Here is a 288,358-nt window from a genome sequence, read left to right as displayed (position 1 = left end):
CGAAGCTACTACAGGAACCACATAACAGGGCGACAGTAGCGAAGCTACTACAGGAACCACATAACGGGGCGACTGTAGCGAAGCTACTACAGGAACCACATAACAGGGCTACTGTAGGAACCACATAACAGGGCCACTGTAGCGAAGCTACTACAGGAACAACATAACAGGGCGACTGTAGCAAAGCTACTACAGGAACCACATAACAGGGCTACTGTAGGAACCACATAACAGGGCGACTGTAGCAAAGCCACTACAGGAACCACATAACAGGGCGACTGTAGCAAAGCCACTACAGGAACCACATAACAGGGCGACTGTAGCGAAGCTACTACAGGAACTACATAACGGGGCGACTGTAGCGAAGCTACTACAGGAAAAACATAACAGGGCTAGTGTAGAGAAGCTCCTTTCGGAACCACATAACAGGGCGACTGTAGCGAAGCTACTACAGGAACAACATAACAGGGCGACTGTAGCAAAGCTACTACAGGAACCACATAACAGGGCGACTGTAGCAAGACTACTACAGGAACCACATAACAGGGCGACTGTAGCAAAGCTAGTACAGGAACAACATAACAGGGCGACTGTAGCAAAGCTACTAAAGGAACCACATAACAGGGCGACTGTAGCAAATCTACTACAGGAACCACATAACAGGGCGACTGTAGCAAAGCTACTACAGGAACAATATAACGGGGCGACTGTAGCGAAACTCCTTTCGGAACCACATAACGGAGCGACTGTAGCAAAGCTACTACAGGGACCACATAACGGGGCGACTGTAGCAAAGCTACTACAGGAACCACATAACAGGGCTACTATAGCGAAGCTACTACAGGAACCACATAACAGGGCTACTACAGGAACCACATAACAGGGCGACTGTAGCAAAGCTACTACAGGAACAATATAACGGGGTGACTGTAGCGAAACTCCTTTCGGAACCACATAACGGAGCGACAGTAGCGAAGCTACTACAGGAACCACATAACGGGGCGACTGTAGCGAAGCTACTACAGGAACCACATAACAGGGCTACTGTAGGAACCACATAACAGGGCCACTGTAGCGAAGCTACTACAGGAACAACATAACAGGGCGACTGTAGCAAAGCTACTACAGGAACCACATAACAGGGCTACTGTAGGAACCACATAACAGGGCGACTGTAGCAAAGCCACTACAGGAACCACATAACAGGGCGACTGTAGCGAAGCTACTACAGGAACTACATAACGGGGCGACTGTAGCGAAGCTACTACAGGAAAAACATAACAGGGCTAGTGTAGCGAAGCTCCTTTCGGAACCACATAACAGGGCGACTGTAGCAAAGCTACTACAGGAACCCCATAACGGGGCGACTGTAGCGAAGCTACTACAGGAACAACATAACAGGGCGACTGTAGCAAAGCTACTACAGGAACCACATAACAGGGCGACTGTAGCAAAACTACTACAGGAACCACATAACAGGGCGACTGTAGCAAAGCTAGTACAGGAACAACATAACAGGGCGACTGTAGCAAAGCTACTAAAGGAACCACATAACAGGGCGACTGTAGCAAATCTACTACAGGAACCACATAACAGGGTGACTGTAGCAAAGCTACTACAGGAACAATATAACGGGGCGACTGTAGCGAAACTCCTTTCGGAACCACATAACGGAGCGACTGTAGCAAAGCTACTACAGGGACCACATAACGGGGCGACTGTAGCAAAGCTACTACAGGAACCACATAACAGGGCTACTATAGCGAAGCTACTACAGGAACCACATAACAGGGCTACTACAGGAACCACATAACAGGGCGACTGTAGCAAAGCCACTACAGGAACCACATAACAGCGCGACTGTAGCAAAGCTACTACAGGAGCCACATAACAGGGCGACTGTAGCAAAGCTACTACAGGAACCACATAACGGGGCCACTGTAGGGAAGCTACTACAGGAACAACATAACGGGGCGACTGTAGCAAAGCTACTACAGGAACCACATAACAGGGCCACTGTAGCAGAGCTACTACAGGAACAATATAACAGGGCGACTGTAGCGAAGCTACTACAGGAACCACATAACGGGGCCACTGTAGCAAAGCTACTACAGGAACCACATAACAGGGCTACTGTAGGAACCACATAACGGGGCGACAGTAGCGAATCTACTACAGGAAAAATATAACAGGGCTACTGTAGCGAAGCTCCTTTCGGAACCACATAACAGGGCGACTGTAGCGAAGCTACTACAGGAACCCCATAACGGGGCCACTGTAGCGAAGCTACTACAGGAACAACATAACAGGGCGACTGTAGAAAAGCTACTACAGGAACCACATGGAAGGGCGACTGTAGCAAAGCTACTACAGGAACCACATAACAGGGCGACTGTAGCAAAGCTACTACAGGAACCACATAACAGGGCGACTGTAGCAAAGCTACTACAGGAACCACTTAACAGGGCGACTGTAGCAAAGCTACTACAGGAACAATATAACGGGGCGACTGAAGCGAAGCTCCTTTCGGAACCACATAACATGGCAACTGTAGCAAAGCTACTACAGGAACAACATAACAGGGCCACTGTAGCAAAGCTACTACAGGAACCACATAACAGGGCGACTGTAGCAAAGCTACTACAGGAACCAGATAACGGGGCGACTGTAGGAAAGCTACTACAGGAACCACATAACGGGGCGACTGTAGCAAAGCTACTACAGGAACAAAATAACAGGGCCACTGTAGCAAAGCTACTACAGGAACCACATAACAGGGCGACAGTAGCGAAGCTACTATAGGAACAACATAACGGGGCGACTGTAGCAAAGCTACTACAGGAACCACATAACAGGGCTACTGTAGGAACCACATAACAGGGCGACTGTAGCGAAGCTACTACAGGAACCACATAACGGGGCGACGGTAGCGAAGCTACTACAGGAACCACATGACAGGGCTACTGTAGCGAAGGTCCTTTCGGAACCAAATAACAGGGCGACTGTAGCAAAGCTACTACAGGAACCACATAACAGGGCGACTGTAGCAAAGGTACTACAGGAACCACGTAACAGGGCGACTTTAGCGAAGCTACTACAGGAACCACATAACGGGGCGACTGTAGCGAAGCTACTACAGGAACCACATAACAGGGCTACTGTAGGAACCACATAACAGGGCGACTGTAGCGAAGCTACTACAGGAACCACATAACGGGGCGACTGTAGCGAAGCTACTACAGGAACCACATAACAGGGCTACTGTAGGAACCAAATAACAGGGCGACTGTAGCGAAGCTACTACAGGAACCACATAACGGGGCGACTGTAGCGAATCTACTACAGGAAAAACATAACAGGGCTACTGTAGCGAAGCTCCTTTCGGAACCACATAACAGGGCGACTGTAGCAAAGCTACTACAGGAACCACATAACAGGGCGACTTTAGCGAAGCTACTACAGGAACCACATAACAGGGCTACTGTAGGAACCACATAACAGGGCGACTATAGCGAAGCTACTACAGGAACCACATAACGGGGCGACTGTAGCGAAGCTACTACAGGAACCACATAACAGGGCTACTGTAGCGAAGGTCCTTTCGGAACCAAATAACAGGGCGACTGTAGCAAAGCTACTACAGGAACCACATAACAGGGCGACTGTAGCAAAGCTACTACAGGAACCACATAACAGGGCGACTTTAGCGAAGCTACTACAGGAACCACATAACGGGGCGACTGTAGCGAAGCTACTACAGGAACCACATAACAGGGCTACTGTAGGAACCACATAACAGGGCGACTGTAGCGAAGCTACTACAGGAACCACATAACGGGGCGACTGTAGCGAAGCTACTACAGGAACCACATAACAGGGCGACTGTAGCGAAGCTACTACAGGAACCACATAACGGGGCGACTGTAGCGAATCTACTACAGGAAAAACATAACAGGGCTACTGTAGCGAAGCTCCTTTCGGAACCACATAACAGGGCGACTGTAGCAAAGCTACTACAGGAACCACATAACAGGGCGACTTTAGCGAAGCTACTACAGGAACCACATAACGGGGCGACTGTAGCGAAGCTACTACAGGAACCACATAACAGGGCTACTGTAGGAACCACATAACAGGGCGACTGTAGCGAAGCTTCTACAGGAACCACATAACGGGGCGACTGTAGCGAAGCTACTACAGGAACCACATAACAGGGCTACTGTAGGAACCACATAACAGGGCGACTGTAGCGAAGCTACTACAGGAACCACATAACGGGGCGACTGTAGCGAATCTACTACAGGAAAAACATAACAGGGCTACTGTAGCGAAGCTCCTTTCGGAACCTCATAACAGGGCGACTGTAGCAAAGCTACTACAGGAACCACATAACAGGGCGACTGTAGCAAAGTTACTACAGGAACCACATGACAGGGCCACTGTAGCAAAGCTACTACAGCAACCACATAACAGGTCGACTGTAGCGAGGCTACTACAGAAACCACATAACGGGGCGACTGTAGCGTAGCTCCTTTCGGAACCACATAACAGGGTGACTGTAGCAAAGCTACTACAGGAACCAGATAACGGGGCGACTGTAGCAAAGCTACTACAGGAACCACATAACAGGGCTACTGTAGGAACCACATAACAGGGCCACTGTAGCGAAGCTACTACAGGAACCACATAACATGGCGACCGTACTACAGGAACCACATAACAGGGTGACTGTAGCAAAGCTACTACAGGAACCAGATAACGGGGAGACTGTAGCAAAGCTGCTACAGGAACCACATAACGTGGCAACTGTAGCAAAGCTACTACAGGAACCACATAACAGGGCCACTGTAGCAAAGCTACTACAGGAACCACATAACAGGGCGACAGTAGCGAAGCTACTACAGGAACCACATAACGGGGCGACTGTAGCGAAGCTACTATAGGAACCACATAACAGGGCTACTGTAGGAACCACATAACAGGGCCACTGTAGCGAAGCTACTACAGGAACAACATAACAGGGCGACTGTAGCAAAGCTACTACAGGAACCACATAACAGGGCTACTGTAGGAACCACATAACAGGGCGACTGTAGCAAAGCTACTACAGGAACCCCATAACGGGGCCACTGTAGCGAAGCTCCTTTCGGAACCACATAACAGGGCGACTGTAGCAAAGCTACTACAGGAACCACATAACAGGGCGACTTTAGCGAAGCTACTACAGGAACCACATAACGGGGCGACTGTAGCGAAGCTACTACAGGAACCACATAACAGGGCTACTGTAGGAACCACATAACAGGGCGACTGTAGCGAAGCTTCTACAGGAACCACATAACGGGGCGACTGTAGCGAAGCTACTACAGGAACCACATAACAGGGCTACTGTAGCGAAGGTCCTTTCGGAAGCAAATAACAGGGCGACTGTAGCAAAGCTACTACAGGAACCACATAACAGGGCGACTGTAGCAAAGCTACTACAGGAACCACATAACAGGGCGACTTTAGCGAAGCTACTACAGGAACCACATAACAGGGCTACTGTAGGAACCACATAACAGGGCGACTGTAGCGAAGCTACTACAGGAACCACATAACGGGGCGATTGTAGCGAAGCTACTACAGGAACCACATAACAGGGCTACTGTAGGAACCACATAACAGGGCGACTTTAGCGAAGCTACTACAGGAACCACATAACAGGGCTACTGTAGGAACCACATAACAGGGCGACTGTAGCGAAGCTACTACAGGAACCACATAACGGGGCGACTGTAGCGAAGCTACTACAGGAACCACATAACAGGGCTACTGTAGGAACCATATAACAGGGCGACTGTAGCGAGGCTACTACAGAAACCACATAACGGGGCGACTGTAGCGTAGCTCCTTTCGGAACCACATAACAGGGTGACTGTAGCAAAGCTACTACAGGAACCAGATAACGGGGCGACTGTAGCAAAGCTACTACAGGAACCACATAACAGGGCTACTGTAGGAACCACATAACAGGGCCACTGTAGCGAAGCTACTACAGGAACCACATAACATGGCGACCGTACTACAGGAACCACATAACAGGGTGACTGTAGCAAAGCTACTACAGGAACCAGATAACGGGGAGACTGTAGCAAAGCTGCTACAGGAACCACATAACGTGGCAACTGTAGCAAAGCTACTACAGGAACCACATAACAGGGCCACTGTAGCAAAGCTACTACAGGAACCACATAACAGGGCGACAGTAGCGAAGCTACTACAGGAACTACATAACGGGGCGACTGTAGCGAAGCTACTATAGGAACCACATAACAGGGCTACTGTAGGAACCACATAACAGGGCCACTGTAGCGAAGCTACTACAGGAACAACATAACAGGGCGACTGTAGCAAAGCTACTACAGGAACCACATAACAGGGCTACTGTAGGAACCACATAACAGGGCGACTGTAGCAAAGCTACTACAGGAACCCCATAACGGGGCCACTGTAGCGAAGCTCCTTTCGGAACCACATAACAGGGCGACTGTAGCAAAGCTACTACAGGAACCACATAACAGGGCGACTTTAGCGAAGCTACTACAGGAACCACATAACAGGGCGACTGTAGCAAAGCTACTACAGGAACCACATAACAGGGCGACTTTAGCGAAGCTACTACAGGAACCACATAACGGGGCGACTGTAGCAAAGCTACTACAGGAACCACATAACAGGGCTACTGTAGGAACCACATAACAGGGCGACTGTAGCAAAGCTACTACAGGAACCCCATAACGGGGCCACTGTAGCGAAGCTCCTTTCGGAACCACATAACAGGGCGACTGTAGCAAAGCTACTACAGGAACCACATAACAGGGCGACTTTAGCGAAGCTACTACAGGAACCACATAACGGGGCGACTGTAGCGAAGCTACTACAGGAACCACATAACAGGGCTACTGTAGGAACCACATAACAGGGCGACTGTAGCCAAGCTTCTACAGGAACCACATAACGGGGCGACTGTAGCGAAGCTACTACAGGAACCACATAACAGGGCTACTGTAGCGAAGGTCCTTTCGGAAGCAAATAACAGGGCGACTGTAGCAAAGCTACTACAGGAACCACATAACAGGGCGACTGTAGCAAAGCTACTACAGGAACCACATAACAGGGCGACTTTAGCGAAGCTACTACAGGAACCACATAACAGGGCTACTGTAGGAACCACATAACAGGGCGACTGTAGCGAAGCTACTACAGGAACCACATAACGGGGCGACTGTAGCGAAGCTACTACAGGAACCACATAACAGGGCTACTGTAGGAACCACATAACAGGGCGACTTTAGCGAAGCTACTACAGGAACCACATAACAGGGCTACTGTAGGAACCACATAACAGGGCGACTGTAGCGAAGCTACTACAGGAACCACATAACGGGGCGACTGTAGCGAAGCTACTACAGGAACCACATAACAGGGCTACTGTAGGAACCATATAACAGGGCGACTGTAGCGAAGCTACTACAGGAACCACATAACGGGGCGACTGTAGCGAATCTACTACAGGAAAAACATAACAGGGCTACTGTAGCGAAGCTCCTTTCGGAACCACATAACAGGGCGACTGTAGCAAAGCTACTACAGGAACCACATAACAGGGCGACTTTAGCGAGGCTACTACAGGAACCACATAACGGGGCGACTGTAGCGAAGCTACTACAGGAACCACATAACAGGGCTACTGTAGGAACCACATAACAGGGCGACTGTAGCGAAGCTACTACAGGAACCACATAACGGGGCGACTGTAGCGAATCTACTACAGGAAAAACATAACAGGGCTACTGTAGCGAAGCTCCTTTCGGAACCTCATAACAGGGCGACTGTAGCAAAGCTACTACAGGAACCACATAACAGGGCGACTGTAGCAAAGTTACTACAGGAACCACATGACAGGGCCACTGTAGCAAAGCTACTACAGCAACCACATAACAGGTCGACTGTAGCGAAGCTACTACAGAAACCACATAACGGGGCGACTGTAGCGTAGCTCCTTTCGGAACCACATAACAGGGCGACTGTAGCAAAGCTACTACAGGAACCACATAACAGGGCGACTTTAGCGAAGCTACTACAGGAACCACATAACGGGGCGACTGTAGCGAAGCTACTACAGGAACCACATAACAGGGCTACTGTAGGAACAACATAACAGGGCCACTGTAGCGAAGCTACTACAGGAACCACATAACATGGCGACCGTACTACAGGAACCACATAACAGGGTGACTGTAGCAAAGCTACTACAGGAACCAGATAACGGGGAGACTGTAGCAAAGCTGCTACAGGAACCACATAACGTGGCAACTGTAGCAAAGCTACTACAGGAACCACATAACAGGGCCACTGTAGCAAAGCTACTACAGGAACCACATAACACGGCGACAGTAGCGAAGCTACTACAGGAACCACATAACGGGGCGACTGTAGCGAAGCTACTATAGGAACCACATAACAGGGCTACTGTAGGAACCACATAACAGGGCCACTGTAGCGAAGCTACTACAGGAACAACATAACAGGGCGACTGTAGCAAAGCTACTACAGGAACCACATAACAGGGCTACTGTAGGAACCACATAACAGGGCGACTGTAGCAAAGCTACTACAGGAACCCCATAACGGGGCCACTGTAGCGAAGCTCCTTTCGGAACCACATAACAGGGCGACTGTAGCAAAGCTACTACAGGAACCACATAACAGGGCGACTTTAGCGAAGCTACTACAGGAACCACATAACGGGGCGACTGTAGCGAAGCTACTACAGGAACCACATAACAGGGCTACTGTAGGATCCACATAACAGGGCGACTGTAGCGAAGCTTCTACAGGAACCACATAACGGGGCGACTGTAGCGAAGCTACTACAGGAACCACATAACAGGGCTACTGTAGCGAAGGTCCTTTCGGAACCAAATAACAGGGCGACTGTAGCAAAGCTACTACAGGAACCACATAACAGGGCGACTGTAGCAAAGCTACTACAGGAACCACATAACAGGGCGACTTTAGCGAAGCTACTACAGGAACCACATAACAGGGCTACTGTAGGAACCACATAACAGGGCGACTGTAGCGAAGCTACTACAGGAACCACATAACGGGGCGACTGTAGCGAAGCTACTACAGGAACCACATAACAGGGCTACTGTAGGAACCACATAACAGGGCGACTTTAGCGGAGCTACTACAGGAACCACATAACAGGGCTACTGTAGGAACCACATAACAGGGCGACTGTAGCGAAGCTACTACAGGAACCACATAACGGGGCGACTGTAGCGAAGCTACTACAGGAAGCACATAACAGGGCTACTGTAGGAACCATATAACAGGGCGACTGTAGCGAAGCTACTACAGGAACCACATAACGGGGCGACTGTAGCGAATCTACTACAGGAAAAACATAACAGGGCTACTGTAGCGAAGCTCCTTTCGGAACCACATAACAGGGCGACTTTAGCAAAGCTACTACAGGAACCACATAACAGGGCGACTTTAGCGAAGCTACTACAGGAACCACATAACGGGGCGACTGTAGCGAAGCTACTACAGGAACCACATAACAGGGCTACTGTAGGAACCACATAACAGGGCGACTGTAGCGAAGCTTCTACAGGAACCACATAACAGGGCTACTGTAGGAACCACATAACAGGGCGACTGTAGCGAAGCTACTACAGGAACCACATAACGGGGCGACTGTAGCGAATCTACTACAGGAAAAACATAACAGGGCTACTGTAGCGAAGCTCCTTTCGGAACCTCATAACAGGGCGACTGTAGCAAAGCTACTACAGGAACCACATAACAGGGCGACTGTAGCAAAGTTACTACAGGAACCACATGACAGGGCCACTGTAGCAAAGCTACTACAGCAACCACATAACAGGTCGACTGTAGCGAAGCTACTACAGAAACCACATAACGGGGCGACTGTAGCGTAGCTCCTTTCGGAACCACATGACAGGGTGACTGTAGCAAAGCTACTACAGGAACCAGATAACGGGGCGACTGTAGCAAAGCTACTACAGGAACCACATAACAGGGCTACTGTAGGAACCACATAACAGGGCCACTGTAGCGAAGCTACTACAGGAACCACATAACATGGCGACCGTACTACAGGAACCACATAAAAGGGTGACTGTAGCAAAGCTACTACAGGAACCAGATAACGGGGAGACTGTAGCAAAGCTGCTACAGGAACCACATACCGTGGCAACTGTAGCAAAGCTACTACAGGAACCACATAACAGGGCCACTGTAGCAAAGCTACTACAGGAACCACATAACAGGGCGACAGTAGCGAAGCTACTACAGGAACCACATAACGGGGCGACTGTAGCGAAGCTACTATAGGAACCACATAACAGGGCTACTGTAGGAACCACATAACAGGGCCACTGTAGCGAAGCTACTACAGGAACAACATAACAGGGCGACTTTAGCGAAGCTACTACAGGAACCACATAACAGGGCTACTGTAGGAACCACATAACAGGGCGACTGTAGCGAAGCTACTACAGGAACCACATAACGGGGCGACTGTAGCGAAGCTACTACAGGAACCACATAACAGGGCGACTGTAGCAAAGCTACTACAGGAACCACATAACAGGGCGACTGTAGCAAAGCTACTACAGGAACCACATAACAGGGCGACTTTAGCGGAGCTACTACAGGAACCACATAACAGGGCTACTGTAGGAACCACATAACAGGGCGACTGTAGCGAAGCTACTACAGGAACCACATAACGGGGCGACTGTAGCGAAGCTACTACAGGAAGCACATAACAGGGCTACTGTAGGAACCATATAACAGGGCGACTGTAGCGAAGCTACTACAGGAACCACATAACGGGGCGACTGTAGCGAATCTACTACAGGAAAAACATAACAGGGCTACTGTAGGAACCACATAACAGGGCGACTTTAGCGAAGCTACTACAGGAACCACATAACAGGGCTACTGTAGGAACCACATAACAGGGCGACTGTAGCGAAGCTACTACAGGAACCACATAACGGGGCGACTGTAGCGAAGCTACTACAGGAACCACATAACAGGGCTACTGTAGGAACCATATAACAGGGCGACTGTAGCGAGGCTACTACAGAAACCACATAACGGGGCGACTGTAGCGTAGCTCCTTTCGGAACCACATAACAGGGTGACTGTAGCAAAGCTACTACAGGAACCAGATAACGGGGCGACTGTAGCAAAGCTACTACAGGAACCACATAACAGGGCTACTGTAGGAACCACATAACAGGGCCACTGTAGCGAAGCTACTACAGGAACCACATAACATGGCGACCGTACTACAGGAACCACATAACAGGGTGACTGTAGCAAAGCTACTACAGGAACCAGATAACGGGGAGACTGTAGCAAAGCTGCTACAGGAACCACATAACGTGGCAACTGTAGCAAAGCTACTACAGGAACCACATAACAGGGCCACTGTAGCAAAGCTACTACAGGAACCACATAACAGGGCGACAGTAGCGAAGCTACTACAGGAACTACATAACGGGGCGACTGTAGCGAAGCTACTATAGGAACCACATAACAGGGCTACTGTAGGAACCACATAACAGGGCCACTGTAGCGAAGCTACTACAGGAACAACATAACAGGGCGACTGTAGCAAAGCTACTACAGGAACCACATAACAGGGCTACTGTAGGAACCACATAACAGGGCGACTGTAGCAAAGCTACTACAGGAACCCCATAACGGGGCCACTGTAGCGAAGCTCCTTTCGGAACCACATAACAGGGCGACTGTAGCAAAGCTACTACAGGAACCACATAACAGGGCGACTTTAGCGAAGCTACTACAGGAACCACATAACGGGGCGACTGTAGCGAAGCTACTACAGGAACCACATAACAGGGCTACTGTAGGAACCACATAACAGGGCGACTGTAGCGAAGCTTCTACAGGAACCACATAACGGGGCGACTGTAGCGAAGCTACTACAGGAACCACATAACAGGGCTACTGTAGCGAAGGTCCTTTCGGAAGCAAATAACAGGGCGACTGTAGCAAAGCTACTACAGGAACCACATAACAGGGCGACTGTAGCAAAGCTACTACAGGAACCACATAACAGGGCGACTTTAGCGAAGCTACTACAGGAACCACATAACAGGGCTACTGTAGGAACCACATAACAGGGCGACTGTAGCGAAGCTACTACAGGAACCACATAACGGGGCGACTGTAGCGAAGCTACTACAGGAACCACATAACAGGGCTACTGTAGGAACCACATAACAGGGCGACTTTAGCGAAGCTACTACAGGAACCACATAACAGGGCTACTGTAGGAACCACATAACAGGGCGACTGTAGCGAAGCTACTACAGGAACCACATAACGGGGCGACTGTAGCGAAGCTACTACAGGAACCACATAACAGGGCTACTGTAGGAACCATATAACAGGGCGACTGTAGCGAAGCTACTACAGGAACCACATAACGGGGCGACTGTAGCGAATCTACTACAGGAAAAACATAACAGGGCTACTGTAGCGAAGCTCCTTTCGGAACCACATAACAGGGCGACTGTAGCAAAGCTACTACAGGAACCACATAACAGGGCGACTTTAGCGAGGCTACTACAGGAACCACATAACGGGGCGACTGTAGCGAAGCTACTACAGGAACCACATAACAGGGCTACTGTAGGAACCACATAACAGGGCGACTGTAGCGAAGCTACTACAGGAACCACATAACGGGGCGACTGTAGCGAATCTACTACAGGAAAAACATAACAGGGCTACTGTAGCGAAGCTCCTTTCGGAACCTCATAACAGGGCGACTGTAGCAAAGCTACTACAGGAACCACATAACAGGGCGACTGTAGCAAAGTTACTACAGGAACCACATGACAGGGCCACTGTAGCAAAGCTACTACAGCAACCACATAACAGGTCGACTGTAGCGAAGCTACTACAGAAACCACATAACGGGGCGACTGTAGCGTAGCTCCTTTCGGAACCACATAACAGGGCGACTGTAGCAAAGCTACTACAGGAACCACATAACAGGGCGACTTTAGCGAAGCTACTACAGGAACCACATAACGGGGCGACTGTAGCGAAGCTACTACAGGAACCACATAACAGGGCTACTGTAGGAACCACATAACAGGGCCACTGTAGCGAAGCTACTACAGGAACCACATAACATGGCGACCGTACTACAGGAACCACATAACAGGGCTACTGTAGCAAAGCTACTACAGGAACCAGATAACGGGGAGACTGTAGCAAAGCTGCTAAAGGAACCACATAACGTGGCAACTGTAGCAAAGCTACTACAGGAACCACATAACAGGGCCACTGTAGCAAAGCTACTACAGGAACCACATAACACGGCGACAGTAGCGAAGCTACTACAGGAACCACATAACGGGGCGACTGTAGCGAAGCTACTATAGGAACCACATAACAGGGCTACTGTAGGAACCACATAACAGGGCCACTGTAGCGAAGCTACTACAGGAACAACATAACAGGGCGACTGTAGCAAAGCTACTACAGGAACCACATAACAGGGCTACTGTAGGAACCACATAACAGGGCGACTGTAGCAAAGCTACTACAGGAACCCCATAACGGGGCCACTGTAGCGAAGCTCCTTTCGGAACCACATAACAGGGCGACTGTAGCAAAGCTACTACAGGAACCACATAACAGGGCGACTTTAGCGAAGCTACTACAGGAACCACATAACGGGGCGACTGTAGCGAAGCTACTACAGGAACCACATAACAGGGCTACTGTAGGATCCACATAACAGGGCGACTGTAGCGAAGCTTCTACAGGAACCACATAACGGGGCGACTGTAGCGAAGCTACTACAGGAACCACATAACAGGGCTACTGTAGCGAAGGTCCTTTCGGAACCAAATAACAGGGCGACTGTAGCAAAGCTACTACAGGAACCACATAACAGGGCGACTGTAGCAAAGCTACTACAGGAACCACATAACAGGGCGACTTTAGCGAAGCTACTACAGGAACCACATAACAGGGCTACTGTAGGAACCACATAACAGGGCGACTGTAGCGAAGCTACTACAGGAACCACATAACGGGGCGACTGTAGCGAAGCTACTACAGGAACCACATAACAGGGCTACTGTAGGAACCACATAACAGGGCGACTTTAGCGGAGCTACTACAGGAACCACATAACAGGGCTACTGTAGGAACCACATAACAGGGCGACTGTAGCGAAGCTACTACAGGAACCACATAACGGGGCGACTGTAGCGAAGCTACTACAGGAAGCACATAACAGGGCTACTGTAGGAACCATATAACAGGGCGACTGTAGCGAAGCTACTACAGGAACCACATAAAGGGGCGACTGTAGCGAATCTACTACAGGAAAAACATAACAGGGCTACTGTAGCGAAGCTCCTTTCGGAACCACATAACAGGGCGACTGTAGCAAAGCTACTACAGGAACCACATAACAGGGCGACTTTAGCGAAGCTACTACAGGAACCACATAACGGGGCGACTGTAGCGAAGCTACTACAGGAACCACATAACAGGGCTACTGTAGGAACCACATAACAGGGCGACTGTAGCGAAGCTTCTACAGGAACCACATAACAGGGCTACTGTAGGAACCACATAACAGGGCGACTGTAGCGAAGCTACTACAGGAACCACATAACGGGGCGACTGTAGCGAATCTACTACAGGAAAAACATAACAGGGCTACTGTAGCGAAGCTCCTTTCGGAACCTCATAACAGGGCGACTGTAGCAAAGCTACTACAGGAACCACATAACAGGGCGACTGTAGCAAAGTTACTACAGGAACCACATGACAGGGCCACTGTAGCAAAGCTACTACAGCAACCACATAACAGGTCGACTGTAGCGAAGCTACTACAGAAACCACATAACGGGGCGACTGTAGCGTAGCTCCTTTCGGAACCACATGACAGGGTGACTGTAGCAAAGCTACTACAGGAACCAGATAACGGGGCGACTGTAGCAAAGCTACTACAGGAACCACATAACAGGGCTACTGTAGGAACCACATAACAGGGCCACTGTAGCGAAGCTACTACAGGAACCACATAACATGGCGACCGTACTACAGGAACCACATAACAGGGTGACTGTAGCAAAGCTACTACAGGAACCAGATAACGGGGAGACTGTAGCAAAGCTGCTACAGGAACCACATACCGTGGCAACTGTAGCAAAGCTACTACAGGAACCACATAACAGGGCCACTGTAGCAAAGCTACTACAGGAACCACATAACAGGGCGACAGTAGCGAAGCTACTACAGGAACCACATAACGGGGCGACTGTAGCGAAGCTACTATAGGAACCACATAACAGGGCTACTGTAGGAACCACATAACAGGGCCACTGTAGCGAAGCTACTACAGGAACAACATAACAGGGCGACTTTAGCGAAGCTACTACAGGAACCACATAACAGGGCTACTGTAGGAACCACATAACAGGGCGACTGTAGCGAAGCTACTACAGGAACCACATAACGGGGCGACTGTAGCGAAGCTACTACAGGAACCACATAACAGGGCGACTGTAGCAAAGCTACTACAGGAACCACATAACAGGGCGACTGTAGCAAAGCTACTACAGGAACCACATAACAGGGCGACTTTAGCGAAGCTACTACAGGAACCACATAACAGGGCTACTGTAGGAACCACATAACAGGGCGACTGTAGCGAAGCTACTACAGGAACCACATAACGGGGCGACTGTAGCGAAGCTACTACAGGAACCACATAACAGGGCTACTGTAGGAACCACATAACAGGGCGACTTTAGCGGAGCTACTACAGGAACCACATAACAGGGCTACTGTAGGAACCACATAACAGGGCGACTGTAGCGAAGCTACTACAGGAACCACATAACGGGGCGACTGTAGCGAAGCTACTACAGGAAGCACATAACAGGGCTACTGTAGGAACCATATAACAGGGCGACTGTAGCGAAGCTACTACAGGAACCACATAACGGGGCGACTGTAGCGAATCTACTACAGGAACCCCATAACGGGGCCACTGTAGCGAAGCTCCTTTCGGAACCACATAACAGGGCGACTGTAGCGAAGCTACTACAGGAACCACATAACGGGGCGACTGTAGCGAAGCTACTACAGGAAGCACATAACAGGGCTACTGTAGGAACCATATAACAGGGCGACTGTAGCGAAGCTACTACAGGAACCACATAACAGGGCGACTGTAGCAAAGCTACTACAGGAACCCCATAACGGGGCCACTGTAGCGAAGCTCCTTTCGGAACCACATAACAGGGCGACTGTAGCAAAGCTACTACAGGAACCACATAACAGGGCGACTTTAGCGAAGCTACTACAGGAACCACATAACGGGGCGACTGTAGCGAAGCTACTACAGGAACCACATAACAGGGCTACTGTAGGAACCACATAACAGGGCGACTGTAGCGAAGCTTCTACAGGAACCACATAACGGGGCGACTGTAGCGAAGCTACTACAGGAACCACATAACAGGGCTACTGTAGCGAAGGTCCTTTCGGAAGCAAATAACAGGGCGACTGTAGCAAAGCTACTACAGGAACCACATAACAGGGCGACTGTAGCAAAGCTACTACAGGAACCACATAACAGGGCGACTTTAGCGAAGCTACTACAGGAACCACATAACAGGGCTACTGTAGGAACCACATAACAGGGCGACTGTAGCGAAGCTACTACAGGAACCACATAACGGGGCGACTGTAGCGAAGCTACTACAGGAACCACATAACAGGGCTACTGTAGGAACCACATAACAGGGCGACTTTAGCGAAGCTACTACAGGAACCACATAACAGGGCTACTGTAGGAACCACATAACAGGGCGACTGTAGCGAAGCTACTACAGGAACCACATAACGGGGCGACTGTAGCGAAGCTACTACAGGAACCACATAACAGGGCTACTGTAGGAACCATATAACAGGGCGACTGTAGCGAAGCTACTACAGGAACCACATAACGGGGCGACTGTAGCGAATCTACTACAGGAAAAACATAACAGGGCTACTGTAGCGAAGCTCCTTTCGGAACCACATAACAGGGCGACTGTAGCAAAGCTACTACAGGAACCACATAACAGGGCGACTTTAGCGAGGCTACTACAGGAACCACATAACGGGGCGACTGTACCGAAGCTACTACAGGAACCACATAACAGGGCTACTGTAGGAACCACATAACAGGGCGACTGTAGCGAAGCTACTACAGGAACCACATAACGGGGCGACTGTAGCGAATCTAATACAGGAAAAACATAACAGGGCTACTGTAGCGAAGCTCCTTTCGGAACCTCATAACAGGGCGACTGTAGCAAAGCTACTACAGGAACCACATAACAGGGCGACTGTAGCAAAGTTACTACAGGAACCACATGACAGGGCCACTGTAGCAAAGCTACTACAGCAACCACATAACAGGTCGACTGTAGCGAAGCTACTACAGAAACCACATAACGGGGCGACTGTAGCGTAGCTCCTTTCGGAACCACATAACAGGGCGACTGTAGCAAAGCTACTACAGGAACCACATAACAGGGCGACTTTAGCGAAGCTACTACAGGAACCACATAACGGGGCGACTGTAGCGAAGCTACTACAGGAACCACATAACAGGGCTACTGTAGGAACCACATAACAGGGCCACTGTAGCGAAGCTACTACAGGAACCACATAACATGGCGACCGTACTACAGGAACCACATAACAGGGTGACTGTAGCAAAGCTACTACAGGAACCAGATAACGGGGAGACTGTAGCAAAGCTGCTACAGGAACCACATAACGTGGCAACTGTAGCAAAGCTACTACAGGAACCACATAACAGGGCCACTGTAGCAAAGTTACTACAGGAACCACATAACAGGGCGACAGTAGCGAAGCTACTACAGGAACCACATAACGGGGCGACTGTAGCGAAGCTACTATAGGAACCACATAACAGGGCTACTGTAGGAACCACATAACAGGGCCACTGTAGCGAAGCTACTACAGGAACAACATAACAGGGCGACTGTAGCAAAGCTACTACAGGAACCACATAACAGGGCTACTGTAGGAACCACATAACAGGGCGACTGTAGCAAAGCTACTACAGGAACCCCATAACGGGGCCACTGTAGCGAAGCTCCTTTCGGAACCACATAACAGGGCGACTGTAGCAAAGCTACTACAGGAACCACATAACAGGGCGACTTTAGCGAAGCTACTACAGGAACCACATAACGGGGCGACTGTAGCGAAGCTACTACAGGAACCACATAACAGGGCTACTGTAGGAACCACATAACAGGGCGACTGTAGCGAAGCTTCTACAGGAACCACATAACGGGGCGACTGTAGCGAAGCTACTACAGGAACAACATAACAGGGCTACTGTAGCGAAGGTCCTTTCGGAACCAAATAACAGGGCGACTGTAGCAAAGCTACTACAGGAACCACATAACAGGGCGACTGTAGCAAAGCTACTACAGGAACCACATAACAGGGCGACTTTAGCGAAGCTACTACAGGAACCACATAACAGGGCTACTGTAGGAACCACATAACAGGGCGACTGTAGCGAAGCTACTACAGGAACCACATAACGGGGCGACTGTAGCGAAGCTACTACAGGAAGCACATAACAGGGCTACTGTAGGAACCATATAACAGGGCGACTGTAGCGAAGCTACTACAGGAACCACATAACGGGGCGACTGTAGCGAATCTACTACAGGAAAAACATAACAGGGCTACTGTAGCGAAGCTCCTTTCGGAACCACATAACAGGGCGACTGTAGCAAAGCTACTACAGGAACCACATAACAGGGCGACTTTAGCGAAGCTACTACAGGAACCACATAACGGGGCGACTGTAGCGAAGCTACTACAGGAACCACATAACAGGGCTACTGTAGGAACCACATAACAGGGCGACTGTAGCGAAGCTTCTACAGGAACCACATAACGGGGCGACTGTAGCGAAGCTACTACAGGAACCACATAACAGGGCTACCATAGGAACCACATAACAGGGCGACTGTAGCGAAGCTACTACAGGAACCACATAACGGGGCGACTGTAGCGAATCTACTACAGGAAAAACATAACAGGGCTACTGTAGCGAAGCTCCTTTCGGAACCTCATAACAGGGCGACTGTAGCAAAGCTACTACAGGAACCACATAACAGGGCGACTGTAGCAAAGTTACTACAGGAACCACATGACAGGGCCACTGTAGCAAAGCTACTACAGCAACCACATAACAGGTCGACTGTAGCGAAGCTACTACAGAAACCACATAACGGGGCGACTGTAGCGTAGCTCCTTTCGGAACCACATGACAGGGTGACTGTAGCAAAGCTACTACAGGAACCAGATAACGGGGCGACTGTAGCAAAGCTACTACAGGAACCACATAACAGGGCTACTGTAGGAACCACATAACAGGGCCACTGTAGCGAAGCTACTACAGGAACCACATAACATGGCGACCGTACTACAGGAACCACATAACAGGGTGACTGTAGCAAAGCTACTACAGGAACCAGATAACGGGGAGACTGTAGCAAAGCTGCTACAGGAACCACATACCGTGGCAACTGTAGCAAAGCTACTACAGGAACCACATAACAGGGCCACTGTAGCAAAGCTACTACAGGAACCACATAACAGGGCGACAGTAGCGAAGCTACTACAGGAACCACATAACGGGGCTACTGTAGGAACCACATAACAGGGCGACTGTAGCGAAGCTACTACAGGAACAACATAACAGGGCGACTTTAGCGAAGCTACTACAGGAACCACATAACAGGGCTACTGTAGGAACCACATAACAGGGCAACTGTAGCGAAGCTACTACAGGAACCACATAACGGGGCGACTGTAGCGAAGCTACTACAGGAACCACATAACAGGGCGACTGTAGCAAAGCTACTACAGGAACCACATAACAGGGCGACTGTAGCAAAGCTACTACAGGAACCACATAACAGGGCGACTTTAGCGAAGCTACTACAGGAACCACATAACAGGGCTACTGTAGGAACCACATAACAGGGCGACTGTAGCGAAGCTACTACAGGAACCACATAACGGGGCGACTGTAGCGAAGCTACTACAGGAACCACATAACAGGGCTACTGTAGGAACCACATAACAGGGCGACTTTAGCGGAGCTACTACAGGAACCACATAACAGGGCTACTGTAGGAACCACATAACAGGGCGACTGTAGCGAAGCTACTACAGGAACCACATAACGGGGCGACTGTAGCGAAGCTACTACAGGAAGCACATAACAGGGCTACTGTAGGAACCATATAACAGGGCGACTGTAGCGAAGCTACTACAGGAACCACATAACGGGGCGACTGTAGCGAATCTACTACAGGAAAAACATAACAGGGCTACTGTAGCGAAGCTCCTTTCGGAACCACATAACAGGGCGACTGTAGCAAAGCTACTACAGGAACCACATGACAGGGCCACTGTAGCAAAGCTACTACAGCAACCACATAACAGGTCGACTGTAGCGAAGCTACTACAGAAACCACATAACGGGGCGACTGTAGCGTAGCTCCTTTCGGAACCACATGACAGGGTGACTGTAGCAAAGCTACTACAGGAACCAGATAACGGGGCGACTGTAGCAAAGCTACTACAGGAACCACATAACAGGGCTACTGTAGGAACCACATAACAGGGCCACTGTAGCGAAGCTACTACAGGAACCACATAACATGGCGACCGTACTACAGGAACCACATAACAGGGTGACTGTAGCAAAGCTACTACAGGAACCAGATAACGGGGCGACTGTAGCGAAGCTACTATAGGAACCACATAACAGGGCTACTGTAGGAACCACATAACAGGGCCACTGTAGCGAAGCTACTACAGGAACAACATAACAGGGCGACTGTAGCAAAGCTACTACAGGAACCACATAACAGGGCTACTGTAGGAACCACATAACAGGGCGACTGTAGCAAAGCTACTACAGGAACCCCATAACGGGGCCACTGTAGCGAAGCTCCTTTCGGAACCACATAACAGGGCGACTGTAGCAAAGCTACTACAGGAACCACATAACAGGGCGACTTTAGCGAAGCTACTACAGGAACCACATAACGGGGCGACTGTAGCGAAGCTACTACAGGAACCACATAACAGGGCTACTGTAGGAACCACATAACAGGGCGACTGTAGCAAAGCTTCTACAGGAACCACATAACGGGGCGACTGTAGCGAAGCTACTACAGGAACCACATAACAGGGCTACTGTAGCGAAGGTCCTTTCGGAAGCAAATAACAGGGCGACTGTAGCAAAGCTACTACAGGAACCACATAACAGGGCGACTGTAGCAAAGCTACTACAGGAACCACATAACAGGGCGACTTTAGCGAAGCTACTACAGGAACCACATAACAGGGCTACTGTAGGAACCACATAACAGGGCGACTGTAGCGAAGCTACTACAGGAACCACATAACGGGGCGACTGTAGCGAAGCTACTACAGGAACCACATAACAGGGCTACTGTAGGAACCACATAACAGGGCGACTTTAGCGAAGCTACTACAGGAACCACATAACAGGGCTACTGTAGGAACCACATAACAGGGCGACTGTAGCGAAGCTACTACAGGAACCACATAACGGGGCGACTGTAGCGAAGCTACTACAGGAACCACATAACAGGGCTACTGTAGGAACCATATAACAAGGCGACTGTAGCGAAGCTACTACAGGAACCACATAACGGGGCGACTGTAGCGAATCTACTACAGGAAAAACATAACAGGGCTACTGTAGCGAAGCTCCTTTCGGAACCACATAACAGGGCGACTGTAGCAAAGCTACTACAGGAACCACATAACAGGGCGACTTTAGCGAGGCTACTACAGGAACCACATAACGGGGCGACTGTACCGAAGCTACTACAGGAACCACATAACAGGGCTACTGTAGGAACCACATAACAGGGCGACTGTAGCGAAGCTACTACAGGAACCACATAACGGGGCGACTGTAGCGAATCTACTACAGGAAAAACATAACAGGGCTACTGTAGCGAAGCTCCTTTCGGAACCTCATAACAGGGCGACTGTAGCAAAGCTACTACAAGAACCACATAACAGGGCGACTGTAGCAAAGTTACTACAGGAACCACATGACAGGGCCACTGTAGCAAAGCTACTACAGCAACCACATAACAGGTCGACTGTAGCGAAGCTACTACAGAAACCACATAACGGGGCGACTGTAGCGTAGCTCCTTTCGGAACCACATAACAGGGCGACTGTAGCAAAGCTACTACAGGAACCACATAACAGGGCGACTTTAGCGAAGCTACTACAGGAACCACATAACGGGGCGACTGTAGCGAAGCTACTACAGGAACCACATAACAGGGCTACTGTAGGAACCACATAACAGGGCCACTGTAGCGAAGCTACTACAGGAACCACATAACATGGCGACCGTACTACAGGAACCACATAACAGGGTGACTGTAGCAAAGCTACTACAGGAACCAGATAACGGGGAGACTGTAGCAAAGCTGCTACAGGAACCACATAACGTGGCAACTGTAGCAAAGCTACTACAGGAACCACATAACAGGGCCACTGTAGCAAAGCTACTACAGGAACCACATAACAGGGCGACAGTAGCGAAGCTACTACAGGAACCACATAACGGGGCGACTGTAGCGAAGCTACTATAGGAACCACATAACAGGGCTACTGTAGGAACCACATAACAGGGCCACTGTAGCGAAGCTACTACAGGAACAACATAACAGGGCGACTGTAGCAAAGCTACTACAGGAACCACATAACAGGGCTACTGTAGGAACCACATAACAGGGCGACTGTAGCAAAGCTACTACAGGAACCCCATAACGGGGCCACTGTAGCGAAGCTCCTTTCGGAACCACATAACAGGGCGACTGTAGCAAAGCTACTACAGGAACCACATAACAGGGCGACTTTAGCGAAGCTACTACAGGAACCACATAACGGGGCGACTGTAGCGAAGCTACTACAGGAACCACATAACAGGGCTACTGTAGGAACCACATAACAGGGCGACTGTAGCGAAGCTTCTACAGGAACCACATAACGGGGCGACTGTAGCGAAGCTACTACAGGAACCACATAACAGGGCTACTGTAGCGAAGGTCCTTTCGGAACCAAATAACAGGGCGACTGTAGCAAAGCTACTACAGGAACCACATAACAGGGCGACTGTAGCAAAGCTACTACAGGAACCACATAACAGGGCGACTTTAGCGAATCTAATACAGGAACCACATAACAGGGCTACTGTAGGAACCACATAACAGGGCGACTGTAGCGAAGCTACTACAGGAACCACATAACGGGGCGACTGTAGCGAAGCTACTACAGGAACCACATAACAGGGCTACTGTAGGAACCACATAACAGGGCGACTTTAGCGGAGCTACTACAGGAACCACATAACAGGGCTACTGTAGGAACCACATAACAGGGCGACTGTAGCGAAGCTACTACAGGAACCACATAACGGGGCGACTGTAGCGAAGCTACTACAGGAAGCACATAACAGGGCTACTGTAGGAACCATATAACAGGGCGACTGTAGCGAAGCTACTACAGGAACCACATAACGGGGCGACTGTAGCGAATCTACTACAGGAAAAACATAACAGGGCTACTGTAGCGAAGCTCCTTTCGGAACCACATAACAGGGCGACTGTAGCAAAGCTACTACAGGAACCACATAACAGGGCGACTTTAGCGAGGCTACTACAGGAACCACATAACGGGGCGACTGTAGCGAAGCTACTACAGGAACCACATAACAGGGCTACTGTAGGAACCACATAACAGGGCGACTGTAGCGAAGCTACTACAGGAACCACATAACGGGGCGACTGTAGCGAATCTACTACAGGAAAAACATAACAGGGCTACTGTAGCGAAGCTCCTTTCGGAACCTCATAACAGGGCGACTGTAGCAAAGCTACTACAGGAACCACATAACAGGGCGACTGTAGCAAAGTTACTACAGGAACCACATGACAGGGCCACTGTAGCAAAGCTACTACAGCAACCACATAACAGGTCGACTGTAGCGAAGCTACTACAGAAACCACATAACGGGGCGACTGTAGCGTAGCTCCTTTCGGAACCACATATCAGGGCGACTGTAGCAAAGCTACTACAGGAACCACATAACAGGGCGACTTTAGCGAAGCTACTACAGGAACCACATAACGGGGCGACTGTAGCGAAGCTACTACAGGAACCACATAACAGGGCTACTGTAGGAACCACATAACAGGGCCACTGTAGCGAAGCTACTACAGGAACCACATAACAGGGCTACTGTAGGAACCACATAACAGGGCCACTGTAGCGAAGCTACTACAGGAACCACATAACATGGCGACCGTACTACAGGAACCACATAACAGGGTGACTGTAGCAAAGCTACTACAGGAACCAGATAACGGGGAGACTGTAGCAAAGCTGCTACAGGAACCACATACCGTGGCAACTGTAGCAAAGCTACTACAGGAACCACATAACAGGGCCACTGTAGCAAAGCTACTACAGGAACCACATAACAGGGCGACAGTAGCGAAGCTACTACAGGAACCACATAACGGGGCTACTGTAGGAACCACATAACAGGGCGACTGTAGCGAAGCTACTACAGGAACAACATAACAGGGCGACTTTAGCGAAGCTACTACAGGAACCACATAACAGGGCTACTGTAGGAACCACATAACAGGGCGACTGTAGCGAAGCTACTACAGGAACCACATAACGGGGCGACTGTAGCGAAGCTACTACAGGAACCACATAACAGGGCGACTGTAGCAAAGCTACTACAGGAACCACATAACAGGGCGACTGTAGCAAAGCTACTACAGGAACCACATAACAGGGCGACTTTAGCGAAGCTACTACAGGAACCACATAACAGGGCTACTGTAGGAACCACATAACAGGGCGACTGTAGCGAAGCTACTACAGGAACCACATAACGGGGCGACTGTAGCGAAGCTACTACAGGAACCACATAACAGGGCTACTGTAGGAACCACATAACAGGGCGACTTTAGCGGAGCTACTACAGGAACCACATAACAGGGCTACTGTAGGAACCACATAACAGGGCGACTGTAGCGAAGCTACTACAGGAACCACATAACGGGGCGACTGTAGCGAAGCTACTACAGGAAGCACATAACAGGGCTACTGTAGGAACCATATAACAGGGCGACTGTAGCGAAGCTACTACAGGAACCACATAACGGGGCGACTGTAGCGAATCTACTACAGGAAAAACATAACAGGGCTACTGTAGCGAAGCTCCTTTCGGAACCACATAACAGGGCGACTGTAGCAAAGCTACTACAGGAACCACATGACAGGGCCACTGTAGCAAAGCTACTACAGCAACCACATAACAGGTCGACTGTAGCGAAGCTACTACAGAAACCACATAACGGGGCGACTGTAGCGTAGCTCCTTTCGGAACCACATGACAGGGTGACTGTAGCAAAGCTACTACAGGAACCAGATAACGGGGCGACTGTAGCAAAGCTACTACAGGAACCACATAACAGGGCTACTGTAGGAACCACATAACAGGGCGACTGTAGCGAAGCTACTACAGGAACCACATAACGGGGCGACTGTAGCGAATCTACTACAGGAAAAACATAACAGGGCTACTGTAGCGTAGCTCCTTTCGGAACCACATAACAGGGCGACTGTAGCAAAGCTACTACAGGAACCACATAACAGGGCCACTGTAGCAAAGCTACTACAGGAACCACATAACAGGGCGACAGTAGCGAAGCTACTACAGGAACCACATAACGGGGCTACTGTAGGAACCACATAACAGGGCGACTGTAGCGAAGCTACTACAGGAACAACATAACAGGGCGACTTTAGCGAAGCTACTACAGGAACCACATAACAGGGCTACTGTAGGAACCACATAACAGGGCGACTGTAGCGAAGCTACTACAGGAACCACATAACGGGGCGACTGTAGCGAAGCTACTACAGGAACCACATAACAGGGCGACTGTAGCAAAGCTACTACAGGAACCACATAACAGGGCGACTGTAGCAAAGCTACTACAGGAACCACATAACAGGGCGACTTTAGCGAAGCTACTACAGGAACCACATAACAGGGCTACTGTAGGAACCACATAACAGGGCGACTGTAGCGAAGCTACTACAGGAACCACATAACGGGGCGACTGTAGCGAAGCTACTACAGGAACCACATAACAGGGCTACTGTAGGAACCACATAACAGGGCGACTTTAGCGGAGCTACTACAGGAACCACATAACAGGGCTACTGTAGGAACCACATAACAGGGCGACTGTAGCGAAGCTACTACAGGAACCACATAACGGGGCGACTGTAGCGAAGCTACTACAGGAAGCACATAACAGGGCTACTGTAGGAACCATATAACAGGGCGACTGTAGCGAAGCTACTACAGGAACCACATAACGGGGCGACTGTAGCGAATCTACTACAGGAAAAACATAACAGGGCTACTGTAGCGAAGCTCCTTTCGGAACCACATAACAGGGCGACTGTAGCAAAGCTACTACAGGAACCACATGACAGGGCCACTGTAGCAAAGCTACTACAGCAACCACATAACAGGTCGACTGTAGCGAAGCTACTACAGAAACCACATAACGGGGCGACTGTAGCGTAGCTCCTTTCGGAACCACATGACAGGGTGACTGTAGCAAAGCTACTACAGGAACCAGATAACGGGGCGACTGTAGCAAAGCTACTACAGGAACCACATAACAGGGCTACTGTAGGAACCACATAACAGGGCCACTGTAGCGAAGCTACTACAGGAACCACATAACATGGCGACCGTACTACAGGAACCACATAACAGGGTGACTGTAGCAAAGCTACTACAGGAACCAGATAACGGGGCGACTGTAGCGAAGCTACTATAGGAACCACATAACAGGGCTACTGTAGGAACCACATAACAGGGCCACTGTAGCGAAGCTACTACAGGAACAACATAACAGGGCGACTGTAGCAAAGCTACTACAGGAACCACATAACAGGGCTACTGTAGGAACCACATAACAGGGCGACTGTAGCAAAGCTACTACAGGAACCCCATAACGGGGCCACTGTAGCGAAGCTCCTTTCGGAACCACATAACAGGGCGACTGTAGCAAAGCTACTACAGGAACCACATAACAGGGCGACTTTAGCGAAGCTACTACAGGAACCACATAACGGGGCGACTGTAGCGAAGCTACTACAGGAACCACATAACAGGGCTACTGTAGGAACCACATAACAGGGCGACTGTAGCAAAGCTTCTACAGGAACCACATAACGGGGCGACTGTAGCGAAGCTACTACAGGAACCACATAACAGGGCTACTGTAGCGAAGGTCCTTTCGGAAGCAAATAACAGGGCGACTGTAGCAAAGCTACTACAGGAACCACATAACAGGGCGACTGTAGCAAAGCTACTACAGGAACCACATAACAGGGCGACTTTAGCGAAGCTACTACAGGAACCACATAACAGGGCTACTGTAGGAACCACATAACAGGGCGACTGTAGCGAAGCTACTACAGGAACCACATAACGGGGCGACTGTAGCGAAGCTACTACAGGAACCACATAACAGGGCTACTGTAGGAACCACATAACAGGGCGACTTTAGCGAAGCTACTACAGGAACCACATAACAGGGCTACTGTAGGAACCACATAACAGGGCGACTGTAGCGAAGCTACTACAGGAACCACATAACGGGGCGACTGTAGCGAAGCTACTACAGGAACCACATAACAGGGCTACTGTAGGAACCATATAACAGGGTGACTGTAGCGAAGCTACTACAGGAACCACATAACGGGGCGACTGTAGCGAATCTACTACAGGAAAAACATAACAGGGCTACTGTAGCGAAGCTCCTTTCGGAACCACATAACAGGGCGACTGTAGCAAAGCTACTACAGGAACCACATAACAGGGCGACTTTAGCGAGGCTACTACAGGAACCACATAACGGGGCGACTGTACCGAAGCTACTACAGGAACCACATAACAGGGCTACTGTAGGAACCACATAACAGGGCGACTGTAGCGAAGCTACTACAGGAACCACATAACGGGGCGACTGTAGCGAATCTACTACAGGAAAAACATAACAGGGCTACTGTAGCGAAGCTCCTTTCGGAACCTCATAACAGGGCGACTGTAGCAAAGCTACTACAGGAACCACATAACAGGGCGACTGTAGCAAAGTTATTACAGGAACCACATGACAGGGCCACTGTAGCAAAGCTACTACAGCAACCACATAACAGGTCGACTGTAGCGAAGCTACTACAGAAACCACATAACGGGGCGACTGTAGCGTAGCTCCTTTCGGAACCACATAACAGGGCGACTGTAGCAAAGCTACTACAGGAACCACATAACAGGGCGACTTTAGCGAAGCTACTACAGGAACCACATAACGGGGCGACTGTAGCGAAGCTACTACAGGAACCACATAACAGGGCTACTGTAGGAACCACATAACAGGGCCACTGTAGCGAAGCTACTACAGGAACCACATAACATGGCGACCGTACTACAGGAACCACATAACAGGGTGACTGTAGCAAAGCTACTACAGGAACCAGATAACGGGGAGACTGTAGCAAAGCTGCTACAGGAACCACATAACGTGGCAACTGTAGCAAAGCTACTACAGGAACCACATAACAGGGCCACTGTAGCAAAGCTACTACAGGAACCACATAACAGGGCGACAGTAGCGAAGCTACTACAGGAACCACATAACGGGGCGACTGTAGCGAAGCTACTATAGGAACCACATAACAGGGCTACTGTAGGAACCACATAACAGGGCCACTGTAGCGAAGCTACTACAGGAACAACATAACAGGGCGACTGTAGCAAAGCTACTACAGGAACCACATAACAGGGCTACTGTAGGAACCACATAACAGGGCGACTGTAGCAAAGCTACTACAGGAACCCCATAACGGGGCCACTGTAGCGAAGCTCCTTTCGGAACCACATAACAGGGCGACTGTAGCAAAGCTACTACAGGAACCACATAACAGGGCGACTTTAGCGAAGCTACTACAGGAACCACATAACGGGGCGACTGTAGCGAAGCTACTACAGGAACCACATAACAGGGCTACTGTAGGAACCACATAACAGGGCGACTGTAGCGAAGCTTCTACAGGAACCACATAACGGGGCGACTGTAGCGAAGCTACTACAGGAACCACATAACAGGGCTACTGTAGCGAAGGTCCTTTCGGAACCAAATAACAGGGCGACTGTAGCAAAGCTACTACAGGAACCACATAACAGGGCGACTGTAGCAAAGCTACTACAGGAACCACATAACAGGGCGACTTTAGCGAAGCTACTACAGGAACCACATAACAGGGCTACTGTAGGAACCACATAACAGGGCGACTGTAGCGAAGCTACTACAGGAACCACATAACGGGGCGACTGTAGCGAAGCTACTACAGGAACCACATAACAGGGCTACTGTAGGAACCACATAACAGGGCGACTTTAGCGGAGCTACTACAGGAACCACATAACAGGGCTACTGTAGGAACCACATAACAGGGCGACTGTAGCGAAGCTACTACAGGAACCACATAACGGGGCGACTGTAGCGAAGCTACTACAGGAAGCACATAACAGGGCTACTGTAGGAACCATATAACAGGGCGACTGTAGCGAAGCTACTACAGGAACCACATAACGGGGCGACTGTAGCGAATCTACTACAGGAAAAACATAACAGGGCTACTGTAGCGAAGCTCCTTTCGGAACCACATAACAGGGCGACTGTAGCAAAGCTACTACAGGAACCACATAACAGGGCGACTTTAGCGAGGCTACTACAGGAACCACATAACGGGGCGACTGTAGCGAAGCTACTACAGGAACCACATAACAGGGCTACTGTAGGAACCACATAACAGGGCGACTGTAGCGAAGCTACTACAGGAACCACATAACGGGGCGACTGTAGCGAATCTACTACAGGAAAAACATAACAGGGCTACTGTAGCGAAGCTCCTTTCGGAACCTCATAACAGGGCGACTGTAGCAAAGCTACTACAGGAACCACATAACAGGGCGACTGTAGCAAAGTTACTACAGGAACCACATGACAGGGCCACTGTAGCAAAGCTACTACAGCAACCACATAACAGGTCGACTGTAGCGAAGCTACTACAGAAACCACATAACGGGGCGACTGTAGCGTAGCTCCTTTCGGAACCACAGAACAGGGCGACTGTAGCAAAGCTACTACAGGAACCACATAACAGGGCGACTTTAGCGAAGCTACTACAGGAACCACATAACGGGGCGACTGTAGCGAAGCTACTACAGGAACCACATAACAGGGCTACTGTAGGAACCACATAACAGGGCCACTGTAGCGAAGCTACTACAGGAACCACATAACATGGCGACCGTACTACAGGAACCACATAACAGGGTGACTGTAGCAAAGCTACTACAGGAACCAGATAACGGGGAGACTGTAGCAAAGCTGCTACAGGAACCACATAACGTGGCAACTGTAGCAAAGCTACTACAGGAACCACATAACAGGGCCACTGTAGCAAAGCTACTACAGGAACCACATAACAGGGCGACAGTAGCGAAGCTACTACAGGAACCACATAACGGGGCGACTGTAGCGAAGCTACTATAGGAACCACATAACAGGGCTACTGTAGGAACCACATAACAGGGCCACTGTAGCGAAGCTACTACAGGAACAACATAACAGGGCGACTGTAGCAAAGCTACTACAGGAACCACATAACAGGGCTACTGTAGGAACCACATAACAGGGCGACTGTAGCAAAGCTACTACAGGAACCCCATAACGGGGCCACTGTAGCGAAGCTCCTTTCGGAACCACATAACAGGGCGACTGTAGCAAAGCTACTACAGGAACCACATAACAGGGCGACTTTAGCGAAGCTACTACAGGAACCACATAACGGGGCGACTGTAGCGAAGCTACTACAGGAACCACATAACAGGGCTACTGTAGGAACCACATAACAGGGCGACTGTAGCGAAGCTTCTACAGGAACCACATAACGGGGCGACTGTAGCGAAGCTACTACAGGAACCACATAACAGGGCTACTGTAGCGAAGGTCCTTTCGGAACCAAATAACAGGGCGACTGTAGCAAAGCTACTACAGGAACCACATAACAGGGCGACTGTAGCAAAGCTACTACAGGAACCACATAACAGGGCGACTTTAGCGAAGCTATTACAGGAACCACATAACAGGGCTACTGTAGGAACCACATAACAGGGCGACTGTAGCGAAGCTACTACAGGAACCACATAACGGGGCGACTGTAGCGAATCTACTACAGGAAAAACATAACAGGGCTACTGTAGCGAAGCTCCTTTCGGAACCACATAACAGGGCGACTGTAGCAAAGCTACTACAGGAACCACATAACAGGGCGACTTTAGCGAGGCTACTACAGGAACCACATAACGGGGCGACTGTACCGAAGCTACTACAGGAACCACATAACAGGGCTACTGTAGGAACCACATAACAGGGCGACTGTAGCGAAGCTACTACAGGAACCACATAACGGGGCGACTGTAGCGAATCTACTACAGGAAAAACATAACAGGGCTACTGTAGCGAAGCTCCTTTCGGAACCTCATAACAGGGCGACTGTAGCAAAGCTACTACAGGAACCACATAACAGGGCGACTGTAGCAAAGTTACTACAGGAACCACATGACAGGGCCACTGTAGCAAAGCTACTACAGCAACCACATAACAGGTCGACTGTAGCGAAGCTACTACAGAAACCACATAACGGGGCGACTGTAGCGTAGCTCCTTTCGGAACCACATAACAGGGCGACTGTAGCAAAGCTACTACAGGAACCACATAACAGGGCGACTTTAGCGAAGCTACTACAGGAACCACATAACGGGGCGACTGTAGCGAAGCTACTACAGGAACCACATAACAGGGCTACTGTAGGAACCACATAACAGGGCCACTGTAGCGAAGCTACTACAGGAACCACATAACATGGCGACCGTACTACAGGAACCACATAACAGGGTGACTGTAGCAAAGCTACTACAGGAACCAGATAACGGGGAGACTGTAGCAAAGCTGCTACAGGAACCACATAACGTGGCAACTGTAGCAAAGCTACTACAGGAACCACATAACAGGGCCACTGTAGCAAAGCTACTACAGGAACCACATAACAGGGCGACAGTAGCGAAGCTACTACAGGAACCACATAACGGGGCGACTGTAGCGAAGCTACTATAGGAACCACATAACAGGGCTACTGTAGGAACCACATAACAGGGCCACTGTAGCGAAGCTACTACACGAACAACATAACAGGGCGACTGTAGCAAAGCTACTACAGGAACCACATAACAGGGCTACTGTAGGAACCACATAACAGGGCGACTGTAGCAAAGCTACTACAGGAACCCCATAACGGGGCCACTGTAGCGAAGCTCCTTTCGGAACCACATAACAGGGCGACTGTAGCAAAGCTACTACAGGAACCACATAACAGGGCGACTTTAGCGAAGCTACTACAGGAACCACATAACGGGGCGACTGTAGCGAAGCTACTACAGGAACCACATAACAGGGCTACTGTAGGAACCACATAACAGGGCGACTGTAGCGAAGCTTCTACAGGAACCACATAACGGGGCGACTGTAGCGAAGCTACTACAGGAACCACATAACAGGGCTACTGTAGCGAAGGTCCTTTCGGAACCAAATAACAGGGCGACTGTAGCAAAGCTACTACAGGAACCACATAACAGGGCGACTGTAGCAAAGCTACTACAGGAACCACATAACAGGGCGACTTTAGCGAAGCTACTACAGGAACCACATAACAGGGCTACTGTAGGAACCACATAACAGGGCGACTGTAGCGAAGCTACTACAGGAACCACATAACGGGGCGACTGTAGCGAAGCTACTACAGGAACCACATAACAGGGCTACTGTAGGAACCACATAACAGGGCGACTTTAGCGGAGCTACTACAGGAACCACATAACAGGGCTACTGTAGGAACCACATAACAGGGCGACTGTAGCGAAGCTACTACAGGAACCACATAACGGGGCGACTGTAGCGAAGCTACTACAGGAAGCACATAACAGGGCTACTGTAGGAACCATATAACAGGGCGACTGTAGCGAAGCTACTACAGGAACCACATAACGGGGCGACTGTAGCGAATCTACTACAGGAAAAACATAACAGGGCTACTGTAGCGAAGCTCCTTTCGGAACCACATAACAGGGCGACTGTAGCAAAGCTACTACAGGAACCACATAACAGGGCGACTTTAGCGAGGCTACTACAGGAACCACATAACGGGGCGACTGTAGCGAAGCTACTACAGGAACCACATAACAGGGCTACTGTAGGAACCACATAACAGGGCGACTGTAGCGAAGCTACTACAGGAACCACATAACGGGGCGACTGTAGCGAATCTACTACAGGAAAAACATAACAGGGCTACTGTAGCGAAGCTCCTTTCGGAACCTCATAACAGGGCGACTGTAGCAAAGCTACTACAGGAACCACATAACAGGGCGACTGTAGCAAAGTTACTACAGGAACCACATGACAGGGCCACTGTAGCAAAGCTACTACAGCAACCACATAACAGGTCGACTGTAGCGAAGCTACTACAGAAACCACATAACGGGGCGACTGTAGCGTAGCTCCTTTCGGAACCACATAACAGGGCGACTGTAGCAAAGCTACTACAGGAACCACATAACAGGGCGACTTTAGCGAAGCTACTACAGGAACCACATAACGGGGCGACTGTAGCGAAGCTACTACAGGAACCACATAACAGGGCTACTGTAGGAACCACATAACAGGGCCACTGTAGCGAAGCTACTACAGGAACCACATAACATGGCGACCGTACTACAGGAACCACATAACAGGGTGACTGTAGCAAAGCTACTACAGGAACCAGATAACGGGGAGACTGTAGCAAAGCTGCTACAGGAACCACATAACGTGGCAACTGTAGCAAAGCTACTACAGGAACCACATAACAGGGCCACTGTAGCAAAGCTACTACAGGAACCACATAACAGGGCGACAGTAGCGAAGCTACTACAGGAACCACATAACGGGGCGACTGTAGCGAAGCTACTATAGGAACCACATAACAGGGCTACTGTAGGAACCACATAACAGGGCCACTGTAGCGAAGCTACTACAGGAACAACATAACAGGGCGACTGTAGCAAAGCTACTACAGGAACCACATAACAGGGCTACTGTAGGAACCACATAACAGGGCGACTGTAGCAAAGCTACTACAGGAACCCCATAACGGGGCCACTGTAGCGAAGCTCCTTTCGGAACCACATAACAGAGCGACTGTAGCAAAGCTACTACAGGAACCACATAACAGGGCGACTTTAGCGAAGCTACTACAGGAACCACATAACGGGGCGACTGTAGCGAAGCTACTACAGGAACCACATAACAGGGCTACTGTAGGAACCACATAACAGGGCGACTGTAGCGAAGCTTCTACAGGAACCACATAACGGGGCGACTGTAGCGAAGCTACTACAGGAACCACATAACAGGGCTACTGTAGCGAAGGTCCTTTCGGAACCAAATAACAGGGCGACTGTAGCAAAGCTACTACAGGAACCACATAACAGGGCGACTGTAGCAAAGCTACTACAGGAACCACATAACAGGGCGACTTTAGCGAAGCTACTACAGGAACCACATAACAGGGCTACTGTAGGAACCACATAACAGGGCGACTGTAGCGAAGCTACTACAGGAACCACATAACGGGGCGACTGTAGCGAAGCTACTACAGGAACCACATAACAGGGCTACTGTAGGAACCACATAACAGGGCGACTTTAGCGGAGCTACTACAGGAACCACATAACAGGGCTACTGTAGGAACCACATAACAGGGCGACTGTAGCGAAGCTACTACAGGAACCACATAACGGGGCGACTGTAGCGAAGCTACTACAGGAAGCACATAACAGGGCTACTGTAGGAACCATATAACAGGGCGACTGTAGCGAAGCTACTACAGGAACCACATAACGGGGCGACTGTAGCGAATCTACTACAGGAAAAACATAACAGGGCTACTGTAGCGAAGCTCCTTTCGGAACCACATAACAGGGCGACTGTAGCAAAGCTCCTACAGGAACCACATAACAGGGCGACTTTAGCGAAGCTACTACAGGAACCACATAACGGGGCGACTGTAGCGAAGCTACTACAGGAACCACATAACAGGGCTACTGTAGGAACCACATAACAGGGCGATTGTAGCGAAGCTTCTACAGGAACCACATAACGGGGCGACTGTAGCGAAGCTACTACAGGAACCACATAACAGGGCTACTGTAGGAACCACATAACAGGGCGACTGTAGCGAAGCTACTACAGGAACCACATAACGGGGCGACTGTAGCGAATCTACTACAGGAAAAACATAACAGGGCTACTGTAGCGAAGCTCCTTTCGGAACCTCATAACAGGGCGACTGTAGCAAAGCTACTACAGGAACCACATAACAGGGCGACTGTAGCAAAGTTACTACAGGAACCACATGACAGGGCCACTGTAGCAAAGCTACTACAGCAACCACATAACAGGTCGACTGTAGCGAAGCTACTACAGAAACCACATAACGGGGCGACTGTAGCGTAGCTCCTTTCGGAACCACATGACAGGGTGACTGTAGCAAAGCTACTACAGGAACCAGATAACGGGGCGACTGTAGCAAAGCTACTACAGGAACCACATAACAGGGCTACTGTAGGAACCACATAACAGGGCCACTGTAGCGAAGCTACTACAGGAACCACATAACATGGCGACCGTACTACAGGAACCACATAACAGGGTGACTGTAGCAAAGCTACTACAGGAACCAGATAACGGGGAGACTGTAGCAAAGCTGCTACAGGAACCACATACCGTGGCAACTGTAGCAAAGCTACTACAGGAACCACATAACAGGGCCACTGTAGCAAAGCTACTACAAGAACCACATAACAGGGCGACAGTAGCGAAGCTACTACAGGAACCACATAACGGGGCGACTGTAGCGAAGCTACTATAGGAACCACATAACAGGGCTACTGTAGGAACCACATAACAGGGCCACTGTAGCGAAGCTACTACAGGAACAACATAACAGGGCGACTTTAGCGAAGCTACTACAGGAACCACATAACAGGGCTACTGTAGGAACCACATAACAGGGCGACTGTAGCGAAGCTACTACAGGAACCACATAACGGGGCGACTGTAGCAAAGCTACTACAGGAACCACATAACAGGGCGACTGTAGCAAAGCTACTACAGGAACCACATAACAGGGCGACTGTAGCAAAGCTACTACAGGAACCACATAACAGGGCGACTTTAGCGAAGCTACTACAGGAACCACATAACAGGGCTACTGTAGGAACCACATAACAGGGCGACTGTAGCGAAGCTACTACAGGAACCACATAACGGGGCGACTGTAGCGAAGCTACTACAGGAACCACATAACAGGGCTACTGTAGGAACCACATAACAGGGCGACTTTAGCGGAGCTACTACAGGAACCACATAACAGGGCTACTGTAGGAACCACATAACAGGGCGACTGTAGCGAAGCTACTACAGGAACCACATAACGGGGCGACTGTAGCGAAGCTACTACAGGAAGCACATAACAGGCCTACTGTAGGAACCATATAACAGGGCGACTGTAGCGAAGCTACTACAGGAACCACATAACGGGGCGACTGTAGCGAATCTACTACAGGAAAAACATAACAGGGCTACTGTAGCGAAGCTCCTTTCGGAACCACATAACAGGGCGACTGTAGCAAAGCTACTACAGGAACCACATGACAGGGCCACTGTAGCAAAGCTACTACAGCAACCACATAACAGGTCGACTGTAGCGAAGCTACTACAGAAACCACATAACGGGGCGACTGTAGCGTAGCTCCTTTCGGAACCACATGACAGGGTGACTGTAGCAAAGCTACTACAGGAACCAGATAACGGGGCGACTGTAGCAAAGCTACTACAGGAACCACATAACAGGGCTACTGTAGGAACCACATAACAGGGCCACTGTAGCGAAGCTACTACAGGAACCACATAACATGGCGACCGTACTACAGGAACCACATAACAGGGTGACTGTAGCAAAGCTACTACAGGAACCAGATAACGGGGAGACTGTAGCAAAGCTGCTACAGGAACCACATACCGTGGCAACTGTAGCAAAGCTACTACAGGAACCACATAACAGGGCCACTGTAGCAAAGCTACTACAGGAACCACATAACAGGGCGACAGTAGCGAAGCTACTACAGGAACCACATAACGGGGCGACTGTAGCGAAGCTACTATAGGAACCACATAACAGGGCTACTGTAGGAACCACATAACAGGGCCACTGTAGCGAAGCTACTACAGGAACAACATAACAGGGCGACTTTAGCGAAGCTACTACAGGAACCACATAACAGGGCTACTGTAGGAACCACATAACAGGGCGACTGTAGCGAAGCTACTACAGGAACCACATAACGGGGCGACTGTAGCGAAGCTACTACAGGAACCCCATAACGGGGCCACTGTAGCGAAGCTCCTTTCGGAACCACATAACAGGGCGACTGTAGCAAAGCTACTACGGGAACCACATAACAGGGCGACTTTTGCGAAGCTACTACAGGAACCACATAACGGGGCGACTGTAGCGAAGCTACTACAGGAACCACATAACAGGGCTACTGTAGGAACCACATAACAGGGCGACTGTAGCGAAGCTTCTACAGGAACCACATAACGGGGCGACTGTAGCGAAGCTACTACAGGAACCACATAACAGGGCTACTGTAGGAACCACATAACAGGGCGACTGTAGCGAAGCTACTACAGGAACCACATAACGGGGCGACTGTAGCGAATCTACTACAGGAAAAACATAACAGGGCTACTGTAGCGAAGCTCCTTTCGGAACCACATAACAGGGCGACTGTAGCAAAGCTACTACAGGAACCACATAACAGGGCGACTGTAGCAAAGCTACTTCAGGAACCACATAACAGGGCGACTGTAGCAAATCTAATACAGGAACCACATAACAGGGCGACTGTAGAAAAGCTACTACACGAACAATATAACGGGGCGACTGTAGCAAAGCTCCTTTCGGAACCACATAATAGGGCGACTGTAGCAAAGCTACTACAGGAACCCCATAACAGGGCTACTGTAGCGAAGCTCCTTTCGGAACCACATAACAGGACGACTGTAGCAAAGCTACTACAGGAACCCCATAACGGGGCCACTGTAGCGAAGCTACTACAGGAACAACATAACAGGGCGACTGTAGCAAAGCTACTACAGGAACCACATAACATGGCGACCGTAATACAGGAACCACATAACAGGGTGACTGTAGCAAAGCTACTACAGGAACCAGATAACGGGGCGACTGTAGCAAAGCTACTACAGGAACCACATAACGTGGCAACTGTAGCAAAGCTACTACAGGAACCACATAACAGGGCCACTGTAGCAAAGCTACTACAGGAACCACATAACAGGGCGACAGTAGCGAAGCTACTACAGGAACCACATAACGGGGCGACTGTAGCGAAGCTACTACAGGAACCACATAACAGGGCGACTGTAGCAAAGCTACTACAGGAACCACATAACAAGGCGACTGTAGCAAAGTTACTACAGGAACCACATGACAGGGCCACTGTAGCAAAGCTACTACAGCAACCACATAACAGGTCGACTGTAGCGAAGCTAATACAGGAACCACATAACAGGGCGACTGTAGCAAAGCTACTACGGGAACCACATAACAGGGCGACTTTTGCGAAGCTACTACAGGAACCACATAACGGGGCGACTGTAGCGAAGCTACTACAGGAACCACATAACAGGGCTACTGTAGGAACCACATAACAGGGCGACTGTAGCGAAGCTTCTACAGGAACCACATAACGGGGCGACTGTAGCGAAGCTACTACAGGAACCACATAACAGGGCTACTGTAGGAACCACATAACAGGGCGACTGTAGCGAAGCTACTACAGGAACCACATAACGGGGCGACTGTAGCGAATCTACTACAGGAAAAACATAACAGGGCTACTGTAGCGAAGCTCCTTTCGGAACCACATAACAGGGCGACTGTAGCAAAGCTACTACAGGAACCACATAACAGGGCGACTGTAGCAAAGCTACTTCAGGAACCACATAACAGGGCGACTGTAGCAAATCTAATACAGGAACCACATAACAGGGCGACTGTAGAAAAGCTACTACACGAACAATATAACGGGGCGACTGTAGCAAAGCTCCTTTCGGAACCACATAATAGGGCGACTGTAGCAAAGCTACTACAGGAACCCCATAACAGGGCTACTGTAGCGAAGCTCCTTTCGGAACCACATAACAGGACGACTGTAGCAAAGCTACTACAGGAACCCCATAACGGGGCCACTGTAGCGAAGCTACTACAGGAACAACATAACAGGGCGACTGTAGCAAAGCTACTACAGGAACCACATAACATGGCGACCGTAATACAGGAACCACATAACAGGGTGACTGTAGCAAAGCTACTACAGGAACCAGATAACGGGGCGACTGTAGCAAAGCTACTACAGGAACCACATAACGTGGCAACTGTAGCAAAGCTACTACAGGAACCACATAACAGGGCCACTGTAGCAAAGCTACTACAGGAACCACATAACAGGGCGACAGTAGCGAAGCTACTACAGGAACCACATAACAGGGCGACTGTAGCGAAGCTACTACAGGAACCACATAACAGGGCGACTGTAGCAAAGCTACTACAGGAACCACATAACAAGGCGACTGTAGCAAAGTTACTACAGGAACCACATGACAGGGCCACTGTAGCAAAGCTACTACAGCAACCACATAACAGGTCGACTGTAGCGAAGCTAATACAGAAACCACATAACGGGGCGACTGTAGCGTAGCTCCTTTCGGAACCACATAACAGGGTGACTGTAGCAAAGCTACTACAGGAACCAGATAACGTGGCGACTGTAGCAAAGCTACTACAGGAACCACATAACAGGGCTACTGTAGGAACCACATAACAGGGCCACTGTAGCGAAGCTACTACAGGAACCACATAACATGGCGACCGTACTACAGGAACCACATAACAGGGTGACTGTAGCAAAGCTACTACAGGAACCAGATAACGGGGAGACTGTAGCAAAGCTACTACAGGAACCACATAACGTGGCAACTGTAGCAAAGCTACTACAGGAACCACATAACAGGGCCACTGTAGCAAAGCTACTACAGGAACCACATAACAGGGCGACAGTAGCGAAGCTACTACAGGAACCACATAACGGGGCGACTGTAGCGAAGCTACTACAGGAACCACATAACAGGGCTACTGTAGGAACCACATAACAGGGCCACTGTAGCGAAGCTACTACAGGAACAACATAACAGGGCGACTGTAGTAAAGCTACTACAGGAACCACATAACAGGGCTACTGTAGGAACCACATAACAGGGCGACCGTAGCAAAGCCACTACAGGAACCACATAACAGGGTGACTGTAGCAAAGTTACTACAGGAACCACATGACAGGGCCACTGTAGCAAAGCTACTACAGCAACCACATAACAGGTCGACTGTAGCGAAGCTACTACAGAAACCACATAACGGGGCGACTGTAGCGTAGCTCCTTTCGGAACCACATAACAGGGTGACTGTAGCAAAGCTACTACAGGAACCAGATAACGGGGCGACTGTAGCAAAGCTACTACAGGAACCACATAACAGGGCTACTGTAGGAACCACATAACAGGGCCACTGTAGCGAAGCTACTACAGGAACCACATAACATGGCGACCCTACTACAGGAACCACATGACAGGGCCACTGTAGCAAAGCTACTACAGCAACCACATAACAGGTCGACTGTAGCGAAGCTACTACAGAAACCACATAACGGGGCGACTGTAGCGTAGCTCCTTTCGGAACCACATGACAGGGTGACTGTAGCAAAGCTACTACAGGAACCAGATAACGGGGCGACTGTAGCAAAGCTACTACAGGAACCACATAACAGGGCTACTGTAGGAACCACATAACAGGGCCACTGTAGCGAAGCTACTACAGGAACCACATAACATGGCGACCGTACTACAGGAACCACATAACAGGGTGACTGTAGCAAAGCTACTACAGGAACCAGATAACGGGGAGACTGTAGCAAAGCTGCTACAGGAACCACATACCGTGGCAACTGTAGCAAAGCTACTACAGGAACCACATAACAGGGCCACTGTAGCAAAGCTACTACAGGAACCACATAACAGGGCGACAGTAGCGAAGCTACTACAGGAACCACATAACGGGGCGACTGTAGCGAAGCTACTATAGGAACCACATAACAGGGCTACTGTAGGAACCACATAACAGGGCCACTGTAGCGAAGCTACTACAGGAACAACATAACAGGGCGACTTTAGCGAAGCTACTACAGGAACCACATAACAGGGCTACTGTAGGAACCACATAACAGGGCGACTGTAGCGAAGCTACTACAGGAACCACATAACGGGGCGACTGTAGCGAAGCTACTACAGGAACCCCAAAACGGGGCCACTGTAGCGAAGCTCCTTTCGGAACCACATAACAGGGCGACTGTAGCAAAGCTACTACGGGAACCACATAACAGGGCGACTTTTGCGAAGCTACTACAGGAACCACATAACGGGGCGACTGTAGCGAAGCTACTACAGGAACCACATAACAGGGCTACTGTAGGAACCACATAACAGGGCGACTGTAGCGAAGCTTCTACAGGAACCACATAACGGGGCGACTGTAGCGAAGCTACTACAGGAACCACATAACAGGGCTACTGTAGGAACCACATAACAGGGCGACTGTAGCGAAGCTACTACAGGAACCACATAACGGGGCGACTGTAGCGAATCTACTACAGGAAAAACATAACAGGGCTACTGTAGCGAAGCTCCTTTCGGAACCACATAACAGGGCGACTGTAGCAAAGCTACTACAGGAACCACATAACAGGGCGACTGTAGCAAAGCTACTTCAGGAACCACATAACAGGGCGACTGTAGCAAATCTAATACAGGAACCACATAACAGGGCGACTGTAGAAAAGCTACTACACGAACAATATAACGGGGCGACTGTAGCAAAGCTCCTTTCGGAACCACATAATAGGGCGACTGTAGCAAAGCTACTACAGGAACCCCATAACAGGGCTACTGTAGCGAAGCTCCTTTCGGAACCACATAACAGGACGACTGTAGCAAAGCTACTACAGGAACCCCATAACGGGGCCACTGTAGCGAAGCTACTACAGGAACAACATAACAGGGCGACTGTAGCAAAGCTACTACAGGAACCACATAACATGGCGACCGTAATACAGGAACCACATAACAGGGTGACTGTAGCAAAGCTACTACAGGAACCAGATAACGGGGCGACTGTAGCAAAGCTACTACAGGAACCACATAACGTGGCAACTGTAGCAAAGCTACTACAGGAACCACATAACAGGGCCACTGTAGCAAAGCTACTACAGGAACCACATAACAGAGCGACAGTAGCGAAGCTACTACAGGAACCACATAACGGGGCGACTGTAGCGAAGCTACTACAGGAACCACATAACAGGGCGACTGTAGCAAAGCTACTACAGGAACCACATAACAAGGCGACTGTAGCAAAGTTACTACAGGAACCACATGACAGGGCCACTGTAGCAAAGCTACTACAGCAACCACATAACAGGTCGACTGTAGCGAAGCTAATACAGGAACCACATAACAGGGCGACTGTAGCAAAGCTACTACGGGAACCACATAACAGGGCGACTTTTGCGAAGCTACTACAGGAACCACATAACGGGGCGACTGTAGCGAAGCTACTACAGGAACCACATAACAGGGCTACTGTAGGAACCACATAACAGGGCGACTGTAGCGAAGCTTCTACAGGAACCACATAACGGGGCGACTGTAGCGAAGCTACTACAGGAACCACATAACAGGGCTACTGTAGGAACCACATAACAGGGCGACTGTAGCGAAGCTACTACAGGAACCACATAACGGGGCGACTGTAGCGAATCTACTACAGGAAAAACATAACAGGGCTACTGTAGCGAAGCTCCTTTCGGAACCACATAACAGGGCGACTGTAGCAAAGCTACTACAGGAACCACATAACAGGGCGACTGTAGCAAAGCTACTTCAGGAACCACATAACAGGGCGACTGTAGCAAATCTAATACAGGAACCACATAACAGGGCGACTGTAGAAAAGCTACTACACGAACAATATAACGGGGCGACTGTAGCAAAGCTCCTTTCGGAACCACATAATAGGGCGACTGTAGCAAAGCTACTACAGGAACCCCATAACAGGGCTACTGTAGCGAAGCTCCTTTCGGAACCACATAACAGGACGACTGTAGCAAAGCTACTACAGGAACCCCATAACGGGGCCACTGTAGCGAAGCTACTACAGGAACAACATAACAGGGCGACTGTAGCAAAGCTACTACAGGAACCACATAACATGGCGACCGTAATACAGGAACCACATAACAGGGTGACTGTAGCAAAGCTACTACAGGAACCAGATAACGGGGCGACTGTAGCAAAGCTACTACAGGAACCACATAACGTGGCAACTGTAGCAAAGCTACTACAGGAACCACATAACAGGGCCACTGTAGCAAAGCTACTACAGGAACCACATAACAGGGCGACAGTAGCGAAGCTACTACAGGAACCACATAACAGGGCGACTGTAGCGAAGCTACTACAGGAACCACATAACAGGGCGACTGTAGCAAAGCTACTACAGGAACCACATAACAAGGCGACTGTAGCAAAGTTACTACAGGAACCACATGACAGGGCCACTGTAGCAAAGCTACTACAGCAACCACATAACAGGTCGACTGTAGCGAAGCTAATACAGAAACCACATAACGGGGCGACTGTAGCGTAGCTCCTTTCGGAACCACATAACAGGGTGACTGTAGCAAAGCTACTACAGGAACCAGATAACGTGGCGACTGTAGCAAAGCTACTACAGGAACCACATAACAGGGCTACTGTAGGAACCACATAACAGGGCCACTGTAGCGAAGCTACTACAGGAACCACATAACATGGCGACCGTACTACAGGAACCACATAACAGGGTGACTGTAGCAAAGCTACTACAGGAACCAGATAACGGGGAGACTGTAGCAAAGCTACTACAGGAACCACATAACGTGGCAACTGTAGCAAAGCTACTACAGGAACCACATAACAGGGCCACTGTAGCAAAGCTACTACAGGAACCACATAACAGGGCGACAGTAGCGAAGCTACTACAGGAACCACATAACGGGGCGACTGTAGCGAAGCTACTACAGGAACCACATAACAGGGCTACTGTAGGAACCACATAACAGGGCCACTGTAGCGAAGCTACTACAGGAACAACATAACAGGGCGACTGTAGTAAAGCTACTACAGGAACCACATAACAGGGCTACTGTAGGAACCACATAACAGGGCGACCGTAGCAAAGCCACTACAGGAACCACATAACAGGGTGACTGTAGCAAAGTTACTACAGGAACCACATGACAGGGCCACTGTAGCAAAGCTACTACAGCAACCACATAACAGGTCGACTGTAGCGAAGCTACTACAGAAACCACATAACGGGGCGACTGTAGCGTAGCTCCTTTCGGAACCACATAACAGGGTGACTGTAGCAAAGCTACTACAGGAACCAGATAACGGGGCGACTGTAGCAAAGCTACTACAGGAACCACATAACAGGGCTACTGTAGGAACCACATAACAGGGCCACTGTAGCGAAGCTACTACAGGAACCACATAACATGGCGACCGTACTACAGGAACCACATAACAGGGTGACTGTAGCAAAGCTACTACAGGAACCAGATAACGGGGAGACTGTAGAAAAGCTACTACAGGAACCACATAACGTGGCAACTGTAGCAAAGCTACTACAGGAACCACATAACAGGGCCACTGTAGCAAAGCTACTACAGGAACCACATAACAGGGCGACAGTAGCGAAGCTACTACAGGAACCACATAACGGGGCGACTGTAGCGAAGCTACTACAGGAACCACATAACAGGGCTACTGTAGGAACCACATAACAGGGCCACTGTAGCGAAGCTACTACAGGAACAATATAACAGGGCGACTGTAGTAAAGCTACTACAGGAACCACATAACAGGGCTACTGTAGGAACCACATAACAGGGCGACCGTAGCAAAGCCACTACAGGAACCACATAACAGGGCGACTGTAGCAAAGCCACTACAGGAACCACATAACAGGGCGACTGTAGCGAAGCTACTACAGGAACCACATAACGGGGCGACTGTAGCGAAGCTACTACAGGAAAAACATAACAGGGCTAGTGTAGCGAAGCTCCTTTCGGAACCACATAACAGGGCGACTGTAGCAAAGCTACTACAGGAACCCCATAACGGGGCCACTGTAGCGAAGCTACTACAGGAACAACATAACAGGGCGACTGTAGCAAAGCTACTACAGGAACCACATAACAGGGCGACTGTAGCAAAACTACTACAGGAACCACAAAACAGGGCGACTGTAGCAAAGCTAGTACAGGAACAACATAACAGGGCGACTGTATCAAAGCTACTAAAGGAACCACATAACAGGGCGACTGTAGCAAATCTACTACAGGAACCACATAACAGGGCGACTGTAGCAAAGCTACTACAGGAACAATATAACGGGGCGACTGTAGCGAAACTCCTTTCGGCACCACATAACGGAGCGACTGTAGCAAAGCTACTACAGGGACCACATAACGGGGCGACTGTAGCAAAGCTACTACAGGAACCACATAACAGGGCTACTATAGCGAAGCTACTACAGGAACCACATAACAGGGCGACTGTAGCAAAGCCACTACAGGAACCACATAACAGGGCGACTGTAGCAAAGCTACTACAGGAGCCACATAACAGGGCGACTGTAGCGAAGCTACTACAGGAACCACATAACGGGGCCACTGTAGGGAAGCTACTACAGGAACAACAAAACGGGGCGACTGTAGCAAAGCTACTACAGGAACCACATAACAGGGCCACTGTAGCAGAGCTACAACAGGAACAATATAACAGGGCGACTGTAGCGAAGCTACTACAGGAACCACATAACGGGGCCACTGTAGCGAAGCTCCTTTCGGAACCACATAACAGGGCGACTGTAGCAAAGCTACTACAGAAACCACATAACGGGACGACTGTAGCGAAGCTCCTTTCGGAACCACATAACAGGGCAACTGTAGCAAAGCTACTACAGGAACCACATAACAGGGCGACTGTAGCAAAGCTACTACAGGAACCACATAACGGGGGGACTGTAGCAAGACTACTACAGGAACCACATAACAGGGCAACTGTAGTGAAGCTACTACAGGAACCACATAACAGGGCGACTGTAGCAAAGCTACTACAGGAACAACATAACGGGGCGACTGTAGCGAAGCTACTACAGGAACCACATAACAGGGCGACTGTAGCAAAGCTACTACAGGAACCGCATAACAGGACGACTGTAGCAAAGCTACTACAGGAACCACATAACATGGCGACTGTAGCAAAGCTACTACAGGAACCAAATAACAGGGCGACTGTAGCGAAGCTACTACAGGAACCACATAACGGGGCGACTGTAGCGAAGCTACTACAGGAACCACATAACAGGGCTACTGTAGGAACCACATAACAGGGCGACTGTACCGAAGTTACTACAGGAACCACATAACGGGGCGACTGTAGCGAATCTACTACAGGAAAAACATAACAGGGCTACTGTAGCGAAGCTCCTTTCGGAACCACATAACAGGGCGACTGTAGCAAAGCTACTACAGGAACCCCATAACGGGGCCACTGTAGCGAAGCTACTACAGGAACAACATAACAGGGCGACTGTAGCAAAGCTACTACAGGAACCAGATAACGGGGCGACTGTAGCAAAGCTACTACAGGAACCACATAACGTGGCAACTGTAGCAAAGCTACTACAGGAACCACATAACAGGGCCACTGTAGCAAAGCTACTACAGGAACCACATAACAGGGCGACAGTAGCGAAGCTACTACAGGAACCACATAACGGGGCGACTGTAGCGAAGCTACTACAGGAACCACATAACAGGGCCACTGTAGCAAAGCTACTACAGGAACCACATAACGGGGCGACTGTAGCAAAGCTACTACAGGAACCACATAACAGGGCTACTGTAGGAACCACATAACGGGGCGACAGTAGCGAATCTACTACAGGAAAAATATAACAGGGCTACTGTAGCGAAGCTCCTTTCGGAACCACATAACAGGGCGACTGTAGCGAAGCTACTACAGGAACCCCATAACGGGGCCACTGTAGCGAAGCTACTACAGGAACCACATAACAAGGCGACTGTAGCGAAGCTACTACAGGAACCACATAACAGGGCGACTGTAGCAAAGCTACTACAGGAACCACATAACAGGGCGACTGTAGCAAAGCTACTACAGGAACCACATAACAGGGCGACTGTAGCAAAGCTACTACAGGAACCACTTAACAGGGCGACTGTAGCAAAGCTACTACAGGAACAATATAACGGGGCGACCGAAGCGAAGCTCCTTTCGGAACCACATAACAGGGCAACTGTAGCAAAGCTACTACAGGAACCACATACCAGGGCGACTGTAGCAAAGCTACTACAGGAACCAGATAACGGGGCGACTGTAGCAAAGCTACTACAGGAACCACATAACGGGGCGACTGTAGCAAAGCTACTACAGGAACCACATAACAAGGCGACTGTAGCGAAGCTACTACAGGAACCACATAACAGGGCGACTGTAGCAAAGCTACTACAGGAACCACATAACAGGGCGACTTTAGCGAAGCTACTACAGGAACCGAATAACGGGGCGACTGTAGCGGAGCTACTACAGGAACCACATAACAGGGCTACTGTAGGAACCACACAACAGGGCGACTGTAGCAAAGCTACTACAGGAACCCCATAACGGGGCCACTTTAGCGAAGCTACTACAGGAACAACATAACAGGGCGACTGTAGCAAAGCTACTACAGGAACCACATAACAGGGCGACTGTAGCAAAGCTACTACAGCAACCACATAACAGGGCGACTGTAGCAAAGCTACTACAGGAACCACATAACAGGGCGACTGTAGCAAAGCTCCTTTCGGAACCACATAACAGGGCGACTTTAGCGAAGCTACTACAGGAACCACATAACGGGGCGACTGTAGCGAAGCTACTACAGGAACCACATAACAGGGCTACTGTAGGAACCACATAACAGGGCGACTGTAGCAAAGCTACTACAGGAACCCCATAACGGGGCCACTGTAGCGAAGCTACTACAGGAACAGCATAACAGGGCAACTGTAGCAAAGCTACTACAGGAACCCCATAACGGGGCCACTGTAGCGAAGCTACTACAGGAACAGCATAACAGGGCAACTGTAGCAAAGCTACTACAGGAACCACATAACAGGGCGACTGTAGCAAAGCTACTACAGGAACCACATAACAGGGCAACTGTAGTGAAGCTACTACAGGAACCACATAACAGGGCGACTGTAGCAAAGCTACTACAGGAACCACATAACAGGGCGACAGTAGCAAAGCTACTACAGGAACCACATAACGGGGGGACTGTAGCAAGACTACTACAGGAACCACATAACAGGGCAACTGTAGTGAAGCTACTACAGGAACCACATAACAGGGCGACTGTAGCAAAGCTACTACAGAAACAACATAACGGGGCGACTGTAGCGAAGCTACTACAGGAACCACATAACAGGGCGACTGTAGCAAAGCTACTACAGGAACCACATAACAGGACGACTGTAGCAAAGCTACTACAGGAACCACATAACACGTTGACTGTAGCAAAGCTACTACAGGAACCAAATAACAGGGCGACTGTAGCGAAGCTACTACAGGAACCACATAACGGGGCGACTGTAGCGAAGCTACTACAGGAACCACATAACAGGGCTACTGTAGGAACCACATAACAGGGCGACTGTAGCGAAGCTACTACAGGAACCACATAACGGGGCGACTGTAGCGAATCTACTACAGGAAAAACATAACAGGGCTACTGTAGCGAAGCTCCTTTCGGAACCACATAACAGGGCGACTGTAGCAAATCTACTACAGGAACCCCATAACGGGGCCACTGTAGCGAAGCTACTACAGGAACAACAAAACAGGGCTACTGTAGGAACCACATAACAGGGCGACTGTAGCGAAGCTACTACAGGAACCACATAACAGGGCTACTGTAGCGAAGGTCCTTTCGGAACCAAATAACAGGGCGACTGTAGCAAAGCTACTACAGGAACCACATAACAGGGCGACTGTAGCAAAGCTACTACAGGAACCACATAACAGGGCGACATTAGCGAAGCTACTACAGGAACCACATAACGGGGCGACTGTAGCGAAGCTACTACAGGAACCACATAACAGGGCTACTGTAGGAACCACATAACAGGGCGACTGTAGCGAAGCTACTACAGGAACCACATAACGGGGCGACTGTAGCGAAGCTACTACAGGAACCACATAACAGGGCTACTGTAGGAACCACTTAACAGGGCGACTGTAGCGAAGCTACTACAGGAACCACATAACGGGGCGACTGTAGCGAATCTAGTACAGGAAAAACATAACAGGGCTACTGTAGCGAAGCTCCTTTCGGTACCACATAACAGGGCGACTGTAGCAAAGCTACTACAGGAACCACATAACAGGGCGACTTTAGCGAAGCTACTACAGGAACCACATAACGGGGCGACTGTAGCGAAGCTACTACAGGAACCACATAACAGGGCTACTGTAGGAACCACATAACAGGGCGACTGTAGCGAAGCTTCTACAGGAACCACATAACGGGGCGACTGTAGCGAAGCTACTACAGGAACCACATAACAGGGCGACTGTAGCGAAGCTACTACAGGAACCACATAACGTGGCGACTGTAGCGAATCTACTACAGGAAAAACATAACAGGGCTACTGTAGCGAAGCTCCTTTCGGAACCACATAACAGGGCGACTGTAGCAAAGCTACTACAGGAACCACATAACAGGGCGACTGTAGCAAAGCTACTTCAGGGACCACATAACAGGGCGACTGTAGCAAATCTAATACAGGAACCACATAACAGGGCGACTGTAGCAAAGCTACTACACGAACAATATAACGGGGCGACTGTAGCAAAGCTCCTTTCGGAACCACATAATAGGGCGACTGTAGCAAAGCTACTACAGGAACCCCATAACAGGGCTACTGTAGCGAAGCTCCTTTCGGAACCACATAACAGGACGACTGTAGCAAAGCTACTACAGGAACCCCATAACGGGGCCACTGTAGCGAAGCTACTACAGGAACAACATAACAGGGCGACTGTAGCAAAGCTACTACAGGAACCACATAACATGGCGACCGTACTACAGGAACCACATAACAGGGTGACTGTAGCAAAGCTACTACAGGAACCAGATAACGGGGCGACTGTAGCAAAGCTACTACAGGAACCACATAACGTGGCAACTGTAGCAAAGCTACTACAGGAACCACATAACAGGGCCACTGTAGCAAAGCTACTACAGGAACCACATAACAGGGCGACAGTAGCGAAGCTACTACAGGAACCACATAACGGGGCGACTGTAGCGAAACTACTACAGGAACCACATAACAGGGCGACTGTAGCAAAGCTACTACAGGAACCACATAACAGGGCGACTGTAGCAAAGTTACTACAGGAACCACATGACAGAGCCACTGTAGCAAAGCTACTACAGCAACCACATAACAGGTCGACTGTAGCGAAGCTACTACAGAAACCACATAACGGGGCGACTGTAGCGTAGCTCCTTTCGGAACCACATAACAGGGTGACTGTAGCAAAGCTACTACAGGAACCAGATAACGGGGCGACTGTAGCAAAGCTACTACAGGAACCACATAACAGGGCTACTGTAGGAACCACATAACAGGGCGACTGTAGCGAAGCTACTACAGGAACCACATAACATGGCGACCGTACTACAGGAACCACATAACAGGGTGACTGTAGCAAAGCTACTACAGGAACCAGATAACGGGGAGACTGTAGCAAAGCTACTACAGGAACCACATAACGTGGCAACTGTAGCAAAGCTACTACAGGAACCACATAACAGGGCCACTGTAGCAAAGCTACTACAGGAACCACATAACAGGGCGACAGTAGCGAAGCTACTACAGGAACCACATAACGGGGCGACTGTAGCGAAGCTACTACAGGAACCACATAACAGGGCTACTGTAGGAACCACATAACAGGGCCACTGTAGCGAAGCTACTACAGGAACAACATAACAGGGCGACTGTAGCAAAGCTACTACAGGAACCACATAACAGGGCTACTGTAGGAACCACATAACAGGGCGACTTTAGCGAAGCTACTACAGGAACCACATAACGGGGCGACTGTAGCGAAGCTACTACAGGAAAAACATAACAGGGCTAGTGTAGCGAAGCTCCTTTCGGAACCACATAACAGGGCGACTGTAGCAAAGCTACTACAGGAACCCCATAACGGGGCCACTGTAGCGAAACTCCTTTCGGAACCACATAACGGGGCGACAGTAGCGAATCTACTACAGGAAAAATATAACAGGGCTACTGTAGCGAAGCTCCTTTCGGAACCACATAACAGGGCGACTGTAGCGAAGCTACTACAGGAACCCCATAACGGGGCCACTGTAGCGAAGCTACTACAGGAACAACATAACAGGGCGACTGTAGAAAAGCTACTACAGGAACCACATGAAAGGGCGACTGTAGCAAAGCTACTACAGGAACCACATAACAGGGCGACTGTAGCAAAGCTACTACAGGAACCACATAACAGGGCGACTGTAGCAAAGCTACTACAGGAACCACTTAACAGGGCGACTGTAGCAAAGCTACTACAGGAACAATATAACGGGGCGACTGAAGCAAAGCTCCTTTCGGAACCACATAACAGGGCAACTGTAGCAAAGCTACTACAGGAACCACATAACAGGGCGACTGTAGCAAAGCTACTACAGGAACCAGATAACGGGGCGACTGTAGCAAAGCTACTACAGGAACCACAAAACGGGGCGACTGTAGCAAAGCTACTACAGGAACCACATAACAAGGCGACTGTAGAGAAGCTACTACAGGAACCACATAACAGGGCGACTGTAGCAAAGCTACTACAGGAACCACATAACAGGGCGACTTTAGCGAAGCTACTACAGGGACCACATAACGGGGCGACTGTAGCGGAGCTACTACAGGAACCACATAACAGGGCTACTGTAGGAACCACACAACAGGGCGACTGTAGCAAAGCTACTACAGGAACCCCATAACGGGGCCACTGTAGCGAAGCTACTACAGGAACAACATAACAGGGCGACTGTAGCAAAGCTACTACAGGAACCCCATAACGGGGCCACTGTAGCGAAGCTACTTCAGGAACAACATAACAGGGCGACTGTAGCAAAGCTACTACAGGAACCACATAACAGGGCGACTGTAGCAAAGCTACTACAGCAACCACATAACAGGGCGACTGTAGCAAAGCTACTACAGGAACCACATAACAGGGCGACTGTAGCAAAGCTCCTTTCGGAACCACATAACAGGGCGACTTTAGCGAAGCTACTACAGGAACCACATAACGGGGCGACTGTAGCGAAGCTACTACAGGAACCACATAACAGGGCTACTGTAGGAACCACATAACAGGGCGACTGTAGCAAAGCTACTACAGGAACCCCATAACGGGGCCACTGTAGCGAAGCTACTACAGGAACAGCATAACAGGGCAACTGTAGCAAAGCTACTACAGGAACCACATAACAGGGCGACTGTAGCAAAGCTACTACAGGAACCACATAACAGGGCAACTGTAGTGAAGCTACTACAGGAACCATATAACAGGGCGACTGTAGCAAAGCTACTACAGGAACCACATAACAGGGCGACTGTAGCAAAGCTACTACAGGAACCACATAACGGGGGGACTGTAGCAAGACTACTACAGGAACCACATAACAGGGCAACTGTAGTGAAGCTACTACAGGAACCACATAACAGGGCGACTGTAGCAAAGCTACTACAGGAACAACATAACGGGGCGACTGTAGCGAAGCTACTACAGGAACCACATAACAGGGCGACTGTAGCAAAGCTACTACAGGAACCACATAACAGGACGACTGTAGCAAAGCTACTACAGGAACCACATAACACGTCGACTGTAGCAAAGCTACTACAGGAACCAAATAACAGGGCGACTGTAGCGAAGCTACTACAGGAACCACATAACGGGGCGACTGTAGCGAAGCTACTACAGGAACCACATAACAGGGCTACTGTAGGAACCACATAACAGGGCGACTGTAGCGAAGCTACTACAGGAACCACATAACGGGGCGACTGTAGCGAATCTACTACAGGAAAAACATAACAGGGCTACTGTAGCGAAGCTCCTTTCGGAACCACATAACAGGGCGACTGTAGCAAAGCTACTACAGGAACCCCATAACGGGGCCACTGTAGCGAAGCTACTACAGGAACAACATAACAGGGCGACTGTAGCAAAGCTACTACAGGAACCAGATAACGGGGCGACTGTAGCAAAGCTACTACAGGAACCACATAACGTGGCAACTGTAGCAAAGCTACTACAGGAACCACATAACAGGGCCACTGTAGCAAAGCTACTACAGGAACCACATAACAGGGCGACAGTAGCGAAGCTACTACAGGAACCACATAACGGGGCGACTGTAGCGAAGCTACTACAGGAACCACATAACAGGGCCACTGTAGCAAAGCTACTACAGGAACCACATAACGGGGCGACTGTAGCAAAGCTACTACAGGAACCACATAACAGGGCGACAGTAGCGAAGCTACTATAGGAACAACATAACGGGGCGACTGTAGCAAAGCTACTACAGGAACCACATAACAGGGCTACTGTAGGAACCACATAACAGGGCGACTGTAGCGAAGCTATTACAGGAACCACATAAAGGGGCGACTGTAGCGAAGCTACTACAGGAACCACATAACAGGGCTACTGTAGCGAAGGTCCTTTCGGAACCAAATAACAGGGCGACTGTAGCAAAGCTACTACAGGAACCACATAACAGGGCGACTGTAGCAAAGCTACTACAGGAACCACATAACAGGGCGACTTTAGCGAAGCTACTACAGGAACCACATAACGGGGCGACTGTAGCGAAGCTACTACAGGAACCACATAACAGGGCGACTTTAGCGAAGCTACTACAGGAACCACATAACGGGGCGACTGTAGCGAAGCTACTACAGGAACCACATAACAGGGCGACTTTAGCGAAGCTACTACAGGGACCACATAACGGGGCGACTGTAGCAAAGCTACTACAGGAACCACATAACAAGGCGACTGTAGAGAAGCTACTACAGGAACCACATAACAGGGCGACTGTAGCAAAGCTACTACAGGAACCACATAACAGGGCGACTTTAGCGAAGCTACTACAGGGACCACATAACGGGGCGACTGTAGCGGAGCTACTACAGGAACCACATAACAGGGCTACTGTAGGAACCACACAACAGGGCGACTGTAGCAAAGCTACTACAGGAACCCCATAACGGGGCCACTGTAGCGAAGCTACTACAGGAACAACATAACAGGGCGACTGTAGCAAAGCTACTACAGGAACCCCATAACGGGGCCACTGTAGCGAAGCTACTACAGGAACAACATAACAGGGCGACTGTAGCAAAGCTACTACAGGAACCACATAACAGGGCGACTGTAGCAAAGCTACTACAGCAACCACATAACAGGGCGACTGTAGCAAAGCTACTACAGGAACCACATAACAGGGCGACTGTAGCAAAGCTCCTTTCGGAACCACATAACAGGGCGACTTTAGCGAAGCTACTACAGGAACCACATAACGGGGCGACTGTAGCGAAGCTACTACAGGAACCACATAACAGGGCTACTGTAGGAACCACATAACAGGGCGACTGTAGCAAAGCTACTACAGGAACCCCATAACGGGGCCACTGTAGCGAAGCTACTACAGGAACAGCATAACAGGGCAACTGTAGCAAAGCTACTACAGGAACCACATAACAGGGCGACTGTAGCAAAGCTACTACAGGAACCACATAACAGGGCAACTGTAGTGAAGCTACTACAGGAACCATATAACAGGGCGACTGTAGCAAAGCTACTACAGGAACCAGATAACGGGGCGACTGTAGCAAAGCTACTACAGGAACCACATAACGGGGGGACTGTAGCAAGACTACTACAGGAACCACATAACAGGGCCACTGTAGCAAAGCTACTACAGGAACCACATAACAGGGCGACAGTAGCGAAGCTACTACAGGAACCACATAACGGGGCGACTGTAGCGAAGCTACTACAGGAACCACATAACAGGGCCACTGTAGCAAAGCTACTACAGGAACCACATAACGGGGCGACTGTAGCAAAGCTACTACAGGAACCACATAACAGGGCGACAGTAGCAAAGCTACTATAGGAACAACATAACGGGGCGACTGTAGCAAAGCTACTACAGGAACCACATAACAGGGCTACTGTAGGAACCACATAACAGGGCGACTGTAGCGAAGCTACTACAGGAACCACATAAAGGGGCGACTGTAGCGAAGCTACTACAGGAACCACATAACAGGGCTACTGTAGCGAAGGTCCTTTCGGAACCAAATAACAGGGCGACTGTAGCAAAGCTACTACAGGAACCACATAACAGGGCGACTGTAGCAAAGCTACTACAGGAACCACATAACAGGGCGACTTTAGCGAAGCTACTACAGGAACCACATAACGGGGCGACTGTAGCGAAGCTACTACAGGAACCACATAACAGGGCGACTTTAGCGAAGCTACTACAGGAACCACATAACGGGGCGACTGTAGCGAAGCTACTACAGGAACCACATAACAGGGCGACTTTAGCGAAGCTACTACAGGGACCACATAACGGGGCGACTGTAGCGGAGCTACTACAGGAACCACATAACAGGGCTACTGTAGGAACCACACAACAGGGCGACTGTAGCAAAGCTACTACAGGAACCCCATAACGGGGCCACTGTAGCGAAGCTACTACAGGAACAACATAACAGGGCGACTGTAGCAAAGCTACTACAGGAACCCCATAACGGGGCCACTGTAGCGAAGCTACTACAGGAACAACATAACAGGGCGACTGTAGCAAAGCTACTACAGGAACCACATAACAGGGCGACTGTAGCAAAGCTACTACAGCAACCACATAACAGGGCGACTGTAGCAAAGCTACTACAGGAACCACATAACAGGGCGACTGTAGCAAAGCTCCTTTCGGAACCACATAACAGGGCGACTTTAGCGAAGCTACTACAGGAACCACATAACGGGGCGACTGTAGCGAAGCTACTACAGGAACCACATAACAGGGCTACTGTAGGAACCACATAACAGGGCGACTGTAGCAAAGCTACTACAGGAACCCCATAACGGGGCCACTGTAGCGAAGCTACTACAGGAACAGCATAACAGGGCAACTGTAGCAAAGCTACTACAGGAACCACATAACAGGGTGACTGTAGCAAAGCTACTACAGGAACCACATAACAGGGCAACTGTAGTGAAGCTACTACAGGAACCATATAACAGGGCGACTGTAGCAAAGCTACTACAGGAACCACATAACAGGGCAACTGTAGTGAAGCTACTACAGGAACCATATAACAGGGCGACTGTAGCAAAGCTACTACAGGAACCACATAACAGGGCGACTGTAGCAAAGCTACTACAGGAACCACATAACGGGGGGACTGTAGCAAGACTACTACAGGAACCACATAACAGGGCAACTGTAGTGAAGCTACTACAGGAACCACATAACAGGGCGACTGTAGCAAAGCTACTACAGGAACAACATAACGGGGCGACTGTAGCGAATCTACTACAGGAAAAACATAACAGGGCTACTGTAGCGAAGCTCCTTTCGGAACCACATAACAGGGCGACTGTAGCAAAGCTACTACAGGAACCCCATAACGGGGCCACTGTAGCGAAGCTACTACAGGAACAACATAACAGGGCGACTGTAGCAAAGCTACTACAGGAACCAGATAACGGGGCGACTGTAGCAAAGCTACTACAGGAACCACATAACGTGGCAACTGTAGCAAAGCTACTACAGGAACGACATAACAGGGCCACTGTAGCAAAGCTACTACAGGAACCACATAACAGGGCGACAGTAGCGAAGCTACTACAGGAACCACATAACGGGGCGACTGTAGCGAAGCTACTACAGGAACCACATAACAGGGCCACTGTAGCAAAGCTACTACAGGAACCACATAACGGGGCGACTGTAGCAAAGCTACTACAGGAACCACATAACAGGGCGACAGTAGCAAAGCTACTATAGGAACAACATAACGGGGCGACTGTAGCAAAGCTACTACAGGAACCACATAACAGGGCTACTGTAGGAACCACATAACAGGGCGACTGTAGCGAAGCTACTACAGGAACCACATAAAGGGGCGACTGTAGCGAAGCTACTACAGGAACCACATAACAGGGCTACTGTAGCGAAGGTCCTTTCGGAACCAAATAACAGGGCGACTGTAGCAAAGCTACTACAGGAACCACATAACAGGGCGACTGTAGCAAAGCTACTACAGGAACCACATAACAGGGCGACTTTAGCGAAGCTACTACAGGAACCACATAACGGGGCGACTGTAGCGAAGCTACTACAGGAACCACATAACAGGGCGACTTTAGCGAAGCTACTACAGGAACCACATAACGGGGCGACTGTAGCGAAGCTACTACAGGAACCACATAACAGGGCGACTTTAGCGAAGCTACTACAGGGACCACATAACGGGGCGACTGTAGCGGAGCTACTACAGGAACCACATAACAGGGCTACTGTAGGAACCACACAACAGGGCGACTGTAGCAAAGCTACTACAGGAACCCCATAACGGGGCCACTGTAGCGAAGCTACTACAGGAACAACATAACAGGGCGACTGTAGCAAAGCTACTACAGGAACCCCATAACGGGGCCACTGTAGCGAAGCTACTACAGGAACAACATAACAGGGCGACTGTAGCAAAGCTACTACAGGAACCACATAACAGGGCGACTGTAGCAAAGCTACTACAGCAACCACATAACAGGGCGACTGTAGCAAAGCTACTACAGGAACCACATAACAGGGCGACTGTAGCAAAGCTCCTTTCGGAACCACATAACAGGGCGACTTTAGCGAAGCTACTACAGGAACCACATAACGGGGCGACTGTAGCGAAGCTACTACAGGAACCACATAACAGGGCTACTGTAGGAACCACATAACAGGGCGACTGTAGCAAAGCTACTACAGGAACCCCATAACGGGGCCACTGTAGCGAAGCTACTACAGGAACAGCATAACAGGGCAACTGTAGCAAAGCTACTACAGGAACCACATAACAGGGTGACTGTAGCAAAGCTACTACAGGAACCACATAACAGGGCAACTGTAGTGAAGCTACTACAGGAACCATATAACAGGGCGACTGTAGCAAAGCTACTACAGGAACCACATAACAGGGCAACTGTAGTGAAGCTACTACAGGAACCATATAACAGGGCGACTGTAGCAAAGCTACTACAGGAACCACATAACAGGGCGACTGTAGCAAAGCTACTACAGGAACCACATAACGGGGGGACTGTAGCAAGACTACTACAGGAACCACATAACAGGGCAACTGTAGTGAAGCTACTACAGGAACCACATAACAGGGCGACTGTAGCAAAGCTACTACAGGAACAACATAACGGGGCGACTGTAGCGAATCTACTACAGGAAAAACATAACAGGGCTACTGTAGCGAAGCTCCTTTCGGAACCACATAACAGGGCGACTGTAGCAAAGCTACTACAGGAACCCCATAACGGGGCCACTGTAGCGAAGCTACTACAGGAACAACATAACAGGGCGACTGTAGCAAAGCTACTACAGGAACCAGATAACGGGGCGACTGTAGCAAAGCTACTACAGGAACCACATAACGTGGCAACTGTAGCAAAGCTACTACAGGAACGACATAACAGGGCCACTGTAGCAAAGCTACTACAGGAACCACATAACAGGGCGACAGTAGCGAAGCTACTACAGGAACCACATAACGGGGCGACTGTAGCGAAGCTACTACAGGAACCACATAACAGGGCCACTGTAGCAAAGCTACTACAGGAACCACATAACGGGGCGACTGTAGCAAAGCTACTACAGGAACCACATAACAGGGCGACAGTAGCGAAGCTACTATAGGAACAACATAACGGGGCGACTGTAGCAAAGCTACTACAGGAACCACATAACAGGGCTACTGTAGGAACCACATAACAGGGCGACTGTAGCGAAGCTACTACAGGAACCACATGAAGGGGCGACTGTAGCGAAGCTACTACAGGAACCACATAACAGGGCTACTGTAGCGAAGGTCCTTTCGGAACCAAATAACAGGGCGACTGTAGCAAAGCTACTACAGGAACCACATAACAGGGCGACTGTAGCAAAGCTACTACAGGAACCACATAACAGGGCGACTTTAGCGAAGCTACTACAGGAACCACATAACGGGGCGACTGTAGCGAAGCTACTACAGGAACCAAATAACGGGGCCACTGTAGCGAAGCTACTACAGGAACAGCATAACAGGGCAACTGTAGCAAAGCTACTACAGGAACCACATAACAGGGTGACTGTAGCAAAGCTACTACAGGAACCACATAACAGGGCAACTGTAGTGAAGCTACTACAGGAACCATATAACAGGGCGACTGTAGCAAAGCTACTACAGGAACCACATAACAGGGCAACTGTAGTGAAGCTACTACAGGAACCATATAACAGGGCGACTGTAGCAAAGCTACTACAGGAACCACATAACAGGGCGACTGTAGCAAAGCTACTACAGGAACCACATAACGGGGGGACTGTAGCAAGACTACTACAGGAACCACATAACAGGGCAACTGTAGTGAAGCTACTACAGGAACCACATAACAGGGCGACTGTAGCAAAGCTACTACAGGAACAACATAACGGGGCGACTGTAGCGAATCTACTACAGGAAAAACATAACAGGGCTACTGTAGCGAAGCTCCTTTCGGAACCACATAACAGGGCGACTGTAGCAAAGCTACTACAGGAACCCCATAACGGGGCCACTGTAGCGAAGCTACTACAGGAACAACATAACAGGGCGACTGTAGCAAAGCTACTACAGGAACCAGATAACGGGGCGACTGTAGCAAAGCTACTACAGGAACCACATAACGTGGCAACTGTAGCAAAGCTACTACAGGAACCACATAACAGGGCCACTGTAGCAAAGCTACTACAGGAACCACATAACAGGGCGACAGTAGCGAAGCTACTACAGGAACCACATAACGGGGCGACTGTAGCGAAGCTACTACAGGAACCACATAACAGGGCCACTGTAGCAAAGCTACTACAGGAACCACATAACGGGGCGACTGTAGCAAAGCTACTACAGGAACCACATAACAGGGCGACAGTAGCGAAGCTACTATAGGAACAACATAACGGGGCGACTGTAGCAAAGCTACTACAGGAACCACATAACAGGGCTACTGTAGGAACCACATAACAGGGCGACTGTAGCGAAGCTACTACAGGAACCACATGAAGGGGCGACTGTAGCGAAGCTACTACAGGAACCACATAACAGGGCTACTGTAGCGAAGGTCCTTTCGGAACCAAATAACAGGGCGACTGTAGCAAAGCTACTACAGGAACCACATAACAGGGCGACTGTAGCAAAGCTACTACAGGAACCACATAACAGGGCGACTTTAGCGAAGCTACTACAGGAACCACATAACGGGGCGACTGTAGCGAAGCTACTACAGGAACCACATAACAGGGCGACTTTAGCGAAGCTACTACAGGAACCACATAACGGGGCGACTGTAGCGAAGCTACTACAGGAACCACATAACAGGGCTACTGTAGGAACCACATAACAGGGCGACTGTAGCGAAGCTACTACAGGAACCACATAACGGGGCGACTGTAGCGAAGCTACTACAGGAACCACATAACATGGCTACTGTAGGAACCACATAACAGGGCGACTGTAGCGAAGCTACTACAGGAACCACATAACGGGGCGACTGTAGCGAATCTACTACAGGAAAAACATAACAGGGCTACTGTAGCGAAGCTCCTTTCGGAACCACATAACAGGGCGACTGTAGCAAAGCTACTACAGGAACCACATAACAGGGCGACTTTAGCGAAGCTACTACAGGAACCACATAACGGGGCGACTGTAGCGAAGCTACTACAGGAACCACATAACAGGGCTACTGTAGGAACCACATAACAGGGCGACTGTAGCGAAGCTTCTACAGGAACCACATAACGGGGCGACTGTAGCGAAGCTACTACAGGAACCACATAACAGGGCTACTGTAGGAACCACATAACAGGGCGACTGTAGCGAAGCTTCTACAGGAACCACATAACGTGGCAACTGTAGCAAAGCTACTACAGGAACCACATAACAGGGCCACTGTAGCAAAGCTACTACAGGAACCACATAACAGGGCGACAGTAGCGAAGCTACTACAGGAACCACATAACGGGGCGACTGTAGCGAAGCTACTACAGGAACCACATAACAGGGCCACTGTAGCAAAGCTACTACAGGAACCACATAACGGGGCGACTGTAGCAAAGCTACTACAGGAACCACATAACAGGGCGACAGTAGCGAAGCTACTATAGGAACAACATAACGGGGCGACTGTAGCAAAGCTACTACAGGAACCACATAACAGGGCTACTGTAGGAACCACATAACAGGGCGACTGTAGCGAAGCTACTACAGGAACCACATAAAGGGGCGACTGTAGCGAAGGTCCTTTCGGAACCAAATAACAGGGCGACTGTAGCAAAGCTACTACAGGAACCACATAACAGGGCGACTGTAGCAAAGCTACTACAGGAACCACATAACAGGGCGACTTTAGCGAAGCTACTACAGGAACCACATAACGGGGCGACTGTAGCGAAGCTACTACAGGAACCACATAACAGGGCGACTTTAGCGAAGCTACTACAGGAACCACATAACGGGGCGACTGTAGCGAAGCTACTACAGGAACCACATAACAGGGCTACTGTAGGAACCACATAACAGGGCGACTGTAGCGAAGCTACTACAGGAACCACATAACGGGGCGACTGTAGCGAAGCTACTACAGGAACCACATAACATGGCTACTGTAGGAACCACATAACAGGGCGACTGTAGCGAAGCTACTACAGGAACCACATAACGGGGCGACTGTAGCGAATCTACTACAGGAAAAACATAACAGGGCTACTGTAGCGAAGCTCCTTTCGGAACCACATAACAGGGCGACTGTAGCAAAGCTACTACAGGAACCACATAACAGGGCGACTTTAGCGAAGCTACTACAGGAACCACATAACGGGGCGACTGTAGCGAAGCTACTACAGGAACCACATAACAGGGCTACTGTAGGAACCACATAACAGGGCGACTGTAGCGAAGCTTCTACAGGAACCACATAACGGGGCGACTGTAGCGAAGCTACTACAGGAACCACATAACAGGGCTACTGTAGGAACCACATAACAGGGCGACTGTAGCGAAGCTACTACAGGAACCACATAACGGGGCGACTGTAGCGAATCTACTACAGGAAAAACATAACAGGGCTACTGTAGCGAAGCTCCTTTCGGAACCACATAACAGGGCGACTGTAGCAAAGCTACTACAGGAACCACATAACAGGGCGACTGTAGCAAAGCTACTTCAGGAACCACATAACAGGGCGACTGTAGCAAATCTAATACAGGAACCACATAACAGGGCGACTGTAGCAAAGCTACTACACGAACAATATAACGGGGCGACTGTAGCAAAGCTCCTTTCGGAACCACATAATAGGGCGACTGTAGCAAAGCTACTACAGGAACCCCATAACAGGGCTACTGTAGCGAAGCTCCTTTCGGAACCACATAACAGGACGACTGTAGCAAAGCTACTACAGGAACCCCATAACGGGGCCACTGTAGCGAAGCTACTACAGGAACAACATAACAGGGCGACTGTAGCAAAGCTACTACAGGAACCACATAACATGGCGACCGTACTACAGGAACCACATAACAGGGTGACTGTAGCAAAGCTACTACAGGAACCAGATAACGGGGCGACTGTAGCAAAGCTACTACAGGAACTACATAACGTGGCAACTGTAGCAAAGCTACTACAGGAACCACATAACAGGGCCCCTGTAGCAAAGCTACTACAGGAACCACATAACAGGGCGACAGTAGCGAAGCTACTACAGGAACCACATAACGGGGCGACTGCAGCGAAGCTACTACAGGAACCACATAACAGGGCTACTGTAGCGAAGCTACTACAGGAACCACATAACGGGGCGACTGTAGCGAATCTACTACAGGAAAAACATAACAGGGCTACTGTAGCGAAGCTCCTTTCGGAACCACATAACAGGGCGACTGTAGCAAAGCTACTACAGGAACCACATAACAGGGCGACTGTAGCAAAGCTACTTCAGGAACCACATAACAGGGCGACTGTAGCAAATCTAATACAGGAACCACATAACAGGGCGACTGTAGCAAAGCTACTACACGAACAATATAACGGGGCGACTGTAGCAAAGCTCCTTTCGGAACCACATAATAGGGCGACTGTAGCAAAGCTACTACAGGAACCCCATAACAGGGCTACTGTAGCGAAGCTCCTTTCGGAACCACATAACAGGACGACTGTAGCAAAGCTACTACAGGAACCCCATAACGGGGCCACTGTAGCGAAGCTACTACAGGAACAACATAACAGGGCGACTGTAGCAAAGCTACTACAGGAACCACATAACAGGGCGACTGTAGCAAAGCTACTACACGAACAATATAACGGGGCGACTGTAGCAAAGCTCCTTTCGGAACCACATAATAGGGCGACTGTAGCAAAGCTACTACAGGAACCCCATAACAGGGCTACTGTAGCGAAGCTCCTTTCGGAACCACATAACGGGGCGACTGTAGCGAAGCTACTACAGGAACCACATAACAGGGCGACTGTAGCAAAGCTACTACAGGAACCACATAACAGGGCGACTGTAGCAAAGTTACTACAGGAACCACATGACAGGGCCACTGTAGCAAAGCTACTACAGCAACCACATAACAGGTCGACTGTAGCGAAGCTACTACAGAAACCACATAACGGGGCGACTGTAGCGTAGCTCCTTTCGGAACCACATAACAGGGTGACTGTAGCAAAGCTACTACAGGAACCAGATAACGGGGCGACTGTAGCAAAGCTACTACAGGAACCACATAACAGGGCTACTGTAGGAACCACATAACAGGGCCACTGTAGCGAAGCTACTACAGGAACCACATAACATGGCGACCGTACTACAGGAACCACATAACAGGGTGACTGTAGCAAAGCTACTACAGGAACCAGATAACGGGGAGACTGTAGCAAAGCTACTACAGGAACCACATAACGTGGCAACTGTAGCAAAGCTACTACAGGAACCACATAACAGGGCCACTGTAGCAAAGCTACTACAGGAACCACATAACAGGGCGACAGTAGCGAAGCTACTACAGGAACCACATAACGGGGCGACTGTAGCGAAGCTACTACAGGAACCACATAACAGGGCTACTGTAGGAACCACATAACAGGGCCACTGTAGCGAAGCTACTACAGGAACAACATAACAGGGCGACTGTAGCAAAGCTACTACAGGAACCACATAACAGGGCTACTGTAGGAACCACATAACAGGGCGACTGTAGCAAAGCCACTACAGGAACCACATAACAGGGCGACTGTAGCAAAGCCACTACAGGAACCACATAACAGGGCGACTGTAGCGAAGCTACTACAGGAACTACATAACGGGGCGACTGTAGCGAAGCTACTACAGGAAAAACATAACAGGGCTAGTGTAGCGAAGCTCCTTTCGGAACCACATAACAGGGCGACTGTAGCAAAGCTACTACAGGAACCCCATAACGGGGCCACTGTAGCGAAGCTACTACAGGAACAACATAACAGGGCGACTGTAGCAAAGCTACTACAGGAACCACATAACAGGGCGACTGTAGCAAGACTACTACAGGAACCACATAACAGGGCGACTGTAGCAAAGCTAGTACAGGAACAACATAACAGGGCGACTGTAGCAAAGCTACTAAAGGAACCACATAACAGGGCGACTGTAGCAAATCTACTACAGGAACCACATAACAGGGCGACTGTAGCAAAGCTACTACAGGAACAATATAACGGGGCGACTGTAGCGAAACTCCTTTCGGAACCACATAACGGAGCGACTGTAGCAAAGCTACTACAGGGACCACATAACGGGGCGACTGTAGCAAAGCTACTACAGGAACCACATAACAGGGCTACTATAGCGAAGCTACTACAGGAACCACATAACAGGGCTACTACAGGAACCACATAACAGGGCGACTGTAGCAAAGCCACTACAGGAACCACATAACAGGGCGACTGTAGCAAAGCTACTACAGGAACAATATAACGGGGTGACTGTAGCGAAACTCCTTTCGGAACCACATAACGGAGCGACAGTAGCGAAGCTACTACAGGAACCACATAACGGGGCGACTGTAGCGAAGCTACTACAGGAACCACATAACAGGGCTACTGTAGGAACCACATAACAGGGCCACTGTAGCGAAGCTACTACAGGAACAACATAACAGGGCGACTGTAGCAAAGCTACTACAGGAACCACATAACAGGGCTACTGTAGGAACCACATAACAGGGCGACTGTAGCAAAGCCACTACAGGAACCACATAACAGGGCGACTGTAGCAAAGCCACTACAGGAACCACATAACAGGGCGACTGTAGCGAAGCTACTACAGGAACTACATAACGGGGCGACTGTAGCGAAGCTACTACAGGAAAAACATAACAGGGCTAGTGTAGCGAAGCTCCTTTCGGAACCACATAACAGGGCGACTGTAGCAAAGCTACTACAGGAACCCCATAACTGGGCCACTGTAGCGAAGCTACTACAGGAACAACATAACAGGGCGACTGTAGCAAAGCTACTACAGGAACCACATAACAGGGCGACTGTAGCAAAACTACTACAGGAACCACATAACAGGGCGACTGTAGCAAAGCTAGTACAGGAACAAAATAACAGGGCGACTGTAGCAAAGCTACTAAAGGAACCACATAACAGGGCGACTGTAGCAAATCTACTACAGGAACCACATAACAGGGCGACTGTAGCAAAGCTACTACAGGAACAATATAACGGGGCGACTGTAGCGAAACTCCTTTCGGAACCACATAACGGAGCGACTGTAGCAAAGCTACTACAGGGACCACATAACGGGGCGACTGTAGCAAAGCTACTACAGGAACCACATAACAGGGCTACTATAGCGAAGCTACTACAGGAACCACATAACAGGGCTACTACAGGAACCACATAACAGGGCGACTGTAGCAAAGCCACTACAGGAACCACATAACAGGGCGACTGTAGCAAAGCTAGTACAGGAGCCACATAACAGGGCGACTGTAGCAAAGCTACTACAGGAACCACATAACGGGGCCACTGTAGGGAAGCTACTACAGGAACAACATAACGGGGCGACTGTAGCAAAGCCACTAAAGGAACCACATAACAGGGCTACTGTAGGAACCACATAACAGGGCGACTGTAGCAAAGCCACTACAGGAACCACATAACAGGGCGACTGTAGCAAAGCCACTACAGGAACCACATAACAGGGCGACTGTAGCGAAGCTACTACAGGAACTACATAACGGGGCGACTGTAGCGAAGCTACTACAGGAAAAACATAACAGGGCTAGTGTAGCGAAGCTCCTTTCGGAACCACATAACAGGGCGACTGTAGCAAAGCTACTACAGGAACCCCATAACGGGGCCACTGTAGCGAAGCTACTACAGGAACAACATAACAGGGCGACTGTAGCAAAGCTACTACAGGAACCACATAACAGGGCGACTGTAGCAAGACTACTACAGGAACCACATAACAGGGCGACTGTAGCAAAGCTAGTACAGGAACAACATAACAGGGCGACTGTAGCAAAGCTACTAAAGGAACCACATAACAGGGCGACTGTAGCAAATCTACTACAGGAACCACATAACAGGGCGACTGTAGCAAAGCTACTACAGGAACAATATAACGGGGCGACTGTAGCGAAACTCCTTTCGGAACCACATAACGGAGCGACTGTAGCAAAGCTACTACAGGGACCACATAACGGGGCGACTGTAGCAAAGCTACTACAGGAACCACATAACAGGGCTACTATAGCGAAGCTACTACAGGAACCACATAACAGGGCTACTACAGGAACCACATAACAGGGCGACTGTAGCAAAGCCACTACAGGAACCACATAACAGGGCGACTGTAGCAAAGCTACTACAGGAACAATATAACGGGGTGACTGTAGCGAAACTCCTTTCGGAACCACATAACGGAGCGACAGTAGCGAAGCTACTACAGGAACCACATAACGGGGCGACTGTAGCGAAGCTACTACAGGAACCACATAACAGGGCTACTGTAGGAACCACATAACAGGGCCACTGTAGCGAAGCTACTACAGGAACAACATAACAGGGCGACTGTAGCAAAGCTACTACAGGAACCACATAACAGGGCTACTGTAGGAACCACATAACAGGGCGACTGTAGCAAAGCCACTACAGGAACCACATAACAGGGCGACTGTAGCAAAGCCACTACAGGAACCACATAACAGGGCGACTGTAGCGAAGCTACTACAGGAACTACATAACGGGGCGACTGTAGCGAAGCTACTACAGGAAAAACATAACAGGGCTAGTGTAGCGAAGCTCCTTTCGGAACCACATAACAGGGCGACTGTAGCAAAGCTACTACAGGAACCCCATAACTGGGCCACTGTAGCGAAGCTACTACAGGAACAACATAACAGGGCGACTGTAGCAAAGCTACTACAGGAACCACATAACAGGGCGACTGTAGCAAAACTACTACAGGAACCACATAACAGGGCGACTGTAGCAAAGCTAGTACAGGAACAAAATAACAGGGCGACTGTAGCAAAGCTACTAAAGGAACCACATAACAGGGCGACTGTAGCAAATCTACTACAGGAACCACATAACAGGGCGACTGTAGCAAAGCTACTACAGGAACAATATAACGGGGCGACTGTAGCGAAACTCCTTTCGGAACCACATAACGGAGCGACTGTAGCAAAGCTACTACAGGGACCACATAACGGGGCGACTGTAGCAAAGCTACTACAGGAACCACATAACAGGGCTACTATAGCGAAGCTACTACAGGAACCACATAACAGGGCGACTGTAGCAAAGCCACTACAGGAACCACATAACAGGGCGACTGTAGCAAAGCTAGTACAGGAGCCACATAACAGGGCGACTGTAGCAAAGCTACTACAGGAACCACATAACGGGGCCACTGTAGGGAAGCTACTACAGGAACAACATAACGGGGCGACTGTAGCAAAGCCACTACAGGAACCACATAACAGGGCGACTGTAGCGAAGCTACTACAGGAACTACATAACGGGGCGACTGTAGCGAAGCTACTACAGGAAAAACATAACAGGGCTAGTGTAGCGAAGCTCCTTTCGGAACCACATAACAGGGCGACTGTAGCAAAGCTACTACAGGAACCACATAACGGGGCCACTGTAGGGAAGCCACTACAGGAACCACATAACAGGGCGACTGTAGCAAAGCCACTACAGGAACCACATAACAGGGCGACTGTAGCGAAGCTACTACAGGAACTACATAACGGGGCGACTGTAGCGAAGCTACTACAGGAAAAACATAACAGGGCTAGTGTAGCGAAGCTCCTTTCGGAACCACATAACAGGGCGACTGTAGCAAAGCTACTACAGGAACCCCATAACTGGGCCACTGTAGCGAAGCTACTACAGGAACAACATAACAGGGCGACTGTAGCAAAGCTACTACAGGAACCACATAACAGGGCGACTGTAGCAAAACTACTACAGGAACCACATAACAGGGCGACTGTAGCAAAGCTAGTACAGGAACAAAATAACAGGGCGACTGTAGCAAAGCTACTAAAGGAACCACATAACAGGGCGACTGTAGCAAATCTACTACAGGAACCACATAACAGGGCGACTGTAGCAAAGCTACTACAGGAACAATATAACGGGGCGACTGTAGCGAAACTCCTTTCGGAACCACATAACGGAGCGACTGTAGCAAAGCTACTACAGGGACCACATAACGGGGCGACTGTAGCAAAGCTACTACAGGAACCACATAACAGGGCTACTATAGCGAAGCTACTACAGGAACCACATAACAGGGCTACTACAGGAACCACATAACAGGGCGACTGTAGCAAAGCCACTACAGGAACCACATAACAGGGCGACTGTAGCAAAGCTAGTACAGGAGCCACATAACAGGGCGACTGTAGCAAAGCTACTACAGGAACCACATAACGGGGCCACTGTAGGGAAGCTACTACAGGAACAACATAACGGGGCGACTGTAGCAAAGCTACTACAGGAACCACATAACAGGGCCACTGTAGCAGAGCTACTACAGGAACAATATAACAGGGCGACTGTAGCGAAGCTACTACAGGAACCACATAACGGGGCCACTGTAGCAAAGCTACTACAGGAACCACATAACAGGGCTACTGTAGGAACCACATAACGGGGCGACAGTAGCGAATCTACTACAGGAAAAATATAACAGGGCTACTGTAGCGAAGCTCCTTTCGGAACCACATAACAGGGCGACTGTAGCGAAGCTACTACAGGAACCCCATAACGGGGCCACTGTAGCGAAGCTACTACAGGAACAACATAACAGGGCGACTGTAGAAAAGCTACTACAGGAACCACATGGAAGGGCGACTGTAGCAAAGCTACTACAGGAACCACATAACAGGGCGACTGTAGCAAAGCTACTACAGGAACCACATAACAGGGCGACTGTAGCAAAGCTACTACAGGAACCACTTAACAGGGAGACTGTAGCAAAGCTACTACAGGAACAATATAACGGGGCGACTGAAGCGAAGCTCCTTTCGGAACCACATAACATGGCAACTGTAGCAAAGCTACTACAGGAACAACATAACAGGGCCACTGTAGCAAAGCTACTACAGGAACCACATAACAGGGCGACTGTAGCAAAGCTACTACAGGAACCAGATAACGGGGCGACTGTAGGAAAGCTACTACAGGAACCACATAACGGGGCGACTGTAGCAAAGCTACTACAGGAACCAAATAACAGGGCCACTGTAGCAAAGTTACTACAGGAACCACATAACAGGGCGACAGTAGCGAAGCTACTATAGGAACAACATAACGGGGCGACTGTAGCAAAGCTACTACAGGAACCACATAACAGGGCTACTGTAGGAACCACATAACAGGGCGACTGTAGCGAAGCTACTACAGGAACCACATAACGGGGCGACGGTAGCGAAGCTACTACAGGAACCACATGACAGGGCTACTGTAGCGAAGGTCCTTTCGGAACCAAATAACAGGGCGACTGTAGCAAAGCTACTACAGGAACCACATAACAGGGCGACTGTAGCAAAGCTACTACAGGAACCACATAACAGGGCGACTTTAGCGAAGCTACTACAGGAACCACATAACGGGGCGACTGTAGCGAAGCTACTACAGGAACCACATAACAGGGCTACTGTAGGAACCACATAACAGGGCGACTGTAGCGAAGCTACTACAGGAACCACATAACGGGGCGACTGTAGCGAAGCTACTACAGGAACCACATAACAGGGCTACTGTAGGAACCACATAACAGGGCGACTGTAGCGAAGCTACTACAGGAACCACATAACGGGGCGACTGTAGCGAATCTACTACAGGAAAAACATAACAGGGCTACTGTAGCGAAGCTCCTTTCGGAACCACATAACAGGGCGACTGTAGCAAAGCTACTACAGGAACCACATAACAGGGCGACTTTAGCGAAGCTACTACAGGAACCACATAACAGGGCTACTGTAGGAACCACATAACAGGGCGACTATAGCGAAGCTACTACAGGAACCACATAACGGGGCGACTGTAGCGAAGCTACTACAGGAACCACATTACATTACATTACATTACATGTCATTTAGCTGACGCTTTTATCCAAAGCGACGTACAATAAGTGCATTCAACCATAGGGTACAAACTCAGGAGAACAAGAAACAAGAAAGTGCAATTTCCTCAAATAAGCGAATTTACAATTTGCTATAGATGAGTGACGTCACAAGTACAATTTAAGTGCTGCAATTTGTTAGTCTTTAGTCGAGGTAGAGTCTGAAGAGGTGTGTCTTTAGTTTGCGGCGGAAGATGTGAAGGCTCTCTGCGGTCCTGATGTCTTCAGAGAGCGCGTTCCACCATTTCGGCGCAAGGACAGCGAAGAGTCGAGACCTAGTCGAGTGTTTTGCTCTCAGTGAGGGAGGGACGAGTAGTTTTGCAGATGCAGAGCGGAGAGTGCGGGTTGGGATGTAGGGTTTGACCATGTCCTGGATGTAAGCTGGACCCGATCCATTCACAGCATGGTACGTGAGCACCAGTGTTTTGAACTGGATGCGGGCGGCCACCGGTAGCCAGTGAAGAGAGCGGAGGAGTGGAGTAGTGTGGGAGAATTTCGGAAGGTTGAAGACCAGTCGAGCTGCTGCATTCTGAATGAGCTGCAGAGGTTGAATGGCGGTGGCAGGGAGACCTGCCAGGAGGGAGTTGCAGTAGTCCAGGCGGGAGATGACAAGAGCCTGAATCAGTACCTGCGCTGCCTTCTGAGTGAGAAGGGGACGTATTCTCCTGATGTTGTAGAGCGTGTATCTACAGGATCGCGTTGTCGCAGTGATGTTGGGAGTCAGGGAGAGTTGGCACATAACAGGGGTACTGTAGCGAAGGTCCTTTCGGAACCAAATAACAGGGCGACTGTAGCAAAGCTACTACAGGAACCACATAACAGGGCGACTGTAGCAAAGCTACTACAGGAACCACATAACAGGGCGACTTTAGCGAAGCTACTACAGGAACCACATAACGGGGCGACTGTAGCGAAGCTACTACAGGAACCACATAACAGGGCTACTGTAGGAACCACATAACAGGGCGACTGTAGCGAAGCTACTACAGGAACCACATAACGGGGCGACTGTAGCGAAGCTACTACAGGAACCACATAACAGGGCTACTGTAGGAACCACATAACAGGGCGACTGTAGCGAAGCTACTACAGGAACCACATAACGGGGCGACTGTAGCGAATCTACTACAGGAAAAACATAACAGGGCTACTGTAGCGAAGCTCCTTTCGGAACCACATAACAGGGCGACTGTAGCAAAGCTACTACAGGAACCACATAACAGGGCGACTTTAGCGAAGCTACTACAGGAACCACATAACGGGGCGACTGTAGCGAAGCTACTACAGGAACCACATAACAGGGCTACTGTAGGAACCACATAACAGGGCGACTGTAGCGAAGCTTCTACAGGAACCACATAACGGGGCGACTGTAGCGAAGCTACTACAGGAACCACATAACAGGGCTACTGTAGGAACCACATAACAGGGCGACTGTAGCGAAGCTACTACAGGAACCACATAACGGGGCGACTGTAGCGAATCTACTACAGGAAAAACATAACAGGGCTACTGTAGCGAAGCTCCTTTCGGAACCTCATAACAGGGCGACTGTAGCAAAGCTACTACAGGAACCACATAACAGGGCGACTGTAGCAAAGCTACTACAGGAACCACATGACAGGGCCACTGTAGCAAAGCTACTACAGCAACCACATAACAGGTCGACTGTAGCGAAGCTACTACAGAAACCACATAACGGGGCGACTGTAGCGTAGCTCCTTTCGGAACCACATAACAGGGTGACTGTAGCAAAGCTACTACAGGAACCAGATAACGGGGCGACTGTAGCAAAGCTACTACAGGAACCACATAACAGGGCTACTGTAGGAACCACATAACAGGGCCACTGTAGCGAAGCTACTACAGGAACCACATAACATGGCGACCGTACTACAGGAACCACATAACAGGGTGACTGTAGCAAAGCTACTACAGGAACCAGATAACGGGGAGACTGTAGCAAAGCTGCTACAGGAACCACATAACGTGGCAACTGTAGCAAAGCTACTACAGGAACCACATAACAGGGCCACTGTAGCAAAGCTACTACAGGAACCACATAACAGGGCGACAGTAGCGAAGCTACTACAGGAACCACATAACGGGGCGACTGTAGCGAAGCTACTATAGGAACCACATAACAGGGCTACTGTAGGAACCACATAACAGGGCCACTGTAGCGAAGCTACTACAGGAACAACATAACAGGGCGACTGTAGCAAAGCTACTACAGGAACCACATAACAGGGCTACTGTAGGAACCACATAACAGGGCGACTGTAGCAAAGCTACTACAGGAACCCCATAACGGGGCCACTGTAGCGAAGCTCCTTTCGGAACCACATAACAGGGCGACTGTAGCAAAGCTACTACAGGAACCACATAACAGGGCGACTTTAGCGAAGCTACTACAGGAACCACATAACGGGGCGACTGTAGCGAAGCTACTACAGGAACCACATAACAGGGCTACTGTAGGAACCACATAACAGGGCGACTGTAGCGAAGCTTCTACAGGAACCACATAACGGGGCGACTGTAGCGAAGCTACTACAGGAACCACATAACAGGGCTACTGTAGCGAAGGTCCTTTCGGAACCAAATAACAGGGCGACTGTAGCAAAGCTACTACAGGAACCACATAACAGGGCGACTGTAGCAAAGCTACTACAGGAACCACATAACAGGGCGACTTTAGCGAAGCTACTACAGGAACCACATAACAGGGCTACTGTAGGAACCACATAACAGGGCGACTGTAGCGAAGCTACTACAGGAACCACATAACGGGGCGACTGTAGCGAAGCTACTACAGGAACCACATAACAGGGCTACTGTAGGAACCACATAACAGGGCGACTTTAGCGAAGCTACTACAGGAACCACATAACAGGGCTACTGTAGGAACCACATAACAGGGCGACTGTAGCGAAGCTACTACAGGAACCACATAACGGGGCGACTGTAGCGAAGCTACTACAGGAACCACATAACAGGGCTACTTTAGGAACCATATAACAGGGCGACTGTAGCGAAGCTACTACAGGAACCACATAACGGGGCGACTGTAGCGAATCTACTACAGGAAAAACATAACAGGGCTACTGTAGCGAAGCTCCTTTCGGAACCACATAACAGGGCGACTGTAGCAAAGCTACTACAGGAACCACATAACAGGGCGACTTTAGCGAGGCTACTACAGGAACCACATAACGGGGCGACTGTAGCGAAGCTACTACAGGAACCACATAACAGGGCTACTGTAGGAACCACATAACAGGGCGACTGTAGCGAAGCTACTACAGGAACCACATAACGGGGCGACTGTAGCGAATCTACTACAGGAAAAACATAACAGGGCTACTGTAGCGAAGCTCCTTTCGGAACCTCATAACAGGGCGACTGTAGCAAAGCTACTACAGGAACCACATAACAGGGCGACTGTAGCAAAGTTACTACAGGAACCACATGACAGGGCCACTGTAGCAAAGCTACTACAGCAACCACATAACAGGTCGACTGTAGCGAAGCTACTACAGAAACCACATAACGGGGCGACTGTAGCGTAGCTCCTTTCGGAACCACATAACAGGGCGACTGTAGCAAAGCTACTACAGGAACCACATAACAGGGCGACTTTAGCGAAGCTACTACAGGAACCACATAACGGGGCGACTGTAGCGAAGCTACTACAGGAACCACATAACAGGGCTACTGTAGGAACCACATAACAGGGCCACTGTAGCGAAGCTACTACAGGAACCACATAACATGGCGACCGTACTACAGGAACCACATAACAGGGTGACTGTAGCAAAGCTACTACAGGAACCAGATAACGGGGAGACTGTAGAAAAGCTACTACAGGAACCACATAACGTGGCAACTGTAGCAAAGCTACTACAGGAACCACATAACAGGGCCACTGTAGCAAAGCTACTACAGGAACCACATAACAGGGCGACAGTAGCGAAGCTACTACAGGAACCACATAACGGGGCGACTGTAGCGAAGCTACTACAGGAACCACATAACAGGGCTACTGTAGGAACCACATAACAGGGCCACTGTAGCGAAGCTACTACAGGAACAACATAACAGGGCGACTGTAGTAAAGCTACTACAGGAACCACATAACAGGGCGACTGTAGCAAAGCTACTACAGGAACCAGATAACGGGGCGACTGTAGCAAAGCTACTACAGGAACCACATAACAGGGCTACTGTAGGAACCACATAACAGGGCCACTGTAGCGAAGCTACTACAGGAACCACATAACATGGCGACCGTACTACAGGAACCACATAACAGGGTGACTGTAGCAAAGCTACTACAGGAACCAGATAACGGGGAGACTGTAGCAAAGCTGCTACAGGAACCACATAACGTGGCAACTGTAGCAAAGCTACTACAGGAACCACATAACAGGGCCACTGTAGCAAAGCTACTACAGGAACCACATAACAGGGCGACAGTAGCGAAGCTACTACAGGAACCACATAACGGGGCGACTGTAGCGAAGCTACTATAGGAACCACATAACAGGGCTACTGTAGGAACCACATAACAGGGCCACTGTAGCGAAGCTACTACAGGAACAACATAACAGGGCGACTGTAGCAAAGCTACTACAGGAACCACATAACAGGGCTACTGTAGGAACCACATAACAGGGCGACTGTAGCAAAGCTACTACAGGAACCCCATAACGGGGCCACTGTAGCGAAGCTCCTTTCGGAACCACATAACAGGGCGACTGTAGCAAAGCTACTACAGGAACCACATAACAGGGCGACTTTAGCGAAGCTACTACAGGAACCACATAACGGGGCGACTGTAGCGAAGCTACTACAGGAACCACATAACAGGGCTACTGTAGGAACCACATAACAGGGCGACTGTAGCGAAGCTTCTACAGGAACCACATAACGGGGCGACTGTAGCGAAGCTACTACAGGAACCACATAACAGGGCTACTGTAGCGAAGGTCCTTTCGGAACCAAATAACAGGGCGACTGTAGCAAAGCTACTACAGGAACCACATAACAGGGCGACTGTAGCAAAGCTACTACAGGAACCACATAACAGGGCGACTTTAGCGAAGCTACTACAGGAACCACATAACAGGGCTACTGTAGGAACCACATAACAGGGCGACTGTAGCGAAGCTACTACAGGAACCACATAACGGGGCGACTGTAGCGAAGCTACTACAGGAACCACATAACAGGGCTACTGTAGGAACCACATAACAGGGCGACTTTAGCGAAGCTACTACAGGAACCACATAACAGGGCTACTGTAGGAACCACATAACAGGGCGACTGTAGCGAAGCTACTACAGGAACCACATAACGGGGCGACTGTAGCGAAGCTACTACAGGAACCACATAACAGGGCTACTTTAGGAACCATATAACAGGGCGACTGTAGCGAAGCTACTACAGGAACCACATAACGGGGCGACTGTAGCGAATCTACTACAGGAAAAACATAACAGGGCTACTGTAGCGAAGCTCCTTTCGGAACCACATAACAGGGCGACTGTAGCAAAGCTACTACAGGAACCACATAACAGGGCGACTTTAGCGAGGCTACTACAGGAACCACATAACGGGGCGACTGTAGCGAAGCTACTACAGGAACCACATAACAGGGCTACTGTAGGAACCACATAACAGGGCGACTGTAGCGAAGCTACTACAGGAACCACATAACGGGGCGACTGTAGCGAATCTACTACAGGAAAAACATAACAGGGCTACTGTAGCGAAGCTCCTTTCGGAACCTCATAACAGGGCGACTGTAGCAAAGCTACTACAGGAACCACATAACAGGGCGACTGTAGCAAAGTTACTACAGGAACCACATGACAGGGCCACTGTAGCAAAGCTACTACAGCAACCACATAACAGGTCGACTGTAGCGAAGCTACTACAGAAACCACATAACGGGGGGACTGTAGCGTAGCTCCTTTCGGAACCACATAACAGGGCGACTGTAACAAAGCTACTACAGGAACCACATAACAGGGCGACTTTAGCGAAGCTACTACAGGAACCACATAACGGGGCGACTGTAGCGAAGCTACTACAGGAACCACATAACAGGGCTACTGTAGGAACCACATAACAGGGCCACTGTAGCGAAGCTACTACAGGAACCACATAACATGGCGACCGTACTACAGGAACCACATAACAGGGTGACTGTAGCAAAGCTACTACAGGAACCAGATAACGGGGAGACTGTAGAAAAGCTACTACAGGAACCACATAACGTGGCAACTGTAGCAAAGCTACTACAGGAACCACATAACAGGGCCACTGTAGCAAAGCTACTACAGGAACCACATAACAGGGCGACAGTAGCGAAGCTACTACAGGAACCACATAACGGGGCGACTGTAGCGAAGCTACTACAGGAACCACATAACAGGGCTACTGTAGGAACCACATAACAGGGCCACTGTAGCGAAGCTACTACAGGAACAACATAACAGGGCGACTGTAGTAAAGCTACTACAGGAACCACATAACAGGGCTACTGTAGGAACCACATAACAGGGCGACCGTAGCAAAGCCACTACAGGAACCACATAACAGGGCGACTGTAGCAAAGCCACTACATGAACCACATAACAGGGCGACTGAAGCGAAGCTACTAAAGGAACCACATAACGGGGCGACTGTAGCGAAGCTACTACAGGAAAAACATAACAGGGCTAGTGTAGCGAAGCTCCTTTCGGAACCACATAACAGGGCGACTGTAGCAAAACTACTACAGGAACCACATAACAGGGCGACTGTAGCAAAGCTAGTACAGGAACAACATAACAGGGCGACTGTATCAAAGCTACTAAAGGAACCACATAACAGGGCGACTGTAGCAAATCTACTACAGGAACCACATAACAGGGCGACTGTAGCAAAGCTACTACAGGAACAATATAACGGGGCGACTGTAGCGAAACTCCTTTCGGAACCACATAACGGAGCGACTGTAGCAAAGCTACTACAGGGACCACATAACGGGGCGACTGTAGCAAAGCTACTACAGGAACCACATAACAGGGCTACTATAGCGAAGCTACTACAGGAACCACATAACAGGGCGACTGTAGCAAAGCCACTACAGGAACCACATAACAGGGCGACTGTAGCAAAGCTACTACAGGAGCCACATAACAGGGCGACTGTAGCGAAGCTACTACAGGAACCACATAACGGGGCCACTGTAGGGAAGCTACTACAGGAACAACATAACGGGGCGACTGTAGCAAAGCTACTACAGGAACCACATAACAGGGCCACTGTAGCAGAGCTACAACAGGAACAATATAACAGGGCGACTGTAGCGAAGCTACTACAGGAACCACATAACGGGGCCACTGTAGCGAAGCTCCTTTCGGAACCACATAACAGGGCGACTGTAGCAAAGCTACTACAGAAACCACATAACGGGACGACTGTAGCGAAGCTCCTTTCGGAACCACATAACAGGGCAACTGTAGCAAAGCTACTACAGGAACCACATAACAGGGCGACTGTAGCAAAGCTACTACAGGAACCACATAACGGGGGGACTGTAGCAAGACTACTACAGGAACCACATAACAGGGCAACTGTAGTGAAGCTACTACAGGAACCACATAACAGGGCGACTGTAGCAAAGCTACTACAGGAACAACATAACGGGGCGACTGTAGCGAAGCTACTACAGGAACCACATAACAGGGCGACTGTAGCAAAGCTACTACAGGAACCGCATAACAGGACGACTGTAGCAAAGCTACTACAGGAACCACATAACATGGCGACTGTAGCAAAGCTACTACAGGAACCAAATAACAGGGCGACTGTAGCGAAGCTACTACAGGAACCACATAACGGGGCGACTGTAGCGAAGCTACTACAGGAACCACATAACAGGGCTACTGTAGGAACCACATAACAGGGCGACTGTACCGAAGCTACTACAGGAACCACATAACGGGGCGACTGTAGCGAATCTACTACAGGAAAAACATAACAGGGCTACTGTAGCGAAGCTCCTTTCGGAACCACATAACAGGGCGACTGTAGCAAAGCTACTACAGGAACCCCATAACGGGGCCACTGTAGCGAAGCTACTACAGGAACAACATAACAGGGCGACTGTAGCAAAGCTACTACAGGAACCAGATAACGGGGCGACTGTAGCAAAGCTACTACAGGAACGACATAACGTGGCAACTGTAGCAAAGCTACTACAGGAACCACATAACAGGGCCACTGTAGCAAAGCTACTACAGGAACCACATAACAGGGCGACAGTAGCGAAGCTACTACAGGAACCACATAACGGGGCGACTGTAGCGAAGCTACTACAGGAACCACATAACAGGGCCACTGTAGCAAAGCTACTACAGGAACCACATAACGGGGCGACTGTAGCAAAGCTACTACAGGAACCACATAACAGGGCTACTGTAGGAACCACATAACGGGGCGACAGTAGCGAATCTACTACAGGAAAAATATAACAGGGCTACTGTAGCGAAGCTCCTTTCGGAACCACATAACAGGGCGACTGTAGCGAAGCTACTACAGGAACCCCATAACGGGGCCACTGTAGCGAAGCTACTACAGGAACCACATAACAAGGCGACTGTAGCGAAGCTACTACAGGAACCACATAACAGGGCGACTGTAGCAAAGCTACTACAGGAACCACATAACAGGGCGACTGTAGCAAAGCTACTACAGGAACCACATAACAGGGCGACTGTAGCAAAGCTACTACAGGAACCACTTAACAGGGCGACTGTAGCAAAGCTACTACAGGAACAATATAACGGGGCGACCGAAGCGAAGCTCCTTTCGGAACCACATAACAGGGCAACTGTAGCAAAGCTACTACAGGAACCACATAACAGGGCGACTGTAGCAAAGCTACTACAGGAACCAGATAACGGGGCGACTGTAGCAAAGCTACTACAGGAACCACATAACGGGGCGACTGTAGCAAAGCTACTACAGGAACCACATAACAAGGCGACTGTAGCGAAGCTACTACAGGAACCACATAACAGGGCGACTGTAGCAAAGCTACTACAGGAACCACATAACAGGGCGACTTTAGCGAAGCTACTACAGGAACCGAATAACGGGGCGACTGTAGCGGAGCTACTACAGGAACCACATAACAGGGCTACTGTAGGAACCACACAACAGGGCGACTGTAGCAAAGCTACTACAGGAACCCCATAACGGGGCCACTGTAGCGAAGCTACTACAGGAACAACATAACAGGGCGACTGTAGCAAAGCTACTACAGGAACCACATAACAGGGCGACTGTAGCAAAGCTACTACAGCAACCACATAACAGGGCGACTGTAGCAAAGCTACTACAGGAACCACATAACAGGGCGACTGTAGCAAAGCTCCTTTCGGAACCACATAACAGGGCGACTTTAGCGAAGCTACTACAGGAACCACATAACGGGGCGACTGTAGCGAAGCTACTACAGGAACCACATAACAGGGCTACTGTAGGAACCACATAACAGGGCGACTGTAGCGAAGCTACTACAGGAACCACATAACGGGGCGACTGTAGCGAATCTACTACAGGAAAAACATAACAGGGCTACTGTAGCGAAGCTCCTTTCGGAACCACATAACAGGGCGACTGTAGCAAAGCTACTACAGGAACCCCATAACGGGGCCACTGTAGCGAAGCTACTACAGGAACAACATAACAGGGCTACTGTAGGAACCACATAACAGGGCGACTGTAGCGAAGCTACTACAGGAACCACATAACAGGGCTACTGTAGCGAAGGTCCTTTCGGAACCAAATAACAGGGCGACTGTAGCAAAGCTACTACAGGAACCACATAACAGGGTGACTGTAGCAAAGCTACTACAGGAACCACATAACAGGGCGACATTAGCGAAGCTACTACAGGAACCACATAACGGGGCGACTGTAGCGAAGCTACTACAGGAACCACATAACAGGGCTACTGTAGGAACCACATAACAGGGCGACTGTAGCGAAGCTACTACAGGAACCACATAACGGGGCGACTATAGCGAAGCTACTACAGGAACCACATAACAGGGCTACTGTAGGAACCACATAACAGGGCGACTGTAGCGAAGCTACTACAGGAACCACATAACGGGGCGACTGTAGCGAATCTAGTACAGGAAAAACATAACAGGGCTACTGTAGCGAAGCTCCTTTCGGTACCACATAACAGGGCGACTGTAGCAAAGCTACTACAGGAACCACATAACAGGGCGACTTTAGCGAAGCTACTACAGGAACCACATAACGGGGCGACTGTAGCGAAGCTACTACAGGAACCACATAACAGGGCTACTGTAGGAACCACATAACAGGGCGACTGTAGCGAAGCTTCTACAGGAACCACATAACGGGGCGACTGTAGCGAAGCTACTACAGGAACCACATAACAGGGCTACTGTAGGAACCACATAACAGGGCGACTGTAGCGAAGCTACTACAGGAACCACATAACGTGGCGACTGTAGCGAATCTACTACAGGAAAAACATAACAGGGCTACTGTAGCGAAGCTCCTTTCGGAACCACATAACAGGACGACTGTAGCAAAGCTACTACAGGAACCACATAACAGGGCGACTGTAGCAAAGCTACTTCAGGGACCACATAACAGGGCGACTGTAGCAAATCTAATACAGGAACCACATAACAGGGCGACTGTAGCAAAGCTACTACACGAACAATATAACGGGGCGACTGTAGCAAAGCTCCTTTCGGAACCACATAATAGGGCAACTGTAGCAAAGCTACTACAGGAACCCCATAACAGGGCTACTGTAGCGAAGCTCCTTTCGGAACCACATAACAGGACGACTGTAGCAAAGCTACTACAGGAACCCCATAACGGGGCCACTGTAGCGAAGCTACTACAGGAACAACATAACAGGGCGACTGTAGCAAAGCTACTACAGGAACCACATAACATGGCGACCGTACTACAGGAACCACATAACAGGGTGACTGTAGCAAAGCTACTACAGGAACCAGATAACGGGGCGACTGTAGCAAAGCTACTACAGGATCCACATAACGTGGCAACTGTAGCAAAGCTACTACAGGAACCACATAACAGGGCCACTGTAGCAAAGCTACTACAGGAACCACATAACAGGGCGACAGTAGCGAAGCTACTACAGGAACCACATAACGGGGCGACTGTAGCGAAGCTACTACAGGAACCACATAACAGGGCGACTGTAGCAAAGCTACTACAGGAACCACATAACAGGGCGACTGTAGCAAAGTTACTACAGGAACCACATGACAGGGCCACTGTAGCAAAGCTACTACAGCAACCACATAACAGGTCGACTGTAACGAAGCTACTACAGAAACCACATAACGGGGCGACTGTAGCGTAGCTCCTTTCGGAACCACATAACAGGGTGACTGTAGCAAAGCTACTACAGGAACCAGATAACGGGGCGACTGTAGCAAAGCTACTACAGTAACCACAAAACAGGGCTACTGTAGGAACCACATAACAGGGCGACTGTAGCGAAGCTACTACAGGAACCACATAACATGGCGACCGTACTACAGGAACCACATAACAGGGTGACTGTAGCAAAGCTACTACAGGAACCCCATAACGGGGCCACTGTAGCGAAACTCCTTTCGGAACCACATAACGGGGCGACAGTAGCGAATCTACTACAGGAAAAATATAACAGGGCTACTGTAGCGAAGCTCCTTTCGGAACCACATAACAGGGCGACTGTAGCGAAGCTACTACAGGAACCCCATAACGGGGCCACTGTAGCGAAGCTACTACAGGAACAACATAACAGGGCGACTGTAGAAAAGCTACTACAGGAACCACATGAAAGGGCGACTGTAGCAAAGCTACTACAGGAACCACATAACAGGGCGACTGTAGCAAAGCTACTACAGGAACCACATAACAGGGCGACTGTAGCAAAGCTACTACAGGAACCACTTAACAGGGCGACTGTAGCAAAGCTACTACAGGAACAATATAACGGGGCGACTGAAGCAAAGCTCCTTTCGGAACCACATAACAGGGCAACTGTAGCAAAGCTACCACAGGAACCACATAACAGGGCGACTGTAGCAAAGCTACTACAGGAACCAGATAACGGGGCGACTGTAGCAAAGCTACTACAGGAACCACAAAACGGGGCGACTGTAGCAAAGCTACTACAGGAACCACATAACAAGGCGACTGTAGAGAAGCTACTACACGAACCACATAACAGGGCGACTGTAGCAAAGCTACTACAGGAACCACATAACAGGGCGACTTTAGCGAAGCTACTACAGGAACCACATAACGGGGCGACTGTAGCGGAGCTACTACAGGAACCACATAACAGGGCTACTGTAGGAACCACACAACAGGGCGACTGTAGCAAAGCTACTACAGGAACCCCATAACGGGGCCACTGTAGCGAAGCTACTACAGGAACAACATAACAGGGCGACTGTAGCAAGGCTACTACAGGAACCCCATAACGGGGCCACTGTAGCGAAGCTACTACAGGAACAACATAACAGGGCGACTGTAGCAAAGCTACTACAGGAACCACATAACAGGGCGACTGTAGCAAAGCTACTACAGCAACCACATAACAGGGCGACTGTAGCAAAGCTACTACAGGAACCACATAACAGGGCGACTGTAGCGAAGCTACTACAGGAACCACATAACATGGCGACCGTACTACAGGAACCACATAACAGGGTGACTGTAGCAAAGCTACTACAGGAACCAGATAACGGGGAGACTGTAGCAAAGCTACTACAGGAACCACATAACGTGGCAACTGTAGCAAAGCTACTACAGGAACCACATAACAGGGCCACTGTAGCAAAGCTACTACAGGAACCACATAACAGGGCGACAGTAGCGAAGCTACTACAGGAACCACATAACGGGGCGACTGTAGCGAAGCTACTACAGGAACCACATAACAGGGCTACTGTAGGAACCACATAACAGGGCCACTGTAGCGAAGCTACTACAGGAACAACATAACAGGGCGACTGTAGCAAAGCTACTACAGGAACCACATAACAGGGCTACTGTAGGAACCACATAACAGGGCGACTTTAGCGAAGCTACTACAGGAACCACATAACGGGGCGACTGTAGCGAAGCTACTACAGGAAAAACATAACAGGGATAGTTTAGCAAAGCTCCTTTCGGAACCACATAACAGGGCGACTGTAGCAAAGCTACTACAGGAACCCCATAACGGGGCCACTGTAGCGAAACTCCTTTCGGAACCACATAACGGGGCGACAGTAGCGAATCTACTACAGGAAAAATATAACAGGGCTACTGTAGCGAAGCTCCTTTCGGAACCACATAACAGGGCGACTGTAGCGAAGCTACTACAGGAACCCCATAACGGGGCCACTGTAGCGAAGCTACTACAGGAACAACATAACAGGGCGACTGTAGAAAAGCTACTACAGGAACCACATGAAAGGGCGACTGTAGCAAAGCTACTACAGGAACCACATAACAGGGCGACTGTAGCAAAGCTACTACAGGAACCACATAACAGGGCGACTGTAGCAAAGCTACTACAGGAACCACTTAACAGGGCGACTGTAGCAAAGCTACTACAGGAACAATATAACGGGGCGACTGAAGCAAAGCTCCTTTCGGAACCACATAACAGGGCAACTGTAGCAAAGCTACCACAGGAACCACATAACAGGGCGACTGTAGCAAAGCTACTACAGGAACCAGATAACGGGGCGACTGTAGCAAAGCTACTACAGGAACCACAAAACGGGGCGACTGTAGCAAAGCTACTACAGGAACCACATAACAAGGCGACTGTAGAGAAGCTACTACACGAACCACATAACAGGGCGACTGTAGCAAAGCTACTACAGGAACCACATAACAGGGCGACTTTAGCGAAGCTACTACAGGAACCACATAACGGGGCGACTGTAGCGGAGCTACTACAGGAACCACATAACAGGGCTACTGTAGGAACCACACAACAGGGCGACTGTAGCAAAGCTACTACAGGAACCCCATAACGGGGCCACTGTAGCGAAGCTACTACAGGAACAACATAACAGGGCGACTGTAGCAAGGCTACTACAGGAACCCCATAACGGGGCCACTGTAGCGAAGCTACTACAGGAACAACATAACAGGGCGACTGTAGCAAAGCTACTACAGGAACCACATAACAGGGCGACTGTAGCAAAGCTACTACAGCAACCACATAACAGGGCGACTGTAGCAAAGCTACTACAGGAACCACATAACAGGGCGACTGTAGCAAAGCTCCTTTCGGAACCACATAACAGGGCGACTTTAGCGAAGCTACTACAGGAACCACATAACGGGGCGACTGTAGCGAAGCTACTACAGGAACCACATAACAGGGCTACTGTAGGAACCACATAACAGGGCGACTGTAGCAAAGCTACTACAGGAACCCCATAACGGGGCCACTGTAGCGAAGCTACTACAGGAACAGCATAACAGGGCAACTGTAGCAAAGCTACTACAGGAACCACATAACAGGGCGACTGTAGCAAAGCTACTACAGGAACCACATAACAGGGCAACTGTAGTGAAGCTACTACAGGAACCATATAACAGGGCGACTGTAGCAAAGCTACTACAGGAACCACATAACAGGGCGACTGTAGCAAAGCTACTACAGGAACCACATAACGGGGGGACTGTAGCAAGACTACTACAGGAACCACATAACAGGGCAACTGTAGTGAAGCTACTACAGGAACCACATAACAGGGCGACTGTAGCAAAGCTACTACAGGAACAACATAACGGGGCGACTGTAGCGAAGCTACTACAGGAACCACATAACAGGGCGACTGTAGCAAAGCTACTACAGGAACCACATAACAGGACGACTGTAGCAAAGCTACTACAGGAACCACATAACACGTCGACTGTAGCAAAGCTACTACAGGAACCAAATAACAGGGCGACTGTAGCGAAGCTACCACAGGAACCACATAACGGGGCGACTGTAGCGAAGCTACTACAGGAACCACATAACAGGGCTACTGTAGGAACCACATAACAGGGCGACTGTAGCGAAGCTACTACAGGAACCACATAACGGGGCGACTGTAGCGAATCTACTACAGGAAAAACATAACAGGGCTACTGTAGCGAAGCTCCTTTCGGAACCACATAACAGGGCGACTGTAGCAAAGCTACTACAGGAACCCCATAACGGGGCCACTGTAGCGAAGCTACTACAGGAACAACATAACAGGGCGACTGTAGCAAAGCTACTACAGGAACCAGATAACGGGGCGACTGTAGCAAAGCTACTACAGGAACCACATAACGTGGCAACTGTAGCAAAGCTACTACAGGAACCACATAACAGGGCCACTGTAGCAAAGCTACTACAGGAGCCACATAACAGGGCGACAGTAGCGAAGCTACTACAGGAACCACATAACGGGGCGACTGTAGCGAAGCTACTACAGGAACCACATAACAGGGCCACTGTAGCAAAGCTACTACAGGAACCACATAACGGGGCGACTGTAGCAAAGCTACTACAGGAACCACATAACAGGGCTACTGTAGGAACCACATAACGGGGCGACAGTAGCGAATCTACTACAGGAAAAATATAACAGGGCTACTGTAGCGAAGCTCCTTTCGGAACCACATAACAGGGCGACTGTTGCGAAGCTACTACAGGAATCCCATAACGGGGCCACTGTAGCGAAGCTACTACAGGAACAACATAACAGGGCGACTGTAGCAAAGCTACTACAGGAACCACTTAACAGGGCGACTGTAGCAAAGCTACTACAGGAATAATATAACGGGGCGACTGAAGCGAAGCTACTACAGGAACAATATAACGGGGCGACTGAAGCGAAGCTCCTTTCGGAACCACATAACAGGGCAACTGTAGCAAAGCTACTACAGGAACCACATAACAGGGCGACTGTAGCAAAGCTACTACAGGAACCAGATAACGGGGCGACTGTAGCAAAGCTACTACAGGAACCACATAACGGGGCGACTGTAGCAAAGCTACTACAGGAACCACATAACAAGGCGACTGTAGCGAAGCTACTACAGGAACCACATAACAGGGCGACTGTAGCAAAGCTACTACAGGAACCACATAACAGGGCGACTTTAGCGAAGCTACTACAGGAACCACATAACGGGGCGACTGTAGCGAAGCTACTACAGGAACCACATAACAGGGCTACTGTAGGAACCACATAACAGGGCGACTGTAGCAAAGCTACTACAGGAACCCCATAACGGGGCCACTGTAGCGAAGCTACTACAGGAACAGCATAACAGGGCAACTGTAGCAAAGCTACTACAGGAACCACATAACAGGGCGACTGTAGCAAAGCTACTACAGGAACCACATAACAGGGCGACTGTAGCAAAGCTACTACAGGAACCACATAACAGGGGGACTGTAGCAAAGCTACTACAGGAACAACATAACAGGGCGACTGTAGCAAAGCTACTACAGGAACAACATAACAGGGCCACTGTAGCAAAGCTACTACAGGAACCACATAACAGGGCGACTGTAGCAAAGCTACTACAGGAACCAGATAACGGGGCGAATGTAGGAAAGCTACTACAGGAACCACATAACGGGGCGACTGTAGCAAAGCTACTACAGGAACCAAATAACAGGGCCACTGTAGCAAAGCTACTACAGGAACCACATAATAGGGCGACAGTAGCGAAGCTACTATAGGAACAACATAACGGGGCGACTGTAGCAAAGCTACTACAGGAACCACATAACAGGGCGACTGTAGCAAAGCTACTACAGGAACCAGATAACGGGGCGAATGTAGGAAAGCTACTACAGGAACCACATAACGGGGCGACTGTAGCAAAGCTACTACAGGAACCACATAACAGGGCGACTGTAGCAAAGCTACTACAGGAACCAGATAACGGGGCGAATGTAGGAAAGCTACTACAGGAACCACATAACGGGGCGACTGTAGCAAAGCTACTACAGGAACCACATAACAGGGCTACTGTAGGAACCACATAACAGGGCGACTGTAGCGAAGCTACTACAGGAACCACATAACCGTGCGACTGTAGTGAAGCTACTACAGGAACCACATAACAGGGCTACTGTAGCGAAGGTCCTTTCGGAACCAAATAACAGGGCGACTGTAGCAAAGCTACTACAGGAACCACATAACAGGGCGACTGTAGCAAAGCTACTACAGGAACCACATAACAGGGCGACTTTAGCGAAGCTACTACAGGAACCACATAACGGGGCGACTGTAGCGAAGCTACTACAGGAACCACATAACAGGGCTACTGTAGGAACCACATAACAGGGCGACTGTAGCGAAGCTACTACAGGAACCACATAACGGGGCGACTGTAGCGAAGCTACTACAGGAACCACATAACAGGGCTACTGTAGGAACCACATAACAGGGCGACTGTAGCGAAGCTACTACAGGAACCACATAACGGGGCGACTGTAGCGAATCTACTACAGGAACCACATAACGGGGCGACTGTAGCGAATCTACTACAGGAAAAACATAACAGGGCTACTGTAGCGAAGCTCCTTTCGGAAACACATAACAGGGCGACTGTAGCAAAGCTACTACAGGAACCACATAACAGGGCGACTGTAGCAAAGCTACTTCAGGAACCACATAACAGGGCGACTGTAGCAAAGCTACTACAGGAACCACATAACAGGGGGACTGTAGCAAAGCTACTACAGGAACAACATAACAGGGCGACTGTAGCAAAGCTACTACAGGAACAACATAACAGGGCCACTGTAGCAAAGCTACTACAGGAACCACATAACAGGGCGACTGTAGCAAAGCTACTACAGGAACCAGATAACGGGGCGAATGTAGGAAAGCTACTACAGGAACCACATAACGGGGCGACTGTAGCAAAGCTACTACAGGAACCAAATAACAGGGCCACTGTAGCAAAGCTACTACAGGAACCACATAATAGGGCGACAGTAGCGAAGCTACTATAGGAACAACATAACGGGGCGACTGTAGCAAAGCTACTACAGGAACCACATAACAGGGCGACTGTAGCAAAGCTACTACAGGAACCAGATAACGGGGCGAATGTAGGAAAGCTACTACAGGAACCACATAACGGGGCGACTGTAGCAAAGCTACTACAGGAACCACATAACAGGGCGACTGTAGCAAAGCTACTACAGGAACCAGATAACGGGGCGAATGTAGGAAAGCTACTACAGGAACCACATAACGGGGCGACTGTAGCAAAGCTACTACAGGAACCACATAACAGGGCTACTGTAGGAACCACATAACAGGGCGACTGTAGCGAAGCTACTACAGGAACCACATAACCGTGCGACTGTAGTGAAGCTACTACAGGAACCACATAACAGGGCTACTGTAGCGAAGGTCCTTTCGGAACCAAATAACAGGGCGACTGTAGCAAAGCTACTACAGGAACCACATAACAGGGCGACTGTAGCAAAGCTACTACAGGAACCACATAACAGGGCGACTTTAGCGAAGCTACTACAGGAACCACATAACGGGGCGACTGTAGCGAAGCTACTACAGGAACCACATAACAGGGCTACTGTAGGAACCACATAACAGGGCGACTGTAGCGAAGCTACTACAGGAACCACATAACGGGGCGACTGTAGCGAAGCTACTACAGGAACCACATAACAGGGCTACTGTAGGAACCACATAACAGGGCGACTGTAGCGAAGCTACTACAGGAACCACATAACGGGGCGACTGTAGCGAATCTACTACAGGAACCACATAACGGGGCGACTGTAGCGAATCTACTACAGGAAAAACATAACAGGGCTACTGTAGCGAAGCTCCTTTCGGAAACACATAACAGGGCGACTGTAGCAAAGCTACTACAGGAACCACATAACAGGGCGACTGTAGCAAAGCTACTTCAGGAACCACATAACAGGGCGACTGTAGCAAATCTAATACAGGAACCACATAACAGGGCGACTGTAGCAAAGCTACTACACGAACAATATAACGGGGCGACTGTAGCAAAGCTCCTTTCGGAACCACATAATAGGGCGACTGTAGCAAAGCTACTACAGGAACCACATAACAGGGCTACTGTAGGAACCACATAACAGGGCGACTGTAGCAAAGCTACTACAGGAACCCCATAACGGGGCCACTGTAGCGAAGCTACTACAGGAACAGCATAACAGGGCAACTGTAGCAAAGCTACTACAGGAACCACATAACAGGGCGACTGTAGCAAAGCTACTACAGGAACCACATAACAGGGCAACTGTAGTGAAGCTACTACAGGAACCATATAACAGGGCGACTGTAGCAAAGCTACTACAGGAACCACATAACAGGGCGACTGTAGCAAAGCTACTACAGGAACCACATAACGGGGGGACTGTAGCAAGACTACTACAGGAACCACATAACAGGGCAACTGTAGTGAAGCTACTACAGGAACCACATAACAGGGCGACTGTAGCAAAGCTACTACAGGAACAACATAACGGGGCGACTGTAGCGAAGCTACTACAGGAACCACATAACAGGGCGACTGTAGCAAAGCTACTACAGGAACCACATAACAGGACGACTGTAGCAAAGCTACTACAGGAACCACATAACACGTCGACTGTAGCAAAGCTACTACAGGAACCAAATAACAGGGCGACTGTAGCGAAGCTACCACAGGAACCACATAACGGGGCGACTGTAGCGAAGCTACTACAGGAACCACATAACAGGGCTACTGTAGGAACCACATAACAGGGCGACTGTAGCGAAGCTACTACAGGAACCACATAACGGGGCGACTGTAGCGAATCTACTACAGGAAAAACATAACAGGGCTACTGTAGCGAAGCTCCTTTCGGAACCACATAACAGGGCGACTGTAGCAAAGCTACTACAGGAACCCCATAACGGGGCCACTGTAGCGAAGCTACTACAGGAACAACATAACAGGGCGACTGTAGCAAAGCTACTACAGGAACCAGATAACGGGGCGACTGTAGCAAAGCTACTACAGGAACCACATAACGTGGCAACTGTAGCAAAGCTACTACAGGAACCACATAACAGGGCCACTGTAGCAAAGCTACTACAGGAGCCACATAACAGGGCGACAGTAGCGAAGCTACTACAGGAACCACATAACGGGGCGACTGTAGCGAAGCTACTACAGGAACCACATAACAGGGCCACTGTAGCAAAGCTACTACAGGAACCACATAACGGGGCGACTGTAGCAAAGCTACTACAGGAACCACATAACAGGGCTACTGTAGGAACCACATAACGGGGCGACAGTAGCGAATCTACTACAGGAAAAATATAACAGGGCTACTGTAGCGAAGCTCCTTTCGGAACCACATAACAGGGCGACTGTTGCGAAGCTACTACAGGAATCCCATAACGGGGCCACTGTAGCGAAGCTACTACAGGAACAACATAACAGGGCGACTGTAGCAAAGCTACTACAGGAACCACTTAACAGGGCGACTGTAGCAAAGCTACTACAGGAATAATATAACGGGGCGACTGAAGCGAAGCTACTACAGGAACAATATAACGGGGCGACTGAAGCGAAGCTCCTTTCGGAACCACATAACAGGGCAACTGTAGCAAAGCTACTACAGGAACCACATAACAGGGCGACTGTAGCAAAGCTACTACAGGAACCACATAACGGGGCGACTGTAGCAAAGCTACTACAGGAACCACATAACAAGGCGACTGTAGCGAAGCTACTACAGGAACCACATAACAGGGCGACTGTAGCAAAGCTACTACAGGAACCACATAACAGGGCGACTTTAGCGAAGCTACTACAGGAACCACATAACGGGGCGACTGTAGCGAAGCTACTACAGGAACCACATAACAGGGCTACTGTAGGAACCACATAACAGGGCGACTGTAGCAAAGCTACTACAGGAACCCCATAACGGGGCCACTGTAGCGAAGCTACTACAGGAACAGCATAACAGGGCAACTGTAGCAAAGCTACTACAGGAACCACATAACAGGGCGACTGTAGCAAAGCTACTACAGGAACCACATAACAGGGCGACTGTAGCAAAGCTACTACAGGAACCACATAACAGGGGGACTGTAGCAAAGCTACTACAGGAACAACATAACAGGGCGACTGTAGCAAAGCTACTACAGGAACAACATAACAGGGCCACTGTAGCAAAGCTACTACAGGAACCACATAACAGGGCGACTGTAGCAAAGCTACTACAGGAACCAGATAACGGGGCGAATGTAGGAAAGCTACTACAGGAACCACATAACGGGGCGACTGTAGCAAAGCTACTACAGGAACCAAATAACAGGGCCACTGTAGCAAAGCTACTACAGGAACCACATAATAGGGCGACAGTAGCGAAGCTACTATAGGAACAACATAACGGGGCGACTGTAGCAAAGCTACTACAGGAACCACATAACAGGGCGACTGTAGCAAAGCTACTACAGGAACCAGATAACGGGGCGAATGTAGGAAAGCTACTACAGGAACCACATAACGGGGCGACTGTAGCAAAGCTACTACAGGAACCACATAACAGGGCGACTGTAGCAAAGCTACTACAGGAACCAGATAACGGGGCGAATGTAGGAAAGCTACTACAGGAACCACATAACGGGGCGACTGTAGCAAAGCTACTACAGGAACCACATAACAGGGCTACTGTAGGAACCACATAACAGGGCGACTGTAGCGAAGCTACTACAGGAACCACATAACCGTGCGACTGTAGTGAAGCTACTACAGGAACCACATAACAGGGCTACTGTAGCGAAGGTCCTTTCGGAACCAAATAACAGGGCGACTGTAGCAAAGCTACTACAGGAACCACATAACAGGGCGACTGTAGCAAAGCTACTACAGGAACCACATAACAGGGCGACTTTAGCGAAGCTACTACAGGAACCACATAACGGGGCGACTGTAGCGAAGCTACTACAGGAACCACATAACAGGGCTACTGTAGGAACCACATAACAGGGCGACTGTAGCGAAGCTACTACAGGAACCACATAACGGGGCGACTGTAGCGAAGCTACTACAGGAACCACATAACAGGGCTACTGTAGGAACCACATAACAGGGCGACTGTAGCGAAGCTACTACAGGAACCACATAACGGGGCGACTGTAGCGAATCTACTACAGGAACCACATAACGGGGCGACTGTAGCGAATCTACTACAGGAAAAACATAACAGGGCTACTGTAGCGAAGCTCCTTTCGGAAACACATAACAGGGCGACTGTAGCAAAGCTACTACAGGAACCACATAACAGGGCGACTGTAGCAAAGCTACTTCAGGAACCACATAACAGGGCGACTGTAGCAAATCTAATACAGGAACCACATAACAGGGCGACTGTAGCAAAGCTACTACACGAACAATATAACGGGGCGACTGTAGCAAAGCTCCTTTCGGAACCACATAATAGGGCGACTGTAGCAAAGCTACTACAGGAACCACATAACAGGGAGACTGTAGCAAAGCTACTACAGGAACAACATAACAGGGCGACTGTAGCAAAGCTACTACAGGAACAACATAACAGGGCCACTGTAGCAAAGCTACTACAGGAACCACATAACAGGGCGACTGTGGCAAAGTTACAACAGGAACCACATAACAGGGCCACTGTAGCAAAGCTACTACAGGAACCACATAACGGGGGGACTGTAGCGAGACTACTACAGGAACCACATAACAGGGCAACTGTAGTGAAGCTACTACAGGAACCACATAACAGGGCGACTGTAGCAAAGCTACTACAGGAACAACATAACGGGGCGACTGTAGCGAAGCTACTACAGGAACCACATAACAGGGCGACTGTAGCAAAGCTACTACAGGAACAACATAACAGGACTACTGTAGCAAAGCTACTACAGGAACCACATAACACGGCGACTGTAGCAAAGCTACTACAGGAACCAAATAACAGGGCGACTGTAGCGAAGCTACTACAGGAACCACATAACGGGGCGACTGTAGCGAAGCTACTACAGGAACCACATAACTGGGCTACTGTAGGAACCACATAACAGGGCGACTGTAGCGAAGCTACTACAGGAACCACATAACGGGGCGACTGTAGCGAATCTACTACAGGAAAAACATAACAGGGCTACTGTAGCGAAGCTCCTTTCGGAACCACATAACAGGGCGACTGTAGCAAAGCTACTACAGGAACCCCATAACGGGGCCACTGTAGCGAAGCTACTACAGGAACAACATAACAGGGCTACTGTAGGAACCACATAACAGGGCGACTGTAGCGAAGCTACTACAGGAACCACATAACGGGGCGACTGTAGCGAAGCTACTACAGGAACCACATAACAGGGCTACTGTAGCGAAGGTCCTTTCGGAACCAAATAACAGGGCGACTGTAGCAAAGCTACTACAGGAACCACATAACAGGGCGACTGTAGCAAAGCTACTACAGGAACCACATAACAGGGCGACATTAGCGAAGCTACTACAGGAACCACATAACGGGGCGACTGTAGCGAAGCTACTACAGGAACCACATAACAGGGCTACTGTAGGAACCACATAACAGGGCGACTGTAGCGAAGCTACTACAGGAACCACATAACGGGGCGACTGTAGCGTAGCTCCTTTCGGAACCATATAACAGGGTGACTGTAGCAAAAGTACTACAGGAACCAGATAACGGGGCGACTGTAGCAAAGCTACTACAGGAACCACATAACAGGGCTACTGTAGGAACCACATAACAGGGCCACTGTAGCGAAGCTACTACAGGAACCACATAACATGGCGACCATACTACAGGAACCACATAACATGGCGACCATACTACAGGAACCACATAACAGGGTGACTGTAGCGAAGCTCCTTTCGGAACCACATAACAGGGCGACTGTAGCAAAGCTACTACAGGAACCACATAACAGGGCGACTGTAGCAAAGCTACTTCAGGAACCACATAACAGGGCGACTGTAGCAAATCTAATACAGGAACCACATAACAGGGCGACTGTAGCAAAGCTACTACACGAACAATATAACGGGGCGACTGTAGCAAAGCTCCTTTCGGAACCACATAATAGGGCGACTGTAGCAAAGCTACTACAGGAACCCCATAACAGGGCTACTGTAGCGAAGCTCCTTTCGGAACCACATAACAGGGTGACTGTAGCAAAGCTACTACAGGAACCAGATAACGGGGCGACTGTAGCAAAGCTACTACAGGAACCACATAACGTGGCAACTGTAGCAAAGCTACTACAGGAACCACATAACAGGTCCACTGTAGCAAAGCTACTACAGGAACCACATAACAGGGCGACAGTAGCGAAGCTACTACAGGAACCACATAACGGGGCGACTGTAGCGAAGCTACTACAGGAACCACATAACAGGGCGACTTTAGCAAAGCTACTACAGGAACCACATAACAGGGCGACTGTAGCAAAGTTACTACAGGAACCACATGACAGGGCCACTGTAGCAAAGCTACTACAGCAACCACATAACAGGTCGACTGTAGCGAAGCTACTACAGAAACCACATAACGGGGCGACTGTAGCGTAGCTCCTTTCGGAACCACATAACAGGGTGACTGTAGCAAAAGTACTACAGGAACCAGATAACGGGGCGACTGTAGCAAAGCTACTACAGGAACCACATAACAGGGCTACTGTAGGAACCACATAACAGGGCCACTGTAGCGAAGCTACTACAGGAACCACATAACAGGGCGACTGTAGCAAAGCTACTACAGGAACCCCATAACGGGGCCACTGTAGCGAAGCTACTACAGGAACAACATAACAGGGCTACTGTAGGAACCACATAACAGGGCGACTGTAGCGAAGCTACTACAGGAACCACATAGCAGGGCTACTGTAGCGAAGGTCCTTTCGGAACCAAATAACAGGGCGACTGTAGCAAAGCTACTACAGGAACCACATAACAGGGCGACTGTAGCAAAGCTACTACAGGAACCACATAACAGGGCGACATTAGCGAAGCTACTACAGGAACCACATAACGGGGCGACTGTAGCGAAGCTACTACAGGAACCACATAACAGGGCTACTGTAGGAACCACATAACAGGGCGACTGTAGCGAAGCTACTACAGGAACCACATAACGGGGCGACTGTAGCGAAGCTACTACAGGAACCACATAACAGGGCTACTGTAGGAACCACATAACAGGGCGACTGTAGCGAAGCTACTACAGGAACCACATAACGGGGCGACTGTAGCGAATCTAGTACAGGAAAAACATAACAGGGCTACTGTAGCGAAGCTCCTTTCGGTACCACATAACAGGGCGACTGTAGCAAAGCTACTACAGGAACCACATAACAGGGCGACTTTAGCGAAGCTACTACAGGAACCACATAACGGGGCGACTGTAGCGAAGCTACTACAGGAACCACATAACAGGGCTACTGTAGGAACCACATAACAGGGCGACTGTAGCGAAGCTTCTACAGGAACCACATAACGGGGCGACTGTAGCGAAGCTACTACAGGAACCACATAACAGGGCTACTGTAGGAACCACATAACAGGGCGACTGTAGCGAAGCTACTACAGGAACCACATAACGTGGCGACTGTAGCGAATCTACTACAGGAAAAACATAACAGGGCTACTGTAGCGAAGCTCCTTTCGGAACCACATAACAGGGCGACTGTAGCAAAGCTACTACAGGAACCACATAACAGGGCGACTGTAGCAAAGCTACTTCAGGGACCACATAACAGGGCGACTGTAGCAAATCTAATACAGGAACCACATAACAGGGCGACTGTAGCAAAGCTACTACACGAACAATATAACGGGGCGACTGTAGCAAAGCTCCTTTCGGAACCACATAATAGGGCGACTGTAGCAAAGCTACTACAGGAACCCCATAACAGGGCTACTGTAGCGAAGCTCCTTTCGGAACCACATAACAGGACGACTGTAGCAAAGCTACTACAGGAACCCCATAACGGGGCCACTGTAGCGAAGCTACTACAGGAACAACATAACAGGGCGACTGTAGCAAAGCTACTACAGGAACCACATAACATGGCGACCGTACTACAGGAACCACATAACAGGGTGACTGTAGCAAAGCTACTACAGGAACCAGATAACGGGGCGACTGTAGCAAAGCTACTACAGGAACCACATAACGTGGCAACTGTAGCAAAGCTACTACAGGAACCACATAACAGGGCCACTGTAGCAAAGCTACTACAGGAACCACATAACAGGGCGACAGTAGCGAAGCTACTACAGGAACCACATAACGGGGCGACTGTAGCGAAGCTACTACAGGAACCACATAACAGGGCGACTGTAGCAAAGCTACTACAGGAACCACATAACAGGGTGACTGTAGCAAAGTTACTACAGGAACCACATGACAGGGCCACTGTAGCAAAGCTACTACAGCAACCACATAACAGGTCGACTGTAGCGAAGCTACTACAGAAACCACATAACGGGGCGACTGTAGCGTAGCTCCTTTCGGAACCACATAACAGGGTGACTGTAGCAAAGCTACTACAGGAACCAGATAACGGGGCGACTGTAGCAAAGATACTACAGGAACCACATAACAGGGCTACTGTAGGAACCACATAACAGGGCGACTGTAGCGAAGCTACTACAGGAACCACATAACATGGCGACCGTACTACAGGAACCACATAACAGGGTGACTGTAGCAAAGCTACTACAGGAACCAGATAACGGGGAGACTGTAGCAAAGCTACTACAGGAACCACATAACGTGGCAACTGTAGCAAAGCTACAACAGGAACCACATAACAGGGCCACTGTAGCAAAGCTACTACAGGAACCACATAACAGGGCGACAGTAGCGAAGCTACTACAGGAACCACATAACGGGGCGACTGTAGCGAAGCTACTACAGGAACCACATAACAGGGCTACTGTAGGAACCACATAACAGGGCCACTGTAGCGAAGCTACTACAGGAACAACATAACAGGGCGACTGTAGCAAAGCTACTACAGGAACCACATAACAGGGCTACTGTAGGAACCACATAACAGGGCGACTTTAGCGAAGCTACTACAGGAACCACATAACGGGGCGACTGTAGCGAAGCTACTACAGGAAAAACATAACAGGGCTAGTGTAGCGAAGCTCCTTTCGGAACCACATAACAGGGCGACTGTAGCAAAGCTACTACAGGAACCCCATAACGGGGCCACTGTAGCGAAACTCCTTTCGGAACCACATAACGGGGCGACAGTAGCGAATCTACTACAGGAAAAATATAACAGGGCTACTGTAGCGAAGCTCCTTTCGGAACCACATAACAGGGCGACTGTAGCGAAGCTAATACAGGAACCCCATAACGGGGCCACTGTAGCGAAGCTACTACAGGAACAACATAACAGGGCGACTGTAGAAAAGCTACTACAGGAACCACATGAAAGGGCGACTGTAGCAAAGCTACTACAGGAACCACATAACAGGGCGACTGTAGCAAAGCTACTACAGGAACCACATAACAGGGCGACTGTAGCAAAGCTACTACAGGAACCACTTAACAGGGCGACTGTAGCAAAGCTACTACAGGAACAATATAACGGGGCGACTGAAGCAAAGCTCCTTTCGGAACCACATAACAGGGCAACTGTAGCAAAGCTACTACAGGAACCACATAACAGGGCGACTGTAGCAAAGCTACTACAGGAACCAGATAACGGGGCGACTGTAGCAAAGCTACTACAGGAACCACAAAACGGGGCGACTGTAGCAAAGCTACTACAGGAACCACATAACAAGGCGACTGTAGAGAAGCTACTACAGGAACCACATAACAGGGCGACTGTAGCAAAGCTACTACAGGAACCACATAACAGGGCGACTTTAGCGAAGCTACTACAGGAACCACATAACGGGGCGACTGTAGCGGAGCTACTACAGGAACCACATAACAGGGCTACTGTAGGAACCACACAACAGGGCGACTGTAGCAAAGCTACTACAGGAACCCCATAACGGGGCCACTGTAGCGAAGCTACTACAGGAACAACATAACAGGGCGACTGTAGCAAAGCTACTACAGGAACCCCATAACGGGGCCACTGTAGCGAAGCTACTACAGGAACAACATAACAGGGCGACTGTAGCAAAGCTACTACAGGAACCACATAACAGGGCGACTGTAGCAAAGCTACTACAGCAACCACATAACAGGGCGACTGTAGCAAAGCTACTACAGGAACCACATAACAGGGCGACTGTAGCAAAGCTCCTTTCGGAACCACATAACAGGGCGACTTTAGCGAAGCTACTACAGGAACCACATAACGGGGCGACTGTAGCGAAGCTACTACAGGAACCACATAACAGGGCTACTGTAGGAACCACATAACAGGGCGACTGTAGCAAAGCTACTACAGGAACCCCATAACGGGGCCACTGTAGCGAAGCTACTACAGGAACAGCATAACAGGGCAACTGTAGCAAAGCTACTACAGGAACCACATAACAGGGCGACTGTAGCAAAGCTACTACAGGAACCACATAACAGGGCAACCGTAGTGAAGCTACTACAGGAACCATATAACAGGGCGACTGTAGCAAAGCTACTACAGGAACCACATAACAGGGCGACTGTAGCAAAGCTACTACAGGAACCACATAACGGGGGGACTGTAGCAAGACTACTACAGGAACCACATAACAGGGCAACTGTAGTGAAGCTACTACAGGAACCACATAACAGGGCGACTGTAGCAAAGCTACTACAGGAACAACATAACGGGGCGACTGTAGCGAAGCTACTACAGGAACCACATAACAGGGCGACTGTAGCAAAGCTACTACAGGAACCACATAACAGGACGACTGTAGCAAAGCTACTACACGAACCACATAACACGTCGACTGTAGCAAAGCTACTACAGGAACCAAATAACAGGGCGACTGTAGCGAAGCTACTACAGGAACCACATAACGGGGCGACTGTAGCGAAGCTACTACAGGAACCACATAACAGGGCTACTGTAGGAACCACATAACAGGGCGACTGTAGCGAAGCTACTACAGGAACCACATAACGGGGCGACTGTAGCGAATCTACTACAGGAAAAACATAACAGGGCTACTGTAGCGAAGCTCCTTTCGGAACCACATAACAGGGCGACTGTAGCAAAGCTACTACAGGAACCCCATAACGGGGCCACTGTAGCGAAGCTACTACAGGAACAACATAACAGGGCGACTGTAGCAAAGCTACTACAGGAACCAGATAACGGGGCGACTGTAGCAAAGCTACTACAGGAACCACATAACGTGGCAACTGTAGCAAAGCTACTACAGGAACCACATAACAGGGCCACTGTAGCAAAGCTACTACAGGAACCACATAACAGGGCGACAGTAGCGAAGCTACTACAGGAACCACATAACGGGGCGACTGTAGCGAAGCTACTACAGGAACCACATAACAGGGCCACTGTAGCAAAGCTACTACAGGAACCACATAACGGGGCGACTGTAGCAAAGCTACTACAGGAACCACATAACAGGGCTACTGTAGGAACCACATAACGGGGCGACAGTAGCGAATCTACTACAGGAAAAATATAACAGGGCTACTGTAGCGAAGCTCCTTTCGGAACCACATAACAGGGCGACTGTAGCGAAGCTACTACAGGAATCCCATAACGGGGCCACTGTAGCGAAGCTACTACAGGAACAACATAACAGGGCGACTGTAGCAAAGCTACTACAGGAACCACTTAACAGGGCGACTGTAGCAAAGCTACTACAGGAATAATATAACGGGGCGACTGAAGCGAAGCTACTACAGGAACAATATAACGGGGCGACTGAAGCGAAGCTCCTTTCGGAACCACATAACAGGGCAACTGTAGCAAAGCTACTACAGGAACCACATAACAAGGCGACTGTAGCAAAGCTACTACAGGAACCAGATAACGGGGCGACTGTAGCAAAGCTACTACAGGAACCACATAACGGGGCGACTGTAGCAAAGCTACTACAGGAACCACATAACAAGGCGACTGTAGCGAAGCTACTACAGGAACCACATAACAGGGCGACTGTAGCAAAGCTACTACAGGAACCACATAACAGGGCGACTTTAGCGAAGCTACTACAGGAACCACATAACGGGGCGACTGTAGCGAAGCTACTACAGGAACCACATAACAGGGCTACTGTAGGAACCACATAACAGGGCGACTGTAGCAAAGCTACTACAGGAACCCCATAACGGGGCCACTGTAGCGAAGCTACTACAGGAACAGCATAACAGGGCAACTGTAGCAAAGCTACTACAGGAACCACATAACAGGGCGACTGTAGCAAAGCTACTACAGGAACCAGATAACGGGGCGAATGTAGGAAAGCTACTACAGGAACCACATAACGGGGCGACTGTAGCAAAGCTACTACAGGAACCACATAACAGGGCGACTGTAGCAAAGCTACTACAGGAACCAGATAACGGGGCGAATGTAGGAAAGCTACTACAGGAACCACATAACGGGGCGACTGTAGCAAAGCTACTACAGGAACCAAATAACAGGGCCACTGTAGCAAAGCTACTACAGGAACCACATAATAGGGCGACAGTAGCGAAGCTACTATAGGAACAACATAACGGGGCGACTGTAGCAAAGCTACTACAGGAACCACATAACAGGGCGACTGTAGCAAAGCTACTACAGGAACCAGATAACGGGGCGAATGTAGGAAAGCTACTACAGGAACCACATAACGGGGCGACTGTAGCAAAGCTACTACAGGAACCACATAACAGGGCGACTGTAGCAAAGCTACTACAGGAACCAGATAACGGGGCGAATGTAGGAAAGCTACTACAGGAACCACATAACGGGGCGACTGTAGCAAAGCTACTACAGGAACCACATAACAGGGCTACTGTAGGAACCACATAACAGGGCGACTGTAGCGAAGCTACTACAGGAACCACATAACCGTGCGACTGTAGTGAAGCTACTACAGGAACCACATAACAGGGCTACTGTAGCGAAGGTCCTTTTGGAACCAAATAACAGGGCGACTGTAGCAAAGCTACTACAGGAAACACATAACAGGGCGACTGTAGCAAAGCTACTACAGGAACCACATAACAGGGCGACTTTAGCGAAGCTACTACAGGAACCACATAACGGGGCGACTGTAGCGAAGCTACTACAGGAACCACATAACAGGGCTACTGTAGGAACCACATAACAGGGCGACTGTAGCGAAGCTACTACAGGAACCACATAACGGGGCGACTGTAGCGAAGCTACTACAGGAACCACATAACAGGGCTACTGTAGGAACCACATAACAGGGCGACTGTAGCGAAGCTACTACAGGAACCACATAACGGGGCGACTGTAGCGAATCTACTACAGGAACCACATAACGGGGCGACTGTAGCGAATCTACTACAGGAAAAACATAACAGGGCTACTGTAGCGAAGCTCCTTTCGGAAACACATAACAGGGCGACTGTAGCAAAGCTACTACAGGAACCACATAACAGGGCGACTGTAGCAAAGCTACTTCAGGAACCACATAACAGGGCGACTGTAGCAAATCTAATACAGGAACCACATAACAGGGCGACTGTAGCAAAGCTACTACACGAACAATATAACGGGGCGACTGTAGCAAAGCTCCTTTCGGAACCACATAATAGGGCGACTGTAGCAAAGCTACTACAGGAACCACATAACAGGGAGACTGTAGCAAAGATACTACAGGAACAACATAACAGGGCGACTGTAGCAAAGCTACTACAGAAACAACATAACAGGGCCACTGTAGCAAAGCTACTACAGGAACCACATAACAGGGCGACTGTGGCAAAGTTACAACAGGAACCACATAACAGGGCCACTGTAGCAAAGCTACTACAGGAACCACATAACGGGGGGACTGTAGCGAGACTACTACAGGAACCACATAACAGGGCAACTGTAGTGAAGCTACTACAGGAACCACATAAGAGGGCGACTGTAGCAAAGCTACTACAGGAACAACATAACGGGGCGACTGTAGCGAAGCTACTACAGGAACCACATAACAGGGCGACTGTAGCAAAGCTACTACAGGAACAACATAACAGGACGACTGTAGCAAAGCTACTACAGGAACCACATAACACGGCGACTGTAGCAAAGCTACTACAGGAACCACATAACAGGGCTACTGTAGGAACCACATAACAGGGCGACTGTAGCGAAGCTACTACAGGAACCACATAACGGGGCGACTGTAGCGAATCTACTACAGGAAAAACATAACAGGGCGACTGTAGCGAAGCTACTACAGGAACCACATAACGGGGCGACTGTAGCGAATCTACTACAGGAAAAACATAACAGGGCTACTGTAGCGAAGCTCCTTTCGGAACCACATAACAGGGCGACTGTAGCAAAGCTACTACAGGAACCCCATAACGGGGCCACTGTAGCGAAGCTACTACAGGAACAACATAACAGGGCTACTGTAGGAACCACATAACAGGGCGACTGTAGCGAAGCTACTACAGGAACCACATAACTGGGCGACTGTAGCGAAGCTACTACAGGAACCACATAACAGGGCTACTGTAGCGAAGGTCCTTTCGGAACCAAATAACAGGGCGACTGTAGCAAAGCTACTACAGGAACCACATAACAGGGCGACTGTAGCAAAGCTACTACAGGAACCACATAACAGGGCGACATTAGCGAAGCTACTACAGGAACCACATAACGGGGCGACTGTAGCGAAGCTACTACAGGAACCACATAACAGGGCTACTGTAGGAACCACATAACAGGGCGACTGTAGCGAAGCTACTACAGGAACCACATAACGGGGCGACTGTAGCGAAGCTACTACAGGAACCACATAACAGGGCTACTGTAGGAACCACATAACAGGGCGATTGTAGCGAAGCTACTGTAGGAACCACATAACAGGGCGACTGTAGCGAATCTACTACAGGAAAAACATAACAGGGCTACTGTAGCGAAGCTCCTTTCGGTACCACATAACAGGGCGACTGTAGCAAAGCTACTACAGGAACCACATAACAGGGCGACTTTAGCGAAGCTACTACAGGAACCACATAACGGGGTGACTGTAGCGAAGCTACTACAGGAACCACATAACAGGGCTACTGTAGAAACCACATAACAGGGCGACTGTAGCGAAGCTTCTACAGGAACCACATAACGGGGCGACTGTAGCAAAGCTACTACAGGAACCACATAACAGGGCTACTGTAGGAACCACATAACAGGGCGACTGTAGCGAAGCTACTACAGGAACCACATAACGGGGCGACTGTAGCGAATCTACTACAGGAAAAACATAACAGGGCTACTGTAGCGAAGCTCCTTTCGGAACCACATAACAGGGCGACTGTAGCAAAGCTACTACAGGAACCACATAACAGGGCGACTGTAGCAAAGCTACTTCAGGAACCACATAACAGGGCGACTGTAGCAAATCTAATACAGGAACCACATAACAGGGCGACTGTAGCAAAGCTACTACACGAACAATATAACGGGGCGACTGTAGCAAAGCTCCTTTCGGAACCACATAATAGGGCGACTGTAGCAAAGCTACTACAGGAACCCCATAACAGGGCTACTGTAGCGAAGCTCCTTTTGGAACCACATAACAGGACGACTGTAGCAAAGCTACTACAGGAACCCCATAACGGGGCCACTGTAGCGAAGCTACTACAGGAACAACATAACAGGGCGACTGTAGCAAAGCTACTACAGGAACCACATAACATGGCGACCGTACTACAGGAACCACATAACAGGGTGACTGTAGCAAAGCTACTACAGGAACCAGATAACGGGGCGACTGTAGCAAAGCTACTACAGGAACCACATAACGTGGCAACTGTAGCAAAGCTACTACAGGAACCACATAACAGGGCCACTGTAGCAAAGCTACTACAGGAACCACATAACAGGGCGACAGTAGCGAAGCTACTACAGGAACCACATAACGGGGCGACTGTAGCGAAGCTACTACAGGAACCACATAACAGGGCGACTGTAGCGTAGCTCCTTTCGGAACCATATAACAGGGTGACTGTAGCAAAAGTACTACAGGAACCAGATAACGGGGCGACTGTAGCAAAGCTACTACAGGAACCACATAACAGGGCTACTGTAGGAACCACATAACAGGGCCACTGTAGCGAAGCTACTACAGGAACCACATAACATGGCGACCATACTACAGGAACCACATAACAGGGTGACTGTAGCGAAGCTCCTTTCGGAACCACATAACAGGGCGACTGTAGCAAAGCTACTACAGGAACCACATAACGGGGCGACTGTAGCAAAGCTCCTTTCGAAACCACATAATAGGGCGACTGTAGCAAAGCTACTACAGGAACCCCATAACAGGGCTAATGTAGCGAAGCTCCTTTCGGAACCACATGAAAGGGCGACTGTAGCAAAGCTACTACAGGAACCCCATAACGGGGCCACTGTAGCGAAGCTACTACAGGAACAACATAACAGGGCGACTGTAGCAAAGCTACTACAGGAACCACATGACATGGCGACCGTACTACAGGAACCACATAACAGGGTGACTGTAGCAAAGCTACTACAGGAACCAGATAACGGGGCGACTGTAGCAAAGCTACTACAGGAACCACATAACGTGGCAACTGTAGCAAAGCTACTACAGGAACCACATAACAGGGCCACTGTAGCAAAGCTACTACAGGAACCACATAACAGGGCGACAGTAGCGAAGCTACTACAGGAACCACATAACGGGGCGACTGTAGCGAAGCTACTACAGGAACCACATAACAGGGCGACTGTAGCAAAGCTACTACAGGAACCACATAACAGGGCGACTGTAGCAAAGTTACTACAGGAACCACATGACAGGGCCACTGTAGCAAAGCTACTACAGCAACCACATAACAGGTCGACTGTAGCGAAGCTACTACAGAAACCACATAACGGGGCGACTGTAGCGTAGCTCCTTTCGGAACCACATAACAGGGTGACTGTAGCAAAGCTACTACAGGAACCAGATAACGGGGCGACTGTAGCAAAGCTACTACAGGAACCACATAACAGGGCTACTGTAGGAACCACATAACAGGGCCACTGTAGCGAAGCTACTAGAGGAACCACATAACATGGCGACCGTACTACAGGAACCACATAACAGGGTGACTGTAGCAAAGCTACTACAGGAACCAGATAACGGGGAGACTGTAGCAAAGCTACTACAGGAACCACATAACGTGGCAACTGTAGCAAAGCTACTACAGGAACCACATAACAGGGCGACAGTAGCGAAGCTACTACAGGAACCACATAACGGGGCGACTGTAGCGAAGCTACTACAGGAACCACATAACAGGGCTACTGTAGGAACCACATAACAGGGCCACTGTAGCGAAGCTACTACAGGAACAACATAACAGGGCGACTGTAGCAAAGCTACTACAGGAACCACATAACAGGGCTACTGTAGGAACCACATAACAGGGCGACTTTAGCGAAGCTACTACAGGAAAAACATAACAGGGCTAGTGTAGCGAAGCTCCTTTCGGAACCACATAACAGGGCGACTGTAGCAAAGCTACTACAGGAACCACATAACAGGGCGACTGTAGCAAAGCTACTACAGGAACAACATAACAGGACGACTGTAGCAAAGCTACTACAGGAACCACATAACACGGCGACTGTAGCAAAGCTACTACAGGAACCAAATAACAGGGCGACTGTAGCGAAGCTACTACAGGAACCACATAACGGGGCGACTGTAGCGAAGCTACTACAGGAACCACATAACAGGGCTACTGTAGGAACCACATAACAGGGCGACTGTAGCGAAGCTACTACAGGAACCACATAACGGGGCGACTGTAGCGAATCTACTACAGGAAAAACATAACAGGGCTACTGTAGCGAAGCTCCTTTCGGAACCACATAACAGGGCGACTGTAGCAAAGCTACTACAGGAACCCCATAACGGGGCCACTGTAGCGAAGCTACTACAGGAACAACATAACAGGGCTACTGTAGGAACCACATAACAGGGCGACTGTAGCGAAGCTACTACAGGAACCACATAACGGGGCGACTGTAGCGAAGCTACTACAGGAACCACATAACAGGGCTACTGTAGCGAAGGTCCTTTCGGAACCACATAACGGGGCGACTGTAGCGAATCTACTACAGGAAAAACATAACAGGGCTACTGTAGCGAAGCTCCTTTCGGAACCACATAACAGGGCGACTGTAGCAAAGCTACTACAGGAACCCCATAACGGGGCCACTGTAGCGAAGCTACTACAGGAACAACATAACAGGGCTACTGTAGGAACCACATAACAGGGCGACTGTAGCGAAGCTACTACAGGAACCACATAACGGGGCGACTGTAGCGAAGCTACTACAGGAACCACATAACAGGGCTACTGTAGCGAAGGTCCTTTCGGAACCAAATAACAGGGCGACTGTAGCAAAGCTACTACAGGAACCACATAACAGGGCGACTGTAGCAAAGCTACTACAGGAACCACATAACAGGGCGACATTAGCGAAGCTACTACAGGAACCACATAACGGGGCGACTGTAGCGAAGCTACTACAGGAACCACATAACAGGGCTACTGTAGGAACCACATAACAGGGCGACTGTAGCGAAGCTACTACAGGAACCACATAACGGGGCGACTGTAGCGAAGCTACTACAGGAACCACATAACAGGGCTACTGTAGGAACCACATAACAGGGCGATTGTAGCGAAGCTACTACAGGAACCACATAACGGGGCGACTGTAGCGAATCTACTACAGGAAAAACATAACAGGGCTACTGTAGCGAAGCTCCTTTCGGTACCACATAACAGGGCGACTGTAGCAAAGCTACTACAGGAACCACATAACAGGGTGACTTTAGCGAAGCTACTACAGGAACCACATAACGGGGTGACTGTAGCGAAGCTACTACAGGAACCACATAACAGGGCTACTGTAGAAACCACATAACAGGGCGACTGTAGCGAAGCTTCTACAGGAACCACATAACGGGGCGACTGTAGCGAAGCTACTACAGGAACCACATAACAGGGCTACTGTAGGAACCACATAACAGGGCGACTGTAGCGAAGCTACTACAGGAACCACATAACGGGGCGACTGTAGCGAATCTACTACAGGAAAAACATAACAGGGCTACTGTAGCGAAGCTCCTTTCGGAACCACATAACAGGGCGACTGTAGCAAAGCTACTACAGGAACCACATAACAGGGCGACTGTAGCAAAGCTACTTCAGGAACCACATAACAGGGCGACTGTAGCAAATCTAATACAGGAACCACATAACAGGGCGACTGTAGCAAAGCTACTACACGAACAATATAACGGGGCGACTGTAGCAAAGCTCCTTTCGGAACCACATAATAGGGCGACTGTAGCAAAGCTACTACAGGAACCCCATAACAGGGCTACTGTAGCAAAGCTACTACAGGAACCAGATAACGGGGAGACTGTAGCAAAGCTACTACAGGAACCACATAACGTGGCAACTGTAGCAAAGCTACTACAGGAACCACATAACAGGGCCACTGTAGCAAAGCTACTACAGGAACCACATAACAGGGCGACAGTAGCGAAGCTACTACAGGAACCACATAACGGGGCGACTGTAGCGAAGCTACTACAGGAACCACATAACAGGGCTACTGTAGGAACCACATAACAGGGCCACTGTAGCGAAGCTACTACAGGAACAACATAACAGGGCGACTGTAGCAAAGCTACTACAGGAACCACATAACAGGGCTACTGTAGGAACCACATAACAGGGCGACTTTAGCGAAGCTACTACAGGAACCACATAACGGGGCGACTGTAGCGAAGCTACTACAGGAAAAACATAACAGGGCTAGTGTAGCGAAGCTCCTTTCGGAACCACATAACAGGGCGACTGTAGCAAAGCTACTACAGGAACCACATAACAGGGCGACTGTAGCAAAGCTACTACAGGAACAACATAACAGGACGACTGTAGCAAAGCTACTACAGGAACCACATAACACGGCGACTGTAGCAAAGCTACTACAGGAACCAAATAACAGGGCGACTGTAGCGAAGCTACTACAGGAACCACATAACGGGGCGACTGTAGCGAAGCTACTACAGGAACCACATAACAGGGCTACTGTAGGAACCACATAACAGGGCGACTGTAGCGAAGCTACTACAGGAACCACATAACGGGGCGACTGTAGCGAATCTACTACAGGAAAAACATAACAGGGCTACTGTAGCGAAGCTCCTTTCGGAACCACATAACAGGGCGACTGTAGCAAAGCTACTACAGGAACCCCATAACGGGGCCACTGTAGCGAAGCTACTACAGGAACAACATAACAGGGCTACTGTAGGAACCACATAACAGGGCGACTGTAGCGAAGCTACTACAGGAACCACATAACGGGGCGACTGTAGCGAAGCTACTACAGGAACCACATAACAGGGCTACTGTAGCGAAGGTCCTTTCGGAACCAAATAACAGGGCGACTGTAGCAAAGCTACTACAGGAACCACATAACAGGGCGACTGTAGCAAAGCTACTACAGGAACCACATAACAGGGCGACATTAGCGAAGCTACTACAGGAACCACATAACGGGGCGACTGTAGCGAAGCTACTACAGGAACCACATAACAGGGCTACTGTAGGAACCACATAACAGGGCGACTGTAGCGAAGCTACTACAGGAACCACATAACGGGGCGACTGTAGCGAAGCTACTACAGGAACCACATAACAGGGCTACTGTAGGAACCACATAACAGGGCGACTGTAGCGAATCTACTACAGGAAAAACATAACAGGGCTACTGTAGCGAAGCTCCTTTCGGTACCACATAACAGGGCGACTGTAGCAAAGCTACTACAGGAACCACATAACAGGGCGACTTTAGCGAAGCTACTACAGGAACCACATAACGGGGTGACTGTAGCGAAGCTACTACAGGAACCACATAACAGGGCGACTGTAGCAAATCTAATACAGGAACCACATAACAGGGCGACTGTAGCAAAGCTACTACACGAACAATATAACGGGGCGACTGTAGCAAAGCTCCTTTCGGAACCACATAATAGGGCGACTGTAGCAAAGCTACTGTAGGAACCACATAACAGGGCGACTGTAGCAAATCTAATACAGGAACCACATAACAGGGCGACTGTAGCAAAGCTACTACACGAACAATATAACGGGGCGACTGTAGCAAAGCTCCTTTCGGAACCACATAATAGGGCGACTGTAGCAAAGCTACTACAGGAACCCCATAACAGGGCTACTGTAGCGAAGCTCCTTTTGGAACCACATAACAGGACGACTGTAGCAAAGCTACTACAGGAACCCCATAACGGGGCCACTGTAGCGAAGCTACTACAGGAACAACATAACAGGGCGACTGTAGCAAAGCTACTACAGGAACCACATAACATGGCGACCGTACTACAGGAACCACATAACAGGGTGACTGTAGCAAAGCTACTACAGGAACCAGATAACGGGGCGACTGTAGCAAAGCTACTACAGAAACCACATAACGGGGCGACTGTAGCGTAGCTCCTTTCGGAACCATGTAACAGGGTGACTGTAGCAAAAGTACTACAGGAACCAGATAACGGGGCGACTGTAGCAAAGCTACTACAGGAACCACATAACAGGGCTACTGTAGGAACCACATAACAGGGCCACTGTAGCGAAGCTACTACAGGAACCACATAACATGGCGACCATACTACAGGAACCACATAACAGGGTGACTGTAGCGAAGCTCCTTTCGGAACCACATAACAGGGCGACTGTAGCAAAGCTACTACAGGAACCACATAACAGGGCGACTGTAGCAAAGCTACTTCAGGAACCACATAACAGGGCGACTGTAGCAAATCTAATACAGGAACCACATAACAGGGCGACTGTAGCAAAGCTACTACACGAACAATATAACGGGGCGACTGTAGCAAAGCTCCTTTCGGAACCACATAATAGGGCGACTGTAGCAAAGCTACTACAGGAACCCCATAACAGGGCTACTGTAGCGAAGCTCCTTTCGGAACCACATAACAGGACGACTGTAGCAAAGCTACTACAGGAACCCCATAACGGGGCCACTGTAGCGAAGCTACTACAGGAACAACATAACAGGGCGACTGTAGCAAAGCTACTACAGGAACCACATAACATGGCGACCGTACTACAGGAACCACATAACAGGGTGACTGTAGCAAAGCTACTACAGGAACCAGATAACGGGGCGACTGTAGCAAAGCTACTACAGGAACCACATAACGTGGCAACTGTAGCAAAGCTACTACAGGAACCACATAACAGGGCCACTGTAGCAAAGCTACTACAGGAACCACATAACAGGGCGACAGTAGCGAAGCTACTACAGGAACCACATAACGGGGCGACTGTAGCGAAGCTACTACAGGAACCACATAACAGGGCGACTGTAGCAAAGCTACTACAGGAACCACATAACAGGGCGACTGTAGCAAAGTTACTACAGGAACCACATGACAGGGCCACTGTAGCAAAGCTACTACAGCAACCACATAACAGGTCGACTGTAGCGAAGCTACTACAGAAACCACATAACGGGGCGACTGTAGCGTAGCTCCTTTCGGAACCACATAACAGGGTGACTGTAGCAAAAGTACTACAGGAACCAGATAACGGGGCGACTGTAGCAAAGCTACTACAGGAACCACATAACAGGGCTACTGTAGGAACCACATAACAGGGCCACTGTAGCGAAGCTACTACAGGAACCACATAACATGGCGACCGTACTACAGGAACCACATAACAGGGTGACTGTAGCAAAGCTACTACAGGAACCAGATAACGGGGAGACTGTAGCAAAGCTACTACAGGAACCACATAACGTGGCAACTGTAGCAAAGCTACTACAGGAACCACATAACAGGGCCACTGTAGCAAAGCTACTACAGGAACCACATAACAGGGCGACAGTAGCGAAGCTACTACAGGAACCACATAACGGGGCGACTGTAGCGAAGCTACTACAGGAACCACATAACAGGGCTACTGTAGGAACCACATAACAGGGCCACTGTAGCGAAGCTACTACAGGAACAACATAACAGGGCGACTGTAGCAAAGCTACTACAGGAACCACATAACAGGGCGACTTTAGCGAAGCTACTACAGGAACCACATAACGGGGTGACTGTAGCGAAGCTACTACAGGAACCACATAACAGGGCTACTGTAGAAACCACATAACAGGGCGACTGTAGCGAAGCTTCTACAGGAACCACATAACGGGGCGACTGTAGCGAAGCTACTACAGGAACCACATAACAGGGCTACTGTAGGAACCACATAACAGGGCGACTGTAGCGAAGCTACTACAGGAACCACATAACGGGGCGACTGTAGCGAATCTACTACAGGAAAAACATAACAGGGCTACTGTAGCGAAGCTCCTTTCGGAACCACATAACAGGGCGACTGTAGCAAAGCTACTACAGGAACCACATAACAGGGCGACTGTAGCAAAGCTACTTCAGGAACCACATAACAGGGCGACTGTAGCAAATCTAATACAGGAACCACATAACAGGGCGACTGTAGCAAAGCTACTACACGAACAATATAACGGGGCGACTGTAGCAAAGCTCCTTTCGGAACCACATAATAGGGCGACTGTAGCAAAGCTACTACAGGAACCCCATAACAGGGCTACTGTAGCGAAGCTCCTTTCGGAACCACATAACAGGACGACTGTAGCAAAGCTACTACAGGAACCCCATAACGGGGCCACTGTAGCGAAGCTACTACAGGAACAACATAACAGGGCGACTGTAGCAAAGCTACTACAGGAACCACATAACATGGCGACCGTACTACAGGAACCACATAACAGGGTGACTGTAGCAAAGCTACTACAGGAACCAGATAACGGGGCGACTGTAGCAAAGCTACTACAGGAACCACATAACGTGGCAACTGTAGCAAAGCTACTACAGGAACCACATAACAGGGCCAATGTAGCAAAGCTACTACAGGAACCACATAACAGGGCGACAGTAGCGAAGCTACTACAGGAACCACATAACGGGGCGACTGTAGCGAAGCTACTACAGGAACCACATAACAGGGCGACTGTAGCAAAGCTACTACAGGAACCACATAACAGGGCGACTGTAGCAAAGTTACTACAGGAACCACATGACAGGGCCACTGTAGCAAAGCTACTACAGCAACCACATAACAGGTCGACTGTAGCGAAGCTACTACAGAAACCACATAACGGGGCGACTGTAGCGTAGCTCCTTTCGGAACCATGTAACAGGGTGACTGTAGCAAAAGTACTACAGGAACCAGATAACGGGGCGACTGTAGCAAAGCTACTACAGGAACCACATAACAGGGCTACTGTAGGAACCACATAACAGGGCCACTGTAGCGAAGCTACTACAGGAACCACATAACATGGCGACCATACTACAGGAACCACATAACAGGGTGACTGTAGCGAAGCTCCTTTCGGAACCACATAACAGGGCGACTGTAGCAAAGCTACTACAGGAACCACATAACAGGGCGACTGTAGCAAAGCTACTTCAGGAACCACATAACAGGGCGACTGTAGCAAATCTAATACAGGAACCACATAACAGGGCGACTGTAGCAAAGCTACTACACGAACAATATAACGGGGCGACTGTAGCAAAGCTCCTTTCGGAACCACATAATAGGGCGACTGTAGCAAAGCTACTACAGGAACCCCATAACAGGGCTACTGTAGCGAAGCTCCTTTCGGAACCACATAACAGGACGACTGTAGCAAAGCTACTACAGGAACCCCATAACGGGGCCACTGTAGCGAAGCTACTACAGGAACAACATAACAGGGCGACTGTAGCAAAGCTACTACAGGAACCACATAACATGGCGACCGTACTACAGGAACCACATAACAGGGTGACTGTAGCAAAGCTACTACAGGAACCAGATAACGGGGCGACTGTAGCAAAGCTACTACAGGAACCACATAACGTGGCAACTGTAGCAAAGCTACTACAGGAACCACATAACAGGGCCACTGTAGCAAAGCTACTACAGGAACCACATAACAGGGCGACAGTAGCGAAGCTACTACAGGAACCACATAACGGGGCGACTGTAGCGAAGCTACTACAGGAACCACATAACAGGGCGACTGTAGCAAAGCTACTACAGGAACCACATAACAGGGCGACTGTAGCAAAGTTACTACAGGAACCACATGACAGGGCCACTGTAGCAAAGCTACTACAGCAACCACATAACAGGTCGACTGTAGCGAAGCTACTACAGAAACCACATAACGGGGCGACTGTAGCGTAGCTCCTTTCGGAACCACATAACAGGGTGACTGTAGCAAAAGTACTACAGGAACCAGATAACGGGGCGACTGTAGCAAAGCTACTACAGGAACCACATAACAGGGCTACTGTAGGAACCACATAACAGGGCCACTGTAGCGAAGCTACTACAGGAACCACATAACATGGCGACCGTACTACAGGAACCACATAACAGGGTGACTGTAGCAAAGCTACTACAGGAACCAGATAACGGGGAGACTGTAGCAAAGCTACTACAGGAACCACATAACGTGGCAACTGTAGCAAAGCTACTACAGGAACCACATAACAGGGCCACTGTAGCAAAGCTACTACAGGAACCACATAACAGGGCGACAGTAGCGAAGCTACTACAGGAACCACATAACGGGGCGACTGTAGCGAAGCTACTACAGGAACCACATAACAGGGCTACTGTAGGAACCACATAACAGGGCCACTGTAGCGAAGCTACTACAGGAACAACATAACAGGGCGACTGTAGCAAAGCTACTACAGGAACCACATAACAGGGCTACTGTAGGAACCACATAACAGGGCGACTTTAGCGAAGCTACTACAGGAACCACATAACGGGGCGACTGTAGCGAAGCTACTACAGGAAAAACATAACAGGGCTAGTGTAGCGAAGCTCCTTTCGGAACCACATAACAGGGCGACTGTAGCAAAGCTACTACAGGAACCCCATAACGGGGCCACTGTAGCGAAACTCCTTTCGGAACCACATAACGGGGCGACAGTAGCGAATCTACTACAGGAAAAATATAACAGGGCTACTGTAGCGAAGCTACTACAGGAACCCCATAACGGGGCCACTGTAGCGAAGCTACTACAGGAACAACATAACAGGGCGACTGTAGAAAAGCTACTACAGGAACCACATGAAAGGGCGACTGTAGCAAAGCTACTACAGGAACCCCATAACGGGGCCACTGTAGCGAAGCTACTACAGGAACAACATAACAGGGCGACTGTAGCAAAGCTACTACAGGAACCACATAACATGGCGACCGTACTACAGGAACCACATAACAGGGTGACTGTAGCAAAGCTACTACAGGAACCAGATAACGGGGCGACTGTAGCAAAGCTACTACAGGAACCACATAACGTGGCAACTGTAGCAAAGCTACTACAGGAACCACATAACAGGGCCACTGTAGCAAAGCTACTACAGGAACCACATAACAGGGCGACAGTAGCGAAGCTACTACAGGAACCACATAACGGGGCGACTGTAGCGAAGTTACTACAGGAACCACATAACAGGGCGACTGTAGCAAAGCTACTACAGGAACCACATAACAGGGCGACTGTAGCAAAGTTACTACAGGAACCACATGACAGGGCCACTGTAGCAAAGCTACTACAGCAACCACATAACAGGTCGACTGTAGCGAAGCTACTACAGAAACCACATAACGGGGCGACTGTAGCGTAGCTCCTTTCGGAACCACATAACAGGGTGACTGTAGAAAAAGTACTACAGGAACCAGATAACGGGGCGACTGTAGCAAAGCTACTACAGGAACCACATAACAGGGCTACTGTAGGAACCACATAACAGGGCCACTGTAGCGAAGCTACTACAGGAACCACATAACATGGCGACCGTACTACAGGAACCACATAACAGGGTGACTGTAGCAAAGCTACTACAGGAACCAGATAACGGGGAGACTGTAGCAAAGCTACTACAGGAACCACATAACGTGGCAACTGTAGCAAAGCTACTACAGGAACCACATAACAGGGCCACTGTAGCAAAGCTACTACAGGAACCACATAACAGGGCGACAGTAGCGAAGCTACTACAGGAACCACATAACGGGGCGACTGTAGCGAAGCTACTACAGGAACCACATAACAGGGCTACTGTAGGAACCACATAACAGGGCCACTGTAGCGAAGCTACTACAGGAACAACATAACAGGGCGACTGTAGCAAAGCTACTACAGGAACCACATAACAGGGCTACTGTAGGAACCACATAACAGGGCGACTTTAGCGAAGCTACTACAGGAACCACATAACGGGGCGACTGTAGCGAAGCTACTACAGGAAAAACATAACAGGGCTAGTGTAGCGAAGCTCCTTTTGGAACCACATAACAGGGCGACTGTAGCAAAGCTACTACAGGAACCCCATAACGGGGCCACTGTAGCGAAACTCCTTTCGGAACCACATAACGGGGCGACAGTAGCGAATCTACTACAGGAAAAATATAACAGGGCTACTGTAGCGAAGCTACTACAGGAACCCCATAACGGGGCCACTGTAGCGAAGCTACTACAGGAACAACATAACAGGGCGACTGTAGAAAAGCTACTACAGGAACCACATGAAAGGGCGACTGTAGCAAAGCTACTACAGGAACCCCATAACGGGGCCACTGTAGCGAAGCTACTACAGGAACAACATAACAGGGCGACTGTAGCAAAGCTACTACAGGAACCACATAACATGGCGACCGTACTACAGGAACCACATAACAGGGTGACTGTAGCAAAGCTACTACAGGAACCAGATAACGGGGCGACTGTAGCAAAGCTACTACAGGAACCACATAACGTGGCAACTGTAGCAAAGCTACTACAGGAACCACATAACAGGGCCACTGTAGCAAAGCTACTACAGGAACCACATAACAGGGCGACAGTAGCGAAGCTACCACAGGAACCACATAACGGGGCGACTGTAGCGAAGCTACTACAGGAACCACATAACAGGGCGACTGTAGCAAAGCTACTACAGGAACCACATAACAGGGCGACTGTAGCAAAGCTACTACAGGAACCACATGAAAGGGCGACATTAGCGAAGCTACTACAGGAACCACATAACGGGGCGACTGTAGCGAAGCTACTACAGGAACCACATAACAGGGCTACTGTAGGAACCACATAACAGGGCGACTGTAGCGAAGCTACTACAGGAACCACATGACAGGGCCACTGTAGCAAAGCTACTACAGCAACCACATAACAGGTCGACTGTAGCGAAGCTACTACAGAAACCACATAACGGGGCGACTGTAGCGTAGCTCCTTTCGGAACCATGTAACAGGGTGACTGTAGCAAAAGTACTACAGGAACCAGATAACGGGGCGACTGTAGCAAAGCTACTACAGGAACCACATAACAGGGCTACTGTAGGAACCACATAACAGGGCCACTGTAGCGAAGCTACTACAGGAACCACATAACATGGCGACCATACTACAGGAACCACATAACAGGGTGACTGTAGCGAAGCTCCTTTCGGAACCACATAACAGGGCGACTGTAGCAAAGCTACTACAGGAACCACATAACAGGGCGACTGTAGCAAAGCTACTTCAGGAACCACATAACAGGGCGACTGTAGCAAATCTAATACAGGAACCACATAACAGGGCGACTGTAGCAAAGCTACTACACGAACAATATAACGGGGCGACTGTAGCAAAGCTCCTTTCGGAACCACATAACGTGGCAACTGTAGCAAAGCTACTACAGGAACCACATAACAGGGCCACTGTAGCAAAGCTACTACAGGAACCACATAACAGGGCGACAGTAGCGAAGCTACTACAGGAACCACATAACGGGGCGACTGTAGCGAAGCTACTACAGGAACCACATAACAGGGCGACTGTAGCAAAGCTACTACAGGAACCACATAACAGGGCGACTGTAGCAAAGCTACTACAGCAACCACATAACAGGTCGACTGTAGCGAAGCTACTACAGAAACCACATAACGGGGCGACTGTAGCGTAGCTCCTTTCGGAACCACATAACAGGGTGACTGTAGCAAAAGTACTACAGGAACCAGATAACGGGGCGACTGTAGCAAAGCTACTACAGGAACCACATAACAGGGCTACTGTAGGAACCACATAACAGGGCCACTGTAGCGAAGCTACTACAGGAACAACATAACATGGCGACCGTACTACAGGAACCACATAACAGGGTGACTGTAGCAAAGCTACTACAGGAACCAGATAACGGGGAGACTGTAGCAAAGCTACTACAGGAACCACATAACGTGGCAACTGTAGCAAAGCTACTACAGGAACCACATAACAGGGCCACTGTAGCAAAGCTACTACAGGAACCACATAACAGGGCGACAGTAGCGAAGCTACTACAGGAACCACATAACGGGGCGACTGTAGCGAAGCTACTACAGGAACCACATAACAGGGCTACTGTAGGAACCACATAACAGGGCCACTGTAGCGAAGCTACTACAGGAACAACATAACAGGGCGACTGTAGCAAAGCTACTACAGGAACCACATAACAGGGCGACTTTAGCGAAGCTACTACAGGAACCACATAACGGGGTGACTGTAGCGAAGCTACTACAGGAACCACATAACAGGGCTACTGTAGAAACCACATAACAGGGCGACTGTAGCGAAGCTTCTACAGGAACCACATAACGGGGCGACTGTAGCGAAGCTACTACAGGAACCACATAACAGGGCTACTGTAGGAACCACATAACAGGGCGACTGTAGCGAAGCTACTACAGGAACCACATAACGGGGCGACTGTAGCGAATCTACTACAGGAAAAACATAACAGGGCTACTGTAGCGAAGCTCCTTTCGGAACCACATAACAGGGCGACTGTAGCAAAGCTACTACAGGAACCACATAACAGGGCGACTGTAGCAAAGCTACTTCAGGAACCACATAACAGGGCGACTGTAGCAAATCTAATACAGGAACCACATAACAGGGCGACTGTAGCAAAGCTACTACACGAACAATATAACGGGGCGACTGTAGCAAAGCTCCTTTCGGAACCACATAATAGGGCGACTGTAGCAAAGCTACTACAGGAACCCCATAACAGGGCTACTGTAGCGAAGCTCCTTTCGGAACCACATAACAGGACGACTGTAGCAAAGCTACTACAGGAACCCCATAACGGGGCCACTGTAGCGAAGCTACTACAGGAACAACATAACAGGGCGACTGTAGCAAAGCTACTACAGGAACCACATAACATGGCGACCGTACTACAGGAACCACATAACAGGGTGACTGTAGCAAAGCTACTACAGGAACCAGATAACGGGGCGACTATAGCAAAGCTACTACAGGAACCACATAACGTGGCAACTGTAGCAAAGCTACTACAGGAACCACATAACAGGGCCAATGTAGCAAAGCTACTACAGGAACCACATAACAGGGCGACAGTAGCGAAGCTACTACAGGAACCACATAACGGGGCGACTGTAGCGAAGCTACTACAGGAACCACATAACAGGGCGACTGTAGCAAAGCTACTACAGGAACCACATAACAGGGCGACTGTAGCAAAGTTACTACAGGAACCACATGACAGGGCGACTGTAGCAAAGCTACTACAGGAACCACATAACAGGGCGACTGTAGCAAAGTTACTACAGGAACCACATGACATGGCCACTGTAGCAAAGCTACTACAGCAACCACATAACAGGTCGACTGTAGCGAAGCTACTACAGAAACCACATAACGGGGCGACTGTAGCGTAGCTCCTTTCGGAACCATGTAACAGGGTGACTGTAGCAAAAGTACTACAGGAACCAGATAACGGGTCGACTGTAGCAAAGCTACTACAGGAACCACATAACAGGGCTACTGTAGGAACCACATAACAGGGCCACTGTAGCGAAGCTACTACAGGAACCACATAACATGGCGACCATACTACAGGAACCACATAACAGGGTGACTGTAGCGAAGCTCCTTTCGGAACCACATAACAGGGCGACTGTAGCAAAGCTACTACAGGAACCACATAACAGGGCGACTGTAGCAAAGCTACTTCAGGAACCACATAACAGGGCGACTGTAGCAAATCTAATACAGGAACCACATAACAGGGCGACTGTAGCAAAGCTACTACACGAACAATATAACGGGGCGACTGTAGCAAAGCTCCTTTCGGAACCACATAATAGGGCGACTGTAGCAAAGCTACTACAGGAACCCCATAACAGGGCTACTGTAGCGAAGCTCCTTTCGGAACCACATAACAGGACGACTGTAGCAAAGCTACTACAGGAACCCCATAACGGGGCCACTGTAGCGAAGCTACTACAGGAACAACATAACAGGGCGACTGTAGCAAAGCTACTACAGGAACCACATAACATGGCGACCGTACTACAGGAACCACATAACAGGGTGACTGTAGCAAAGCTACTACAGGAACCAGATAACGGGGCGACTGTAGCAAAGCTACTACAGGAACCACATAACGTGGCAACTGTAGCAAAGCTACTACAGGAACCACATAACAGGGCCACTGTAGCAAAGCTACTACAGGAACCACATAACAGGGCGACAGTAGCGAAGCTACTACAGGAACCACATAACGGGGCGACTGTAGCGAAGCTACTACAGGAACCACATAACAGGGCGACTGTAGCAAAGCTACTACAGGAACCACATAACAGGGCGACTGTAGCAAAGTTACTACAGGAACCACATGACAGGGCCACTGTAGCAAAGCTACTACAGCAACCACATAACAGGTCGACTGTAGCGAAGCTACTACAGAAACCACATAACGGGGCGACTGTAGCGTAGCTCCTTTCGGAACCACATAACAGGGTGACTGTAGCAAAAGTACTACAGGAACCAGATAACGGGGCGACTGTAGCAAAGCTACTACAGGAACCACATAACAGGGCTACTGTAGGAACCACATAACAGGGCCACTGTAGCGAAGCTACTACAGGAACCACATAACGGGGAGACTGTAGCAAAGCTACTACAGGAACCACATAACGTGGCAACTGTAGCAAAGCTACTACAGGAACCACATAACAGGGCCACTGTAGCAAAGCTACTACAGGAACCACATAACAGGGCGACAGTAGCGAAGCTACTACAGGAACCACATAACGGGGCGACTGTAGCGAAGCTACTACAGGAACCACATAACAGGGCTACTGTAGGAACCACATAACAGGGCCACTGTAGCGAAGCTACTACAGGAACAACATAACAGGGCGACTGTAGCAAAGCTACTACAGGAACCACATAACAGGGCTACTGTAGGAACCACATAACAGGGCGACTTTAGCGAAGCTACTACAGGAACCACATAACGGGGCGACTGTAGCGAAGCTACTACAGAAAAAACATAACAGGGCTAGTGTAGCGAAGCTCCTTTCGGAACCACATAACAGGGCGACTGTAGCAAAGCTACTACAGGAACCCCATAACGGGGCCACTGTAGCGAAACTCCTTTCGGAACCACATAACGGGGCGACAGTAGCGAATCTACTACAGGAAAAATATAACAGGGCTACTGTAGCGAAGCTACTACAGGAACCCCATAACGGGGCCACTGTAGCGAAGCTACTACAGGAACAACATAACAGGGCGACTGTAGAAAAGCTACTACAGGAACCACATGAAAGGGCGACTTTAGCAAAGCTACTACAGGAACCCCATAACGGGGCCACTGTAGCGAAGCTACTACAGGAACAACATAACAGGGCGACTGTAGCAAAGCTACTACAGGAACCACATAACATGGCGACCGTACTACAGGAACCACATAACAGGGTGACTGTAGCAAAGCTACTACAGGAACCAGATAACGGGGCGACTGTAGCAAAGCTACTACAGGAACCACATAACGTGGCAACTGTAGCAAAGCTACTACAGGAACCACATAACAGGGCCACTGTAGCAAAGCTACTACAGGAACCACATAACAGGGCGACAGTAGCGAAGCTACTACAGGAACCACATAACGGGGCGACTGTAGCGAAGTTACTACAGGAACCACATAACAGGGCGACTGTAGCAAAGCTACTACAGGAACCACATAACAGGGCGACTGTAGCAAAGTTACTACAGGAACCACATGACAGGGCCACTGTAGCAAAGCTACTACAGCAACCACATAACAGGTCGACTGTAGCGAAGCTACTACAGAAACCACATAACGGGGCGACTGTAGCGTAGCTCCTTTCGGAACCACATAACAGGGTGACTGTAGCAAAAGTACTACAGGAACCAGATAACGGGGCGACTGTAGCAAAGCTACTACAGGAACCACATAACAGGGCTACTGTAGGAACCACATAACAGGGCCACTGTAGCGAAGCTACTACAGGAACCACATAACATGGCGACCGTACTACAGGAACCACATAACAGGGTGACTGTAGCAAAGCTACTACAGGAACCAGATAACGGGGAGACTGTAGCAAAGCTACTACAGGAACCACATAACGTGGCAACTGTAGCAAAGCTACTACAGGAACCACATAACAGGGCCACTGTAGCAAAGCTACTACAGGAACCACATAACAGGGCGACAGTAGCGAAGCTACTACAGGAACCACATAACGGGGCGACTGTAGCGAAGCTACTACAGGAACCACATAACAGGGCTACTGTAGGAACCACATAACAGGGCCACTGTAGCGAAGCTACTACAGGAACAACATAACAGGGCGACTGTAGCAAAGCTACTACAGGAACCACATAACAGGGCTACTGTAGGAACCACATAACAGGGCGACTTTAGCGAAGCTACTACAGGAACCACATAACGGGGCGACTGTAGCGAAGCTACTACAGGAAAAACATAACAGGGCTAGTGTAGCGAAGCTCCTTTCGGAACCACATAACAGGGCGACTGTAGCAAAGCTACTACAGGAACCCCATAACGGGGCCACTGTAGCGAAACTCCTTTCGGAACCACATAACGGGGCGACAGTAGCGAATCTACTACAGGAAAAATATAACAGGGCTACTGTAGCGAAGCTACTACAGGAACCCCATAACGGGGCCACTGTAGCGAAGCTACTACAGGAACAACATAACAGGGCGACTGTAGAAAAGCTACTACAGGAACCACATGAAAGGGCGACTGTAGCAAAGCTACTACAGGAACCCCATAACGGGGCCACTGTAGCGAAGCTACTACAGGAACAACATAACAGGGCGACTGTAGCAAAGCTACTACAGGAACCACATAACATGGCGACCGTACTACAGGAACCACATAACAGGGTGACTGTAGCAAAGCTACTACAGGAACCAGATAACGGGGCGACTGTAGCAAAGCTACTACAGGAACCACATAACGTGGCAACTGTAGCAAAGCTACTACAGGAACCACATAACAGGGCCACTGTAGCAAAGCTACTACAGGAACCACATAACAGGGCGACAGTAGCGAAGCTACTACAGGAACCACATAACGGGGCGACTGTAGCGAAGTTACTACAGGAACCACATAACAGGGCGACTGTAGCAAAGCTACTACAGGAACCACATAACAGGGCGACTGTAGCAAAGTTACTACAGGAACCACATGACAGGGCCACTGTAGCAAAGCTACTACAGCAACCACATAACAGGTCGACTGTAGCGAAGCTACTACAGAAACCACATAACGGGGCGACTGTAGCGAAGCTACTACAGGAACCACATAACAGGGCTACTGTAGGAACCACATAACAGGGCCACTGTAGCGAAGCTACTACAGGAACAACATAACAGGGCGACTGTAGCAAAGCTACTACAGGAACCACATAACAGGGCTACTGTAGGAACCACATAACAGGGCGACTTTAGCGAAGCTACTACAGGAACCACATAACGGGGCGACTGTAGCGAAGCTACTACAGGAAAAACATAACAGGGCTAGTGTAGCGAAGCTCCTTTCGGAACCACATAACAGGGCGACTGTAGCAAAGCTACTACAGGAACCCCATAACGGGGCCACTGTAGCGAAACTCCTTTCGGAACCACATAACGGGGCGACAGTAGCGAATCTACTACAGGAAAAATATAACAGGGCTACTGTAGCGAAGCTACTACAGGAACCCCATAACGGGGCCACTGTAGCGAAGCTACTACAGGAACAACATAACAGGGCGACTGTAGAAAAGCTACTACAGGAACCACATGAAAGGGCGACTTTAGCAAAGCTACTACAGGAACCCCATAACGGGGCCACTGTAGCGAAGCTACTACAGGAACAACATAACAGGGCGACTGTAGCAAAGCTACTACAGGAACCACATAACATGGCGACCGTACTACAGGAACCACATAACAGGGTGACTGTAGCAAAGCTACTACAGGAACCAGATAACGGGGCGACTGTAGCAAAGCTACTACAGGAACCACATAACGTGGCAACTGTAGCAAAGCTACTACAGGAACCACATAACAGGGCCACTGTAGCAAAGCTACTACAGGAACCACATAACAGGGCGACAGTAGCGAAGCTACTACAGGAACCACATAACGGGGCGACTGTAGCGAAGTTACTACAGGAACCACATAACAGGGCGACTGTAGCAAAGCTACTACAGGAACCACATAACAGGGCGACTGTAGCAAAGTTACTACAGGAACCACATGACAGGGCCACTGTAGCAAAGCTACTACAGCAACCACATAACAGGTCGACTGTAGCGAAGCTACTACAGAAACCACATAACGGGGCGACTGTAGCGTAGCTCCTTTCGGAACCACATAACAGGGTGACTGTAGCAAAAGTACTACAGGAACCAGATAACGGGGCGACTGTAGCAAAGCTACTACAGGAACCACATAACAGGGCTACTGTAGGAACCACATAACAGGGCCACTGTAGCGAAGCTACTACAGGAACCACATAACATGGCGACCGTACTACAGGAACCACATAACAGGGTGACTGTAGCAAAGCTACTACAGGAACCAGATAACGGGGAGACTGTAGCAAAGCTACTACAGGAACCACATAACGTGGCAACTGTAGCAAAGCTACTACAGGAACCACATAACAGGGCCACTGTAGCAAAGCTACTACAGGAACCACATAACAGGGCGACAGTAGCGAAGCTACTACAGGAACCACATAACGGGGCGACTGTAGCGAAGCTACTACAGGAACCACATAACAGGGCTACTGTAGGAACCACATAACAGGGCCACTGTAGCGAAGCTACTACAGGAACAACATAACAGGGCGACTGTAGCAAAGCTACTACAGGAACCACATAACAGGGCTACTGTAGGAACCACATAACAGGGCGACTTTAGCGAAGCTACTACAGGAACCACATAACGGGGCGACTGTAGCGAAGCTACTACAGGAAAAACATAACAGGGCTAGTGTAGCGAAGCTCCTTTCGGAACCACATAACAGGGCGACTGTAGCAAAGCTACTACAGGAACCCCATAACGGGGCCACTGTAGCGAAACTCCTTTCGGAACCACATAACGGGGCGACAGTAGCGAATCTACTACAGGAAAAATATAACAGGGCTACTGTAGCGAAGCTACTACAGGAACCCCATAACGGGGCCACTGTAGCGAAGCTACTACAGGAACAACATAACAGGGCGACTGTAGAAAAGCTACTACAGGAACCACATGAAAGGGCGACTGTAGCAAAGCTACTACAGGAACCCCATAACGGGGCCACTGTAGCGAAGCTACTACAGGAACAACATAACAGGGCGACTGTAGCAAAGCTACTACAGGAACCACATAACATGGCGACCGTACTACAGGAACCACATAACAGGGTGACTGTAGCAAAGCTACTACAGGAACCAGATAACGGGGCGACTGTAGCAAAGCTACTACAGGAACCACATAACGTGGCAACTGTAGCAAAGCTACTACAGGAACCACATAACAGGGCCACTGTAGCAAAGCTACTACAGGAACCACATAACAGGGCGACAGTAGCGAAGCTACTACAGGAACCACATAACGGGGCGACTGTAGCGAAGTTACTACAGGAACCACATAACAGGGCGACTGTAGCAAAGCTACTACAGGAACCACATAACAGGGCGACTGTAGCAAAGTTACTACAGGAACCACATGACAGGGCCACTGTAGCAAAGCTACTACAGCAACCACATAACAGGTCGACTGTAGCGAAGCTACTACAGAAACCACATAACGGGGCGACTGTAGCGTAGCTCCTTTCGGAACCACATAACAGGGTGACTGTAGAAAAAGTACTACAGGAACCAGATAACGGGGCGACTGTAGCAAAGCTACTACAGGAACCACATAACAGGGCTACTGTAGGAACCACATAACAGGGCCACTGTAGCGAAGCTACTACAGGAACCACATAACATGGCGACCGTACTACAGGAACCACATAACAGGGTGACTGTAGCAAAGCTACTACAGGAACCAGATAACGGGGAGACTGTAGCAAAGCTACTACAGGAACCACATAACGTGGCAACTGTAGCAAAGCTACTACAGGAACCACATAACAGGGCCACTGTAGCAAAGCTACTACAGGAACCACATAACAGGGCGACAGTAGCGAAGCTACTACAGGAACCACATAACGGGGCGACTGTAGCGAAGCTACTACAGGAACCACATAACAGGGCTACTGTAGGAACCACATAACAGGGCCACTGTAGCGAAGCTACTACAGGAACAACATAACAGGGCGACTGTAGCAAAGCTACTACAGGAACCACATAACAGGGCTACTGTAGGAACCACATAACAGGGCGACTTTAGCGAAGCTACTACAGGAACCACATAACGGGGCGACTGTAGCGAAGCTACTACAGGAAAAACATAACAGGGCTAGTGTAGCGAAGCTCCTTTTGGAACCACATAACAGGGCGACTGTAGCAAAGCTACTACAGGAACCCCATAACGGGGCCACTGTAGCGAAACTCCTTTCGGAACCACATAACGGGGCGACAGTAGCGAATCTACTACAGGAAAAATATAACAGGGCTACTGTAGCGAAGCTACTACAGGAACCCCATAACGGGGCCACTGTAGCGAAGCTACTACAGGAACAACATAACAGGGCGACTGTAGAAAAGCTACTACAGGAACCACATGAAAGGGCGACTGTAGCAAAGCTACTACAGGAACCCCATAACGGGGCCACTGTAGCGAAGCTACTACAGGAACAACATAACAGGGCGACTGTAGCAAAGCTACTACAGGAACCACATAACATGGCGACCGTACTACAGGAACCACATAACAGGGTGACTGTAGCAAAGCTACTACAGGAACCAGATAACGGGGCGACTGTAGCAAAGCTACTACAGGAACCACATAACGTGGCAACTGTAGCAAAGCTACTACAGGAACCACATAACAGGGCCACTGTAGCAAAGCTACTACAGGAACCACATAACAGGGCGACAGTAGCGAAGCTACCACAGGAACCACATAACGGGGCGACTGTAGCGAAGCTACTACAGGAACCACATAACAGGGCGACTGTAGCAAAGCTACTACAGGAACCACATAACAGGGCGACTGTAGCAAAGCTACTACAGGAACCACATGAAAGGGCGACATTAGCGAAGCTACTACAGGAACCACATAACGGGGCGACTGTAGCGAAGCTACTACAGGAACCACATAACAGGGCTACTGTAGGAACCACATAACAGGGCGACTGTAGCGAAGCTACTACAGGAACCACATAACGGGGCGACTGTAGCGAAGCTACTACAGGAACCACATAACAGGGCTACTGTAGGAACCACATAACAGGGCGACTGTAGCGAAGCTACTACAGGAACCACATAACGGGGCGACTGTAGCGAATCTACTACAGGAAAAACATAACAGGGCTACTGTAGCGAAGCTCCTTTCGGTACCACATAACAGGGCGACTGTAGCAAAGCTACTACAGGAACCACATAACAGGGCGACTGTAGCAAAGCTACTTCAGGAACCACATAACAGGGCGACTGTAGCAAATCTAATACAGGAACCACATAACAGGGCGACTGTAGCAAAGCTACTACACGAACAATATAACGGGGCGACTGTAGCAAAGCTCCTTTCGGAACCACATAATAGGGCGACTGTAGCAAAGCTACTACAGGAACCCCATAACAGGGCTACTGTAGCGAAGCTCCTTTCGGAACCACATAACAGGACGACTGTAGCAAAGCTACTACAGGAACCCCATAACGGGGCCACTGTAGCGAAGCTACTACAGGAACAACATAACAGGGCGACTGTAGCAAAGCTACTACAGGAACCACATAACATGGCGACCGTACTACAGGAACCACATAACAGGGTGACTGTAGCAAAGCTACTACAGGAACCAGATAACGGGGCGACTGTAGCAAAGCTACTACAGGAACCACATAACGTGGCAACTGTAGCAAAGCTACTACAGGAACCACATAACAGGGCCACTGTAGCAAAGCTACTACAGGAACCACATAACAGGGCGACAGTAGCGAAGCTACTACAGGAACCACATAACGGGGCGACTGTAGCGAAGCTACTACAGGAACCACATAACAGGGCGACTGTAGCAAAGCTACTACAGGAACCACATAACAGGGCGACTGTAGCAAAGTTACTACAGGAACCACATGACAGGGCCACTGTAGCAAAGCTACTACAGCAACCACATAACAGGTCGACTGTAGCGAAGCTACTACAGAAACCACATAACGGGGCGACTGTAGCGTAGCTCCTTTCGGAACCACATAACAGGGTGACTGTAGCAAAAGTACTACAGGAACCAGATAACGGGGCGAATGTAGCAAAGCTACTACAGGAACCACATAACAGGGCTACTGTAGGAACCACATAACAGGGCCACTGTAGCGAAGCTACTACAGGAACCACATAACATGGCGACCGTACTACAGGAACCACATAACAGGGTGACTGTAGCGAAGCTCCTTTCGGAACCACATAACAGGGCGACTGTAGCAAAGCTACTACAGGAACCACATAACAGGGCGACTGTAGCAAAGCTACTTCAGGAACCACATAACAGGGCGACTGTAGCAAATCTAATACAGGAACCACATAACAGGGCGACTGTAGCAAAGCTACTACACGAACAATATAACGGGGCGACTGTAGCAAAGCTCCTTTCGGAACCACATAATAGGGCGACTGTAGCAAAGCTACTACAGGAACCCCATAACAGGGCTACTGTAGCGAAGCTCCTTTCGGAACCACATAACAGGACGACTGTAGCAAAGCTACTACAGGAACCCCATAACGGGGCCACTGTAGCGAAGCTACTACAGGAACAACATAACAGGGCGACTGTAGCAAAGCTACTACAGGAACCACATAACATGGCGACCGTACTACAGGAAGCACATAACAGGGTGACTGTAGCAAAGCTACTACAGGAACCAGATAACGGGGCGACTGTAGCAAAGCTACTACAGGAACCACATAACGTGGCAACTGTAGCAAAGCTACTACAGGAACCACATAACAGGGCCACTGTAGCAAAGCTACTACAGGAACCACATAACAGGGCGACAGTAGCGAAGCTACTACAGGAACCACATAACGGGGCGACTGTAGCGAAGCTACTACAGGAACCACATAACAGGGCGACTGTAGCAAAGCTACTACAGGAACCACATAACAGGGCGACTGTAGCAAAGCTACTACACGAACAATATAACGGGGCGACTGTAGCAAAGCTCCTTTCGGAACCACATAATAGGGCGACTGTAGCAAAGCTACTACAGGAACCCCATAACAGGGCTACTGTAGCGAAGCTCCTTTCGGAACCACATAACAGGACGACTGTAGCAAAGCTACTACAGGAACCCCATAACGGGGCCACTGTAGCGAAGCTACTACAGGAACAACATAACAGGGCGACTGTAGCGAAGCTACTACAGGAACCACATAACAGGGCTACTGTAGGAACCACATAACAGGGCCACTGTAGCGAAGCTACTACAGGAACAACATAACAGGGCGACTGTAGCAAAGCTACTACAGGAACCACATAACGTGGCAACTGTAGCAAAGCTACTACAGGAACCACATAACAGGGCCACTGTAGCAAAGCTACTACAGGAACCACATAACAGGGCGACAGTAGCGAAGCTACTACAGGAACCACATAACGGGGCGACTGTAGCGAAGCTACTACAGGAACCACATAACAGGGCGACTGTATCAAAGCTACTACAGGAACCACATAACAGGGCGACTGTAGCAAAGTTACTACAGGAACCACATGACAGGGCCACTGTAGCAAAGCTACTACAGCAACCACATAACAGGTCGACTGTAGCGAAGCTACTATAGAAACCACATAACAGGGCGACTGTAGCGTAGCTCCTTTCGGAACCACATAACAGGGTGACTGTAGCAAAAGTACTACAGGAACCAGATAACGGGGCGACTGTAGCAAAGCTACTACAGGAACCACATAACAGGGCTACTGTAGGAACCACATAACAGGGCCACTGTAGCGAAGCTACTACAGGAACCACATAACATGGCGACCGTACTACAGGAACCACATAACAGGGTGACTGTAGCAAAGCTACTACAGGAACCAGATAACGGGGAGACTGTAGCAAAGCTACTACAGGAACCACATAACGTGGCAACTGTAGCAAAGCTACTACAGGAACCACATAACAGGGCCACTGTAGCAAAGCTACTACAGGAACCACATAACAGGGCGACAGTAGCGAAGCTACTACAGGAACCACATAACGGGGCGACTGTAGCGAAGCTACTACAGGAACCACATAATAGGGCTACTGTAGGAACCACATAACAGGGCCACTGTAGCGAAGCTACTACAGGAACAACATAACAGGGCGACTGTAGCAAAGCTACTACAGGAACCACATAACAGGGCTACTGTAGGAACCACATAACAGGGCGACTGTAGCGAAGCTACTACAGGAACCACATAACGGGGCGACTGTAGCGAAGCTACTACAGGAACCACATAACAGGGCTACTGTAGGAACCACATAACAGGGCGACTGTAGCGAAGCTACTACAGGAACCACATAACGGGGCGACTGTAGCGAATCTACTACAGGAAAAACATAACAGGGCTACTGTAGCGAAGCTCCTTTTGGTACCACATAACAGGGCGACTGTAGCAAAGCTACTACAGGAACCACATAACAGGGCGACTGTAGCAAAGCTACTTCAGGAACCACATAACAGGGCGACTGTAGCAAATCTAATACAGGAACCACATAACAGGGCGACTGTAGCAAAGCTACTACACGAACAATATAACGGGGCGACTGTAGCAAAGCTCCTTTCGGAACCACATAATAGGGCGACTGTAGCAAAGCTACTACAGGAACCCCATAACAGGGCTACTGTAGCGAAGCTCCTTTCGGAACCACATAACAGGACGACTGTAGCAAAGCTACTACAGGAACCCCATAACGGGGCCACTGTAGCGAAGCTACTACAGGAACAACATAACAGGGCGACTGTAGCAAAGCTACTACAGGAACCACATAACATGGCGACCGTACTACAGGAACCACATAACAGGGTGACTGTAGCAAAGCTACTACAGGAACCAGATAACGGGGCGACTGTAGCAAAGCTACTACAGGAACCACATAACGTGGCAACTGTAGCAAAGCTACTACAGGAACCACATAACAGGGCCACTGTAGCAAAGCTACTACAGGAACCACATAACAGGGCGACAGTAGCGAAGCTACTACAGGAACCACATAACGGGGCGACTGTAGCGAAGCTACTACAGGAACCACATAACAGGGCGACTGTAGCAAAGCTACTACAGGAACCACATAACAGGGCGACTGTAGCAAAGTTACTACAGGAACCACATGACAGGGCCACTGTAGCAAAGCTACTACAGCAACCACATAACAGGTCGACTGTAGCGAAGCTACTACAGAAACCACATAACGGGGCGACTGTAGCGTAGCTCCTTTCGGAACCACATAACAGGGTGACTGTAGCAAAAGTACTACAGGAACCAGATAACGGGGCGAATGTAGCAAAGCTACTACAGGAACCACATAACAGGGCTACTGTAGGAACCACATAACAGGGCCACTGTAGCGAAGCTACTACAGGAACCACATAACATGGCGACCGTACTACAGGAACCACATAACAGGGTGACTGTAGCGAAGCTCCTTTCGGAACCACATAACAGGGCGACTGTAGCAAAGCTACTACAGGAACCACATAACAGGGCGACTGTAGCAAAGCTACTTCAGGAACCACATAACAGGGCGACTGTAGCAAATCTAATACAGGAACCACATAACAGGGCGACTGTAGCAAAGCTACTACACGAACAATATAACGGGGCGACTGTAGCAAAGCTCCTTTCAGAACCACATAATAGGGCGACTGTAGCAAAGCTACTACAGGAACCCCATGACAGGGCTACTGTAGCGAAGCTCCTTTCGGAACCACATAACAGGACGACTGTAGCAAAGCTACTACAGGAACCCCATAACGGGGCCACTGTAGCGAAGCTACTACAGGAACAACATAACAGGGCGACTGTAGCAAAGCTACTACAGGAACCACATAACATGGCGACCGTACTACAGGAACCACATAACAGGGTGACTGTAGCAAAGCTACTACAGGAACCAGATAACGGGGCGACTGTAGCAAAGCTACTACAGGAACCACATAACGTGGCAACTGTAGCAAAGCTACTACAGGAACCACATAACAGGGCCACTGTAGCAAAGTTACTACAGGAACCACATAACAGGGCGACAGTAGCGAAGCTACTACAGGAACCACATAACGGGGCGACTGTAGCGAAGCTACTACAGGAACCACATAACAGGGCGACTGTAGCAAAGCTACTACAGGAACCACATAACAGGGCGACTGTAGCAAAGTTACTACAGGAACCACATGACAGGGCCACTGTAGCAAAGCTACTACAGCAACCACATAACAGGTCGACTGTAGCGAAGCTACTACAGAAACCACATAACGGGGCGACTGTAGCGTAGCTCCTTTCGGAACCACATAACAGGGTGACTGTAGCAAAAGTACTACAGGAACCAGATAACGGGGCGACTGTAGCAAAGCTACTACAGGAACCACATAACAGGGCTACTGTAGGAACCACATAACAGGGCCACTGTAGCGAAGCTACTACAGGAACCACATAACATGGCGACCGTACTACAGGAACCACATAACAGGGTGACTGTAGCGAAGCTCCTTTCGGAACCACATAACAGGGCGACTGTAGCAAAGCTACTACAGGAACCACATAACAGGGCGACTGTAGCAAAGCTACTTCAGGAACCACATAACAGGGCGACTGTAGCAAATCTAATACAGGAACCACATAACAGGGCGACTGTAGCAAAGCTACTACACGAACAATATAACGGGGCGACTGTAGCAAAGCTCCTTTCGGAACCACATAATAGGGCGACTGTAGCAAAGCTACTACAGGAACCCCATAACAGGGCTACTGTAGCGAAGCTCCTTTCGGAACCACATAACAGGACGACTGTAGCAAAGCTACTACAGGAACCCCATAACGGGGCCACTGTAGCGAAGCTACTACAGGAACAACATAACAGGGCGACTGTAGCAAAGCTACTACAGGAACCACATAACATGGCGACCGTACTACAGGAACCACATAACAGGGTGACTGTAGCAAAGCTACTACAGGAACCAGATAACGGGGCGACTGTAGCAAAGCTACTACATGAACCACATAACGTGGCAACTGTAGCAAAGCTACTACAGGAACCACATAACAGGGCCACTGTAGCAAAGCTACTACAGGAACCACATAACAGGGCGACAGTAGCGAAGCTACTACAGGAACCACATAACGGGGCGACTGTAGCGAAGCTACTACAGGAACCACATAACAGGGCGACTGTAGCAAAGCTACTACAGGAACCACATAACAGGGCGACTGTAGCAAAGTTACTACAGGAACCACATGACAGGGCCACTGTAGCAAAGCTACTACAGCAACCACATAACAGGTCGACTGTAGCGAAGCTACTACAGAAACCACATAACGGGGCGACTGTAGCGTAGCTCCTTTCGGAACCACATAACAGGGTGACTGTAGCAAAAGTACTACAGGAACCAGATAACGGGGCGACTGTAGCAAAGCTACTACAGGAACCACATAACAGGGCTACTGTAGGAACCACATAACAGGGCCACTGTAGCGAAGCTACTACAGGAACCACATAACATGGCGACCGTACTACAGGAACCACATAACAGGGTGACTGTAGCGAAGCTCCTTTCGGAACCACATAACAGGGCGACTGTAGCAAAGCTACTACAGGAACCACATAACAGGGCGACTGTAGCAAAGCTACTTCAGGAACCACATAACAGGGCGACTGTAGCAAATCTAATACAGGAACCACATAACAGGGCGACTGTAGCAAAGCTACTACACGAACAATATAACGGGGCGACTGTAGCAAAGCTCCTTTCGGAACCACATAATAGGGCGACTGTAGCAAAGCTACTACAGGAACCCCATAACAGGGCTACTGTAGCGAAGCTCCTTTCGGAACCACATAACAGGACGACTGTAGCAAAGCTACTACAGGAACCCCATAACAGGGCCACTGTAGCGAAGCTACTACAGGAACAACATAACAGGGCGACTGTAGCAAAGCTACTACAGGAACCACATAACATGGCGACCGTACTACAGGAACCACATAACAGGGTGACTGTAGCAAAGCTACTACAGGAACCAGATAACGGTGCGACTGTAGCAAAGCTACTACAGGAACCACATAACGTGGCAACTGTAGCAAAGCTACTACAGGAACCACATAACAGGGCCACTGTAGCAAAGCTACTACAGGAACCACATAACAGGGCGACAGTAGCGAAGCTACTACAGGAACCACATAACGGGGCGACTGTAGCGAAGCTACTACAGGAACCACATAACAGGGCGACTGTAGCAAAGCTACTACAGGAACCACATAACAGGGCGACTGTAGCAAAGTTACTACAGGAACCACATGACAGGGCCACTGTAGCAAAGCTACTACAGCAACCACATAACAGGTCGACTGTAGCGAAGCTACTACAGAAACCACATAACGGGGCGACTGTAGCGTAGCTCCTTTCGGAACCACATAACAGGGTGACTGTAGCAAAAGTACTACAGGAACCAGATAACGGGGCGACTGTAGCAAAGCTACTACAGGAACCACATAACAGGGCTACTGTAGGAACCACATAACAGGGCCACTGTAGCGAAGCTACTACAGGAACCACATAACATGGCGACCGTACTACAGGAACCACATAACAGGGTGACTGTAGCAAAGCTACTACAGGAACCAGATAACGGGGAGACTGTAGCAAAGCTACTACAGGAACCACATAACGTGGCAACTGTAGCAAAGCTACTACAGGAACCACATAATAGGGCGACTGTAGCAAAGCTACTACAGGAACACCATAACAGGGCTACTGTAGCGAAGCTCCTTTCGGAACCACATAACAGGACGACTGTAGCAAAGCTACTACAGGAACCCCATAACGGGGCCACTGTAGCGAAGCTACTACAGGAACAACATAACAGGGCGACTGTAGCAAAGCTACTACAGGAACCACATAACATGGCGACCGTACTACAGGAACCACATAACAGGGTGACTGTAGCAAAGCTACTACAGGAACCAGATAACGGTGCGACTGTAGCAAAGCTACTACAGGAACCACATAACGTGGCAACTGTAGCAAAGCTACTACAGGAACCACATAACAGGGCCACTGTAGCAAAGCTACTACAGGAACCACATAACAGGGCGACAGTAGCGAAGCTACTACAGGAACCACATAACGGGGCGACTGTAGCGAAGCTACTACAGGAACCACATAACAGGGCGACTGTAGCAAAGCTACTACAGGAACCACATAACAGGGCGACTGTAGCAAAGTTACTACAGGAACCACATGACAGGGCCACTGTAGCAAAGCTACTACAGCAACCACATAACAGGTCGACTGTAGCGAAGCTACTACAGAAACCACATAACGGGGCGACTGTAGCGTAGCTCCTTTCGGAACCACATAACAGGGTGACTGTAGCAAAAGTACTACAGGAACCAGATAACGGGGCGACTGTAGCAAAGCTACTACAGGAACCACATAACAGGGCTACTGTAGGAACCACATAACAGGGCCACTGTAGCGAAGCTACTACAGGAACCACATAACATGGCGACCGTACTACAGGAACCACATAACAGGGTGACTGTAGCGAAGCTCCTTTCGGAACCACATAACAGGGCGACTGTAGCAAAGCTACTACAGGAACCACATAACAGGGCGACTGTAGCAAAGCTACTTCAGGAACCACATAACAGGGCGACTGTAGCAAATCTAATACAGGAACCACATAACAGGGCGACTGTAGCAAAGCTACTACACGAACAATATAACGGGGCGACTGTAGCAAAGCTCCTTTCGGAACCACATAATAGGGCGACTGTAGCAAAGCTACTACAGGAACCCCATAACAGGGCTACTGTAGCGAAGCTCCTTTCGGAACCACATAACAGGACGACTGTAGCAAAGCTACTACAGGAACCCCATAACGGGGCCACTGTAGCGAAGCTACTACAGGAACAACATAACAGGGCGACTGTAGCAAAGCTACTACAGGAACCACATAACATGGCGACCGTACTACAGGAACCACATAACAGGGTGACTGTAGCAAAGCTACTACAGGAACCAGATAACGGTGCGACTGTAGCAAAGCTACTACAGGAACCACATAACGTGGCAACTGTAGCAAAGCTACTACAGGAACCACATAACAGGGCCACTGTAGCAAAGCTACTACAGGAACCACATAACAGGGCGACAGTAGCGAAGCTACTACAGGAACCACATAACGGGGCGACTGTAGCGAAGCTACTACAGGAACCACATAACAGGGCGACTGTAGCAAAGCTACTACAGGAACCACATAACAGGGCGACTGTAGCAAAGTTACTACAGGAACCACATGACAGGGCCACTGTAGCAAAGCTACTACAGCAACCACATAACAGGTCGACTGTAGCGAAGCTACTACAGAAACCACATAACGGGGCGACTGTAGCGTAGCTCCTTTCGGAACCACATAACAGGGTGACTGTAGCAAAAGTACTACAGGAACCAGATAACGGGGCGACTGTAGCAAAGCTACTACAGGAACCACATAACAGGGCTACTGTAGGAACCACATAACAGGGCCACTGTAGCGAAGCTACTACAGGAACCACATAACATGGCGACCGTACTACAAGAACCACATAACAGGGTGACTGTAGCAAAGCTACTACAGGAACCAGATAACGGGGAGACTGTAGCAAAGCTACTACAGGAACCACATAACGTGGCAACTGTAGCAAAGCTACTACAGGAACCACATAATAGGGCGACTGTAGCAAAGCTACTACAGGAACCCCATAACAGGGCTACTGTAGCGAAGCTCCTTTCGGAACCACATAACAGGACGACTGTAGCAAAGCTACTACAGGAACCCCATAACGGGGCCACTGTAGCGAAGCTACTACAGGAACAACATAACAGGGCGACTGTAGCAAAGCTACTACAGGAACCACATAACATGGCGACCGTACTACAGGAACCACATAACAGGGTGACTGTAGCAAAGCTACTACAGGAACCAGATAACGGTGCGACTGTAGCAAAGCTACTACAGGAACCACATAACGTGGCAACTGTAGCAAAGCTACTACAGGAACCACATAACAGGGCCACTGTAGCAAAGCTACTACAGGAACCACATAACAGGGCGACAGTAGCGAAGCTACTACAGGAACCACATAACGGGGCGACTGTAGCGAAGCTACTACAGGAACCACATAACAGGGCGACTGTAGCAAAGCTACTACAGGAACCACATAACAGGGCGACTGTAGCAAAGTTACTACAGGAACCACATGACAGGGCCACTGTAGCAAAGCTACTACAGCAACCACATAACAGGTCGACTGTAGCGAAGCTACTACAGAAACCACATAACGGGGCGACTGTAGCGTAGCTCCTTTCGGAACCACATAACAGGGTGACTGTAGCAAAAGTACTACAGGAACCAGATAACGGGGCGACTGTAGCAAAGCTACTACAGGAACCACATAACAGGGCTACTGTAGGAACCACATAACAGGGCCACTGTAGCGAAGCTACTACAGGAACCACATAACATGGCGACCGTACTACAGGAACCACATAACAGGGTGACTGTAGCAAAGCTACTACAGGAACCAGATAACGGGGAGACTGTAGCAAAGCTACTACAGGAACCACATAACGTGGCAACTGTAGCAAAGCTACTACAGGAACCACATAACAGGGCCACTGTAGCAAAGCTACTACAGGAACCACATAACAGGGCGACAGTAGCGAAGCTACTACAGGAACCACATAACGGGGCGACTGTAGCGAAGCTACTACAGGAACCACATAACAGGGCTACTGTAGGAACCACATAACAGGGCCACTGTAGCGAAGCTACTACAGGAACAACATAACAGGGCGACTGTAGCAAAGCTACTACAGGAACCACATAACAGGGCTACTGTAGGAACCACATAACAGGGCGACTGTAGCAAAGCTACTACAGGAACCACATAACAGGGCGACTGTAGCAAAGCTACTTCAGGAACCACATAACAGGGCGACTGTAGCAAAGCTACTACAGGAACCACATAACAGGGCGACTGTAGCAAAGCTACTTCAGGAACCACATAACAGGGCGACTGTAGCAAAGCTACTACAGGAACCCCATAACAGGGCTACTGTAGCGAAGCTCCTTTCGGAACCACATAACAGGACGACTGTAGCAAAGCTACTACAGGAACCCCATAACGGGGCCACTGTAGCGAAGCTACTACAGGAACAACATAACAGGGCGACTGCAGCAAAGCTACTACAGGAACCACATAACAGGGCTACTGTAGGAACCACATAACAGGGCCACTGTAGCGAAGCTACTACAGGAACCACATAACATGGCGACCGTACTACAGGAACCACATAACAGGGTGACTGTAGCGAAGCTCCTTTCGGAACCACATAACAGGGCGACTGTAGCAAAGCTACTACAGGAACCACATAACAGGGCGACTGTAGCAAAGCTACTTCAGGAACCACATAACAGGGCGACTGTAGCAAATCTAATACAGGAACCACATAACAGGGCGACTGTAGCAAAGCTACTACACGAACAATATAACGGGGCGACTGTAGCAAAGCTCCTTTCGGAACCACATAATAGGGCGACTGTAGCAAAGCTACTACAGGAACCCCATAACAGGGCTACTGTAGCGAAGCTCCTTTCGGAACCACATAACAGGACGACTGTAGCAAAGCTACTACAGGAACCCCATAACGGGGCCACTGTAGCGAAGCTACTACAGGAACAACATAACAGGGCGACTGTAGCAAAGCTACTACAGGAACCACATAACGGGGCGACTGTAGCGAAGCTACTACAGGAAAAACATAACAGGGCTAGTGTAGCGAAGCTACTACAGGAACCACATAACAGGGCGACTGTAGCAAAGCTACTACAGGAACCCCATAACGGGGCCACTGTAGCGAAACTCCTTTCGGAACCACATAACAGGGCGACTGTAGCAAATCTAATACAGGAACCACATAACAGGGCGACTGTAGCAAAGCTACTACACGAACAATATAACGGGGCGACTGTAGCAGAGCTCCTTTCGGAACCACATAATAGGGCGACTGTAGCAAAGCTACTACAGGAACCCCATAACAGGGCTACTGTAGCGAAGCTACTACAGGAACAACATAACAGGGCGACTGTAGCAAAGCTACTACAGGAACCACATAACATGGCGACCGTACTACAGGAACCACATAACAGGGTGACTGTAGCAAAGCTACTACAGGAACCAGATAACGGGGCGACTGTAGCAAAGCTACTACAGGAACCACATAACAGGGCCACTGTAGCAAAGCTACTACAGGAACCACATAACAGGGCGACAGTAGCGAAGCTACTACAGGAACCACATAACGGGGCGACTGTAGCGAAGCTACTACAGGAACCACATAACAGGGCGACTGTAGCAAAGCTACTACAGGAACCACATAACAGGGCGACTGTAGCAAAGTTACTACAGGAACCACATGACAGGGCCACTGTAGCAAAGCTACTACAGCAACCACATAACAGGTCGACTGTAGCGAAGCTACTACAGAAACCACATAACGGGGCGACTGTACCGTAGCTCCTTTCGGAACCACATAACAGGGTGACTGTAGCAAAGCTACTACAGGAACCAGATAACGGGGCGACTGTAGCAAAGCTACTACAGGAACCACATAACAGGGCTACTGTAGGAACCACATAACAGGGCCACTGTAGCGAAGCTACTACAGGAACCACATAACATGGCGACCGTACTACAGGAACCACATAACAGGGTGACTGTAGCAAAGCTACTACAGGAACCAGATAACGGGGAGACTGTAGCAAAGCTACTACAGGAACCACATAACGTGGCAACTGTAGCAAAGCTACTACAGGAACCACATAACAGGGCCACTGTAGCAAAGCTACTACAGGAACCACATAACAGGGCGACAGTAGCGAAGCTACTACAGGAACCACATAACGGGGCGACTGTAGCGAAGCTACTACAGGAACCACATAACAGGGCTACTGTAGGAACCACATAACAGGGCCACTGTAGCGAAGCTACTACAGGAACAACATAACAGGGCGACTGTAGCAAAGCTACTACAGGAACCACATAACAGGGCTACTTTAGGAACCACATAACAGGGCGACTTTAGCGAAGCTACTACAGGAACCACATAACGGGGCGACTGTAGCGAAGCTACTACAGGAAAAACATAACAGGGCTAGTGTAGCGAAGCTCCTTTCGGAACCACATAACAGGGCGACTGTAGCAAAGCTACTACAGGAACCCCATAACGGGGCCACTGTAGCGAAACTCCTTTCGGAACCACATAACGGGGCGACAGTAGCGAATCTACTACAGGAAAAATATAACAGGGCTACTGTAGCGAAGCTCCTTTCGGAACCACATAACAGGGCGACTGTAGCGAAGCTACTACAGGAACCCCATAACGGGGCCACTGTAGCGAAGCTACTACAGGAACAACATAACAGGGCGACTGTAGAAAAGCTACTACAGGAACCACATGAAAGGGCGACTGTAGCAAAGCTACTACAGGAACCACATAACAGGGCGACTGTAGCAAAGCTACTACAGGAACCACATAACAGGGCGACTGTAGCAAAGCTACTACAGGAACCACTTAACAGGGCGACTGTAGCAAAGCTACTACAGGAACAATATAACGGGGCGACTGAAGCGAAGCTCCTTTCGGAACCACATAACAGGGCAACTGTAGCAAAGCTACTACAGGAACCACATAACAGGGCGACTGTAGCAAAGCTACTACAGGAACCAGATAACGGGGCGACTGTAGCAAAGCTACTACAGGAACCACATAACGGGGCGACTGTAGCAAAGCTACTACAGGAACCACATAACAAGGCGACTGTAGCGAAGCTACTACAGGAACCACATAACAGGGCGACTGTAGCAAAGCTACTACAGGAACCACATAACAGGGCGACTTTAGCGAAGCTACTACAGGAACCACATAACGGGGCGACTGTAGCGGAGCTACTACAGGAACCACATAACAGGGCTACTGTAGGAACCACACAACAGGGCGACTGTAGCAAAGCTACTACAGGAACCCCATAACGGGGCCACTGTAGCGAAGCTACTACAGGAACAACATAACAGGGCGACTGTAGCAAAGCTACTACAGGAACCCCATAACGGGGCCACTGTAGCGAAGCTACTACAGGAACAACATAACAGGGCGACTGTAGCAAAGCTACTACAGGAACCACATAACAGGGTGACTGTAGCAAAGCTACTACAGCAACCACATAACAGGGCGACTGTAGCAAAGCTACTACAGGAACCACATAACAGGGCGACTGTAGCAAAGCTCCTTTCGGAACCACATAACAGGGCGACTTTAGCGAAGCTACTACAGGAACCACATAACGGGGCGACTGTAGCGAAGCTACTACAGGAACCACATAACAGGGCTACTGTAGGAACCACATAACAGGGCGACTGTAGCAAAGCTACTACAGGAACCCCATAACGGGGCCACTGTAGCGAAGCTACTACAGGAACAGCATAACAGGGCAACTGTAGCAAAGCTACTACAGGAACCACATAACAGGGCGACTGTAGCAAAGCTACTACAGGAACCACATAACAGGGCAACTGTAGTGAAGCTACTACAGGAACCATATAACAGGGCGACTGTAGCAAAGCTACTACAGGAACCACATAACAGGGCGACTGTAGCAAAGCTACTACAGGAACCACATAACGGGGGGACTGTAGCAAGACTACTACAGGAACCACATAACAGGGCAACTGTAGTGAAGCTACTACAGGAACCACATAACAGGGCGACTGTAGCAAAGCTACTACAGGAACAACATAACGGGGCGACTGTAGCGAAGCTACTACAGGAACCACATAACAGGGCGACTGTAGCAAAGCTACTACAGGAACCACATAACAGGACGACTGTAGCAAAGCTACTACAGGAACCACATAACACGGCGACTGTAGCAAAGCTACTACAGGAACCAAATAACAGGGCGACTGTAGCGAAGCTACTACAGGAACCACATAACGGGGCGACTGTAGCGAAGCTACTACAGGAACCACATAACAGGGCTACTGTAGGAACCACATAACAGGGCGACTGTAGCGAAGCTACTACAGGAACCACATAACGGGGCGACTGTAGCGAATCTACTACAGGAAAAACATAACAGGGCTACTGTAGCGAAGCTCCTTTCGGAACCACATAACAGGGCGACTGTAGCAAAGCTACTACATGAACCCCATAACGGGGCCACTGTAGCGAAGCTACTACACGAACAACATAACAGGGCGACTGTAGCAAAGCTACTACAGGAACCAGATAACGGGGCGACTGTAGCAAAGCTACTACAGGAACCACATAACGTGGCAACTGTAGCAAAGCTACTACAGGAACCACATAACTGGGCCACTGTAGCAAAGCTACTACAGGAACCACATAACAGGGCGACAGTAGCGAAGCTACTACAGGAACCACATAACGGGGCGACTGTAGCGAAGCTACTACAGGAACCACATAACAGGGCCACTGTAGCAAAGCTACTACAGGAACCACATAACGGGGCGACTGTAGCAAAGCTACTACAGGAACCACATAACAGGGCTACTGTAGGAACCACATAACGGGGCGACAGTAGCGAATCTACTACAGGAAAAATATAACAGGGCTACTGTAGCGAAGCTCCTTTCGGAACCACATAACAGGGCGACTGTAGCGAAGCTACTACAGGAATCCCATAACGGGGCCACTGTAGCGAAGCTACTACAGGAACAACATAACAGGGTGACTGTAGCAAAGCTACTACAGGAACCACTTAACAGGGCGACTGTAGCAAAGCTACTACAGGAACAATATAACGGGGCGACTGAAGCGAAGCTACTACAGGAACAATATAACGGGGCGACTGAAGCGAAGCTCCTTTCGGAACCACATAACAGGGCAACTGTAGCAAAGCTACTACAGGAACCACATAACAGGGCGACTGTAGCAAAGCTACTACAGGAACCAGATAACGGGGCGACTGTAGCAAAGCTACTACAGGAACCACATAACGGGGCGACTGTAGCAAAGCTACTACAGGAACCACATAACAAGGCGACTGTAGCGAAGCTACTACAGGAACCACATAACAGGGCGACTGTAGCAAAGCTACTACAGGAACCACATAACAGGGCGACTTTAGCGAAGCTACTACAGGAACCACATAACGGGGCGACTGTAGCGAAGCTACTACAGGAACCACATAACAGGGCTACTGTAGGAACCACATAACAGGGCGACTGTAGAAAAGCTACTACAGGAACCCCATAACGGGGCCACTGTAGCGAAGCTACTACAGGAACAGCATAACAGGGCAACTGTAGCAAAGCTACTACAGGAACCACATAACAGGGCGACTGTAGCAAAGCTACTACAGGAACCACATAACAGGGTGACTGTAGCAAAGCTACTACAGGAACCACATAACAGGGCGACTGTAGCAAAGCTACTACAGGAACAACATAACAGGGCGACTGTAGCAAAGCTACTACAGGAACAACATAACAGGGCCACTGTAGCAAAGCTACTACAGGAACCACATAACAGGGCGACTGTAGCAAAGCTACTACAGGAACCAGATAACGGGGCGAATGTAGGAAAGCTACTACAGTAACCACATAACGGGGCGACTGTAGCAAAGCTACTACAGGAACCAAATAACAGGGCCACTGTAGCAAAGCTACTACAGGAACCACATAACAGGGCGACAGTAGCGAAGCTACTATAGGAACAACATAACGGGGCGACTGTAGCAAAGCTACTACAGGTACCACATAACAGGGCGACTGTAGCAAAGCTACTACAGGAACCAGATAACGGGGCGAATGTAGGAAAGCTACTACAGGAACCACATAACGGGGCGACTGTAGCAAAGCTACTACAGGAACCAAATAACAGGGCCACTGTAGCAAAGCTACTACAGGAACCACATAACAGGGCGACAGTAGCGAAGCTACTATAGGAACAACATAACGGGGCGACTGTAGCAAAGCTACTACAGGAACCACATAACAGGGCTACTGTAGGAACCACATAACAGGGCGACTGTAACGAAGCTACTACAGGAACCACATAACCGTGCGACTGTAGTGAAGCTACTACAGGAACCACATAACAGGGCTACTGTAGCGAAGGTCCTTTCGGAACCAAATAACAGGGCGACTGTAGCAAAGCTACTACAGGAACCACATAACAGGGCGACTGTAGCAAAGCTACTACAGGAACCACATAACAGGGCGACTTTAGCGAAGTTACTACAGGAACCACATAACGGGGCGACTGTAGCGAAGCTACTACAGGAACCACATAACAGGGCTACTGTAGGAACCACATAACAGGGCGACTGTATCGAAGCTACTACAGGAACCACATAACGGGGCGACTGTAGCGAAGCTACTACAGGAACCACATAACAGGGCTACTGTAGGAACCACATAACAGGGCGATTGTAGCGAAGCTACTACAGGAACCACATAACGGGGCGACTGTAGCGAATCTACTACAGGAAAAACATAACTGGGCTACTGTAGCGAAGCTCCTTTCGGAACCACATAACAGGGCGACTGTAGCAAAGCTACTACAGGAACCACATAACAGGGCGACTGTAGCAAAGCTACTTCAGGAACCACATAACAGGGCGACTGTAGCAAATCTAATACAGGAACCACATAACAGGGCGACTGTAGCAAAGCTACTACACGAACAATATAACGGGGCGACTGTAGCAAAGCTCCTTTCGGAACCACATAATAGGGCGACTGTAGCAAAGCTACTACAGGAACCACATAACAGGGAGACTGTAGCAAAGCTACTACAGGAACAACATAACAGGGCGACTGTAGCAAAGCTACTACAGGAACAACATAACAGGGCCACTGTAGCAAAGCTACTACAGGAACCACATAACAGGGCGACTGTGGCAAAGTTACAACAGGAACCACATAACCGTGCGACTGTAGTGAAGCTACTACAGGAACCACATAACAGGGCTACTGTAGCGAAGGTCCTTTCGGAACCAAATAACAGGGCGACTGTAGCAAAGCTACTACAGGAACCACATAACAGGGCGACTGTAGCAAAGCTACTACAGGAACCACATAACAGGGCGACTTTAGCGAAGTTACTACAGGAACCACATAACGGGGCGACTGTAGCGAAGCTACTACAGGAACCACATAACAGGGCTACTGTAGGAACCACATAACAGGGCGACTGTATCGAAGCTACTACAGGAACCACATAACGGGGCGACTGTAGCGAAGCTACTACAGGAACCACATAACAGGGCTACTGTAGGAACCACATAACAGGGCGACTGTAGCGAAGCTAATACAGGAACCACATAACGGGGCGACTGTAGCGAATCTACTACAGGAAAAACATAACTGGGCTACTGTAGCGAAGCTCCTTTCGGAACCACATAACAGGGCGACTGTAACAAAGCTACTACAGGAACCACATAACAGGGCGACTGTAGCAAAGCTACTTCAGGAACCACATAACAGGGCGACTGTAGCAAATCTAATACAGGAACCACATAACAGGGCGACTGTAGCAAAGCTACTACACGAACAATATAACGGGGCGACTGTAGCAAAGCTCCTTTCGGAACCACATAATAGGGCGACTGTAGCAAAGCTACTACAGGAACCACGTAACAGGGAGACTGTAGCAAAGCTACTACAGGAACAACATAACAGGGCGACTGTAGCAAAGCTACTACAGGAACAACATAACAGGGCCACTGTAGCAAAGCTACTACAGGAACCACATAACAGGGCGACTGTGGCAAAGTTACAACAGGAACCACATAACAGGGCCACTGTAGCAAAGCTACTACAGGAACCACATAACAGGACGACTGCAGCGAAGCTACTACAGAAACCACATAACAGGGCCACTGTAGCAAAGCTACTACAGGAACCACATAACAGGGCGACAGTAGCGAAGCTACTACAGGAACCACATAACGGGGCGACTGTAGCGAAGCTACTACAGGAACCACATAACAGGGCTACTGTAGGAACCACAAAACAGGGCGACTGTAGCGAAGCTACTACAGGAACCACATAACGGGGCGACTGTAGCGAAGCTACTACAGGAAAAACATAACAGGGCTACTGTAGCGAAGCTCCTTTCGGAACCACATAACAGGGCGACTGTAGCAAAGCTACTACAGGAACCCCATAACGGGGCCACTGTAGCGAAGCTACTACACGAACAACATAACAGGGCGACTGTAGCAAAGCTACTACAGGAACCAGATAACGGGGCGACTGTAGCAAAGCTACTACAGGAACCACATAACGTGGCAACTGTAGCAAAGCTACTACAGGAACCACATAACAGGGCCACTGTAGCAAAGCTACTACAGGAACCACATAACAGGGCGACAGTAGCGAAGCTACTACAGGAACCACATAACGGGGCGACTGTAGCGAAGCTACTACAGGAACCACATAACAGGGCCACTATAGCAAAGCTACTACAGGAACGACATAACAGGGCGACTGTAGCAAAGCTACTACAGGAACCAGATAACGGGGCGAATGTAGGAAAGCTACTACAGGAACCACATAACGGGGCGACTGTAGCAAAGCTACTACAGGAACCACATAACGGGGCGACTGTAGCAAAGCTACTACAGGAACCAAATAACAGGGCCACTGTAGCAAAGCTACTACAGGAACCACATAACAGGGCGACAGTAGCGAAGCTACTATAGGAACAACATAACGGGGCGACTGTAGCAAAGCTACTACAGGAACCACATAACAGGGCTACTGTAGGAACCACATAACTGGGCGACTGTAACGAAGCTACTACAGGAACCACATAACCGTGCGACTGTAGTGAAGCTACTACAGGAACCACATAACAGGGCTACTGTAGCGAAGGTCCTTTCGGAACCAAATAACAGGGCGACTGTAGCAAAGCTACTACAGGAACCACATAACAGGGCGACTGTAGCAAAGCTACTACAGGAACCACATAACAGGGCGACTTTAGCGAAGCTACTACAGGAACCACATAACGGGGCGACTGTAGCGAAGCTACTACAGGAACCACATAACAGGGCTACTGTAGGAACCACATAACAGGGCGACTGTAGCGAAGCTACTACAGGAACCACATAACGGGGCGACTGTAGCGAAGCTACTACAGGAACCACATAACAGGGCTACTGTAGGAACCACATAACAGGGCGACTGTAGCGAAGCTACTACAGGAACCACATAACGGGGCGACTGTAGCGAATCTACTACAGGAAAAACATAACAGGGCTACTGTAGCGAAGCTCCTTTCGGAACCACATAACAGGGCGACTGTAGCAAAGCTACTACAGGAACCACATAACATGGCGACTGTAGCAAAGCTACTTCAGGAACCACATAACAGGGCGACTGTAGCAAATCTAATACAGGAACCACATAACAGGGCGACTGTAGCAAAGCTACTACACGAACAATATAACGGGGCGACTGTAGCAAAGCTCCTTTCGGAACCACATAATAGGGCGACTGTAGCAAAGCTACTACAGGAACCACATAACAGGGAGACTGTAGCAAAGCTACTACAGGAACAACATAACAGGGCGACTGTAGCAAAGCTACTACAGGAACAACATAACAGGGCCACTGTAGCAAAGCTACTACAGGAACCACATACCAGGGCGACTGTGGCAAAGTTACAACAGGAACCACATAACAGGACCACTGTAGCAAAGCTACTACAGGAACCACATAACAGGACGACTGCAGCGAAGCTACTACAGAAACCACATAACAGGGCCACTGTAGCAAAGCTACTACAGGGACCACATAACAGGGCGACAGTAGCGAAGCTACTACAGGAACCACATAACGGGGCGACTGTAGCGAAGCTACTACAGGAACCACATAACAGGGCTACTGTAGGAACCACAAAACAGGGCGACTGTAGCGAAGCTACTACAGGAACCACATAACGGGGCGACTGTAGCGAAGCTACTACAGGAAAAACATAACAGGGCTACTGTAGCGAAGCTCCTTTCGGAACCACATAACAGGGCGACTGTAGCAAAGCTACTACAGGAACCACATAACAGGGCGACTTTAGCAAAGCTACTACAGGAACAACATAACAGGGCCAATGTAGCAAAGCTACTACAGGAACCACATAACAGGGTGACTGTAGCAAAGTTACAACAGGAACCACATAACATGGCAACTGTAGTGAAGCTACTACAGGAACCACATAACAGGGCGACTGTAGCAAAGCTACTACAGGAACCACATAACAGGGCGACTGTAGCAAAGCTACTACAGGAACCACATAACGGGGGGACTGTAGCAAGACTACTACAGGAACCACATAACAGGGCAACTGTAGTGAAGCTACTACAGGAACCACATAACAGGGCGACTGTAGCAAAGCTACTACAGGAACAACATAACGGGGCGACTGTAGGGAAGCTACTACAGGAACCACATAACAGGGCGACTTTAGCAAAGCTACTACAGGAACCACATAACAAGGCGACTGTAGCGAAGCTACTACAGGAACCACATAACAGGGCGACTGTAGCAAAGCTACTACAGGAACCACATAACAGGGCGACTTTAGCGAAGCTACTACAGGAACCACATAACGGGGCGACTGTAGCGAAGCTACTACAGGAACCACATAACAGGGCTACTGTAGGAACCACATAACAGGGCGACTGTAGCAAAGCTACTACAGGAACCCCATAACGGGGCCACTGTAGCGAAGCTACTAAAGGAACAGCATAACAGGGCAACTGTAGCAAAGCTACTACAGGAACCACATAACAGGGCGACTGTAGCAAAGCTACTACAGGAACCACATAACAGGGCGACTGTAGCAAAGCTACTACAGGAACCACATAACAGGGGGACTGTAGCAAAGCTACTACAGGAACAACATAACAGGGCGACTGTAGCAAAGCTACTACAGGAACAACATAACAGGGCGACTGTAGCAAAGCTACTACAGGAACCACATAACAGGGCGACTGTAGCAAAGCTACTACAGGAACCAGATAACGGGGCGAATGTAGGAAAGCTACTACAGGAACCACATAACGGGGCGACTGTAGCAAAGCTACTACAGGAACCAAATAACAGGGCCACTGTAGCAAAGCTACTACAGGAACCACATAATAGGGCGACAGTAGCGAAGCTACTATAGGAACAACATAACGGGGCGACTGTAGCAAAGCTACTACAGGAACCACATAACAGGGCGACTGTAGCAAAGCTACTACAGGAACCAGATAACGGGGCGAATGTAGGAAAGCTACTACAGGAACCACATAACGGGGCGACTGTAGCAAAGCTACTACAGGAACCACATAACAGGGCGACTGTAGCAAAGCTACTACAGGAACCAGATAACGGGGCGAATGTAGGAAAGCTACTACAGGAACCACATAACGGGGCGACTGTAGCAAAGCTACTACAGGAACCACATAACAGGGCTACTGTAGGAACCACATAACAGGGCTACTGTAGGAACCACAAAACAGGGCGACTGTAGCGAAGCTACTACAGGAACCACATAACGGGGCGACTGTAGCGAAGCTACTACAGGAAAAACATAACAGGGCTACTGTAGCGAAGCTCCTTTCGGAACCACATAACAGGGCGACTGTAGCAAAGCTACTACAGGAACCCCATAACGGGGCCACTGTAGCGAAGCTACTACACGAACAACATAACAGGGCGACTGTAGCAAAGCTACTACAGGAACCAGATAACGGGGCGACTGTAGCAAAGCTACTACAGGAACCACATAACGTGGCAACTGTAGCAAAGCTACTACAGGAACCACATAACAGGGCCACTGTAGCAAAGCTACTACAGGAACCACATAACAGGGCGACAGTAGCGAAGCTACTACAGGAACCACATAACGGGGCGACTGTAGCGAAGCTACTACAGGAACCACATAACAGGGCCACTATAGCAAAGCTACTACAGGAACCACATAACAGGGCGACTGTAGCAAAGCTACTACAGGAACCAGATAACGGGGCGAATGTAGGAAAGCTACTACAGGAACCACATAACGGGGCGACTGTAGCAAAGCTACTACAGGAACCACATAACGGGGCGACTGTAGCAAAGCTACTACAGGAACCAAATAACAGGGCCACTGTAGCAAAGCTACTACAGGAACCACATAACAGGGCGACAGTAGCGAAGCTACTATAGGAACAACATAACGGGGCGACTGTAGCAAAGCTACTACAGGAACCACATAACAGGGCTACTGTAGGAACCACATAACTGGGCGACTGTAACGAAGCTACTACAGGAACCACATAACCGTGCGACTGTAGTGAAGCTACTACAGGAACCACATAACAGGGCTACTGTAGCGAAGGTCCTTTCGGAACCAAATAACAGGGCGACTGTAGCAAAGCTACTACAGGAACCACATAACAGGGCGACTGTAGCAAAGCTACTACAGGAACCACATAACAGGGCGACTTTAGCGAAGCTACTACAGGAACCACATAACGGGGCGACTGTAGCGAAGCTACTACAGGAACCACATAACAGGGCTACTGTAGGAACCACATAACAGGGCGACTGTAGCGAAGCTACTACAGGAACCACATAACGGGGCGACTGTAGCGAAGCTACTACAGGAACCACATAACAGGGCTACTGTAGGAACCACATAACAGGGCGACTGTAGCGAAGCTACTACAGGAACCACATAACGGGGCGACTGTAGCGAATCTACTACAGGAAAAACATAACAGGGCTACTGTAGCGAAGCTCCTTTCGGAACCACATAACAGGGCGACTGTAGCAAAGCTACTACAGGAACCACATAACATGGCGACTGTAGCAAAGCTACTTCAGGAACCACATAACAGGGCGACTGTAGCAAATCTAATACAGGAACCACATAACAGGGCGACTGTAGCAAAGCTACTACACGAACAATATAACGGGGCGACTGTAGCAAAGCTCCTTTCGGAACCACATAATAGGGCGACTGTAGCAAAGCTACTACAGGAACCACATAACAGGGAGACTGTAGCAAAGCTACTACAGGAACAACATAACAGGGCGACTGTAGCAAAGCTACTACAGGAACAACATAACAGGGCCACTGTAGCAAAGCTACTACAGGAACCACATACCAGGGCGACTGTGGCAAAGTTACAACAGGAACCACATAACAGGACCACTGTAGCAAAGCTACTACAGGAACCACATAACAGGACGACTGCAGCGAAGCTACTACAGAAACCACATAACAGGGCCACTGTAGCAAAGCTACTACAGGGACCACATAACAGGGCGACAGTAGCGAAGCTACTACAGGAACCACATAACGGGGCGACTGTAGCGAAGCTACTACAGGAACCACATAACAGGGCTACTGTAGGAACCACAAAACAGGGCGACTGTAGCGAAGCTACTACAGGAACCACATAACGGGGCGACTGTAGCGAAGCTACTACAGGAAAAACATAACAGGGCTACTGTAGCGAAGCTCCTTTCGGAACCACATAACAGGGCGACTGTAGCAAAGCTACTACAGGAACCACATAACAGGGCGACTTTAGCAAAGCTACTACAGGAACAACATAACAGGGCCAATGTAGCAAAGCTACTACAGGAACCACATAACAGGGTGACTGTAGCAAAGTTACAACAGGAACCACATAACATGGCAACTGTAGTGAAGCTACTACAGGAACCACATAACAGGGCGACTGTAGCAAAGCTACTACAGGAACCACATAACAGGGCGACTGTAGCAAAGCTACTACAGGAACCACATAACGGGGGGACTGTAGCAAGACTACTACAGGAACCACATAACAGGGCAACTGTAGTGAAGCTACTACAGGAACCACATAACAGGGCGACTGTAGCAAAGCTACTACAGGAACAACATAACGGGGCGACTGTAGGGAAGCTACTACAGGAACCACATAACAGGGCGACTTTAGCAAAGCTACTACAGGAACCACATAACAAGGCGACTGTAGCGAAGCTACTACAGGAACCACATAACAGGGCGACTGTAGCAAAGCTACTACAGGAACCACATAACAGGGCGACTTTAGCGAAGCTACTACAGGAACCACATAACGGGGCGACTGTAGCGAAGCTACTACAGGAACCACATAACAGGGCTACTGTAGGAACCACATAACAGGGCGACTGTAGCAAAGCTACTACAGGAACCCCATAACGGGGCCACTGTAGCGAAGCTACTAAAGGAACAGCATAACAGGGCAACTGTAGCAAAGCTACTACAGGAACCACATAACAGGGCGACTGTAGCAAAGCTACTACAGGAACCACATAACAGGGCGACTGTAGCAAAGCTACTACAGGAACCACATAACAGGGGGACTGTAGCAAAGCTACTACAGGAACAACATAACAGGGCGACTGTAGCAAAGCTACTACAGGAACAACATAACAGGGCCACTGTAGCAAAGCTACTACAGGAACCACATAACAGGGCGACTGTAGCAAAGCTACTACAGGAACCAGATAACGGGGCGAATGTAGGAAAGCTACTACAGGAACCACATAACGGGGCGACTGTAGCAAAGCTACTACAGGAACCAAATAACAGGGCCACTGTAGCAAAGCTACTACAGGAACCACATAATAGGGCGACAGTAGCGAAGCTACTATAGGAACAACATAACGGGGCGACTGTAGCAAAGCTACTACAGGAACCACATAACAGGGCGACTGTAGCAAAGCTACTACAGGAACCAGATAACGGGGCGAATGTAGGAAAGCTACTACAGGAACCACATAACGGGGCGACTGTAGCAAAGCTACTACAGGAACCACATAACAGGGCGACTGTAGCAAAGCTACTACAGGAACCAGATAACGGGGCGAATGTAGGAAAGCTACTACAGGAACCACATAACGGGGCGACTGTAGCAAAGCTACTACAGGAACCACATAACAGGGCTACTGTAGGAACCACATAACAGGGCGACTGTAGCGAAGCTACCACAGGAACCACATAACCGTGCGACTGTAGTGAAGCTACTACAGGAACCACATAACAGGGCTACTGTAGCGAAGGTCCTTTCGGAACCAAATAACAGGGCGACTGTAGCAAAGCTACTACAGGAACCACATAACAGGGCGACTGTAGCAAAGCTACTACAGGAACCACATAACAGGGCGACTTTAGCGAAGCTACTACAGGAACCACATAACGGGGCGACTGTAGCGAAGCTACTACAGGAACCACATAACAGGGCTACTGTAGGAACCACATAACAGGGCGACTGTAGCGAAGCTACTACAGGAACCACATAACGGGGCGACTGTAGCGAAGCTACTACAGGAACCACATAACAGGGCTACTGTAGGAACCACATAACAGGGCGACTGTAGCGAAGCTACTACAGGAACCACATAACGGGGCGACTGTAGCGAATCTACTACAGGAACCACATAACAGGGCGACTGTAGCGAATCTACTACAGGAAAAACATAACAGGGCTACTGTAGCGAAGCTCCTTTCGGAAACACATAACAGGGCGACTGTAGCAAAGCTACTACAGGAACCACATAACAGGGCGACTGTAGCAAAGCTACTTCAGGAACCACATAACAGGGCGACTGTAACAAATCTAATACAGGAACCACATAACAGGGCGACTGTAGCAAAGCTACTACACGAACAATATAACGGGGCGACTGTAGCAAAGCTCCTTTCGGAACCACATAATAGGGCGACTGTAGCAAAGCTACTACAGGAACCACATAACAGGGAGACTGTAGCAAAGCTACTACAGGAACAACATAACAGGGCGACTGTAGCAAAGCTACTACAGAAACAACATAACAGGGCCACTGTAGCAAAGCTACTACAGGAACCACATAACGGGGGGACTGTAGCGAGACTACTACAGGAACCACATAACAGGGCAACTGTAGTGAAGCTACTACAGGAACCACATAACAGGGCGACTGTAGCAAAGCTACTACAGGAACAACATAACGGGGCGACTGTAGCGAAGCTACTACTGGAACCACATAACAGGGCGACTGTAGCAAAGCTACTACAGGAACAACATAACAGGACGACTGTAGCAAAGCTACTACAGGAACCACATAACACGGCGACTGTAGCAAAGCTACTACAGGAACCAAATAACAGGGCGACTGTAGCGAAGCTACTACAGGAACCACATAACGGGGCGACTGTAGCGAAGCTACTACAGGAACCACATAACAGGGCTACTGTAGGAACCACATAACAGGGCGACTGTAGCGAAGCTACTACAGGAACCACATAACGGGGCGACTGTAGCGAATCTACTACAGGAAAAACATAACAGGGCTACTGTAGCGAAGCTCCTTTCGGAACCACATAACAGGGCGACTGTAGCAAAGCTACTACAGGAACCCCATAACGGGGCCACTGTAGCGAAGCTACTACAGGAACAACATAACAGGGCTACTGTAGGAACCACATAACAGGGCGACTGTAGCGAAGCTACTACAGGAACCACATAACGGGGCGACTGTAGCGAAGCTACTACAGGAACCACATAACAGGGCTACTGTAGCGAAGGTCCTTTCGGAACCAAATAACAGGGCGACTGTAGCAAAGCTACTACAGGAACCACATAACAGGGCGACTGTAGCAAAGCTACTACAGGAACCACATAACAGGGCGACATTAGCGAAGCTACTACAGGAACCACATATCGGGGCGACTGTAGCGAAGCTACTACAGGAACCACATAACAGGGCTACTGTAGGAACCACATAACAGGGCGACTGTAGCGAAGCTACTACAGGAACCACATAACGGGGCGACTGTAGCGAAGCTACTACAGGAACCACATAACAGGGCTACTGTAGGAACCACATAACAGGGCGATTGTAGCGAAGCTACTACAGGAACCACATAACGGGGCGACTGTAGCGAATCTACTACAGGAAAAACATAACAGGGCTACTGTAGCGAAGCTCCTTTCGGTACCACATAACAAGGCGACTGTAGCAAAGCTACTACAGGAACCACATAACAGGGCGACTTTAGCGAAGCTACTACAGGAACCACATAACGGGGTGACTGTAGCGAAGCTACTACAGGAACCACATAACAGGGCTACTGTAGGAACCACATAACAGGGCGACTGTAGCGAAGCTTCTACAGGAACCACATAACGGGGCGACTGTAGCGAAGCTACTACAGGAACCACATAACAGGGCTACTGTAGGAACCACATAACAGGGCGACTGTAGCGAAGCTACTACAGGAACCACATAACGGGGCGACTGTAGCGAATCTACTACAGGAAAAACATAACAGGGCTACTGTAGCGAAGCTCCTTTCGGAACCACATAACAGGACGACTGTAGCAAAGCTACTACAGGAACCCCATAACGGGGCCACTGTAGCGAAGCTACTACAGGAACAACATAACAGGGCGACTGTAGCAAAGCTACTACAGGAACCACATAACATGGCGACCGTACTACAGGAACCACATAACAGGGTGACTGTAGCAAAGCTACTACAGGAACCAGATAACGGGGCGACTGTAGCAAAGCTACTACAGGAACCACATAACGTGGCAACTGTAGCAAAGCTACTACAGGAACCACATAACAGGGCCACTGTAGCAAAGCTACTACAGGAACCACATAACAGGGCGACAGTAGCGAAGCTACTACAGGAACCACATAACGGGGCGACTGTAGCGAAGCTACTACAGGAACCACATAACAGGGCGACTGTAGCAAAGCTACTACAGGAACCACATAACAGGGCGACTGTAGCAAAGTTACTACAGGAACCACATGACAGGGCCACTGTAGCAAAGCTACTACAGCAACCACATAACAGGTCGACTGTAGCGAAGCTACTACAGAAACCACATAACGGGGCGACTGTAGCGTAGCTCCTTTCGGAACCATATAACAGGGTGACTGTAGCAAAAGTACTACAGGAACCAGATAACGGGGCGACTGTAGCAAAGCTACTACAGGAACCACATAACAGGGCTACTGTAGGAACCACATAACAGGGCCACTGTAGCGAAGCTACTACAGGAACCACATAACATGGCGACCATACTACAGGAACCACATAACAGGGTGACTGTAGCGAAGCTCCTTTCGGAACCACATAACAGGGCGACTGTAGCAAAGCTACTACAGGAACCACATAACAGGGCGACTGTAGCAAAGCTACTTCAGGAACCACATAACAGGGCGACTGTAGCAAATCTAATACAGGAACCACATAACAGGGCGACTGTAGCAAAGCTACTACACGAACAATATAACGGGGCGACTGTAGCAAAGCTCCTTTCGGAACCACATAATAGGGCGACTGTAGCAAAGCTACTACAGGAACCCCATAACAGGGCTACTGTAGCGAAGCTCCTTTCGGAACCACATAACAGGACGACTGTAGCAAAGCTACTACAGGAACCCCATAACGGGGCCACTGTAGCGAAGCTACTACAGGAACAACATAACAGGGCGACTGTAGCAAAGCTACTACAGGAACCACATAACATGGCGACCGTACTACAGGAACCACATAACAGGGTGACTGTAGCAAAGCTACTACAGGAACCAGATAACGGGGCGACTGTAGCAAAGCTACTACAGGAACCACATAACGTGGCAACTGTAGCAAAGCTACTACAGGAACCACATAACAGGGCCACTGTAGCAAAGCTACTACAGGAACCACATAACAGGGCGACAGTAGCGAAGCTACTACAGGAACCACATAACGGGGCGACTGTAGCGAAGCTACTACAGGAACCACATAACAGGGCGACTGTAGCAAAGCTACTACAGGAACCACATAACAGGGCGACTGTAGCAAAGTTACTACAGGAACCACATGACAGGGCCACTGTAGCAAAGCTACTACAGCAACCACATAACAGGTCGACTGTAGCGAAGCTACTACAGAAACCACATAACGGGGCGACTGTAGCTTAGCTCCTTTCGGAACCACATAACAGGGTGACTGTAGCAAAAGTACTACAGGAACCAGATAACGGGGCGACTGTAGCAAAGCTACTACAGGAACCACATAACAGGGCTACTGTAGGAACCACATAACAGGGCCACTGTAGCGAAGCTACTACAGGAACCACATAACAGGGCGACTGTAGCAAAGCTACTACAGGAACCCCATAACGGGGCCACTGTAGCGAAGCTACTACAGGAACAACATAACAGGGCTACTGTAGGAACCACATAACAGGGCGACTGTAGCGAAGCTACTACAGGAACCACATAACAGGGCTACTGTAGCGAAGGTCCTTTCGGAACCAAATAACAGGGCGACTGTAGCAAAGCTACTACAGGAACCACATAACAGGGCGACTGTAGCAAAGCTACTACAGGAACCACATAACAGGGCGACATTAGCGAAGCTACTACAGGAACCACATAACGGGGCGACTGTAGCTAAGCTACTACAGGAACCACATAACAGGGCGACTGTAGCGAAGCTACTACAGGAACCACATAACGTGGCGACTGTAGCGAATCTACTACAGGAAAAACATAACAGGGCTACTGTAGTGAAGCTCCTTTCGGAACCACATAACAGGGCGACTGTAGCAAAGCTACTACAGGAACCACATAACAGGGCGACTGTAGCAAAGCTACTTCAGGGACCACATAACAGGGCGACTGTAGCAAATCTAATACAGGAACCACATAACAGGGCGACTGTAGCAAAGCTACTACACGAACAATATAACGGGGCGACTGTAGCAAAGCTCCTTTCGGAACCACATAATAGGGCGACTGTAGCAAAGCTACTACAGGAACCCCATAACAGGGCTACTGTAGCGAAGCTCCTTTCGGAACCACATAACAGGACGACTGTAGCAAAGCTACTACAGGAACCCCATAACGGGGCCACAGTAGCGAAGCTACTACAGGAACAACATAACAGGGCGACTGTAGCAAAGCTACTACAGGAACCACATAACATGGCGACCGTACTACAGGAACCACATAACAGGGTGACTGTAGCAAAGCTACTACAGGAACCAGATAACGGGGCGACTGTAGCAAAGCTACTACAGGAACCACATAACGTGGCAACTGTAGCAAAGCTACTACAGGAACCACATAACAGGGCCACTGTAGCAAAGCTACTACAGGAACCACATAACAGGGCGACAGTAGCGAAGCTACTACAGGAACCACATAACGGGGCGACTGTAGCGAAGCTACTACAGGAACCACATAACAGGGCGACTGTAGCAAAGCTACTACAGGAACCACATAACAGGGCGACTGTAGCAAAGTTACTACAGGAACCACATGACAGGGCCACTGTAGCAAAGCTACTACAGCAACCACATAACAGGTCGACTGTAGCGAAGCTACTACAGAAACCACATAACGGGGCGACTGTAGCGTAGCTCCTTTCGGAACCACATAACAGGGTGACTGTAGCAAAGCTACTACAGGAACCAGATAACGGGGCGACTGTAGCAAAGCTACTACAGGAACCACATAACAGGGCTACTGTAGGAACCACATAACAGGGCGACTGTAGCGAAGCTACTACAGGAACCACATAACATGGCGACCGTACTACAGGAACCACATAACAGGGTGACTGTAGCAAAGCTACTACAGGAACCAGATAACGGGGAGACTGTAGCAAAGCTACTACAGGAACCACATAACGTGGCAACTGTAGCAAAGCTACTACAGGAACCACATAACAGGGCCACTGTAGCAAAGCTACTACAGGAACCACATAACAGGGCGACAGTAGCGAAGCTACTACAGGAACCACATAACGGGGCGACTGTAGCGAAGCTACTACAGGAACCACATAACAGGGCTACTGTAGGAACCACATAACAGGGCCACTGTAGCGAAGCTACTACAGGAACAACATAACAGGGCGACTGTAGCAAAGCTACTACAGGAACCACATAACAGGGCTACTGTAGGAACCACATAACAGGGCGACTTTAGCGAAGCTACTACAGGAACCACATAACGGGGCGACTGTAGCGAAGCTACTACAGGAAAAACATAACAGGGCTAGTGTAGCGAAGCTCCTTTCGGAACCACATAACAGGGCGACTGTAGCAAAGCTACTACAGGAACCCCATAACGGGGCCACTGTAGCGAAACTCCTTTCGGAACCACATAACGGGGCGACAGTAGCGAATCTACTACAGGAAAAATATAACAGGGCTACTGTAGCGAAGCTCCTTTCGGAACCACATAACAGGGCGACTGTAGCGAAGCTACTACAGGAACCCCATAATGGGGCCACTGTAGCGAAGCTACTACAGGAACAACATAACAGGGCGACTGTAGAAAAGCTACTACAGGAACCACATGAAAGGGCGACTGTAGCAAAGCTACTACAGGAACCACATAACAGGGCGACTGTAGCAAAGCTACTACAGGAACCACATAACAGGGCGACTGTAGCAAAGCTACTACAGGAACCACTTAACAGGGCGACTGTAGCAAAGCTACTACAGGAACAATATAACGGGGCGACTGAAGCAAAGCTCCTTTCGGAACCACATAACAGGGCAACTGTAGCAAAGCTACTACAGGAACCACATAACAGGGCGACTGTAGCAAAGCTACTACAGGAACCAGATAACGGGGCGACTGTAGCAAAGCTACTACAGGAACCACAAAACGGGGCGACTGTAGCAAAGCTACTACAGGAACCACATAACAAGGCGACTGTAGAGAAGCTACTACAGGAACCACATAACAGGGCGACTGTAGCAAAGCTACTACAGGAACCACATAACAGGGCGACTTTAGCGAAGCTACTACAGGAACCACATAACGGGGCGACTGTAGCGGAGCTACTACAGGAACCACATAACAGGGCTACTGTAGGAACCACACAACAGGGCGACTGTAGCAAAGCTACTACAGGAACCCCATAACGGGGCCACTGTAGCGAAGCTACTACAGGAACAACATAACAGGGCGACTGTAGCAAAGCTACTACAGGAACCCCATAACGGGGCCACTGTAGCGAAGCTACTACAGGAACAACATAACAGGGCGACTGTAGCAAAGCTACTACAGGAACCACATAACAGGGCGACTGTAGCAAAGCTACTACAGCAACCACATAACAGGGCGACTGTAGCAAAGCTACTACAGGAACCACATAACAGGGCGACTGTAGCAAAGCTACTACAGGAACCACATAACAGGGCGACTTTAGCGAAGCTACTACAGGAACCACATAACGGGGCGACTGTAGCGAAGCTACTACAGGAACCACATAACAGGGCTACTGTAGGAACCACATAACAGGGCGACTGTAGCAAAGCTACTACAGGAACCCCATAACGGGGCCACTGTAGCGAAGCTACTACAGGAACAGCATAACAGGGCAACTGTAGCAAAGCTACTACAGGAACCACATAACAGGGCGACTGTAGCAAAGCTACTACAGGAACCACATAACAGGGCAACTGTAGTGAAGCTACTACAGGAACCATATAACAGGGCGACTGTAGCAAAGCTACTACAGGAACCACATAACAGGGCGACTGTAGCAAAGCTACTACAGGAACCACATAACGGGGGGACTGTAGCAAGACTACTACAGGAACCACATAACAGGGCAACTGTAGTGAAGCTACTACAGGAACCACATAACAGGGCGACTGTAGCAAAGCTACTACAGGAACAACATAACGGGGCGACTGTAGCGAAGCTACTACAGGAACCACATAACAGGACGACTGTAGCAAAGCTACTACAGGAACCACATAACAGGACGACTGTAGCAAAGCTACTACAGGAACCACATAACACGTCGACTGTAGCAAAGCTACTACAGGAACCAAATAACAGGGCGACTGTAGCGAAGCTACTACAGGAACCACATAACGGGGCGACTGTAGCGAAGCTACTACAGGAACCACATAACAGGGCTACTGTAGGAACCACATAACAGGGCGACTGTAGCGAAGCTACTACAGGAACCACATAACGGGGCGACTGTAGCGAATCTACTACAGGAAAAACATAACAGGGCTACTGTAGCGAAGCTCCTTTCGGAACCACATAACAGGGCGACTGTAGCAAAGCTACTACAGGAACCCCATAACGGGGCCACTGTAGCGAAGCTACTACAGGAACAACATAACAGGGCGACTGTAGCAAAGCTACTACAGGAACCAGATAACGGGGCGACTGTAGCAAAGCTACTACAGGAACCACATAACGTGGCAACTGTAGCAAAGCTACTACAGGAACCACATAACAGGGCCACTGTAGCAAAGCTACTACAGGAACCACATAACAGGGCGACAGTAGCGAAGCTACTACAGGAACCACATAACGGGGCGACTGTAGCGAAGCTACTACAGGAACCACATAACAGGGCCACTGTAGCAAAGCTACTACAGGAACCACATAACGGGGCGACTGTAGCAAAGCTACTACAGGAACCACATAACAGGGCTACTGTAGGAACCACATAACGGGGCGACAGTAGCGAATCTACTACAGGAAAAATATAACAGGGCTACTGTAGCGAAGCTCCTTTCGGAACCACATAACAGGGCGACTGTAGCGAAGCTACTACAGGAATCCCATAACGGGGCCACTGTAGCGAAGCTACTACAGGAACAACATAACAGGGCGACTGTAGCAAAGCTACTACAGGAACCACTTAACAGGGCGACTGTAGCAAAGCTACTACAGGAATAATATAACGGGGCGACTGAAGCGAAGCTACTACAGGAACAATATAACGGGGCGACTGAAGCGAAGCTCCTTTCGGAACCACATAACAGGGCAACTGTAGCAAAGCTACTACAGGAACCACATAACAGGGCGACTGTAGCAAAGCTACTACAGGAACCAGATAACGGGGCGACTGTAGCAAAGCTACTACAGGAACCACATAACGGGGCGACTGTAGCAAAGCTACTACAGGAACCACATAACGGGGCGACTGTAGCGAAGCTACTACAGGAACCACATAACAGGGCTACTGTAGGAACCACATAACAGGGCGACTGTAGCAAAGCTACTACAGGAACCCCATAACGGGGCCACTGTAGCGAAGCTACTACAGGAACAGCATAACAGGGCAACTGTAGCAAAGCTACTACAGGAACCACATAACAGGGCGACTGTAGCAAAGCTACTACAGGAACCACATAACAGGGCGACTGTAGCAAAGCTACTACAGGAACCACATAACAGGGGTACTGTAGCAAAGCTACTACAGGAACAACATAACAGGGCGACTGTAGCAAAGCTACTACAGGAACAACATAACAGGGCCACTGTAGCAAAGCTACTACAGGAACCACATAACAGGGCGACTGTAGCAAAGCTACTACAGGAACCAGATAACGGGGCGAATGTAGGAAAGCTACTACAGGAACCACATAACGGGGCGACTGTAGCAAAGCTACTACAGGAACCAAATAACAGGGCCACTGTAGCAAAGCTACTACAGGAACCACATAATAGGGCGACAGTAGCGAAGCTACTATAGGAACAACATAACGGGGCGACTGTAGCAAAGCTACTACAGGAACCACATAACAGGGTGACTGTAGCAAAGCTACTACAGGAACCACATAACGGGGCGACTGTAGCAAAGCTACTACAGGAACCACATAACGGGGCGACTGTAGCGAAGCTACTACAGGAACCACATAACAGGGCTACTGTAGGAACCACATAACAGGGCGACTGTAGCAAAGCTACTACAGGAACCCCATAACGGGGCCACTGTAGCGAAGCTACTACAGGAACAGCATAACAGGGCAACTGTAGCAAAGCTACTACAGGAACCACATAACAGGGCGACTGTAGCAAAGCTACTACAGGAACCACATAACAGGGCGACTGTAGCAAAGCTACTACAGGAACCACATAACAGGGGTACTGTAGCAAAGCTACTACAGGAACAACATAACAGGGCGACTGTAGCAAAGCTACTACAGGAACAACATAACAGGGCCACTGTAGCAAAGCTACTACAGGAACCACATAACAGGGCGACTGTAGCAAAGCTACTACAGGAACCAGATAACGGGGCGAATGTAGGAAAGCTACTACAGGAACCACATAACGGGGCGACTGTAGCAAAGCTACTACAGGAACCAAATAACAGGGCCACTGTAGCAAAGCTACTACAGGAACCACATAATAGGGCGACAGTAGCGAAGCTACTATAGGAACAACATAACGGGCCGACTGTAGCAAAGCTACTACAGGAACCACATAACAGGGCGACTGTAGCAAAGCTACTACAGGAACCAGATAACGGGGCGAATGTAGGAAAGCTACTACAGGAACCACATAACGGGGCGACTGTAGCAAAGCTACTACAGGAACCACATAACAGGGCGACTGTAGCAAAGCTACTACAGGAACCAGATAACGGGGCGACTGTAGCAAAGCTACTACAGGAACCACATAACAGGGCTACTGTAGGAACCACATAACAGGGCGACTGTAGCGAAGCTACTACAGGAACCACATAACCGTGCGACTGTAGTGAAGCTACTACAGGAACCACATAACAGGGCTACTGTAGCGAAGGTCCTTTCGGAACCAAATAACAGGGCGACTGTAGCAAAGCTACTACAGGAACCACATAACAGGGCGACTGTAGCAAAGCTACTACAGGAACCACATAACAGGGCGACTTTAGCGAAGCTACTACAGGAACCACATAACAGGGGGACTGTAGCAAAGCTACTACAGGAACAACATAACAGGGCGACTGTAGCAAAGCTACTACAGGAACAACATAACAGGGCCACTGTAGCAAAGCTACTACAGGAACCACATAACAGGGCGACTGTAGCAAAGCTACTACAGGAACCAGATAACGGGGCGAATGTAGGAAAGCTACTACAGGAACCACATAACGGTGCGACTGTAGCAAAGCTACTACAGGAACCAAATAACAGGGCCACTGTAGCAAAGCTACTACAGGAACCACATAATAGGGCGACAGTAGCGAAGCTACTATAGGAACAACATAACGGGGCGACTGTAGCAAAGCTACTACAGGAACCACATAACAGGGCGACTGTAGCAAAGCTACTACAGGAACCAGATAACGGGGCGAATGTAGGAAAGCTACTACAGGAACCACATAACGGGGCGACTGTAGCAAAGCTACTACAGGAACCACATAACAGGGCGACTGTAGCAAAGCTACTACAGGAACCAGATAACGGGGCGACTGTAGCAAAGCTACTACAGGAACCACATAACAGGGCTACTGTAGGAACCACATAACAGGGCGACTGTAGCGAAGCTACTACAGGAACCACATAACCGTGCGACTGTAGTGAAGCTACTACAGGAACCACATAACAGGGCTACTGTAGCGAAGGTCCTTTCGGAACCAAATAACAGGGCGACTGTAGCAAAGCTACTACAGGAACCACATAACAGGGCGACTGTAGCAAAGCTACTACAGGAACCACATAACAGGGCGACTTTAGCGAAGCTACTACAGGAACCACATAACGGGGCGACTGTAGCGAAGCTACTACAGGAACCACATAACAGGGCTACTGTAGGAACCACATAACAGGGCGACTGTAGCGAAGCTACTACAGGAACCACATAACGGGGCGACTGTAGCGAAGCTACTACAGGAACCACATAACAGGGCTACTGTAGGAACCACATAACAGGGCGACTGTAGCGAAGCTACTACAGGAACCACATAACGGGGCGACTGTAGCGAATCTACTACAGGAACCACATAACGGGGCGACTGTAGCGAATCTACTACAGGAAAAACATAACAGGGCTACTGTAGCGAAGCTCCTTTCGGAAACACATAACAGGGCGACTGTAGCAAAGCTACTACAGGAACCACATAACAGGGCGACTGTAGCAAAGCTACTTCAGGAACCACATAACAGGGCGACTGTAGCAAATCTAATACAGGAACCACATAACAGGGCGACTGTAGCAAAGCTACTACAGGAACCCCATAACGGGGCCACTGTAGCGAAGCTACTACAGGAACAACATAACAGGGCGACTGTAGCAAAGCTACTACAGGAACCACATAACAGGGCGACTGTAGCAAAGCTACTACAGCAACCACATAACAGGGCGACTGTAGCAAAGCTACTACAGGAACCACATAACAGGGCGACTGTAGCAAAGCTACTACAGGAACCACATAACAGGGCGACTTTAGCGAAGCTACTACAGGAACCACATAACGGGGCGACTGTAGCGAAGCTACTACAGGAACCACATAACAGGGCTACTGTAGGAACCACATAACAGGGCGACTGTAGCAAAGCTACTACAGGAACCCCATAACGGGGCCACTGTAGCGAAGCTACTACAGGAACAGCATAACAGGGCAACTGTAGCAAAGCTACTACAGGAACCACATAACAGGGCGACTGTAGCAAAGCTACTACAGGAACCACATAACAGGGCAACTGTAGTGAAGCTACTACAGGAACCATATAACAGGGCGACTGTAGCAAAGCTACTACAGGAACCACATAACAGGGCGACTGTAGCAAAGCTACTACAGGAACCACATAACGGGGGGACTGTAGCAAGACTACTACAGGAACCACATAACAGGGCAACTGTAGTGAAGCTACTACAGGAACCACATAACAGGGCGACTGTAGCAAAGCTACTACAGGAACAACATAACGGGGCGACTGTAGCGAAGCTACTACAGGAACCACATAACAGGACGACTGTAGCAAAGCTACTACAGGAACCACATAACAGGACGACTGTAGCAAAGCTACTACAGGAACCACATAACACGTCGACTGTAGCAAAGCTACTACAGGAACCAAATAACAGGGCGACTGTAGCGAAGCTACTACAGGAACCACATAACGGGGCGACTGTAGCGAAGCTACTACAGGAACCACATAACAGGGCTACTGTAGGAACCACATAACAGGGCGACTGTAGCGAAGCTACTACAGGAACCACATAACGGGGCGACTGTAGCGAATCTACTACAGGAAAAACATAACAGGGCTACTGTAGCGAAGCTCCTTTCGGAACCACATAACAGGGCGACTGTAGCAAAGCTACTACAGGAACCCCATAACGGGGCCACTGTAGCGAAGCTACTACAGGAACAACATAACAGGGCGACTGTAGCAAAGCTACTACAGGAACCAGATAACGGGGCGACTGTAGCAAAGCTACTACAGGAACCACATAACGTGGCAACTGTAGCAAAGCTACTACAGGAACCACATAACAGGGCCACTGTAGCAAAGCTACTACAGGAACCACATAACAGGGCGACAGTAGCGAAGCTACTACAGGAACCACATAACGGGGCGACTGTAGCGAAGCTACTACAGGAACCACATAACAGGGCCACTGTAGCAAAGCTACTACAGGAACCACATAACGGGGCGACTGTAGCAAAGCTACTACAGGAACCACATAACAGGGCTACTGTAGGAACCACATAACGGGGCGACAGTAGCGAATCTACTACAGGAAAAATATAACAGGGCTACTGTAGCGAAGCTCCTTTCGGAACCACATAACAGGGCGACTGTAGCGAAGCTACTACAGGAATCCCATAACGGGGCCACTGTAGCGAAGCTACTACAGGAACAACATAACAGGGCGACTGTAGCAAAGCTACTACAGGAACCACTTAACAGGGCGACTGTAGCAAAGCTACTACAGGAATAATATAACGGGGCGACTGAAGCGAAGCTACTACAGGAACAATATAACGGGGCGACTGAAGCGAAGCTCCTTTCGGAACCACATAACAGGGCAACTGTAGCAAAGCTACTACAGGAACCACATAACAGGGCGACTGTAGCAAAGCTACTACAGGAACCAGATAACGGGGCGACTGTAGCAAAGCTACTACAGGAACCACATAACGGGGCGACTGTAGCAAAGCTACTACAGGAACCACATAACGGGGCGACTGTAGCGAAGCTACTACAGGAACCACATAACAGGGCTACTGTAGGAACCACATAACAGGGCGACTGTAGCAAAGCTACTACAGGAACCCCATAACGGGGCCACTGTAGCGAAGCTACTACAGGAACAGCATAACAGGGCAACTGTAGCAAAGCTACTACAGGAACCACATAACAGGGCGACTGTAGCAAAGCTACTACAGGAACCACATAACAGGGCGACTGTAGCAAAGCTACTACAGGAACCACATAACAGGGGTACTGTAGCAAAGCTACTACAGGAACAACATAACAGGGCGACTGTAGCAAAGCTACTACAGGAACAACATAACAGGGCCACTGTAGCAAAGCTACTACAGGAACCACATAACAGGGCGACTGTAGCAAAGCTACTACAGGAACCAGATAACGGGGCGAATGTAGGAAAGCTACTACAGGAACCACATAACGGGGCGACTGTAGCAAAGCTACTACAGGAACCAAATAACAGGGCCACTGTAGCAAAGCTACTACAGGAATCACATAATAGGGCGACAGTAGCGAAGCTACTATAGGAACAACATAACGGGGCGACTGTAGCAAAGCTACTACAGGAACCACATAACAGGGTGACTGTAGCAAAGCTACTACAGGAACCACATAACGGGGCGACTGTAGCAAAGCTACTACAGGAACCACATAACGGGGCGACTGTAGCGAAGCTACTACAGGAACCACATAACAGGGCTACTGTAGGAACCACATAACAGGGCGACTGTAGCAAAGCTACTACAGGAACCCCATAACGGGGCCACTGTAGCGAAGCTACTACAGGAACAGCATAACAGGGCAACTGTAGCAAAGCTACTACAGGAACCACATAACAGGGCGACTGTAGCAAAGCTACTACAGGAACCACATAACAGGGCGACTGTAGCAAAGCTACTACAGGAACCACATAACAGGGGTACTGTAGCAAAGCTACTACAGGAACAACATAACAGGGCGACTGTAGCAAAGCTACTACAGGAACAACATAACAGGGCCACTGTAGCAAAGCTACTACAGGAACCACATAACAGGGCGACTGTAGCAAAGCTACTACAGGAACCAGATAACGGGGCGAATGTAGGAAAGCTACTACAGGAACCACATAACGGGGCGACTGTAGCAAAGCTACTACAGGAACCAAATAACAGGGCCACTGTAGCAAAGCTACTACAGGAACCACATAATAGGGCGACAGTAGCGAAGCTACTATAGGAACAACATAACGGGGCGACTGTAGCAAAGCTACTACAGGAACCACATAACAGGGCGACTGTAGCAAAGCTACTACAGGAACCAGATAACGGGGCGAATGTAGGAAAGCTACTACAGGAACCACATAACGGGGCGACTGTAGCAAAGCTACTACAGGAACCACATAACAGGGCGACTGTAGCAAAGCTACTACAGGAACCAGATAACGGGGCGACTGTAGCAAAGCTACTACAGGAACCACATAACAGGGCTACTGTAGGAACCACATAACAGGGCGACTGTAGCGAAGCTACTACAGGAACCACATAACCGTGCGACTGTAGTGAAGCTACTACAGGAACCACATAACAGGGCTACTGTAGCGAAGGTCCTTTCGGAACCAAATAACAGGGCGACTGTAGCAAAGCTACTACAGGAACCACATAACAGGGCGACTGTAGCAAAGCTACTACAGGAACCACATAACAGGGCGACTTTAGCGAAGCTACTACAGGAACCACATAACAGGGGGACTGTAGCAAAGCTACTACAGGAACAACATAACAGGGCGACTGTAGCAAAGCTACTACAGGAACAACATAACAGGGCCACTGTAGCAAAGCTACTACAGGAACCACATAACAGGGCGACTGTAGCAAAGCTACTACAGGAACCAGATAACGGGGCGAATGTAGGAAAGCTACTACAGGAACCACATAACGGTGCGACTGTAGCAAAGCTACTACAGGAACCAAATAACAGGGCCACTGTAGCAAAGCTACTACAGGAACCACATAATAGGGCGACAGTAGCGAAGCTACTATAGGAACAACATAACGGGGCGACTGTAGCAAAGCTACTACAGGAACCACATAACAGGGCGACTGTAGCAAAGCTACTACAGGAACCAGATAACGGGGCGAATGTAGGAAAGCTACTACAGGAACCACATAACGGGGCGACTGTAGCAAAGCTACTACAGGAACCACATAACAGGGCGACTGTAGCAAAGCTACTACAGGAACCAGATAACGGGGCGACTGTAGCAAAGCTACTATAGGAACCACATAACAGGGCTACTGTAGGAACCACATAACAGGGCGACTGTAGCGAAGCTACTACAGGAACCACATAACCGTGCGACTGTAGTGAAGCTACTACAGGAACCACATAACAGGGCTACTGTAGCGAAGGTCCTTTCGGAACCAAATAACAGGGCGACTGTAGCAAAGCTACTACAGGAACCACATAACAGGGCGACTGTAGCAAAGCTACTACAGGAACCACATAACAGGGCGACTTTAGCGAAGCTACTACAGGAACCACATAACGGGGCGACTGTAGCGAAGCTACTACAGGAACCACATAACAGGGCTACTGTAGGAACCACATAACAGGGCGACTGTAGCGAAGCTACTACAGGAACCACATAACGGGGCGACTGTAGCGAAGCTACTACAGGAACCACATAACAGGGCTACTGTAGGAACCACATAACAGGGCGACTGTAGCGAAGCTACTACAGGAACCACATAACGGGGCGACTGTAGCGAATCTACTACAGGAACCACATAACGGGGCGACTGTAGCGAATCTACTACAGGAAAAACATAACAGGGCTACTGTAGCGAAGCTCCTTTCGGAAACACATAACAGGGCGACTGTAGCAAAGCTACTACAGGAACCACATAACAGGGCGACTGTAGCAAAGCTACTTCAGGAACCACATAACAGGGCGACTGTAGCAAATCTAATACAGGAACCACATAACAGGGCGACTGTAGCAAAGCTACTACACGAACAATATAACGGGGCGACTGTAGCAAAGCTCCTTTCGGAACCACATAATAGGGCGACTGTAGCAAAGCTACTACAGGAACCACATAACAGGGAGACTGTAGCAAAGCTACTACAGGAACAACATAACAGGGCGACTGTAGCAAAGCTACTACAGGAACAACATAACAGGGCCACTGTAGCAAAGCTACTACAGGAACCACATAACAGGGCGACTGTGGCAAAGTTACAACAGGAACCACATAACAGGGCCACTGTAGCAAAGCTACTACAGGAACCACATAACGGGGGGACTGTAGCGAGACTACTACAGGAACCACATAACAGGGCAACTGTAGTGAAGCTACTACAGGAACCACATAACAGGGCGACTGTAGCAAAGCTACTACAGGAACAACATAACGGGGCGACTGTAGCGAAGCTACTACAGGAACCACATAACAGGGCGACTGTAGCAAAGCTACTACAGGAACAACATAACAGGACGACTGTAGCAAAGCTACTACAGGAACCACATAACACGGCGACTGTAGCAAAGCTACTACATGAACCAAATAACAGGGCGACTGTAGCGAAGCTACTACAGGAACCACATAACGGGGCGACTGTAGCGAAGCTACTACAGGAACCACAATACAGGGCTACTGTAGGAACCACATAACAGGGCGACTGTAGCGAAGCTATTACAGGAACCACATAACGGGGCGACTGTAGCGAATCTACTACAGGAAAAACATAACAGGGCTACTGTAGCGAAGCTCCTTTCGGAACCACATAACAGGGCGACTGTAGCAAAGCTACTACAGGAACCCCATAACGGGGCCACTGTAGCGAAGCTACTACAGGAACAACATAACAGGGCTACTGTAGGAACCACATAACAGGGCGACTGTAGCGAAGCTACTACAGGAACCACATAACTGGGCGACTGTAGCGAAGCTACTACAGGAACCACATAACAGGGCTACTGTAGCGAAGGTCCTTTCGGAACCAAATAACAGGGCGACTGTAGCAAAGCTACTACAGGAACCACATAACAGGGCGACTGTAGCAAAGCTACTACAGGAACCACATAACAGGGCGACATTAGCGAAGCTACTACAGGAACCACATAACGGGGCGACTGTAGCGAAGCTACTACAGGAACCACATAACAGGGCTACTGTAGGAACCACATAACAGGGCGACTAGCGAAGCTACTACAGGAACCACATAACAGGGCGACTGTAGCGAAGCTACTACAGGAACCACATAACAGGGCTACTGTAGGAACCACATAACAGGGCGATTGTAGCGAAGCTACTACAGGAACCACATAACGGGGCGACTGTAGCGAATCTACTACAGGAAAAACATAACAGGGCTACTGTAGCGAAGCTCCTTTCGGTACCACATAACAGGGCGACTGTAGCAAAGCTACTACAGGAACCACATAACAGGGCGACTTTAGCGAAGCTACTACAGGAACCACATAACGGGGTGACTGTAGCGAAGCTACTACAGGAACCACATAACAGGGCTACTGTAGGAACCACATAACAGGGCGACTGTAGCGAAGCTTCTACAGGAACCACATAACGGGGCGACTGTAGCAAAGCTACTACAGGAACCACATAACAGGGCTACTGTAGGAACCACATAACAGGGCGACTGTAGCGAAGCTACTACAGGAACCACATAACGGGGCGACTGTAGCGAATCTACTACAGGAAAAACATAACAGGGCTACTGTAGCGAAGCTCCTTTCGGAACCACATAACAGGGCGACTGTAGCAAAGCTACTACAGGAACCACATAACAGGGCGACTGTAGCAAAGCTACTTCAGGAACCACATAACAGGGCGACTGTAGCAAATCTAATACAGGAACCACATAACAGGGCGACTGTAGCAAAGCTACTACACGAACAATATAACGGGGCGACTGTAGCAAAGCTCCTTTCGGAACCACATAATAGGGCGACTGTAGCAAAGCTACTACAGGAACCCCATAACAGGGCTACTGTAGCGAAGCTCCTTTCGGAACCACATAACAGGACGACTGTAGCAAAGCTACTACAGGAACCCCATAACGGGGCCACTGTAGCGAAGCTACTACAGGAACAACATAACAGGGCGACTGTAGCAAAGCTACTACAGGAACCACATAACATGGCGACCGTACTACAGGAACCACATAACAGGGTGACTGTAGCAAAGCTACTACAGGAACCAGATAACGGGGCGACTGTAGCAAAGCTACTACAGGAACCACATAACGTGGCAACTGTAGCAAAGCTACTACAGGAACCACATAACAGGGCCACTGTAGCAAAGCTACTACAGGAACCACATAACAGGGCGACAGTAGCGAAGCTACTACAGGAACCACATAACGGGGCGACTGTAGCGAAGCTACTACAGGAACCACATAACAGGGCGACTGTAGCAAAGCTACTACAGGAACCACATAACAGGGCGACTGTAGCAAAGTTACTACAGGAACCACATGACAGGGCCACTGTAGCAAAGCTACTACAGCAACCACATAACAGGTCGACTGTAGCGAAGCTACTACAGAAACCACATAACGGGGCGACTGTAGCGTAGCTCCTTTCGGAACCATATAACAGGGTGACTGTAGCAAAAGTACTACAGGAACCAGATAACGGGGCGACTGTAGCAAAGCTACTACAGGAACCACATAACAGGGCTACTGTAGGAACCAAATAACAGGGCCACTGTAGCAAAGCTACTACAGGAACCACATAACATGGCGACCATACTACAGGAACCACATAACAGGGTGACTGTAGCGAAGCTCCTTTCGGAACCACATAACAGGGTGACTGTAGCGAAGCTCCTTTCGGAACCACATAACAGGGCGACTGTAGCAAAGCTACTTCAGGAACCACATAACAGGGCGACTGTAGCAAATCTAATACAGGAACCACATAACAGGGCGACTGTAGCAAAACTACTACACGAACAATATAACGGGGCGACTGTAGCAAAGCTCCTTTCGGAACCACATAATAGGGCGACTGTAGCAAAGCTACTACAGGAACCCCATGACAGGGCTACTGTAGCGAAGCTCCTTTCGGAACCACATGAAAGGGCGACTGTAGCAAAGCTACTACAGGAACCCCATAACGGGGCCACTGTAGCGAAGCTACTACAGGAACAACATAACAGGGCGACTGTAGCAAAGCTACTACAGGAACCACATAACATGGCGACCGTACTACAGGAACCACATAACAGGGTGACTGTAGCAAAGCTACTACAGGAACCAGATAACGGGGCGACTGTAGCAAAGCTACTACAGGAACCACATAACGTGGCAACTGTAGCAAAGCTACTACAGGAACCACATAACAGGGCCACTGTAGCAAAGCTACTACAGGAACCACATAACAGGGCGACAGTAGCGAAGCTACTACAGGAACCACATAACGGGGCGACTGTAGCGAAGCTACTACAGGAACCACATAACAGGGCGACTGTAGCAAAGCTACTACAGGAACCACATAACAGGGCGACTGTAGCAAAGTTACTACAGGAACCACATGACAGGGCCACTGTAGCAAAGCTACTACAGCAACCACATAACAGGTCGACTGTAGCGAAGCTCCTTTCGGAACCACATAACAGGGCGACAGTAGCGAAGCTACTACAGGAACCACATAACGGGGCGACTGTAGCGAAGCTACTACAGGAACCACATAACAGGGCGACTGTAGCAAAGCTACTACAGGAACCACATAACAGGGCGACTGTAGCAAAGTTACTACAGGAACCACATGACAGGGCCACTGTAGCAAAGCTACTACAGCAACCACATAACAGGTCGACTGTAGCGAAGCTACTACAGAAACCACATAACGGGGCGACTGTAGCGTAGCTCCTTTCGGAACCACATAACAGGGTGACTGTAGCAAAGCTACTACAGGAACCAGATAACGGGGCGACTGTAGCAAAGCTACTACAGGAACCACATAACAGGGCTACTGTAGGAACCACATAACAGGGCCACTGTAGCGAAGCTACTACAGGAACCACATAACATGGCGACCGTACTACAGGAACCACATAACAGGGTGACTGTAGCAAAGCTACTACAGGAACCAGATAACGGGGAGACTGTAGCAAAGCTACTACAGGAACCACATAACGTGGCAACTGTAGCAAAGCTACTACAGGAACCACATAACAGGGCCACTGTAGCAAAGCTACTACAGGAACCACATAACAGGGCGACAGTAGCGAAGCTACTACAGGAACCACATAACGGGGCGACTGTAGCGAAGCTACTACAGGAACCACATAACAGGGCTACTGTAGGAACCACATAACAGGGCCACTTTAGCGAAGCTACTACAGGAACCACATAACGGGGCGACTGTAGCGAAGCTACTACAGGAAAAACATAACAGGGCTAGTGTAGCGAAGCTACTACAGGAACCACATAACAGGGCGACTGTAGCAAAGCTACTACAGGAACCCCATAACGGGGCCACTGTAGCGAAACTCCTTTCGGAACCACATAACAGGGCGACTGTAGCAAATCTAATACAGGAACCACATAACAGGGCGACTGTAGCAAAGCTACTACACGAACAATATAACGGGGCGACTGTAGCAAAGCTCCTTTCGGAACCACATAATAGGGCGACTGTAGCAAAGCTACTACAGGAACCCCATAACAGGGCTACTGTAGCGAAGCTACTAAAGGAACAACATAACAGGGCGACTGTAGCAAAGCTACTACAGGAACCACATAACATGGCGACCGTACTACAGGAACCACATAACAGGGTGACTGTAGCAAAGCTACTACAGGAACCAGATAACGGGGCGACTGTAGCAAAGCTACTACAGGAACCACATAACTTGGCAACTGTAGCAAAGCTACTACAGGAACCACATAACAGGGCCACTGTAGCGAAGCTCCTTTCGGAACCACATAACAGGGCGACTGTAGCAAAGCTACTACAGGAACCACATAACAGGGCGACTGTAGCAAAGCTACTACAGGAACAACATAACAGGACGACTGTAGCAAAGCTACTACAGGAACCACTTAACACGGCGACTGTAGCAAAGCTACTACAGGAACCAAATAACAGGGCGACTGTAGCGAAGCTATTACAGGAACCACATAACGGGGCGACTGTAGCGAAGCTACTACAGGAACCACATAACAGGGCTACTGTAGGAACCACATAACAGGGCGACTGTAGCGAAGCTACTACAGGAACCACATAACGGGGCGACTGTAGCGAATCTACTACAGGAAAAACATAACAGGGCTACTGTAGCGAAGCTCCTTTCGGAACCACATAACAGGGCGACTGTAGCAAAGCTACTACAGGAACCCCATAACGGGGCCACTGTAGCGAAGCTACTACAGGAACAACATAACAGGGCTACTGTAGGAACCACATAACAGGGCGACTGTAGCGAAGCTACTACAGGAACCACATAACGGGGCGACTGTAGCGAAGCTACTACAGGAACCACATAACAGGGCTACTGTAGCGAAGGTCCTTTCGGAACCAAATAACAGGGCGACTGTAGCAAAGCTACTACAGGAACCACATAACAGGGCGACTGTAGCAAAGCTACTACAGGAACCACATAACAGGGCGACATTAGCGAAGCTACTACAGGAACCACATAACGGGGCGACTGTAGCGAAGCTACTACAGGAACCACATAACAGGGCTACTGTAGGAACCACATAACAGGGCGACTGTAGCGAAGCTACTACAGGAACCACATAACGGGGCGACTGTAGCGAAGCTACTACAGGAACCACATAACAGGGCTACTGTAGGAACCACATAACAGGGCGATTGTAGCGAAGCTACTACAGGAACCACATAACGGGGCGACTGTAGCGAATCTACTACAGGAAAAACATAACAGGGCTACTGTAGCGAAGCTCCTTTCGGTACCACATAACAGGGCGACTGTAGCAAAGCTACTACAGGAACCACATAACAGGGCGACTTTAGCGAAGCTACTACAGGAACCACATAACGGGGTGACTGTAGCGAAGCTACTACAGGAACCACATAACAGGGCTACTGTAGAAACCACATAACAGGGCGACTGTAGCGAAGCTTCTACAGGAACCACATAACGGGGCGACTGTAGCGAAGCTACTACAGGAACCACATAACAGGGCTACTGTAGGAACCACATAACAGGGCGACTGTAGCGAAGCTACTACAGGAACCACATAACGGGGCGACTGTAGCAAAGCTACTACAGGAACCACATAACAGGGCGACTGTAGCAAAGCTACTTCAGGAACCACATAACAGGGCGACTGTAGCAAATCTAATACAGGAACCACATAACAGGGCGACTGTAGCAAAGCTACTACACGAACAATATAACGGGGCGACTGTAGCAAAGCTCCTTTCGGAACCACATAATAGGGCGACTGTAGCAAAGCTACTACAGGAACCCCAGAACAGGGCTACTGTAGCGAAGCTCCTTTCGGAACCACATAACAGGACGACTGTAGCAAAGCTACTACAGGAACCCCATAACGGGGCCACTGTAGCGAAGCTACTACAGGAACAACATAACAGGGCGACTGTAGCAAAGCTACTACAGGAACCACATAACATGGCGACCGTACTACAGGAACCACATAACAGGGTGACTGTAGCAAGGCTACTACAGGAACCAGATAACGGGGCGACTGTAGCAAAGCTACTACAGGAACCACATAACGTGGCAACTGTAGCAAAGCTACTACAGGAACCACATAACAGGGCCACTGTAGCAAAGCTACTACAGGAACCACATATCAGGGCGACAGTAGCGAAGCTACTACAGGAACCACATAACGGGGCGAATGTAGCGAAGCTACTACAGGAACCACATAACAGGGCGACTGTAGCAAAGCTACTACAGGAACCACATAACAGGGCGACTGTAGCAAAGTTACTACAGGAACCACATGACAGGGCCACTGTAGCAAAGCTACTACAGCAACCACATAACAGGTCGACTGCAGCGAAGCTACTACAGAAACCACATAACGGGGCGACTGTAGCGTAGCTCCTTTCGGAACCATGTAACAGGGTGACTGTAGCAAAAGTACTACAGGAACCAGATAACGGGGCGACTGTAGCAAAGCTACTACAGGAACCACATAACAGGGCTACTGTAGGAACCACATAACAGGGCCACTGTAGCGAAGCTACTACAGGAACCACATAACATGGCGACCATACTACAGGAACCACATAACAGGGTGACTGTAGCGAAGCTCCTTTCGGAACCACATAACAGGGCGACTGTAGCAAAGCTACTACAGGAACCACATAACAGGGCGACTGTAGCAAAGCTACTTCAGGAACCACATAACAGGGCGACTGTAGCAAATCTAATACAGGAACCACATAACAGGGCGACTGTAGCAAAGCTACTACACGAACAATATAACGGGGCGACTGTAGCAAAGCTCCTTTCGGAACCACATAATAGGGCGACTGTAGCAAAGCTACTACAGGAACCCCATAACAGGGCTACTGTAGCGAAGCTCCTTTCGGAACCACATAACAGGACGACTGTAGGAACCACATAACAGGGCGACTGTAGCGAAGCTACTACAGGAACCACATAACGGGGCGACTGTAGCGAAGCTACTACAGGAACCACATAACAGGGCTACTGTAGGAACCACATAACAGGGCGATTGTAGCGAAGCTACTACAGGAACCACATAACGGGGCGACTGTAGCGAATCTACTACAGGAAAAACATAACAGGGCTACTGTAGCGAAGCTCCTTTCGGTACCACATAACAGGGCGACTGTAGCAAAGCTACTACAGGAACCACATAACAGGGCGACTTTAGCGAAGCTACTACAGGAACCACATAACGGGGTGACTGTAGCGAAGCTACTACAGGAACCACATAACAGGGCTACTGTAGAAACCACATAACAGGGCGACTGTAGCGAAGCTTCTACAGGAACCACATAACGGGGCGACTGTAGCGAAGCTACTACAGGAACCACATAACAGGGCTACTGTAGGAACCACATAACAGGGCGACTGTAGCGAAGCTACTACAGGAACCACATAACGGGGCGACTGTAGCAAAGCTACTACAGGAACCACATAACAGGGCGACTGTAGCAAAGCTACTTCAGGAACCACATAACAGGGCGACTGTAGCAAATCTAATACAGGAACCACATAACAGGGCGACTGTAGCAAAGCTACTACACGAACAATATAACGGGGCGACTGTAGCAAAGCTCCTTTCGGAACCACATAATAGGGCGACTGTAGCAAAGCTACTACAGGAACCCCATAACAGGGCTACTGTAGCGAAGCTCCTTTCGGAACCACATAACAGGACGACTGTAGCAAAGCTACTACAGGAACCCCATAACGGGGCCACTGTAGCGAAGCTACTACAGGAACAACATAACAGGGCGACTGTAGCAAAGCTACTACAGGAACCACATAACATGGCGACCGTACTACAGGAACCACATAACAGGGTGACTGTAGCAAAGCTACTACAGGAACCAGATAACGGGGCGACTGTAGCAAAGCTACTACAGGAACCACATAACGTGGCAACTGTAGCAAAGCTACTACAGGAACCACATAACAGGGCCACTGTAGCAAAGCTACTACAGGAACCACATATCAGGGCGACAGTAGCGAAGCTACTACAGGAACCACATAACGGGGCGAATGTAGCGAAGCTACTACAGGAACCACATAACAGGGCGACTGTAGCAAAGCTACTACAGGAACCACATAACAGGGCGACTGTAGCAAAGTTACTACAGGAACCACATGACAGGGCCACTGTAGCAAAGCTACTACAGCAACCACATAACAGGTCGACTGTAGCGAAGCTACTAAAGAAACCACATAACGGGGCGACTGTAGCGTAGCTCCTTTCGGAACCATGTAACAGGGTGACTGTAGCAAAAGTACTACAGGAACCAGATAACGGGGCGACTGTAGCAAAGCTACTACAGGAACCACATAACAGGGCTACTGTAGGAACCACATAACAGGGCCACTGTAGCGAAGCTACTACAGGAACCACATAACATGGCGACCATACTACAGGAACCACATAACAGGGTGACTGTAGCGAAGCTCCTTTCGGAACCACATAACAGGGCGACTGTAGCAAAGCTACTACAGGAACCACATAACAGGGCGACTGTAGCAAAGCTACTTCAGGAACCACATAACAGGGCGACTGTAGCAAATCTAATACAGGAACCACATAACAGGGCGACTGTAGCAAAGCTACTACACGAACAATATAACGGGGCGACTGTAGCAAAGCTCCTTTCGGAACCACATAATAGGGCGACTGTAGCAAAGCTACTACAGGAACCCCATAACAGGGCTACTGTAGCGAAGCTCCTTTCGGAACCACATAACAGGACGACTGTAGCAAAGCTACTACAGGAACCCCATAACGGGGCCACTGTAGCGAAGCTACTACAGGAACAACATAACAGGGCGACTGTAGCAAAGCTACTACAGGAACCACATAACATGGCGACCGTACTACAGGAACCACATAACAGGGTGACTGTAGCAAAGCTACTACAGGAACCAGATAACGGGGCGACTGTAGCAAAGCTACTACAGGAACCACATAACGTGGCAACTGTAGCAAAGCTACTACAGGAACCACATAACAGGGCCACTGTAGCAAAGCTACTACAGGAACCACATAACAGGGCGACAGTAGCGAAGCTACTACAGGAACCACATAACGGGGCAACTGTAGCGAAGCTACTACAGGAACCACATAACAGGGCGACTGTAGCAAAGCTACTACAGGAACCACATAACAGGGCGACTGTAGCAAAGTTACTACAGGAACCACATGACAGGGCCACTGTAGCAAAGCTACTACAGCAACCACATAACAGGTCGACTGTAGCGAAGCTACTACAGAAACCACATAACGGGGCGACTGTAGCGTAGCTCCTTTCGGAACCACATAACAGGGTGACTGTAGCAAAAGTACTACAGGAACCAGATAACGGGGCGACTGTAGCAAAGCTACTACAGGAACCACATAACAGGGCTACTGTAGGAACCACATAACAGGGCCACTGTAGCGAAGCTACTACAGGAACCACATAACATGGCGACCGTACTACAGGAACCACATAACAGGGTGACTGTAGCAAAGCTACTACAGGAACCAGATAACGGGGAGACTGTAGCAAAGCTACTACAGGAACCACATAACGTGGCAACTGTAGCAAAGCTACTACAGGAACCACATAACAGGGCCACTGTAGCAAAGCTACTACAGGAACCACATAACAGGGCGACAGTAGCGAAGCTACTACAGGAACCACATAACGGGGCGACTGTAGCGAAGCTACTACAGGAACCACATAACAGGGCTACTGTAGGAACCACATAACAGGGCCACTGTAGCGAAGCTACTACAGGAACAACATAACAGGGCGACTGTAGCAAAGCTACTACAGGAACCACATAACAGGGCTACTGTAGGAACCACATAACAGGGCGACTTTAGCGAAGCTACTACAGGAACCACATAACGGGGCGACTGTAGCGAAGCTACTACAGGAAAAACATAACAGGGCTAGTGTAGCGAAGCTCCTTTCGGAACCACATAACAGGGCGACTGTAGCAAAGCTACTACAGGAACCCCATAACGGGGCCACTGTAGCGAAACTCCTTTCGGAACCACATAACGGGGCGACAGTAGCGAATCTACTACAGGAAAAATATAACAGGGCTACTGTAGCGAAGCTACTACAGGAACCCCATAACGGGGCCACTGTAGCGAAGCTACTACAGGAACAACATAACAGGGCGACTGTAGAAAAGCTACTACAGGAACCACATGAAAGGGCGACTGTAGCAAAGCTACTACAGGAACCCCATAACGGGGCCACTGTAGCGAAGCTACTACAGGAACAACATAACAGGGCGACTGTAGCAAAGCTATTACAGGAACCACATAACATGGCGACCGTACTACAGGAACCACATAACAGGGTGACTGTAGCAAAGCTACTACAGGAACCAGATAACGGGGCGACTGTAGCAAAGCTACTACAGGAACCACATAACGTGGCAACTGTAGCAAAGCTACTACAGGAACCACATAACAGGGCCACTGTAGCAAAGCTACTACAGGAACCACATAACAGGGCGACAGTAGCGAAGCTACTACAGGAACCACATAACGGGGCGACTGTAGCGAAGCTACTACAGGAACCACATAACAGGGCGACTGTAGCAAAGCTACTACAGGAACCACATAACAGGGCGACTGTAGCAAAGTTACTACAGGAACCACATGACAGGGCCACTGTAGCAAAGCTACTACAGCAACCACATAACAGGTCGACTGTAGCGAAGCTACTACAGAAACCACATAACGGGGCGACTGTAGCGTAGCTCCTTTCGGAACCACATAACAGGGTGACTGTAGCAAAGCTACTACAGGAACCAGATAACGGGGCGACTGTAGCAAAGCTACTACAGGAACCACATAACAGGGCTACTGTAGGAACCACATAACAGGGCCACTGTAGCGAAGCTACTACAGGAACCACATAACATGGCGACCGTACTACAGGAACCACATAACAGGGTGACTGTAGCAAAGCTACTACAGGAACCAGATAACGGGGAGACTGTAGCAAAGCTACTACAGGAACCACATAACGTGGCAACTGTAGCAAAGCTACTACAGGAACCACATAACAGGGCCACTGTAGCAAAGCTACTACAGGAACCACATAACAGGGCGACAGTAGCGAAGCTACTACAGGAACCACATAACGGGGCGACTGTAGCGAAGCTACTACAGGAACCACATAACAGGGCTACTGTAGGAACCACATAACAGGGCCACTGTAGCGAAGCTACTACAGGAACAACATAACAGGGCGACTGTAGCAAAGCTACTACAGGAACCACATAACAGGGCTACTGTAGGAACCACATAACAGGGCGACTTTAGCGAAGCTACTACAGGAACCACATAACGGGGCGACTGTAGCGAAGCTACTACAGGAAAAACATAACAGGGCTAGTGTAGCGAAGCTCCTTTCGGAACCACATAACAGGGCGACTGTAGCAAAGCTACTACAGGAACCCCATAACGGGGCCACTGTAGCGAAACTCCTTTCGGAACCACATAACAGGGCGACTGTAGCAAAGCTACTACAGGAACCACATAACACGGCGACTGTAGCAAAGCTACTACAGGAACCAAATAACAGGGCGACTGTAGCGAAGCTACTACAGGAACCACATAACGGGGCGACTGTAGCGAAGCTACTACAGGAACCACATAACAGGGCTACTGTAGGAACCACATAACAGGGCAACTGTAGCGAAGCTACTACAGGAACCACATAACGGGGCGACTATAGCGAATCTACTACAGGAAAAACATAACAGGGCTACTGTAGCGAAGCTCCTTTCGGAACCACATAACAGGGCGACTGTAGCAAAGCTACTACAGGAACCCCATAACGGGGCCACTGTAGCGAAGCTACTACAGGAACAACATAACAGGGCTACTGTAGGAACCACATAACAGGGCGACTGTAGCGAAGCTACTACAGGAACCACATAACGGGGCGACTGTAGCGAAGCTACTACAGGAACCACATAACAGGGCTACTGTAGCGAAGGTCCTTTCGGAACCAAATAACAGGGCGACTGTAGCAAAGCTACTACAGGAACCACATAACAGGGCGACTGTAGCAAAGCTACTACAGGAACCACATAACAGGGCGACATTAGCGAAGCTACTACAGGAACCACATAACGGGGCGACTGTAGCGAAGCTACTACAGGAACCACATAACAGGGCTACTGTAGGAACCACATAACAGGGCGACTGTAGCGAAGCTACTACAGGAACCACATAACGGGGCGACTGTAGCGAAGCTACTACAGGAACCACATAACAGGGCTACTGTAGGAACCACATAACAGGGCGACTGTAGCGAAGCTACTACAGGAACCACATAACGGGGCGACTGTAGCGAATCTACTACAGGAAAAACATAACAGGGCTACTGTAGCGAAGCTCCTTTCGGTACCACATAACAGGGCGACTGTAGCAAAGCTACTACAGGAACCACATAACAGGGCGACTGTAGCAAAGCTACTTCAGGAACCACATAACAGGGCGACTGTAGCAAATCTAATACAGGAACCACATAACAGGGCGACTGTAGCAAAGCTACTACACGAACAATATAACGGGGCGACTGTAGCAAAGCTCCTTTCGGAACCACATAATAGGGCGACTGTAGCAAAGCTACTACAGGAACCCCATAACAGGGCTACTGTAGCGAAGCTCCTTTCGGAACCACATAACAGGACGACTGTAGCAAAGCTACTACAGGAACCCCATAACGGGGCCACTGTAGCGAAGCTACTACAGGAACAACATAACAGGGCGACTGTAGCAAAGCTACTACAGGAACCACATAACATGGCGACCGTACTACAGGAACCACATAACAGGGTGACTGTAGCAAAGCTACTACAGGAACCAGATAACGGGGCGACTGTAGCAAAGCTACTACAGGAACCACATAACGTGGCAACTGTAGCAAAGCTACTACAGGAACCACATAACAGGGCCACTGTAGCAAAGCTACTACAGGAACCACATAACAGGGCGACAGTAGCGAAGCTACTACAGGAACCACATAACGGGGCGACTGTAGCGAAGCTACTACAGGAACCACATAACAGGGCGACTGTAGCAAAGCTACTACAGGAACCACATAACAGGGCGACTGTAGCAAAGTTACTACAGGAACCACATGACAGGGCCACTGTAGCAAAGCTACTACAGCAACCACATAACAGGTCGACTGTAGCGAAGCTACTACAGAAACCACATAACGGGGCGACTGTAGCGTAGCTCCTTTCGGAACCACATAACAGGGTGACTGTAGCAAAAGTACTACAGGAACCAGATAACGGGGCGAATGTAGCAAAGCTACTACAGGAACCACATAACAGGGCTACTGTAGGAACCACATAACAGGGCCACTGTAGCGAAGCTACTACAGGAACCACATAACATGGCGACCGTACTACAGGAACCACATAACAGGGTGACTGTAGCGAAGCTCCTTTCGGAACCACATAACAGGGCGACTGTAGCAAAGCTACTACAGGAACCACATAACAGGGCGACTGTAGCAAAGCTACTTCAGGAACCACATAACAGGGCGACTGTAGCAAATCTAATACAGGAACCACATAACAGGGCGACTGTAGCAAAGCTACTACACGAACAATATAACGGGGCGACTGTAGCAAAGCTCCTTTCGGAACCACATAATAGGGCGACTGTAGCAAAGCTACTACAGGAACCCCATAACAGGGCTACTGTAGCGAAGCTCCTTTCGGAACCACATAACAGGACGACTGTAGCAAAGCTACTACAGGAACCCCATAACGGGGCCACTGTAGCGAAGCTACTACAGGAACAACATAACAGGGCGACTGTAGCAAAGCTACTACAGGAACCACATAACATGGCGACCGTACTACAGGAACCACATAACAGGGTGACTGTAGCAAAGCTACTACAGGAACCAGATAACGGGGCGACTCTAGCAAAGCTACTACAGGAACCACATAACGTGGCAACTGTAGCAAAGCTACTACAGGAACCACATAACAGGGCCACTGTAGCAAAGCTACTACAGGAACCACATAACAGGGCGACAGTAGCGAAGCTACTACAGGAACCACATAACGGGGCGACTGTAGCGAAGCTACTACAGGAACCACATAACAGGGCGACTGTAGCAAAGCTACTACAGGAACCACATAACAGGGCGACTGTAGCAAAGCTACTACACGAACAATATAACGGGGCGACTGTAGCAAAGCTCCTTTCGGAACCACATAATAGGGCGACTGTAGCAAAGCTACTACAGGAACCCCATAACAGGGCTACTGTAGCGAAGCCCCTTTCGGAACCACATAACAGGACGACTGTAGCAAAGCTACTACAGGAACCCCATAACGGGGCCACTGTAGCGAAGCTACTACAGGAACAACATAACAGGGCGACTGTAGCGAAGCTACTACAGGAACCACATAACAGGGCTACTGTAGGAACCACATACCAGGGCCACTGTAGCGAAGCTACTACAGGAACAACATAACAGGGCGACTGTAGCAAAGCTACTACAGGAACCACATAACGTGGCAACTGTAGCAAAGCTACTACAGGAACCACATAACAGGGCCACTGTAGCAAAGCTACTACAGGAACCACATAACAGGGCGACAGTAGCGAAGCTACTACAGGAACCACATAACGGGGCGACTGTAGCGAAGCTACTACAGGAACCACATAACAGGGCGACTGTAGCAAAGCTACTACAGGAACCACATAACAGGGCGACTGTAGCAAAGTTACTACAGGAACCACATGACAGGGCCACTGTAGCAAAGCTACTACAGCAACCACATAACAGGTCGACTGTAGCGAAGCTACTATAGAAACCACATAACGGGGCGACTGTAGCGTAGCTCCTTTCGGAACCACATAACAGGGTGACTGTAGCAAAAGTACTACAGGAACCAGATAACGGGGCGACTGTAGCAAAGCTACTACAGGAACCACATAACAGGGCTACTGTAGGAACCACATAACAGGTCCACTGTAGCGAAGCTACTACAGGAACCACATAACATGGCGACCGTACTACAGGAACCACATAACAGGGTGACTGTAGCAAAGCTACTACAGGAACCAGATAACGGGGAGACTGTAGCAAAGCTACTACAGGAACCACATAACGTGGCAACTGTAGCAAAGCTACTACAGGAACCACATAACAGGGCCACTGTAGCAAAGCTACTACAGGAACCACATAACAGGGCGACAGTAGCGAAGCTACTACAGGAACCACATAACGGGGCGACTGTAGCGAAGCTACTACAGGAACCACATAACAGGGCTACTGTAGGAACCACATAACAGGGCCACTGTAGCGAAGCTACTACAGGAACAACATAACAGGGCGACTGTAGCAAAGCTACTACAGGAACCACATAACAGGGCTACTGTAGGAACCACATAACAGGGCGACTGTAGCGAAGCTACTACAGGAACCACATAACGGGGCGACTGTAGCGAAGCTACTACAGGAACCACATAACAGGGCTACTGTAGGAACCACATAACAGGGCGACTGTAGCGAAGCTACTACAGGAACCACATAACGGGGCGACTGTAGCGAATCTACTACAGGAAAAACATAACAGGGCTACTGTAGCGAAGCTCCTTTTGGTACCACATAACAGGGCGACTGTAGCAAAGCTACTACAGGAACCACATAACAGGGCGACTGTAGCAAAGCTACTTCAGGAACCACATAACAGGGCGACTGTAGCAAATCTAATACAGGAACCACATAACAGGGCGACTGTAGCAAAGCTACTACACGAACAATATAACGGGGCGACTGTAGCAAAGCTCCTTTCGGAACCACATAATAGGGCGACTGTAGCAAAGCTACTACAGGAACCCCATAACAGGGCTACTGTAGCGAAGCTCCTTTCGGAACCACATAACAGGACGACTGTAGCAAAGCTACTACAGGAACCCCATAACGGGGCCACTGTAGCGAAGCTACTACAGGAACAACATAACAGGGCGACTGTAGCAAAGCTACTACAGGAACCACATAACATGGCGACCGTACTACAGGAACCACATAACAGGGTGACTGTAGCAAAGCTACTACAGGAACCAGATAACGGGGCGACTGTAGCAAAGCTACTACAGGAACCACATAACGTGGCAACTGTAGCAAAGCTACTACAGGAACCACATAACAGGGCCACTGTAGCAAAGCTACTACAGGAACCACATAACAGGGCGACAGTAGCGAAGCTACTACAGGAACCACATAACGGGGCGACTGTAGCGAAGCTACTACAGGAACCACATAACAGGGCGACTGTAGCAAAGCTACTACAGGAACCACATAACAGGGCGACTGTAGCAAAGTTACTACAGGAACCACATGACAGGGCCACTGTAGCAAAGCTACTACAGCAACCACATAACAGGTCGACTGTAGCGAAGCTACTACAGAAACCACATAACGGGGCGACTGTAGCGTAGCTCCTTTCGGAACCACATAACAGGGTGACTGTAGCAAAAGTACTAAAGGAACCAGATAACGGGGCGAATGTAGCAAAGCTACTACAGGAACCACATAACAGGGCTACTGTAGGAACCACATAACAGGGCCACTGTAGCGAAGCTACTACAGGAACCACATAACATGGCGACCGTACTACAGGAACCACATAACAGGGTGACTGTAGCGAAGCTCCTTTCGGAACCACATAACAGGGCGACTGTAGCAAAGCTACTACAGGAACCACATAACAGGGCGACTGTAGCAAAGCTACTTCAGGAACCACATAACAGGGCGACTGTAGCAAATCTAATACAGGAACCACATAACAAGGCGACTGTAGCAAAGCTACTACACGAACAATATAACGGGGCGACTGTAGCAAAGCTCCTTTCGGAACCACATAATAGGGCGACTGTAGCAAAGCTACTACAGGAACCCCATGACAGGGCTACTGTAGCAAAGCTCCTTTCGGAACCACATAACAGGACGACTGTAGCAAAGCTACTACAGGAACCCCATGATTGGGCCACTGTAGCGAAGCTACTACAGGAACAACATAACAGGGCGACTGTAGCAAAGCTACTACAGGAACCACATAACATGGCGACCGTACTACAGGAACCACATAACAGGGTGACTGTAGCAAAGCTACTACAGGAACCAGATAACGGGGCGACTGTAGCAAAGCTACTACAGGAACCACATAACGTGGCAACTGTAGCAAAGCTACTACAGGAACCACATAACAGGGCCACTGTAGCAAAGCTACTACAGGAACCACATAACAGGGCGACAGTAGCGAAGCTACTACAGGAACCACATAACGGGGCGACTGTAGCGAAGCTACTACAGGAACCACATAACAGGGCGACTGTAGCAAAGCTACTACAGGAACCACATAACAGGGCGACTGTAGCAAAGTTACTGCAGGAACCACATGACAGGGCCACTGTAGCAAAGCTACTACAGCAACCACATAACAGGTCGACTGTAGCGAAGCTACTACAGAAACCACATAACGGGGCGACTGTAGCGTAGCTCCTTTCGGAACCACATAACAGGGTGACTGTAGCAAAAGTACTACAGGAACCAGATAACGGGGCGACTGTAGCAAAGCTACTACAGGAACCACATAACAGGGCTACTGTAGGAACCACATAACAGGGCCACTGTAGCGAAGCTACTACAGGAACCACATAACATGGCGACCGTACTACAGGAACCACATAACAGGGTGACTGTAGCGAAGCTCCTTTCGGAACCACATAACAGGGCGACTGTAGCAAAGCTACTACAGGAACCACATAACAGGGCGACTGTAGCAAAGCTACTTCAGGAACCACATAACAGGGCGACTGTAGCAAATCTAATACAGGAACCACATAACAGGGCGACTGTAGCAAAGATACTACACGAACAATATAACGGGGCGACTGTAGCAAAGCTCCTTTCGGAACCACATAATAGGGCGACTGTAGCAAAGCTACTACAGGAACCCCATAACAGGGCTACTGTAGCGAAGCTCCTTTCGGAACCACATAACAGGACGACTGTAGCAAAGCTACTACAGGAACCCCATAACGGGGCCACTGTAGCGAAGCTACTACAGGAACAACATAACAGGGCGACTGTAGCAAAGCTACTACAGGAACCACATAACATGGCGACCGTACTACAGGAACCACATAACAGGGTGACTGTAGCAAAGCTACTACAGGAACCAGATAACGGTGCGACTGTAGCAAAGCTACTACAGGAACCACATAACGTGGCAACTGTAGCAAAGCTACTACAGGAACCACATAACAGGGCCACTGTAGCAAAGCTACTACAGGAACCACATAACAGGGCGACAGTAGCGAAGCTACTACAGGAACCACATAACGGGGCGACTGTAGCGAAGCTACTACAGGAACCACATAACAGGGCGACTGTAGCAAAGCTACTACAGGAACCACATAACAGGGCGACTGTAGCAAAGTTACTACAGGAACCACATGACAGGGCCACTGTAGCAAAGCTACTACAGCAACCACATAACAGGTCGACTGTAGCGAAGCTACTACAGAAACCACATAACGGGGCGACTGTAGCGTAGCTCCTTTCGGAACCACATAACAGGGTGACTGTAGCAAAAGTACTACAGGAACCAGATAACGGGGCGACTGTAGCAAAGCTACTACAGGAACCACATGAAAGGGCGACTGTAGCAAAGCTACTACAGGAACCCCATAACGGGGCCACTGTAGCGAAGCTACTACAGGAACAACATAACAGGGCGACTGTAGCAAAGCTATTACAGGAACCACATAACATGGCGACCGTACTACAGGAACCACATAACAGGGTGACTGTAGCAAAGCTACTACAGGAACCAGATAACGGGGCGACTGTAGCAAAGCTACTACAGGAACCACATAACGTGGCAACTGTAGCAAAGCTACTACAGGAACCACATAACAGGGCCACTGTAGCAAAGCTACTACAGGAACCACATAACAGGGCGACAGTAGCGAAGCTACTACAGGAACCACATAACGGGGCGACTGTAGCGAAGCTACTACAGGAACCACATAACAGGGCGACTGTAGCAAAGCTACTACAGGAACCACATAACATGGCGACCGTACTACAGGAACCACATAACAGGGTGACTGTAGCAAAGCTACTACAGGAACCAGATAACGGGGCGACTGTAGCAAAGCTACTACAGGAACCACATAACGTGGCAACTGTAGCAAAGCTACTACAGGAACCACATAACAGGGCCACTGTAGCAAAGCTACTACAGGAACCACATAACAGGGCGACAGTAGCGAAGCTACTACAGGAACCACATAACGGGGCAACTGTAGCGAAGCTACTACAGGAACCACATAACAGGGCGACTGTAGCAAAGCTACTACAGGAACCACATAACAGGGCGACTGTAGCAAAGTTACTACAGGAACCACATGACAGGGCCACTGTAGCAAAGCTACTACAGCAACCACATAACAGGTCGACTGTAGCGAAGCTACTACAGAAACCACATAACGGGGCGACTGTAGCGTAGCTCCTTTCGGAACCACATAACAGGGTGACTGTAGCAAAAGTACTACAGGAACCAGATAACGGGGCGACTGTAGCAAAGCTACTACAGGAACCACATAACAGGGCTACTGTAGGAACCACATAACAGGGCCACTGTAGCGAAGCTACTACAGGAACCACATAACATGGCGACCGTACTACAGGAACCACATAACAGGGTGACTGTAGCAAAGCTACTACAGGAACCAGATAACGGGGAGACTGTAGCAAAGCTACTACAGGAACCACATAACGTGGCAACTGTAGCAAAGCTACTACAGGAACCACATAACAGGGCCACTGTAGCAAAGCTACTACAGGAACCACATAACAGGGCGACAGTAGCGAAGCTACTACAGGAACCACATAACGGGGCGACTGTAGCGAAGCTACTACAGGAACCACATAACAGGGCTACTGTAGGAACCACATAACAGGGCCACTGTAGCGAAGCTACTACAGGAACAACATAACAGGGCGACTGTAGCAAAGCTACTACAGGAACCACATAACAGGGCTACTGTAGGAACCACATAACAGGGCGACTTTAGCGAAGCTACTACAGGAACCACATAACGGGGCGACTGTAGCGAAGCTACTACAGGAAAAACATAACAGGGCTAGTGTAGCGAAGCTCCTTTCGGAACCACATAACAGGGCGACTGTAGCAAAGCTACTACAGGAACCCCATAACGGGGCCACTGTAGCGAAACTCCTTTCGGAACCACATAACGGGGCGACAGTAGCGAATCTACTACAGGAAAAATATAACAGGGCTACTGTAGCGAAGCTACTACAGGAACCCCATAGCGGGGCCACTGTAGCGAAGCTACTACAGGAACAACATAACAGGGCGACTGTAGAAAAGCTACTACAGGAACCACATGAAAGGGCGACTGTAGCAAAGCTACTACAGGAACCCCATAACGGGGCCACTGTAGCGAAGCTACTACAGGAACAACATAACAGGGCGACTGTAGCAAAGCTATTACAGGAACCACATAACATGGCGACCGTACTACAGGAACCACATAACAGGGTGACTGTAGCAAAGCTACTACAGGAACCAGATAACGGGGCGACTGTAGCAAAGCTACTACAGGAACCACATAACGTGGCAACTGTAGCAAAGCTACTACAGGAACCACATAACAGGGCCACTGTAGCAAAGCTACTACAGGAACCACATAACAGGGCGACAGTAGCGAAGCTACTACAGGAACCACATAACGGGGCGACTGTAGCGAAGCTACTACAGGAACCACATAACAGGGCGACTGTAGCAAAGCTACTACAGGAACCACATAACAGGGCGACTGTAGCAAAGTTACTACAGGAACCACATGACAGGGCCACTGTAGCAAAGCTACTACAGCAACCACATAACAGGTCGACTGTAGCGAAGCTACTACAGAAACCACATAACGGGGCGACTGTAGCGTAGCTCCTTTCGGAACCACATAACAGGGTGACTGTAGCAAAGCTACTACAGGAACCAGATAACGGGGCGACTGTAGCAAAGCTACTACAGGAACCACATAACAGGGCTACTGTAGGAACCACATAACAGGGCCACTGTAGCGAAGCTACTACAGGAACCACATAACATGGCGACCGTACTACAGGAACCACATAACAGGGTGACTGTAGCAAAGCTACTACAGGAACCAGATAACGGGGAGACTGTAGCAAAGCTACTACAGGAACCACATAACGTGGCAACTGTAGCAAAGCTACTACAGGAACCACATAACAGGGCCACTGTAGCAAAGCTACTACAGGAACCACATAACAGGGCGACAGTAGCGAAGCTACTACAGGAACCACATAACGGGGCGACTGTAGCGAAGCTACTACAGGAACCACATAACAGGGCTACTGTAGGAACCACATAACAGGGCCACTGTAGCGAAGCTACTACAGGAACAACATAACAGGGCGACTGTAGCAAAGCTACTACAGGAACCACATAACAGGGCTACTGTAGGAACCACATAACAGGGCGACTTTAGCGAAGCTACTACAGGAACCACATAACGGGGCGACTGTAGCGAAGCTACTACAGGAAAAACATAACAGGGCTAGTGTAGCGAAGCTCCTTTCGGAACCACATAACAGGGCGACTGTAGCAAAGCTACTACAGGAACCCCATAACGGGGCCACTGTAGCGAAACTCCTTTCGGAACCACATAACAGGGCGACTGTAGCAAAGCTACTACAGGAACCACATAACACGGCGACTGTAGCAAAGCTACTACAGGAACCAAATAACAGGGCGACTGTAGCGAAGCTACTACAGGAACCACATAACGGGGCGACTGTAGCGAAGCTACTACAGGAACCACATAACAGGGCTACTGTAGGAACCACATAACAGGGCAACTGTAGCGAAGCTACTACAGGAACCACATAACGGGGCGACTATAGCGAATCTACTACAGGAAAAACATAACAGGGCTACTGTAGCGAAGCTCCTTTCGGAACCACATAACAGGGCGACTGTAGCAAAGCTACTACAGGAACCCCATAACGGGGCCACTGTAGCGAAGCTACTACAGGAACAACATAACAGGGCTACTGTAGGAACCACATAACAGGGCGACTGTAGCGAAGCTACTACAGGAACCACATAACGGGGCGACTGTAGCGAAGCTACTACAGGAACCACATAACAGGGCTACTGTAGCGAAGGTCCTTTCGGAACCAAATAACAGGGCGACTGTAGCAAAGCTACTACAGGAACCACATAACAGGGCGACTGTAGCAAAGCTACTACAGGAACCACATAACAGGGCGACATTAGCGAAGCTACTACAGGAACCACATAACGGGGCGACTGTAGCGAAGCTACTACAGGAACCACATAACAGGGCTACTGTAGGAACCACATAACAGGGCGACTGTAGCGAAGCTACTACAGGAACCACATAACGGGGCGACTGTAGCGAAGCTACTACAGGAACCACATAACAGGGCTACTGTAGGAACCACATAACAGGGCGACTGTAGCGAAGCTACTACAGGAACCACATAACGGGGCGACTGTAGCGAATCTACTACAGGAAAAACATAACAGGGCTACTGTAGCGAAGCTCCTTTCGGTACCACATAACAGGGCGACTGTAGCAAAGCTACTACAGGAACCACATAACAGGGCGACTGTAGCAAAGCTACTTCAGGAACCACATAACAGGGCGACTGTAGCAAATCTAATACAGGAACCACATAACAGGGCGACTGTAGCAAAGCTACTACACGAACAATATAACGGGGCGACTGTAGCAAAGCTCCTTTCGGAACCACATAATAGGGCGACTGTAGCAAAGCTACTACAGGAACCCCATAACAGGGCTACTGTAGCGAAGCTCCTTTCGGAACCACATAACAGGACGACTGTAGCAAAGCTACTACAGGAACCCCATAACGGGGCCACTGTAGCGAAGCTACTACAGGAACAACATAACAGGGCGACTGTAGCAAAGCTACTACAGGAACCACATAACATGGCGACCGTACTACAGGAACCACATAACAGGGTGACTGTAGCAAAGCTACTACAGGAACCAGATAACGGGGCGACTGTAGCAAAGCTACTACAGGAACCACATAACGTGGCAACTGTAGCAAAGCTACTACAGGAACCACATAACAGGGCCACTGTAGCAAAGCTACTACAGGAACCACATAACAGGGCGACAGTAGCGAAGCTACTACAGGAACCACATAACGGGGCGACTGTAGCGAAGCTACTACAGGAACCACATAACAGGGCGACTGTAGCAAAGCTACTACAGGAACCACATAACAGGGCGACTGTAGCAAAGTTACTACAGGAACCACATGACAGGGCCACTGTAGCAAAGCTACTACAGCAACCACATAACAGGTCGACTGTAGCGAAGCTACTACAGAAACCACATAACGGGGCGACTGTAGCGTAGCTCCTTTCGGAACCACATAACAGGGTGACTGTAGCAAAAGTACTACAGGAACCAGATAACGGGGCGAATGTAGCAAAGCTACTACAGGAACCACATAACAGGGCTACTGTAGGAACCACATAACAGGGCCACTGTAGCGAAGCTACTACAGGAACCACATAACATGGCGACCGTACTACAGGAACCACATAACAGGGTGACTGTAGCGAAGCTCCTTTCGGAACCACATAACAGGGCGACTGTAGCAAAGCTACTACAGGAACCACATAACAGGGCGACTGTAGCAAAGCTACTTCAGGAACCACATAACAGGGCGACTGTAGCAAATCTAATACAGGAACCACATAACAGGGCGACTGTAGCAAAGCTACTACACGAACAATATAACGGGGCGACTGTAGCAAAGCTCCTTTCGGAACCACATAATAGGGCGACTGTAGCAAAGCTACTACAGGAACCCCATAACAGGGCTACTGTAGCGAAGCTCCTTTCGGAACCACATAACAGGACGACTGTAGCAAAGCTACTACAGGAACCCCATAACGGGGCCACTGTAGCGAAGCTACTACAGGAACAACATAACAGGGCGACTGTAGCAAAGCTACTACAGGAACCACATAACATGGCGACCGTACTACAGGAACCACATAACAGGGTGACTGTAGCAAAGCTACTACAGGAACCAGATAACGGGGCGACTCTAGCAAAGCTACTACAGGAACCACATAACGTGGCAACTGTAGCAAAGCTACTACAGGAACCACATAACAGGGCCACTGTAGCAAAGCTACTACAGGAACCACATAACAGGGCGACAGTAGCGAAGCTACTACAGGAACCACATAACGGGGCGACTGTAGCGAAGCTACTACAGGAACCACATAACAGGGCGACTGTAGCAAAGCTACTACAGGAACCACATAACAGGGCGACTGTAGCAAAGCTACTACACGAACAATATAACGGGGCGACTGTAGCAAAGCTCCTTTCGGAACCACATAATAGGGCGACTGTAGCAAAGCTACTACAGGAACCCCATAACAGGGCTACTGTAGCGAAGCCCCTTTCGGAACCACATAACAGGACGACTGTAGCAAAGCTACTACAGGAACCCCATAACGGGGCCACTGTAGCGAAGCTACTACAGGAACAACATAACAGGGCGACTGTAGCGAAGCTACTACAGGAACCACATAACAGGGCTACTGTAGGAACCACATACCAGGGCCACTGTAGCGAAGCTACTACAGGAACAACATAACAGGGCGACTGTAGCAAAGCTACTACAGGAACCACATAACGTGGCAACTGTAGCAAAGCTACTACAGGAACCACATAACAGGGCCACTGTAGCAAAGCTACTACAGGAACCACATAACAGGGCGACAGTAGCGAAGCTACTACAGGAACCACATAACGGGGCGACTGTAGCGAAGCTACTACAGGAACCACATAACAGGGCGACTGTAGCAAAGCTACTACAGGAACCACATAACAGGGCGACTGTAGCAAAGTTACTACAGGAACCACATGACAGGGCCACTGTAGCAAAGCTACTACAGCAACCACATAACAGGTCGACTGTAGCGAAGCTACTATAGAAACCACATAATTGGGCGACTGTAGCGTAGCTCCTTTCGGAACCACATAACAGGGTGACTGTAGCAAAAGTACTACAGGAACCAGATAACGGGGCGACTGTAGCAAAGCTACTACAGGAACCACATAACAGGGCTACTGTAGGAACCACATAACAGGTCCACTGTAGCGAAGCTACTACAGGAACCACATAACATGGCGACCGTACTACAGGAACCACATAACAGGGTGACTGTAGCAAAGCTACTACAGGAACCAGATAACGGGGAGACTGTAGCAAAGCTACTACAGGAACCACATAACGTGGCAACTGTAGCAAAGCTACTACAGGAACCACATAACAGGGCCACTGTAGCAAAGCTACTACAGGAACCACATAACAGGGCGACAGTAGCGAAGCTACTACAGGAACCACATAACGGGGCGACTGTAGCGAAGCTACTACAGGAACCACATAACAGGGCTACTGTAGGAACCACATAACAGGGCCACTGTAGCGAAGCTACTACAGGAACAACATAACAGGGCGACTGTAGCAAAGCTACTACAGGAACCACATAACAGGGCTACTGTAGGAACCACATAACAGGGCGACTGTAGCGAAGCTACTACAGGAACCACATAACGGGGCGACTGTAGCGAAGCTACTACAGGAACCACATAACAGGGCTACTGTAGGAACCACATAACAGGGCGACTGTAGCGAAGCTACTACAGGAACCACATAACGGGGCGACTGTAGCGAATCTACTACAGGAAAAACATAACAGGGCTACTGTAGCGAAGCTCCTTTTGGTACCACATAACAGGGCGACTGTAGCAAAGCTACTACAGGAACCACATAACAGGGCGACTGTAGCAAAGCTACTTCAGGAACCACATAACAGGGCGACTGTAGCAAATCTAATACAGGAACCACATAACAGGGCGACTGTAGCAAAGCTACTACACGAACAATATAACGGGGCGACTGTAGCAAAGCTCCTTTCGGAACCACATAATAGGGCGACTGTAGCAAAGCTACTACAGGAACCCCATAACAGGGCTACTGTAGCGAAGCTCCTTTCGGAACCACATAACAGGACGACTGTAGCAAAGCTACTACAGGAACCCCATAACGGGGCCACTGTAGCGAAGCTACTACAGGAACAACATAACAGGGCGACTGTAGCAAAGCTACTACAGGAACCACATAACATGGCGACCGTACTACAGGAACCACATAACAGGGTGACTGTAGCAAAGCTACTACAGGAACCAGATAACGGGGCGACTGTAGCAAAGCTACTACAGGAACCACATAACGTGGCAACTGTAGCAAAGCTACTACAGGAACCACATAACAGGGCCACTGTAGCAAAGCTACTACAGGAACCACATAACAGGGCGACAGTAGCGAAGCTACTACAGGAACCACATAACGGGGCGACTGTAGCGAAGCTACTACAGGAACCACATAACAGGGCGACTGTAGCAAAGCTACTACAGGAACCACATAACAGGGCGACTGTAGCAAAGTTACTACAGGAACCACATGACAGGGCCACTGTAGCAAAGCTACTACAGCAACCACATAACAGGTCGACTGTAGCGAAGCTACTACAGAAACCACATAACGGGGCGACTGTAGCGTAGCTCCTTTCGGAACCACATAACAGGGTGACTGTAGCAAAAGTACTAAAGGAACCAGATAACGGGGCGAATGTAGCAAAGCTACTACAGGAACCACATAACAGGGCTACTGTAGGAACCACATAACAGGGCCACTGTAGCGAAGCTACTACAGGAACCACATAACATGGCGACCGTACTACAGGAACCACATAACAGGGTGACTGTAGCGAAGCTCCTTTCGGAACCACATAACAGGGCGACTGTAGCAAAGCTACTACAGGAACCACATAACAGGGCGACTGTAGCAAAGCTACTTCAGGAACCACATAACAGGGCGACTGTAGCAAATCTAATACAGGAACCACATAACAAGGCGACTGTAGCAAAGCTACTACACGAACAATATAACGGGGCGACTGTAGCAAAGCTCCTTTCGGAACCACATAATAGGGCGACTGTAGCAAAGCTACTACAGGAACCCCATGACAGGGCTACTGTAGCGAAGCTCCTTTCGGAACCACATAACAGGACGACTGTAGCAAAGCTACTACAGGAACCCCATGATTGGGCCACTGTAGCGAAGCTACTACAGGAACAACATAACAGGGCGACTGTAGCAAAGCTACTACAGGAACCACATAACATGGCGACCGTACTACAGGAACCACATAACAGGGTGACTGTAGCAAAGCTACTACAGGAACCAGATAACGGGGCGACTGTAGCAAAGCTACTACAGGAACCACATAACGTGGCAACTGTAGCAAAGCTACTACAGGAACCACATAACAGGGCCACTGTAGCAAAGCTACTACAGGAACCACATAACAGGGCGACAGTAGCGAAGCTACTACAGGAACCACATAACGGGGCGACTGTAGCGAAGCTACTACAGGAACCACATAACAGGGCGACTGTAGCAAAGCTACTACAGGAACCACATAACAGGGCGACTGTAGCAAAGTTACTGCAGGAACCACATGACAGGGCCACTGTAGCAAAGCTACTACAGCAACCACATAACAGGTCGACTGTAGCGAAGCTACTACAGAAACCACATAACGGGGCGACTGTAGCGTAGCTCCTTTCGGAACCACATAACAGGGTGACTGTAGCAAAAGTACTACAGGAACCAGATAACGGGGCGACTGTAGCAAAGCTACTACAGGAACCACATAACAGGGCTACTGTAGGAACCACATAACAGGGCCACTGTAGCGAAGCTACTACAGGAACCACATAACATGGCGACCGTACTACAGGAACCACATAACAGGGTGACTGTAGCGAAGCTCCTTTCGGAACCACATAACAGGGCGACTGTAGCAAAGCTACTACAGGAACCACATAACAGGGCGACTGTAGCAAAGCTACTTCAGGAACCACATAACAGGGCGACTGTAGCAAATCTAATACAGGAACCACATAACAGGGCGACTGTAGCAAAGCTACTACACGAACAATATAACGGGGCGACTGTAGCAAAGCTCCTTTCGGAACCACATAATAGGGCGACTGTAGCAAAGCTACTACAGGAACCCCATAACAGGGCTACTGTAGCGAAGCTCCTTTCGGAACCACATAACAGGACGACTGTAGCAAAGCTACTACAGGAACCCCATAACGGGGCCACTGTAGCGAAGCTACTACAGGAACAACATAACAGGGCGACTGTAGCAAAGCTACTACAGGAACCACATAACATGGCGACCGTACTACAGGAACCACATAACAGGGTGACTGTAGCAAAGCTACTACAGGAACCAGATAACGGTGCGACTGTAGCAAAGCTACTACAGGAACCACATAACGTGGCAACTGTAGCAAAGCTACTACAGGAACCACATAACAGGGCCACTGTAGCAAAGCTACTACAGGAACCACATAACAGGGCGACAGTAGCGAAGCTACTACAGGAACCACATAACGGGGCGACTGTAGCGAAGCTACTACAGGAACCACATAACAGGGCGACTGTAGCAAAGCTACTACAGGAACCACATAACAGGGCGACTGTAGCAAAGTTACTACAGGAACCACATGACAGGGCCACTGTAGCAAAGCTACTACAGCAACCACATAACAGGGCGACTGTAGCAAAGCTACTACACGAACAATATAACGGGGCGACTGTAGCAAAGCTCCTTTCGGAACCACATAACGGGGCGACTGTAGCAAAGCTACTACAGGAACCCCATAACAGGGCTACTGTAGCGAAGCTCCTTTCGGAACCACATAACAGGACGACTGTAGCAAAGCTACTACAGGAACCCCATAACGGGGCCACTGTAGCGAAGCTACTACAGGAACAACATAACAGGGCGACTGTAGCAAAGCTACTACAGGAACCACATAACATGGCGACCGTACTACAGGAACCACATAACAGGGTGACTGTAGCAAAGCTACTACAGGAACCAGATAACGGGGCGACTGTAGCAAAGCTACTACAGGAACCACATAACGTGGCAACTGTAGCAAAGCTACTACAGGAACCACATAACAGGGCCACTGTAGCAAAGCTACTACAGGAACCACATAACAGGGCGACAGTAGCGAAGCTACTACAGGAACCACATAACGGGGCGACTGTAGCGAAGCTACTACAGGAACCACATAACAGGGCGACTGTAGCAAAGCTACTACAGGAACCACATAACAGGGCGACTGTAGCAAAGTTACTACAGGAACCACATGACAGGGCCACTGTAGCAAAGCTACTACAGCAACCACATAACAGGTCGACTGTAGCGAAGCTACTACAGAAACCACATAACGGGGCGACTGTAGCGTAGCTCCTTTCGGAACCACATAACAGGGTGACTGTAGCAAAAGTACTACAGGAACCAGATAACGGGGCGAATGTAGCAAAGCTACTACAGGAACCACATAACAGGGCTACTGTAGGAACCACATAACAGGGCCACTGTAGCGAAGCTACTACAGGAACCACATAACATGGCGACCGTACTACAGGAACCACATAACAGGGTGACTGTAGCGAAGCTCCTTTCGGAACCACATAACAGGGCGACTGTAGCAAAGCTACTACAGGAACCACATAACAGGGCGACTGTAGCAAAGCTACTTCAGGAACCACATAACAGGGCGACTGTAGCAAATCTAATACAGGAACCACATAACAGGGCGACTGTAGCAAAGCTACTACACGAACAATATAACGGGGCGACTGTAGCAAAGCTCCTTTCGGAACCACATAATAGGGCGACTGTAGCAAAGCTACTACAGGAACCCCATAACAGGGCTACTGTAGCGAAGCTCCTTTCGGAACCACATAACAGGACGACTGTAGCAAAGCTACTACAGGAACCCCATAACGGGGCCACTGTAGCGAAGCTACTACAGGAACAACATAACAGGGCGACTGTAGCAAAGCTACTACAGGAACCACATAACATGGCGACCGTACTACAGGAACCACATAACAGGGTGACTGTAGCAAAGCTACTACAGGAACCAGATAACGGGGCGACTCTAGCAAAGCTACTACAGGAACCACATAACGTGGCAACTGTAGCAAAGCTACTACAGGAACCACATAACAGGGCCACTGTAGCAAAGCTACTACAGGAACCACATAACAGGGCGACAGTAGCGAAGCTACTACAGGAACCACATAACGGGGCGACTGTAGCGAAGCTACTACAGGAACCACATAACAGGGCGACTGTAGCAAAGCTACTACAGGAACCACATAACAGGGCGACTGTAGCAAAGCTACTACACGAACAATATAACGGGGCGACTGTAGCAAAGCTCCTTTCGGAACCACATAATAGGGCGACTGTAGCAAAGCTACTACAGGAACCCCATAACAGGGCTACTGTAGCGAAGCCCCTTTCGGAACCACATAACAGGACGACTGTAGCAAAGCTACTACAGGAACCCCATAACGGGGCCACTGTAGCGAAGCTACTACAGGAACAACATAACAGGGCGACTGTAGCGAAGCTACTACAGGAACCACATAACAGGGCTACTGTAGGAACCACATACCAGGGCCACTGTAGCGAAGCTACTACAGGAACAACATAACAGGGCGACTGTAGCAAAGCTACTACAGGAACCACATAACGTGGCAACTGTAGCAAAGCTACTACAGGAACCACATAACAGGGCCACTGTAGCAAAGCTACTACAGGAACCACATAACAGGGCGACAGTAGCGAAGCTACTACAGGAACCACATAACGGGGCGACTGTAGCGAAGCTACTACAGGAACCACATAACAGGGCGACTGTAGCAAAGCTACTACAGGAACCACATAACAGGGCGACTGTAGCAAAGTTACTACAGGAACCACATAACAGGGCGACTGTAGCAAAGCTACTACAGGAACCACATAACACGGCGACTGTAGCAAAGCTACTACAGGAACCAAATAACAGGGCGACTGTAGCGAAGCTACTACAGGAACCACATAACGGGGCGACTGTAGCGAAGCTACTACAGGAACCACATAACAGGGCTACTGTAGGAACCACATAACAGGGCAACTGTAGCGAAGCTACTACAGGAACCACATAACGGGGCGACTATAGCGAATCTACTACAGGAACCACATAACGGGGCGACTGTAGCGAAGCTACTACAGGAACCACATAACAGGGCTACTGTAGGAACCACATAACAGGGCAACTGTAGCGAAGCTACTACAGGAACCACATAACGGGGCGACTATAGCGAATCTACTACAGAAACCACATAACGGGGCGACTGTAGCGTAGCTCCTTTCGGAACCACATAACAGGGTGACTGTAGCAAAAGTACTACAGGAACCAGATAACGGGGCGAATGTAGCAAAGCTACTACAGGAACCACATAACAGGGCTACTGTAGGAACCACATAACAGGGCCACTGTAGCGAAGCTACTACAGGAACCACATAACATGGCGACCGTACTACAGGAACCACATAACAGGGTGACTGTAGCGAAGCTCCTTTCGGAACCACATAACAGGGCGACTGTAGCAAAGCTACTACAGGAACCACATAACAGGGCGACTGTAGCAAAGCTACTTCAGGAACCACATAACAGGGCGACTGTAGCAAATCTAATACAGGAACCACATAACAGGGCGACTGTAGCAAAGCTACTACACGAACAATATAACGGGGCGACTGTAGCAAAGCTCCTTTCGGAACCACATAATAGGGCGACTGTAGCAAAGCTACTACAGGAACCCCATAACAGGGCTACTGTAGCGAAGCTCCTTTCGGAACCACATAACAGGACGACTGTAGCAAAGCTACTACAGGAACCCCATAACGGGGCCACTGTAGCGAAGCTACTACAGGAACAACATAACAGGGCGACTGTAGCAAAGCTACTACAGGAACCACATAACATGGCGACCGTACTACAGGAACCACATAACAGGGCGACTGTAGCAAAGTTACTACAGGAACCACATGACAGGGCCACTGTAGCAAAGCTACTACAGCAACCACATAACAGGTCGACTGTAGCGAAGCTACTACAGAAACCACATAACGGGGCGACTGTAGCGTAGCTCCTTTCGGAACCACATAACAGGGTGACTGTAGCAAAGCTACTACAGGAACCAGATAACGGGGCGACTGTAGCAAAGCTACTACAGGAACCACATAACAGGGCTACTGTAGGAACCACATAACAGGGCCACTGTAGCGAAGCTACTACAGGAACCACATAACATGGCGACCGTACTACAGGAACCACATAACAGGGTGACTGTAGCAAAGCTACTACAGGAACCAGATAACGGGGAGACTGTAGCAAAGCTACTACAGGAACCACATAACGTGGCAACTGTAGCAAAGCTACTACAGGAACCACATAACAGGGCCACTGTAGCAAAGCTACTACAGGAACCACATAACAGGGCGACAGTAGCGAAGCTACTACAGGAACCACATAACGGGGCGACTGTAGCGAAGCTACTACAGGAACCACATAACAGGGCTACTGTAGGAACCACATAACAGGGCCACTGTAGCGAAGCTACTACAGGAACAACATAACAGGGCGACTGTAGCAAAGCTACTACAGGAACCACATAACAGGGCTACTGTAGGAACCACATAACAGGGCGACTTTAGCGAAGCTACTACAGGAACCACATAACGGGGCGACTGTAGCGAAGCTACTACAGGAAAAACATAACAGGGCTAGTGTAGCGAAGCTCCTTTCGGAACCACATAACAGGGCGACTGTAGCAAAGCTACTACAGGAACCCCATAACGGGGCCACTGTAGCGAAACTCCTTTCGGAACCACATAACAGGGCGACTGTAGCAAAGCTACTACAGGAACCACATAACACGGCGACTGTAGCAAAGCTACTACAGGAACCAAATAACAGGGCGACTGTAGCGAAGCTACTACAGGAACCACATAACGGGGCGACTGTAGCGAAGCTACTACAGGAACCACATAACAGGGCTACTGTAGGAACCACATAACAGGGCAACTGTAGCGAAGCTACTACAGGAACCACATAACGGGGCGACTATAGCGAATCTACTACAGGAAAAACATAACAGGGCTACTGTAGCGAAGCTCCTTTCGGAACCACATAACAGGGCGACTGTAGCAAAGCTACTACAGGAACCCCATAACGGGGCCACTGTAGCGAAGCTACTACAGGAACAACATAACAGGGCTACTGTAGGAACCACATAACAGGGCGACTGTAGCGAAGCTACTACAGGAACCACATAACGGGGCGACTGTAGCGAAGCTACTACAGGAACCACATAACAGGGCTACTGTAGCGAAGGTCCTTTCGGAACCAAATAACAGGGCGACTGTAGCAAAGCTACTACAGGAACCACATAACAGGGCGACTGTAGCAAAGCTACTACAGGAACCACATAACAGGGCGACATTAGCGAAGCTACTACAGGAACCACATAACGGGGCGACTGTAGCGAAGCTACTACAGGAACCACATAACAGGGCTACTGTAGGAACCACATAACAGGGCGACTGTAGCGAAGCTACTACAGGAACCACATAACGGGGCGACTGTAGCGAAGCTACTACAGGAACCACATAACAGGGCTACTGTAGGAACCACATAACAGGGCGACTGTAGCGAAGCTACTACAGGAACCACATAACGGGGCGACTGTAGCGAATCTACTACAGGAAAAACATAACAGGGCTACTGTAGCGAAGCTCCTTTCGGTACCACATAACAGGGCGACTGTAGCAAAGCTACTACAGGAACCACATAACAGGGCGACTGTAGCAAAGCTACTTCAGGAACCACATAACAGGGCGACTGTAGCAAATCTAATACAGGAACCACATAACAGGGCGACTGTAGCAAAGCTACTACACGAACAATATAACGGGGCGACTGTAGCAAAGCTCCTTTCGGAACCACATAATAGGGCGACTGTAGCAAAGCTACTACAGGAACCCCATAACAGGGCTACTGTAGCGAAGCTCCTTTCGGAACCACATAACAGGACGACTGTAGCAAAGCTACTACAGGAACCCCATAACGGGGCCACTGTAGCGAAGCTACTACAGGAACAACATAACAGGGCGACTGTAGCAAAGCTACTACAGGAACCACATAACATGGCGACCGTACTACAGGAACCACATAACAGGGTGACTGTAGCAAAGCTACTACAGGAACCAGATAACGGGGCGACTGTAGCAAAGCTACTACAGGAACCACATAACGTGGCAACTGTAGCAAAGCTACTACAGGAACCACATAACAGGGCCACTGTAGCAAAGCTACTACAGGAACCACATAACAGGGCGACAGTAGCGAAGCTACTACAGGAACCACATAACGGGGCGACTGTAGCGAAGCTACTACAGGAACCACATAACAGGGCGACTGTAGCAAAGCTACTACAGGAACCACATAACAGGGCGACTGTAGCAAAGTTACTACAGGAACCACATGACAGGGCCACTGTAGCAAAGCTACTACAGCAACCACATAACAGGTCGACTGTAGCGAAGCTACTACAGAAACCACATAACGGGGCGACTGTAGCGTAGCTCCTTTCGGAACCACATAACAGGGTGACTGTAGCAAAAGTACTACAGGAACCAGATAACGGGGCGAATGTAGCAAAGCTACTACAGGAACCACATAACAGGGCTACTGTAGGAACCACATAACAGGGCCACTGTAGCGAAGCTACTACAGGAACCACATAACATGGCGACCGTACTACAGGAACCACATAACAGGGTGACTGTAGCGAAGCTCCTTTCGGAACCACATAACAGGGCGACTGTAGCAAAGCTACTACAGGAACCACATAACAGGGCGACTGTAGCAAAGCTACTTCAGGAACCACATAACAGGGCGACTGTAGCAAATCTAATACAGGAACCACATAACAGGGCGACTGTAGCAAAGCTACTACACGAACAATATAACGGGGCGACTGTAGCAAAGCTCCTTTCGGAACCACATAATAGGGCGACTGTAGCAAAGCTACTACAGGAACCCCATAACAGGGCTACTGTAGCGAAGCTCCTTTCGGAACCACATAACAGGACGACTGTAGCAAAGCTACTACAGGAACCCCATAACGGGGCCACTGTAGCGAAGCTACTACAGGAACAACATAACAGGGCGACTGTAGCAAAGCTACTACAGGAACCACATAACATGGCGACCGTACTACAGGAACCACATAACAGGGTGACTGTAGCAAAGCTACTACAGGAACCAGATAACGGGGCGACTCTAGCAAAGCTACTACAGGAACCACATAACGTGGCAACTGTAGCAAAGCTACTACAGGAACCACATAACAGGGCCACTGTAGCAAAGCTACTACAGGAACCACATAACAGGGCGACAGTAGCGAAGCTACTACAGGAACCACATAACGGGGCGACTGTAGCGAAGCTACTACAGGAACCACATAACAGGGCGACTGTAGCAAAGCTACTACAGGAACCACATAACAGGGCGACTGTAGCAAAGCTACTACACGAACAATATAACGGGGCGACTGTAGCAAAGCTCCTTTCGGAACCACATAATAGGGCGACTGTAGCAAAGCTACTACAGGAACCCCATAACAGGGCTACTGTAGCGAAGCCCCTTTCGGAACCACATAACAGGACGACTGTAGCAAAGCTACTACAGGAACCCCATAACGGGGCCACTGTAGCGAAGCTACTACAGGAACAACATAACAGGGCGACTGTAGCGAAGCTACTACAGGAACCACATAACAGGGCTACTGTAGGAACCACATACCAGGGCCACTGTAGCGAAGCTACTACAGGAACAACATAACAGGGCGACTGTAGCAAAGCTACTACAGGAACCACATAACGTGGCAACTGTAGCAAAGCTACTACAGGAACCACATAACAGGGCCACTGTAGCAAAGCTACTACAGGAACCACATAACAGGGCGACAGTAGCGAAGCTACTACAGGAACCACATAACGGGGCGACTGTAGCGAAGCTACTACAGGAACCACATAACAGGGCGACTGTAGCAAAGCTACTACAGGAACCACATAACAGGGCGACTGTAGCAAAGTTACTACAGGAACCACATAACAGGGCGACTGTAGCAAAGCTACTACAGGAACCACATAACACGGCGACTGTAGCAAAGCTACTACAGGAACCAAATAACAGGGCGACTGTAGCGAAGCTACTACAGGAACCACATAACGGGGCGACTGTAGCGAAGCTACTACAGGAACCACATAACAGGGCTACTGTAGGAACCACATAACAGGGCAACTGTAGCGAAGCTACTACAGGAACCACATAACGGGGCGACTATAGCGAATCTACTACAGGAAAAACATAACAGGGCTACTGTAGCGAAGCTCCTTTCGGAACCACATAACAGGGCGACTGTAGCAAAGCTACTACAGGAACCCCATAACGGGGCCACTGTAGCGAAGCTACTACAGGAACAACATAACAGGGCTACTGTAGGAACCACATAACAGGGCGACTGTAGCGAAGCTACTACAGGAACCACATAACGGGGCGACTGTAGCGAAGCTACTACAGGAACCACATAACAGGGCTACTGTAGCGAAGGTCCTTTCGGAACCAAATAACAGGGCGACTGTAGCAAAGCTACTACAGGAACCACATAACAGGGCGACTGTAGCAAAGCTACTACAGGAACCACATAACAGGGCGACATTAGCGAAGCTACTACAGGAACCACATAACGGGGCGACTGTAGCGAAGCTACTACAGGAACCACATAACAGGGCTACTGTAGGAACCACATAACAGGGCGACTGTAGCGAAGCTACTACAGGAACCACATAACGGGGCGACTGTAGCGAAGCTACTACAGGAACCACATAACAGGGCTACTGTAGGAACCACATAACAGGGCGACTGTAGCGAAGCTACTACAGGAACCACATAACGGGGCGACTGTAGCGAATCTACTACAGGAAAAACATAACAGGGCTACTGTAGCGAAGCTCCTTTCGGTACCACATAACAGGGCGACTGTAGCAAAGCTACTACAGGAACCACATAACAGGGCGACTGTAGCAAAGCTACTTCAGGAACCACATAACAGGGCGACTGTAGCAAATCTAATACAGGAACCACATAACAGGGCGACTGTAGCAAAGCTACTACACGAACAATATAACGGGGCGACTGTAGCAAAGCTCCTTTCGGAACCACATAATAGGGCGACTGTAGCAAAGCTACTACAGGAACCCCATAACAGGGCTACTGTAGCGAAGCTCCTTTCGGAACCACATAACAGGACGACTGTAGCAAAGCTACTACAGGAACCCCATAACGGGGCCACTGTAGCGAAGCTACTACAGGAACAACATAACAGGGCGACTGTAGCAAAGCTACTACAGGAACCACATAACATGGCGACCGTACTACAGGAACCACATAACAGGGTGACTGTAGCAAAGCTACTACAGGAACCAGATAACGGGGCGACTGTAGCAAAGCTACTACAGGAACCACATAACGTGGCAACTGTAGCAAAGCTACTACAGGAACCACATAACAGGGCCACTGTAGCAAAGCTACTACAGGAACCACATAACAGGGCGACAGTAGCGAAGCTACTACAGGAACCACATAACGGGGCGACTGTAGCGAAGCTACTACAGGAACCACATAACAGGGCGACTGTAGCAAAGCTACTACAGGAACCACATAACAGGGCGACTGTAGCAAAGTTACTACAGGAACCACATGACAGGGCCACTGTAGCAAAGCTACTACAGCAACCACATAACAGGTCGACTGTAGCGAAGCTACTACAGAAACCACATAACGGGGCGACTGTAGCGTAGCTCCTTTCGGAACCACATAACAGGGTGACTGTAGCAAAAGTACTACAGGAACCAGATAACGGGGCGAATGTAGCAAAGCTACTACAGGAACCACATAACAGGGCTACTGTAGGAACCACATAACAGGGCCACTGTAGCGAAGCTACTACAGGAACCACATAACATGGCGACCGTACTACAGGAACCACATAACAGGGTGACTGTAGCGAAGCTCCTTTCGGAACCACATAACAGGGCGACTGTAGCAAAGCTACTACAGGAACCACATAACAGGGCGACTGTAGCAAAGCTACTTCAGGAACCACATAACAGGGCGACTGTAGCAAATCTAATACAGGAACCACATAACAGGGCGACTGTAGCAAAGCTACTACACGAACAATATAACGGGGCGACTGTAGCAAAGCTCCTTTCGGAACCACATAATAGGGCGACTGTAGCAAAGCTACTACAGGAACCCCATAACAGGGCTACTGTAGCGAAGCTCCTTTCGGAACCACATAACAGGACGACTGTAGCAAAGCTACTACAGGAACCCCATAACGGGGCCACTGTAGCGAAGCTACTACAGGAACAACATAACAGGGCGACTGTAGCAAAGCTACTACAGGAACCACATAACATGGCGACCGTACTACAGGAACCACATAACAGGGTGACTGTAGCAAAGCTACTACAGGAACCAGATAACGGGGCGACTCTAGCAAAGCTACTACAGGAACCACATAACGTGGCAACTGTAGCAAAGCTACTACAGGAACCACATAACAGGGCCACTGTAGCAAAGCTACTACAGGAACCACATAACAGGGCGACAGTAGCGAAGCTACTACAGGAACCACATAACGGGGCGACTGTAGCGAAGCTACTACAGGAACCACATAACAGGGCGACTGTAGCAAAGCTACTACAGGAACCACATAACAGGGCGACTGTAGCAAAGCTACTACACGAACAATATAACGGGGCGACTGTAGCAAAGCTCCTTTCGGAACCACATAATAGGGCGACTGTAGCAAAGCTACTACAGGAACCCCATAACAGGGCTACTGTAGCGAAGCCCCTTTCGGAACCACATAACAGGACGACTGTAGCAAAGCTACTACAGGAACCCCATAACGGGGCCACTGTAGCGAAGCTACTACAGGAACAACATAACAGGGCGACTGTAGCGAAGCTACTACAGGAACCACATAACAGGGCTACTGTAGGAACCACATACCAGGGCCACTGTAGCGAAGCTACTACAGGAACAACATAACAGGGCGACTGTAGCAAAGCTACTACAGGAACCACATAACGTGGCAACTGTAGCAAAGCTACTACAGGAACCACATAACAGGGCCACTGTAGCAAAGCTACTACAGGAACCACATAACAGGGCGACAGTAGCGAAGCTACTACAGGAACCACATAACGGGGCGACTGTAGCGAAGCTACTACAGGAACCACATAACAGGGCGACTGTAGCAAAGCTACTACAGGAACCACATAACAGGGCGACTGTAGCAAAGTTACTACAGGAACCACATGACAGGGCCACTGTAGCAAAGCTACTACAGCAACCACATAACAGGTCGACTGTAGCGAAGCTACTATAGAAACCACATAACGGGGCGACTGTAGCGTAGCTCCTTTCGGAACCACATAACAGGGTGACTGTAGCAAAAGTACTACAGGAACCAGATAACGGGGCGACTGTAGCAAAGCTACTACAGGAACCACATAACAGGGCTACTGTAGGAACCACATAACAGGTCCACTGTAGCGAAGCTACTACAGGAACCACATAACATGGCGACCGTACTACAGGAACCACATAACAGGGTGACTGTAGCAAAGCTACTACAGGAACCAGATAACGGGGAGACTGTAGCAAAGCTACTACAGGAACCACATAACGTGGCAACTGTAGCAAAGCTACTACAGGAACCACATAACAGGGCCACTGTAGCAAAGCTACTACAGGAACCACATAACAGGGCGACAGTAGCGAAGCTACTACAGGAACCACATAACGGGGCGACTGTAGCGAAGCTACTACAGGAACCACATAACAGGGCTACTGTAGGAACCACATAACAGGGCCACTGTAGCGAAGCTACTACAGGAACAACATAACAGGGCGACTGTAGCAAAGCTACTACAGGAACCACATAACAGGGCTACTGTAGGAACCACATAACAGGGCGACTGTAGCGAAGCTACTACAGGAACCACATAACGGGGCGACTGTAGCGAAGCTACTACAGGAACCACATAACAGGGCTACTGTAGGAACCACATAACAGGGCGACTGTAGCGAAGCTACTACAGGAACCACATAACGGGGCGACTGTAGCGAATCTACTACAGGAAAAACATAACAGGGCTACTGTAGCGAAGCTCCTTTTGGTACCACATAACAGGGCGACTGTAGCAAAGCTACTACAGGAACCACATAACAGGGCGACTGTAGCAAAGCTACTTCAGGAACCACATAACAGGGCGACTGTAGCAAATCTAATACAGGAACCACATAACAGGGCGACTGTAGCAAAGCTACTACACGAACAATATAACGGGGCGACTGTAGCAAAGCTCCTTTCGGAACCACATAATAGGGCGACTGTAGCAAAGCTACTACAGGAACCCCATAACAGGGCTACTGTAGCGAAGCTCCTTTCGGAACCACATAACAGGACGACTGTAGCAAAGCTACTACAGGAACCCCATAACGGGGCCACTGTAGCGAAGCTACTACAGGAACAACATAACAGGGCGACTGTAGCAAAGCTACTACAGGAACCACATAACATGGCGACCGTACTACAGGAACCACATAACAGGGTGACTGTAGCAAAGCTACTACAGGAACCAGATAACGGGGCGACTGTAGCAAAGCTACTACAGGAACCACATAACGTGGCAACTGTAGCAAAGCTACTACAGGAACCACATAACAGGGCCACTGTAGCAAAGCTACTACAGGAACCACATAACAGGGCGACAGTAGCGAAGCTACTACAGGAACCACATAACGGGGCGACTGTAGCGAAGCTACTACAGGAACCACATAACAGGGCGACTGTAGCAAAGCTACTACAGGAACCACATAACAGGGCGACTGTAGCAAAGTTACTACAGGAACCACATGACAGGGCCACTGTAGCAAAGCTACTACAGCAACCACATAACAGGTCGACTGTAGCGAAGCTACTACAGAAACCACATAACGGGGCGACTGTAGCGTAGCTCCTTTCGGAACCACATAACAGGGTGACTGTAGCAAAAGTACTAAAGGAACCAGATAACGGGGCGAATGTAGCAAAGCTACTACAGGAACCACATAACAGGGCTACTGTAGGAACCACATAACAGGGCCACTGTAGCGAAGCTACTACAGGAACCACATAACATGGCGACCGTACTACAGGAACCACATAACAGGGTGACTGTAGCGAAGCTCCTTTCGGAACCACATAACAGGGCGACTGTAGCAAAGCTACTACAGGAACCACATAACAGGGCGACTGTAGCAAAGCTACTTCAGGAACCACATAACAGGGCGACTGTAGCAAATCTAATACAGGAACCACATAACAAGGCGACTGTAGCAAAGCTACTACACGAACAATATAACGGGGCGACTGTAGCAAAGCTCCTTTCGGAACCACATAATAGGGCGACTGTAGCAAAGCTACTACAGGAACCCCATGACAGGGCTACTGTAGCGAAGCTCCTTTCGGAACCACATAACAGGACGACTGTAGCAAAGCTACTACAGGAACCCCATGATTGGGCCACTGTAGCGAAGCTACTACAGGAACAACATAACAGGGCGACTGTAGCAAAGCTACTACAGGAACCACATAACATGGCGACCGTACTACAGGAACCACATAACAGGGTGACTGTAGCAAAGCTACTACAGGAACCAGATAACGGGGCGACTGTAGCAAAGCTACTACAGGAACCACATAACGTGGCAACTGTAGCAAAGCTACTACAGGAACCACATAACAGGGCCACTGTAGCAAAGCTACTACAGGAACCACATAACAGGGCGACAGTAGCGAAGCTACTACAGGAACCACATAACGGGGCGACTGTAGCGAAGCTACTACAGGAACCACATAACAGGGCGACTGTAGCAAAGCTACTACAGGAACCACATAACAGGGCGACTGTAGCAAAGTTACTGCAGGAACCACATGACAGGGCCACTGTAGCAAAGCTACTACAGCAACCACATAACAGGTCGACTGTAGCGAAGCTACTACAGAAACCACATAACGGGGCGACTGTAGCGTAGCTCCTTTCGGAACCACATAACAGGGTGACTGTAGCAAAAGTACTACAGGAACCAGATAACGGGGCGACTGTAGCAAAGCTACTACAGGAACCACATAACAGGGCTACTGTAGGAACCACATAACAGGGCCACTGTAGCGAAGCTACTACAGGAACCACATAACATGGCGACCGTACTACAGGAACCACATAACAGGGTGACTGTAGCGAAGCTCCTTTCGGAACCACATAACAGGGCGACTGTAGCAAAGCTACTACAGGAACCACATAACAGGGCGACTGTAGCAAAGCTACTTCAGGAACCACATAACAGGGCGACTGTAGCAAATCTAATACAGGAACCACATAACAGGGCGACTGTAGCAAAGCTACTACACGAACAATATAACGGGGCGACTGTAGCAAAGCTCCTTTCGGAACCACATAATAGGGCGACTGTAGCAAAGCTACTACAGGAACCCCATAACAGGGCTACTGTAGCGAAGCTCCTTTCGGAACCACATAACAGGACGACTGTAGCAAAGCTACTACAGGAACCCCATAACGGGGCCACTGTAGCGAAGCTACTACAGGAACAACATAACAGGGCGACTGTAGCAAAGCTACTACAGGAACCACATAACATGGCGACCGTACTACAGGAACCACATAACAGGGTGACTGTAGCAAAGCTACTACAGGAACCAGATAACGGTGCGACTGTAGCAAAGCTACTACAGGAACCACATAACGTGGCAACTGTAGCAAAGCTACTACAGGAACCACATAACAGGGCCACTGTAGCAAAGCTACTACAGGAACCACATAACAGGGCGACAGTAGCGAAGCTACTACAGGAACCACATAACGGGGCGACTGTAGCGAAGCTACTACAGGAACCACATAACAGGGCGACTGTAGCAAAGCTACTACAGGAACCACATAACAGGGCGACTGTAGCAAAGTTACTACAGGAACCACATGACAGGGCCACTGTAGCAAAGCTACTACAGCAACCACATAACAGGTCGACTGTAGCGAAGCTACTACAGAAACCACATAACGGGGCGACTGTAGCGTAGCTCCTTTCGGAACCACATAACAGGGTGACTGTAGCAAAAGTACTACAGGAACCAGATAACGGGGCGACTGTAGCAAAGCTACTACAGGAACCACATAACAGGGCTACTGTAGGAACCACATAACAGGGCCACTGTAGCGAAGCTACTACAGGAACCACATAACATGGCGACCGTACTACAGGAACCACATAACAGGGTGACTGTAGCAAAGCTACTACAGGAACCAGATAACGGGGAGACTGTAGCAAAGCTACTACAGGAACCACATAACGTGGCAACTGTAGCAAAGCTACTACAGGAACCACATAATAGGGCGACTGTAGCAAAGCTACTACAGGAACCCCATAACAGGGCTACTGTAGCGAAGCTCCTTTCGGAACCACATAACAGGACGACTGTAGCAAAGCTACTACAGGAACCCCATAACGGGGCCACTGTAGCGAAGCTACTACAGGAACAACATAACAGGGCGACTGTAGCAAAGCTACTACAGGAACCACATAACATGGCGACCGTACTACAGGAACCACATAACAGGGTGACTGTAGCAAAGCTACTACAGGAACCAGATAACGGTGCGACTGTAGCAAAGCTACTACAGGAACCACATAACGTGGCAACTGTAGCAAAGCTACTACAGGAACCACATAACAGGGCCACTGTAGCAAAGCTACTACAGGAACCACATAACAGGGCGACAGTAGCGAAGCTACTACAGGAACCACATAACGGGGCGACTGTAGCGAAGCTACTACAGGAACCACATAACAGGGCGACTGTAGCAAAGCTACTACAGGAACCACATAACAGGGCGACTGTAGCAAAGTTACTACAGGAACCACATGACAGGGCCACTGTAGCAAAGCTACTACAGCAACCACATAACAGGTCGACTGTAGCGAAGCTACTACAGAAACCACATAACGGGGCGACTGTAGCGTAGCTCCTTTCGGAACCACATAACAGGGTGACTGTAGCAAAAGTACTACAGGAACCAGATAACGGGGCGACTGTAGCAAAGCTACTACAGGAACCACATAACAGGGCTACTGTAGGAACCACATAACAGGGCCACTGTAGCGAAGCTACTACAGGAACCACATAACATGGCGACCGTACTACAGGAACCACATAACAGGGTGACTGTAGCAAAGCTACTACAGGAACCAGATAACGGGGAGACTGTAGCAAAGCTACTACAGGAACCACATAACGTGGCAACTGTAGCAAAGCTACTACAGGAACCACATAACAGGGCCACTGTAGCAAAGCTACTACAGGAACCACATAACAGGGCGACAGTAGCGAAGCTACTACAGGAACCACATAACGGGGCGACTGTAGCGAAGCTACTACAGGAACCACATAACAGGGCGACTGTAGCAAAGCTACTACAGGAACCACATAACAGGGCGACTGTAGCAAAGTTACTACAGGAACCACATGACAGGGCCACTGTAGCAAAGCTACTACAGCAACCACATAACAGGTCGACTGTAGCGAAGCTACTACAGAAACCACATAACGGGGCGACTGTAGCGTAGCTCCTTTCGGAACCACATAACAGGGTGACTGTAGCAAAAGTACTACAGGAACCAGATAACGGGGCGACTGTAGCAAAGCTACTACAGGAACCACATAACAGGGCTACTGTAGGAACCACATAACAGGGCCACTGTAGCGAAGCTACTACAGGAACCACATAACATGGCGACCGTACTACAGGAACCACATAACAGGGTGACTGTAGCAAAGCTACTACAGGAACCAGATAACGGGGAGACTGTAGCAAAGCTACTACAGGAACCACATAACGTGGCAACTGTAGCAAAGCTACTACAGGAACCACATAATAGGGCGACTGTAGCAAAGCTACTACAGGAACCCCATAACAGGGCTACTGTAGCGAAGCTCCTTTCGGAACCACATAACAGGACGACTGTAGCAAAGCTACTACAGGAACCCCATAACGGGGCCACTGTAGCGAAGCTACTACAGGAACAACATAACAGGGCGACTGTAGCAAAGCTACTACAGGAACCACATAACATGGCGACCGTACTACAGGAACCACATAACAGGGTGACTGTAGCAAAGCTACTACAGGAACCAGATAACGGTGCGACTGTAGCAAAGCTACTACAGGAACCACATAACGTGGCAACTGTAGCAAAGCTACTACAGGAACCACATAACAGGGCCACTGTAGCAAAGCTACTACAGGAACCACATAACAGGGCGACAGTAGCGAAGCTACTACAGGAACCACATAACGGGGCGACTGTAGCGAAGCTACTACAGGAACCACATAACAGGGCGACTGTAGCAAAGCTACTACAGGAACCACATAACAGGGCGACTGTAGCAAAGTTACTACAGGAACCACATGACAGGGCCACTGTAGCAAAGCTACTACAGCAACCACATAACAGGTCGACTGTAGCGAAGCTACTACAGAAACCACATAACGGGGCGACTGTAGCGTAGCTCCTTTCGGAACCACATAACAGGGTGACTGTAGCAAAAGTACTACAGGAACCAGATAACGGGGCGACTGTATCAAAGCTACTACAGGAACCACATAACAGGGCTACTGTAGGAACCACATAACAGGGCCACTGTAGCGCAGCTACTACAGGAACCACATAACATGGCGACCGTACTACAGGAACCACATAACAGGGTGACTGTAGCAAAGCTACTACAGGAACCAGATAACGGGGAGACTGTAGCAAAGCTACTACAGGAACCACATAACGTGGCAACTGTAGCAAAGCTACTACAGGAACCACATAACAGGGCCACTGTAGCAAAGCTACTACAGGAACCACATAACAGGGCGACAGTAGCGAAGCTACTACAGGAACCACATAACGGGGCGACTGTAGCGAAGCTACTACAGGAACCACATAACAGGGCTACTGTAGGAACCACATAACAGGGCCACTGTAGCGAAGCTACTACAGGAACAACATAACAGGGCGACTGTAGCAAAGCTACTACAGGAACCACATAACAGGGCTACTGTAGGAACCACATAACAGGGCGACTGTAGCAAAGCTACTACAGGAACCACATAACAGGGCGACTGTAGCAAAGCTACTTCAGGAACCACATAACAGGGCGACTGTAGCAAAGCTACTACAGGAACCACATAACAGGGCGACTGTAGCAAAGCTACTTCAGGAACCACATAACAGGGCGACTGTAGCAAAGCTACTACAGGAACCCCATAACAGGGCTACTGTAGCGAAGCTCCTTTCGGAACCACATAACAGGACGACTGTAGCAAAGCTACTACAGGAACCCCATAACGGGGCCACTGTAGCGAAGCTACTACAGGAACAACATAACAGGGCGACTGTAGCAAAGCTACTACAGGAACCACATAACAGGGATACTGTAGGAACCACATAACAGGGCCACTGTAGCGAAGCTACTACAGGAACCACATAACATGGCGACCGTACTACAGGAACCACATAACAGGGTGACTGTAGCGAAGCTCCTTTCGGAACCACATAACAGGGCGACTGTAGCAAAGCTACTACAGGAACCACATAACAGGGCGACTGTAGCAAAGCTACTTCAGGAACCACATAACAGGGCGACTGTAGCAAATCTAATACAGGAACCACATAACAGGGCGACTGTAGCAAAGCTACTACACGAACAATATAACGGGGCGACTGTAGCAAAGCTCCTTTCGGAACCACATAATAGGGCGACTGTAGCAAAGCTACTACAGGAACCCCATAACAGGGCTACTGTAGCGAAGCTCCTTTCGGAACCACATAACAGGACGACTGTAGCAAAGCTACTACAGGAACCCCATAACGGGGCCACTGTAGCGAAGCTACTACAGGAACAACATAACAGGGCGACTGTAGCAAAGCTACTACAGGAACCACATAACATGGCGACCGTACAAAAGGAAACACATAACAGGGTGACTGTAGCAAAGCTACTACAGGAACCAGATAACGGGGCGACTGTAGCAAAGCTACTACAGGAACCACATAACGTGGCAACTGTAGCAAAGCTACTACAGGAACCACATAACAGGGCCACTGTAGCAAAGCTACTACAGGAACCACATAACAGGGCGACAGTAGCGAAGCTACTACAGGAACCACATAACGGGGCGACTGTAGCGAAGCTACTACAGGAACCACATAACAGGGCGACTGTAGCAAAGCTACTACAGGAACCACATAACAGGGCGACTGTAGCAAAGTTACTACAGGAACCACATGACAGGGCCACTGTAGCAAAGCTACTACAGCAACCACATAACAGGTCAACTGTAGCGAAGCTACTACAGAAACCACATAACGGGGCGACTGTAGCGTAGCTCCTTTCGGAAACACATAACAGGGTGACTGTAGCAAAAGTACTACAGGAACCAGATAACGGGGCGACTGTAGCAAAGCTACTACAGGAACCACATAACAGGGCTACTGTAGGAACCACATAACAGGGCCACTGTAGCGAAGCTACTACAGGAACCACATAACATGGCGACCGTACTACAGGAACCACATAACAGGGTGACTGTAGCAAAGCTACTACAGGAACCAGATAACGGGGAGACTGTAGCAAAGCTACTACAGGAACCACATAACGTGGCAACTGTAGCAAAGCTACTACAGGAACCACATAACAGGGCCACTGTAGCAAAGCTACTACAGGAACCACATAACAGGGCGACAGTAGCGAAGCTACTACAAGAACCACATAACGGGGCGACTGTAGCGAAGCTACTACAGGAACCACATAACAGGGCTACTGTAGGAACCACATAACAGGGCCACTGTAGCGAAGCTACTACAGGAACAACATAACAGGGCGACTGTAGCAAAGCTACTACAGGAACCACATAACAGGGCTACTGTAGGAACCACATAACAGGGCGACTTTAGCGAAGCTACTACAGGAACCACATAACGGGGCGACTGTAGCGAAGCTACTACAGGAAAAACATAACAGGGCTAGTGTAGCGAAGCTACTACAGGAACCACATAACAGGGCGACTGTAGCAAAGCTACTACAGGAACCCCATAACGGGGCCACTGTAGCGAAACTCCTTTCGGAACCACATAACAGGGCGACTGTAGCAAATCTAATACAGGAACCACATAACAGGGCGACTGTAGCAAAGCTACTACACGAACAATATAACGGGGCGACTGTAGCAAAGCTCCTTTCGGAACCACATAATAGGGCGACTGTAGCAAAGCTACTACAGGAACCCCATAACAGGGCTACTGTAGCGAAGCTACTACAGGAACAACATAACAGGGCGACTGTAGCAAAGCTACTACAGGAACCACATAACATGGCGACCGTACTACAGGAACCACATAACAGGGTGACTGTAGCAAAGCTACTACAGGAACCAGATAACGGGGCGACTGTAGCAAAGCTACTACAGGAACCACATAACGTGGCAACTGTAGCAAAGCTACTACAGGAACCACATAACAGGGCCACTGTAGCAAAGCTACTACAGGAACCACATAACAGGGCGACAGTAGCGAAGCTACTACAGGAACCACATAATGGGGCGACTGTAGCGAAGCTACTACAGGAACCACATAACAGGGCGACTGTAGCAAAGCTACTACAGGAACCACATAACAGGGCGACTGTAGCAAAGTTACTACAGGAACCACATGACAGGGCCACTGTAGCAAAGCTACTACAGCAACCACATAACAGGTCGACTGTAGCGAAGCTACTACAGAAACCACATAACGGGGCGACTGTAGCGTAGCTCCTTTCGGAACCACATAACAGGGTGACTGTAGCAAAGCTACTACAGGAACCAGATAACGGGGCGACTGTAGCAAAGCTACTACAGGAACCACATAACAGGGCTACTGTAGGAACCACATAACAGGGCCACTGTAGCGAAGCTACTTCAGGAACCACATAACATGGCGACCGTACTACAGGAACCACATAACAGGGTGACTGTAGCAAAGCTACTACAGGAACCAGATAACGGGGAGACTGTAGCAAAGCTACTACAGGAACCACATAACGTGGCAACTGTAGCAAAGCTAATACAGGAACCACATAACAGGGCCACTGTAGCAAAGCTACTACAGGAACCACATAACAGGGCGACAGTAGCGAAGCTACTACAGGAACCACATAACGGGGCGACTGTAGCGAAGCTACTACAGGAACCACATAACAGGGCTACTGTAGGAACCACATAACAGGGCCACTGTAGCGAAGCTACTACAGGAACAACATAACAGGGCGACTGTAGCAAAGCTACTACAGGAACCACATAACAGGGCTACTTTAGGAACCACATAACAGGGCGACTTTAGCGAAGCTACTACAGGAACCACATAACGGGGCGACTGTAGCGAAGCTACTACAGGAAAAACATAACAGGGCTAGTGTAGCGAAGCTCCTTTCGGAACCACATAACAGGGCGACTGTAGCAAAGCTACTACAGGAACCCCATAACGGGGCCACTGTAGCGAAACTCCTTTCGGAACCACATAACGGGGCGACAGTAGCGAATCTACTACAGGAAAAATATAACAGGGCTACTGTAGCGAAGCTCCTTTCGGAACCACATAACAGGGCGACTGTAGCGAAGCTACTACAGGAACCCCATAACGGGGCCACTGTAGCGAAGCTACTACAGGAACAACATAACAGGGCGACTGTAGAAAAGCTACTACAGGAACCACATGAAAGGGCAACTGTAGCAAAGCTACTACAGGAACCACATAACAGGGCGACTGTAGCAAAGCTACTACAGGAACCACATAACAGGGCGACTGTAGCAAAGCTACTACAGGAACCACTTAACAGGGCGACTGTAGCAAAGCTACTACAGGAACAATATAACGGGGCGACTGAAGCGAAGCTCCTTTCGGAACCACATAACAGGGCAACTGTAGCAAAGCTACTACAGGAACCACATAACAGGGCGACTGTAGCAAAGCTACTACAGGAACCAGATAACGGGGCGACTGTAGCAAAGCTACTACAGGAACCACATAACGGGGCGACTGTAGCAAAGCTACTACAGGAACCACATAACAAGGCGACTGTAGCGAAGCTACTACAGGAACCACATAACAGGGCGACTGTAGCAAAGCTACTACAGGAACCACATAACAGGGCGACTTTAGCGAAGCTACTACAGGAACCACATAACGGGGCGACTGTAGCGGAGCTACTACAGGAACCACATAACAGGGCTACTGTAGGAACCACACAACAGGGCGACTGTAGCAAAGCTACTACAGGAACCCCATAACGGGGCCACTGTAGCGAAGCTACTACAGGAACAACATAACAGGGCGACTGTAGCAAAGCTACTACAGGAACCCCATAACGGGGCCACTGTAGCGAAGCTACTACAGGAACAACATAACAGGGCGACTGTAGCAAAGCTACTACAGGAACCACATAACAGGGTGACTGTAGCAAAGCTACTACAGCAACCACATAACAGGGCGACTGTAGCAAAGCTACTACAGGAACCACAAAACAGGGCGACTGTAGCAAAGCTACTACAGGAACCACATAACAGGGCGACAGTAGCGAAGCTACTATAGGAACAACATAACGGGGCGACTGTAGCAAAGCTACTACAGGAACCACATAACAGGGCGACTGTAGCAAAGCTACTACAGGAACCAGATAACGGGGCGAATGTAGGAAAGCTACTACAGGAACCACATAACGGGGCGACTGTAGCAAAGCTACTACAGGAACCACATAACGGGGCGACTGTAGCAAAGCTACTACAGGAACCAAATAACAGGGCCACTGTAGCAAAGCTACTACAGGAACCACATAACAGGGCGACAGTAGCGAAGCTACTATAGGAACAACATAACGGGGCGACTGTAGCAAAGCTACTACAGGAACCACATAACAGGGCTACTGTAGGAACCACATAACAGGGCGACTGTAACGAAGCTACTACAGGAACCACATAACCGTGCGACTGTAGTGAAGCTACTACAGGAACCACATAACAGGGCTACTGTAGGAACCACATAACGGGGCGACAGTAGCGAATCTACTACAGGAAAAATATAACAGGGCTACTGTAGCGAAGCTCCTTTCGGAACCACATAACAGGGCGACTGTAGCGAAGCTACTACAGGAACAACATAACAGGGCGACTGTAGCAAAGCTACTACAGGAACAACATAACAGGGCCACTGTAGCAAAGCTACTACAGGAACCACATAACAGGGCGACTGTAGCAAAGCTACTACAGGAACCACATAACGGGGCGAATGTAGCAAAGCTACTACAGGAACCACATAACAGGGCTACTGTAGGAACCACATAACGGGGCGACAGTAGCGAATCTACTACAGGAAAAATATAACAGGGCTACTGTAGCGAAGCTCCTTTCGGAACCACATAACAGGGCGACTGTAGCGAAGCTACTACAGGAACAACATAACAGGGCGACTGTAGCAAAGCTACTACAGGAACCCCATAACGGGGCCACTGTAGCGAAGCTACTACACGAACAACATAACAGGGCGACTGTAGCAAAGCTACTACAGGAACCAGATAACGGGGCGACTGTAGCAAAGCTACTACAGGAACCACATAACGTGGCAACTGTAGCAAAGCTACTACAGGAACCACATAACTGGGCCACTGTAGCAAAGCTACTACAGGAACCACATAACAGGGCGACAGTAGCGAAGCTACTACAGGAACCACATAACGGGGCGACTGTAGCGAAGCTACTACAGGAACCACATAACAGGGCCACTGTAGCAAAGCTACTACAGGAACCACATAACGGGGCGACTGTAGCAAAGCTACTACAGGAACCACATAACAGGGCTACTGTAGGAACCACATAACGGGGCGACAGTAGCGAATCTACTACAGGAAAAATATAACAGGGCTACTGTAGCGAAGCTCCTTTCGGAACCACATAACAGGGCGACTGTAGCGAAGCTACTACAGGAACAACATAACAGGGCGACTGTAGCAAAGCTACTACAGGAACAACATAACAGGGCCACTGTAGCAAAGCTACTACAGGAACCACATAACAGGGCGACTGTAGCAAAGCTACTACAGGAACCAGATAACGGGGCGAATGTAGGAAAGCTACTACAGGAACCACATAACGGGGCGACTGTAGCAAAGCTACTACAGGAACCAAATAACAGGGCCACTGTAGCAAAGCTACTACAGGAACCACATAACAGGGCGACAGTAGCGAAGCTACTATAGGAACAACATAACGGGGCGACTGTAGCAAAGCTACTACAGGAACCACATAACAGGGCGACTGTAGCAAAGCTACTACAGGAACCAGATAACGGGGCGAATGTAGGAAAGCTACTACAGGAACCACATAACGGGGCGACTGTAGCAAAGCTACTACAGGAACCACATAACGGGGCGACTGTAGCAAAGCTACTACAGGAACCAAATAACAGGGCCACTGTAGCAAAGCTACTACAGGAACCACATAACAGGGCGACAGTAGCGAAGCTACTATAGGAACAACATAACGGGGCGACTGTAGCAAAGCTACTACAGGAACCACATAACAGGGCTACTGTAGGAACCACATAACAGGGCGACTGTAACGAAGCTACTACAGGAACCACATAACCGTGCGACTGTAGTGAAGCTACTACAGGAACCACATAACAGGGCTACTGTAGCGAAGGTCCTTTCGGAACCAAATAACAGGGCGACTGTAGCAAAGCTACTACAGGAACCACATAACAGGGCGACTGTAGCAAAGCTACTACAGGAACCACATAACAGGGCGACTTTAGCGAAGCTACTACAGGAACCACATAACGGGGCGACTGTAGCGAAGCTACTACAGGAACCACATAACAGGGCTACTGTAGGAACCACATAACAGGGCGACTGTAGCGAAGCTACTACAGGAACCACATAACGGGGCGACTGTAGCGAAGCTACTACAGGAACCACATAACAGGGCTACTGTAGGAACCACATAACAGGGCGACTGTAGCGAAGCTACTACAGGAACCACATAACGGGGCGACTGTAGCGAATCTACTACAGGAAAAACATAACAGGGCTACTGTAGCGAAGCTCCTTTCGGAACCACATAACAGGGCGACTGTAGCAAAGCTACTACAGGAACCACATAACATGGCGACTGTAGCAAAGCTACTTCAGGAACCACATAACAGGGCGACTGTAGCAAATCTAATACAGGAACCACATAACAGGGCGACTGTAGCAAAGCTACTACACGAACAATATAACGGGGCGACTGTAGCAAAGCTCCTTTCGGAACCACATAATAGGGCGACTGTAGCAAAGCTACTACAGGAACCACATAACAGGGAGACTGTAGCAAAGCTACTACAGGAACAACATAACAGGGCGACTGTAGCAAAGCTACTACAGGAACAACATAACAGGGCCACTGTAGCAAAGCTACTACAGGAACCACATAACAGGGCGACTGTGGCAAAGTTACAACAGGAACCACATAACAGGGCCACTGTAGCAAAGCTACTACAGGAACCACATAACAGGACGACTGCAGCGAAGCTACTACAGAAACCACATAACAGGGCCACTGTAGCAAAGCTACTACACGAACCACATAACAGGGCGACAGTAGCGAAGCTACTACAGGAACCACATAACGGGGCGACTGTAGCGAAGCTACTACAGGAACCACATAACAGGGCTACTGTAGGAACCACAAAACAGGGCGACTGTAGCGAAGCTACTACAGAAACCACATAACGGGGCGACTGTAGCGAAGCTACTACAGGAAAAACATAACAGGGCTACTGTAGCGAAGCTCCTTTCGGAACCACATAACAGGGCGACTGTAGCAAAGCTACTACAGGAACCACATAACAGGGCGACTTTAGCAAAGCTACTACAGGAACAACATAACAGGGCCACTGTAGCAAAGCTACTACAGGAACCACATAACAGGGTGACTGTAGCAAAGTTACAACAGGAACCACATAACAGGGCAACTGTAGTGAAGCTACTACAGGAACCACATAACAGGGCGACTGTAGCAAAGCTACTACAGGAACCACATAACAGGGCGACTGTAGCAAAGCTACTACAGGAACCACATAACGGGGGGACTGTAGCAAGACTACTACAGGAACCACATAACAGGGCAACTGTAGTGAAGCTACTACAGGAACCACATAACAGGGCGACTGTAGCAAAGCTACTACAGGAACAACATAACGGGGCGACTGTAGCGAAGCTACTACAGGAACCACATAACAGGGCGACTGTAGCAAAGCTACTACAGGAACCACATAACAGGACGACTGTAGCAAAGCTACTACAGGAACCACATAACAGGGCCACTGTAGCAAAGCTACTACAGGAACCAAATAACAGGGCGACTGTAGCGAAGCTACTACAGGAACCACATAACGGGGCGACTGTAGCGAAGCTACTACAGGAACCACATAACAGGGCTACTGTAGGAACCACATAACAGGGCGACTGTTGCAAAGCTACTACAGGAACCCCATAACGGGGCCACTGTAGCGAAGCTACTACAGGAACAACATAACAGGGCGACTGTAGCAAAGCTACTACAGGAACCAGATAACGGGGCGACTGTAGCAAAGCTACTACAGGAACCACATAACGTGGCAACTGTAGCAAAGCTACTACAGGAACCACATAACAGGGCCACTGTAGCAAAGCTACTACAGGAACCACATAACAGGGCGACAGTAGCAAAGCTACTACAGGAACCCAATAACGGGGCCACTGTAGCGAAGCTACTACAGGAACAACATAACAGGGCGACTGTAGCAAAGCTACTACAGGAACCAGATAACGGGGCGACTGTAGCAAAGCTACTACAGGAACCACATAACGTGGCAACTGTAGCAAAGCTACTACAGGAACCACATAACAGGGCCACTGTAGCAAAGCTACTACAGGAACCACATAACAGGGCGACAGTAGCGAAGCTACTACAGGAACCACATAACAGGGCGACTTTAGCGAAGCTACTACAGGAACCACATAACGGGGCGACTGTAGCGAAGCTACTACAGGAACCACATAACAGGGCTACTGTAGGAACCACATAACAGGGCGACTGTAGCGAAGCTACTACAGGAACCACATAACGGGGCGACTGTAGCGAAGCTACTACAGGAACCACATAACAGGGCTACTGTAGGAACCACATAACAGGGCGACTGTAGCGAAGCTACTACAGGAACCACATAACGGGGCGACTGTAGCGAATCTACTACAGGAAAAACATAACAGGGCTACTGTAGCGAAGCTCCTTTCGGAACCACATAACAGGGCGACTGTAGCAAAGCTACTACAGGAACCACATAACATGGCGACTGTAGCAAAGCTACTTCAGGAACCACATAACAGGGCGACTGTAGCAAATCTAATACAGGAACCACATAACAGGGCGACTGTAGCAAAGCTACTACACGAACAATATAACGGGGCGACTGTAGCAAAGCTCCTTTCGGAACCACATAACAGGGCGACTGTAGCAAAGCTACTACAGGAACCACATAACAGGGAGACTGTAGCAAAGCTACTACAGGAACAACATAACAGGGCGACTGTAGCAAAGCTACTACAGGAACAACATAACAGGGCCACTGTAGCAAAGCTACTACAGGAACCACATAACAGGGCGACTGTGGCAAAGTTACAACAGGAACCACATAACAGGGCCACTGTAGCAAAGCTACTACAGGAACCACATAACAGGACGACTGCAGCGAAGCTACTACAGAAACCACATAACAGGGCCACTGTAGCAAAGCTACTACACGAACCACATAACAGGGCGACAGTAGCGAAGCTACTACAGGAACCACATAACGGGGCGACTGTAGCGAAGCTACTACAGGAACCACATAACAGGGCTACTGTAGGAACCACAAAACAGGGCGACTGTAGCGAAGCTACTACAGGAACCACATAACGGGGCGACTGTAGCGAAGCTACTACAGTAAAAACATAACAGGGCTACTGTAGCGAAGCTCCTTTCGGAACCACATAACAGGGCGACTGTAGCAAAGCTACTACAGGAACCACATAACAGGGCGACTTTAGCAAAGCTACTACAGGAACAACATAACAGGGCCACTGTAGCAAAGCTACTACAGGAACCACATAACAGGGTGACTGTAGCAAAGTTACAACAGGAACCACATAACAGGGCAACTGTAGTGAAGCTACTACAGGAACCACATAACAGGGCGACTGTAGCAAAGCTACTACAGGAACCACATAACAGGGCGACTGTAGCAAAGCTACTACAGGAACCACATAACGGGGGGACTGTAGCAAGACTACTACAGGAACCACATGACAGGGCAACTGTAGTGAAGCTACTACAGGAACCACATAACAGGGCGACTGTAGCAAAGCTACTACAGGAACAACATAACGGGGCGACTGTAGCGAAGCTACTACAGGAACCACATAACAGGGCGACTGTAGCAAAGCTACTACAGGAACCACATAACAGGACGACTGTAGCAAAGCTACTACAGGAACCACATAACATGGCGACTGTAGCAAAGCTACTACAGGAACCAAATAACAGGGCGACTGTAGCGAAGCTACTACAGGAACCACATAACGGGGCGACTGTAGCGAAGCTACTACAGGAACCACATAACAGGGCTACTGTAGGAACCACATAACAGGGCGACTGTTGCAAAGCTACTACAGGAACCCCATAACGGGGCCACTGTAGCGAAGCTACTACAGGAACAACATAACAGGGCGACTGTAGCAAAGCTACTACAGGAACCAGATAACGGGGCGACTGTAGCAAAGCTACTACAGGAACCACATAACGTGGCAACTGTAGCAAAGCTACTACAGGAACCACATAACAGGGCCACTGTAGCAAAGCTACTACAGGAACCACATAACAGGGCGACAGTAGCAAAGCTACTACAGGAACCCAATAACGGGGCCACTGTAGCGAAGCTACTACAGGAACAACATAACAGGGCGACTGTAGCAAAGCTACTACAGGAACCAGATAACGGGGCGACTGTAGCGAAGCTACTACAGGAACCCCATAACGGGGCCACTGTAGCGAGGCTACTACAGGAACAACATAACAGGGCGACTGTAGAAAAGCTACTACAGGAACCACATGAAAGGGCGACTGTAGCAAAGCTACTACAGGAACCACATAACAGGGCGACTGTAGCAAAGCTACTACAGGAACCACATAACAGGGCGACTGTAGCAAAGCTACTACAGGAACCACTTAACAGGGCGACTGTAGCAAAGCTACTACAGGAACAATATAACGGGGCGACTGAAGCGAAGCTCCTTTCGGAACCACATAACAGGGCAACTGTAGCAAAGCTACTACAGGAACCACATAACGGGGCGACTGTAGCAAAGCTACTACAGGAACCACATAACAAGGCGACTGTAGCGAAGCTACTACAGGAACCACATAACAGGGCGACTGTAGCAAAGCTACTACAGGAGCCACATAACAGGGCGACTTTAGCGAAGCTACTACAGGAACCACATAACGGGGCGACTGTAGCGGAGCTACTACAGGAACCACATAACAGGGCTACTGTAGGAACCACACAACAGGGCGACTGTAGCAAAGCTACTACAGGAACCCCATAACGGGGCCACTGTAGCGAAGCTACTACAGGAACAACATAACAGGGCTACTGTAGGAACCACACAACAGGGCGACTGTAGCAAAGCTACTACAGGAACCCCATAACGGGGCCACTGTAGCGAAGCTACTACAGGAACAACATAACAGGGCGACTGTAGCAAAGCTACTACAGGAACCACATAACAGGGTGACTGTAGCAAAGCTACTACAGCAACCACATAACAGGGCGACTGTAGCAAAGCTACTACAGGAACCACATAACAGGGCGACTGTAGCAAAGCTCCTTTCGGAACCACATAACAGGGCGACTTTAGCGAAGCTACTACAGGAACCACATAACGGGGCGACTGTAGCGAAGCTACTACAGGAACCACATAACAGGGCTACTGTAGGAACCACATAACAGGGCGACTGTAGCAAAGCTACTACAGGAACCCCATAACGGGGCCACTGTAGCGAAGCTATTACAGGAACAGCATAACAGGGCAACTGTAGCAAAGCTACTACAGGAACCACATAACATGGCGACTGTAGCAAAGCTACTACAGGAACCACATAACAGGGCGACTGTAGCAAAGCTACTACAGGAACCACATAACGGGGCGACTGTAGCGAAGCTACTACAGGAACCACATAACAGGGCGACTGTAGCAAAGCTACTACAGGAACCACATAACAGGACGACTGTAGCAAAGCTACTACAGGAACCACATAACATGGCGACTGTAGCAAAGCTACTACAGGAACCAAATAACAGGGCGACTGTTGCGAAGCTACTACAGGAACCACATAACGGGGCGACTGTAGCGAATCTACTACAGGAAAAACATAACAGGGCTACTGTAGCGAAGCTCCTTTCAGAACCACATAACAGGGCGACTGTAGCAAAGCTACTACAGGAACCCCATAACGGGGCCACTGTAGCGAAGCTACTACAGGAACAACATAACAGGGCGACTGTAGCAAAGCTACTACAGGAACCAGATAACGGGGCGACTGTAGCAAAGCTACTACAGGAACCACATAACGTGGCAACTGTAGCAAAGCTACTACAGGAACCACATAACTGGGCCACTGTAGCAAACCTACTACAGGAACCACATAACAGGGCGAAAGTAGCAAAGCTACTACAGGAACCCCATAACGGGGCCACTGTAGCGAAGCTACTACAGGAACAACATAACAGGGCGACTGTAGCAAAGCTACTACAGGAACCAGATAACGGGGCGACTGTAGCAAAGCTACTACAGGAACCACATAACGTGGCAACTGTAGCAAAGCTACTACAGGAACCACATAACAGGGCCACTGTAGCAAAGCTACTACAGGAACCACATAACAGGGCGACAGTAGCGAAGCTACTACAGGAACCACATAACGGGGCGACTGTAGCGAAGCTACTGCAGGAACCACATAACAGGGCCACTGTAGCAAAGCTACTACAGGAACCACATAACGGGGCGACTGTAGCAAAGCTACTACAGGAACCACATAACGTGGCAACTGTAGCAAAGCTACTACAGGAACCACATAACAGGGCCACTGTAGCAAAGCTACTACAGGAACCACATAACAGGGCGACAGTAGCGAAGCTACTACAGGAACCACATAACGGGGCGACTGTAGCGAAGCTACTACAGGAACCACATAACAGGGCTACTGTAGGAACCACATAACAGGGCGACAGTAGCGAAGCTACTACAGGAACCACATAACGGGGCGACTGTAGCGAAGCTACTACAGGAACCACATAACAGGGCCACTGTAGCAAAGCTACTACAGGAACCACATAACGGGGCGACTGTAGCAAAGCTACTACAGGAACCACATAACGTGGCAACTGTAGCAAAGCTACTACAGGAACCACATAACATGGCGACTGTAGCAAAGCTACTACAGGAACCAAATAACAGGGCGACTGTTGCGAAGCTATTACAGGAACCACATAACGGGGCGACTGTAGCGAATCTACTACAGGAAAAACATAACAGGGCTACTGTAGCGAAACTCCTTTCGGAACAACATAACGGGGCGACTGTAGCGAAGCTACTACAGGAACCACATAACAGGGCGACTGTAGCAAAGCTACTACAGGAACCACATAACAGGACGACTGTAGCAAAGCTACTACAGGAACCACATAACAGGGCCACTGTAGCAAAGCTACTACAGGAACCACATAACAGGGCGACAGTAGCGAAGCTACTACAGGAACCACATAACGGGGCGACTGTAGCGAAGCTACTACAGGAACCACATAACAGGGCTACTGTAGGAACCACATAACAGGGCGACAGTAGCGAAGCTACTACAGGAACCACATAACGGGGCGACTGTAGCGAAGCTACTACAGGAACCACATAACAGGGCCACTGTAGCAAAGCTACTACAGGAACCACATAACGGGGCGACTGTAGCAAAGCTACTACAGGAACCACATAACAGGGCGACAGTAGCGAAGCTACTACAGGAACCACATAACAGGGCCACTGTAGCAAAGCTACTACAGGAACCACATAACAGGGCGACAGTAGCGAAGCTACTACAGGAACCACATAACGGGGCGACTGTAGCGAAGCTACTACAGGAACCACATAACAGGGCTACTGTAGGAACCACATAACAGGGCGACAGTAGCGAAGCTACTACAGGAACCACATAACGGGGCGACTGTAGCGAAGCTACTACAGGAACCACATAACAGGGCCACTGTAGCAAAGCTACTACAGGAACCACATAACGGGGCGACTGTAGCAAAGCTACTACAGGAACCACATAACGTGGCAACTGTAGCAAAGCTACTACAGGAACCACATAACAGGGCGACTGTAGCAAAGCTACTACAGGAGCCACATAACAGGGCGACTTTAGCGAAGCTACTACAGGAACCACATAACGGGGCGACTGTAGCGGAGCTACTACAGGAACCACATAACAGGGCTACTGTAGGAACCACACAACAGGGCGACTGTAGCAAAGCTACTACAGGAACCCCATAACGGGGCCACTGTAGCGAAGCTACTACAGGAACAACATAACAGGGCTACTGTAGGAACCACACAACAGGGCGACTGTAGCAAAGCTACTACAGGAACCCCATAACGGGGCCACTGTAGCGAAGCTACTACAGGAACAACATAACAGGGCGACTGTAGCAAAGCTACTACAGGAACCACATAACAGGGTGACTGTAGCAAAGCTACTACAGCAACCACATAACAGGGCGACTGTAGCAAAGCTACTACAGGAACCACATAACAGGGCGACTGTAGCAAAGCTCCTTTCGGAACCACATAACAGGGCGACTTTAGCGAAGCTACTACAGGAACCACATAAGGGGGCGACTGTAGCGAAGCTACTACAGGAACCACATAACAGGGCTACTGTAGGAACCACATAACAGGGCGACTGTAGCAAAGCTACTACAGGAACCCCATAACGGGGCCACTGTAGCGAAGCTATTACAGGAACAGCATAACAGGGCAACTGTAGCAAAGCTACTACAGGAACCACATAACATGGCGACTGTAGCAAAGCTACTACAGGAACCACATAACAGGGCGACTGTAGCAAAGCTACTACAGGAACCACATAACGGGGCTACTGTAGCGAAGCTACTACAGGAACCACATAACAGGGCGACTGTAGCAAAGCTACTACAGGAACCACATAACAGGACGACTGTAGCAAAGCTACTACAGGAACCACATAACATGGCGACTGTAGCAAAGCTACTACAGGAACCAAATAACAGGGCGACTGTTGCGAAGCTACTACAGGAACCACATAACGGGGCGACTGTAGCGAATCTACTACAGGAAAAACATAACAGGGCTACTGTAGCGAAGCTCCTTTCAGAACCATATAACAGGGCGACTGTAGCAAAGCTACTACAGGAACCCCATAACGGGGCCACTGTAGCGAAGCTACTACAGGAACAACATAACAGGGCGACTGTAGCAAAGCTACTACAGGAACCAGATAACGGGGCGACTGTAGCAAAGCTACTACAGGAACCACATAACGTGGCAACTGTAGCAAAGCTACTACAGGAACCACATAACTGGGCCACTGTAGCAAACCTACTACAGGAACCACATAACAGGGCGAAAGTAGCAAAGCTACTACAGGAACCCCATAACGGGGCCACTGTAGCGAAGCTACTACAGGAACAACATAACAGGGCGACTGTAGCAAAGCTACTACAGGAACCAGATAACGGGGCGACTGTAGCAAAGCTACTACAGGAACCACATAACGTGGCAACTGTAGCAAAGCTACTACAGGAACCACATAACAGGGCCACTGTAGCAAAGCTACTACAGGAACCACATAACAGGGCGACAGTAGCGAAGCTACTACAGGAACCACATAACGGGGCGACTGTAGCGAAGCTACTGCAGGAACCACATAACAGGGCCACTGTAGCAAAGCTACTACAGGAACCACATAACGGGGCGACTGTAGCAAAGCTACTACAGGAACCACATAACGTGGCAACTGTAGCAAAGCTACTACAGGAACCACATAACAGGGCCACTGTAGCAAAGCTACTACAGGAACCACATAACAGGGCGACAGTAGCGAAGCTACTACAGGAACCACATAACGGGGCGACTGTAGCGAAGCTACTACAGGAACCACATAACAGGGCTACTGTAGGAACCACATAACAGGGCGACAGTAGCGAAGCTACTACAGGAACCACATAACGGGGCGACTGTAGCGAAGCTACTACAGGAACCACATAACAGGGCCACTGTAGCAAAGCTACTACAGGAACCACATAACGGGGCGACTGTAGCAAAGCTACTACAGGAACCACATAACGTGGCAACTGTAGCAAAGCTACTACAGGAACCACATAACATGGCGACTGTAGCAAAGCTACTACAGGAACCAAATAACAGGGCGACTGTTGCGAAGCTACTACAGGAACCACATAACGGGGCGACTGTAGCGAATCTACTACAGGAAAAACATAACAGGGCTACTGTAGCGAAGCTCCTTTCGGAACAACATAACGGGGCGACTGTAGCGAAGCTACTACAGGAACCACATAACAGGGCGACTGTAGCAAAGCTACTACAGGAACCACATAACAGGACGACTGTAGCAAAGCTACTACAGGAACCACATAACAGGGCCACTGTAGCAAAGCTACTACAGGAACCACATAACAGGGCGACAGTAGCGAAGCTACTACAGGAACCACATAACGGGGCGACTGTAGCGAAGCTACTACAGGAACCACATAACAGGGCTACTGTAGGAACCACATAACAGGGCGACAGTAGCGAAGCTACTACAGGAACCACATAACGGGGCGACTGTAGCGAAGCTACTACAGGAACCACATAACAGGGCCACTGTAGCAAAGCTACTACAGGAACCACATAACGGGGCGACTGTAGCAAAGCTACTACAGGAACCACATAACAGGGCGACAGTAGCAAAGCTACTACAGGAACCACATAACAGGGCGACAGTAGCGAAGCTACTACAGGAACCACATAACGGGGCGACTGTAGCGAAGCTACTACAGGAACCACATAACAGGGCTACTGTAGGAACCACATAACAGGGCGACAGTAGCGAAGCTACTACAGGAACCACATAACGGGGCGACTGTAGCGAAGCTACTACAGGAACCACATAACAGGGCCACTGTAGCAAAGCTACTACAGGAACCACATAACGGGGCGACTGTAGCAAAGCTACTACAGGAACCACATAACGTGGCAACTGTAGCAAAGCTACTACAGGAACCACATAACAGGGCGACTGTAGCAAAGCTACTACAGGAGCCACATAACAGGGCGACTTTAGCGAAGCTACTACAGGAACCACATAACGGGGCGACTGTAGCGGAGCTACTACAGGAACCACATAACAGGGCTACTGTAGGAACCACACAACAGGGCGACTGTAGCAAAGCTACTACAGGAACCCCATAACGGGGCCACTGTAGCGAAGCTACTAGAGGAACAACATAACAGGGCTACTGTAGGAACCACACAACAGGGCGACTGTAGCAAAGCTACTACAGGAACCCCATAACGGGGCCACTGTAGCGAAGCTACTACAGGAACAACATAACCGGGCGACTGTAGCAAAGCTACTACAGGAACCACATAACAGGGTGACTGTAGCAAAGCTACTACAGGAACCACATAACGGGGCGACTGTAGCGAAGCTACTACAGGAACCACATAACAGGGCGACTGTAGCAAAGCTACTACAGGAACCACATAACAGGACGACTGTAGCAAAGCTACTACAGGAACCACATAACATGGCGACTGTAGCAAAGCTACTACAGGAACCAAATAACAGGGCGACTGTTGCGAAGCTACTACAGGAACCACATAACGGGGCGACTGTAGCGAATCTACTACAGGAAAAACATAACAGGGCTACTGTAGCGAAGCTCCTTTCAGAACCACATAACAGGGCGACTGTAGCAAAGCTACTACAGGAACCCCATAACGGGGCCACTGTAGCGAAGCTACTACAGGAACAACATAACAGGGCGACTGTAGCAAAGCTACTACAGGAACCAGATAACGGGGCGACTGTAGCAAAGCTACTACAGGAACCACATAACGTGGCAACTGTAGCAAAGCTACTACAGGAACCACATAACTGGGCCACTGTAGCAAACCTACTACAGGAACCACATAACAGGGCGAAAGTAGCAAAGCTACTACAGGAACCCCATAACGGGGCCACTGTAGCGAAGCTACTACAGGAACAACATAACAGGGCGACTGTAGCAAAGCTACTACAGGAACCAGATAACGGGGCGACTGTAGCAAAGCTACTACAGGAACCACATAACGTGGCAACTGTAGCAAAGCTACTACAGGAACCACATAACAGGGCGACTGTAGCAAAGCTACTACAGGAACCACATAACAGGGCGACTGTAGCAAAGCTACCACAGGAACCACATAACAGGGCCACTGTAGCAAAGCTACTACAGGAACCACATAACAGGGCGACTGTAACGAAGCTACTACAGAAACCACATAACAGGGCCACTGTAGCAAAGCTACTACAGGAACCACATAACAGGGCCACTGTAGCAAAGCTACTACAGGAACCACATAACAGGGCGACAGTAGCGAAGCTACTACAGGAACCACATAATGGGGCGACTGTAGCGAAGCTACTACAGGAAAAACATAACAGAGATAGTGTAGCGAAGCTCCTTTCGGAACCACATAACAGGGCGACTGTAGCAAAGCTACTACAGGAACCCCATAACGGGGCCACTGTAGCGAAGCTACTACAGGAACAACATAACAGGGGGACTGTAGCAAAGCTACTACAGGAACCACATAACAGGGCGACTGTAGCAAAGTTACAACAGGAACCTCATAACAGGGCCACTGTAGCAAAGCTACTACAGGAACCACATAACAGGACGACTGCAGCGAAGCTACTACAGAAACCACATAACAGAGCCACTGTAGCAAAGCTACTACAGGAACCACATAACAAGGCGACTGTAGCGAAGCTACTACAGGAACCACATAACGGGGCGACTGTAGCGAAGCTACTACAGGAAAAACATAACAGGGCTACTGTAGCGAAGCTCCTTTCTTAACCACATAACAGGGCGACTGTAACAAATCTACTACAGGAACCCAATAACGGGGCCACTGTAGCGAAGCTACTACAGGAACAACAAAACAGGACGACTGTAGCAAAGCTACTACAGGAACCACATAACAGGGCGACTGTAGCAAAGCTACTACAGGAACCACATAACAGGGCGACTGTAGCAAAGCTACTACAGGAACCACATAACAGGGCGACTGTAGCAAATCTACTACAGCAACCACATAACAGGGCGACTGTAGCAAAGCTACTACATTAACAATATAACGGGGCGACTGTAGCGAAGCTCCTTTCGGAACAACATAACAGGGCAACTGTAGCAAAGCTACTACAGGAACCACATAACAGGGCGACTGTAGCAAAGCTACTACAGGAACCAGATAACGGGGCGACTGTAGCAAAGCTACTACAGGAACCACATAACGGGGCGACTGTAGCAAAGCTACTACAGGAACCACATAACGGGGCGACTGTAGCAAAGTTACAACAGGAACCACATAACAGGGCGACTGTAGCAAAGCTACTACAGGAACCACATAACAGGGCGACTGTAGCAAAGCTACTACAGGAACCACATAACAGGGCGACTGTAGCAACGCTACTACAGGAACCACATAATAGGGCGACTGTAGCAAATCTACTACAGGAACCACATAACAGGGCGACTGTAGCAAAGCTACTACATTAACAATATAACGGGGCGACTGTAGCGAAGCTCCTTTCGGAACCACATAACAGGGCAACTGTAGCAAAGCTACTACAGGAACCACATAACAGGCCGACTGTAGCAAAGCTACTACAGGAACCAGATAACGGGGCGACTGTAGCAAAGCTACTACAGGAACCACATAACGGGGCGACTGTAGCAAAGCTACTACAGGAACCACATAACAGGGCGACTGTAGCAAAGCTACTACAGGAACCACATAACAGGGCGACTGTAGCAAAGCTACTACAGGAACCAGATAACGGGGCGACTGTAGCAAAGCTACTACAGGAACCACATAACGGGGCGACTGTAGCAAAGCTACTACAGGAACCACATAACAGGGCGACTGTAGCAAAGCTACTACAGGAACCACATAACAGGGCGACTGTAGCAAAGCTACTACAGGAACCAGATAACGGGGCGACTGTAGCAAAGCTACTACAGGAACCACATAACGGGGCGACTGTAGCAAAGCTACTACAGGAACCACATAACAGGGCGACTGTAGAAAAGCTACTACAGGAACCAGATAACGGGGCGACTGTAGCAAAGCTACTACAGGAACCACATAACGGGGCGACTGTAGCAAAGCTACTACAGGAACCACATAACAGGGCGACTGTAGCAAAGCTACTACAGGAACCACATAACAGGGCGACTGTAGCAAAGCTACCACAGGAACCACATAACAGGGCCACTGTAGCAAAGCTACTACAGGAACCACATAACAGGGCGACTGTAACGAAGCTACTACAGAAACCACATAACAGGGCCACTGTAGCAAAGCTACTACAGGAACCACATAACAGGGCGACAGTAGCGAAGCTACTACAGGAACCACATAACGGGGCGACTGTAGCGAAGCTACTACAGGAAAAACATAACAGAGCTAGTGTAGCGAAGCTCCTTTCGGAACCACATAACAGGGCGACTGTAGCAAAGCTACTACAGGAACCCCATAACGGGGCCACTGTAGCGAAGCTACTACAGGAACAACATAACAGGGGGACTGTAGGAAAGCTACTACAGGAACCACATAACAGGGCGACTGTAGCAAAGCTACTACAGGAACCACATAACAGGGCGACTGTAGCAAAGCTAGTACAGGAACAACATAACAGGGCGACTGTAGCAAATCTACTACAGGAACCACATAACAGGGCGACTGTAGCAAAGCTACTACAGGAACAATATAACGGGGCGACTGTAGCGAAGCTCCTTTCGGAACCACATAACGGAGCGACTGTAGCAAAGCTACTACAGGGACCACATAACGGGGCGACTACAGGAACCACATAACAGGGCGACTGTAGCAAAGCTACTACAGGAACCACATAACGGGGCCACTGTAGCGAAGCTCCTTTCGGAACCACATAACAGGGCGACTGTAGCAAAGCTACTACAGAAACCACATAACGGGACGACTGTAGCGAAGCTACTACAGGAACCACATAACAAGGCGACTGTAGCGAAGCTACTACAGGAACCACATAACGGGGCGACTGTAGCGAAGCTACTACAGAAAAAACATAACAGGGCTACTGTAGCGAAGCTCCTTTCTTAACCACATAACAGGGCGACTGTAACAAATCTACTACAGGAACCCAATAACGGGGCCACTGTAGCGAAGCTACTACAGGAACAACAAAACAGGACGACTGTAGCAAAGCTACTACAGGAACCACATAACAGGGCGACTGTAGCAAAGCTACTACAGGAACCACATAACGGGACGACTGTAGCAAAGCTACTACAGGAACCACATAACAAGGCGACTGTAGCGAAGCTACTACAGGAACCACATAACGGGGCGACTGTAGCGAAGCTACTACAGGAAAAACATAACAGGGCTACTGTAGCGAAGCTCCTTTCTTAACCACATAACAGGGCGACTGTAACAAATCTACTACAGGAACCCAATAACGGGGCCACTGTAGCGAAGCTACTACAGGAACAACAAAACAGGACGACTGTAGCAAAGCTACTACAGGAACCACATAACAGGGCGACTGTAGCAAAGCTACTACAGGAACCACATAACAGGGCGACTGTAGCAAAGCTACTACAGGAACCACATTACAGGGCGACTGTAGCAAATCTACTACAGCAACCACATAACAGGGCGACTGTAGCAAAGCTACTACATTAACAATATAACGGGGCGACTGTAGCGAAGCTCCTTTCGGAACAACATAACAGGGCAACTGTAGCAAAGCTACTACAGGAACCACATAACAGGGCGACTGTAGCAAAGCTACTACAGGAACCAGATAACGGGGCGACTGTAGCAAAGCTACTACAGGAACCACATAACGGGGTGACTGTAGCAAAGCTACTACAGGAACCACATAACAGGGCGACTGTAGCAAAGTTACAACAGGAACCAAATAACAGGGCGACTGTAGCAAAGCTACTACAGGAACCACATAACAGGGCGACTGTAGCAAAGCTACTACAGGAACCACATAACAGGGCGACTGTAGCAACGCTACTACAGGAACCACATAATAGGGCGACTGTAGCAAATCTACTACAGGAACCACATAACAGGGCGACTGTAGCAAAGCTACTACAGAAACCACATAACAGGGCCACTGTAGCAAAGCTACTACAGGAACCACATAACAGGGCGACAGTAGCGAAGCTACTACAGGAACCACATAACGGGGCGACTGTAGCGAAGCTACTACAGGAAAAACATAACAGAGCTAGTGTAGCGAAGCTCCTTTCGGAACCACATAACAGGGCGACTGTAGCAAAGCTACTACAGGAACCCCATAACGGGGCCACTGTAGCGAAGCTACTACAGGAACAACATAACGGGGCGACTGTAGCAAAGCTACTACAGGAACCACATAACAGGGCGACTGTAGCAAAGCTACTACAGGAACCACATAACAGGGCGACTGTAGCAAAGCTACCACAGGAACCACATAACAGGGCCACTGTAGCAAAGCTACTACAGGAACCACATAACAGGGCGACTGTAGCAAAGCTACTACAGAAACCACATAACAGGGCCACTGTAGCAAAGCTACTACAGGAACCACATAACAGGGCGACAGTAGCGAAGCTACTACAGGAACCACATAACGGGGCGACTGTAGCGAAGCTACTACAGGAAAAACATAACAGAGCTAGTGTAGCGAAGCTCCTTTCGGAACCACATAACAGGGCGACTGTAGCAAAGCTACTACAGGAACCCCATAACGGGGCCACTGTAGCGAAGCTACTACAGGAACAACATAACAGGGGGACTGTAGGAAAGCTACTACAGGAACCACATAACAGGGCGACTGTAGCAAAACTACTACAGGAACCACATAACAGGGCGACTGTAGCAAAGCTAGTACAGGAACAACATAACAGGGCGACTGTAGCAAATCTACTACAGGAACCACATAACAGGGCGACTGTAGCAAAGCTACTACAGGAACAATATAACGGGGCGACTGTAGCGAAGCTCCTTTCGGAACCACATAACGGAGCGACTGTAGCAAAGCTACTACAGGGACCACATAACGGGGCGACTTCAGGAACCACATAACAGGGCGACTGTAGCAAAGCTACTACAGGAACCACATAACGGGGCCACTGTAGCGAAGCTCCTTTCGGAACCACATAACAGGGCGACTGTAGCAAAGCTACTACAGAAACCACATAACGGGACGACTGTAGCGAAGCTCCTTTCGGAACCACATAACAGGGCAACTGTAGCAAAGCTACTACAGGAACCACATAACAGGGTGACTGTAGCAAAGCTACTACAGGAACCACATAACGGGGGGACTGTAGCAAGGCTACTACAGGAACCACATAACAGGGCAACTGTAGTGAAGCTACTACAGGAACCACATAACAGGGCGACTGTAGCAAAGCTACTACAGGAACAACATAACGGGGCGACTGTAGCGAAGCTACTACAGGAACCACATAACAGGGCGACTGTAGCAAAGCTACTACAGGAACCACATAACAGGACGACTGTAGCAAAGCTACTACAGGAACCACATAACATGGCGACTGTAGCAAAGCTACTACAGGAACCAAATAACAGGGCGACTGTAGCGAAGCTACTACAGGAACCACATAACGGGGCGACTGTAGCGAAGCTACTACAGGAACCACATAACAGGGCTACTGTAGGAACCACATAACAGGGCGACTGTAGCGAAGCTACTACAGGAACCACATAAAGGGGCGACTGTAGCGAATCTACTACAGGAAAAACATAACAGGGCTACTGTAGCGAAGCTCCTTTCGGAACCACATAACAGGGCGACTGTAGCAAAGCTACTACAGGAACCCCATAACGGGGCCACTGTAGCGAAGCTACTACAGGAACAACATAACAGGGCGACTGTAGAAAAGCTACTACAGGAACCACATAACATGGCGACCGTACTACAGGAACCACATAACAGGGTGACTGTAGCAAAGCTACTACAGGAACCAGATAACGGGGCGACTGTAGCAAAGCTACTACAGGAACCACATAACGTGGCAACTGTAGCAAAGCTACTACAGGAACCACATAACAGGGCGACAGTAGCAAAGCTACTACAGGAACCACATAACAGGGCGACAGTAGCGAAGCTACTACAGGAACCACATAACGGGGCGACTGTAGCGAAGCTACTACAGGAACCACATAACAGGGCTACTGTAGGAACCACATAACAGGGCCACTGTAGCGAAGCTACTACAGGAACAACATAACAGGGCGACTGTAGCAAAGCTACTACAGGAACCACATAAAAGGGCGACGGTAGCAAAGCTACTACAGGAACCACATAACAGGGCGACTGTAGCAAAGCTACTACAGGAACCACATAACAGGGCGACTGTAGCAAAGCTACTACAGGAACCACATAACAGGGCGACTGTAGCAAAGCTACTACAGGAACAACATAACAGGGCCACTGTAGCAAAGCTACTACAGGAACCACATAACAGGGCGACTGTAGCAAAGCTACTACAGGAACCAGATAACGGGGCGACTGTAGCAAAGCTACTACAGGAACCACATAACGGGGCGACTGTAGCAAAGCTACTACACGAACCAAACAACAGGGCCACTGTAGCAAAGCTACTACAGGAACCACATAACAGGGCGACAGTAGCGAAGCTACTACAGGAACCACATAACGGGGCGACTGTAGCGAAGCTACTACAGGAACAACATAACAGGGCGACTGTAGCGAAGCTACTACAGGAACCCCATAACAGGGCTACTGTAGCGAAGCTCCTTTCGGAACCACATAACAGGGCGACTGTAGCGAAGCTACTACAGGAACCCCATAACGGGGCCACTGTAGCGAAGCTACTACAGGAACAACATAACAGGGCGACTGTAGCAAAGCTACTACAGGAACCACATGAAAGGGCGACTGTAGCAAAGCTACTACAGGAACCACATAACAGGGCCACTGTAGCAAAGCTACTACAGGAACCACATAACGGGGTGACTGTAGCAAAGCTACTACAGGAACCACATAACAGGGCGACTGTAGCAAAGTTACAACAGGAACCACATAACAGGGCGACTGTAGCAAAGCTACTACAGGAACCACATAACAGGGCGACTGTAGCAAAGCTACTACAGGAACCACATAACAGGGCGACTGTAGCAACGCTACTACAGGAACCACATAATAGGGCGACTGTAGCAAATCTACTACAGGAACCACATAACAGGGCGACTGTAGCAAAGCTACTACAGAAACCACATAACAGGGCCACTGTAGCAAAGCTACTACAGGAACCACATAACAGGGCGACAGTAGCGAAGCTACTACAGGAACCACATAACGGGGCGACTGTAGCGAAGCTACTACAGGAAAAACATAACAGAGCTAGTGTAGCGAAGCTCCTTTCGGAACCACATAACAGGGCGACTGTAGCAAAGCTACTACAGGAACCCCATAACGGGGCCACTGTAGCGAAGCTACTACAGGAACAACATAACGGGGCGACTGTAGCAAAGCTACTACAGGAACCACATAACAGGGCGACTGTAGCAAAGCTACTACAGGAACCAGATAACGGGGCGACTGTAGCAAAGCTACTACAGGAACCACATAACGGGGCGACTGTAGCAAAGCTACTACAGGAACCACATAACAGGGCGACTGTAGCAAAGCTACTACAGGAACCACATAACAGGGCGACTGTAGCAAAGCTACCACAGGAACCACATAACAGGGCCACTGTAGCAAAGCTACTACAGGAACCACATAACAGGGCGACTGTAACGAAGCTACTACAGAAACCACATAACAGGGCCACTGTAGCAAAGCTACTACAGGAACCACATAACAGGGCGACAGTAGCGAAGCTACTACAGGAACCACATAACGGGGCGACTGTAGCGAAGCTACTACAGGAAAAACATAACAGAGCTAGTGTAGCGAAGCTCCTTTCGGAACCACATAACAGGGCGACTGTAGCAAAGCTACTACAGGAACCCCATAACGGGGCCACTGTAGCGAAGCTACTACAGGAACAACATAACAGGGGGACTGTAGGAAAGCTACTACAGGAACCACATAACAGGGCGACTGTAGCAAAACTACTACAGGAACCACATAACAGGGCGACTGTAGCAAAGCTAGTACAGGAACAACATAACAGGGCGACTGTAGCAAATCTACTACAGGAACCACATAACAGGGCGACTGTAGCAAAGCTACTACAGGAACAATATAACGGGGCGACTGTAGCGAAGCTCCTTTCGGAACCACATAACGGAGCGACTGTAGCAAAGCTACTACAGGGACCACATAACGGGGCGACTACAGGAACCACATAACAGGGCGACTGTAGCAAAGCTACTACAGGAACCACATAACGGGGCCACTGTAGCGAAGCTCCTTTCGGAACCACATAACAGGGCGACTGTAGCAAAGCTACTACAGAAACCACATAACGGGACGACTGTAGCGAAGCTCCTTTCGGAACCACATAACAGGGCAACTGTAGCAAAGCTACTACAGGAACCACATAACAGGGCGACTGTAGCAAAGCTACTACAGGAACCACATAACGGGGGGACTGTAGCAAGGCTACTACAGGAACCACATAACAGGGCAACTGTAGTGAAGCTACTACAGGAACCACATAACAGGGCGACTGTAGCAAAGCTACTACAGGAACAACATAACGGGGCGACTGTAGCGAAGCTACTACAGGAACCACATAACAGGGCGACTGTAGCAAAGCTACTACAGGAACCACATAACAGGACGAATGTAGCAAAGCTACTACAGGAACCACATAACATGGCGACTGTAGCAAAGCTACTACAGGAACCAAATAACAGGGCGACTGTAGCGAAGCTACTACAGGAACCACATAACGGGGCAACTGTAGCGAAGCTACTACAGGAACCACATAACAGGGCTACTGTAGGAACCACATAACAGGGCGACTGTAGCGAAGCTACTACAGGAACCACATAACGGGGCGACTGTAGCGAATCTACTACAGGAAAAACATAACAGGGCTACTGTAGCGAAGCTCCTTTCGGAACCACATAACAGGGCGACTGTAGCAAAGCTACTACAGGAACCCCATAACGGGGCCACTGTAGCGAAGCTACTACAGGAACAACAAAACAGGGCGACTGTAGCAAAGCTACTACAGGAACCACATAACATGGCGACCGTACTACAGGAACCACATAACAGGGTGACTGTAGCAAAGCTACTACAGGAACCAGATAACGGGGCGACTGTAGCAAAGCTACTACAGGAACCACATAACGTGGCAACTGTAGCAAAGCTACTACAGGAACCACATAACAGGGCCACTGTAGCAAAGCTACTACAGGAACCACATAACAGGGCGACAGTAGCGAAGCTACTACAGGAACCACATAACGGGGCGACTGTAGCGAAGCTACTACAGGAACCACATAACAGGGCTACTGTAGGAACCACATAACAGGGCCACTGTAGCGAAGCTACTACAGGAACAACATAACAGGGCGACTGTAGCAAAGCTACTACAGGAACCACATAAAAGGGCGACGGTAGCAAAGCTACTACAGGAACCACATAACAGGGCGACTGTAGCAAAGCTACTACAGGAACCACATAACAGGGCGACTGTAGCAAAGCTACTACAGGAACCACATAACAGGGCGACTGTAGCAAAGCTACTACAGGAACAACATAACAGGGCCACTGTAGCAAAGCTACTACAGGAACCACATAACAGGGCGACTGTAGCAAAGCTACTACAGGAACCAGATAACGGGGCGACTGTAGCAAAGCTACTACAGGAACCACATAACGGGGCGACTGTAGCAAAGCTACTACACGAACCAAACAACAGGGCCACTGTAGCAAAGCTACTACAGGAACCACATAACGGGGCGACAGTAGCGAAGCTACTACAGGAACCACATAACGGGGCGACTGTAGCGAAGCTACTACAGGAACAACATAACAGGGCGACTGTAGCGAAGCTACTACAGGAACCCCATAACAGGGCTACTGTAGCGAAGCTCCTTTCGGAACCACATAACAGGGCGACTGTAGCGAAGCTACTACAGGAACCCCATAACGGGGCCACTGTAGCGAAGCTACTACAGGAACAACATAACAGGGCGACTGTAGCAAAGCTACTACAGGAACCACATGAAAGGGCGACTGTAGCAAAGCTACTACAGGAACCACATAACAGGGCGACTGTAGCAAAGATACTACAGGAACCAAATAACAGGGCGACTGTAGCAAAGCTACTACAGGAACCACTTAACAGGGCGACTGTAGCAAAGCTACTACAGGAACAATATAACGGGGCGACTGTAGCGAAGCTCCTTTCGGAACCACATAACAGGGCAACTGTAGCAAAGCTACTACAGGAACCACATAACAGGGCGACTGTAGCAAAGCTACTACAGGAACCAGATAACAGGGCGACTGTAGCAAAGCTACTACAGGAACCACATAACAGGGCGACTTTAGCGAAGCTACTACAGGAACCACATAATGGGGCGACTGTAGCGAAGCTACTACAGGAACCACATAACAGGGCTACTGTAGGAACCACATAACAGGGCGACTGTAGCAAAGCTACTACAGGAACCCCATAACGGGGCCACTGTAGCGAAGCTACTACAGGAACAACATAACAGGGCAACTGTAGCAAAGCTACTACAGGAACCACATAACAGGGCGACTGTAGCAAAGCCACTACAGGAACCACATAACAGGGCGACTGTAGCAAAGCTAATACAGGAACCACATAACAGGGCGACTGTAGCAAAGCTACTACAGGAACAACATAACAGGGCGACTGTAGCAAAGCTACTATAGGAACAACATAACAGGGCCACTGTAGCAAAGCTACTACAGGAACCACATAACAAGGCGACTGTAGCAAAGCTACTACAGGAACCAGATAACGGGGCGACTGTAGGAAAGCTACTACAGGAACCACATAACGGGGCGACTGTAGCAAAGCTACTACAGGAACCAAATAACAGGGCCACTGTAGCAAAGCTACTACAGGAACCACATAACAGGGCGACAGTAGCAAAGCTACTATAGGAACCACATAACGGGGCGACTGTAGCAAAGCTACTACAGGAACCACATAACAGGGCTACTGTAGGAACCACATAACAGGGCGACTGTAGCGAAGCTACTACAGGAACCACATAACGGGGCGACTGTAGCGAAGCTACTACAGGAACCACATAACAGGGCTACTGTAGCGAAGGTCCTTTCGGAACCAAATAACAGGGCGACTGTAGCAAAGCTACTACAGGAACCACATAACAGGGCGACTGTAGCAAAGCTACTACAGGAACCACATAACAGGGCGACTTTAGCGAAGCTACTACAGGAACAACATAACGGGGCGACTGTAGCGAAGCTACTACAGGAACCACATAACAGGGCTACTGTAGGAACCACATAACAGGGCAACTGTAGCAAAGCTACTACAGGAACCACATTACGGGGCGACTGTAGCGAAGCTACTACAGGAACCACATAACAGGGCTACTGTAGGAACCACATAACAGGGCGACTGTAGCGAAGCTACTACAGGAACCACATAACGGGGCGACTGTAGCGAATCTACTACAGGAAAAACATAACAGGGCTACTGTAGCGAAGCTCCTTTTGGAACCACATAACAGGGCGACTGTAGCAAAGCTACTACAGGAACCACATAACAGGGCGACTGTAGCATAGCTACTTCAGGAACCACATAACAGGGCGACTGTAGCAAATCTAATACAGGAACCACATAACAGGGCGACTGTAGCAAAGCTACTACACAAACAATATAACGGGGCGACTGTAGTAAAGCTCCTTTCGGATCCACATAATAGGGCGACTGTAGCAAAGCTACTACAGGAACCACATAACAGCGAGACTGTAGCAACGCTACTACAGGAACAACATAACAGGGCGACTGTAGCAAAGCTACTACAGGAACAACATAACAGGGCCACTGTAGCAAAGCTACTACAGGAACCACATAACAGGGCGACTGTAGCAAAGTTACAACAGGAACCACATAACAGGGCCACTGTAGCAAAGCTACTACAGGAACCACATAACAGGACGACTGCAGCGAAGCTACTACAGAAACCACATAACAGGGCCACTGTAGCAAAGCTACTACAGGAACCACATAACAGGGCGACAGTAGCGAAGCTACTACAGGAACCACATAACGGGGCGACTGTAGCGAAGCTACTACAGGAACCACATAACAGGGCTACTGTAGGAACCACAAAACAGGGCGACTGTAGCGAAGCTACTACAGGAACCACATAACGGGGCGACTGTAGCGAAGCTACTACAGGAAAAACATAACAGGGCTACTGTAGCGAAGCTCCTTTCGGAACCACATAACAGGGCGACTGTAGCAAATCTACTACAGGAACCCCATAACGGGGCCACTGTAGCGAAGCTACTACAAGAACAACATAACAGGGCGACTGTAGCAAAGCTACTACAGGAACCACATAACAGGGCGACTGTAGCAAAGCTACTACAGGAACCACATAACAGGGCGACTTTAGCAAAGCTACTACAGGAACAACACAAGAGGGCCACTGTAGCAAAGCTACTACAGGAACCACATAACAGGGCGACTGTAGCAAAGTTACAACAGGAACCTCATAACAGGGCCACTGTAGCAAAGCTACTACAGGAACCACATAACAGGACGACTGCAGCGAAGCTACTACAGAGACCACATAACAGAGCCACTGTAGCAAAGCTACTACAGGAACCACATAACAGGGCGACTGTAGCGAAGCTACTACAGGAACCACATAACGGGGCGACTGTAGCGAAGCTACTACAGGAAAAACATAACAGGGCTACTGTAGCGAAGCTCCTTTCGGAACCACATAACAGGGCGACTGTAACAAATCTACTACAGGAACCCAATAACGGGGCCACTGTAGCGAAGCTACTACAGGAACAACATAACAGGACGACTGTAGCAAAGCTACTACAGGAACCACATAACAGGGCGACTGTAGCAAAGCTACTACAGGAACCACATAACAGGGCGACTGTAGCAAAGCTACTACAGGAACCACATAACAGGGCGACTGTAGCAAATCTACTACAGGAACCACATAACAGGGCGACTGTAGCAAAGCTACTACATTAACAATATAACGGGGCGACTGTAGCGAAGCTCCTTTCGGAACCACATAACAGGGCAACTGTAGCAAAGCTACTACAGGAACCACATAACAGGGCGACTGTAGCAAAGCTACTACAGGAACCAGATAACGGGGCGACTGTAGCAAAGCTACTACAGGAACCACATAACGGGGCGACTGTAGCAAAGCTACTACAGGAACCACATAACAGGGCGACTGTAGCAAAGCTACTACAGGAACCACACAACAGGGCGACTGTAGCAAAGCTACTACAGGAACCCCATAACGGGGCCACTGTAGCGAAGCTACTACAGGAACAACATAACAGGGCGACTGTAGCAAAGCTACTACAGGAACCACATAACAGGGCGACTGTAGCAAAGCTACTACAGGAACCACATAACAGGGCGACTGTAGCAAAGCTACTACAGGAACCACATAACAGGGCGACTGTAGCAAAGCTACTACAGGAACCACATAACAGGGCGACTTTAGCGAAGCTACTACAGGAACCACATAACGGGGCGACTGTAGCGAAGCTACTACAGGAACCACATAACAGGGCGACTTTAGCGAAGCTACTACAGGAACCACATAACGGGGCGACTGTAGCGAAGCTACTACAGGAACCACATAACAGGGCTACTGTAGGAACCACATAACAGGGCGACTGTAGCAAAGCTACTACAGGAACCCCATAACGGGGCCACTGTAGCGAAGCTACTACAGGAACAACATAACAGGGCGACTGTAGCAAAGCTACTACAGGAACAACATAACAGGGCGACTGTAGCAAAGCTACTATAGGAACAACATAACAGGGCCACTGTAGCAAAGCTACTACAGGAACCACATAACAGGGCGACTGTAGCAAAGCTACTACAGGAACCAGATAACGGGGCGACTGTAGGAAAGCTACTACAGGAACCACATAACTGGGCGACTGTAGCAAAGCTACTACAGGAACCAAATAACAGGGCCACTGTAGCAAAGCTACTACAGGAACCACATAACAGGGCGACAGTAGCGAAGCTACTATAGGAACCACATAACGGGGCGACTGTAGCAAAGCTACTACAGGAACCACATAACAGGGCTACTGTAGGAACCACATAACAGGGCGACTGTAGCGAAGCTACTACAGGAACCACATAACGGGGCGACTGTAGCGAAGCTACTACAGGAACCACATAACAGGGCTACTGTAGCGAAGGTCCTTTCGGAACCAAATAACAGGGCGACTGTAGCAAAGCTACTACAGGAACCACATAACAGGGCGACTGTAGCAAAGCTACTACAGGAACAACATAACAGGGCGACTTTAGCGAAGCTACTACAGGAACAACATAACGGGGCGACTGTAGCGAAGCTACTACAGGAACCGCATAACAGGGCTACTGTAGGAACCACATAACAGGGCGACTGTAGCGAAGCTACTACAGGAACCACATAACGGGGCGACTGTAGCGAAGCTACTACAGGAACCACATAACAGGGCTACTGTAGGAACCACATAACAGGGCGACTGTAGCGAAGCTACTACAGGAACCACATAACGGGGCGACTGTAGCGAATCTACTACAGGAACCACATAACAGGGCTACTGTAGGAACCACATAACAGGGCGACTGTAGCGAAGCTACTACAGGAACCACATAACGGGGCGACTGTAGCGAATCTACTACAGGAAAAACATAACACGGCTACTGTAGCGAAGCTCCTTTTGGAACCACATAACAGGGCGACTGTAGCAAAGCTACTACAGGAACCACATAACAGGGCGACTGTAGCAAAGCTACTTCAGGAACCACATAACAGGGCGACTGTAGCAAATCTAATACAGGAACCACATAACAGGGCGACTGTAGCAAAGCTACTACACGAACAATATAACGGGGCGACTGTAGCAAAGCTCCTTTCGGATCCACATAATAGGGCGACTGTAGCAAAGCTACTACAGGAACCACATAACAGGGAGACTGTAGCAACGCTACTACAGGAACAACATAACAGGGCGACTGTAGCAAAGCTACTACAGGAACAACATAACAGGGCCACTGTAGCAAAGCTACTACAGGAACCACATAACAGGGCGACTGTAGCAAAGTTACAACAGGAACCACATAACAGGGCCACTGTAGCAAAGCTACTACAGGAACCACATAACAGGACGACTGCAGCGAAGCTACTACAGAAACCACATAACAGGGCCACTGTAGCAAAGCTACTACAGGAACCACATAACAGGGCGACAGTAGCGAAGCTACTACAGGAACCACATAACGGGGCGACTGTAGCGAAGCTACTACAGGAACCACATAACAGGGCTACTGTAGGAACCACAAAACAGGGCGACTGTAGCGAAGCTACTACAGGAACCACATAACGGGGCGACTGTAGCGAAGCTACTACAGGAAAAACATAACAGGGCTACTGTAGCGAAGCTCCTTTCGGAACCACATAACAGGGCGACTGTAGCAAATCTACTACAGGAACCCCATAACGGGGCCACTGTAGCGAAGCTACTACAGGAACCACATAACGGGGCAACTGTAGCGAAGCTACTACAGGAAAAACATAACAGGGCTACTGTAGCGAAGCTCCTTTCGGAACCACATAACAGAGCGACTGTAACAAATCTACTACAGGAACCCAATAACGGGGCCACTGTAGCGAAGCTACTACAGGAACAACATAACAGGACGACTGTAGCAAAGCTACTACAGGAACCACATAACAGGGCGACTGTAGCAAAGCTACTACAGGAACCACATAACAGGGCGACTGTAGCAAAGCTACTACAGGAACCACATAACAGGGCGACTGTAGCAAATCTACTACAGGAACCACATAACAGGGCGACTGTAGCAAAGCTACTACATTAACAATATAACGGGGCGACTGTAGCGAAGCTCCTTTCGGAACCACATAACAGGGCAACTGTAGCAAAGCTACTACAGGAACCACATAACAGGGCGACTGTAGCAAAGCTACTACAGGAACCAGATAACGGGGCGACTGTAGCAAAGCTACTACAGGAACCACATAACGGGGCGACTGTAGCAAAGCTACTACAGGAACCACATAACAGGGCGACTGTAGCAAAGCTACTACAGGAACCACACATCAGGGCGACTGTAGCAAAGCTACTACAGGAACCCCATAACGGGGCCACTGTAGCGAAGCTACTACAGGAACAACATAACAGGGCGACTGTAGCAAAGCTACTACAGGAACCACATAACAGGGCGACTGTAGCAAAGCTACTACAGGAACCACATAACAGGGCGACTGTAGCAAAGCTACTACAGGAACCACATAACAGGGCGACTGTAGCAAAGCTACTACAGGAACCACATAACAGGGCGACTTTAGCGAAGCTACTACAGGAACCACATAACGGGGCGACTGTAGCGAAGCTACTACAGGAACCACATAACAGGGCTACTGTAGGAACCACATAACAGGGCGACTGTAGCAAAGCTACTACAGGAACCCCATAACGGGGCCACTGTAGCGAAGCTACTACAGGAACAACATAACAGGGCAACTGTAGCAAAGCTACTACAGGAACCACATAACAGGGCGACTGTAGCAAAGCTACTACAGGAACCACATAACAGGGCGACTGTAGCAAAGCTAATACAGGAACCACATAACAGGGCGACTGTAGCAAAGCTACTACAGGAACAACATAACAGGGCGACTGTAGCAAAGCTACTATAGGAACAACATAACAGGGCCACTGTAGCAAAGCTACTACAGGAACCACATAACAGGGCGACTGTAGCAAAGCTACTACAGGAACCAGATAACGGGGCGACTGTAGGAAAGCTACTACAGGAACCACATAACGGGGCGACTGTAGCAAAGCTACTACAGGAACCAAATAACAGGGCCACTGTAGCAAAGCTACTACAGGAACCACATAACAGGGCTACTGTAGGAACCACATAACAGGGCGACTGTAGCGAAGCTACTACAGGAACCACATAACGGGGCGACTGTAGCGAAGCTACTACAGGAACCACATAACAGGGCTACTGTAGCGAAGGTCCTTTCGGAACCAAATAACAGGGCGACTGTAGCAAAGCTACTACAGGAACCCAATAACGGGGCCACTGTAGCGAAGCTACTACAGGAACAACATAACAGGACGACTGTAGCAAAGCTACTACAGGAACCACATAACAGGGCGACTGTAGCAAAGCTACTACAGGAACCACATAACAGGGCGACTGTAGCAAAGCTACTACAGGAACCACATAACAGGGCGACTGTAGCAAATCTACTACAGGAACCACATAACAGGGCGACTGTAGCAAAGCTACTACATTAACAATATAACGGGGCGACTGTAGCGAAGCTCCTTTCGGAACCACATAACAGGGCAACTGTAGCAAAGCTACTACAGGAACCACATAACAGGGCGACTGTAGCAAAGCTACTACAGGAACCAGATAACGGGGCGACTGTAGCAAAGCTACTACAGGAACCACATAACGGGGCGACTGTAGCAAAGCTACTACAGGAACCACATAACAGGGCGACTGTAGCAAAGCTACTACAGGAACCACACATCAGGGCGACTGTAGCAAAGCTACTACAGGAACCCCATAACGGGGCCACTGTAGCGAAGCTACTACAGGAACAACATAACAGGGCGACTGTAGCAAAGCTACTACAGGAACTACATAACAGGGCGACTGTAGCAAAGCTACTACAGGAACCACATAACAGGGCGACTGTAGCAAAGCTACTACAGGAACCACATAACAGGGCGACTGTAGCAAAGCTACTACAGGAACCACATAACAGGGCGACTTTAGCGAAGCTACTACAGGAACCACATAACGGGGCGACTGTAGCGAAGCTACTACAGGAACCACATAACAGGGCTACTGTAGGAACCACATAACAGGGCGACTGTAGCAAAGCTACTACAGGAACCCCATAACGGGGCCACTGTAGCGAAGCTACTACAGGAACAACATAACAGGGCAACTGTAGCAAAGCTACTACAGGAACCACATAACAGGGCGACTGTAGCAAAGCTACTACAGGAACCACATAACAGGGCGACTGTAGCAAAGCTAATACAGGAACCACATAACAGGGCGACTGTAGCAAAGCTACTACAGGAACAACATAACAGGGCGACTGTAGCAAAGCTACTATAGGAACAACATAACAGGGCCACTGTAGCAAAGCTACTACAGGAACCACATAACAGGGCGACTGTAGCAAAGCTACTACAGGAACCAGATAACGGGGCGACTGTAGGAAAGCTACTACAGGAACCACATAACGGGGCGACTGTAGCAAAGCTACTACAGGAACCAAATAACAGGGCCACTGTAGCAAAGCTACTACAGGAACCACATAACAGGGCTACTGTAGGAACCACATAACAGGGCGACTGTAGCGAAGCTACTACAGGAACCACATAACGGGGCGACTGTAGCGAAGCTACTACAGGAACCACATAACAGGGCTACTGTAGCGAAGGTCCTTTCGGAACCAAATAACAGGGCGACTGTAGCAAAGCTACTACAGGAACCACATAACAGGGCGACTGTAGCAAAGCTACTACAGGAACCACATAACAGGGCGACTTTAGCGAAGCTACTACAGGAACAACATAACGGGGCGACTGTAGCGAAGCTACTACAGGAACCGCATAACAGGGCTACTGTAGGAACCACACAACAGGGCGACTGTAGCGAAGCTACTACAGGAACCACATAACGGGGCGACTGTAGCGAAGCTACTACAGGAACCACATAACAGGGCTACTGTAGGAACCACATAACAGGGCGACTGTAGCGAAGCTACTACAGGAACCACATAACGGGGCGACTGTAGCGAATCTACTACAGGAAAAACATAACAGGGCTACTGTAGCGAAGCTCCTTTTGGAACCACATAACAGGGCGACTATAGCAAAGCTACTACAGGAACCACATAACAGGGCGACTGTAGCAAAGCTACTTCAGGAACCACATAACAGGGCGACTGTAGCAAATCTAATACAGGAACCACATAACAGGGCGACTGTAGCAAAGCTACTACACGAACAATATAACGGGGCGACTGTAGCAAAGCTCCTTTCGGATCCACAAAATAGGGCGACTGTAGCAAAGCTACTACAGGAACCACATAACAGGGAGACTGTAGCAACGCTACTACAGGAACAACATAACAGGGCGACTGTAGCAAAGCTACTACAGGAACAACATAACAGGGCCACTGTAGCAAAGCTACTACAGGAACCACATAACAGGGCGACTAGCAAAGTTACAACAGGAACCACATAACAGGGCCACTGTAGCAAAGCTACTACAGGAACCACATAACAGGACGACTGCAGCGAAGCTACTACAGAAACCACATAACAGGGCCACTGTAGCAAAGCTACTACAGGAACCACATAACAGGGCGACAGTAGCAAAGCTACTACAGGAACCACATAACAGGGCGACAGTAGCGAAGCTACTACAGGAACCACATAACAGGGCGACTGTAGCAAAGTTACAACAGGAACCTCATAACAGGGCCACTGTAGCAAAGCTACTACAGGAACCACATAACAGGACGACTGCAGCGAAGCTACTACAGAAACCACATAACAGAGCCACTGTAGCAAAGCTACTACAGGAACCACATAACAGGGCGACTGTAGCGAAGCTACTACAGGAACCACATAACGGGGCGACTGTAGCGAAGCTACTACAGGAAAAACATAACAGGGCTACTGTAGCGAAGCTCCTTTCGGAACCACATAACAGGGCGACTGTAACAAATCTACTACAGGAACCCAATAACGGGGCCACTGTAGCGAAGCTACTACAGGAACAACATAACAGGACGACTGTAGCAAAGCTACTACAGGAACCACATAACAGGGCGACTGTAGCAAAGCTACTACAGGAACCACATAACAGGGCGACTGTAGCAAATTTACTACAGGAACCACATAACAGGGCGACTGTAGCAAAGCTACTACATTAACAATATAACGGGGCGACTGTAGCGAAGCTCCTTTCGGAAGCACATAACAGGGCAACTGTAGCAAAGCTACTACAGGAACCACATAACAGGGCGACTGTAGCAAAGCTACTACAGGAACCAGATAACAGGGCAACTCTAGCAAAGCTACTACAGGAACCACATAACAGGGCGACTGTAGCAAAGCTACTACAGGAACCACATAACGGGGGGACTGTAGCAAGGCTACTACAGGAACCACATAACAGGGCAACTGTAGTGAAGCTACTACAGGAACCACATAACAGGGCGACTGTAGCAAAGCTACTACAGGAACAACATAACGGGGCGACTGTAGCGAAGCTACTACAGGAACCACATAACAGGGCGACTGTAGCAAAGCTACTACAGGAACCACATAACAGGACGACTGTAGCAAAGCTACTACAGGAACCACATAACATGGCGACTGTAGCAAAGCTACTACAGGAACCAAATAACAGGGCGACTGTAGCGAAGCTACTACAGGAACCACATAACGGGGCGACTGTAGCGAAGCTACTACAGGAACCACATAACAGGGCTACTGTAGGAACCACATAACAGGGCGACTGTAGCGAAGCTAATACAGGAACCACATAACGGGGCGACTGTAGCGAATCTACTACAGGAAAAACATAACAGGGCTACTGTAGCGAAGCTCCTTTCGGAACCACATAACAGGGCGACTGTAGCAAAGCTACTACAGGAACCCCATAACGGGGCCACTGTAGCGAAGCTACTACAGGAACAACATAACAGGGCGACTGTAGCAAAGCTACTACAGGAACCACATAACATGGCGACCGTACTACAGGAACCACATAACAGGGTGACTGTAGCAAAGCTACTACAGGAACCACATAACGTGGCAACTGTAGCAAAGCTACTACAGGAACCACATAACAGGGCCACTGTAGCAAAGCTACTACAGGAACCACATAACAGGGCGACAGTAGCGAAGCTACTACAGGAACCACATAACGGGGCGACTGTAGCGAAGCTACTACTGGAACCACATAACAGGGCTACTGTAGGAACCACATAACAGGGCCACCGTAGCGAAGCTACTACAGGAACAACATAACAGGGCGACTGTAGCAAAGCTACTACAGGAACCACATAACAGGGCGACGGTAGCAAAGCTACTACAGGAACCACATAACAGGGCGACGGTAGCAAAGCTACTACAGGAACCACATAACAGGGCGACTGTAGCAAAGCTACTACAGGAACCACATAACAGGGCGACTGTAGCAAAGCTACTACAGGAACAACATAACAGGGCCACTGTAGCAAAGCTACTACAGGAACCACATAACAGGGCGACTGTAGCAAAGCTACTACAGGAACCAGATAACGGGGCGACTGTAGCAAAGCTACTACAGGAACCACATAACGGGGCGACTGTAGCAAAGCTACTACAGGAACCACATAACAGGGCGACTGTAGCAAAGCTACTACAGGAACCACATAACAGGGCGACTGTAGCAAAGCTACTACAGGAAAAACATAACAGGGCTACTGTAGCGAAGCTCCTTTCGGAACCACATAACAGGGCGACTGTAGCAAATCTACTACAGAAACCCCATAACGGGGCCACTGTAGCGAAGCTACTACAGCATATATGTCAAACTCAAGGCCCGCGGGCCATATCCGGCCCGGCATGCAATTATATCTGGCCCGCGAGATCATTTTATATTATTGTTACCAATGGCCCGACGATATGAAGCGCTGATAACAAAATAAACTACAGATCCCACAATGCAGCGCTTCAGCTGCCTTGCCGAGCATTTTCCGTGGCGTTTCTGGCTGACATAACCGCACGTCTCAATGCCTTAAACCTCCAGCTCCAGGGACGCAACCGCATGATCACTGACATGTATGACGCAGTGAAGGCATTTCAAGTGAAGCTGATTTTATGGGAGACACAAATGCACCGGTGCAACTCGCCCCACTTTCCCTGTTGCCAAGTAATGCGGCATAGCGGTGTTCCCAAATACGCACTTTTCTGATAAACTGAGCGCACTGCGCACGGAGTTCGCGCGGCGCTTTGGTGATTTTGAGGAACAAAAAAATAATTTTGAGTTGTTTGGCAACCCATTTGCCGTCGACGTGGAAACTGCACCTGTGCAGATTCAGATGGGGCTGATTGAACTTCAGTGTGATGGGACACTAAAGACAAAGTACGACACTGTTTATTCACTCCAGTCCCGCAGCAATGTCCCAGCTCCGTCTACATGCGGCTCGAACCTTGTGCGTGTTTGGTAGCACATATCTGTGTGAGAAGCTGTTCTCAGTGATGAAGACAAACAAAAAAGCACACAGGAGTCGTCTCACTGATGAGCACCTTCAGTCCATCCTGAGAGTCTCCACAACACGGGACCTCGCGCCAAACATAAACCAACTTTGCCAATAAAAGATGCAAAGCATCCAGCTCTGATAAAATGGCATAAGAGTAAAGAAAACTGAATGTTTTGCATCGTTATTTGTTATTTCTGAAAAGCATAAATTTTATTTATAGTTCCAGGTTTTGTTTTGTTTTGCAGCATGTTCATATTTCTAACTTGTATAATTTTGACTGGATATATTTTTATGGAGAGCAAGATATTTTAAGTGAAGTTAAGTTTAAGTTTAGTTATTGCAGAATAAAATTCCTGTCTGTTTGTATTTATATTTATGTTAAAAGAAAATTTTAGTTTTAGTGTGTTCAATAAATGTTTATTCTGTTCGGCCCGCGACCTGAAGTGTGTTTTGAATTTTGGCCCGGTGTGCAATTGAGTTTGACACCCCTGTACTACAGGAACAACATAACAGGGCGACTGTAGCAAAGCTACTACAGGAACCACATAACAGGGCGACTGTAGCAAAGCTACTACAGGAACCACATAACAGGGCGACTGTAGCAAAGCTACTACAGGAACCACATAACAGGGTGACTGTAGCAAAGCTACTACAGGAACCACATAACAGGGCGACTGTAGCAAAGCTACCACAGGAACCACATAACAGGGCCACTGTAGCAAAGCTACTACAGGAACCACATAACAGGGCGACTGTAACGAAGCTACTACAGGAACCACATAACAGGGCGACTGTAGCAAAGCTACTACAGGAACCACATAACAGGGCGACTTTAGCGAAGCTACTACAGGAACCACATAACGGGGCGACTGTAGCGAAGCTACTACAGGAACCACATAACAGGGCTACTGTAGGAACCACATAACAGGGCGACTGTAGCGAAGCTACTACAGGAACCACATAACGGGGCGACTGTAGCGAAGCTACTACAGGAACCACATAACAGGGCTACTGTAGGAACCACATAACAGGGCGACTGTAGCGAAGCTACTACAGGAACCACATTACGGGGCGACTGTAGCGAATCTACTACAGGAAAAACATAACGGGGCTACTGTAGCGAAGCTCCTTTCGGAACCACATAACAGGGCGACTGTAACAAATCTACTACAGGAACCCAATAACGGGGCCACTGTAGCGAAGCTACTACAGGAACAACATAACAGGACGACTGTAGCAAAGCTACTACAGGAACCACATAACAGGGCGACTGTAGCAAAGCTACTACAGGAACCACATAACAGGGCGACTGTAGCAAAGCTACTACAGGAACCACATAACAGGGCGACTGTAGCAAATCTACTACAGGAACCACATAACAGGGCGACTGTAGCAAAGCTACTACATTAACAATATAACGGGGCGACTGTAGCGAAGCTCCTTTCGGAACCACATAACAGGGCAACTGTAGCAAAGCTACTACAGGAACCACATAACAGGGCGACTGTAGCAAAGCTACTACAGGAACCAGATAACGGGGCGACTGTAGCAAAGCTACTACAGGAACCACATAACGGGGCGACTGTAGCAAAGCTACTACAGGAACCACATAACAGGGCGACTGTAGCAAAGCTACTACAGGAAACACATAACAGGGCGACTGTAGCAAAGCTACTACAGGAAAAACATAACAGGGCTACTGTAGCGAAGCTCCTTTCGGAACCACATAACAGGGCGACTGTAGCGAACTTACTACAGGAACCACATAACAGGGTGACTGTAGCGAAGCTCCTTTCGGAACCACATAACAGGGCGACTGTAGCAAATCTACTACAGAAACCCCATAACGGGGCCACTGTAGCAAAGCTACTACAGGAACCACATAACAGGGCGACTGTAGCAAAGCTACTACAGGAACAACATAACAGGGCGACTGTAGCAAAGCTACTACAGGAACAACATAACAGGGCGACTGTAGCAAAGCTACTACAGGAACCACATCACAGGGCGACTGTAGCAAAGCTACTACAGAAACCACATAACAGGGCCACTGTAGCAAAGCTACTACAGGAACCACATAACAGGGCGATAGTAGCGAAGCTACTACAGGAACCACATAACGGGGCGACTGTAGCGAAACTACTACAGGAACCACATAACAGGGCGACTGTAGCGAAGCTCCTTTCGGAACCACATAACAGGGCGACTGTAGCAAATCTACTACAGAAACCACATAACAGGGCCACTGTAGCAAAGCTACTACAGGAACCACATAACAGGGCGACAGTAGCGAAGCTACTACAGGAACCACATAACGGGGCGACTGTAGCGAAGCTACTACAGGAACCACATAACAGGGTGACTGTAGCGAAGCTCCTTTCGGAACCACATAACAGGGCGACTGTAGCAAATCTACTACAGAAACCCCATAACGGGGCCACTGTAGCAAAGCTACTACAGGAACCACATAACAGGGCGACTGTAGCAAAGCTACTACAGGAACAACATAACAGGGCGACTGTAGCAAAGCTACTACAGGAACCACATCACAGGGCGACTGTAGCAAAGCTACTACAGAAACCACATAACAGGGCCACTGTAGCAAAGCTACTACAGGAACCACATAACAGGGCGATAGTAGCGAAGCTACTACAGGAACCACATAACGGGGCGACTGTAGCGAAACTACTACAGGAACCACATAACAGGGCGACTGTAGCGAAGCTCCTTTCGGAACCACATAACAGGGCGACTGTAGCAAATCTACTACAGAAACCCCATAACGGGGCCACTGTAGCGAAGCTACTACAGGAACAACATAACACGACGACTGTAGCAAAGCTACTACAGGAACCACATAACAGGGCGACTGTAGCAAAGCTACTACAGGAACCACATAACAGGGCGACTGTAGCAAAGCTACTACAGGAACCACATAACAGGGCGACTGTAGCAAATCTACTACAGGAACCACATAACAGGGCGACTGTAGCAAAGCTACTACATTAACAATATAACGGGGCGACTGTAGCGAAGCTCCTTTCGGAACCGCATAACAGGGCAACTGTAGCAAAGCTACTACAGGAACCACATAACAGGGCGACTGTAGCAAAGCTACTACAGGAACCACATAACAGGGCGACTGTAGCAAAGCTACTACAGGAACCACATAACATGGCGACTGTAGCAAATCTACTACAGAAACCCCATAACGGGGCGACTGTAGCGAAGCTCATTTCGGAACCACATAACAGGGCAACTGTAGCAAAGCTACTACAGGAACCACATAACAGGGCGACTGTAGCAAAGCTACTACAGGAACCAGATAACGGGGCGACTGTAGCAAAGCTACTACAGGAACCACATAACAGGGCGACTGTAGCAAAGCTACTACAGGAACCACATAACAGGGCGACATAACAGGGCGACTGTAGCAAAGCTACTACAGGAAACACATAACAGGGCGACTGTAGCAAAGCTACCACAGGAACCACATAACAGGGCAACTGTAGCAAAGCTACTACAGGAACCACATAACAGGGCGACTGTAACGAAGCTACTACAGAAACCAAATAACAGGGCCACTGTAGCAAAGCTACTACAGGAACCACATAACAGGGCGACAGTAGCGAAGCTACTACAGGAACCACATAACAGGACGACTGTAGCAAAGCTACTACAGGAACCACATAACAGGGCGACTGTAGCAAATCTACTACAGAAACCCCATAACGGGGCGACTGTAGCGAAGCTCATTTCGGAACCACATAACAGGGCAACTGTAGCAAAGCTACTACAGGAACCACATAACAGGGCGACTGTAGCAAAGCTACTACAGGAACCAGATAACGGGGCCACTGTAGCAAAGCTACTACAGGAACAACATAACAGGGCGACTGTAGCGAAGCTACTACAGGAACCACATAACGGGGCGACTGTAGCAAAGCTACTACAGGAACCACATAACAGGGCGACTGTAGCAAAGCTACTACAGGAACAACATAACAGGGCCACTGTAGCAAAGCTACTACAGGAACCACATAACAGGGCGACTGTAGCAAAGCTTCTTTCGGAACCACATAACAGGGCGACTGTAGCAAATCTACTACAGAAACCCCATAACGGGGCGACTGTAGCGAAGCTACTACAGGAACAACATAACAGGGCGACTGTAGCAAAGCTATTACAGGAACCACATAACAGGGCGACTGTAGCAAAGCTACTACAGGAACCACATAACAGGGCGACTGTAGCAAATCTACTACAGAAACCCCATAACGGGGCGACTGTAGCGAAGCTCATTTCGGAACCACATAACAGGGCAACTGTAGCAAAGCTACTACAGGAACCACATAACAGGGCGACTGTAGCAAAGCTACTACAGGAACCAGATAACGGGGCGACTGTAGCAAAGCTACTACAGGAAACACATAACGGGGCGACTATAGCAAAGCTACTACAGGAACCACATAACAGGGCGACTGTAGCGAAGCTACTACAGGAACCACATAACAGGGCGACTGTAGCAAAGCTACTACAGGAACCACATAACAGGGCGACTGTAGCAAAGCTACTACAGGAAAAACATAACAGGGCGACTGTAGCAAATCTACTACAGAAACCCCATAACGGGGCCACTGTAGCGAAGCTACTAAAGGAACCACATAACAGGGCGACTGTAGCAAAGCTACTACAGGAACAACATAACAGGGCGACTGTAGCAAAGCTACTACAGGAACCACATAACAGGGCGACTGTAGCAAATCTACTACAGAAACCCCATAACGGGGCGACTGTAGCGAAGCTCATTTCGGAACCACATAACAGGGCAACTGTAGCAAAGCTACTACAGGAACCACATAACAGGGCGACTGTAGCAAAGCTACTACAGGAACCAGATAACGGGGCGACTGTAGCAAAGCTACTACAGGAAACACATAACGGGGCGACTATAGCAAAGCTACTACAGGAACCACATAACAGGGCGACTGTAGCGAAGCTACTACAGGAACCACATAACAGGGCGACTGTAGCAAAGCTACTACAGGAACCACATAACAGGGCGACTGTAGCAAAGCTACTACAGGAAAAACATAACAGGGCGACTGTAGCAAATCTACTACAGAAACCCCATAACGGGGCCACTGTAGCGAAGCTACTACAGGAACCACATAACAGGGCGACTGTAGCAAAGCTACTACAGGAACAACATAACAGGGCGACTGTAGCAAAGCTACTACAGGAACCACATCACAGGGCGACTGTAGCAAAGCTACTACAGAAACCACATAACAGGGCCACTGTAGCAAAGCTACTACAGGAACCACATAACAGGGCGACAGTAGCGAAGCTACTACAGGAACCACATAACGGGGCGACTGTAGCGAAACTACTACAGGAACCACATAACAGGGCGACTGTAGCGAAGCTCCTTTCGGAACCACATAACAGGGCGACTGTAGCAAATCTACTACAGAAACCCCATAACGGGGCCACTGTAGCGAAGCTACTACAGGAACAACATAACAGGACGACTGTAGCAAAGCTACTACAGGAACCACATAACAGGGCGACTGTAGCAAAGCTACTACAGGAACCACATAACAGGGCGACTGTAGCAAAGCTACTACAGGAACCACATAACAGGGCGACTGTAGCAAATCTACTACAGGAACCACATAACAGGGCGACTGTAGCAAAGCTACTACATTAACAATATAACGGGGCGACTGTAGCGAAGCTCCTTTCGGAACCGCATAACAGGGCAACTGTAGCAAAGCTACTACAGGAACCACATAACAGGGCGACTGTAGCAAAGCTACTACAGGAACCACATAACAGGGCGACTGTAGCAAAGCTACTACAGGAACCACATAACATGGCGACTGTAGCAAATCTACTACAGAAACCCCATAACGGGGCGACTGTAGCGAAGCTCATTTCGGAACCACATAACAGGGCAACTGTAGCAAAGCTACTACAGGAACAACATAACAGGGCGACTGTAGCAAAGCTACTACAGGAACCACATCACAGGGCGACTGTAGCAAAGCTACTACAGAAACCACATAACAGGGCCACTGTAGCAAAGCTACTACAGGAACCACATAACAGGGCGACTGTAGCAAAGCTACTACAGGAACCACATAACAGGGCGACTGTAGCAAAGCTACTACAGGAACCACATAACATGGCGACTGTAGCAAATCTACTACAGAAACCCCATAACGGGGCGACTGTAGCGAAGCTCATTTCGGAACCACATAACAGGGCAACTGTAGCAAAGCTACTACAGGAACAACATAACAGGGCGACTGTAGCAAAGCTACTACAGGAACCACATCACAGGGCGACTGTAGCAAAGCTACTACAGAAACCACATAACAGGGCCACTGTAGCAAAGCTACTACAGGAACCACATAACAGGGCGACAGTAGCGAAGCTACTACAGGAACCACATAACGGGGCGACTGTAGCGAAACTACTACAGGAACCACATAACAGGGCGACTGTAGCGAAGCTCGTTTTCGGAACCACATAACAGGGCGACTGTAGCAAATCTACTACAGAAACCCCATAACGGGGCCACTGTAGCGAAGCTACTACAGGAACAACATAACAGGACGACTGTAGCAAAGCTACTACAGGAACCAGATAACGGGGCAACTGTAGCAAAGCTACTACAGGAACCACATAACAGGGCGACTGTAGCAAAGCTACTACAGGAACCACATAACAGGGCGACATAACAGGGCGACTGTAGCAAAGCTACTACAGGAAACACATAACAGGGCGACCGTAGCAAAGCTACCACAGGAACCACATAACAGGGCAACTGTAGCAAAGCTACTACAGGAACCACATAACAGGGCGACTGTAGCAAAGCTACTACAGGAACCACATCACAGGGCGACTGTAGCAAAGCTACTACAGAAACCACATAACAGGGCCACTGTAGCAAAGCTACTACAGGAACCACATAACAGGGCGACAGTAGCGAAGCTACTACAGGAACCACATAACGGGGCGACTGTAGCGAAACTACTACAGGAACCACATAACAGGGCGACTGTAGCGAAGCTCCTTTCGGAACCACATAACAGGGCGACTGTAGCAAATCTACTACAGAAACCCCATAACGGGGCCACTGTAGCGAAGCTACTACAGGAACAACATAACAGGACGACTGTAGCAAAGCTACTACAGGAACCACATAACAGGGCGACTGTAGCAAAGCTACTACAGGAACCACATAACAGGGCGACTGTAGCAAAGCTACTACAGGAACCACATAACATGGCGACTGTAGCAAATCTACTACAGAAACCCCATAACGGGGCGACTGTAGCGAAGCTCATTTCGGAACCACATAACAGGGCAACTGTAGCAAAGCTACTACAGGAACAACATAACAGGGCGACTGTAGCAAAGCTACTACAGGAACCACATCACAGGGCGACTGTAGCAAAGCTACTACAGAAACCACATAACAGGGCCACTGTAGCAAAGCTACTACAGGAACCACATAACAGGGCGACTGTAGCAAAGCTACTACAGGAACCACATAACAGGGCGACTGTAGCAAAGCTACTACAGGAACCACATAACATGGCGACTGTAGCAAATCTACTACAGAAACCCCATAACGGGGCGACTGTAGCGAAGCTCATTTCGGAACCACATAACAGGGCAACTGTAGCAAAGCTACTACAGGAACAACATAACAGGGCGACTGTAGCAAAGCTACTACAGGAACCACATCACAGGGCGACTGTAGCAAAGCTACTACAGAAACCACATAACAGGGCCACTGTAGCAAAGCTACTACAGGAACCACATAACAGGGCGACAGTAGCGAAGCTACTACAGGAACCACATAACGGGGCGACTGTAGCGAAACTACTACAGGAACCACATAACAGGGCGACTGTAGCGAAGCTCGTTTTCGGAACCACATAACAGGGCGACTGTAGCAAATCTACTACAGAAACCCCATAACGGGGCCACTGTAGCGAAGCTACTACAGGAACAACATAACAGGACGACTGTAGCAAAGCTACTACAGGAACCAGATAACGGGGCAACTGTAGCAAAGCTACTACAGGAACCACATAACAGGGCGACTGTAGCAAAGCTACTACAGGAACCACATAACAGGGCGACATAACAGGGCGACTGTAGCAAAGCTACTACAGGAAACACATAACAGGGCGACCGTAGCAAAGCTACCACAGGAACCACATAACAGGGCAACTGTAGCAAAGCTACTACAGGAACCACATAACAGGGCGACTGTAGCAAAGCTACTACAGGAACCACATCACAGGGCGACTGTAGCAAAGCTACTACAGAAACCACATAACAGGGCCACTGTAGCAAAGCTACTACAGGAACCACATAACAGGGCGACAGTAGCGAAGCTACTACAGGAACCACATAACGGGGCGACTGTAGCGAAACTACTACAGGAACCACATAACAGGGCGACTGTAGCGAAGCTCCTTTCGGAACCACATAACAGGGCGACTGTAGCAAATCTACTACAGAAACCCCATAACGGGGCCACTGTAGCGAAGCTACTACAGGAACAACATAACAGGACGACTGTAGCAAAGCTACTACAGGAACCACATAACAGGGCGACTGTAGCAAAGCTACTACAGGAACCACATAACAGGGCGACTGTAGCAAAGCTACTACAGGAACCACATAACATGGCGACTGTAGCAAATCTACTACAGAAACCCCATAACGGGGCGACTGTAGCGAAGCTCATTTCGGAACCACATAACAGGGCAACTGTAGCAAAGCTACTACAGGAACAACATAACAGGGCGACTGTAGCAAAGCTACTACAGGAACCACATCACAGGGCGACTGTAGCAAAGCTACTACAGAAACCACATAACAGGGCCACTGTAGCAAAGCTACTACAGGAACCACATAACAGGGCGACAGTAGCGAAGCTACTACAGGAACCACATAACGGGGCGACTGTAGCGAAACTACTACAGGAACCACATAACAGGGCGACTGTAGCGAAGCTCGTTTTCGGAACCACATAACAGGGCGACTGTAGCAAATCTACTACAGAAACCCCATAACGGGGCCACTGTAGCGAAGCTACTACAGGAACAACATAACAGGACGACTGTAGCAAAGCTACTACAGGAACCACATAACAGGGCGACTGTAGCAAAGCTACTACAGGAACCACATAACAGGGCGACTGTAGCAAAGCTACTACAGGAACCACATAACAGGGCGACTGTAGCAAAGCTACTACAGGAACCACATAACAGGGCGACTGTAGCAAAGCTACTACAGGAACCACATAACATGGCGACTGTAGCAAATCTACTACAGAAACCCCATAACGGGGCGACTGTAGCGAAGCTCATTTCGGAACCACATAACAGGGCAACTGTAGCAAAGCTACTACAGGAACCACATAACAGGGCGACTGTGGCAAAGCTACTACAGGAACCAGATAACGGGGCGACTGTAGCAAAGCTACTACAGGAACCACATAACAGGGCGACTGTAGCAAAGCTACTACAGGAACCACATAACAGGGCGACATAACAGGGCGACTGTAGCAAAGCTACTACAGGAAACACATAACAGGGCGACCGTAGCAAAGCTACCACAGGAACCACATAACAGGGCAACTGTAGCAAAGCTACTACAGGAACCACATAACAGGGCGACTGTAACGAAGCTACTACAGAAACCAAATAACAGGGCCACTGTAGCAAAGCTACTACAGGAACCACATAACAGGGCGACAGTAGCGAAGCTACTACAGGAACCACATAACAGGACGACTGTAGCAAAGCTACTACAGGAACCACATAACAGGGCGACTGTAGCAAATCTACCACAGAAACCCCATAACGGGGCGACTGTAGCGAAGCTCATTTCGGAACCACATAACAGGGCAACTGTAGCAAAGCTACTACAGGAACCACATAACAGGGCGACTGTAGCAAAGCTACTACAGGAACCAGATAACGGGGCCACTGTAGCAAAGCTACTACAGGAACCACATAACGGGGCGACTATAGCAAAGCTACTACAGGAACCACATAACAGGGCGACTGTAGCGAAGCTACTACAGGAACCACATAACAGGGCGACTGTAGCAAAGCTACTACAGGAACCACATAACAGGGCGACTGTAGCAAAGCTACTACAGGAACAACATAACAGGGCCACTGTAGCAAAGCTACTACAGGAACCACATAACAGGGCGACTGTAGCAAAGCTTCTTTCGGAACCACATAACAGGGCGACTGTAGCAAATCTACTACAGAAACCCCATAACGGGGCGACTGTAGCGAAGCTACTACAGGAACAACATAACAGGGCGACTGTAGCAAAGCTAATACAGGAACCACATAACAGGGCGACTGTAGCAAAGCTACTACAGGAACCACATAACAGGGCGACTGTAGCAAATCTACTACAGAAACCCCATAACGGGGCGACTGTAGCGAAGCTCATTTCGGAACCACATAACAGGGCAACTGTAGCAAAGCTACTACAGGAACCACATAACAGGGCGACTGTAGAAAAGCTACTACAGGAACCAGATAACGGGGCGACTGTAGCAAAGCTACTACAGGAAACACATAACGGGGCGACTATAGCAAAGCTACTACAGGAACCACATAACAGGGCGACTGTAGCGAAGCTACTACAGGAACCACATAACAGGGCGACTGTAGCAAAGCTACTACAGGAACCACATAACAGGGCGACTGTAGCAAAGCTACTACAGGAAAGACATAACAGGGCGACTGTAGCAAATCTACTACAGAAACCCCATAACGGGGCCACTGTAGCGAAGCTACTACAGGAACCACATAACAGGGCGACTGTAGCGAAGCTCCTTTCGGAACCACATAACAGGGCGACTGTAGCAAATCTACTACAGAAACCCCATAACGGGGCCACTGTAGCGAAGCTACTACAGGAACAACATAACAGGACGACTGTAGCAAAGCTACTACAGGAACCACATAACAGGGCGACTGTAGCAAAGCTACTACAGGAACCACATAACAGGGCGACTGTAGCAAAGCTACTACAGGAACCACATAACAGGGCGACTGTAGCAATGCTACTACAGGAAAAACATAACAGGGCTACTGTAGCGAAGCTCCTTTCGGAACCACATAACAGGGCGACTGTAGCAAATCTACTACAGAAACCCCATAACGGGGCCACTGTAGCGAAGCTACTACAGGAACAACATAACAGGACGACTGTAGCAAAGCTACTACAGGAACCACATAACAGGGCGACTGTAGCAAAGCTACTACAGGAACCACATAACAGGGCGACTGTAGCAAAGCTACTACAGGAACCACATAACAGGGCGACTGTAGCAATGCTACTACAGGAAAAACATAACAGGGCTACTGTAGCGAAGCTCCTTTCGGAACCACATAACAGGGCGACTGTAGCAAATCTACTACAGAAACCCCATAACGGGGCCACTGTAGCAAAGCTACTACAGGAACCACATAACAGGGCGACTGTAGCAAAGCTACTACAGGAACAACATAACAGGGCGACTGTAGCAAAGCTACTACAGGAACCACATCACAGGGCGACTGTAGCAAAGCTACTACAGAAACCACATAACAGGGCCACTGTAGCAAAGCTACTACAGGAACCACATAACAGGGCGACAGTAGCGAAGCTACTACAGGAACCACATAACAGGGCGACAGTAGCGAAGCTACTACAGGAACCACATAACGGGGCGACTGTAGCGAAGCTACTACAGGAACCACATAACAGGGCGACTGTAGCGAAGCTCCTTTCGGAACCACATAACAGGGCGACTGTAGCAAATCTACTACAGAAACCCCATAACGGGGCCACTGTAGCGAAGCTACTACAGGAACAAGATAACAGGACGACTGTAGCAAAGCTACTACAGGAACCACATAACAGGGCGACTGTAGCAAAGCTACTACAGGAACCACATAACAGGGCGACTGTAGCAAAGCTACTACAGGAACCACATAACAGGGCGACTGTAGCAAATCTACTACATTAACCACATAACAGGGTGACTGTAGCAAAGCTACTACAGGAAAAACATAACAGGGCTACTGTAGCGAAGCTCCTTTCGGAACCACATAACAGGGCGACTGTAGCAAATCTACTACAGAAACCCCATAACGGGGCCACTGTAGCAAAGCTACTACAGGAACCACATAACAGGGCGACTGTAGCAAAGCTACTACAGGAACAACATAACAGGGCGACTGTAGCAAAGCTACTACAGGAACCACATCACAGGGCGACTGTAGCAAAGCTACTACAGAAACCACATAACAGGGCCACTGTAGCAAAGCTACTACAGGAACCACATAACAGGGCGACAGTAGCGAAGCTACTACAGGAACCACATAACGGGGCGACTGTAGCGAAACTACTACAGGAACCACATAACAGGGCGACTGTAGCGAAGCTCCTTTCGGAACCACATAACAGGGCGACTGTAGCAAAGCTACTACAGAAACCACATAACAGGGCCACTGTAGCAAAGCTACTACAGGAACCACATAACAGGGCGACAGTAGCGAAGCTACTACAGGAACCACATAACGGGGCGACTGTAGCGAAACTACTACAGGAACCACATAACAGGGCGACTGTAGCGAAGCTCCTTTCGGAACCACATAACAGGGCGACTGTAGCAAATCTACTACAGAAACCCCATAACGGGGCCACTGTAGCGAAGCTACTACAGGAACAACATAACAGGACGACTGTAGCAAAGCTACTACAGGAACCACATAACAGGGCGACTGTAGCAAAGCTACTACAGGAACCACATAACAGGGCGACTGTAGCAAAGCTACTACAGGAACCACATAACAGGGCGACTGTAGCAAATCTACTACAGGAACCACATAACAGGGCGACTGTAGCAAAGCTACTACATTAACAATATAACGGGGCGACTGTAGCGAAGCTCCTTTCGGAACCGCATAACAGGGCAACTGTAGCAAAGCTACTACAGGAACCACATAACAGGGCGACTGTAGCAAAGCTACTACAGGAACCACATAACAGGGCGACTGTAGCAAAGCTACTACAGGAACCACATAACATGGCGACTGTAGCAAATCTACTACAGAAACCCCATAACGGGGCGACTGTAGCGAAGCTCATTTCGGAACCACATAACAGGGCAACTGTAGCAAAGCTACTACAGGAACAACATAACAGGGCGACTGTAGCAAAGCTACTACAGGAACCACATCACAGGGCGACTGTAGCAAAGCTACTACAGAAACCACATAACAGGGCCACTGTAGCAAAGCTACTACAGGAACCACATAACAGGGCGACAGTAGCGAAGCTACTACAGGAACCACATAACGGGGCGACTGTAGCGAAACTACTACAGGAACCACATAACAGGGCGACAGTAGCGAAGCTACTACAGGAACCACATAACGGGGCGACTGTAGCGAAACTACTACAGGAACCACATAACAGGGCGACTGTAGCGAAGCTCGTTTTCGGAACCACATAACAGGGCGACTGTAGCAAATCTACTACAGAAACCCCATAACGTGGCCACTGTAGCGAAGCTACTACAGGAACAACATAACAGGACGACTGTAGCAAAGCTACTACAGGAACCACATAACAGGGCGACTGTAGCAAAGCTACTACAGGAACCACATAACAGGGCGACTGTAGCAAAGCTACTACAGGAACCACATAACAGGGCGACTGTAGCAAATCTACTACAGGAACCACATAACAGGGCGACTGTAGCAAAGCTACTACATTAACAATATAACGGGGCGACTGTAGCGAAGCTCCTTTCGGAACCGCATAACAGGGCAACTGTAGCAAAGCTACTACAGGAACCACATAACAGGGCGACTGTAGCAAAGCTACTACAGGAACCACATAACAGGGCGACTGTAGCAAAGCTACTACAGGAACCACATAACATGGCGACTGTAGCAAATCTACTACAGAAACCCCATAACGGGGCGACTGTAGCGAAGCTCATTTCGGAACCACATAACAGGGCAACTGTAGCAAAGCTACTACAGGAACAACATAACAGGGCGACTGTAGCAAAGCTACTACAGGAACCACATCACAGGGCGACTGTAGCAAAGCTACTACAGAAACCACATAACAGGGCCACTGTAGCAAAGCTACTACAGGAACCACATAACAGGGCGACAGTAGCGAAGCTACTACAGGAACCACATAACGGGGCGACTGTAGCGAAACTACTACAGGAACCACATAACAGGGCGACAGTAGCGAAGCTACTACAGGAACCACATAACGGGGCGACTGTAGCGAAACTACTACAGGAACCACATAACAGGGCGACTGTAGCGAAGCTCGTTTTCGGAACCACATAACAGGGCGACTGTAGCAAATCTACTACAGAAACCCCATAACGTGGCCACTGTAGCGAAGCTACTACAGGAACAACATAACAGGACGACTGTAGCAAAGCTACTACAGGAACCACATAACAGGGCGACTGTAGCAAAGCTACTACAGGAACCACATAACAGGGCGACTGTAGCAAAGCTACTACAGGAACCACATAACAGGGCGACTGTAGCAAATCTACTACAGGAACCACATAACAGGGCGACTGTAGCAAAGCTACTACATTAACAATATAACGGGGCGACTGTAGCGAAGCTCCTTTCGGAACCGCATAACAGGGCAACTGTAGCAAAGCTACTACAGGAACCACATAACAGGGCGACTGTAGCAAAGCTACTACAGGAACCACATAACAGGGCGACTGTAGCAAAGCTACTACAGGAACCACATAACATGGCGACTGTAGCAAATCTACTACAGAAACCCCATAACGGGGCGACTGTAGCGAAGCTCATTTCGGAACCACATAACAGGGCAACTGTAGCAAAGCTACTACAGGAACCACATAACAGGGCGACTGTAGCAAAGCTACTACAGGAACCAGATAACGGGGCGACTGTAGCAAAGCTACTACAGGAACCACATAACAGGGCGACTGTAGCAAAGCTACTACAGGAACCACATAACAGGGCGACATAACAGGGCGACTGTAGCAAAGCTACTACAGGAAACACATAACAGGGCGACTGTAGCAAAGCTACCACAGGAACCACATAACAGGGCAACTGTAGCAAAGCTACTACAGGAACCACATAACAGGGCGACTGTAACGAAGCTACTACAGAAACCAAATAACAGGGCCACTGTAGCAAAGCTACTACAGGAACCACATAACAGGGCGACAGTAGCGAAGCTACTACAGGAACCACATAACAGGACGACTGTAGCAAAGCTACTACAGGAACCACATAACAGGGCGACTGTAGCAAATCTACTACAGAAACCCCATAACGGGGCGACTGTAGCGAAGCTCATTTCGGAACCACATAACAGGGCAACTGTAGCAAAGCTACTACAGGAACCACATAACAGGGCGACTGTAGCAAAGCTACTACAGGAACCAGATAACGGGGCCACTGTAGCAAAGCTACTACAGGAACCACATAACGGGGCGACTATAGCAAAGCTACTACAGGAACCACATAACAGGGCGACTGTAGCGAAGCTACTACAGGAACCACATAACAGGGCGACTGTAGCAAAGCTACTACAGGAACCACATAACAGGGCGACTGTAGCAAAGCTACTACAGGAACAACATAACAGGGCCACTGTAGCAAAGCTACTACAGGAACCACATAACAGGGCGACTGTAGCAAAGCTTCTTTCGGAACCACATAACAGGGCGACTGTAGCAAATCTACTACAGAAACCCCATAACGGGGCGACTGTAGCGAAGCTACTACAGGAACAACATAACAGGGCGACTGTAGCAAAGCTATTACAGGAACCACATAACAGGGCGACTGTAGCAAAGCTACTACAGGAACCACATAACAGGGCGACTGTAGCAAATCTAATACAGAAACCCCATAACGGGGCGACTGTAGCGAAGCTCATTTCGGAACCACATAACAGGGCAACTGTAGCAAAGCTACTACAGGAACCACATAACAGGGCGACTGTAGCAAAGCTACTACAGGAACCAGATAACGGGGCGACTGTAGCAAAGCTACTACAGGAAACACATAACGGGGCGACTATAGCAAAGCTACTACAGGAACCACATAACAGGGCGACTGTAGCGAAGCTACTACAGGAACCACATAACAGGGCGACTGTAGCAAAGCTACTACAGGAACCACATAACAGGGCGACTGTAGCAAAGCTACTACAGGAACAACATAACAGGGCCACTGTAGCAAAGCTACTACAGGAACCACATAACAGGGCGACTGTAGCAAAGCTTCTTTCGGAACCACATAACAGGGCGACTGTAGCAAATCTACTACAGAAACCCCATAACGGGGCGACTGTAGCGAAGCTACTACAGGAACAACATAACAGGGCGACTGTAGCAAAGCTATTACAGGAACCACATAACAGGGCGACTGTAGCAAAGCTACTACAGGAACCACATAACAGGGCGACTGTAGCAAATCTACTACAGAAACCCCATAACGGGGCGACTGTAGCGAAGCTCATTTCGGAACCACATAACAGGGCAACTGTAGCAAAGCTACTACAGGAACCACATAACAGGGCGACTGTAGCAAAGCTATTACAGGAACCAGATAACGGGGCGACTGTAGCAAAGCTACTACAGGAAACACATAACGGGGCGACTATAGCAAAGCTACTACAGGAACCACATAACAGGGCGACTGTAGCGAAGCTACTACAGGAACCACCAAACAGGGCGACTGTAGCAAAGCTACTACAGGAACCACATAACAGGGCGACTGTAGCGAAGCTACTACAGGAACAACATAACAGGACGACTGTAGCAAAGCTACTACAGGAACCACATAACAGGGCGACTGTAGCAAAGCTACTACAGGAACCACATAACAGGGCGACTGTAGCAAAGCTACTACAGGAACCACATAACAGGGCGACTGTAGCAAATCTACTACAGTAACCACATAACAGGGCGACTGTAGCAAAGCTACTACAGGAAAAACATAACAGGGCTACTGTAGCGAAGCTCCTTTCGGAACCACATAACAGGGCGACTGTAGCAAATCTACTACAGAAACCCCATAACGGGGCCACTGTAGCAAAGCTACTACAGGAACCACATAACAGGGCGACTGTAGCAAAGCTACTACAGGAACAACATAACAGGGCGACTGTAGCAAAGCTACTACAGGAACCACATCACAGGGCGACTGTAGCAAAGCTACTACAGAAACCACATAACAGGGCCACTGTAGCAAAGCTACTACAGGAACCACATAACAGGGCGACAGTAGCGAAGCTACTACAGGAACCACATAACAGGGCGACAGTAGCGAAGCTACTACAGGAACCACATAACGGGGCGACTGTAGCAAAGCTACTACAGGAACCACATAACAGGGCGACTGTAGCGAAGCTCCTTTCGGAACCACATAACAGGGCGACTGTAGCAAATCTACTACAGAAACCCCATAACGGGGCCACTGTAGCGAAGCTACTACAGGAACAACATAACAGGACGACTGTAGCAAAGCTACTACAGGAACCACATAACAGGGCGACTGTAGCAAAGCTACTACAGGAACCACATAACAGGGCGACTGTAGCAAAGCTACTACAGGAACCACATAACAGGGCGACTGTAGCAAATCTACTACATTAACCACATAACAGGGTGACTGTAGCAAAGCTACTACAGGAAAAACATAACAGGGCTACTGTAGCGAAGCTCCTTTCGGAACCACATAACAGGGCGACTGTAGCAAATCTACTACAGAAACCCCATAACGGGGCCACTGTAGCAAAGCTACTACAGGAACCACATAACGGGGCGACTATAGCAAAGCTACTACAGGAACCACATAACAGGGCGACTGTAGCGAAGCTACTACAGGAACCACCAAACAGGGCGACTGTAGCAAAGCTACTACAGGAACCACATAACAGGGCGACTGTAGCGAAGCTACTACAGGAACAACATAACAGGACGACTGTAGCAAAGCTACTACAGGAACCACATAACAGGGCGACTGTAGCAAAGCTACTACAGGAACCACATAACAGGGCGACTGTAGCAAAGCTACTACAGGAACCACATAACAGGGCGACTGTAGCAAATCTACTACAGTAACCACATAACAGGGCGACTGTAGCAAAGCTACTACAGGAAAAACATAACAGGGCTACTGTAGCGAAGCTCCTTTCGGAACCACATAACAGGGCGACTGTAGCAAATCTACTACAGAAACCCCATAACGGGGCCACTGTAGCAAAGCTACTACAGGAACCACATAACAGGGCGACTGTAGCAAAGCTACTACAGGAACAACATAACAGGGCGACTGTAGCAAAGCTACTACAGGAACCACATCACAGGGCGACTGTAGCAAAGCTACTACAGAAACCACATAACAGGGCCACTGTAGCAAAGCTACTACAGGAACCACATAACAGGGCGACAGTAGCGAAGCTACTACAGGAACCACATAACAGGGCGACAGTAGCGAAGCTACTACAGGAACCACATAACGGGGCGACTGTAGCAAAGCTACTACAGGAACCACATAACAGGGCGACTGTAGCGAAGCTCCTTTCGGAACCACATAACAGGGCGACTGTAGCAAATCTACTACAGAAACCCCATAACGGGGCCACTGTAGCGAAGCTACTACAGGAACAACATAACAGGACGACTGTAGCAAAGCTACTACAGGAACCACATAACAGGGCGACTGTAGCAAAGCTACTACAGGAACCACATAACAGGGCGACTGTAGCAAAGCTACTACAGGAACCACATAACAGGGCGACTGTAGCAAATCTACTACATTAACCACATAACAGGGTGACTGTAGCAAAGCTACTACAGGAAAAACATAACAGGGCTACTGTAGCGAAGCTCCTTTCGGAACCACATAACAGGGCGACTGTAGCAAATCTACTACAGAAACCCCATAACGGGGCCACTGTAGCAAAGCTACTACAGGAACCACATAACAGGGCGACTGTAGCAAAGCTACTACAGGAACAACATAACAGGGCGACTGTAGCAAAGCTACTACAGGAACCACATCACAGGGCGACTGTAGCAAAGCTACTACAGAAACCACATAACAGGGCCACTGTAGCAAAGCTACTACAGGAACCACATAACAGGGCGACAGTAGCGAAGCTACTACAGGAACCACATAACGGGGCGACTGTAGCGAAACTACTACAGGAACCACATAACAGGGCGACTGTAGCGAAGCTCCTTTCGGAACCACATAACAGGGCGACTGTAGCAAATCTACTACAGAAACCCCATAACGGGGCCACTGTAGCGAAGCTACTACAGGAACAACATAACAGGACGACTGTAGCAAAGCTACTACAGGAACCACATAACAGGGCGACTGTAGCAAAGCTACTACAGGAACCACATAACAGGGCGACTGTAGCAAAGCTACTACAGGAACCACATAATAGGGCGACTGTAGCAAATCTACTACAGGAACCACATAACAGGGCGACTGTAGCAAAGCTACTACATTAACAATATAACGGGGCGACTGTAGCGAAGCTCCTTTCGGAACCGCATAACAGGGCAACTGTAGCAAAGCTACTACAGGAACCACATAACATGGCGACTGTAGCAAATCTACTACAGAAACCCCATAACGGGGCGACTGTAGCGAAGCTCATTTCGGAACCACATAACAGGGCAACTGTAGCAAAGCTACTACAGGAACCACATAACAGGGCGACTGTAGCAAAGCTACTACAGGAACCAGATAACGGGGCGACTGTAGCAAAGCTACTACAGGAACCACATAACAGGGCGACTGTAGCAAAGCTACTACAGGAACCACATAACAGGGCGACATAACAGGGCGACTGTAGCAAAGCTACTACAGGAAACACATAACAGGGCGACTGTAGCAAAGCTACTACAGGAACCACATAACAGGGCGACTGTAGCAAAGCTACTACAGGAACAACATAACAAGGCCACTGTAGCAAAGCTACTACAGGAACCACATAACAGGGCGACTGTAGCAAAGCTTCTTTCGGAACCACATAACAGGGCGACTGTAGCAAATCTACTACAGAAACCCCATAACGGGGCGACTGTAGCGAAGCTACTACAGGAACAACATAACAGGGCGACTGTAGCAAAGCTATTACAGGAACCACATAACAGGGCGACTGTAGCAAAGCTACTACAGGAACCACATAACAGGGCGACTGTAGCAAATCTACTACAGAAACCCCATAACGGGGCGACTGTAGCGAAGCTCATTTCGGAACCACATAACAGGGCAACTGTAGCAAAGCTACTACAGGAACCACATAACAGGGCGACTGTAGCAAAGCTACTACAGGAACCAGATAACGGGGCGACTGTAGCAAAGCTACTACAGGAAACACATAACGGGGCGACTATAGCAAAGCTACTACAGGAACCACATAACAGGGCGACTGTAGCGAAGCTACTACAGGAACCACATAACAGGGCGACTGTAGCAAAGCTACTACAGGAACCACATAACAGGGCGACTGTAGCAAAGCTACTACAGGAAAAACATAACAGGGCGACTGTAGCAAATCTACTACAGAAACCCCATAACGGGGCCACTGTAGCGAAGCTACTACAGGAACCACATAACAGGGCGACTGTAGCGAAGCTCCTTTCGGAACCACATAACAGGGCGACTGTAGCAAATCTACTACAGAAACCCCATAACGGGGCCACTGTAGCGAAGCTACTACAGGAACAACATAACAGGACGACTGTAGCAAAGCTACTACAGGAACCACATAACAGGGCGACTGTAGCAAAGCTACTACAGGAACCACATAACAGGGCGACTGTAGCAAAGCTACTACAGGAAAAACATAACAGGGCTACTGTAGCGAAGCTCCTTTCGGAACCACATAACAGGGCGACTGTAGCAAATCTACTACAGAAACCCCATAACGGGGCCACTGTAGCAAAGCTACTACAGGAACCACATAACAGGGCGACTGTAGCAAAGCTACTACAGGAACAACATAACAGGGCGACTGTAGCAAAGCTACTACAGGAACCACATCACAGGGCGACTGTAGCAAAGCTACTACAGAAACCACATAACAGGGCCACTGTAGCAAAGCTACTACAGGAACCACATAACAGGGCGACAGTAGCGAAGCTACTACAGGAACCACATAACAGGGCGACAGTAGCGAAGCTACTACAGGAACCACATAACGGGGCGACTGTAGCGAAGCTACTACAGGAACCACATAACAGGGCGACTGTAGCGAAGCTCCTTTCGGAACCACATAACAGGGCGACTGTAGCAAAGCTACTACAGGAACAACATAACAGGGCGACTGTAGCAAAGCTACTACAGGAACCACATCACAGGGCGACTGTAGCAAAGCTACTACAGAAACCACATAACAGGGCCACTGTAGCAAAGCTACTACAGGAACCACATAACAGGGCGACAGTAGCGAAGCTACTACAGGAACCACATAACGGGGCGACTGTAGCGAAACTACTACAGGAACCACATAACAGGGCGACTGTAGCGAAGCTCCTTTCGGAACCACATAACAGGGCGACTGTAGCAAATCTACTACAGAAACCCCATAACGGGGCCACTGTAGCGAAGCTACTACAGGAACAACATAACAGGACGACTGTAGCAAAGCTACTACAGGAACCACATAACAGGGCGACTGTAGCAAAGCTACTACAGGAACCACATAACAGGGCGACTGTAGCAAAGCTACTACAGGAACCACATAACAGGGCGACTGTAGCAAATCTACTACAGGAACCACATAACAGGGCGACTGTAGCAAAGCTACTACATTAACAATATAACGGGGCGACTGTAGCGAAGCTCCTTTCGGAACCGCATAACAGGGCGACTGTAGCAAAGCTACTACAGGAAAAACATAACAGGGCGACTGTAGCAAATCTACTACAGAAACCCCATAACGGGGCCACTGTAGCGAAGCTACTACAGGAACCACATAACAGGGCGACTGTAGCGAAGCTCCTTTCGGAACCACATAACAGGGCGACTGTAGCAAATCTACTACAGAAACCCCATAACGGGGCCACTGTAGCGAAGCTACTACAGGAACAACATAACAGGACGACTGTAGCAAAGCTACTACAGGAACCACATAACAGGGCGACTGTAGCAAAGCTACTACAGGAACCACATAACAGGGCGACTGTAGCAAAGCTACTACAGGAAAAACATAACAGGGCTACTGTAGCGAAGCTCCTTTCGGAACCACATAACAGGGCGACTGTAGCAAATCTACTACAGAAACCCCATAACGGGGCCACTGTAGCAAAGCTACTACAGGAACCACATAACAGGGCGACTGTAGCAAAGCTACTACAGGAACAACATAACAGGGCGACTGTAGCAAAGCTACTACAGGAACCACATCACAGGGCGACTGTAGCAAAGCTACTACAGAAACCACATAACAGGGCCACTGTAGCAAAGCTACTACAGGAACCACATAACAGGGCGACAGTAGCGAAGCTACTACAGGAACCACATAACAGGGCGACAGTAGCGAAGCTACTACAGGAACCACATAACGGGGCGACTGTAGCGAAGCTACTACAGGAACCACATAACAGGGCGACTGTAGCGAAGCTCCTTTCGGAACCACATAACAGGGCGACTGTAGCAAATCTACTACAGAAACCCCATAACGGGGCCACTGTAGCGAAGCTACTACAGGAACAACATAACAGGACGACTGTAGCAAAGCTACTACAGGAACCACATAACAGGGCGACTGTAGCAAAGCTACTACAGGAACCACATAACAGGGCGACTGTAGCAAAGCTACTACAGGAACCACATAACAGGGCGACTGTAGCAAATCTACTACATTAACCACATAACAGGGTGACTGTAGCAAAGCTACTACAGGAAAAACATAACAGGGCTACTGTAGCGAAGCTCCTTTCGGAACCACATAACAGGGCGACTGTAGCAAATCTACTACAGAAACCCCATAACGGGGCCACTGTAGCAAAGCTACTACAGGAACCACATAACAGGGCGACTGTAGCAAAGCTACTACAGGAACAACATAACAGGGCGACTGTAGCAAAGCTACTACAGGAACCACATCACAGGGCGACTGTAGCAAAGCTACTACAGAAACCACATAACAGGGCCACTGTAGCAAAGCTATTACAGGAACCACATAACAGGGCGACAGTAGCGAAGCTACTACAGGAACCACATAACGGGGCGACTGTAGCGAAACTACTACAGGAACCACATAACAGGGCGACTGTAGCGAAGCTCCTTTCGGAACCACATAACAGGGCGACTGTAGCAAATCTACTACAGAAACCCCATAACGGGGCCACTGTAGCGAAGCTACTACAGGAACAACATAACAGGACGACAGTAGCGAAGCTACTACAGGAACCACATAACGGGGCGACTGTAGCGAAGCTACTACAGGAACCACATAACAGGGCGACTGTAGCGAAGCTCCTTTCGGAACCACATAACAGGGCGACTGTAGCAAATCTACTACAGAAACCCCATAACGGGGCCACTGTAGCGAAGCTACTACAGGAACAACATAACAGGACGACTGTAGCAAAGCTACTACAGGAACCACATAACAGGGCGACTGTAGCAAAGCTACTACAGGAACCACATAACAGGGCGACTGTAGCAAAGCTACTACAGGAACCACATAACAGGGCGACTGTAGCAAATCTACTACATTAACCACATAACAGGGTGACTGTAGCAAAGCTACTACAGGAAAAACATAACAGGGCTACTGTAGCGAAGCTCCTTTCGGAACCACATAACAGGGCGACTGTAGCAAATCTACTACAGAAACCCCATAACGGGGCCACTGTAGCAAAGCTACTACAGGAACCACATAACAGGGCGACTGTAGCAAAGCTACTACAGGAACAACATAACAGGGCGACTGTAGCAAAGCTACTACAGGAACCACATCACAGGGCGACTGTAGCAAAGCTACTACAGAAACCACATAACAGGGCCACTGTAGCAAAGCTACTACAGGAACCACATAACAGGGCGACAGTAGCGAAGCTACTACAGGAACCACATAACGGGGCGACTGTAGCGAAACTACTACAGGAACCACATAACAGGGCGACTGTAGCGAAGCTCCTTTCGGAACCACATAACAGGGCGACTGTAGCAAATCTACTACAGAAACCCCATAACGGGGCCACTGTAGCGAAGCTTCTACAGGAACAACATAACAGGACGACTGTAGCAAAGCTACTACAGGAACCACATAACAGGGCGACTGTAGCAAAGCTACTACAGGAACCACATAACAGGGCGACTGTAGCAAAGCTACTACAGGAACCACATAACAGGGCGACTGTAGCAAATCTACTACAGGAACCACATAACAGGGCGACTGTAGCAAAGCTACTACATTAACAATATAACGGGGCGACTGTAGCGAAGCTCCTTTCGGAACCGCATAACAGGGCAACTGTAGCAAAGCTACTACAGGAACCACATAACAGGGCGACTGTAGCAAAGCTACTACAGGAACCACATAACAGGGCGACTGTAGCAAAGCTACTACAGGAACCACATAACATGGCGACTGTAGCAAATCTACTACAGAAACCCCATAACGGGGCGACTGTAGCGAAGCTCATTTCGGAACCACATAACAGGGCAACTGTAGCAAAGCTACTACAGGAACAACATAACAGGGCGACTGTAGCAAAGCTACTACAGGAACCACATCACAGGGCGACTGTAGCAAAGCTACTACAGAAACCACATAACAGGGCCACTGTAGCAAAGCTACTACAGGAACCACATAACAGGGCGACAGTAGCGAAGCTACTACAGGAACCACATAACGGGGCGACTGTAGCGAAACTACTACAGGAACCACATAACAGGGCGACTGTAGCGAAGCTCCTTTCGGAACCACATAACAGGGCGACTGTAGCAAATCTACTACAGAAACCCCATAACGGGGCCACTGTAGCGAAGCTACTACAGGAACAACATAACAGGACGACTGTAGCAAAGCTACTACAGGAACCACATAACAGGGCGACTGTAGCAAAGCTACTACAGGAACCACATAACAGGGCGACTGTAGCAAAGCTACTACAGGAACCACATAACAGGGCGACTGTAGCAAATCTACTACAGGAACCACATAACAGGGCGACTGTAGCAAAGCTACTACATTAACAATATAACGGGGCGACTGTAGCGAAGCTCCTTTCGGAACCGCATAACAGGGCAACTGTAGCAAAGCTACTACAGGAACCACATAACAGGGCGACTGTAGCAAATCTACTACAGAAACCCCATAACGGGGCCACTGTAGCGAAGCTACTACAGGAACAACATAACAGGACGACTGTAGCAAAGCTACTACAGGAACCACATAACAGGGCGACTGTAGCAAAGCTACTACAGGAACCACATAACAGGGCGACTGTAGCAAAGCTACTACAGGAACCACATAACAGGGCGACTGTAGCAAATCTACTACAGTAACCACATAACAGGGCGACTGTAGCAAAGCTACTACAGGAAAAACATAACAGGGCTACTGTAGCGAAGCTCCTTTCGGAACCACATAACAGGGCGACTGTAGCAAATCTACTACAGAAACCCCATAACGGGGCCACTGTAGCAAAGCTACTACAGGAACCACATAACAGGGCGACTGTAGCAAAGCTACTACAGGAACAACATAACAGGGCGACTGTAGCAAAGCTACTACAGGAACCACATCACAGGGCGACTGTAGCAAAGCTACTACAGAAACCACATAACAGGGCCACTGTAGCAAAGCTACTACAGGAACCACATAACAGGGCGACAGTAGCGAAGCTACTACAGGAACCACATAACGGGGCGACTGTAGCGAAACTACTACAGGAACCACATAACAGGGCGACTGTAGCGAAGCTCCTTTCGGAACCACATAACAGGGCGACTGTAGCAAATCTACTACAGAAACCCCATAACGGGGCCACTGTAGCGAAGCTACTACAGGAACAACATAACAGGACGACTGTAGCAAAAATACTACAGGAACCACATAACAGGGCGACTGTAGCAAAGCTACTACAGGAACCACATAACAGGGCGACTGTAGCAAAGCTACTACAGGAACCACATAACAGGGCGACTGTAGCAAATCTACTACAGAAACCCCATAACGGGGCCACTGTAGCGAAGCTACTACAGGAACCACATAACAGGGCGACTTTAGCGAAGCTCCTTTCGGAACCACATAACAGGGCGACTGTAGCAAATCTACTACAGAAACCCCATAACGGGGCCACTGTAGCGAAGCTACTACAGGAACAACATAACAGGACGACTGTAGCAAAGCTACTACAGGAACCACATAACAGGGCGACTGTAGCAAAGCTACTACAGGAACCACATAACAGGGCGACTGTAGCAAAGCTACTACAGGAACCACATAACAGGGCGACTGTAGCAAATCTACTACAGTAACCACATAACAGGGCAACTGTAGCAAAGCTACTACAGGAAAAACATAACAGGGCTACTGTAGCGAAGCTCCTTTCGGAACCACATAACAGGGCGACTGTAGCAAATCTACTACAGAAACCCCATAACGGGGCCACTGTAGCAAAGCTACTACAGGAACCACATAACAGGGCGACTGTAGCAAAGCTACTACAGGAACAACATAACAGGGCGACTGTAGCAAAGCTACTACAGGAACCACATCACAGGGCGACTGTAGCAAAGCTACTACAGAAACCACATAACAGGGCCACTGTAGCAAAGCTACTACAGGAACCACATAACAGGGCGACAGTAGCGAAGCTACTACAGGAACCACATAACAGGGCGACAGTAGCGAAGCTACTACAGGAACCACATAACGGGGCGACTGTAGCGAAGCTACTACAGGAACCACATAACAGGGCGACTGTAGCGAAGCTCCTTTCGGAACCACATAACAGGGCGACTGTAGCAAATCTACTACAGAAACCCCATAACGGGGCCACTGTAGCGAAGCTACTACAGGAACAACATAACAGGACGACTGTAGCAAAGCTACTACAGGAACCACATAACAGGGCGACTGTAGCAAAGCTACTACAGGAACCACATAACAGGGCGACTGTAGCAAAGCTACTACAGGAACCACATAACAGGGCGACTGTAGCAAATCTACTACAGTAACCACATAACAGGGCGACTGTAGCAAAGCTACTACAGGAAAAACATAACAGGGCTACTGTAGCGAAGCTCCTTTCGGAACCACATAACAGGGCGACTGTAGCAAATCTACTACAGAAACCCCATAACGGGGCCACTGTAGCAAAGCTACTACAGGAACCACATAACAGGGCGACTGTAGCAAAGCTACTACAGGAACAACATAACAGGGCGACTGTAGCAAAGCTACTACAGGAACCACATCACAGGGCGACTGTAGCAAAGCTACTACAGAAACCACATAACAGGGCCACTGTAGCAAAGCTACTACAGGAACCACATAACAGGGCGACAGTAGCGAAGCTACTACAGGAACCACATAACGGGGCGACTGTAGCGAAACTACTACAGGAACCACATAACAGGGCGACTGTAGCGAAGCTCCTTTCGGAACCACATAACAGGGCGACTGTAGCAAATCTACTACAGAAACCCCATAACGGGGCCACTGTAGCGAAGCTACTACAGGAACAACATAACAGGACGACTGTAGCAAAGCTACTACAGGAACCACATAACAGGGCGACTGTAGCAAAGCTACTACAGGAACCACATAACAGGGCGACTGTAGCAAAGCTACTACAGGAACCACATAACAGGGCGACTGTAGCAAATCTACTACAGGAACCACATAACAGGGCGACTGTAGCAAAGCTACTACATTAACAATATAACGGGGCGACTGTAGCGAAGCTCCTTTCGGAACCGCATAACAGGGCAACTGTAGCAAAGCTACTACAGGAACCACATAACAGGGCGACTGTAGCAAAGCTACTACAGCAACCAGATAACGGGGCGACTGTAGCAAAGCTACTACAGGAACCACATAACGGGGCGACTGTAGCAAAGCTACTACAGGAACAACATGAAGGGGCGACTGTAGCAAAGCTACTACAGGAACCACATAACAGGGCGACTGTAGCAAATCTACTACAGAAACCCCA

This window comes from Gasterosteus aculeatus, chromosome Y, assembly GCF_964276395.1.
Source record: "Gasterosteus aculeatus chromosome Y, fGasAcu3.hap1.1, whole genome shotgun sequence".
Taxonomy (NCBI): domain Eukaryota; kingdom Metazoa; phylum Chordata; class Actinopteri; order Perciformes; family Gasterosteidae; genus Gasterosteus; species Gasterosteus aculeatus.
This window is presented reverse-complemented; position numbering follows the sequence as displayed.